At 42.8% G+C, this 288,358-nt stretch overlaps 1 protein-coding gene and 78 non-coding genes across 79 annotated transcripts; 53 read left to right on the top strand and 26 right to left on the bottom strand.

Moving 5' to 3' along the window:
- Window positions 1–34: 34 nt before the first annotated feature.
- On the top strand, window positions 35–107 carry Trnav-aac (transfer RNA valine (anticodon AAC)). The gene has a single exon. It is a non-coding gene; the product is annotated as a tRNA-Val (tRNA).
- Window positions 108–291: 184 nt separating this feature from the next.
- Trnap-agg (transfer RNA proline (anticodon AGG)) lies at window positions 292–363 on the bottom strand. Its single transcript has one exon. It is a non-coding gene; the product is annotated as a tRNA-Pro (tRNA).
- A 488-nt stretch (window positions 364–851) lies between these two features.
- Window positions 852–924, top strand: Trnav-cac (transfer RNA valine (anticodon CAC)). The gene has a single exon. It is a non-coding gene; the product is annotated as a tRNA-Val (tRNA).
- A 158-nt stretch (window positions 925–1,082) lies between these two features.
- Trnav-aac (transfer RNA valine (anticodon AAC)) lies at window positions 1,083–1,155 on the top strand. The gene has a single exon. It is a non-coding gene; the product is annotated as a tRNA-Val (tRNA).
- Window positions 1,156–1,339: 184 nt separating this feature from the next.
- Window positions 1,340–1,411, bottom strand: Trnap-agg (transfer RNA proline (anticodon AGG)). Its single transcript has one exon. It is a non-coding gene; the product is annotated as a tRNA-Pro (tRNA).
- Window positions 1,412–1,899: 488 nt separating this feature from the next.
- On the top strand, window positions 1,900–1,972 carry Trnav-cac (transfer RNA valine (anticodon CAC)). Its single transcript has one exon. It is a non-coding gene; the product is annotated as a tRNA-Val (tRNA).
- A 158-nt stretch (window positions 1,973–2,130) lies between these two features.
- Window positions 2,131–2,203, top strand: Trnav-aac (transfer RNA valine (anticodon AAC)). Its single transcript has one exon. It is a non-coding gene; the product is annotated as a tRNA-Val (tRNA).
- A 184-nt stretch (window positions 2,204–2,387) lies between these two features.
- Window positions 2,388–2,459, bottom strand: Trnap-agg (transfer RNA proline (anticodon AGG)). Its single transcript has one exon. It is a non-coding gene; the product is annotated as a tRNA-Pro (tRNA).
- Window positions 2,460–2,947: 488 nt separating this feature from the next.
- On the top strand, window positions 2,948–3,020 carry Trnav-cac (transfer RNA valine (anticodon CAC)). The gene has a single exon. It is a non-coding gene; the product is annotated as a tRNA-Val (tRNA).
- A 158-nt stretch (window positions 3,021–3,178) lies between these two features.
- Trnav-aac (transfer RNA valine (anticodon AAC)) lies at window positions 3,179–3,251 on the top strand. Its single transcript has one exon. It is a non-coding gene; the product is annotated as a tRNA-Val (tRNA).
- Window positions 3,252–3,435: 184 nt separating this feature from the next.
- Window positions 3,436–3,507, bottom strand: Trnap-agg (transfer RNA proline (anticodon AGG)). The gene has a single exon. It is a non-coding gene; the product is annotated as a tRNA-Pro (tRNA).
- A 488-nt stretch (window positions 3,508–3,995) lies between these two features.
- On the top strand, window positions 3,996–4,068 carry Trnav-cac (transfer RNA valine (anticodon CAC)). The gene has a single exon. It is a non-coding gene; the product is annotated as a tRNA-Val (tRNA).
- A 158-nt stretch (window positions 4,069–4,226) lies between these two features.
- On the top strand, window positions 4,227–4,299 carry Trnav-aac (transfer RNA valine (anticodon AAC)). The gene has a single exon. It is a non-coding gene; the product is annotated as a tRNA-Val (tRNA).
- A 184-nt stretch (window positions 4,300–4,483) lies between these two features.
- Window positions 4,484–4,555, bottom strand: Trnap-agg (transfer RNA proline (anticodon AGG)). The gene has a single exon. It is a non-coding gene; the product is annotated as a tRNA-Pro (tRNA).
- Window positions 4,556–5,043: 488 nt separating this feature from the next.
- Window positions 5,044–5,116, top strand: Trnav-cac (transfer RNA valine (anticodon CAC)). The gene has a single exon. It is a non-coding gene; the product is annotated as a tRNA-Val (tRNA).
- A 158-nt stretch (window positions 5,117–5,274) lies between these two features.
- Trnav-aac (transfer RNA valine (anticodon AAC)) lies at window positions 5,275–5,347 on the top strand. The gene has a single exon. It is a non-coding gene; the product is annotated as a tRNA-Val (tRNA).
- A 184-nt stretch (window positions 5,348–5,531) lies between these two features.
- Window positions 5,532–5,603, bottom strand: Trnap-agg (transfer RNA proline (anticodon AGG)). The gene has a single exon. It is a non-coding gene; the product is annotated as a tRNA-Pro (tRNA).
- A 488-nt stretch (window positions 5,604–6,091) lies between these two features.
- On the top strand, window positions 6,092–6,164 carry Trnav-cac (transfer RNA valine (anticodon CAC)). The gene has a single exon. It is a non-coding gene; the product is annotated as a tRNA-Val (tRNA).
- Window positions 6,165–6,322: 158 nt separating this feature from the next.
- Window positions 6,323–6,395, top strand: Trnav-aac (transfer RNA valine (anticodon AAC)). The gene has a single exon. It is a non-coding gene; the product is annotated as a tRNA-Val (tRNA).
- Window positions 6,396–6,579: 184 nt separating this feature from the next.
- Trnap-agg (transfer RNA proline (anticodon AGG)) lies at window positions 6,580–6,651 on the bottom strand. The gene has a single exon. It is a non-coding gene; the product is annotated as a tRNA-Pro (tRNA).
- A 486-nt stretch (window positions 6,652–7,137) lies between these two features.
- Window positions 7,138–7,210, top strand: Trnav-cac (transfer RNA valine (anticodon CAC)). Its single transcript has one exon. It is a non-coding gene; the product is annotated as a tRNA-Val (tRNA).
- A 158-nt stretch (window positions 7,211–7,368) lies between these two features.
- On the top strand, window positions 7,369–7,441 carry Trnav-aac (transfer RNA valine (anticodon AAC)). Its single transcript has one exon. It is a non-coding gene; the product is annotated as a tRNA-Val (tRNA).
- A 184-nt stretch (window positions 7,442–7,625) lies between these two features.
- Trnap-agg (transfer RNA proline (anticodon AGG)) lies at window positions 7,626–7,697 on the bottom strand. Its single transcript has one exon. It is a non-coding gene; the product is annotated as a tRNA-Pro (tRNA).
- A 488-nt stretch (window positions 7,698–8,185) lies between these two features.
- Trnav-cac (transfer RNA valine (anticodon CAC)) lies at window positions 8,186–8,258 on the top strand. Its single transcript has one exon. It is a non-coding gene; the product is annotated as a tRNA-Val (tRNA).
- Window positions 8,259–8,416: 158 nt separating this feature from the next.
- Trnav-aac (transfer RNA valine (anticodon AAC)) lies at window positions 8,417–8,489 on the top strand. The gene has a single exon. It is a non-coding gene; the product is annotated as a tRNA-Val (tRNA).
- A 184-nt stretch (window positions 8,490–8,673) lies between these two features.
- On the bottom strand, window positions 8,674–8,745 carry Trnap-agg (transfer RNA proline (anticodon AGG)). Its single transcript has one exon. It is a non-coding gene; the product is annotated as a tRNA-Pro (tRNA).
- Window positions 8,746–9,233: 488 nt separating this feature from the next.
- Window positions 9,234–9,306, top strand: Trnav-cac (transfer RNA valine (anticodon CAC)). Its single transcript has one exon. It is a non-coding gene; the product is annotated as a tRNA-Val (tRNA).
- A 158-nt stretch (window positions 9,307–9,464) lies between these two features.
- Trnav-aac (transfer RNA valine (anticodon AAC)) lies at window positions 9,465–9,537 on the top strand. Its single transcript has one exon. It is a non-coding gene; the product is annotated as a tRNA-Val (tRNA).
- Window positions 9,538–9,721: 184 nt separating this feature from the next.
- Trnap-agg (transfer RNA proline (anticodon AGG)) lies at window positions 9,722–9,793 on the bottom strand. The gene has a single exon. It is a non-coding gene; the product is annotated as a tRNA-Pro (tRNA).
- A 488-nt stretch (window positions 9,794–10,281) lies between these two features.
- Window positions 10,282–10,354, top strand: Trnav-cac (transfer RNA valine (anticodon CAC)). The gene has a single exon. It is a non-coding gene; the product is annotated as a tRNA-Val (tRNA).
- A 158-nt stretch (window positions 10,355–10,512) lies between these two features.
- On the top strand, window positions 10,513–10,585 carry Trnav-aac (transfer RNA valine (anticodon AAC)). Its single transcript has one exon. It is a non-coding gene; the product is annotated as a tRNA-Val (tRNA).
- Window positions 10,586–10,769: 184 nt separating this feature from the next.
- Trnap-agg (transfer RNA proline (anticodon AGG)) lies at window positions 10,770–10,841 on the bottom strand. The gene has a single exon. It is a non-coding gene; the product is annotated as a tRNA-Pro (tRNA).
- Window positions 10,842–11,329: 488 nt separating this feature from the next.
- On the top strand, window positions 11,330–11,402 carry Trnav-cac (transfer RNA valine (anticodon CAC)). Its single transcript has one exon. It is a non-coding gene; the product is annotated as a tRNA-Val (tRNA).
- A 158-nt stretch (window positions 11,403–11,560) lies between these two features.
- Trnav-aac (transfer RNA valine (anticodon AAC)) lies at window positions 11,561–11,633 on the top strand. Its single transcript has one exon. It is a non-coding gene; the product is annotated as a tRNA-Val (tRNA).
- Window positions 11,634–11,817: 184 nt separating this feature from the next.
- On the bottom strand, window positions 11,818–11,889 carry Trnap-agg (transfer RNA proline (anticodon AGG)). The gene has a single exon. It is a non-coding gene; the product is annotated as a tRNA-Pro (tRNA).
- A 488-nt stretch (window positions 11,890–12,377) lies between these two features.
- On the top strand, window positions 12,378–12,450 carry Trnav-cac (transfer RNA valine (anticodon CAC)). Its single transcript has one exon. It is a non-coding gene; the product is annotated as a tRNA-Val (tRNA).
- Window positions 12,451–12,608: 158 nt separating this feature from the next.
- On the top strand, window positions 12,609–12,681 carry Trnav-aac (transfer RNA valine (anticodon AAC)). Its single transcript has one exon. It is a non-coding gene; the product is annotated as a tRNA-Val (tRNA).
- A 184-nt stretch (window positions 12,682–12,865) lies between these two features.
- Trnap-agg (transfer RNA proline (anticodon AGG)) lies at window positions 12,866–12,937 on the bottom strand. The gene has a single exon. It is a non-coding gene; the product is annotated as a tRNA-Pro (tRNA).
- Window positions 12,938–13,425: 488 nt separating this feature from the next.
- Window positions 13,426–13,498, top strand: Trnav-cac (transfer RNA valine (anticodon CAC)). The gene has a single exon. It is a non-coding gene; the product is annotated as a tRNA-Val (tRNA).
- Window positions 13,499–13,656: 158 nt separating this feature from the next.
- Window positions 13,657–13,729, top strand: Trnav-aac (transfer RNA valine (anticodon AAC)). The gene has a single exon. It is a non-coding gene; the product is annotated as a tRNA-Val (tRNA).
- A 184-nt stretch (window positions 13,730–13,913) lies between these two features.
- Window positions 13,914–13,985, bottom strand: Trnap-agg (transfer RNA proline (anticodon AGG)). Its single transcript has one exon. It is a non-coding gene; the product is annotated as a tRNA-Pro (tRNA).
- Window positions 13,986–14,473: 488 nt separating this feature from the next.
- Window positions 14,474–14,546, top strand: Trnav-cac (transfer RNA valine (anticodon CAC)). The gene has a single exon. It is a non-coding gene; the product is annotated as a tRNA-Val (tRNA).
- A 158-nt stretch (window positions 14,547–14,704) lies between these two features.
- Trnav-aac (transfer RNA valine (anticodon AAC)) lies at window positions 14,705–14,777 on the top strand. The gene has a single exon. It is a non-coding gene; the product is annotated as a tRNA-Val (tRNA).
- Window positions 14,778–14,961: 184 nt separating this feature from the next.
- On the bottom strand, window positions 14,962–15,033 carry Trnap-agg (transfer RNA proline (anticodon AGG)). Its single transcript has one exon. It is a non-coding gene; the product is annotated as a tRNA-Pro (tRNA).
- A 488-nt stretch (window positions 15,034–15,521) lies between these two features.
- On the top strand, window positions 15,522–15,594 carry Trnav-cac (transfer RNA valine (anticodon CAC)). Its single transcript has one exon. It is a non-coding gene; the product is annotated as a tRNA-Val (tRNA).
- Window positions 15,595–15,752: 158 nt separating this feature from the next.
- Trnav-aac (transfer RNA valine (anticodon AAC)) lies at window positions 15,753–15,825 on the top strand. Its single transcript has one exon. It is a non-coding gene; the product is annotated as a tRNA-Val (tRNA).
- Window positions 15,826–16,009: 184 nt separating this feature from the next.
- Trnap-agg (transfer RNA proline (anticodon AGG)) lies at window positions 16,010–16,081 on the bottom strand. Its single transcript has one exon. It is a non-coding gene; the product is annotated as a tRNA-Pro (tRNA).
- Window positions 16,082–16,569: 488 nt separating this feature from the next.
- On the top strand, window positions 16,570–16,642 carry Trnav-cac (transfer RNA valine (anticodon CAC)). Its single transcript has one exon. It is a non-coding gene; the product is annotated as a tRNA-Val (tRNA).
- A 158-nt stretch (window positions 16,643–16,800) lies between these two features.
- Window positions 16,801–16,873, top strand: Trnav-aac (transfer RNA valine (anticodon AAC)). Its single transcript has one exon. It is a non-coding gene; the product is annotated as a tRNA-Val (tRNA).
- A 184-nt stretch (window positions 16,874–17,057) lies between these two features.
- On the bottom strand, window positions 17,058–17,129 carry Trnap-agg (transfer RNA proline (anticodon AGG)). The gene has a single exon. It is a non-coding gene; the product is annotated as a tRNA-Pro (tRNA).
- A 488-nt stretch (window positions 17,130–17,617) lies between these two features.
- Trnav-cac (transfer RNA valine (anticodon CAC)) lies at window positions 17,618–17,690 on the top strand. The gene has a single exon. It is a non-coding gene; the product is annotated as a tRNA-Val (tRNA).
- Window positions 17,691–17,848: 158 nt separating this feature from the next.
- Trnav-aac (transfer RNA valine (anticodon AAC)) lies at window positions 17,849–17,921 on the top strand. Its single transcript has one exon. It is a non-coding gene; the product is annotated as a tRNA-Val (tRNA).
- Window positions 17,922–18,105: 184 nt separating this feature from the next.
- Trnap-agg (transfer RNA proline (anticodon AGG)) lies at window positions 18,106–18,177 on the bottom strand. Its single transcript has one exon. It is a non-coding gene; the product is annotated as a tRNA-Pro (tRNA).
- Window positions 18,178–18,665: 488 nt separating this feature from the next.
- On the top strand, window positions 18,666–18,738 carry Trnav-cac (transfer RNA valine (anticodon CAC)). Its single transcript has one exon. It is a non-coding gene; the product is annotated as a tRNA-Val (tRNA).
- A 158-nt stretch (window positions 18,739–18,896) lies between these two features.
- On the top strand, window positions 18,897–18,969 carry Trnav-aac (transfer RNA valine (anticodon AAC)). The gene has a single exon. It is a non-coding gene; the product is annotated as a tRNA-Val (tRNA).
- Window positions 18,970–19,153: 184 nt separating this feature from the next.
- Trnap-agg (transfer RNA proline (anticodon AGG)) lies at window positions 19,154–19,225 on the bottom strand. Its single transcript has one exon. It is a non-coding gene; the product is annotated as a tRNA-Pro (tRNA).
- A 488-nt stretch (window positions 19,226–19,713) lies between these two features.
- Window positions 19,714–19,786, top strand: Trnav-cac (transfer RNA valine (anticodon CAC)). The gene has a single exon. It is a non-coding gene; the product is annotated as a tRNA-Val (tRNA).
- Window positions 19,787–19,944: 158 nt separating this feature from the next.
- On the top strand, window positions 19,945–20,017 carry Trnav-aac (transfer RNA valine (anticodon AAC)). Its single transcript has one exon. It is a non-coding gene; the product is annotated as a tRNA-Val (tRNA).
- A 184-nt stretch (window positions 20,018–20,201) lies between these two features.
- Window positions 20,202–20,273, bottom strand: Trnap-agg (transfer RNA proline (anticodon AGG)). The gene has a single exon. It is a non-coding gene; the product is annotated as a tRNA-Pro (tRNA).
- Window positions 20,274–20,761: 488 nt separating this feature from the next.
- On the top strand, window positions 20,762–20,834 carry Trnav-cac (transfer RNA valine (anticodon CAC)). The gene has a single exon. It is a non-coding gene; the product is annotated as a tRNA-Val (tRNA).
- Window positions 20,835–20,992: 158 nt separating this feature from the next.
- Window positions 20,993–21,065, top strand: Trnav-aac (transfer RNA valine (anticodon AAC)). Its single transcript has one exon. It is a non-coding gene; the product is annotated as a tRNA-Val (tRNA).
- A 183-nt stretch (window positions 21,066–21,248) lies between these two features.
- On the bottom strand, window positions 21,249–21,320 carry Trnap-agg (transfer RNA proline (anticodon AGG)). Its single transcript has one exon. It is a non-coding gene; the product is annotated as a tRNA-Pro (tRNA).
- A 488-nt stretch (window positions 21,321–21,808) lies between these two features.
- Window positions 21,809–21,881, top strand: Trnav-cac (transfer RNA valine (anticodon CAC)). Its single transcript has one exon. It is a non-coding gene; the product is annotated as a tRNA-Val (tRNA).
- A 158-nt stretch (window positions 21,882–22,039) lies between these two features.
- Trnav-aac (transfer RNA valine (anticodon AAC)) lies at window positions 22,040–22,112 on the top strand. Its single transcript has one exon. It is a non-coding gene; the product is annotated as a tRNA-Val (tRNA).
- Window positions 22,113–22,296: 184 nt separating this feature from the next.
- On the bottom strand, window positions 22,297–22,368 carry Trnap-agg (transfer RNA proline (anticodon AGG)). The gene has a single exon. It is a non-coding gene; the product is annotated as a tRNA-Pro (tRNA).
- Window positions 22,369–22,856: 488 nt separating this feature from the next.
- Window positions 22,857–22,929, top strand: Trnav-cac (transfer RNA valine (anticodon CAC)). Its single transcript has one exon. It is a non-coding gene; the product is annotated as a tRNA-Val (tRNA).
- A 158-nt stretch (window positions 22,930–23,087) lies between these two features.
- Window positions 23,088–23,160, top strand: Trnav-aac (transfer RNA valine (anticodon AAC)). The gene has a single exon. It is a non-coding gene; the product is annotated as a tRNA-Val (tRNA).
- A 183-nt stretch (window positions 23,161–23,343) lies between these two features.
- Trnap-agg (transfer RNA proline (anticodon AGG)) lies at window positions 23,344–23,415 on the bottom strand. Its single transcript has one exon. It is a non-coding gene; the product is annotated as a tRNA-Pro (tRNA).
- Window positions 23,416–23,850: 435 nt separating this feature from the next.
- On the top strand, window positions 23,851–23,923 carry Trnav-cac (transfer RNA valine (anticodon CAC)). Its single transcript has one exon. It is a non-coding gene; the product is annotated as a tRNA-Val (tRNA).
- Window positions 23,924–24,081: 158 nt separating this feature from the next.
- Window positions 24,082–24,154, top strand: Trnav-aac (transfer RNA valine (anticodon AAC)). Its single transcript has one exon. It is a non-coding gene; the product is annotated as a tRNA-Val (tRNA).
- A 183-nt stretch (window positions 24,155–24,337) lies between these two features.
- Window positions 24,338–24,409, bottom strand: Trnap-agg (transfer RNA proline (anticodon AGG)). Its single transcript has one exon. It is a non-coding gene; the product is annotated as a tRNA-Pro (tRNA).
- A 435-nt stretch (window positions 24,410–24,844) lies between these two features.
- On the top strand, window positions 24,845–24,917 carry Trnav-cac (transfer RNA valine (anticodon CAC)). Its single transcript has one exon. It is a non-coding gene; the product is annotated as a tRNA-Val (tRNA).
- Window positions 24,918–25,075: 158 nt separating this feature from the next.
- Trnav-aac (transfer RNA valine (anticodon AAC)) lies at window positions 25,076–25,148 on the top strand. The gene has a single exon. It is a non-coding gene; the product is annotated as a tRNA-Val (tRNA).
- Window positions 25,149–25,331: 183 nt separating this feature from the next.
- Window positions 25,332–25,403, bottom strand: Trnap-agg (transfer RNA proline (anticodon AGG)). The gene has a single exon. It is a non-coding gene; the product is annotated as a tRNA-Pro (tRNA).
- Window positions 25,404–25,838: 435 nt separating this feature from the next.
- Trnav-cac (transfer RNA valine (anticodon CAC)) lies at window positions 25,839–25,911 on the top strand. Its single transcript has one exon. It is a non-coding gene; the product is annotated as a tRNA-Val (tRNA).
- A 158-nt stretch (window positions 25,912–26,069) lies between these two features.
- On the top strand, window positions 26,070–26,142 carry Trnav-aac (transfer RNA valine (anticodon AAC)). The gene has a single exon. It is a non-coding gene; the product is annotated as a tRNA-Val (tRNA).
- Window positions 26,143–30,517: 4,375 nt separating this feature from the next.
- Trnam-cau (transfer RNA methionine (anticodon CAU)) lies at window positions 30,518–30,590 on the top strand. The gene has a single exon. It is a non-coding gene; the product is annotated as a tRNA-Met (tRNA).
- Window positions 30,591–30,748: 158 nt separating this feature from the next.
- Window positions 30,749–30,821, top strand: Trnav-aac (transfer RNA valine (anticodon AAC)). Its single transcript has one exon. It is a non-coding gene; the product is annotated as a tRNA-Val (tRNA).
- Window positions 30,822–86,253: 55,432 nt separating this feature from the next.
- Window positions 86,254–197,238, bottom strand: LOC126234301 (venom protease-like). The gene is made up of 7 exons (XM_049942987.1): window positions 197,194–197,238; window positions 188,788–188,956; window positions 155,581–155,741; window positions 146,529–146,619; window positions 143,014–143,292; window positions 115,329–115,495; window positions 86,254–86,427 (listed from the first exon to the last, which is right to left on the bottom strand). The coding sequence occupies exons 1-7, from the start codon at window positions 197,236–197,238 to the stop codon at window positions 86,254–86,256; spliced, it is 1,086 nt and encodes a 361-aa protein (XP_049798944.1).
- Between the last annotated feature and the right edge of the window lie 91,120 nt (window positions 197,239–288,358).

Genomic DNA, 288,358 nt, shown 5'->3' with positions numbered 1-288,358 from the left:
ACAAGTTCTCTGTGAAGCAAGCCCGAAAGCAGTAGTTTCCGTGGTGTAGCGGTTATCACGTCTGCCTAACACGCAGAAGGTCCCCGGTTCGATCCCGGGCGGAAACACTTTTTCATCACTTTAAACCGACAAGCATTTGCTACGATCTGTACCGAAACCTTGGTAATCACCTTCATACGTCGGACCAGAGGGTCAGTTCCTTAGAGCAAATATGAAATTAGCTTTACATTGACGGGCAGCTTTTTGCGCTGACTCAGCCACCGACGTGCGACCAGTTTGCACAAAACGCTAGGGCTCGTCCGGGATTTGAACCCGGGACCTCCTGCACCCTAAGCAGGAATCATACCCCTAGACCAACGAGCCCTGTGACAGCGCGAGCGCCAAATATTCCAGCAAACTGCGTCCCTCGAAGTCGTCCAGGGTGCTCTTTGAGTCTGGTGCGGCTGGCGGGATGGGGGAGGTGCTCTCTGCCGGCAGTGCTGTTCTTCGACAGACTGTGTAGCGACACAATGGGTCATGGGCAGCACCCTTCTCGGAGGTGCCGTGGCCCGCGGTCGGCGGCCTTCCAGGGCTATTGGCATCTTCATGTAAAGCTGCTGCTGGGCTCGCACTGCCTGCTGCTAAGGAGGTGATTGTTTTTGCTAATGTGACTTGCAATAACGACTGCGCGAAACGCCGCTATCTCGTTCGGGATGCTACGACAGACACCCTCTCGAGCACCCCGAAGACTTGTTGAGCCCTCGGCAGCGATGGGTTTCAGGCTGTCAAAAGAACTATGGTGTGTGCATGCGCGGGCGAAAGAAAGGCTGAGGCGCCTTCGAGTGTACAAGGATGGAGTGAGCGTGTCCGTCGTTTCCGTAGTGTAGCGGTTATCACATCTGCTTCACACGCAGAAGGTCCCCGGTTCGATCCCGGGCGGGAACAGCATTTTCCTGCCTATGTCGCATACTACTCCAGTGAGCCACGTCATGTGTGGATCTGCTGCATGTACCTTCTTCATGCAAGTGCCGCATTTATTGAATTTTTAAGTTACGATGGCAACCTTGTTACAAGTTCTCTGTGAAGCAAGCCTGAAAGCAGTAGTTTCCGTGGTGTAGCGGTTATCACGTCTGCCTAACACGCAGAAGGTCCCCGGTTCGATCCCGGGCGGAAACACTTTTTCATCACTTTAAACCGACAAGCATTTGCTACGATCTGTACCGAAACCTTGGTAATCACCTTCATACGTCGGACCAGAGGGTCAGTTCCTTAGAGCAAATATGAAATTAGCTTTACATTGACGGGCAGCTTTTTGCGCTGACTCAGCCACCGACGTGCGACCAGTTTGCACAAAACGCTAGGGCTCGTCCGGGATTTGAACCCGGGACCTCCTGCACCCTAAGCAGGAATCATACCCCTAGACCAACGAGCCCTGTGACAGCGCGAGCGCCAAATATTCCAGCAAACTGCGTCCCTCGAAGTCGTCCAGGGTGCTCTTTGAGTCGGGTGCGGCTGGCGGGATGGGGGAGGTGCTCTCTGCCGGCAGTGCTGTTCTTCGACAGACTGTGTAGCGACACAATGGGTCATGGGCAGCACCGTTCTCGGAGGTGCCGTGGCCCGCGGTCGGCGGCCTTCCAGGGCTATTGGCATCTTCATGTAAAGCTGCTGCTGGGCTCGCACTGCCTGCTGCTAAGGAGGTGATTGTTTTTGCTAATGTGACTTGCAATAACGACTGCGCGAAACGCCGCTATCTCGTTCGGGATGCTACGACAGACACCCTCTCGAGCACCCCGAAGACTTGTTGAGCCCTCGGCAGCGATGGGTTTCAGGCTGTCAAAAGAACTATGGTGTGTGCATGCGCGGGCGAAAGAAAGGCTGAGGCGCCTTCGAGTGTACAAGGATGGAGTGAGCGTGTCCGTCGTTTCCGTAGTGTAGCGGTTATCACATCTGCTTCACACGCAGAAGGTCCCCGGTTCGATCCCGGGCGGGAACAGCATTTTCCTGCCTATGTCGCATACTACTCCAGTGAGCCACGTCATGTGTGGATCTGCTGCATGTACCTTCTTCATGCAAGTGCCGCATTTATTGAATTTTTAAGTTACGATGGCAACCTTGTTACAAGTTCTCTGTGAAGCAAGCCCGAAAGCAGTAGTTTCCGTGGTGTAGCGGTTATCACGTCTGCCTAACACGCAGAAGGTCCCCGGTTCGATCCCGGGCGGAAACACTTTTTCATCACTTTAAACCGACAAGCATTTGCTACGATCTGTACCGAAACCTTGGTAATCACCTTCATACGTCGGACCAGAGGGTCAGTTCCTTAGAGCAAATATGAAATTAGCTTTACATTGACGGGCAGCTTTTTGCGCTGACTCAGCCACCGACGTGCGACCAGTTTGCACAAAACGCTAGGGCTCGTCCGGGATTTGAACCCGGGACCTCCTGCACCCTAAGCAGGAATCATACCCCTAGACCAACGAGCCCTGTGACAGCGCGAGCGCCAAATATTCCAGCAAACTGCGTCCCTCGAAGTCGTCCAGGGTGCTCTTTGAGTCTGGTGCGGCTGGCGGGATGGGGGAGGTGCTCTCTGCCGGCAGTGCTGTTCTTCGACAGACTGTGTAGCGACACAATGGGTCATGGGCAGCACCGTTCTCGGAGGTGCCGTGGCCCGCGGTCGGCGGCCTTCCAGGGCTATTGGCATCTTCATGTAAAGCTGCTGCTGGGCTCGCACTGCCTGCTGCTAAGGAGGTGATTGTTTTTGCTAATGTGACTTGCAATAACGACTGCGCGAAACGCCGCTATCTCGTTCGGGATGCTACGACAGACACCCTCTCGAGCACCCCGAAGACTTGTTGAGCCCTCGGCAGCGATGGGTTTCAGGCTGTCAAAAGAACTATGGTGTGTGCATGCGCGGGCGAAAGAAAGGCTGAGGCGCCTTCGAGTGTACAAGGATGGAGTGAGCGTGTCCGTCGTTTCCGTAGTGTAGCGGTTATCACATCTGCTTCACACGCAGAAGGTCCCCGGTTCGATCCCGGGCGGGAACAGCATTTTCCTGCCTATGTCGCATACTACTCCAGTGAGCCACGTCATGTGTGGATCTGCTGCATGTACCTTCTTCATGCAAGTGCCGCATTTATTGAATTTTTAAGTTACGATGGCAACCTTGTTACAAGTTCTCTGTGAAGCAAGCCTGAAAGCAGTAGTTTCCGTGGTGTAGCGGTTATCACGTCTGCCTAACACGCAGAAGGTCCCCGGTTCGATCCCGGGCGGAAACACTTTTTCATCACTTTAAACCGACAAGCATTTGCTACGATCTGTACCGAAACCTTGGTAATCACCTTCATACGTCGGACCAGAGGGTCAGTTCCTTAGAGCAAATATGAAATTAGCTTTACATTGACGGGCAGCTTTTTGCGCTGACTCAGCCACCGACGTGCGACCAGTTTGCACAAAACGCTAGGGCTCGTCCGGGATTTGAACCCGGGACCTCCTGCACCCTAAGCAGGAATCATACCCCTAGACCAACGAGCCCTGTGACAGCGCGAGCGCCAAATATTCCAGCAAACTGCGTCCCTCGAAGTCGTCCAGGGTGCTCTTTGAGTCGGGTGCGGCTGGCGGGATGGGGGAGGTGCTCTCTGCCGGCAGTGCTGTTCTTCGACAGACTGTGTAGCGACACAATGGGTCATGGGCAGCACCGTTCTCGGAGGTGCCGTGGCCCGCGGTCGGCGGCCTTCCAGGGCTATTGGCATCTTCATGTAAAGCTGCTGCTGGGCTCGCACTGCCTGCTGCTAAGGAGGTGATTGTTTTTGCTAATGTGACTTGCAATAACGACTGCGCGAAACGCCGCTATCTCGTTCGGGATGCTACGACAGACACCCTCTCGAGCACCCCGAAGACTTGTTGAGCCCTCGGCAGCGATGGGTTTCAGGCTGTCAAAAGAACTATGGTGTGTGCATGCGCGGGCGAAAGAAAGGCTGAGGCGCCTTCGAGTGTACAAGGATGGAGTGAGCGTGTCCGTCGTTTCCGTAGTGTAGCGGTTATCACATCTGCTTCACACGCAGAAGGTCCCCGGTTCGATCCCGGGCGGGAACAGCATTTTCCTGCCTATGTCGCATACTACTCCAGTGAGCCACGTCATGTGTGGATCTGCTGCATGTACCTTCTTCATGCAAGTGCCGCATTTATTGAATTTTTAAGTTACGATGGCAACCTTGTTACAAGTTCTCTGTGAAGCAAGCCCGAAAGCAGTAGTTTCCGTGGTGTAGCGGTTATCACGTCTGCCTAACACGCAGAAGGTCCCCGGTTCGATCCCGGGCGGAAACACTTTTTCATCACTTTAAACCGACAAGCATTTGCTACGATCTGTACCGAAACCTTGGTAATCACCTTCATACGTCGGACCAGAGGGTCAGTTCCTTAGAGCAAATATGAAATTAGCTTTACATTGACGGGCAGCTTTTTGCGCTGACTCAGCCACCGACGTGCGACCAGTTTGCACAAAACGCTAGGGCTCGTCCGGGATTTGAACCCGGGACCTCCTGCACCCTAAGCAGGAATCATACCCCTAGACCAACGAGCCCTGTGACAGCGCGAGCGCCAAATATTCCAGCAAACTGCGTCCCTCGAAGTCGTCCAGGGTGCTCTTTGAGTCTGGTGCGGCTGGCGGGATGGGGGAGGTGCTCTCTGCCGGCAGTGCTGTTCTTCGACAGACTGTGTAGCGACACAATGGGTCATGGGCAGCACCCTTCTCGGAGGTGCCGTGGCCCGCGGTCGGCGGCCTTCCAGGGCTATTGGCATCTTCATGTAAAGCTGCTGCTGGGCTCGCACTGCCTGCTGCTAAGGAGGTGATTGTTTTTGCTAATGTGACTTGCAATAACGACTGCGCGAAACGCCGCTATCTCGTTCGGGATGCTACGACAGACACCCTCTCGAGCACCCCGAAGACTTGTTGAGCCCTCGGCAGCGATGGGTTTCAGGCTGTCAAAAGAACTATGGTGTGTGCATGCGCGGGCGAAAGAAAGGCTGAGGCGCCTTCGAGTGTACAAGGATGGAGTGAGCGTGTCCGTCGTTTCCGTAGTGTAGCGGTTATCACATCTGCTTCACACGCAGAAGGTCCCCGGTTCGATCCCGGGCGGGAACAGCATTTTCCTGCCTATGTCGCATACTACTCCAGTGAGCCACGTCATGTGTGGATCTGCTGCATGTACCTTCTTCATGCAAGTGCCGCATTTATTGAATTTTTAAGTTACGATGGCAACCTTGTTACAAGTTCTCTGTGAAGCAAGCCTGAAAGCAGTAGTTTCCGTGGTGTAGCGGTTATCACGTCTGCCTAACACGCAGAAGGTCCCCGGTTCGATCCCGGGCGGAAACACTTTTTCATCACTTTAAACCGACAAGCATTTGCTACGATCTGTACCGAAACCTTGGTAATCACCTTCATACGTCGGACCAGAGGGTCAGTTCCTTAGAGCAAATATGAAATTAGCTTTACATTGACGGGCAGCTTTTTGCGCTGACTCAGCCACCGACGTGCGACCAGTTTGCACAAAACGCTAGGGCTCGTCCGGGATTTGAACCCGGGACCTCCTGCACCCTAAGCAGGAATCATACCCCTAGACCAACGAGCCCTGTGACAGCGCGAGCGCCAAATATTCCAGCAAACTGCGTCCCTCGAAGTCGTCCAGGGTGCTCTTTGAGTCTGGTGCGGCTGGCGGGATGGGGGAGGTGCTCTCTGCCGGCAGTGCTGTTCTTCGACAGACTGTGTAGCGACACAATGGGTCATGGGCAGCACCCTTCTCGGAGGTGCCGTGGCCCGCGGTCGGCGGCCTTCCAGGGCTATTGGCATCTTCATGTAAAGCTGCTGCTGGGCTCGCACTGCCTGCTGCTAAGGAGGTGATTGTTTTTGCTAATGTGACTTGCAATAACGACTGCGCGAAACGCCGCTATCTCGTTCGGGATGCTACGACAGACACCCTCTCGAGCACCCCGAAGACTTGTTGAGCCCTCGGCAGCGATGGGTTTCAGGCTGTCAAAAGAACTATGGTGTGTGCATGCGCGGGCGAAAGAAAGGCTGAGGCGCCTTCGAGTGTACACGGATGGAGTGAGCGTGTCCGTCGTTTCCGTAGTGTAGCGGTTATCACATCTGCTTCACACGCAGAAGGTCCCCGGTTCGATCCCGGGCGGGAACAGCATTTTCCTGCCTATGTCGCATACTACTCCAGTGAGCCACGTCATGTGTGGATCTGCTGCATGTACCTTCTTCATGCAAGTGCCGCATTTATTGAATTTTTAAGTTACGATGGCAACCTTGTTACAAGTTCTCTGTGAAGCAAGCCTGAAAGCAGTAGTTTCCGTGGTGTAGCGGTTATCACGTCTGCCTAACACGCAGAAGGTCCCCGGTTCGATCCCGGGCGGAAACACTTTTTCATCACTTTAAACCGACAAGCATTTGCTACGATCTGTACCGAAACCTTGGTAATCACCTTCATACGTCGGACCAGAGGGTCAGTTCCTTAGAGCAAATATGAAATTAGCTTTACATTGACGGGCAGCTTTTTGCGCTGACTCAGCCACCGACGTGCGACCAGTTTGCACAAAACGCTAGGGCTCGTCCGGGATTTGAACCCGGGACCTCCTGCACCCTAAGCAGGAATCATACCCCTAGACCAACGAGCCCTGTGACAGCGCGAGCGCCAAATATTCCAGCAAACTGCGTCCCTCGAAGTCGTCCAGGGTGCTCTTTGAGTCTGGTGCGGCTGGCGGGATGGGGGAGGTGCTCTCTGCCGGCAGTGCTGTTCTTCGACAGACTGTGTAGCGACACAATGGGTCATGGGCAGCACCGTTCTCGGAGGTGCCGTGGCCCGCGGTCGGCGGCCTTCCAGGGCTATTGGCATCTTCATGTAAAGCTGCTGCTGGGCGCACTGCCTGCTGCTAAGGAGGTGATTGTTTTTGCTAATGTGACTTGCAATAACGACTGCGCGAAACGCCGCTATCTCGTTCGGGATGCTACGACAGACACCCTCTCGAGCACCCCGAAGACTTGTTGAGCCCTCGGCAGCGATGGGTTTCAGGCTGTCAAAAGAACTATGGTGTGTGCATGCGCGGGCGAAAGAAAGGCTGAGGCGCCTTCGAGTGTACAAGGATGGAGTGAGCGTGTCCGTCGTTTCCGTAGTGTAGCGGTTATCACATCTGCTTCACACGCAGAAGGTCCCCGGTTCGATCCCGGGCGGGAACAGCATTTTCCTGCCTATGTCGCATACTACTCCAGTGAGCCACGTCATGTGTGGATCTGCTGCATGTACCTTCTTCATGCAAGTGCCGCATTTATTGAATTTTTAAGTTACGATGGCAACCTTGTTACAAGTTCTCTGTGAAGCAAGCCTGAAAGCAGTAGTTTCCGTGGTGTAGCGGTTATCACGTCTGCCTAACACGCAGAAGGTCCCCGGTTCGATCCCGGGCGGAAACACTTTTTCATCACTTTAAACCGACAAGCATTTGCTACGATCTGTACCGAAACCTTGGTAATCACCTTCATACGTCGGACCAGAGGGTCAGTTCCTTAGAGCAAATATGAAATTAGCTTTACATTGACGGGCAGCTTTTTGCGCTGACTCAGCCACCGACGTGCGACCAGTTTGCACAAAACGCTAGGGCTCGTCCGGGATTTGAACCCGGGACCTCCTGCACCCTAAGCAGGAATCATACCCCTAGACCAACGAGCCCTGTGACAGCGCGAGCGCCAAATATTCCATTAAACTGCGTCCCTCGAAGTCGTCCAGGGTGCTCTTTGAGTCTGGTGCGGCTGGCGGGATGGGGGAGGTGCTCTCTGCCGGCAGTGCTGTTCTTCGACAGACTGTGTAGCGACACAATGGGTCATGGGCAGCACCGTTCTCGGAGGTGCCGTGGCCCGCGGTCGGCGGCCTTCCAGGGCTATTGGCATCTTCATGTAAAGCTGCTGCTGGGCTCGCACTGCCTGCTGCTAAGGAGGTGATTGTTTTTGCTAATGTGACTTGCAATAACGACTGCGCGAAACGCCGCTATCTCGTTCGGGATGCTACGACAGACACCCTCTCGAGCACCCCGAAGACTTGTTGAGCCCTCGGCAGCGATGGGTTTCAGGCTGTCAAAAGAACTATGGTGTGTGCATGCGCGGGCGAAAGAAAGGCTGAGGCGCCTTCGAGTGTACAAGGATGGAGTGAGCGTGTCCGTCGTTTCCGTAGTGTAGCGGTTATCACATCTGCTTCACACGCAGAAGGTCCCCGGTTCGATCCCGGGCGGGAACAGCATTTTCCTGCCTATGTCGCATACTACTCCAGTGAGCCACGTCATGTGTGGATCTGCTGCATGTACCTTCTTCATGCAAGTGCCGCATTTATTGAATTTTTAAGTTACGATGGCAACCTTGTTACAAGTTCTCTGTGAAGCAAGCCCGAAAGCAGTAGTTTCCGTGGTGTAGCGGTTATCACGTCTGCCTAACACGCAGAAGGTCCCCGGTTCGATCCCGGGCGGAAACACTTTTTCATCACTTTAAACCGACAAGCATTTGCTACGATCTGTACCGAAACCTTGGTAATCACCTTCATACGTCGGACCAGAGGGTCAGTTCCTTAGAGCAAATATGAAATTAGCTTTACATTGACGGGCAGCTTTTTGCGCTGACTCAGCCACCGACGTGCGACCAGTTTGCACAAAACGCTAGGGCTCGTCCGGGATTTGAACCCGGGACCTCCTGCACCCTAAGCAGGAATCATACCCCTAGACCAACGAGCCCTGTGACAGCGCGAGCGCCAAATATTCCAGCAAACTGCGTCCCTCGAAGTCGTCCAGGGTGCTCTTTGAGTCTGGTGCGGCTGGCGGGATGGGGGAGGTGCTCTCTGCCGGCAGTGCTGTTCTTCGACAGACTGTGTAGCGACACAATGGGTCATGGGCAGCACCGTTCTCGGAGGTGCCGTGGCCCGCGGTCGGCGGCCTTCCAGGGCTATTGGCATCTTCATGTAAAGCTGCTGCTGGGCTCGCACTGCCTGCTGCTAAGGAGGTGATTGTTTTTGCTAATGTGACTTGCAATAACGACTGCGCGAAACGCCGCTATCTCGTTCGGGATGCTACGACAGACACCCTCTCGAGCACCCCGAAGACTTGTTGAGCCCTCGGCAGCGATGGGTTTCAGGCTGTCAAAAGAACCATGGTGTGTGCATGCGCGGGCGAAAGAAAGGCTGAGGCGCCTTCGAGTGTACAAGGATGGAGTGAGCGTGTCCGTCGTTTCCGTAGTGTAGCGGTTATCACATCTGCTTCACACGCAGAAGGTCCCCGGTTCGATCCCGGGCGGGAACAGCATTTTCCTGCCTATGTCGCATACTACTCCAGTGAGCCACGTCATGTGTGGATCTGCTGCATGTACCTTCTTCATGCAAGTGCCGCATTTATTGAATTTTTAAGTTACGATGGCAACCTTGTTACAAGTTCTCTGTGAAGCAAGCCTGAAAGCAGTAGTTTCCGTGGTGTAGCGGTTATCACGTCTGCCTAACACGCAGAAGGTCCCCGGTTCGATCCCGGGCGGAAACACTTTTTCATCACTTTAAACCGACAAGCATTTGCTACGATCTGTACCGAAACCTTGGTAATCACCTTCATACGTCGGACCAGAGGGTCAGTTCCTTAGAGCAAATATGAAATTAGCTTTACATTGACGGGCAGCTTTTTGCGCTGACTCAGCCACCGACGTGCGACCAGTTTGCACAAAACGCTAGGGCTCGTCCGGGATTTGAACCCGGGACCTCCTGCACCCTAAGCAGGAATCATACCCCTAGACCAACGAGCCCTGTGACAGCGCGAGCGCCAAATATTCCAGCAAACTGCGTCCCTCGAAGTCGTCCAGGGTGCTCTTTGAGTCTGGTGCGGCTGGCGGGATGGGGGAGGTGCTCTCTGCCGGCAGTGCTGTTCTTCGACAGACTGTGTAGCGACACAATGGGTCATGGGCAGCACCCTTCTCGGAGGTGCCGTGGCCCGCGGTCGGCGGCCTTCCAGGGCTATTGGCATCTTCATGTAAAGCTGCTGCTGGGCTCGCACTGCCTGCTGCTAAGGAGGTGATTGTTTTTGCTAATGTGACTTGCAATAACGACTGCGCGAAACGCCGCTATCTCGTTCGGGATGCTACGACAGACACCCTCTCGAGCACCCCGAAGACTTGTTGAGCCCTCGGCAGCGATGGGTTTCAGGCTGTCAAAAGAACTATGGTGTGTGCATGCGCGGGCGAAAGAAAGGCTGAGGCGCCTTCGAGTGTACAAGGATGGAGTGAGCGTGTCCGTCGTTTCCGTAGTGTAGCGGTTATCACATCTGCTTCACACGCAGAAGGTCCCCGGTTCGATCCCGGGCGGGAACAGCATTTTCCTGCCTATGTCGCATACTACTCCAGTGAGCCACGTCATGTGTGGATCTGCTGCATGTACCTTCTTCATGCAAGTGCCGCATTTATTGAATTTTTAAGTTACGATGGCAACCTTGTTACAAGTTCTCTGTGAAGCAAGCCTGAAAGCAGTAGTTTCCGTGGTGTAGCGGTTATCACGTCTGCCTAACACGCAGAAGGTCCCCGGTTCGATCCCGGGCGGAAACACTTTTTCATCACTTTAAACCGACAAGCATTTGCTACGATCTGTACCGAAACCTTGGTAATCACCTTCATACGTCGGACCAGAGGGTCAGTTCCTTAGAGCAAATATGAAATTAGCTTTACATTGACGGGCAGCTTTTTGCGCTGACTCAGCCACCGACGTGCGACCAGTTTGCACAAAACGCTAGGGCTCGTCCGGGATTTGAACCCGGGACCTCCTGCACCCTAAGCAGGAATCATACCCCTAGACCAACGAGCCCTGTGACAGCGCGAGCGCCAAATATTCCAGCAAACTGCGTCCCTCGAAGTCGTCCAGGGTGCTCTTTGAGTCGGGTGCGGCTGGCGGGATGGGGGAGGTGCTCTCTGCCGGCAGTGCTGTTCTTCGACAGACTGTGTAGCGACACAATGGGTCATGGGCAGCACCCTTCTCGGAGGTGCCGTGGCCCGCGGTCGGCGGCCTTCCAGGGCTATTGGCATCTTCATGTAAAGCTGCTGCTGGGCTCGCACTGCCTGCTGCTAAGGAGGTGATTGTTTTTGCTAATGTGACTTGCAATAACGACTGCGCGAAACGCCGCTATCTCGTTCGGGATGCTACGACAGACACCCTCTCGAGCACCCCGAAGACTTGTTGAGCCCTCGGCAGCGATGGGTTTCAGGCTGTCAAAAGAACTATGGTGTGTGCATGCGCGGGCGAAAGAAAGGCTGAGGCGCCTTCGAGTGTACAAGGATGGAGTGAGCGTGTCCGTCGTTTCCGTAGTGTAGCGGTTATCACATCTGCTTCACACGCAGAAGGTCCCCGGTTCGATCCCGGGCGGGAACAGCATTTTCCTGCCTATGTCGCATACTACTCCAGTGAGCCACGTCATGTGTGGATCTGCTGCATGTACCTTCTTCATGCAAGTGCCGCATTTATTGAATTTTTAAGTTACGATGGCAACCTTGTTACAAGTTCTCTGTGAAGCAAGCCCGAAAGCAGTAGTTTCCGTGGTGTAGCGGTTATCACGTCTGCCTAACACGCAGAAGGTCCCCGGTTCGATCCCGGGCGGAAACACTTTTTCATCACTTTAAACCGACAAGCATTTGCTACGATCTGTACCGAAACCTTGGTAATCACCTTCATACGTCGGACCAGAGGGTCAGTTCCTTAGAGCAAATATGAAATTAGCTTTACATTGACGGGCAGCTTTTTGCGCTGACTCAGCCACCGACGTGCGACCAGTTTGCACAAAACGCTAGGGCTCGTCCGGGATTTGAACCCGGGACCTCCTGCACCCTAAGCAGGAATCATACCCCTAGACCAACGAGCCCTGTGACAGCGCGAGCGCCAAATATTCCAGCAAACTGCGTCCCTCGAAGTCGTCCAGGGTGCTCTTTGAGTCTGGTGCGGCTGGCGGGATGGGGGAGGTGCTCTCTGCCGGCAGTGCTGTTCTTCGACAGACTGTGTAGCGACACAATGGGTCATGGGCAGCACCCTTCTCGGAGGTGCCGTGGCCCGCGGTCGGCGGCCTTCCAGGGCTATTGGCATCTTCATGTAAAGCTGCTGCTGGGCTCGCACTGCCTGCTGCTAAGGAGGTGATTGTTTTTGCTAATGTGACTTGCAATAACGACTGCGCGAAACGCCGCTATCTCGTTCGGGATGCTACGACAGACACCCTCTCGAGCACCCCGAAGACTTGTTGAGCCCTCGGCAGCGATGGGTTTCAGGCTGTCAAAAGAACTATGGTGTGTGCATGCGCGGGCGAAAGAAAGGCTGAGGCGCCTTCGAGTGTACAAGGATGGAGTTAGCGTGTCCGTCGTTTCCGTAGTGTAGCGGTTATCACATCTGCTTCACACGCAGAAGGTCCCCGGTTCGATCCCGGGCGGGAACAGCATTTTCCTGCCTATGTCGCATACTACTCCAGTGAGCCACGTCATGTGTGGATCTGCTGCATGTACCTTCTTCATGCAAGTGCCGCATTTATTGAATTTTTAAGTTACGATGGCAACCTTGTTACAAGTTCTCTGTGAAGCAAGCCTGAAAGCAGTAGTTTCCGTGGTGTAGCGGTTATCACGTCTGCCTAACACGCAGAAGGTCCCCGGTTCGATCCCGGGCGGAAACACTTTTTCATCACTTTAAACCGACAAGCATTTGCTACGATCTGTACCGAAACCTTGGTAATCACCTTCATACGTCGGACCAGAGGGTCAGTTCCTTAGAGCAAATATGAAATTAGCTTTACATTGACGGGCAGCTTTTTGCGCTGACTCAGCCACCGACGTGCGACCAGTTTGCACAAAACGCTAGGGCTCGTCCGGGATTTGAACCCGGGACCTCCTGCACCCTAAGCAGGAATCATACCCCTAGACCAACGAGCCCTGTGACAGCGCGAGCGCCAAATATTCCAGCAAACTGCGTCCCTCGAAGTCGTCCAGGGTGCTCTTTGAGTCTGGTGCGGCTGGCGGGATGGGGGAGGTGCTCTCTGCCGGCAGTGCTGTTCTTCGACAGACTGTGTAGCGACACAATGGGTCATGGGCAGCACCGTTCTCGGAGGTGCCGTGGCCCGCGGTCGGCGGCCTTCCAGGGCTATTGGCATCTTCATGTAAAGCTGCTGCTGGGCTCGCACTGCCTGCTGCTAAGGAGGTGATTGTTTTTGCTAATGTGACTTGCAATAACGACTGCGCGAAACGCCGCTATCTCGTTCGGGATGCTACGACAGACACCCTCTCGAGCACCCCGAAGACTTGTTGAGCCCTCGGCAGCGATGGGTTTCAGGCTGTCAAAAGAACTATGGTGTGTGCATGCGCGGGCGAAAGAAAGGCTGAGGCGCCTTCGAGTGTACAAGGATGGAGTGAGCGTGTCCGTCGTTTCCGTAGTGTAGCGGTTATCACATCTGCTTCACACGCAGAAGGTCCCCGGTTCGATCCCGGGCGGGAACAGCATTTTCCTGCCTATGTCGCATACTACTCCAGTGAGCCACGTCATGTGTGGATCTGCTGCATGTACCTTCTTCATGCAAGTGCCGCATTTATTGAATTTTTAAGTTACGATGGCAACCTTGTTACAAGTTCTCTGTGAAGCAAGCCCGAAAGCAGTAGTTTCCGTGGTGTAGCGGTTATCACGTCTGCCTAACACGCAGAAGGTCCCCGGTTCGATCCCGGGCGGAAACACTTTTTCATCACTTTAAACCGACAAGCATTTGCTACGATCTGTACCGAAACCTTGGTAATCACCTTCATACGTCGGACCAGAGGGTCAGTTCCTTAGAGCAAATATGAAATTAGCTTTACATTGACGGGCAGCTTTTTGCGCTGACTCAGCCACCGACGTGCGACCAGTTTGCACAAAACGCTAGGGCTCGTCCGGGATTTGAACCCGGGACCTCCTGCACCCTAAGCAGGAATCATACCCCTAGACCAACGAGCCCTGTGACAGCGCGAGCGCCAAATATTCCAGCAAACTGCGTCCCTCGAAGTCGTCCAGGGTGCTCTTTGAGTCTGGTGCGGCTGGCGGGATGGGGGAGGTGCTCTCTGCCGGCAGTGCTGTTCTTCGACAGACTGTGTAGCGACACAATGGGTCATGGGCAGCACCCTTCTCGGAGGTGCCGTGGCCCGCGGTCGGCGGCCTTCCAGGGCTATTGGCATCTTCATGTAAAGCTGCTGCTGGGCTCGCACTGCCTGCTGCTAAGGAGGTGATTGTTTTTGCTAATGTGACTTGCAATAACGACTGCGCGAAACGCCGCTATCTCGTTCGGGATGCTACGACAGACACCCTCTCGAGCACCCCGAAGACTTGTTGAGCCCTCGGCAGCGATGGGTTTCAGGCTGTCAAAAGAACTATGGTGTGTGCATGCGCGGGCGAAAGAAAGGCTGAGGCGCCTTCGAGTGTACAAGGATGGAGTGAGCGTGTCCGTCGTTTCCGTAGTGTAGCGGTTATCACATCTGCTTCACACGCAGAAGGTCCCCGGTTCGATCCCGGGCGGGAACAGCATTTTCCTGCCTATGTCGCATACTACTCCAGTGAGCCACGTCATGTGTGGATCTGCTGCATGTACCTTCTTCATGCAAGTGCCGCATTTATTGAATTTTTAAGTTACGATGGCAACCTTGTTACAAGTTCTCTGTGAAGCAAGCCTGAAAGCAGTAGTTTCCGTGGTGTAGCGGTTATCACGTCTGCCTAACACGCAGAAGGTCCCCGGTTCGATCCCGGGCGGAAACACTTTTTCATCACTTTAAACCGACAAGCATTTGCTACGATCTGTACCGAAACCTTGGTAATCACCTTCATACGTCGGACCAGAGGGTCAGTTCCTTAGAGCAAATATGAAATTAGCTTTACATTGACGGGCAGCTTTTTGCGCTGACTCAGCCACCGACGTGCGACCAGTTTGCACAAAACGCTAGGGCTCGTCCGGGATTTGAACCCGGGACCTCCTGCACCCTAAGCAGGAATCATACCCCTAGACCAACGAGCCCTGTGACAGCGCGAGCGCCAAATATTCCAGCAAACTGCGTCCCTCGAAGTCGTCCAGGGTGCTCTTTGAGTCTGGTGCGGCTGGCGGGATGGGGGAGGTGCTCTCTGCCGGCAGTGCTGTTCTTCGACAGACTGTGTAGCGACACAATGGGTCATGGGCAGCACCCTTCTCGGAGGTGCCGTGGCCCGCGGTCGGCGGCCTTCCAGGGCTATTGGCATCTTCATGTAAAGCTGCTGCTGGGCTCGCACTGCCTGCTGCTAAGGAGGTGATTGTTTTTGCTAATGTGACTTGCAATAACGACTGCGCGAAACGCCGCTATCTCGTTCGGGATGCTACGACAGACACCCTCTCGAGCACCCCGAAGACTTGTTGAGCCCTCGGCAGCGATGGGTTTCAGGCTGTCAAAAGAACTATGGTGTGTGCATGCGCGGGCGAAAGAAAGGCTGAGGCGCCTTCGAGTGTACAAGGATGGAGTGAGCGTGTCCGTCGTTTCCGTAGTGTAGCGGTTATCACATCTGCTTCACACGCAGAAGGTCCCCGGTTCGATCCCGGGCGGGAACAGCATTTTCCTGCCTATGTCGCATACTACTCCAGTGAGCCACGTCATGTGTGGATCTGCTGCATGTACCTTCTTCATGCAAGTGCCGCATTTATTGAATTTTTAAGTTACGATGGCAACCTTGTTACAAGTTCTCTGTGAAGCAAGCCTGAAAGCAGTAGTTTCCGTGGTGTAGCGGTTATCACGTCTGCCTAACACGCAGAAGGTCCCCGGTTCGATCCCGGGCGGAAACACTTTTTCATCACTTTAAACCGACAAGCATTTGCTACGATCTGTACCGAAACCTTGGTAATCACCTTCATACGTCGGACCAGAGGGTCAGTTCCTTAGAGCAAATATGAAATTAGCTTTACATTGACGGGCAGCTTTTTGCGCTGACTCAGCCACCGACGTGCGACCAGTTTGCACAAAACGCTAGGGCTCGTCCTGGATTTGAACCCGGGACCTCCTGCACCCTAAGCAGGAATCATACCCCTAGACCAACGAGCCCTGTGACAGCGCGAGCGCCAAATATTCCAGCAAACTGCGTCCCTCGAAGTCGTCCAGGGTGCTCTTTGAGTCTGGTGCGGCTGGCGGGATGGGGGAGGTGCTCTCTGCCGGCAGTGCTGTTCTTCGACAGACTGTGTAGCGACACAATGGGTCATGGGCAGCACCCTTCTCGGAGGTGCCGTGGCCCGCGGTCGGCGGCCTTCCAGGGCTATTGGCATCTTCATGTAAAGCTGCTGCTGGGCTCGCACTGCCTGCTGCTAAGGAGGTGATTGTTTTTGCTAATGTGACTTGCAATAACGACTGCGCGAAACGCCGCTATCTCGTTCGGGATGCTACGACAGACACCCTCTCGAGCACCCCGAAGACTTGTTGAGCCCTCGGCAGCGATGGGTTTCAGGCTGTCAAAAGAACTATGGTGTGTGCATGCGCGGGCGAAAGAAAGGCTGAGGCGCCTTCGAGTGTACAAGGATGGAGTGAGCGTGTCCGTCGTTTCCGTAGTGTAGCGGTTATCACATCTGCTTCACACGCAGAAGGTCCCCGGTTCGATCCCGGGCGGGAACAGCATTTTCCTGCCTATGTCGCATACTACTCGAGTGAGCCACGTCATGTGTGGATCTGCTGCATGTACCTTCTTCATGCAAGTGCCGCATTTATTGAATTTTTAAGTTACGATGGCAACCTTGTTACAAGTTCTCTGTGAAGCAAGCCTGAAAGCAGTAGTTTCCGTGGTGTAGCGGTTATCACGTCTGCCTAACACGCAGAAGGTCCCCGGTTCGATCCCGGGCGGAAACACTTTTTCATCACTTTAAACCGACAAGCATTTGCTACGATCTGTACCGAAACCTTGGTAATCACCTTCATACGTCGGACCAGAGGGTCAGTTCCTTAGAGCAAATATGAAATTAGCTTTACATTGACGGGCAGCTTTTTGCGCTGACTCAGCCACCGACGTGCGACCAGTTTGCACAAAACGCTAGGGCTCGTCCGGGATTTGAACCCGGGACCTCCTGCACCCTAAGCAGGAATCATACCCCTAGACCAACGAGCCCTGTGACAGCGCGAGCGCCAAATATTCCAGCAAACTGCGTCCCTCGAAGTCGTCCAGGGTGCTCTTTGAGTCTGGTGCGGCTGGCGGGATGGGGGAGGTGCTCTCTGCCGGCAGTGCTGTTCTTCGACAGACTGTGTAGCGACACAATGGGTCATGGGCAGCACCCTTCTCGGAGGTGCCGTGGCCCGCGGTCGGCGGCCTTCCAGGGCTATTGGCATCTTCATGTAAAGCTGCTGCTGGGCTCGCACTGCCTGCTGCTAAGGAGGTGATTGTTTTTGCTAATGTGACTTGCAATAACGACTGCGCGAAACGCCGCTATCTCGTTCGGGATGCTACGACAGACACCCTCTCGAGCACCCCGAAGACTTGTTGAGCCCTCGGCAGCGATGGGTTTCAGGCTGTCAAAAGAACTATGGTGTGTGCATGCGCGGGCGAAAGAAAGGCTGAGGCGCCTTCGAGTGTACAAGGATGGAGTGAGCGTGTCCGTCGTTTCCGTAGTGTAGCGGTTATCACATCTGCTTCACACGCAGAAGGTCCCCGGTTCGATCCCGGGCGGGAACAGCATTTTCCTGCCTATGTCGCATACTACTCCAGTGAGCCACGTCATGTGTGGATCTGCTGCATGTACCTTCTTCATGCAAGTGCCGCATTTATTGAATTTTTAAGTTACGATGGCAACCTTGTTACAAGTTCTCTGTGAAGCAAGCCTGAAAGCAGTAGTTTCCGTGGTGTAGCGGTTATCACGTCTGCCTAACACGCAGAAGGTCCCCGGTTCGATCCCGGGCGGAAACACTTTTTCATCACTTTAAACCGACAAGCATTTGCTACGATCTGTACCGAAACCTTGGTAATCACCTTCATACGTCGGACCAGAGGGTCAGTTCCTTAGAGCAAATATGAAATTAGCTTTACATTGACGGGCAGCTTTTTGCGCTGACTCAGCCACCGACGTGCGACCAGTTTGCACAAAACGCTAGGGCTCGTCCGGGATTTGAACCCGGGACCTCCTGCACCCTAAGCAGGAATCATACCCCTAGACCAACGAGCCCTGTGACAGCGCGAGCGCCAAATATTCCAGCAAACTGCGTCCCTCGAAGTCGTCCAGGGTGCTCTTTGAGTCTGGTGCGGCTGGCGGGATGGGGGAGGTGCTCTCTGCCGGCACTGCTGTTCTTCGACAGACTGTGTAGCGACACAATGGGTCATGGGCAGCACCCTTCTCGGAGGTGCCGTGGCCCGCGGTCGGCGGCCTTCCTGGGCTATTGGCATCTTCATGTAAAGCTGCTGCTGGGCTCGCACTGCCTGCTGCTAAGGAGGTGATTGTTTTTGCTAATGTGACTTGCAATAACGACTGCGCGAAACGCCGCTATCTCGTTCGGGATGCTACGACAGACACCCTCTCGAGCACCCCGAAGACTTGTTGAGCCCTCGGCAGCGATGGGTTTCAGGCTGTCAAAAGAACTATGGTGTGTGCATGCGCGGGCGAAAGAAAGGCTGAGGCGCCTTCGAGTGTACAAGGATGGAGTTAGCGTGTCCGTCGTTTCCGTAGTGTAGCGGTTATCACATCTGCTTCACACGCAGAAGGTCCCCGGTTCGATCCCGGGCGGGAACAGCATTTTCCTGCCTATGTCGCATACTACTCCAGTGAGCCACGTCATGTGTGGATCTGCTGCATGTACCTTCTTCATGCAAGTGCCGCATTTATTGAATTTTTAAGTTACGATGGCAACCTTGTTACAAGTTCTCTGTGAAGCAAGCCTGAAAGCAGTAGTTTCCGTGGTGTAGCGGTTATCACGTCTGCCTAACACGCAGAAGGTCCCCGGTTCGATCCCGGGCGGAAACACTTTTTCATCACTTTAAACCGACAAGCATTTGCTACGATCTGTACCGAAACCTTGGTAATCACCTTCATACGTCGGACCAGAGGGTCAGTTCCTTAGAGCAAATATGAAATTAGCTTTACATTGACGGGCAGCTTTTTGCGCTGACTCAGCCACCGACGTGCGACCAGTTTGCACAAAACGCTAGGGCTCGTCCGGGATTTGAACCCGGGACCTCCTGCACCCTAAGCAGGAATCATACCCCTAGACCAACGAGCCCTGTGACAGCGCGAGCGCCAAATATTCCAGCAAACTGCGTCCCTCGAAGTCGTCCAGGGTGCTCTTTGAGTCTGGTGCGGCTGGCGGGATGGGGGAGGTGCTCTCTGCCGGCAGTGCTGTTCTTCGACAGACTGTGTAGCGACACAATGGGTCATGGGCAGCACCGTTCTCGGAGGTGCCGTGGCCCGCGGTCGGCGGCCTTCCAGGGCTATTGGCATCTTCATGTAAAGCTGCTGCTGGGCTCGCACTGCCTGCTGCTAAGGAGGTGATTGTTTTTGCTAATGTGACTTGCAATAACGACTGCGCGAAACGCCGCTATCTCGTTCGGGATGCTACGACAGACACCCTCTCGAGCACCCCGAAGACTTGTTGAGCCCTCGGCAGCGATGGGTTTCAGGCTGTCAAAAGAACTATGGTGTGTGCATGCGCGGGCGAAAGAAAGGCTGAGGCGCCTTCGAGTGTACAAGGATGGAGTGAGCGTGTCCGTCGTTTCCGTAGTGTAGCGGTTATCACATCTGCTTCACTCGCAGAAGGTCCCCGGTTCGATCCCGGGCGGGAACAGCATTTTCCTGCCTATGTCGCATACTACTCCAGTGAGCCACGTCATGTGTGGATCTGCTGCATGTACCTTCTTCATGCAAGTGCCGCATTTATTGAATTTTTAAGTTACGATGGCAACCTTGTTACAAGTTCTCTGTGAAGCAAGCCCGAAAGCAGTAGTTTCCGTGGTGTAGCGGTTATCACGTCTGCCTAACACGCAGAAGGTCCCCGGTTCGATCCCGGGCGGAAACACTTTTTCATCACTTTAAACCGACAAGCATTTGCTACGATCTGTACCGAAACCTTGGTAATCACCTTCATACGTCGGACCAGAGGGTCAGTTCCTTAGAGCAAATATGAAATTAGCTTTACATTGACGGGCAGCTTTTTGCGCTGACTCAGCCACCGACGTGCGACCAGTTTGCACAAAACGCTAGGGCTCGTCCGGGATTTGAACCCGGGACCTCCTGCACCCTAAGCAGGAATCATACCCCTAGACCAACGAGCCCTGTGACAGCGCGAGCGCCAAATATTCCAGCAAACTGCGTCCCTCGAAGTCGTCCAGGGTGCTCTTTGAGTCTGGTGCGGCTGGCGGGATGGGGGAGGTGCTCTCTGCCGGCAGTGCTGTTCTTCGACAGACTGTGTAGCGACACAATGGGTCATGGGCAGCACCCTTCTCGGAGGTGCCGTGGCCCGCGGTCGGCGGCCTTCCAGGGCTATTGGCATCTTCATGTAAAGCTGCTGCTGGGCTCGCACTGCCTGCTGCTAAGGAGGTGATTGTTTTTGCTAATGTGACTTGCAATAACTACTGCGCGAAACGCCGCTATCTCGTTCGGGATGCTACGACAGACACCCTCTCGAGCACCCCGAAGACTTGTTGAGCCCTCGGCAGCGATGGGTTTCAGGCTGTCAAAAGAACTATGGTGTGTGCATGCGCGGGCGAAAGAAAGGCTGAGGCGCCTTCGAGTGTACAAGGATGGAGTGAGCGTGTCCGTCGTTTCCGTAGTGTAGCGGTTATCACATCTGCTTCACACGCAGAAGGTCCCCGGTTCGATCCCGGGCGGGAACAGCATTTTCCTGCCTATGTCGCATACTACTCGAGTGAGCCACGTCATGTGTGGATCTGCTGCATGTACCTTCTTCATGCAAGTGCCGCATTTATTGAATTTTTAAGTTACGATGGCAACCTTGTTACAAGTTCTCTGTGAAGCAAGCCTGAAAGCAGTAGTTTCCGTGGTGTAGCGGTTATCACGTCTGCCTAACACGCAGAAGGTCCCCGGTTCGATCCCGGGCGGAAACACTTTTTCATCACTTTAAACCGACAAGCATTTGCTACGATCTGTACCGAAACCTTGGTAATCACCTTCATACGTCGGACCAGAGGGCAGTTCCTTAGAGCAAATATGAAATTAGCTTTACATTGACGGGCAGCTTTTTGCGCTGACTCAGCCACCGACGTGCGACCAGTTTGCACAAAACGCTAGGGCTCGTCCGGGATTTGAACCCGGGACCTCCTGCACCCTAAGCAGGAATCATACCCCTAGACCAACGAGCCCTGTGACAGCGCGAGCGCCAAATATTCCAGCAAACTGCGTCCCTCGAAGTCGTCCAGGGTGCTCTTTGAGTCTGGTGCGGCTGGCGGGATGGGGGAGGTGCTCTCTGCCGGCAGTGCTGTTCTTCGACAGACTGTGTAGCGACACAATGGGTCATGGGCAGCACCCTTCTCGGAGGTGCCGTGGCCCGCGGTCGGCGGCCTTCCAGGGCTATTGGCATCTTCATGTAAAGCTGCTGCTGGGCTCGCACTGCCTGCTGCTAAGGAGGTGATTGTTTTTGCTAATGTGACTTGCAATAACGACTGCGCGAAACGCCGCTATCTCGTTCGGGATGCTACGACAGACACCCTCTCGAGCACCCCGAAGACTTGTTGAGCCCTCGGCAGCGATGGGTTTCAGGCTGTCAAAAGAACTATGGTGTGTGCATGCGCGGGCGAAAGAAAGGCTGAGGCGCCTTCGAGTGTACAAGGATGGAGTTAGCGTGTCCGTCGTTTCCGTAGTGTAGCGGTTATCACATCTGCTTCACACGCAGAAGGTCCCCGGTTCGATCCCGGGCGGGAACAGCATTTTCCTGCCTATGTCGCATACTACTCCAGTGAGCCACGTCATGTGTGGATCTGCTGCATGTACCTTCTTCATGCAAGTGCCGCATTTATTGAATTTTTAAGTTACGATGGCAACCTTGTTACAAGTTCTCTGTGAAGCAAGCCTGAAAGCAGTAGTTTCCGTGGTGTAGCGGTTATCACGTCTGCCTAACACGCAGAAGGTCCCCGGTTCGATCCCGGGCGGAAACACTTTTTCATCACTTTAAACCGACAAGCATTTGCTACGATCTGTACCGAAACCTTGGTAATCACCTTCATACGTCGGACCAGAGGGTCAGTTCCTTAGAGCAAATATGAAATTAGCTTTACATTGACGGGCAGCTTTTTGCGCTGACTCAGCCACCGACGTGCGACCAGTTTGCACAAAACGCTAGGGCTCGTCCGGGATTTGAACCCGGGACCTCCTGCACCCTAAGCAGGAATCATACCCCTTGACCAACGAGCCCTGTGACAGCGCGAGCGCCAAATATTCCAGCAAACTGCGTCCCTCGAAGTCGTCCAGGGTGCTCTTTGAGTCTGGTGCGGCTGGCGGGATGGGGGAGGTGCTCTCTGCCGGCAGTGCTGTTCTTCGACAGACTGTGTAGCGACACAATGGGTCATGGGCAGCACCCTTCTCGGAGGTGCCGTGGCCCGCGGTCGGCGGCCTTCCAGGGCTATTGGCATCTTCATGTAAAGCTGCTGCTGGGCTCGCACTGCCTGCTGCTAAGGAGGTGATTGTTTTTGCTAATGTGACTTGCAATAACGACTGCGCGAAACGCCGCTATCTCGTTCGGGATGCTACGACAGACACCCTCTCGAGCACCCCGAAGACTTGTTGAGCCCTCGGCAGCGATGGGTTTCAGGCTGTCAAAAGAACTATGGTGTGTGCATGCGCGGGCGAAAGAAAGGCTGAGGCGCCTTCGAGTGTACAAGGATGGAGTGAGCGTGTCCGTCTTTTCCGTAGTGTAGCGGTTATCACGTCTGCTTCACACGCAGAAGGTCCCCGGTTCGATCCCGGGCGGGAACAGCATTTTCCTGCCTATGTCGCACACTACTCCAGTGAGCCACGTCATGTGTGGATCTGCTGCATGTACCTTCTTCATGCAAGTGCCGCATTTATTGAATTTTTAAGTTACGATGGCAACCTTGTTACAAGTTCTCTGTGAAGCAAGCCTGAAAGCAGTAGTTTCCGTGGTGTAGCGGTTATCACGTCTGCCTAACACGCAGAAAGTCCCCGGTTCGATCCCGGGCGGAAACACTTTTTCATCACTTTAAACCGACAAGCATTTGCTACGATCTGTACCGAAACCTTGGTAATCACCTTCATACGTCGGACCAGAGGGCAGTTCCTTAGAGCAAATATGAAATTAGCTTTACATTGACGGGCAGCTTTTTGCGCTGACTCAGCCACCGACGTGCGACCAGTTTGCACAAAACGCTAGGGCTCGTCCGGGATTTGAACCCGGGACCTCCTGCACCCTAAGCAGGAATCATACCCCCAGACCAACGAGCCCTGTGACAGCGCGAGCGCCAAATATTCCAGCAAACTGCGTCCCTCGAAGTCGTCCAGGGTGCTCTTTGAGTCTGGTGCGGCTGGCGGGATGGGGGAGGTGCTCTCTGCCGGCAGTGCTGTTCTTCGACAGACTGTGTAGCGACACAATGGGTCATGGGCAGCACCGTTCTCGGAAAGCTGCTGCTGGGCTCGCACTGCCTGCTGCTAAGGAGGTGATTGTTTTTGCTAATGTGACTTGCAATAACGACTGCGCGAAACGCCGCTATCTCGTTCGGGATGCTACGACAGACACCCTCTCGAGCACCCCGAAGACTTGTTGAGCCCTCGGCAGCGATGGGTTTCAGGCTGTCAAAAGAACTATGGTGTGTGCATGCGCGGGCGAAAGAAAGGCTGAGGCGCCTTCGAGTGTACAAGGATGGAGTTAGCGTGTCCGTCGTTTCCGTAGTGTAGCGGTTATCACATCTGCTTCACACGCAGAAGGTCCCCGGTTCGATCCCGGGCGGGAACAGCATTTTCCTGCCTATGTCGCATACTACTCCAGTGAGCCACGTCATGTGTGGATCTGCTGCATGTACCTTCTTCATGCAAGTGCCGCATTTATTGAATTTTTAAGTTACGATGGCAACCTTGTTACAAGTTCTCTGTGAAGCAAGCCTGAAAGCAGTAGTTTCCGTGGTGTAGCGGTTATCACGTCTGCCTAACACGCAGAAAGTCCCCGGTTCGATCCCGGGCGGAAACACTTTTTCATCACTTTAAACCGACAAGCATTTGCTACGATCTGTACCGAAACCTTGGTAATCACCTTCATACGTCGGACCAGAGGGCAGTTCCTTAGAGCAAATATGAAATTAGCTTTACATTGACGGGCAGCTTTTTGCGCTGACTCAGCCACCGACGTGCGACCAGTTTGCACAAAACGCTAGGGCTCGTCCGGGATTTGAACCCGGGACCTCCTGCACCCTAAGCAGGAATTATACCCCCAGACCAACGAGCCCTGTGACAGCGCGAGCGCCAAATATTCCAGCAAACTGCGTCCCTCGAAGTCGTCCAGGGTGCTCTTTGAGTCTGGTGCGGCTGGCGGGATGGGGGAGGTGCTCTCTGCCGGCAGTGCTGTTCTTCGACAGACTGTGTAGCGACACAATGGGTCATGGGCAGCACCGTTCTCGGAAAGCTGCTGCTGGGCTCGCACTGCCTGCTGCTAAGGAGGTGATTGTTTTTGCTAATGTGACTTGCAATAACGACTGCGCGAAACGCCGCTATCTCGTTCGGGATGCTACGACAGACACCCTCTCGAGCACCCCGAAGACTTGTTGAGCCCTCGGCAGCGATGGGTTTCAGGCTGTCAAAAGAACTATGGTGTGTGCATGCGCGGGCGAAAGAAAGGCTGAGGCGCCTTCGAGTGTACAAGGATGGAGTGAGCGTGTCCGTCGTTTCCGTAGTGTAGCGGTTATCACGTCTGCTTCACACGCAGAAGGTCCCCGGTTCGATCCCGGGCGGGAACAGCATTTTCCTGCCTATGTCGCACACTACTCCAGTGAGCCACGTCATGTGTGGATCTGCTGCATGTACCTTCTTCATGCAAGTGCCGCATTTATTGAATTTTTAAGTTACGATGGCAACCTTGTTACAAGTTCTCTGTGAAGCAAGCCTGAAAGCAGTAGTTTCCGTGGTGTAGCGGTTATCACGTCTGCCTAACACGCAGAAAGTCCCCGGTTCGATCCCGGGCGGAAACACTTTTTCATCACTTTAAACCGACAAGCATTTGCTACGATCTGTACCGAAACCTTGGTAATCACCTTCATACGTCGGACCAGAGGGCAGTTCCTTAGAGCAAATATGAAATTAGCTTTACATTGACGGGCAGCTTTTTGCGCTGACTCAGCCACCGACGTGCGACCAGTTTGCACAAAACGCTAGGGCTCGTCCGGGATTTGAACCCGGGACCTCCTGCACCCTAAGCAGGAATCATACCCCCAGACCAACGAGCCCTGTGACAGCGCGAGCGCCAAATATTCCAGCAAACTGCGTCCCTCGAAGTCGTCCAGGGTGCTCTTTGAGTCTGGTGCGGCTGGCGGGATGGGGGAGGTGCTCTCTGCCGGCAGTGCTGTTCTTCGACAGACTGTGTAGCGACACAATGGGTCATGGGCAGCACCGTTCTCGGAAAGCTGCTGCTGGGCTCGCACTGCCTGCTGCTAAGGAGGTGATTGTTTTTGCTAATGTGACTTGCAATAACGACTGCGCGAAACGCCGCTATCTCGTTCGGGATGCTACGACAGACACCCTCTCGAGCACCCCGAAGACTTGTTGAGCCCTCGGCAGCGATGGGTTTCAGGCTGTCAAAAGAACTATGGTGTGTGCATGCGCGGGCGAAAGAAAGGCTGAGGCGCCTTCGAGTGTACAAGGATGGAGTGAGCGTGTCCGTCGTTTCCGTAGTGTAGCGGTTATCACGTCTGCTTCACACGCAGAAGGTCCCCGGTTCGATCCCGGGCGGGAACAGCATTTTCCTGCCTATGTCGCACACTACTCCAGTGAGCCACGTCATGTGTGGATCTGCTGCATGTACCTTCTTCATGCAAGTGCCGCATTTATTGAATTTTTAAGTTACGATGGCAACCTTGTTACAAGTTCTCTGTGAAGCAAGCCTGAAAGCAGTAGTTTCCGTGGTGTAGCGGTTATCACGTCTGCCTAACACGCAGAAGGTCCCCGGTTCGATCCCGGGCGGAAACAGTATTTTCCTGCCTATGTCGTATTGTACTCCAGTGAGCTACGTCATGTGTGGATCTGCTGCATGTACCTTCGTTATACAAGTACCGCAGTTATTCAATTTTTTAGTTACGATGGCAACATCACTCCAAGTTGTCTGTGAAGTTAGGTGCACACTCGCAGTTTCCGTGGTGTAGCGGTTACCACCTCTGCCTGTTTGGCGTCGGGGGCTAAATTGAATGACTTGAAAAGTAAATTTATTGACCTCTGTGGCCTCCAGCATTTGAGAGTTGGCTACGCCCAGGAAGTCAGCGTCCACAAGGCTCTCGGCATCATATTGACGGCGTCCTTTTTAAAGATGGCGGCGGCTAACTGGAGGGAAATAGTGCGTAAACTTCACAATTCCTACAGAAGCCTCAATCAATTTGAACGGATCCATCTGGTCACTCCTGTATTTTATCAAAAGCCTTCTACACGGCGCGGCTCCTGCCACTGCCTGCCGTAATTGCTAAGCAAATTATGTCGAATTTAACCAATTTTATTTGGAGAGGGGAAATTTTTCGCGTGTCTGCCAGAAGTGCAACACTTCACTCCCAGATTGGAGGGATGGGTTTAGTAGGTATCAAGGTGAAAGCGATGGCTCTCTATGTTAAAAGGACGGCCGCTATAATTAACAATGATCCTTCCGGCATTACGGCGCAATTATTCACTGCCGTCAGGCTGCAAAGTGCTGATCCACCGCTGAATATTCAGCCCACCAGTTATCGGCTAAAACACATCAGAGATTATTACCTTTCACGGAGCTACATCAGTAAAGAGGTCATAAATTCCCAACATTTAAATGCACGAGCCATAATAGCGGACTGGAGACAACACGAAGGAAAGAATCCATTGGCAACGAAGCTCGGTGGCATGAACTGGGATATCGTATGGCGCAATGTCAGTTCCCGTGTCCTCAGTTCCGATGCTCGCACTGCCTGGCACAAAGCCATCAATGATGTCATTACCACGAACGAGAGGTTACATAAAATCGGGCTCAGTGACACCCCTCTCTGTCATCGCTGCCAACTGACGGATACAGTTATGCACCGTTACATCTGCGGGGAACGTCTCCAGAACTGGGTTTGGCTTCGAGAAAAAATAGCTCTTCTTACCAGGACTACAACCGCCAATGTTTCGTCAACACTACTGTCTCGTCCCAATGTGCAATTTTATCCGAAGACGAAAAACAATGCAGTTATGTGGTTGCTGGGTACCTATTCCAGCTACGTCTTTAATAATTTTGGCGGTGACAATTATTTGGAATTCAAGATGTTTATGGATATCGAATTCGCCAAAACATGCACGTACCCGAATCATGGGAAGCTCTTCGGCAATATGCTTAAAATAGCGTTTCATCGCATGGGTATCGGATAGGTCACCTGAGTGTACGGGGGTGAGGCCGGGCCGCGGGACACCAGTAGTGCCGCGAAGAGGCCCCACTGCTTCCGTGTCGCGTCCTGACTCTCCCTCACACCGAGGCCTTCACTGACTCGCTGCACACTGGCTACAGGAACTTTCATTGAGGTAGATAAGAAGCTGTGTTTGTGTTACGTTTACTCTTCGAGAAGCGAATCTACTTTGCCCAAGGGCGAAGTCTTTTCGTTGTCATTTTCACCATTCCTATTTATTTTCATAAAAAAAAGAGGTTAAGACGTCTACTAAAAAATAAACAAAAAAATAAGAAAAAGAGTAGTGGAGTGAAAAATAAAGGTGGTTAAAAAAAGTGGAAATAAAAGAAAAAAAAGTGGCGCAATTGGTTAGCGCACGGTACTTATAAGGCAGTAGCCGTGAGCAGCGCCGGGGTTGTGAGTTCGAGCCTCACCTGGGCATACTTTTATTTCGTAACAGCTGACTCAGGAAGCATCGGGACGCTGGGTGCCGCTGGGCTCGCACTGCCTGCTACTGCGAAAGTGATTGTTTTTGCTAATGTGACTTGCAATAACGACTGCGCGAAACGCCGCTATCTCGTTCGGGATGCTACGACATACACCCTCTCGAGCACCCCGAAGACTTCTTGAGCCCTCGGCTGTGATGGGTTCCAGGCTGTCAAAAGAACTGTCATGTGTGCCATCGCGGACGAGAAAGAGGCTGAGGCATGTTCGAGTGAACAAGGACGGACTTCTCGGGTCCGTCGTTTACGTGGTGTAGCGCTTATTACGTCTGCTTCACACGCAGAAGGTCCCCGGTTCGATCCCGGGCGGGAACAGTATTTTCCTGCCTATGTCGTATTGTACTCCAGTGAGCTACGTCATGTGTGGATCTGCTGCATGTACCTTCGTTATACAAGTACCGCAGTTATTCAATTTTTTAGTTACGATGGCAACATCACTCCAAGTTGTCTGTGAAGTTAGGTGCACACACGCAGTTTCCGTGGTGTAGCGGTTACCACCTCTGCCTGTTTGGCGTCGGGGGCTAAATTGAATGACTTGAAAAGTAAATTTATTGACCTCTGTGGCCTCCAGCATTTGAGAGTTGGCTACGCCCAGGAAGTCAGCGTCCACAAGGCTCTCGGCATCATATTGACGGCGTTCTCTTTAAAGATGGCGGCGGCTAACTGGAGCGAAATAGTGCGTAAACTTCACAATTCCTACAGAAGCCTCAATCAATTTGAACGGATCCATCTGGTCACTCCTGTATTTTATCAAAAGCCTTCTACACGGCGCGGCTCCTGCCACTGCCTGCCGTAATTGCTAAGCAAATTATGTCAAATTTAACCAATTTTATTTGGAGAGTGGAAGTTTTTCGCGTGTCTGCCAGAACTGCAACACTCCACCCCCAGATTGGAGGGATGGGTTTAGTAGGTACCAAGGTGAAAGCGATGGCTCTCTGTGTTAAAAGGACGGCCGCTATAATTAACAATGATCCTTCCGGCATTACGGCGCAATTATTCACTGCCGTCAGGCTGCAAAGTCTTGATCCACCGCTGAATATTCAGCCCACCAGTTATCGGCTAAAACACATCATAGATTATTACCTTTCACGGAGCTACATCAGTAAAGAGGTCATAAATTCCCAACATTTAACTGCACGAGCCATAATAGCGGACTGGAGACAACACGAAGGAAAGAATCCATTGGCAACGAAGCTCGGTGGCATGAACTGGGATATCGTATGGCGCAATGTCAGTTCCCGTGTCCTCAGTTCCGATGCTCGCACTGCCTGGTACAAAGCCATCAATGATGTGATTAGCACGAACGAGAGGTTACACAAAATCGGGCTCAGTGACACCCCTCTCTGTCATCGCTGCCAACTGACGGATACAGTTATGCACCGTTACACCTGCGGGGAACGTCTCCAGAACTCGGTTTGGCTTCGAGAAAAAATAGCTCTTCTTACCAGGACTACAACCGCCAATGTTTCGTCAACACTACTGTCTCGTCCTGATGTGCAATTTTATCCGCAGACGAAAAACAATGCTGCTTTGTGGTTGTTGGGTACCTATTCCAGCTACGTCTTTAATAATTTTGGCGGTGACAATTATTTGGAATTCAAGATGTTTATGGATATCGAATTCGCCAAAACATGCACGTACCCGAATCAGGGGAAACTCTTCGGCAATATGCTTAAAATAGCGTTTCATCGCATGGGTATCGGATAGGTCACCTGAGTGTACGGGGGTGAGGCCGGGCCGCGGGACACCAGTAGTGCCGCGAAGAGGCCCCACTGCTTCCGTGTCGCGTCCTGACTCTCCCTCACACCGAGGCCTTCACTGACTCGCTGCACACTGGCTACAGGAACTTTCATTGAGGTAGATAAGAAGCTGTGTTTGTGTTACGTTTACTCTTCGAGAAGCGAATCTACTTTGCCCAAGGGCGAAGTCTTTTCGTTGTCATTTTCACCATTCCTATTTATTTTCATAAAAAAAAGAGGTTAAGACGTCTACTAAAAAATAAACAAAAAAATAAGAAAAAGAGTAGTGGAGTGAAAAATAAAGGTGGTTAAAAAAAGTGGAAATAAAAGAAAAAAAAGTGGCGCAATTGGTTAGCGCACGGTACTTATAAGGCAGTAGCCGTGAGCAGCGCCGGGGTTGTGAGTTCGAGCCTCACCTGGGCATACTTTTATTTCGTAACAGCTGACTCTGGAAGCATCGGGACGCTGGGTGCCGCTGGGCTCGCACTGCCTGCTGCTGCGAAAGTGATTGCTTTTGCTGATGTGACTTGCAATAACGACTGCGCGAAACGCCGCTATCTCGTTCGGGATGCTACGACAGACACCCTCTCGAGCACCCCGAAGACTTCTTGAGCCCTCGGCTGTGATGGGTTCCAGGCTGTCAAAAGAACTGTCGTGTGTGCCATCGCGGACGAGAAAAAGGCTGAGGCATGTTCGAGTGAACAAGGATGGACTTCCCTCGTCCGTCGTTTCCGTGGTGTAGCGATTATCACGTCTGCTTCATACGCAGACGGTCCTCGGTTCGATCCCGGGCGGGAACAGTATTTTCCTACCTATGTGGTATTGTACTCCAGTGAGCCACGTCATGTGTGGATCTGCTGCATGTACCTTCGTTATACAAGTACCGCAGTTATTGAATTTTTTAGTTACGATGGCAACATCACTCCAAGTTGTCTGTGAAGTTAGGTGCACACACGCAGTTTCCGTGGTGTAGCGGTTATCACGTCTGCCTAACACGCAGAAGGTCCCCGGTTCGATCCCGGGCGGAAACACTTTTTCGTCACTTTAAACAAGACATACGGACAAGCATTTGCTACGATCTGTACCCGATATCTTCGTTATCACCTTCATGCGTCGGACCAGAGTGTCCGTTGCTCTCATCAAATATGGCGGACCCTGTGCCTACTAGGCAACAGGCCACACGCTGAACCAAGGTAACTGAAATGCTAATCTTTTCTGTACATCATCCTAAAGTACATGTCTTGTGAATACGAAGTCCTGTATCTTGTCGTTCGAAGTGTTCTGTTTTTTCTGGACATGAGAGAACATTTCCCCGGGTGGTTTTCTGTATCTCGTTCCGTTGCTTCACACTTTTTTCTTGTACAGATGCTCGTAAGTAACTTTTTGTTATTAACAGCAAAAGTGTGCCGGATGTTGCTCCTGAATTCAGTACCCAACCATTTCAATTTGGATACTTCCGTCAGTTGTCTCTGATTTCTGCATACGTTTTCCTCTGCCTAAGTTCATGATGCTCGATGTCCTTGTACTTAGCATCAGAAGTGAGTTCATTTGTTTGTACAAACTGAAGAGCTTGAGTCACTTCAACTTCTTTCGTGACCAGCACGCCCACATCACCTGCGTAGGCGTTGAACAGTACTTTCTTGCCACTAATATGAAGTCTTTGTAGGTGATGCATTAGTCTCGCAAGGAGAGGTTCTATTGCTATTGCGAAATGGGCCATTGATATCGGGTGACCTTGTCGTACGGATCCAGTCATCTCCATCTCTTTACTTAGTTGTCCGTTTACCATTACTGGCCCTGTATTGTTTTTTAATATTTTTTAAGCAATCATCACTAACAGTGGTGGGAATCCGATTTCTTTCATGAATCCGAGAGGACATTTATGATCTACTCTATCAAACGCCTTCTCGAAGTATAATAACACTGATGCCCATTTTATTCGGCACACACATGCAGTTGATACTATATCCCTGTAGTCGCATATATTCTGATGGATTTTTCTGTCTTTGCCTACACATGTTTGGTAACGACCACTTATAGAGTGCATTACCCTTTTCATTCTTCTCGCTAATACGCGGGCCATGATCTTGTAATCATTGTTGAGTAATGTAGTTGGATGCAAAAAGTCCTTTGCTAACTGAGTTTTTTGGAATTACAACTATTATCCATTCAGGAAATTCTTTAGGAACGTGACATTTTCGTTCACCAGTTCGTTGAACATGTATAGCAACTTGCTTTCAGTTGTGCCCAGAACACTTGGTAGAATTCCACGGAGATACTATCAGCTCCCGAAGATTTAATTTTAGGACTCTGTGCTATTGCATCTTTCATTTCGTCCTCCTTTGTCTCGTCTGATATATTTTCTACATGCTGTGCGCTAATTCTGCCTGATACGTTCCTAACAAGATATTCCCGCGCCTTGTTGTCGGTAGGTCTGTAGCACATTATAACTGAGATGTGTTTGTGAACCGCATCTTTAATTTCATTCTATTTTGTGAAACTGGTTCCACCAGTTAACTTCCGTCAAAATTTTTCTGTTTGCTCTGTTATTATCACGTATCACATGGTACATATCTGTTTCTTCCCCTTCTGTGATGTTTTGTATGCTTGCTCTGATTTTAAAATCTTGTGATTGTCGCGCGCTTCAGCACTACAAGTTTTGCTTCGATTTTCTGAATCCGGGTATAGTTCTCCATTACTCCTATGTCCAAGTCTGTAAGGCAGCTAAACTAAAACTCAGTCGTCTTTTTAATCCAGAAGCTTTTCTGTCGTGAGTAGTCGATCGGCATTCTTCGTATTCTAGGATTAACACACTGCAGCCACCAAGCTATGGCAGGACTGTATTGCGGGAATCTTTTTTCGAAATTTTTCCATGCATAATAAATACCACGTGACATCCCTTATCTTGTAGGATTGTAGTGTTAAGCTTCCATGTGCCCCTATCTCGGTAGCCGGCCGGGGTAGCCGAGCGTTTCTAGGCGCTACAGTTTAGAACCACGCGACCGCTACGGTCGTAGGTTCGAATCCTGCCTCGGGCATGGGTGTGTGTGATGTCCTTAGGTCAGTTAGGTTTAAGTAGTTCTACGTTCTAGGGGACTGATGACCTCAGAAGTTAAGTCCCGTAGTGCTCAGAGCCATTTGAACCATTTTTGAACCTATCTCGGTAAGTCTCTATGTTTCCAAGAACGATTTCATTTTTTAAAAATTCCGCTGTAGCGCACCTGTTATTGTCGCCATGCGGAGAATAACGTTGAGATGCGGGCGTTATTAACGGTCGCCGCAATGCCTCTAAGGTTTGCAAGTTTTTCTATTTGTGTGACATGGACGTCTTCTTTAGTGAGAACGATGGTTCCTAGCTTTGCATAGATGCCAGGGTTTGGTTATGGCATTGTACTCACATATCTTCTCTAACTTAACATGTGTTACTTCCTGTAACAGTAGTATATCAACATCAACTGCTTATGAGAAGTCTTGTAGATGGTGTAAATGCAAAGAGGGGCATACCCTCTTAACATTCAACATGGCGATTTTGTAGGCTTGTGCTGCCTTCATATCATCTTACTCATTATCGGTGTCAATATTTGTTATAAGAAGTGCTGTCGAAAGCATATCCTTTTTCATACGTCTGGTCCAACAAAGTTCTATCCATCGCGTTCGATTATCTTCTTGTTGGGCAGGAATAGGTCCCACCCCTGCAGTTTCAGTCATTTCTCCACCTTATTTCATTTAGTCCGACTTCAAGTGTTTTCTTTTACTTCTAATCTCAGGGAGAACCCACTCTGTATCGTAATTGGCTCTCAGCTGCAATCTTTCGGGTGACAAACGGTCCAGTGACACGGGGCGTGGTGTACTTGATTTGGCTTGCAGTGGATCATAAGCATGCATACTTAAACCGGATATATAGATGGTTCTTCATGTAGTTTGTTGCGGATTTCCTTTGCTCTTTCTCGGAAAGCCGGTGAGCCAGTCTCCTCTTTTTATGCTTCTTTGAAGGACTGCCTCTTGTGGAGGTTTCAGCGTTTTCCTTTGGCACATTTGTTTCTTGCGCACGGTCCTGTTGGTTGGCAAGTGGAGACCCGGTTCCCTTGGTTTCTGGTGTGTGCTCTTTCTGAAGGACTGTAGTTCGCTCTAGGGCATTTTTCCGTCTGAGCAGTTGTATTAGGTTCTCGTTCTTGACGCTTCGATAGTGTTGTTACTGTCGAGTCGCTGACGTCTATTACCAATTCACTGTCGCGAGCAGTGTTGGTTGGTTGGTTGGTTTGTTGGTTTCGGGGAAGACCAGACAGCGAGGTCATCGGTCTCATCGGATTAGGGAAGGATGGGGAAGGAATTCGGCCGTGCCCTTTCAGAGGAACCATCCCGGCATTTGCCTGGAGTGATTAAGGGAAATCACGGAAAACCTAAATCTGGATGGCCGGACGCGGGATTGAACCGTCGTCCTCCCGAATGCGAGTCCAGTGTCTAACCACTGCGCCACCTCGCTCGGTGCGAGCAGTGTCATGTGGGGTAACTTCATGAGCATGAGACGCATGGATTTGTTTGGTGGCCGCCACTGAATAAGTTTAAGGTAGCACTGACATAGTTGGGGGGGGGGGGGGCTCACAACAACACCGGCCGGTAGCTGGGTCACTTGGTTTTGTATACATCACGAGAGGCCATAGCCTGTAACGCCACAGGACGGGCTGCCCATCATATATTACGAGAGCACGATAACCGTAAATATTTACGTATGAGGGTACGTGCTTTTTTAAATCTACTCGCAGTTGTCTAATTCCACGCCCGGGTTCCCGGGTTCGATTCCCAGCGGGGTCAGGGATTTTCTCTGCCTCGTGATGACTGGGTGTTGTGTGATGTCCTTAGGTTAATTAGGTTTAAGTAGTTCTAAGTTCTAGGGGACTGATGACCATAGATGTTAAGTCCCATAGTGCTCAGAGCCATTTGAACCATTTGTCTAATTCCACTGAAGACGGGGAACCTGTGAGCGGAAGACCACTTTTCTGCAAAACTACCGATTATTCTTCCATAAGGAGCTTATCACTGAACTGCTCTCATCAGCAGTGATTTCAAAAAATAGCCCAAAGATACGAGCAGATCTAATTCCAAATCCAGCATGCGAAACACAAGCTCTACTAATATTTCCTTCATGATCTACATCTAAATCTACATGGATACTCAGCAAATCACACTTTCCCAATTTTCTATTATTCCAATCTCGTATAGCGCGCCGAAAGAACGAACACCTATATTTTTCCGTACGAGCTCTGATTTCCCTCATTTTATCGTGGTGATCGTTTCTCCCTATGTAGGTCGGTGTCAACAAGATATTTTCGCAATCGGAGGAGAAAGTTGGTGATTGGAATTTCGTGAGAAGATTCCGTCGCAACGAAAAACGCTTTTCTTTTAATGAAGTCCAGCCCAAATCCAGTATAGTTTCTGTGATCCTCTCTCCCACATTTCGCGATAATACGAAACGTGCTGCCTTTCTTTGAACTTTTTCGATGTACTCCGTCAGTCCTACCTGTTAAGGATCCCACACCGCGCAACAGTATTCTAAAAGAGGACGGACAAGCGTAGTGTAGGCAGTCTCCTTAGTAGGTCTGTTACATTTTCTAAGTGTCCTGCCAATAAAACGCAGTCTTTGGTTAGCCTTCCCCACAACATTTTCTATGTCTTCCTTCCAATTTAAGGTCTTCGCAATTGTAATACCTAGGTATTTAGTTGAATTTACAGCTTTTAGATTAGACTGATTTATCGTGTAACCGAAGTTTAAGGAGCTCCTTTTAGCACTCATGTGGATGACCTCACACTTTTCGTTATTTAGGGTCAACTGCCAGTTTTCGCACCATTCATATATCTTTCCTAAATGGTTTTGCAATTTGTTTTGATCGTCTGATGACTTTATTAGTCGATAAACGAAAGCGTCATATGCAAACAACCTAAGACTGCTGCTTAGCCGTGCGGTCTAAGGCGCTGCAGTGATGGACTGTGCGGCTGGTCCCGGCGGAGGTTCGAGTCCTCCCTCAGGCATGGGGGTTCGTGTTTGTCCCTAGGATAATTTAGGTTAAGTAGTGTGTAAGCTTAGGGACTGATGACCTTAGCAGTTAAGTCCCATAAGATTTCACACACATTTTTGAACTGCTGCTCAGATTGTCTCCCAAATCGTTTATATAGATAAGGAACAGCAAAGGGCCTATAAAACTACCTCGGGGAACGCCAGAAATCACTTCCGTTTTACTCGATGACTTTCCGTCAATTACTACGAAGTGTGACCTCTCTGCCAGGAAATCAGAATGTTTGTATTTAAATCTTCCACCACTAGATTTTACAATTTTGTCACACATTTCCGTGTTTTTAAGCTTTACGTACACTAAGCTGCCTCTCAAACGTAATTTTGCACGACTGCCTTTAGCCATGTCTCAGTTTAGAACGAATTGGGTCTCTGAACATTCTACGCTACTGGCCATTAAAATTGCTACACCACGAAGGTGACGTGCTACAGACGCGAAATTTAACCGACAGGAAGAAGATGCTGTGATATGCAAATGATTAGCTTTTCAGAGCATTCACATAAGGTTGGCGCCGGTGGCGACACCTACAACGTGCTGACATGAGGAAAGTTTCCAAACGATTTCTCATACACAAACAGCAGTTGACCGGCGTTGCCTGGTGAAACGTTGTTGTGATGCCTTGTGTAAGGAGGAGAAACGCGTACCATCACGTTTCCGACTTTGATAAAGGTCGGATTGTAGCCTATCGCGATTGCGGTTTATCGTATCGCGACATTGCTGCTCGCGTTGGTCGAGATCCAATGACTGTCAGCAGAATATGGAATCGGTGGGTTCAGGAGGGTAATACGGAACGCCGTGCTGGATCCCAACGACCTCGTATCACCAGCAGTCGAGATGACAGGCATCTTATCCACATGGCTGTAAGGGACCGTGCAGCCAAGTTTCGATCCCTGAGTCAACAGATGGGGACGTTTGCAAGACAACAACCATCTGCACGAACAGTTCGACGACGTTTGCAACAGCATGGACTATCAGCTCGGAGACCATGGCTGCGGTTACCCTTGACGCTGCATCACAGACAGGAGCGCCTGCGTTGGTATACTCAACGACGAACTTGGGTGCACGAATGGCAAAACGTCATTTTTTTCAGATGAACCCAGGCTCTGTTTACAGCATCATGATGGTCGCATCTGTGTTTGGCAACATCGCGGTGAACGCACATTGGAAGCGCGTATTCGTCATCGCCATATCCGGCGTGATGGTATGGGGTGCCATTGGTTACACGTTTCGGTCACCTCTTGTTCGCACTGACGGCACTTTGAACAGTGGAACAGTGGACGTTATAATTCAGATGTGTTACAACCAGTGACTTTACCCTTCATTCGATCCCTGCGAAACCCTGCATTTCAGCAGGATAATGCACGACCGCATGTTGCAGGTCCTGTACGGGCCTTTATGGATACAGAAAATGTTCGACTGCTGCCCTGGCCAGCAGATTCTCCAGATCTGTCACCAATTGAAAACGTCGTGGTCAATGGTGCCCGGGCAACTGGCTCGCCACAATACGCCAGTCAGTACTCTTGATGAACTGTGGTCTCGTGTTGAAGCTGCATGGGCAGCTGTACCTGGTCACGCCGTCCAAGCTCTGTGTGACTCAATGCCCAGGCGTATCAAGGCCGTTATTACGGCCAGAGGTGGTTGTTCTGGGTACTGATTTCTCAGGATCTATGCATCCAAATTGCCTGAAAATGTAATAAAAAGTCAGTTCTAGTATAATATATTTGTCCAATGAATACCGGTTTATCATCTGCATTTCTTCTTGGTGTAGCAATTTTAATGGCCAGTAGTGTAGTTAAACACAAATTCTCACGCGTCTCTTCTATTAGGCTGACTCATCTCTCCTCCTAATATGACTCCATCAATAGTCTCAAATAACGGAGCTAACTACTGCAACAGGCGCTTTGACTTATCGAGCGAAGCGCATCGCACAGCATACGCTGGAGGTCCGCTTTCCACAACCGCCAAATGCCGCTAAATGCCGACTGCCCCTAGACCAGCATGCCCTATTACAGCACGATCGCGAAATTTTCCACTGCAGTGTTTCTCTAGGAATTTTCTAGGGGCGCACCATGAATCTGATGCGAATTGGCAAGATAAGAGAATCGCCTTCTGCGGGCAGTACTGTCCTTAGACAGAATTTGTGGCGACACGAAATACTGCAAGCAATCCCGATATCAGGAACCGCCGTGGCTTGCGATCGACAGCCTTCAGGAGCAATTGGCACCTCCATGATGTGTTGCTACCTCTGGGCTCGCACGGCCAGCTGCTAACTAAGTGACTGTTTCCTGATATGGTTTGCAATAAAGACTGCTCGAAACGGCGCTATCTCGCTCGGAATGCTACGGAAGACCCTCGCTAGAGCACCCCGGAGACTTTTTGAGCATTTACTTGTGACGGGATTCGGACAGTTACAAGCTTCACTTTTTCACTACGGTGAACAAGACATACTTACATATGTTCACTACGGAGTCTACCCAAAACCTCTGAAATGATCTTCATAGTCCCATTAGAGCGTAAATTGCTCAGATCAAATATGAAATTCATTCAGTATTGAACGGACAATTTTTTGCGATGACTTCGAAAGCTTCAAATGCAACCACGACAAATTGAAAAAAAAGCAAGGTCGCGTCCGGGATTTAAACTCGGGATTTTCACACTGAGCAGGAAATCGTACCGCTCGACTACTTTTTTTTCTTTTTTAACGATACAGGTTTTCCTCCAGAGAACGTAGGAACCACCTGCCCGCTAGATGGCTATAGTTGTAGAAATTCACTTTTTCACTTTGTACCACGGCGTACTCCTGACATATTTCGTGATAACGAACGCCAGCAGTCATGAAACCAAACTGCACCGATGAAACCTGTCATTGCCCGCGCACTGTGGTATTACAATTCACAAGAAAGACACTCACGCTTTGGGTGCTCTGTTTCGTTTGCAGATGACGAGTCCTCCTATCTTCGAGACTTCCTCATAGAATTAAAAAAAAATCGAACAGTAAACAAGTAATAATGTTGGCAGTCAGCTGCAGACCGGTTATGACGAAACTGGCGGGTGTCGAATCCCAAGGGTTTGTCACGATACCTCCCCCTCCCTGTCAATGGAATGCCCTCACACATGGTATTTTTTTATTTTTTTCCTTTTTTGTCTATTACAGTGGACGTTAACATACATAACGATAGCATGGATGGAAAAAAGAAGTCAGCTGCCCACAGACCACAACTGTGGTAGTGATACCCATGAACAAATTGCAAAGAACAGTACGTGATGCAGCAGTAAAACCGCTTTTATCCAAAACATATTCTAAAATAACATGGCTGACGTGATCAAAGGCCTTATAAAAATCTAGAAAAACCAAAGCCACAACGGATATTAGATTACATCTCGGTATTCCGCTACCGTGGTCAAAGTAGAGCGACCAGGCAACCAAACCTGATGCGCACCGATCACAAATGGTTCAAATTGCTCTGAGCACTGTGGGACTTAACATCTATGGTCATCAGTCCCCTAGAACTTAGAACTACTTAAACCTAACTAATCTAAGGACATCACACAACACCCAGTCATCACGAGGCAGAGAAAATCCCTGACCCCGCCGGGAATCGAACCCGGGGACCCGGGCGCGAGATCACCGATCACATCCCCAGGCGAAGACGTCAACCTGCTACTAATCACCCTAGCAGCAGTCTTAGAACCGAAGTTCATCAACATGTGGGGGCGGAGACGGTTAACAGAAAAAGGACCAGATGTTTCTGGAACTGAAACAGTTTTCTCCTTTAAACTTCCTGGCACATTAAAACAGTGTGCCGGAACGAGACTCGAACTCGGGACCTTTGCCTTCCACGGGCAAGAGCTCTATCGACTGAGCTCCAGTCACCACGCACGACCCGTCATCACACCTGTACTTCCGGCAGTACCTCGTCTCCAACCTTCCAAACTTCACAGAAGCTATCCTGCAAGACTAGCACTCTCAGAGGAAAGGATATAGCGCACACTCCACTACAGAGGGAAAATTTCATCCTGGAAACATCTCCCAGGTCGTGGCTAAGTCATGTCTCCGCAAAATCCTTTCTTCCAGCATTGCTAGTCTTGCAAGGTTCTCAGGGAACTTCTGTGAAGCTTGGAAGGTAGGAGACGAGGTACTGCCGGAAGCACAGCTGTGATGACGGGTCGTAAGTCGTGCTTGGACAGCTCAGTTGGTCATCGGCACGGTAGCTCAGCGTCTTCAGTCAGATGGGTAGCTGCCCTCTGTAATAAAAAAACTGAGTGAATGGACCAACAACGAAATTCAATAGGTGTCATGGGACGTACGCCCCGAACAAATGTAACTAACAATAACGAACAAAATGAGATTTTTAGGGAAAAAAAAAGAAGTTGGTAGAGCACTTGCCCGCGAAAGGCAAAGGTCAAGTGTTCGAGTCCCTGTCCGGCACAAAGTTTTAATCTGCCAGCAAGTTTCAAGTCAGAGCACACTCCGCTGGACAGTGAAAATTTCGTTCTGGAATTTTCCTCATCTTAAAATCTGCAGGAGCTGACACCCCTTCACAATACCATTTATATCTGCGTGAAAGTACCACACAAAGGACATCAAAGCCGGCCGAAGTGGCCGTGCGGTTAAAGGCGCTGCAGTCTGGAACCGCAAGACAGCTACTGTCGCAGGTTCGAATCCTGCCTGGGGCATGGATGTTTGTGATGTCCTTAGGTTAGTTAGGTTTAACTAGTTCTAAGTTCTAGGGGACTAATGACCTCAGCAGTTGAGTTCCATAGTGCTCAAAGCCATTTGAACCCAAAGGACATCAAGAAAAGAGATAAAATTCTTTAAGTAAACCGTCCGGTCCTGGCGATTTACAGGACAGAGGTCTAATAATAAAATCGAAAACATATCCACCTCAATTTCTTAGAGAAAGTCACCGTTCTGGGTGGACGCGTTATTCGCATCAAGGGCTCCAAGTGCATCTTCCAGACTTGTCCCTGAAGACTCATCTGCAGAATACTGAGTCCCATAATACTGACAGAGAGCACGTACCACTTCATCTTGTACGGTTAGATGGTGTCGGTTATCTACCGTAACAGAAGCAGCGACGACGACGAGCTCAGTGTCGTAGCAGATGGTACAAGGAGATCAGTTCACCTTCAACAAGAGAGTGAGGGTTAAACTCAACTCATAAACCACCCATCTGTTGTCGCTTAAGGATCAATAACTTGGCTTTAACACGGCGAACATAGCGGATCCACAGAGCAGCCGCATCCACTCCATCATATCATTCACGCAGAGTAATAAAATTCATATTTTTTCTTAAAATCCCTCGCTGCCCTGTCAGCACAATAAGAAAACAACGTCTGGGCCGGCCGAAGTGGCCGTGCGGTTAAAGGCGCTGCAGTCTGGAACCGCAAGACCGCTACGGTCGCAGGTTCGAATCCTGCCTCGGGCATGGATGTTTGTGATGTCCTTAGGTTAGTTAGGTTTAACTAGTTCCAAGTTCTAGGGGACTAATGACCTCAGCAGTTGAGTCCCATAGTGCTCACAAGGGAACCTCCTCATCGCACCCCCCTCAGATTTAGTTATAAGTTGGCGCAGTGGATAGGCCTTGAAAAACTGAACACAGATCAATCAAGAAAACAGGAAGAAGTTGTGTGGCACCATGAAAAAAATAAGCAAAATATACAAACTGAGTAGTCTATGTGCAACATATGCAACATCAAGGACAGGGTAGGATAAGGAGCGCCGTGGTCCCGTGGTCAGCGTGAGCAGCAGTGGAACGCGAGATCCTTGATTCAAGTCCTCTCTCGGGTGAAAATTTTAATTTCATTATTTTCGCAGTTATGATTTGTCCGCTCGTTCATTGACGTCTTTGTTCACTGTAATAAGTTTAGTGTCTGTGTTTTGCGACCGCACCGCAAAACCGTGCGATTAGTAGACGAAAGGACGTGCCTCTCCAATGGGAACCGAAAACATTTGTTCGCAAGGTCATAGGTCAACCGATTCCTCCACAGGAAAACACGTTTGATATATTCTATACGACACTGGTGACGTCATGTGCGTCACATGACAGGAATATGTTGTCGACCCACCTAACTTGTACACTTGGCGAATGGGTAAAAAGATTCTTCTACCTTGCCCGATTTAGGTTTTCTTGTGGATGTGATAATCACTCCCAAAAAAATGATGAAAACATAAGAGTTTGTCACATAAACTGCAACAAATGACTGCAACAGTCGCACAGTTTTCCCTGTGCTCTGTCAAAACATATGTTTTTAACGTTTTCAAATTTTTCCGTGTGTAGACCGTCAAATCCTGCATATGTCCAAGCAAATCTGAACATGTCCTGGAATTTTGGAGAGCGAAGTTGATTATGTGTGTGTGCCTGAACTTTGATAATTGTCTGAAAATAAAAAATTAAAATTTTCACTCGGGGGGGGGGGGGGGGGGAGATTCGAACCAAGGACCTCCAGTTCCACAGCTGCTCACGCTAACCACAGGACCACGGCGCTACTAAGGTAGCTTATTTTTTTCATAGTTTCACACAACTTCTTCCTGTTTTCTCGATTGATCTGTGTTCAGTTTTTCAAGGCCTATCCACTGTGCCAACTTATAACTAAATCTGAGGGGGGTGCGATGGGGAGGTTCCCTTGTCAGAGCCATTTTTTTGAACGTCTGACGGATCTTCCGCTTGGCAAAAATAGTCCACAAATCTAACAACGATGGTTAACGCGCAACAGAACGGAAGTATCGCTTCCACAGAGCACTAACCACATCATCAAGTGTTCTATCCTGAAGGTGGGAAACATTCAACATCCACTGAGAGCTGTGATGGGAAACTGCGGCATCTTAAGAAGCCACAAGAGTTTGCTGGAAGCACTGGGCCTAAAGGATTTCAAATGCTTCATTCAGTGGTTTAATACATACACATCATTTATGAACCAATTTTCGTTACAAATTATATAAATTTTGTCATAAAACTTAAGGTAAGGTTAGAAATACACTGTAACAAACAGCAATTGCTCCAAGTAACAAGTTACTCTTTAAAAAAATACAAGCATTTAAAATATAAACGATTAAAAATTTTAATAAGAGCAATAACTTAGAACTGGCGGATTACCAGTATACAAATACCCCTGGATAACATGAACACACAGCACCCTATAATGCACAGTACACATAACAAAACCTACTTTCAAATAACGACGGACAAGAGCCGTCCTTTAACAAAGCGTTTAAAATAGGAACTTTCGGTTTGAATTTAATAAATGATAACTTACACTGCAGTTTTAAATCAATAAGGAATTAAGTTAGATTCCCCTACTTTAGAGAAAATACCCTGATGTGCTTTCAAAGAAATATTAATTTACTAAATAGGTTCATATGGTTCTGAGCACTATGAGAACATCTGAGGTCATCAGTCCCCTTTTTTTTTTTTTTTAAATCTCATTTTGTTCGTTTTCGTTCGTTGTATCTGCTCTGGGCGGACGTCGAAAGACACCCGTTTCTGTTCTTTGTTGATCCATTAACTCAGTTTTTTTATTACAGAGGGCAGCTAGCCCTCTGACCGAACACGCTGAGCTACCGTGACGGCTCCTAGAACTTAGAACTACTTAAACCTAACTAAGGACATCACACACATCCATGCCCCAGGCAGGATTCGAACCTGCGACCGTAGCGGTCGCGCGTTTCCAAACTGAAGCGCCTAGAACCGCTCGGCCACACCGGCCGGCTACTAAATAGGAACTTAATTGTAGATGGAACGTCAGTAAGAGTGGCTAAGGGCCCACTTAACCAGGTTAGTTGTCAGAGACCTCAGGAAGCCCTGAAAGCTGACACTCATGTAGTGCCTAGAGAACCGATATGTCCAGAAACTTAACTTGTACACAATACAGGTGAGCGGCACTGTGGCCTCGGTCAGTGCCGAGTGAAGCGGATGCGTGGCGTGGCGGCAGGGGAGCAGGCACCGCGACCGTGCTTAAGCAGCATGACGTCACGCTAGCAGGACCAGCTTGGCCAGTAGCCTCAGGTTGAGCGGACCGCTTCCACACGAACACGTCACCGATGATCCCCTTAAGCCGTCGGCACACGGACCGTGCATCCGAACGTTGAGCGTTGAGCGTGGCGAGTTTCTGACGTCATAGCGTGGAATAGCATTTTCGGGATTCTTTCCGAACGTGCAGATCAACATCTGGCATGTCAGATATTCTGAGCTTGCATCTGACCGTTGACCAATGAGATGGCACAACGCCATCTGCGTCACACGCACGCCGTCTCTCTTCAGTGTCCCCTCGACGATCACCAGTGGTGTACGGCCAGTGTAGGAGATCGCTCCCCACACCATGATGCCGGGTGTTGGCCCTGTGTGCCTCGGTCGTATGCAGTCCTGATTGTGGCGCTCACCTGCACGGCGCCAAACACGCATACGACCATCATTGGCACCAAGGCAGAAGCGACTCTCATCGCTGAAGACGACACGTCTCCATTCGTCCCTCCATTCACGCCTGTCGCGACACCACTGGAGGCGGGCTGCACGATGTTGGGGCGTGAGCGGAAGACGGCCTAACGGTGTGCGGGACCGTAGCCCAGCTTCATGGAGACGGTTGCGAATGGTCCTCGCCGATACCCCAGGAGCAACAGTGTCCCTAATTTGCTGGGAAGTGGCGGTGCGGTCCCCTACGGCACTGCGTAGGATCCTACGGTCTTGGCGTGCATCCGTGCGTCGCTGCGGTCCGGTCCCAGGTCGACAGGCACGTGCACCTTCCGCCGACCACTGGCGACAACATCGATGTACTGTGGAGACCTCACGCCCCACGTGTTGAGCAATTCGGCGGTACGTCCACCCGGCCTCCCGCATGCCCACTATACGCCCTCGCTCAAAGTCCGTCAACTGCACATACGGTTCACGTCCACGCTGTCGCGGCATGCTACCGGTGTTAAAGACTGCGATGGAGCTCCGTATGCCACGGCAAACTGGCTGACACTGACGGCGGCGGTGCACAAATGCTGCGCAGCTAGCGCCATTCGACGGCCAACACCGCGGTTCCTGGTGTGTCGGCTGTGCCGTGCGTGTGATCATTGCTTGTACAGCCCTCTCGCAGTGTCCGGAGCAAGTATGGTGGGTCTGACACACCGGTGTCAATGTGTTCTTTTTTCCATTTCCAGGAGTGTATATATGCCGTTTCTGAGCACCAGCAAATTGAGAATCACTGGAAAACCCGTTGTTAACTGTGTGATACGTTCCAATAAAATAATGAGAAACATCAAATTCCTGACAAAAGAATTATTTTAACTTGCGTATCATGAGAGTAGGCTATATGAAGGCAGCGACAAACTGAAGATCCACCCAAAAACGCATTGTTCTTGGTACAATTTGTTATAATTAAATTTCAATTAGTAACGTATCTACGATTAAGGTTTTCAGCAACGCGTAACATACTGTGATTAGACAGAAATTGTATGTTGTCTGTGTAGCGTAGTAACTAGTGTCACTTGCCACTTCCAATTTTTTTTTTCCTAACATTACTGTTTTTATTAGGTTCTGGTACTTTATTATTAGTTTAATATAAGTATGTACTATAATATTTGATGTTATGTAAATATAAGTTCACTCTTTTTTGAGGGGTGACTGTTCGATTGGCTTAATCTACAGGACAGCTACTTGTATAAAGATATTTTGCTTCTTTTTCTTTTACGCATCGTAATTCACATGTTGCAAAGATTCTGCTACTGGGTGTTCGAACAGTGATCAAGTAAGACTGACCTTGGGGTTTTACTAAAATGTGGTAATGATGAAATAACGTTTATCTTATGCGGAGAAGTATTCCAAATTTGTACCGCACTGCTTGTAACGGAACTTTTACAAGCCTGTGTCCTTATTGATTGGACATGGTACTTTCCTTTTCGTGGACGATGGAGGAAATGTGCGTTTTAATAGAGCTAACGTGGGAATTTTACGAGCGCCCGTTGAGTAAACAGTGTGATTTACGAACTAGAAACATCCCTCAACTGCCGCTGGAGAGCGTTGCGATCGCGTATACCACGTTGGGGGCCCTTGTACCGTATGCACAAGTCGCATCGTTCCTGAGCGTTCAGCAGCACGTTGAACTTGGTACGCTCAACGTTAAAGTTCGACAGCACGGTCCGTGTGCCGACGGCTTTAGAGAAAGCTCAATGACACGTCCCTGCAGCACACAATAGTGACCTTAAGATATGGACTACTATATAAACGCTACCAAGTTATCCACTCCCAAACACGTATTATAGCGCCAGACACTACAAGAGATGGGAAATGGTCTCCTTTAAAAAGAAAATAACAATCTAACGCCCTCAGCAGAGCCCACAAACATCAAGGAATTTTATTTTTTTTACTTTAAGCCTTAAAACAAAGTTTCAACTAAAATAGTGAATTTGTATCTCACAGTGTATACGATGGAGGCGTAGGAACTCTTCTGCAAATCGACTTAGCACCTCATAATCAATTCAACTCTGCGGAGAAACCTTGAGACACCATTGTTGAGTATGTGCTGAAAAAGACTGGTTACCGAGTGAGTCACTGTATTACAATAAGCGTATGTCACTCAGCCACTGCAGGGAAACCACAACCTAGAATAATTTTAATTTAAGGCTGATATTTAGGAGAAACAGTATGTCGTGATTAATCACCCAGTAAATATGCATCAACCCTTTCCACACTGAAAGAAATTTTGTTTAACCTTTACCTGAGATGTACCAATTTCCATGCATTGTGGCCTACAGAAACAAGTAAAAATACTGAAAAATCTCTCATGGTGATAGTTTGTCCAAAACGTCTCTAGCATTATTGCAGGCTTCACAGCGCGATTCCTCACGAGTACACCCGGCAGAAAAAGGACGTTAAAGAATGGCAGTCTGGCAACACTGTAACCAAATGTATAGTAACTACAATGTCAGCAGAGATTAACCGTGCTGTACAGTTGGTCCAGTGGATAGAGTTTTGGGTTCGGACGCAGGAGGGCAAGGGTTCGATCCTGGGTTAGGGCGCATTTTTTTATTTGCTAATTTCATTCCGACATTTCACATTATAATATACACCGTTTCTTAATTCACATGCATCCTAAATTTACAACATTTTGTTTAGTGTGGTTAGTCAAATAAGAAATAGACCGTTGAAACAAATGAGCTTTCATTGAACAATAACTACAACCACATTACCAATTTCGAGATGCTAAAGATGACCACACAGTACAATAACACAACGTCTGCTTGTCATTTATACTAGATGTAATATGAGCGCTCAGATGTCGCACATTAGCAACCAGTGACAATAATAATGTCTATGTTAATGACCACATTTCACAACAGAATACGTTGTCCTCAGAACAACAGATGCTCAAAGCGACCTCCCTACACGTCCAAACATTTGGTAATCCACCAGATCATATAGCTCCGGAGCCTTCACAGCAAAGCTGCATCCACAGTAACAAGAGCAGCATGAACACGCGCTACCAATTCTTCCACATTCATCAGCGGAGTACAGTACATACGCTCGTTCAGCTGTCCCCACAGAAAGAAATCCAGGGGATTTAGGTCAGGTGAACACGGTGACCACACAACTGTACCTCCACGTCTGAGCCATTTCCTTGGAAATGTTCTGTCCAAATACTGTCACACACTAATTCCAGAGTGTGCAGTTTCACCATTATCGGCACTCGCGGTGTCACACACAGGGCGCGCAAAATCTCGGACACCCCTGTGTTATGTCACTTGGCGGAAGCAGCGGCCAGTGCCCCTCGCGGCAGGTAGTGCCTAACAAAGGGACAAACCAGTCTGCCACCCTAGTTCAGGCTGCCCAGCGGAACGCGTCAGAGCTTTTAGCAGCTCACTGCAACATCCAGTCTTTAAATGCACATTACGAAGAACTTAGCCTCCTCTTCAACCAACTAAACTACCACGTAATCCTCTTATCCGAAACGTGGTTGAAACCACACATATCCTCTGCATCTATTCATCTCCCAGGGTACACATTTTTTAGGGCAGACAGATCAAAAAAGCGAGGTGGCGGCGTCGGCGCGTATATACGAACAGATCTCAAAGCGAAAGTCTTATGTACGTCAAATCCTGCTAAAGAAAAAGAGGCTGAATTCATGTTCATTGAAATAAATATACAAAGTCGGAAACTCTTGACTGGCGTCGTGTACAAGCCGCCAAAAATAAGCTCAATGAGTTCCTTCCAGTCGGAATTACATTCACTTCAGTGTCAATACGAACATGTCATCGTAATGGGTGACTTGAACATAGACCTGCTAAGAGACACTCCCTCCGCAATAAACCTAAGAAGACTGTTTAGTTGCAATAGCATGAACATTCTTCCATTACAACCTACACACCATACGGCGCACAGTCATACTCTTATAGACGTAATCGCAACGAAACAGACTGACAAAGTAAGAGATGTTGGTCAAACATCGGCCCCTGGCCTCTCAGCACATGATGTAATATTCCTGGCCTACTCTGTGCAGCCCCCAAGGATCAAATCGCGTTACATAACTTGTAGGAACATGAAACGTATTGACCTTGACGCTCTAACAGCCGATTGCTCAGAAATCTCATGGCATCAAATAATCAGAAAACCCACAATCGACGGCAAAATTAATGAACTTGGTGATAAACTCACTGCCCTCTATGACAAACATGCACCTGTGCGCACAATCTGTGTAAGAAAATCTCCTGCTCCATGGCTGACAGCTGAATTACGTCAAATGATGACTAATAGGGATGCTGCCCACAGGCGTTTCAAGGCAGATCCGAAACCCGAGCGTTTCGAAGAATATAGAAAGCTACGGAACAGAGTGAAACAATGCATTCGCAATGCTAAAATCAGGCACGCTCGCTCCCTTGTATGCAGCGATCTGACGCCCACGACTCTATGGAAGAATCTCCGTAGCTTGGGGGTCGGAAAGGCAAAATCGGAAACCACTTTTCATGTGTCAGCTAACGAATTAAATGAATTCTTCTCTGCACCTCTGAATACCAGCACAGCTGATAATTACCGTCCACAAGAATCCCTAAACAGGATAACTAACAACGATACCTTCCATCTAAAACATGTAACAACAAATACGGCAAGAAAAGCAATAATGAGAATCTCTTCTGATGCAATAGGCAACGACAGTATCGGTATAACCATGATTAAGAATGTTGCCGATATCTTAGTGCCTGTCTTAACTGACATATTTAATTTTTCCCTCGTGAACGGAATATATCCCACTGCATGGAAAAGAAGCCTAATTCGACCCATCCCTAAGGTCGAGAACCCGCAACTGCCTAGTGATTACCGACCAATTAGCATACTGCCTGCTGTTTCCAAAGCACTTGAATATATTGTTCATGACCAAATCACTGAACACTTGGCCGGCCGCGGTGGTCTAGCGGTTCTGGCGCTGCAGTCCGGAACCGCGGGATTGCTACGGTCGCAGGTTCGAATCCTGCCTCGGGCATGGGTGTGTGTGATGTCCTTAGGTTAGTTAGGTTTAAGTAGTTCTAAGTTCTAGGGGACTTATGACCTAAGATGTTGAGTCCCATAGTGCTCAGAGCCATTTGAACCATTTTTGAACTGAACACTTGCATGAATTCAGCCTATATGACAAATTTCAATCCGGTTTCCGTAAACATCACAGCACAAACACTGCTCTAATTAAAGTAACTGATGACCTGAAATATGCCATCGACAATCGAAAGGCAACAATATTGACGCTACTGGACTTCAGCAAAGCTCTTGACACTGTTAACTTTGACATAATGCTCAGAAAAATGCAACAGCTTAATTTCTCTGAAAGTGCAATGAGATGGTTTGAAAGCTACTTAAAAGACAGACAGCAATGTGTTGTCTGCGTAAATGAAAAATCTTCCTGGAAACATGTTTCCTCGGGAGTGCCACAAGGATCAGTCTTAGGACCACTTTTGTTTTCTTTATATGTCAACGATATTTCATCGGTTCTGTCCTCCTGTAAATATCATTTCTATGCCGACGACCTCCAGCTCTACCTAAGCGTCAGACCTGAAGATGTAAACACTGCAATCGCTCAGATGAATGATGATCTGTCTTCAGTAGTGACATGGGCGAAAAACCTGGGGCTTAAACTAAATGCAGAAAAGACGCAAGTAATCTTAATAGCCCATCAGAAATTAATAAGTTCAGATTTCCGCGAACGGCTACCTCCTATTCTGCTCGACGGTACTCCAATACCATATCAGAAAACAGTGAAGAACTTGGGTGTAACTTTGGATGAGCATCTCAACTGGGCGGAGAATACAGTCGCAGTGTGCCGAAAGACGTCTGCTTGTCTCTATGCTCTCAAAAAGTTTCGGAACATATTTCCACAGGACTTGAAACGCCAGCTCGTGCAAGCACTCGTTCTACCGAACCTCCACTATTGTGATGTGATTCAACAAGGCATGAGCAGTGAAAACAAAAGACGGCTAGAGCTAACCATGAATGCCTGTGTGCGTTACACCTGCAACATTCGCCGATACGATCATGTTAGTGCTTCATACTCCCAGCTAGGGTGGCTGCGGCCGGACAAATTGCGCGACTACCACACTCTATGTCTACTCCACCGACTCCTCGAGGCGCAAACACCCCAGTACCTTGCATCAGAGATTAAAAACCTGTCATGTCATCATAATCGAAACAAGAGGTCACTCTTATTTGGTATCCTAACTGTGCCTACTCACAAAACAAAAACTTTTGCAAACTCCTTCTCAGTTGCCGCTGTCCGCCTCTGGAACAAACTGCCCCTTACCTTGCGCAAAATTCAATCTCCTGCTGCTTTTAAGAAGAAGTTGAAGCATTTCCTACTATCATCCTTATAAAGTTCTCCACAAAATTAATGTACAAGGACAATCCCCTCATCTGTCAAATAGCAAAGCTAGCGTCTCCTATGTTGCTCCTGAGATGCCTTCCTCTTCATCCATCTCTATTAGCCACGCAATATTCTTTTCCTTTATATTTCCTTAATTATGTTTCATCATGTCTCTCTATTCTTCTCCTCCCTTCACCATGAGTCTCCCTCATACTCCCTGCTGCCAGCACTCCTATCTCAAATCTGTCTGTTCAATAATGTCTAATTATAACAGTACTTGTGATCTAAGAATATAAACTCTATATGTATGTACCTTTCAAATTGTTTATTTCACTTTTTGTACTAGATGTAGTTTAACATGCCTACTAAAACATATGAATGTAAAATAAGTAGAATGCCTGGTTAGATGTAAGAGAGGGCCTGATGGCCCTAATCTTGCCAGGTTAAATAAATCAATAAAAAAAAAAAAATATCCTTTGCCGAACATGTAGTGGAACATCTTGCAGCGCATCAGGCAGACAGCTTGAGAGGAATGCATGATACTTTCATGCACTCATCTGGTCAGGCAACATGTAGGGGCCCAAACACCTGTCGCCCAATATTTTGGCCCAGACAATGATATCAAAGCGAACTTGATATCCACAGCTGCGGGGGACATGCGGGTTAACCCCACACCAATGGTGGGCATTGTGCACCTTGAAGACATCCTCACAAGCGAATGCTGCTTCATCTGACCATATTACGATGTTCACGAAGTCATCGTTAGTGTCCTGTTGTTTTTGGAGCCATTCACGGAATTGCATCCGCTGATGGCGATCTGCAGGATGCAGGTGTTGCATGAAAGCATAATGATAGGGGTGCAGCCCATGCTCATTCAGCATGCTAACGACCATGGGCTGCGAGACACACAGCTGCCTTGCTATGCTACATGTACTTCGCTGATGTTCTTCATGTATGACTTCCAGAATACCTTCCTCAGTAGCTGGAGAACACCAAGTCCATGAATGACCTCTGGATGGTGGAAGGAGAGAACCTGACTCCCGAAGGTGCAGATCCAAATGACGAAACACATTTTTATCTGGATGGCATCGACGAGGATATATAGCAGTATATTCACGAGTGGCAACACCAGGCCGGTTATCAGATTCACCAAGGACCAGAAGCATATCCGCATATTCACTGTCTATGGATGCCATACGTCTGCCACACTGGTTTCGAGGTTTACAATCACAAAATTCGATGCGTGTATGTATGTACAGTCTTAGACAAAACGAGCGAAACCCCTCGCCCTTTCGTCATGCTGATCCGCACAGCTTTAAAGTCCGCTACACAGCGTAACAGGCAGGGCGACGAAGTTCTACAAACATACTATGCACAGGTGTGAAATTGAAAACCTATCCGAACTTTGTCAGACTGTTTCCAATCATGTGTAAGACTATATTAATGCTGATTTCTGTGTTAAACACAACACGTAAATATAAGATATAAATGAAAGAAGAAACGCTAATTAGTATGAACTGTACTAATAAAAATGAATTTCAGCTTATCGAGATAACATAACTGTTCTAGTAAGACAAAGTACCCCAAATCGTTACGTATTAACAAAATATTATGCGCATTCGGTCGCGAAACGGTTTGTGTGCAGGTTCAGACCAGTCATACTGGATTACCGTTGCTGACCTACCATGAAAATGCGCCAATTCAGCAATGCGTGAAGATTCATAACGAAATGCAGTAAAAATCATTCAGTGCCACACTTAAGTCAAATCAGTTATTGACAGAAGAGGAAAAAGAAGGCAGTAACGAATACGAAATTCTACAAGAGTATAATATCGACATCTGCTAGACGTCAGTACAGAATAAAGGTAGCAATAAAACGTACTGGAGGCACGAGAATTTCTTAAAATTATTTTACTGATAGTCTATCTGCCTAAATCGAGATTAGAACCGAAAACAAACCAGACCTCCCTTTCAGGAGCAAACACCTTTCACTATTCTAGCAGACAACCCAGGCAAACAGCCCTCTATTATTACCCCAGACATGATTAAGCCAGTAACATACTTTTTTGAGGAAGGCAAATGGAAGACTGCGTTTTATTGGCCGCACTCTAAGAATACGCAACAGGTCTACTGAAAGCACTGCCTACACTACGTTTGTCCGTTCACTGCTATAGTATTCCTGCGCGGTATGGGATCCTTGACAGACGTGATTGACGGTGCACGCAAAAAAGTCCAAGGAACGATAGCACGATTTGTAATCTCACGATATAGGGGAGAGAAAGTCCCAGATTTGATAAGCGAATTGGAGTGACATTCATGAAACCAAAAGAGTTTTTCTTTGCCGCGAGATCATTTCACGAAATTTAGATCACCAACATCTGTTCTGAATGCCAAAACATTATTTCCTCGTGAAGTTACACAGGAAGAAATGACCATAATAATAATGTAATTCAGGGCTGTTAAAGAGTGGGACAGTAGAGAAATAGTCCGAAGGTGTTTCGATGAACCCTCTGCCAGGCACATAAGTCTGGATTGCAAAGAAATCCTGTAGATGTAGTCATGTAAATGTAACAACGAAATTATGTTTTAATTGCAACATGTGAGTTACATTTGATTTGAATATCGAAGTTCTTTGCTGTTTATTGATTTATTGTTCATTATTTTCAGCCACAAACAAACACCTAGGTGCGTTGAATTGATACTGAAATAAAGGACCAATAACAATAAATTCTTAACTACACTCCTGGAAATGGAAAAAAGAACACATTAACACCGGTGTGTCAGACCCACCATACTTGCTCCGGACACTGCGAGAGGGCTGTACAAGCAATGATCACACGCACGGCACAGCGGACACACCAGGAACCGCGGTGTTGGCCGTCGAATGGCGCTAGCTGCGCAGCATTTGTGCACCGCCGCCGTCAGTGTCAGCCAGTTTGCCATGGCATACGGAGCTCCATCGCAGTCTTTAACACTGGTAGCATGCCGCGACAGCGTGGACGTGAACCGTATGTGCAGTTGACGGACTTTGAGCGAGGGCGTATAGTGGGCATGCGGGAGGCCGGGTGGACGTACCGCCGAATTGCTCAACACGTGGGGCGTGAGGTCTCCACAGTACATCGATGTTGTCGCCAGTAGTCGGCGGAAGGTGCACGTGCCCGTCGACCTGGGACCGGACCGCAGCGACGCACGGATGCACGCCAAGACCGTAGGATCCTACGCAGTGCCGTAGGGGACCGCACCGCCACTTCCCAGCAAATTAGGGACACTGTTGCTCCTGGGGTATCGGCGAGGACCATTCGCAACCGTCTCCATGAAGCTGGGCTACGGTCCCGCACACCGTTAGGCCGTCTTCCGCTCACGCCCCAACATCGTGCAGCCCGCCTCCAGTGGTGTCGCGACAGGCGTGAATGGAGGTACGAATGGAGACGTGTCGTCTTCAGCGATGAGAGTCGCTTCTGCCTTGGTGCCAATGATGGTCGTATGCGTGTTTGGCGCCGTGCAGGTGAGCGCCACAATCAGGACTGCATACGACCGAGGCACACAGGGCCAACACCCGGCATCATGGTGTGGGGAGCGATCTCCTACACTGGCCGTACACCACTGGTGATCGTCGAGGGGACACTGAATAGTTCACGGTACATCCAAACCGTCATCGAACCCATCGTTCTACCATTCCTAGACCGGCAAGGGAACTTGCTGTTCCAACAGGACAATGCACGTCCGCATGTATCCCGTGCCACCCAACGTGCTCTAGAAGGTGTAAGTCAACTACCCTGGCCAGCAAGATCTCCGGATCTGTCCCCCATTGAGCATGTTTGGGACTGGATGAAGCGTCGTCTCACGCGGTCTGCACGTCCAGCACGAACGCTGGTCCAACTGAGGCGCCAGGTGGAAATGGCATGGCAAGCCGTTCCACAGGACTACATCCAGCATCTCTACGATCGTCTCCATGGGAGAATAGCAGCCTGCATTGCTGCGAAAGGTGGATATACACTGTACTAGTGCCGACATTGTGCATGCTCTGTTGCCTGTGTCTATGTGCCTGTGGTTCTGTCAGTGTGATCATGTGATGTATCTGACCCCAGGAATGTGTCAATCAAGTTTCCCCTTCCTGGGACAATGAATTCACGGTGTTCTTATTTCAATTTCCAGGAGTGTACTTGTTATGGTACTGCAGTATCTCTGGCAGCGTCTTCAGAAGTGGATATCGCAAACGACGTTCCTACGATGTTTATAAGTGGATATTGCAGACGACTTCAAACAAAATTTGAATGTAGCTTCGTAAAAGTTCCCTGATATAACGATCTGAGTTGCTGGTGAATACAGTGTATCCTCACTAGCCAGTATATATTATAATTATACATGAGGTGAAAAAGGTTTCGCCTGGGTGCGGTGGCCGAGCGGTTCTAGGAGCTTCAGTCACGAACCACACGGCTGCTTCAGTCGCAGGTTGGAATCCCACCTCGGCCATGGACGTGTGTGATGTCCTTAGGTTCGTTAGATGTAAGTAGTTCTAGGTATAGGGGACTGATGAACTAAGCAGTTTCGTCACATAGTTCTTAGAGAAATTTTTTGACCTTTCGCGTAAATTTTCTTTACATAAAGGGCCGTATCATTAGATTGCGTTGACATAGATGCTCACATTTTTACACCACCAATGGACCTTATACAGCAGGAACTGCGATACATTTCCGCTTATTATGTCTACCCGTACTCGAGGTAAACGGGTGTTAAGGGTTTGATAGACAGATAGCCGGTCAAGAAAGTGAGACTAGAAGGGATCCATTTTCACCGATTTAGGTGACGAAATCCTAACGACAAAAATAGCTACGACAGTTACTGAAGATGAGGGCCGCATAAATAATTCCCCCTACTCTTTGTTCGAAATGTTCTAGTTGCAGTGGATACATCAGCATATTAATCGTAGCTACGCTTTCGATCCAAATCACATTTACAGGAATGCAAATAAAATCCATTTGCCTATACACGTGATAATCCAGATCCCAGTATTAATGCCACCGCGTTTTAGAAGTGCTGGCATTCCCATTGCTAGCTAGCTTAAGAAACACTTCGGCTAATGAACGTTTTCTGGCTGTGGTGAGTCTAATGGAGAATTCGAAACATTGTAGAATACGTTTGGCAGCTATGTCGGGTGGTGCAAAATTACCCTACTAAATTTACTCGCTAATAATAGTATTTTGTTGTTTCGATAAACATCCTCAGTGATTGTCACATGAGCGGTGACATAAAGGCAGAAAATTCATGTTTTTGAGTCCACAAAGCTCTATGCAACAGAAACTGCAGATCATTTTGCCATTTTCATTGCGAAATTGCCGGCTTTATCATGTCTGGGGTAATAATAGAGGGCTGTTTGCCTGTGTTGTCTGCTAGCGTAGTGAAAGGTTTTTGCTACTGGAAGGGATGTCTGGTTTGTTTTCGGTTCTAATCTCGATGGAGGCAGATGGACTTTCAGTAAAATCATTTTAAGAAATTCTCGCGCCCCCAATACGTTTTATAGCTACCTTTATTCTGTACTGGCGCCTTGTGGATGTCAATATGAAACTCTGTAGAATTTCATACTCGTTACTGCCTACTTTTTCCACTTCTGTCAATAATTGAATTGACTTCCGTGTGAAACTAAACGATTTTTACTGCAGTCCGTTACGAATCTTCACGCATTGCTAAATTTGCGCACTTTCATGGTAGGTCAGCAACGGTAATCCAGTATGACTGGTCTGAATCTTGACACAGACCGTTTCGCGGCCGAATGCGCATAATATTTTGCTAATACGTAACGATTTGGGGTAATTTGTCTTACTAAAATAGTTATGTTATCTCGATAAGCTGAAATTCATTTTTATTTGTACAGTTCATACTAATTAGCGTTTCTTGTTTCATTTATACCTTATATTTACGTGTTGTGTTTAACACACAAATCAGAATTAATATAGTCTTACACACGATTGGAAACAGTCTGACAAAGTTCGGATAGTTTTTCAATTTCACGCCTGTGCATAGTATGTTGGTAGCACTTCGTCGCCTTGCCTGTTATGGTGTGTAGCAGACTTTAAAGCTGTGCGGATCAGCATAACGAAAAGGCGAGGGGTCTCGCTCGTTTTGTCCACGAGTGTACATTGAAGTCTGTCACGGGCGCGTTACACCGCTCGCAACTAGTCCCTGTCTGTTGGACAGAACATACAGCATAAACACACCATCATTCCTGTGCGCTGTTCCACCTAATGTGCATTATCCCTCTGATAGATATTGTTCTGCATGATTCATCACGACATCGCTAATTGTGAAATGTTTGTTTCGAATTACACTGTTCCCATAACAGTAATATACGTGACGTTTCCACAATCCCATAGATAGAACAATAATAATAATAATGCATTGAGATACACACTAAACAGCATGCGGTTACCAGACTCAATGGTGAAAGGCATAATTAGTGGGAACATGGTGATAACACATACAAATAGTGACCGAGTTTCGACATTATTCGCGAAGCACGTTGCTAGTCCTACCGGTAAAGTAAGGCCCTAACGAAATGTAATGGACCTGAACGAGGTACTAATCTATGGGACCACTGGAAGAGGGTACAAAGACACCAGGTTTGGCATGTAGTAGATGAAGTGGCGCGAATAAATTCATGCCCAAGATGTGGAAAGAGCTTCTTTCAAAGCTGACGAGTCTTCCATTTCTACGATTGTAGGGTGTAAGTGCAAATGTTTTCTAGAGGACCCACTGCAATCACTATTGAAGATTAAGATGCCAAATACCGTACCACCTGGACTACATAAAAAAAAAAAAAAAAAAATATGCCTCAACCCAGGAACGATCCCTCGACCTCTCGCAGGGTAACCCAAAACTCTAGCCACTACACCAACTATACTACACGAATGATCTCGGCTTACACATAGTTACCGTACATGTGGTTACCGTGTTGCCAGATTGCCACTCTTTAATGTCCTTTTTCTACCGGATGTACTCGCCGGACGAAATTTTGTGACAGACATTTTTTTTATCGCTGGCACGTGAGGAATCGCGCTGCGAAGCCCGAGTGTGCGAATTTCGCTTCATCTTGTATATTTAATCATACTCTCCCAGTCTAAAATTATGTAGGAGTAGCCTTAAACTAACGAAATGTAAGAAAATGTATGACACTTAATTCAGGGGAGGAATGCCTCTGTCTTCTAATTAAGGTTTGAAATGATCTTTTACACTCTGGTGGTCACAAATGAAACAAGGCACTATCAAATGCAAGGCGGGAACTGCACAATCGTTGCAGTCCGGATTGATGCAGAAAAGTAATGTAGCCGGCCGAAGTGGCCGAGCGGTTCTAGGCGCTATAGTCTGGAATCACGCAACCGCTACGGTCGCAGGTTCGAATCCTGCCTCGGGCATGGTTGTGTGTGATGTCCTTAGGTTAGTTAGGTTTAAGTAGTTCTAAGTTCTAGGGGACTGATGACCTAGTAAGTTAAGTCCCATAGTGTTCGGAGCCAAAAGTGATGTAGTTAAGTCACCGCAAATTAAAAACCAAACCCGCACAATCGTGCAGGTAAGGGTGGAAAGGTTTAACGAATAAAGCCACATAAGTCGGGTTACATACTTTAGTGCTGACATAGCAAACCCGAGCCAACCCAAATATGATAATTCATTCCACTAAAATAATTTGACATAGGCTAGAATTTACAACATTAATTTGTGCCATGTGCCTCAGACATCCTCGAGAATTACAATCTGAAGTTCCTCTAAACACCAAGCTGAGTCACCAAACTGCCATGAGGCAAAAATATGGCACTTATGAGAACACAAAAAGAGTCAGGGCTGCTTAGCATAGTGATCTCCTCCTTTCAAGAACACTTGACATCAATAACAGGTCAGTAAAATAATCCAAGAAGATAACAAATTTCATACAACGGCACATCAGAGTCAAAGTTCCACAACACAACTTGATTGTCTCGTTGAACAATATTTATCAGACCTCGATGTCAACTCACTCTCTTAAACAAAGGAAAGCCACTGCAACCGACCACCATGGAGAAGAGACTAGCCACGAATCGAACACCGTAGACAAACACCTGTAACCAACTCCACGATCCTCGATGCTGCTGAAATATCAATACCAAGTTCCTTCAGGCCGCGACGTCGAGAGCCTTTTCCCCTATTGCACTGACAGACCGGACGCGGCCAGAAAACTCACTTTTGAATTTGCTAAACAGCCAATTCTGCCATGACAAGAGAAACTCAAATCGCCCGATAAGCCGCCACGACTCAGGAGCGATAAAGTTTAAAAGATTGATAACAAAGATTGATAGCGGCAACAAAAACGCAGTCGTCCGAGAAACTAATAAAAATAACACGAAGATCAAGAATTTGGTCTCGTAAAACATCAGATAAGTAGTATCTGTCGAGTTTGCTACGGGTGGTCACGGTGAAAAACGTAAGTTTCACCAAGGTCGGATACTTGTGTTCGAAAACATCCCACAAGTGCATCAACCAGACCAATTCATGTAAGTCACAGGAATAATTACAAATAGAGGATTGGTCTTCAGTGCGCAAAAGACAATTAATGTAACCCCCAACGTGAGACACCGAGAGCTCTTGCACAATAGATAAATAATCTGTTCTTTATAAAACTGTAATAGACCCCAGCATGACTCGAATCAGAAGCTGCATATAAAACAACTAAGGTGAGGTCAAAAGAGCGACAGCCAATCGCTCATCCAGAGTCAAGAAATTCAACATCGGTAATGGGATACCCTCATGAAAGGTGAGGGTAATAGCAGTCGAACATTCGGGGGTCACAATAAAAACAGTTTGAAATTCTAGTAGAGAGAGGGATACCGGAAAACATTTCCTGCAAAATACTGTGTCTGCACAGGAATCGTAAATATATTGCCATAGTAGGCAAGAGAAAGAACAGACTCAATAGATTAACAATTGAAGCAACAAATTTATATGCCTGAACCATTGAGGAAGAAAAAGAGAGTACACTATCTACTCCACCGCTCCAACGTCGCAGTCCACAGCAGGGTCCATGGATAAGTCCAAGGGAGGGGGCTCGACCCCGTTCATGGAATCCTTACACATCGACTTTTTACGTACAGTACTGACGGTCGGCTGGACGCATAACTTGCGTCATATAGCAGGCAGGAGAAACCTCAGCCACAGGCAAAGTGGGAGGATCAACTTCAACGTCTGATACGACCCGTGCCAGTCCATAGTCGGAATCTGACGTCACGGCGCTGACGCCCGGTGTAAATGACTGGTCCACATTAAACATCTGAATCATAAGAGGCAAAACCTGTGCAATAAGGTCCGAAGTCGGAATCTCCTGCCGGCCGAAGTGGCCGTGCGGTTAAAGGCGCTGCAGTCTGGAACCGCAAGACCGCTACGGTCGCAGGTTCGAATCCTGCCTCGGGCATGGATGTTTGTGATGTCCTTAGGTTCGTTAGGTTTAACTAGTTCTAAGTTCTAGGGGACTAATGACCTCAGCAGTTGAGTCCCATAGTGCTCAGAGCCATTTGAACCGGAATCTCCAGAGAATGTGAAGTAGCACCACCGACAGCGGTGCAGCGTAGGGAACAGGAAGTTGTTGCGCCACCACTTGCTGTGACAATGGAAGACGACGCTAGCAGGCCCGACTTCCGATGTGGCTCGAGCGTAGCCGTTTTGGGGGCTGGAGTTACGTCAGAAGCCGCCACCAGAACGATCGCTTCGGCAGGGCAGGGAGCATCTACGCAACATGGTGGTTCCAATGATGCTGGTCGCTCGGACTGAGGCAACTCAGGGGCATCTTTACTACTTCCATCTTGGGTGCAGCAACGTTTATTATTCAAGATCGGAGGAGCCACTTTAGAGGCTACCTGAAAAACATCCGCCTTCGTCCGTAAAGGGCCAAAGTCGCCCTCAGGTAATTGAAAATCCTGCTGCTGGATACCGCTAGTGGTGGGCAGCCTACCCCATCCGGAACGAAATAAGCGACCGTCAATTTACGTCGCTGCTCAATAGAGCTTTTCAAAACAAAACCCCTTCATGGATAGTTGTCACGAAGGTGGCCACTCTCACTGCATAAAAAACACATCCCACACTGATCACTACACGTTATATGCACGCGATAGCCAAAAAATCTGGAGTGATGGGATGTTCTGTCTCACATACATTTCGAAAGAGCTAATGCCACTATAACACTCTTGCCGATGTTGGCTAGACCAACTGTCTAGGCTAATACTCTTATCACCACCACTCTTTAGTAATCCCTGTTTGAGAAAGGCATGTCAACTTCCGGCACGAAGCATTGGAAATCAGGACCCTATTAACTGAATTATCCCGATGACGAAAGGGACCTTAACTGCCATATTTAAGAAGCAATCTATCAACCTGAAGGGGGATCATAAATTTAACAAAAACTACATAACGTTCTGTATCAAAATAAGCGCTATGTGCCTAATCTGAGGTAATTCTGAAGGTATCTAATAACCACTCGTGGACCTCAAGGGACCCTAGTTTCACATGGTGGGTAGACATGTCGAAAGCAAAAACAACAGTACCTAAGCGTGGAATGACCTGACACGACATATTTACAAAGAAGCCGTCGGAAACGCAACACAAAACACACTGAAATGAATACAAAAGGCAATGCAACAACGAATAAACGCTCACAGGAGACACCATACACCATGCTAACAACGAAATTCATTTACTCGTAGGACTGCAGCGAAGTGGAAGACTATACACGTCAACGCAGCACGGCGTCTGAAGCTGAACTCTCGCCACTGCACCTACACCAACGACTCCTCTCACAGCACGAAAGCAACAAATGCCAACGCACCCCATCCCTTGGAATCCTCCAGGGGCACAGCACAAATCTGATGTAAATTGGCAAGACGAGAGAAGCGCTTTCGGCCGGCAGTGAATCAAGGCCTGTTGTCAGAAATCGTCTTGGTTCGTGGTCTGTGGCTTTTATGGGGTATTGGTACTATCTTCATGTAGTGCCGTTGCTGAGCCCGCAGTGCCTGTTGCTAAAAGAATATTTTTTGTTTTTGCTGATACGATTTGCGGTAACGACTGCCTGAAATGGCGATATCTTGTACAGGATGCCACAGAAGATACGTCCTCAAGCACCTGGAAGACCTTTAGAGCCCTTGCCTGCAATACGTTTCAGACAGTCAAAAAAAGTGTTTCCAGAATGAAATTTTCACTCTGCAGCGGAGTGTGCGCTGATATGAAACTTCCTGGCAGATTAAAACTGTGTGCCCGACCGAGACTCGAACTCAGGACCTTTGCCTTACGCGGGCAAGTGCTCTACCAACTGAGCTACCTAAGCACGACTCACGCCCGGTACTCACAGCTTTACTTCTGCCAGTACCTCGTCTCCTACCTTCCAAACTTTACAGAAGCTCTCCTGCGAACCTTGCAGAAAACTGCGAGTTCGAGTCTCGGTCGGGCACACAGTTTTAATCTGCCAGGAAGTTTCAAAAAAAGTGTTGTTGATGAAGTGTGCGTGTGTGAACGTGGGAGAATCTGAGGCCCCTCTTAGTGTTCAGTGAATGAATTATCACGTTCAATGTCTCACGTCTGCTCCACACAGATATAACATCCCCGTTTCAATCCCGGCCGGGAACAATATTTTCCTGCTTATGTCGGATTTTACTCCAGTGAGCCACCTCATGTGTTTATCTGCTGCATATACCTTTGTTGTGCAAGTATTACATTTATTTGATTTTCAAGCTAAAATGGTAACCTCACTACAAGTTTGCTCTGAAGCAGAGTGTACAGTAGCCGTTTCCGTGGTGTAGCGGTCTAACATGCAGAAGGTCCCTCATTCTGTTCTGAGTGGAAACACTTTTTCATCATGCTAACCAAGACATACTTTCATGTATTTGCTACGGTTTCTATTCAAAACGTTTGAAATCGTCTTGATACATCCCTCCAGAGCGTAGGTAGTTGAGATCAAATATGAAATACGTTCAGTATTGATAGGCAGAAGCACGTGTATGCAGAAACTAAACGAAATAATAGCACCTGCATGGCGTAGGTATATGCAGGACATGCACACGTGAGGTGACTCACTGATGTAGAATTCGACATAGTGTGGAAAGTAGTGTTCCCTCCCAGGATTGATCCAGGGTCCTTTTGTGTGTGAAGCATACATGACAACTGCTGTACCACAGGAACGACGCTCTATTTACAGGAGGCACCACAATTAGTAGTTTGTTATTGCGGGCCATGCTCAAGAGGGTCACCGTGGACATCCAAGTGCAAGATTTGTACACATTGTGAATCTCAGTTGGTATTCCCTAACTGACGTCTAAGTGTGAATCTACAGTGGAGGGGAAATGCTTAAATGAGAAACCTCTTCTGTGGAAAAATGTTTTACATTCTACCTTGTACTTACCTATAAAACGGAGACGTAAGTGTCAGGTTGTTAAGCGTCAGTGTGTACTTCAAAATTTTGTGCTTATGGTAACATTTTAATGGATTGTCTGTTCAAATGGTTCAAATGGCTCTGAGCACTATGGGACTTGACATCTATGGTCATCAGTCCCCTAGAACTTAGAACTACTTAAACCTAACTAACCTTAGGACAGCACACAACACCCAGCCATCACGAGGCAGAGAAAATCCCTGACCCCGCCGGGAATCGAACCCGGGAACCCGGGCGTGGGAAGCGAGAACGCTACCGCACGACCACGAGATGCGGGCGGATTGTCTGTAATTTAACAGAATAGGATAACACTCAAGGGTGTACGGAATGCCCCATGCCTGCAATGTTAAATTGAGCCAGGAGTCAGAAGCATTTTTTCATAAGTTGTTGGGACTATACCCTTGATTTTTTCACAAAACGTGGACATACGTTCTGCTTTCCTACTGAATTCATAATTTTGAAAAACTGAAGTTTAATTTTTGAGATATTTTTTAATGTTAAAAATATTTTACAATACCAACTCCTCAATACAAAATAATCAAATCTTTTAATTCTGATATATTAGCAGGCATTAATGAACAACTCCTGAAAATTTCATCTTTTTACTACAGTCTCTGAGAAAATGAAGCTCATATAGAAAAAAATTAAAGTTACTATAAATAAACTTAAAAATTTTTACTTCCATGTATGGCTGCTCTGTAGGCGTTATCTGAAGGCTTGGGCCATTCCTTGCCTGAGCATAGAACAACTAATGCAGTTAATATCCTATGCAGAGACCCATCCACTGCAAAATGTTGCTCTTTGTTATGTTGTCCTGACTGAATGATGAAACTGTATCATAAACGCCAAAGGGAAGCGTGTTTATACCCACAAACACGGTTTTGGGTAGTCTGTTCCATACCACCCACTCATTTGGAATTTGGGTTTGAAAGGCACATTTCCATTCTGAGCTTTTATTAGCGGAGAACGTAACTGTAAGTAATAAAAAAAATGAAATAATTTAAGCCATAGATATAGTCCACGGCTGTATAAATTATTGTCTGCAGCCGCTGGAAACATTTGAAGATTTTCGATCTTCAGATTATTAGATTTAGAGGCACCTTTTGTTTTCTAGGTCTTGTCCAGATCGGACGTATGTGGCACACCGCCATTAATACTACATTATTTCATTATTTTATTCACGAGTCGCAACGAAACGGCACTCGTAATCACATAATGTAAGTGTACTTTTAAACTGGGTTTCTATTTCAGAATACACTGTTATTAATGACCCATGTATGTTTTATTTTGTGTCTTTAAACATTGTAAGATTGTTGGGTGACTTGGCATGGCAAAAGGTTCCGTACTTCTACGCAAAAAGTCGTCCAGCTCGATCCACCGTCTTCGGATACTGCCATATTACGAAGTCCGAATTTAGTGAAAACGCAGAGAAAAGAAACACGGTTAAAAATTCATGAACGGACCTTTAACGAAAATGCCATGCTCAGTCGCCGAGAGTTTGTATAATTTTTAAAAAAAATTCATTACTATAATTCATTGTATGGTCTCGATCCAGTTACGAATGAGCCAAAAAAATTAATTAAAGGGTCTGGTTGTGAAGTCATTTCTTTAGTGGACTAACGATTGCAAGCTCTCTGAATACTGTTTTTATTTCGTCTATTACGGCAGGTGGCAAATGATGAGGGTGATTATATTATTGTTTAGTTGTCTTGGCTCTATTGCACTTGTACCAACAATCTTCTCCTTTTGGACGCAGTCCGTGTTGGGTACTCTGAAACTATGTGAAAAAACAGAGCCCAGACTGCTCTTCTCTTTAATACTGCATCTTCTGTATTCTGCACAATTGTTGACAACAGCACTTCTGAATATTGTCTGTAGCACTATCTGTCGGTCTGTTCTTCCCATCTACAGTTTTAATATCTTTAATTCTAGCTTTGAGCCATAGAAGTCTTCACCCCATCCTTCTCTGAGCATGACTCACACATACTACTTCGAAAAGTCCACATTTTTCCCGCAGGGCCTCCATTCTTCCATTTCCCTGAATGTCTTGGAGGCACCATCTCCAAGATAATTTGTGCGTCAAATGTTGTTGCTTAGTTGTCTTGGCTCTATTGCACTTGTACCAACAATCTTCTCCTTTTGGACGCAGTCCGTGTTGGGTACTCTGAAACTATGTGAAAAAACAGAGCCCAGACTGCTACTTCTTACGCCTACAACTTCTATACCACCACCCGAACCCTAAAATTTGGTATTCACTCATCTCGTTTATTTTCCATTTTATCCTTCCACCTGCAGTGCTCGGATACTATTGCCACACCAACTACCTTGCCATGTCCTCACTCGTAGCTGCCAGCTCCCATTAAAAGCTACGGACAAGGCCCTGTTATTATTATTTTCAACAACAGTGTCTTTCATATTTTCCTGTGCTACAACTTCAACGGCAAGTCTACTGCAACGACGTGTGTCAAACTTTGAGGGTGGAACAGGGAGGTTAATCACACCAAATAATGTGGCACCTGCAGCTCTGGTCTTACCAGTAGACCGTAATCCAAAAACCAGTCTAATGTTTGCATTAAAAAAAATCATGGATTTTTCCCGGATTTTTTGGTTGAAGATACACTTCGTTCCTTGTAAAAAGACAGTTTTTCTCCTTGTGAAAATACATTTTCTCCCAAGTGAAAATACACTTTTTCCCGGATGAATGGACGTTTTTTTCCCTGTTATGTGATGATATACTTTCCCTTAGTGCTGTAAAATGCACTAATCCCTTGAACCCTAAAGACCGGAGTAGAACTGCCCGGCACTTTAGGAAACGCAACCCACAAAAAAACGATGCATTTTGGAAAGCTCTTTGATGCGCAGCAACACTTACGCTGCATATTTTCGTATTATGAAAGTATTAATACAAATTCCAACGAACGCTGCAGCGAAACTACTGAAGCACTGCAATCCAAGTTGCAACCAGCTTTTGTCAGCCACCGTAGCTGATGTTATGTGATATCCCTGACAAATGACAGCAGATATTCAGAGAATAGGGCACACGATGTAGTCAGAATGTAGGAACATCGTCGTTAAGCAGCATGACCACAGAAATAAGAAAAGTTAATGGTTTAAATTAATACACAGTACACTTACGTGAAAAACTAAGCTTCTAAGCTTTCACGTATAACACTGGTTATCAAAATGTTTTTGCTGTTTTCTCCGAGGTTGTGGTTAGGCAGGATCTTAAGAGCAGCGCTTAAATTTGATAGTTGAACATTTCTGAGAAGCACGATCATAAATTTCACTGCTGCGCACCAAACATTTCGGGGGTTACCTAAGTGAATATAAGTTTCGTCAAACACTGACTTTTCCGTAGAAAAGGCAACTAAGTGTGATATTGCTCAAGAACTCACATCGTACTTTGTTTTGATGAATATTACTCTTTTTGTCATTGTTATTACATAATTTTTAATCTATGAAAGAACTAAAATATATATGAAAAAATGATCTTGAAACTTGGTCTTTGCCCTTTATGAAATTTTAAACACAAATGTACCAGCAAAATTTTAAGTAATTGCAAGACGGCTGGTCTTTCGTCCCCGAAATTTTTGTAAGTGGTTGGTCCTCAATATTATGTTTTACCTAAGAGTCCTACTCTCCATGATTTAAGAAATGTGTAGCACAGTGTCACGTGTAACATAATTCATCTTACATAAAACGAAATTTATTTTGAAAGTAACGGTTCTCAAACGGCCATTCGTAATATTTTCCTATTACATTTAACAAATGTAAACAGTTGTGACATCACACTCTTTGAAATGATGCCAACAACAAAAATGCATCGAAAGCACTTTGTTCTCACAAGGGATTCCATAGGCTGTGACACGGTTTGCTGTCGGCTGACACTTGTGTGTGTTGTGTTTTGTTGTTGTAAACGGAGAATTTTCTTTGCAGCTGAAATTGTATTTTTGTGTTATTTTCTTGCCTTTGTTTTATTGCAGAAGTATTATTTTGCAATAGCAGGCTGAAGTAAAATGCTTCATTTGAGTTTCAGTTCTTACCAGTCAAAATTAGAAAAACTGAACTGAAAACTAAAACAACGAAAAATTTTTAAATTCCCGGAATTTTCATGGGTTTCTTCCAGATGAGAAAATTACCACATTTTTCTCGGATTTCTCGGTTGTTCCGAGGCGTAACCACCGTGATTTGCACTGAAGAGCCAAAGAAACTCGTACAGGCATGCGTATTCAAACACAGATAAAATGTAAACAGGCATAATACAGCGCTGCGGTCGGCAACGTTTAAGACAACAAGTATGTAGCGCAGTTGTCAGGTCGGTTACTACTGCTACAGTGGCAGGTTATCAGGATTTAAGTGAGTTTGAACGTGGTGTTATAGTCAGCGCACGAGCGATAGGGGCAGCACCCCGAGGTAGAGATGTAGTGGGGATTTTCCCCTACGACCATTTCACGAGTGTACCGTGAATATCAGTAATCCGCTGAAACATAGCATCTCCGATGTAGCGCTGAAGTTGACATTTTCCCGTACAGCCATTTCACGAGTGTACCGAGATTATCAGGTGACTGGTAAAATATCAAATCTCCGACATCGTTGCGGCAGGAAAAAAGATCCTGCAAGAACGGGACCAGTGACGACTGAACAGAATCGTTCAACGTGACAGATGTGCAGCCTCCAGAAAATTGCTGCAGATTTCAATGCTGGGCCAGCAACAAGTGTCAGAATGCGAACCAATCAACGAAACATCAACGGTATGGGTTTCCGGAGCCAAAGACCCACTCGTGTACCATTGGTGACAGCACGACACCAAGTTAACGCCTCGCCTGGGCCCGTCAACACCGACATTGGACTGTTGATGACTGGAAACATGTTTCCTGGTCGGACAAGTCTCGTTTCAAATTGTACAGAGCGGATGGACGTGTACAGGTATGGAGACAATCTCGTGAATCCATAGACCCTGCATGTGAGCAGGACTGTTCAAGCTGGTGGAGGATCTGTAATGGTGTAGGGCGTGTGCAGTTGGAGTGATATGGGATCCCTCATACATCTAGATACAACTCCAATAGCTGACACGTACGTAAGCATCCTGTTTGATCACCTGCATCCATTCATGTCCACTGTGCAATCCAACGAACTTGGGCAATTCCAGCAGGACAATGCGACACCCCACACATCCAGAATGCTACGCAGTGGTTTCAGGAACACTCTTCTGAGTTTAAACACTTCCACTGGCCACTAAACTCCCCAGATTTGAACATTATTGTGCGTATCTGGGATGCCTTGCAACATGTTGTTCAGAAAAGATCTCCATCCCCTCGTACTCTCATGGATTATGGACAGCCCTGTAGGATTCATGGTGTCAGTTCCCTCCAGCACTACTTGAGACATTAGTCCAGTCCATGCCACGTCGTGTTGTGGCACTTCTGCATGCTCGTGGGGGCCCTACACAATATTAGGCAGGTGTTTCTTTGGCTCTTCAGTGTAATTGCTTTAATAACAAAAATTTGCGGATAAGCACCAGAAGACCTGGCCTGTAACTGAAAGAAGTCATAGATCTACCCAACAACGCGAAGTGTTGTTCGCTACACTTCCAGCCAAACCTGTGAATTTAGAACGTTGTAAACTGGTATGAAAGGTAATATTTGCATTTTTAACGTAACCAAATAAGCCACCGCACATGTGGTTGAAGGGAAAACATCACAGACGTCGCAATAAAATGTCAAAAAGCAATAAAACTGTTTTGCAGCAGGAAAGAAAGCAATTCACACTTGTTGCTTTATCTGAGCCACAAACAGCAAGAATATTCGACACATTCGCGTTTGAAGCAAAATAATTACATTTACAAAACCATTTGTGTATCAGGTAGTCGAAAAAAGCCTGAGATCGAACGAATGTTTTAGACTCCATTAAAAAAATTTTGTCAAGGTAAATGCCTGTCACAATAAGAACAGGAAACAAGGAAAGTATATGCTTCTTGATCCCGAAATATGTATATATATTCTCATGTTGTCAGCGAAGAAAGCTGAAATTCACAAATTCAAAGATATTTCTTCATAAACAACTCGTAGCTTACGTCACTGCATCAGTGAAGTTCGGCTGTTTTTCGGATTTATTTCACGATAATTCATGTCCGTTGGTAATTTAGTAATGCATGGAACGCAAAAATATTACAATTTCTCGTTACTTAATCACAAAATAAATAAAACATACATTATCCCAAGACACATGTCACTGTCTGCTTTCTCACCACTTGGAGCGCTAGTGTTGCTCCAGCTGTCAAACGGTAGCAACATTCACACCAAAGGTGTCACGACTGTATTTATTACACTTTGCTGTTACTCAGCATGTGTCAGTATCTCTATAAGGAGCAATGCCAATAATACTCGTGTCTAGGGGGCAGCTAATGTTTGTGCAGATCGGGTGAGCCGATCGGCTACGTTCGGCTGGCCTCGGGTCTGGAGACAGCGAAATCTTACATTCGCCCTTCGGTCACGGAACTATTTGATTCATTCCGCGCGAAATTCAAAATTGGTATCTCGTGTAACTTGTCACACTGTGTCGTGGTGCCTAAGCTGTTTACACAGTTTTAGGACCTATAGTTTACCGTATGGAAAGTTCCCAAAAATATACCCCAGAGACAACAAGTAATTTTTCAAGAGAAAAATATTCCAGTTCTTATTACCTTAAATGACTAATTCTATACGTTTCTGAGTGTAGAGGATTGCGCAGATAGATTGGTCTGAACCCTGTGTTTCTCGCTGATATCTGCATAAACTTCATGGCCACTACTTTCCTTCCTTAAGCTGGAGCTGATTTTGATCTTTAAGTAGCAGAACTTTATGTATGTCTCTCCAGGAGTTTACATCCAACTACAGCAGTTTACAAGTAGCTATATGTTTTTATGTAACATACTTTTCAGCAGGTTGAATTTGTCGGCAGCACAAAGACTATTGAAGTTATATTTCATGTTCCTGGATATGGGAAAGTATCTATTAATGTACTGGACTGGAATGGAATGGAGAATCAGTAACAGCTGTCAGGGTTTGTAATATAAGCTAGTTTGCTTAATGACAGATATCGGAATACATCCAGCAAATAATTGATGACAGAAGATGTTTCACTTGAAGGAATAACATGTAAGATACACTGTGTTGCATGAATTCGAGAGTATTGATATTAAGACTACTTCAGTACAACAGTATGAGTTTAAAATAAAAACTGCCTATGGTGTCTGATTGCCATTAGTGTTTTGTCCTTAAATAAAAAGCAAATGAAAACTGTCACTGTGAATTACAGTGAATGAAAGAATAAAGCAAACTGAAAAGCACATTTTTACTGTGAGAACCATGATAAAATATGTGACTGTTTCTTAGATGCGATCTTTAAACTTATAGTCTCAGAAATGAGGTATTTAAATTGCATGTAAGGCAAATGAAACATTCTGTACCAGATTATTCAAACAAATATTTGTTTTATTTTATCAGTTTTGATTGTGATGAAATCTTGTATAAATTACGCACATGAAAAGCCTAGTATTTAGCATGTGGGAAAAATAATGTTGTGGCAACAATTCTTTCCATTATTTACTGAGAGGGATAGTAAAGTTTGGGATTTCAAGATTGGAAGTCAGGGAGAATGATCTTAAAATTTAATCTGTAGTAAGGCCAAGCATGTTGAAGAGAAACCTGTGTTTCTCACTTTCTCAAATTATTTTTCCCTCCCAGAGTAATGAAAAAATTAGGAAGTGTTGTTAATTTGTACGAAAATTTTGGCTATCATGCCCGTATTTTGGGCAAATTGGCGATATTAAACTTTTATTACTGCCATATGTTGCAGTGCATTAATTGCAACTATATTTTTCCATTTTCCTAAACGAAAGTTTTTTAACGTAAACAAAATCACTATAGCCAAAACAAGAGAACCGTTCGTAAATGTCTACTGTGAACTTTCCTTGTCTGCCTCTAGAAAGCGCTAAGAGCTGCAAAACCGACGCCAGCCGAGCGCAGCCAATCGGCACCAAGATTTACTGCCCCTAGACAAGCCCAATAATCGTGGTACGTCAATCAGCGGGAAGAAAACCTGTGTCAGTTTTATCCTAGTTGAGAGGCAATAAACAAGTTTTGAAAGTATTTTGACTGTTTCAGCTCGAGAAAAGGAGTATGTATTGTGTCTTGTAATTTATTCTGCCAAAGTAACATAAATTGAGATGGCATAACCAATCATCCGCATCATGTAGCGTTGGAAAAATAAAACTGAAAATTTGTTTTCACTGTATATTGTGGATTGCCCTGATGATCACGTATGTTATTGGTTCCATACAGTGTATGTGGTTTCATCAGTAAACAGTATCAACAGAAGCACATCAGAACTGGTAACCAAATTCAACTTTTGCAGTACGTATTGTTTCATGTGTGAGGATGTTATGCGTGCTGCATGTCAAACGCATACAAGATTTTTTTTCAAACAATATTTGAATCAGGGCCAGTTCGAGGGCATTTTTCCACATAAACGACTTACGATATCATTTGGTACACCCCCCCCCCCCCCCCCTGTGCTGCCCACCTCTTACTCGTATCCTTTCACCTGAGTCAGTTTTCACAATTTACTGTGATACACACATTGTACAAATTTTGCACTTGTGCACCTCTCACTTTGGCGCCCCATGCGGCTGCTACTATTTCCTGAGACATCCTATGTAGAAATCCTACAGTTGTGGAACCCCATTCAGTGGCGACTTGTGACTTAAACGAGCCCTGGTTTGAAATATACGGTACTCACGAGAAACATCAAAATTTGCTTGTTGTTGGAGTGGTATTAAGAATCTCTGACCATAAAGGTCTTCAGATCTAACACAATGAGATTTTTAGTTACGGTGTTAATGAAGGCAGAAGCGTAAAAAATAAAGGTAAATATCCCAGTTTAGGTAGAATGATATTGTCCCCCTTATTTTGTTGAATTCCTCATTCAAATAAAACATCCACTGTGCATCTTTCCACATACTCAGATTGTGATGAAAAGCTATTGGTTTCCAGTCAGCTGGCAGTCGTGAAATACCATGACACTTTGACAAGTGTCATACACTTATCTTCAAAACCCCAGAGCTTTTCATCAGTAGCATATGATGGGAAAGTCTACAACCACATATTCATGCAGTATAAAACTTGGTAAACACAATAATCTGAAATTCAGTTTGTTTTCATGTGTCAACTATAGGCCTATTCAACAGAAATTGGACAGATTATCATTCTTCATAATATTAAAAAAAATACGCTATCTGATCAAAAGTATTTGAATATCCAGCTGGAATTCAGAACTGACCACTATCATCATCATCATCATCATCATCATCATCATCATCATCTAAGCCTGATTATGCCTTTCAGCGTTCAGTCTGGAGCATAGTCCCCCTTGTAAAATTCCTCCATGATCCCCTATTCAGTGCTAACATTGGTGCCTCTTCTGATGTTAAGCCTATTACTTCAAAATCATTCTTAACCGAATCCAGGTACCTTCTCCTTGGTCTGCCCCGACTCCTCCTACCCTCTACTGCTGAACCCATGAGTCTCTTGGGTAACCTTGCTTCTCCCATGCGTGTAACATGACCGTACCATCTAAGCCTGTTCACCCTGACAGCTACATCTATAGAGTTCATTCCCAGTTTTTCTTTGATTTCCTCATTGTGGACACCCTCCTGCCATTGTTCCCATCTACTAGTACCTGCAATCATCCTAGCTACTTTCATATCTGTAACCTCAACCTTGTTGATAAGGTAACCTGAATCCACCCAGCTTTCGCTCCCATACAACAAAGTTGGTCGAACAATTGAACAGTGCACAGATAACTTAGTCTTGGTACTGACTTCCTTCTTGCAGAAGAGAGCAAATTAGATGAGCACTCACTGCATTAGCTTTGCTACACCTCGCTTCCAGTTCTTTCACTATGTTGCCATCCTGTGAGAATATGCATCCTAAGTACTTGAAACCGTCCACCTGTTCTAACTTTGTTCCTCCTATTTGGCACTCAATCCGTTTATATCTCTTTCCCACTGACATTACTTTCGTTTCGGAGATGCTAATCTTCATACCATAGTCCTTACATTTCTGATCTAGCTCTGAAATATTACTTTGCAAACTTTCAATAGAATCTGCCATCACAACTAAGTAATCCGCAAATGCAAGACTGCTTATCTTGTGTTCACATATCTTAATCTCACCCAGCCAGTCTATTGTTTTCAACATATGATCCATAAATAATATGAACAACAGTGGAGACAGGTTGCAGCCTTGTCTTACCCCTGAAACTACTTTGAACCATGAACTCAATTTACCGTCAACTCTAACTGCTGCCTGACTATCCATGTAAAGACCTTTAATTGCTTGCAAAAGTTTGCCTCCTATTCCATAATCTCGTAGAACAGACAATAACTTCCTCCTAGGAACCCGGTCATATGCCTTTTCTAGATCTATAAAGCATAGATACAATTCCCTGTTCCACTCATAACACTTCTCCATTATTTGCCGTAAGCTAAAGATCTGGTCCCGATAACCTCTAAGAGGCCTAAACCCACACTGATTTTCATCCAATTGGTCCTCAACTAGTACTCGCACTTTCCTTTCAACAATACCTGAGAAGATTTTACCCACAACGCTGATTAAAGAGATACCTCTGTAGTTGTTACAATGTTTTCTGTTTCCATGTTTAAAGATTGGTGTTATTACTGCTTTCATCCAGTCTGATGGAACCTGTCCCGACTCCCAGGCCATTTCAATTATCCTGTGTAGCCATTTAAGACCTGACATTCAACTGTATTTGATGAGTTCTGACTTAATTTCATCCACCCCAGCTGCTTTATTGCACTGCAATCTATTGACCATTTTCTCCACTTCCTCAAATGTGATCCTATTTCCATCATCATTCCTATCCCATTGTACCTCGAAATCTGAAACATTACTGATCGTATTTTCACCCAGATTGAGCAACTCTTCAAAATATCCCCTCCATCTGCCCAAGGAATCCACAGGATTCACCAGCAGTTTTCCTGACCTGTCCAAAATACTTGTCATTTCCTTCTTACCTCCCTTTCGAAGACTGCTAATTACACTCCAGAATGGTTTTCCAGCAGCTTGACCCAAAGTCTCCAACCTCTTTCCAAAGTCTTCCCAAGATTTCTTCTTGGATGCTGCAATTATCTGTTTGGCTTTGTTTCTTTCTTCAACGTAACTTTCTCTGTCTACCTGAGTTCTAGTATGTAGCCATTGTTGATACGCCTTCTTTTTCCTTTTATAGGCTGCCTTGACTGTGTCATTCCACCAAGCTGTTTGCTTCATCCTACCTTTACACACTACTGTTCCAAGACATTCTTTAGCCTCTTCTAGTACTGTGTCCCTGTACCTTGTCCATTCCTTTTCCAATGACTGTAATTGACTACATTCAACTAACTGGTACCTTTCTGAGATCACTGTTATGTACTTGTGCCTGATTTCCTTATCCTGAAGTTTCTCCACTCTTATCCTCCCACATATGGACCTGACCTCCTGCACTTTCAGCCTCACAATCCCAATTTCACTGCAGATTAAATAATGGTCAGTGTCATCAAAGAATCCTCTGAATACACGTGTGTCCCTCACAGCCTTCCTGAATTCCTGATCTGTTATTATATAGTCAATGACAGATCTGGTTCCCCTGCCTTCCCAAGTATACTGGTGAATGTTCTTATATTTAAAAAAGGAGTTTGTGATTACTAAGCCCATACTGTCACAGAAATCCAAGAGCTGTTTCCCGTTCCAGTTGGCCTCCATATCCTCTCCAAATTTACCCTATTCGATTTCCAATCCTGGCATTAAAATCACCCATGAGCAGAACACTGTCCTTGTCCTTTACTCTAACAACTACATCACTGAATGGCTCATAAAAACTATCCATCTTATCTTGATCTGTCCCTTCACAATGCGAATATACTGACACAATCCTAATTTTCTTGCTAGACACTGTCAAATCTATCCACATCAGTCGTTCATTTACATACCTTATTGCAACTACGCTGGGTTCCATTTCTTTCCTGATGTAAAGCCCTACATCCCACTGTGCTATTCCTGCTTTGACTCCTGACAGGTAGACCTTGTATTCTCCCACTTCCTCTTCCTTCTCACCCCTTACCTGAATGTCACTAACAGCTAAAACGTCCAGCCCCATCTTACTTGCAGCCTCTGCCAGCTCTACCTTCTTCCCAGAGTAGCCCCCATTGATATTAATAGCTCCCCATCTCAAAATGGTTCAAATGGCTCTGAGCACTTTGGGACTCAACTGCTGTGGTCATAAGTCCCCTAGAACTTAGAACTACTTAAACCTAACTAACCTAAGGACATCACACACATCCATGCCCGAGGCAGGATTCGAACCTGCGACCATAGCGGTCGTGCGGTTCCAGACTGTAGCGCCTTTAACCGCTCGTTCACTCCGGCTGGCTCCCCATCTCATTACCATTTGTTTGCCAAGCCGTATCTTACGAGTCCCTGGTTTGTCAGTTAGAGGTGGGACTCCGTCACCTCCAAAGGTCCAAGGCATTTTGCTCTGATTGTTGCCAGCATCATATTTAAAGTACCAGGGAAGCAGGTTGCTAGCCTTACTTGCCCCGAGTCCCATTGAGTTTTACCCCTAACGGTTGAGGAACTAACCGGTGGATTTGGTAGTCTTTGCCGTATGAGCACAAAGGTAACCACGACTCAGAATATGGCCGAGATGCCCAGCCTTATTCCAAAGTAACTGGTATCCTGACTGTCGGGACCACTTACTTGGCCACTCATACGTTGCCCATGGTTCATGAACTAGGACATAACTACAGGAACCCACACCATGAACCATGGAAGTGGAAACATGAAGGACAAACTGTAGCTTAATCAAGATCGGATAGATCTCTCGTACTGATGGACAGGGACCAACGAGCATTGCAGTGGAGTTACATCTCTAACTACGAACCCCTCCTCACCCCCCACAGTTTCTCCATTCTATCCCTGTTCGCACCCACTAAATCCACCTCATCCAGTCACATCTGCCATCCCTCTTCTCTACGCTTATCCGCCCTCAAACCTGCTACCCACAGTAATAGACATATATTTATTAAAGATTAATTATTCTCTACTTTGACCTTTGTGACTTCTCGCCAATTTGGATGAGTTTTCGCCTTCCACTATCGTCGTCTTCCTCATATTTCATCTCTTTTTTCACCATATGCATCCATTTCGTATTTTTCACACTTATTTGGATGTATTTTGTGTAATTTTTCGGACGTAATTCTACTTTTTTACGTATATTTCGCCACCATGGATCCTTGCTCCTTCCATCTGCGTCATTGCAGAAAAGTTACCTTATCCCTAGCCAGATTCCAGTCCCACATACTGTTCCTGCGTTGTTGATAGGCTCATGAAATCACCCTAATGGCCTTACCATCAAATTATCCATCTCTGGTTGCCACCCCTCCTTCCACAATGATCTCTACCTGTTCAGACACCGCCAATCCTTAGCCCTCACCAACATAGTCCTGCAAAACTATATCAACCAAGCCCAATCCTCCTTGCAGTACCTTCTCTCCATCCGCAAAATTCTCATGCTATGTAATCCCAAATTCCTGGAACCCATAACACACATCGAAACTCTTGCCCTGCAGGAACTTGAGCAACATGCACAACGCCACCTCAAAAAGCTCTCCATCCTGCTCACTTCCTACTCCCGCCTCGGAGTACCACTGTCCACCACTTCTACAATAACCTCCAAACCTCCCCCACCCTCCCTCATAGTTGATAAACCTTGTCTCGTAGACCTACTACACTTACCCCACCCTCCAAAACTCCCTCCCACCACCATACAGAACTCAAAACCGAGACAGCCCCACAACACAGTCATGAACCTTTTCTCCAGAAGCCTTAGTCCCACAGAAATATCAGTCCTTTCCAAAGGCCTCACCTTTTGCCCCACTCCCAAATTCAACCATGCAGGACTAGTTAAAGACCTTCTCTCCTTCTCCCGGTCCCTACAGTGAAAACACTTTTTAGTCACCAACCCAACCAATCAGACTCAACCAAAGACCAATATTGAACCTTGCCTAACTCAGTTCACTCCTGCATCCAACCGTGATCCATTCCCACTGCCTCCAAACCACCCCCTGTTAACTTTCCAGAATTTCTTATCCTCGAACCTTGCCTCACCATTATTCCCCAAATCCCTCAACATGCATACTAACCATACATCCACAGAAGGAACTGCAGTCTACCATCTAAAAACTGATCCCAATCTTATAATCCTACCTGCAGACAATGACTCCACCACCATAGTTTTGAACCGCAAGGATTACATGGCAGAAGGACTCCGTCAGCTGTCAGATACTTCCACCTACAAACCATGCTACAGTGATCCCATTCCAGCAATCCGGCAGGATCTCCAGTCACTACTCAAACCCTTAGGCCCATCCCAGAACCTCTCCCTACTTACCCCTACCACTCCCCACACTCCCACCTTCTACATGTTTCCTTAAGTCCATAAACCCAACCACCCAGGACGCCCCATTGTGGCCAGTTTCTGTACCCCCACTGAGAGAATCTCTGTTCTCGTAGATCAACACCTTCAACTTATTACCTGGAACCTATCCTCCTATACAAAAAATACCAACCATTTCCTCGACTGATTCTCCACAGTTCCTTTCCCTTTACCACATGGTGCCCTGCTCACCACAATTGATGCCACCTCCCTGTACACTAACATTCCTAATGTCCATGGCCTTACTGCTATAGAACACTGCCTTTCCAGATGCCCTATGGATTCTAAAGCAACAATCTCCTTCCTAGTCTCCATAACCAACTATATCCTCACCCACAATTACTTCTCCTTTGAAGGCAATTACCTACAAACAAATCTGCGATACGGCTATGGGCACCCGTATGACACCATCCTATGCTAACCTATTCATTGGCCATCTAGAGGAATCTTCCCTAAAAACCCAGAATCCTAAACCCCTCACCTGGTTCAGATTCATTGATGACATCTCTGTTATCTGGACTGAAGGTGAGGACATCTTATTCACATTCCTCCAGAACCTCAACAACTTCTCCCCCATTTGCTTCACCTGGTCCTACACAACCCAACAAGCCACCTTCCTAAATGTTGACCTCCACCTCAGAGATGGCTACATCAGTACCTCCGTCCATATCAAACCTACTAACCACCAGCAATACCTCCACTTCAACAGCTGCCACCCGTTTCATACCAAGCAGTCCCTTCCGTACAGCCTAGCCACCCGTGGTCGCCGCATCTGCAGTGACGAGTAGTCCCTCTCTAAATATACCGTGGGTCTCACTGAAGCCTTCACTAACTGTAATTATCCTCCCATCCTTGTACAAAAACAAATATGCCATGTCTTATCTTTCCAGTCTCCCACCACCTCCCAAAGTCCCACAGTCCAGCCACAGAGGAGCATTCCCCTCGTAACTCAGTACCATCCAGGACTGGAGCAATTTAATTACATTCTCCGCCAGGGTTTCGAGTACCTCTCGTCGGGCCCTGAAATGAGAAATGTCCTACCCACTATTCTTCCCACCCCTCCAACCGTGGTATTCCGCCGTCCACTGAACTTACACAACACACTTGTCCATCCTTGCACAACCTCTGCTCCCAATCCCTTACCTCGTGGCTCATACCCCTGTAATAGACCTAGATGCAAGACCTGTCCCATACATCCTCCTACCACCACCTACTCCAGTCCGGTCACTAACATCACCTATCCCGTCAAAGGCAGAGCTACCTGTGAAACCAGTCATGTGATTTACAAGCTAAGCTGCCACCACTGTGCTTCATTCTAAGTAGGCATGACAACCAACAAGCTGTCTGTCTGCGTGTACAGCCACCGACAAACTGTGGCCAAAAAACAAGTGGACCACCCTCTAGCTGAACATGCTGCCAAACATGATATCCCTCATCTCAATGACTCATTCACAGCCTGTGCCACATGGATCCTTCCCACCAACACCAGCTTTTCTGAATTGCGCAGGTGGAAACTTTCCCTGCAATACATCCTACATTCCTGTAACCCTCCTGGCCTTAACATTTGTTAGTCAGTGTCCTCACCCATCCAGCCCCATCCCTGTCCCCATTCCAGCATTACACAGCCGTCATTTCACTGCCAAACACACTCTTTTAATTTATTTTTATTTCTCTCCTTTCTGCTACTTACCCTCTCCCCCCTCTGCATCTTCTCTCCTATCCTCCGTCTAAACTGCAACACTTCACTGTCTGCCACTCCCAACCATACTATCCCTCTCCCTACCCGCCCCAGCCTCCTCCTTACCCCCACCCAGTCACCACTCCCATCATGGACTGGTGCTGCTGCTCGCATTGTAGTTTCAACTCTCTGAGACTGCAGAAATGTGTGCAAGTTGCGCTTGTATGTGTGTGTGTGTGTGTGTGTGTGTGTGTGTGTGTGCGCACATGTGTGTATTTGTGTCTACTGCTGACAAAGGCCTTAATGGCCGAAAGCTATGATTGTGTGAATCTTTTTATTATGCCTATCGCGACTCAGCATCTCCACCATATGGTGAGTATCAAGTTTCCTTCTCTCGTATTGAAACCTAAGGACAGGTAGATTATAGGAACAAAGGATATTGAATTGAATTGAATTTTATTTGATCCTGTAAGATTACATTGTGTACAGTAAATGTACGTGTAATATAGGACATGTCAAAGTATTAAAATTCTTTATCACTTATTTTCCTACACCTTTAGCTTACATTTTTACATCACTGATAATGAGTAACAATATATACAAATTTAATGGCATAAGTATTCTGCAACACTGTAAAACTCTTTTTCAATGAGATAGTCTTTAAGTTTCTTTGCAAAGTCATTGTGAAGTACACTATCTTGCAGGGTTTTGGGCAGACTTCTTAGTAGTCTTATACCAGAGTACTGGGGTCCTTTTTCTAGCATTGCCAGTCGGTGGGGTATGCTCCGTACTTCATTCTTCTTTCTTGTATTGTGGGTGTGTACACTAGCATTTGTAATCCAGTCCTCACTACCTTTTGTGATGTACATTATTGTTTTGTATATATACAACGATGAAAAAGTTAAGATACCTAAATTCTTGAAACAGTTTCTGCATGTTTCAGAGGTCTTTCTTCTTAAAATGGTCCTAATTGCTTTTTTTTGTAATGTGAACACTCAATTTGTCTCTTGTTTGTTTGAGTTTCCCCACACAGTCACTCCATACTGTAAGTATGGTTCGAAAAGTCCATGATACACTGTACACAGAAGGTTCTTGTCTGAATACTGTGATAGTTGCATCATTAAGAATATGACAGAGCTCAGTTTCTTACAGACATTATTAATATGTTTTTTCCATTTCAGTTCATTATCCACAAGAATACCTAAGAATCTAGCAGATTCTACTTCTTCCAGCCTTGTTCCATCAACCTCTAAATCCATGTCTACAGCCTTTTCCTTGTTTTTAAACACTGCATACATAGTCTTTTTTAGATTTATAACCAGTTCATTTTCCAACAGCCATTGGGCTGTGACATTTGCAGATATGTATGCTCTTCTCTCAAGCTGTTCCATATTTTGGTCACTATTTAGTATTGTCATGTCATCAGCATACAATATTTTCTTTTCTTCCTCCTCAACACCTATATCATTAACAAATACATTAAATAACAATGGCCCCATTACCGAACCCTGCGGCACTCCATATTTGATGGATTTGGTTTCTGATTGGTATGAGTTTCCTAATGATACATACTGCTTGCGATTGCACAAGTATGATTTTATCCATTCACCTGGTTGCCCCCGAATGCCATAGTTGCTTAATTTTTGTATCAGCATTTCATGGTCAATGGTGTCAAAAGCCTTTGAAAGATCCAGAAACATTGCAGAGACAACCTTTTTCTCATCTAAGGACTGTAAAATGTCTTCTGTTAGACTGACAATTGCTGATTCTGTAGATTTACCCTTTCTGAAACCATGTTGTGAGGTCATGAGAATGCTACGTTTGTCCAAATAGTTAACTAATCTGGTATACATAAGCATTTCTAGGATTTTTGAGAAACCTGATATCAGTGAAACTGGTCTGTAGTTGTTGGGATCATCCTTACACCCTTTCTTGTACACTGGCACTACCTTCGTTATCTTCAGTTTTTCTGGAAAAATTGCATCTCTGAAAGAACAGTTTGCTATGTTCAACAGTGGTGTTATTATCTCCTCACATACCAGCTTTATTACATGATTTGATATTTCATCATCACCAGCTGATTTCTTGGACTTCAGTTTCTGTATAGTTTTCCGCAATTCATCTTCCGTGACTGGTCTTAAGTACATAGTACTGCATGATCTTTTTGGTACCTTAATACCCTTCTGTTTTTGACTATTTCTTTCCAATTTTAGGTTTTCTACTACACTGATATAGTTATTATTCAGTATGTTTGCTATTTCCATACCATCTGTGACCACTGTGTTGTCTACTTTAATTGACCTAATACCTTCTTCTTTGTTTGACCCATCTTTTTCCTTTCTTTCAGCATTGATTGCATTCCAAGCTGCCTTTGCCTTGTTTTTTGAGTTCGCTATAGTGGTGTCAATTGCTCTTGCTTTCGCTTCTCTTATTGTTTTTCTATACTTCTTTTTTAACATTTTATAGTTTTCAGCTTCGCCCATCCGTCTCACGTCCTGAAGCTTCCTTCGCTGTTCTAGTATTTCACTCGTAATCCACTGTGCTTGATCTTGATGCCTTTCTTGTCTCTTTACTTTGGGAAATGCTACATTAAAATGGTACTTAATTGTTGAAATAAATGCATCATATTTTTCATTTACACTCTGGGCCTGTGGGGTTTCATTCCAGGTTTCCTTACTTAACATTGTTCTAAAGATGTTGATATTTTGTTCACTGATGATCCTAATTTCTTTGGTTGTTTGTTTTGGTTCTGATACTGTGTCATTACTTCTGCAAAAGCTGATTAGTTGTCCATGATGATCAGATATTTCTGTCTGAACTACATGTGACTCATAGTTACACATATTAGTAATTATGTTGTCAATAATTGTCTCACTTTGTGAAGTCACTCTTGTTGGTGCAGTTATTGTCACTTTCATGTTATGCTGTATTAACAATTCTTCAAAATCCTGTCTTATTTTTGTGTCTTTTCCCATGTCAATGTTGAAGTCTCCACATATAATAAGATTTCTCTTCATATTCATTCTCAATAAGCTAGCAACTTTTTTTTATAAAGATGCTAATATTGCCACATGGTGACCTGTACACACAAAACACTCTAAAATCCTCTGCCACTATACCAGTAACTTCAAAGTCTTTTTCTCTAGCTATGGGAAATTTAGCAGCTTCACTGTTTACATATGTTGCTGAGACAGTTCTCACTTGCTTAATTCAGAATAAATGGTATTTTGTGATAAAAAATCTGGCAACACTGGGTGCAAAGCAGTCACTTAAGTCAAGCACATAGTGTTTGGCTGCATAGTCAGCAACTGGATGGCACAGCTGTCTCTTGAGCATTGTTTCCCTTTAGGCATTCATGCACACAGCCAGGTTGTTGGTGGTCCTGTCCATGTAAAATGTAGAAATATCCTGTGCCCTATTCTCCTCAATCATCTCCTTTGTTCAGCTACAAAAGAGGACCCCTATCATGACTCAGGACCACCCAGGGCTGGAGGAAGTGAATCATTTTCTCCATCAGGGTTTTGATTACCTTCCATCATACCCTGACATGATATATCCTACCTACACCTACCACAGTGTCCACCTGCATAGCTGAGCGGTAATGTAGAATCAGATTTTCACTCTGCAGCAGAGTGTGCGCTGATATGAAACTTCCTGGCAGATTAAAATTGCGTGCCGGACCGAGACTCAAACTCAGGACCTTTGCCTTTTGCAGGCAAGTGCTCTACCAGATAACTTGCTGTTCCTTACCAAAAAATCCTCTATACAATGACAAGTTTTGCTTGATATCCAATACTATCATACTTCTAACAACAAGCATAAGTGTGGTACTGTGTCCAATGCTTTTTTGGAAATCAAGCAATACTGCAGCTACACGACTGCCTTGATCCAAAGCTTTCAGTACATCCTGTGAGAAAAGTGCAAGTTGCTTTTCACATAACCAATGTTTCTGGAATCCATGCTGTTTGGCATGAAGGTGGTCATTCTGTTTGAGATAACTTATTATGTTTGAACTCAGGATATGTTCTAAGATTCTACAATGAGTCACTGTCAAGGATATTGGATGGTAGTTTTGTGAATCGTTCTGTCACCCATCTAACGAGGAATTAAAGCTATAAGGATGGGGCGTGAGTCATGCTCGGGTAGCTCAGTCAGTAGAGCACTTGCCTGCAAAAGGCAAAGGTCCTGAGATCAAGTCTTGGTCCAGCACACAGTTTTAATCTTCCAGTAAGTTTCATGTGAAACTCAGTTTGCTCTGTTTAATTATGAAATACGGAAGTTTGTAAACAGTAAAGGTCAGGTTTATATCATATATTTATTGACTTTCAGAAGGTCTTTAATACAGTTCTGTACCAATGTCCAGTAAATATAACACATGCATAATAAATATTGTGTCATTAGAAACATGTCACAAAATGTAACACGACTTACAGATGACCAACATTTTATGCAAAGCTTGGCAGCTAATTCTTAATATAACTAAATGTATCACAGTTCATTTAACTAGAAAGAAACATCCAACAGCACTGAACTAAGTGTTCAGTGACCAATGACTGGAACTTATCACAAGTTTGAAGTATTTAGAAGTACCTGATGATAATTTAAGGTGGAATTACCATATAAATCTATCAATGGGGAAGGAAGGTGCCACTATCATTTACTGAACGAATCGTAAGGAGGAGGAAATTAGTGTTTAGTGTCCTGTTGACAATGAGGTCATTAGAGACAAAGCACAAGTTTGTAATAGAGAAGGACTGAGAAGTAAATCAGCTGTGCCCTTTCAAAGGGACCATCCTGGCATTTGTCTGAAGCGATTCAGGGAAATCGCAGAAAACCTTAATCAGGATGACTGGATGCAGGTTTGAACCATCATCCTCCGGAATGTGAGTCCCATGTACTAACCACTGTGCCACCTCACTCGGTAAAAAATCCTAACGATGTGTAATTCATGCACAAGAGATCACTTAAAAAGTCCCCATTTCATTCATTCTTGAGTACTCTCTCTCTCTCTCTCTCTCTCTCTCTCTCTCTCTGTGTGTGTGTGTGTGTGTGTGTGTGTGTGTGTGTGTGTGTGTGTGTGTGTGTGTGTGTTTTAGAAGGAGGCCTGTTCACAGCCTTAAAAGTATTTTAAATAAAGACAAGTAGAATGCTCTCATAGATTTGAGGGCCACGTAAAGTCAGGAAGTGTAGGGCATTAATGAGTCATTCAAAGGAGACAAAAGTAAAACAAAGGTGACTGCTTGCAGTTTTCTTGAAAACCATTATTCATGAAAGTCACAGTATTCCACATCCTCAATGTGCGAGAGTCTTTTATGTTTCGATCAGTCCATTAATTTTTACTGTTATCAGCAGTGTTTCTTCAGTTTATGACTAAAGGGTTGACCAGCTGTGATAGATAAGAATTTCATGTTACTATTGTACTAGACTGTACTATACTGTAATATTATTTTACCAACAAGAGTGAAAGCTACGAGTTTTAGTCTTTACTACTGCCAAGAGTCATAATATGACAGGAGCTGTGGTATTGCTTTACTGTTTTATTTCCTTTTCTGTTGTATGATTATGGTTGTCAGTTGAATTTTTCTACATGCTGTTCATGCTTAGTCAACTGTGCAGGGAACTTACCTTTCATCCTATTGGTACTGTACCATTTCATCATTCGCAAAGTTACCAATATCCCATAATTACTGAAATAAGATAGTTAGTGTGGATGACATCATTATCTTATTTTTTCTCTATATATATGATCTCACACTAGATACTGGTAGCTTTAGAATATAGGGTTGATTTTTTGGAGAAAAAAAAAAGTAAATCGCTTTGCCTGATATTTACTTGATATTATACACCATGTAGGCCTATATATTATATACGTAAAATGAAGTGTATTATCAGTGTTTGTGTCACATACATACATACATTTTGCTGGTTTTCATCATACAACTTATAGATGACAACTTTCAAATGTGAATACATAGTGGTAATTTACGCTTACTGCACTCACATTGATACAGATTTGACACAACTTAAGTCTAACTTTATTTACAAAGAAGCTCATTACAAATTTTATCTATGTAGAAAAAGACAGATTGCCACTTAATGTAAAGAAGACACGTCAAGTTGCAGGCGGGCACAATTAAAAGCCACTTACATATAGGTTTCAGCCACAGCATTCTTCAGTAAAAGAGAGACACACACATCTCGGCCCGAGATGCTGGAGCAGGTGGTGTGCATGAGGTTTGCTTGCTTTTGTGTGTGTGTGTGTGTGTGTGTGTGTGTGTGTGTGTGTGTGTGTGTGAGAGAGAGAGAGGGAGTGGTGCGTATCTCTCTTTTACTGATGAAGGCTGTGGCTGAAAGCTATATGTAAGAAATGTCTTTTAATTGTGCCTGTTTGTAACTTGACATGTCTTCTTTACGGTAAGTAGCAATCTGTCTTTTCCTGCATTGTTGATATTCCTATCTGGAGTTTCCATCATTTCACTATAAATTTTAGTATTTTCACTAGGTGCCTGTAACATTTTAGTGTTAGTAAAAAAAGGGGGGGGGGCAATATTGGTTATAATGTACATTGAAGTAAGTGATTTTGTTTATGGTGCTCTTATGAAGAGAGAAAAACTGTGACGTTATTATTCTTCAAGTTATGAGATTTGTGACTGCAGTTCTTAGTCAAAGTTAAATGCCACAGATAGAAGAATCCATATTTATATCAAAATTAAAATGTCAATGTTTTGTGTAAAGTAAGGCCATTTTATACGTAATGGAAAATGTTTGATAGCATATGTAGTGAATTGATTTTAACAACTTTTTGGCTGAATATCTGAGTGTCAGATCTGTAACCACAACATACACTGATGAAACACTCAGCTTGAAATTTAAAATATATGACAAGGGTGACTTTTATAAAGTTTTCTCAAGTTAATGATCCGTTCTTTAAGCTAACCATCTGGCCACACAATGCTCTCAATCCATGGAATAAAAGAAGAGACACGTGTATATATTCCTGGTGAATCTTCTCCAGCACAGTAATTCCCAAATGATGTCACTCCAATAACATGATATACACATTGATTTCCTTTGGTAGATATCTGAATTGGTCCACCAGAATCACCCTGTAAAACAAAAACTGTTAATAAATTTATCACAGTGATGGCATAATGATTCAAGAGAAAAATTTTGGAATGCATTTAATGTTATGTAATTGATTTGGTTCTGGTATTATTGAGGCAAGGTTTGGTAACTTACTTGGAAATCTTATGATGCAAAACATAGGGTCTAATATGGTGAAACCATCTTTTCCATTTCAGGAAAAATGCAGCTGAACTTGATGAACAAAGATGGCAGTGAATTCTGCACACAGCAATTCTCACTCTACACAACAGAGACTATTAACTTTCAGTTGAATACTTTGAACAGTGACTTATCAACTTTGAAACATAAAACAAACTTGCTGCATAACGCATACAACAGAACTTTGCTATCACTATCACACAATGTCAAAATCAACATACTGATCGAAAGGCGCAATGAAAAAGACTGCTTAAATATTGAAGCTATTACCCCAATGGCCACATGGTTGCAAGTTGTTTTTGTGTGAATGTGTGTGCTTTTTATTCCAGAAGGAGGGCTTTTCAGAAAGCTTTTTAGTTTAACAGCCTACTTCATTGTGCCTGTTTGCAACTCAACACCTCCTCTGTCTGGTGAGTAGCAGTCTATTCCTTCAATATTATTGCTTTTTGTTCAGGAATTTCCATTGTCAGACTAATAGAAATGCTTAATGATACATTCATTATGTAAAAAAAATGGGGGCAACTGCACTGTTACTATTAATTACTAAGGTACCTCACTTCCACCAGATACACAAGAGCTCCCTCCCTTGGCAGTAGTGTTATTAAATGGACAATTAGAACATAAAAATTAATGACTGTCAGGCTGTTTTTCAAAATAGATGAGCTGAAGTGAAACAAATGAGGAATCTGAAAGCATTACTGAACGACAGAAATAAGAAATACTCAGTTGTTTTTTTACATTATGAAAGCTTGTGGTCTTTGTAATAGGTGTGTACTTTATGAAATACATGTAGATACATAAATGAGTAATAAGGCGCTGCTACTAATAAAATGTCTTGTCAAAAGGATCACTGCAAGAGTTAAATTCATGGGTGAGATTTTGTGATCACTTGAAATGAAAATAAGCTTAAAATGAGAGTGTGGTCTACCTCCATTCATTTTGAACAGTTTCCTTGTTAAAGCCATCAAAGACTCGTGAAAAAACACTTGAAGAATAAGGAATTACAGGCAACATTACAGGTTGCAAGTGGGAGAGCGCTTCTGTCAGTTGATTATTATTCATTGGTAATCATGCATAATTATCAAAACATGCTCGATTGTTCATTAGAAGTTAATATCTTCGAGGCAATAGCTTTGAAAACAGACCTACAAATCACGTTGGGGAAGGCAAGGTGTATCACAAGTACTAAGAAATTCCTGAAACCCATGTTAATGTTTGGAGTAACTGTCAAGGTTGGTCAGTATCTTCATGATACCATTCAAAGCTGGCAATCTATCTAATGAAAAACCCCTTTAATAAGTAGTAAGCACCACATATATATAGCAGAATACTAAGCAGTATATAAGAGCAAAGCATTAACATCTTTGGAGACACCTCAAGAATTGGCCACAGTAATCATTTATCATTTAGCAACAACCCCAGCAGAAAAGGCAAATCATATGGAACATGGTTTATTATTGTCAAAAAAAATACCTGCAATGTATTACAATTGTAGAACTTTAAGAAAACACATACACTATGTGATAAAAAGTATCTGGACACCTGGTTCAAAGTGACTTACAAGTTTGTGGCGCATTCCATCAGTAATGCTGGAATTCAATATGGTGTTGGCCCACCCTTAGCCTTGATGACAGCTTCCACTCTTGAAGACATATGTTCAATCAGGTGCTGAAAGGTTTCTTGGGGAATGACAGCCCATTCTTCATGGACTGCTGCACTGACGAGCGGTATCAATGCAGGTCAGTGAGGCCTGGCATTAAGTCGGTGTGCCAAAACGCCCCAAAGGCGTTCTATAGGATTCAGGACAGGATTCTGTGCAGGCCAGTCCATTACAGGCATGTTATTGTCATGTAACCATGCTGTCACAGGCCGTGCATTATGAACAGGTGCTCGATCATGTTGAAAGATGCAATCACCATCCCTGAATTGCTCTTCAACAGTGGGAACCAAGAAGGTGCTTAAAACATCAATGTAGGCCTGTGCTGTGATAGTGCCATGCAAAGCACCAAGGATTGCAAGCCCTCTCCATGAAAAACTCTACCACATCATAACACTACTGCCTCCGAATTTTACTGTTGGCACTACACACACTGGCATATGACATTCACCGAGCAATCGCCATACCCACACCCTGCCATTGGATCGCCACATTGTGTACTGTGATTTGTCACTCCACACAACGTTTTTCCACTGTTCTATTGTCCAATGTTTACATTCCTTACACCAAGTGAGGTGTCATTTGGCATTTACCAGCATGATGTGCAGCTTATGAGCAGCTGCTCAACCATGAAATTCAAGTTTTCTCACCTCCCGCCTAACTGTCATAGTACTTGCAGTGGATCCTGATTCACTTTGGAATTCCTGTGTGGTGTTCTGGATGGATGTCTGTCTAGTACACATTCTGATCCTCTTCAACTGTCAGAGGTCTCTTGTCAGTCAACAGATGAGGTCAGCCTGTATGCTTTTGTGCTGTACATGTCCCTTCACATTTCCACATCACTATCACATCAGAAACTGTGGAATTCGCTTGTACAGACGTACGACACCCAACCACATGACCACATTCGAAGTCCACGAGTTCCACAGAGTGCCCCATACTGCTCTTTCACCATGTCTAGTGACTACTGAGGTTGCTGATATGGAGTACCTGGCAGTAGGTGGCAGCACAATGCACTTAATATGAAAAACATTTGCTTTTGGGGGTGTCCAGATACTTTTGATCACATAGTGTGTGTACACTGTTGGCCACTAAAATTGCAACACCAGGAATGGTATGAAACACTGATATTTTACTTATTGTGCATATACAGTATAGTAGTAAGAATATATTATCGTATTTGTAGGTGATTTGAGGGCACAGAGTGTGTAAAATTTAGTATAGAGAGCTGCCACATCTGGTAGAAACAATAGTGCTAACTTGACTAGAAAATGACTCAAATTCAACCTGCATGACAGATACAGGTACACACACACACACACACACACACACACACACACACAAACACTGTATCAATGTATGTCCGGACAGGCAAAATTAAATCTTACATTAATTTTGTTGAAAGATAAGGTCAGAAAGAACTTGAAGGTAGGGCACAGTCACCAGCTTTAACACTTAAGAAATTTAACTACTGTTGTCTGAATTACCAACTGTGTGAACTAGAAGTGATCATGTACATCTACATCCATAGCCTGCAAGCCACCTTAGGTGCGCAGTGGAGTGTGCCGTATGTACTGGTGTCAGCTCCCACCTCTCCCTGCTCCAATCACATATGGTTCACAGGAAGAACAATTAATTGCTGGTAAGCTTCCATGTGGGCTTGAATCTGCCCAATTTTATCTTAAACACCTACACCTATATCTACCTGATTATTCTGAAATTCACAATTACATGCCTATCAAGCTATTTCATTATCATTCTACTCTCAAACAGCACGTGGGAAAAATTAACACATCTTCCCACGTGAGCTTTGATTTCTCTTATTTAATTATGATGATCATTTCTCCCTATGCAGGTGAGTGACAGCAAAGTAATTTCACACTTTAAGGAGAAAATTGGTGACTGAAATTTCACGAGAAGATCCTGCTGAAACAAAAGACACCTTTGTCTTAATAATTGCCACTCCACTTTGTATATAATATCCATGGTACACTCTCCATTATTTTGTGGTAATACAAAATCAGCTGCTCTTCTTTGGACTTTTTGAATGTCCTCCGTCAGTCCAATCTGATGGGGATTCACAATGCACAACAGTACTACAGAAAGGGGCAGGCAATTGTAAAGTAATTAAACTCTGCAGTAGACCTGTTGCATTTTCTAACTAGTCTGCCAATAAATCACAGTCTCTGGTTCGATTTCCACACAACATTATTTGTGTGATGGTTTCAGTTTCAGTTATTCATAAATGTAATCCTGAAGTATTTAGACTTGTGTGATATATCATTTAACTGAAGTGTAGTGGAATCCTTCTAGTACTCGTGTGAATGAATTTTCATTATTTAGAGTCAGTTACCACTTTTTGCACTGTACACACAGCTTGTCTATAACATTCTGCAATTGGTTTTGATCATCTGATGACCATAAGAGATGGTAAATGACAGAATTATATGCAAACAATCTAAGAAGGCAGCTCAGATTGTCTCCTAAATCATTTATGTATATCAGGAGGAGCAGAGGGCCTGTAACACTTCCTTGCGGAACAGAAGACATTACTTCTGTTTTACTTGATTTTCCATCAATTAGTGCATATTGTGACCTTTCTGACAGGAAATCCTGAATCCTGTCTCACAGCTGAGATGACATTCCACAGGCAAGCAATTTGATTAGAAATCATTTGTGAGGAATGCTGTCAAAAGCCCTCTGGAAATCTAAAAATATGGAACCCACTTGACATCCCATTTTGATATTACTCATTACTTCATAAGAATAAAAGGCTAGTTATGTTCCACAGGAACAATATTTTCTGAATCTGTGTTGGCTATTTGTTAACAGATAATTTTCTTCAAGGTAATTCATAATGTTTGAACACAGAATGTGTTCCAAAATTGGGTATTGGTGTGACTTGTGCAACTTCCCAGTTTTTAGGAACAGATCTTTCAACTAGTGAGCCTATGTATATGACTGTCAAGTATGGAGTTATTGTACCAGCATATTCTAAAGGTACCTGACAGGTATACAATTGGGTCCAGAGGCCTTGCCTTTATTAAATGATTTAAGCTGTTTCTCTACACCTAGGGTACCAACTTCCAAGTTACTCATGCTGGCAGTTGTTTTTGATTCAAATTCTGGAATACTTACTTCATCTTCCCTGGTGAAGGAATTTCAGAAAACTGTTTAGTAGCTCTGCTTTAGTGGCACTGTAATCAGTCATTGTTGTTGTGTAGTGAAGGTACTGATTGCGCGTTGCTGCTGGTATAAATACGACCAGAATCTCTTTGGGTTTCCTGCTAGATTTCGAGATGGAGTTTCATTACGGAAACTGTTAAAAGCATCTTGCATTTGGAACTTCTGTACAACTTCACAAATCTTGACAGTTTTACATTCTTATAAGTTTGGCCTGTTTTTCCCACTGCTATTGCAATAGTGTTGCGAGCTGTTTTGTGTACCATGGAGAATCAGTAACACCTCTTATTAATTTATTTTGTATATATCTCTCAATTGCTATTGATACTATTTTTTTCTGAATTTAAGCCACATCTGGTCTATGCTTATGTAGTCAGATTGGAAGCAGTTGAGATTGTGTCTTAGCAAGTCATCAAGTAAATTTTTAATTGTGGTACTTTTTTATTTATTTTTGGTGAGTTTAGGTGTTATGTACTCAGTCTCACTAGAACAACCTTGTGGTCCCTAATCCCTATATCCATCATGATGCTCCCTATTTGTTCAGGATTATTCGTTGAAAAAGGGCAAGTATGTTATCAGAACAATTTACTGTCCACGTGGGCACCTACACAGAAGAGCCCAAGAAACTGGTACACCTGCCTAATATTGTGTAGGGCCCCCCGGAGCACGCAGAAGTGCCCCAACACAACATGGCATGGACTTGACTAAAGTGTCAAGTAGGGAACTGACACCATTAATCCTGGAAGGCTGTACATTAATCCGTAAGATCAGGATGGGGTGGAGATTTCTTCTCATGAGCACGTTGCAAGGCATCCCAGATATGCTCAATAATGTTCTTGTCTGGGGATTTTGGTGGCTAGCAGAAGTGTTTGACCTCAGAAGAGAGTTCCTGGAGCCACTATGTAGCAATTACAATGTGTGGGGTGTCGCATTGTCCTGCTGGAACTTTCCAAGTCCGTCAGAATGCACAGTGGGCATAAATGTCTGCAGGTGATGAGACAGAGTGCTTACGTGCATGTCACCTATCAGAGTCATATCTAGATGTATCCTGGCATGCAGGGTCCATGGATTCCTGCTATTCATGGTACACTCGTGAAATGGTCGTACAGGAAAATCTCCCCGCTTCATCGCTACCTCAGAAATGCTGTGTCCAATTGCTCATACATTGACTATATCACAACATTCAAACTCACTTATAACTTAATAACCTGCCATTGTAGCAGCTGTAAACCAATCTAACAACTGCACCAGATACTTGTTGTATTATATAGGTGTTTCCAACCACTGAGTGGTGTTCTGCCTGTTTATGTATCTCTGTATTTGAATATGCATGCCTATACCAACCCAACTTCTTTGGTGCTTCAGTGTACACTAATTGTTCAACATAATTTTCTGAAAAGCATTCAGTAATTTTTTGGATGATGATTTATGCCTACACCAGTTTTAAACATGTATTTTGGCCATTGAAGATAGACTGAAATTGCCACAAACTATGAGTGGGGTACCTATTTGATATGACACTATAGTTTTCCTTGAATTGTTCAGCAACAGTATCATCTGAGTCAGCAAGTTGGTAAAAGGAACCTATTGTTAATTTATTCCAGTTGTGAAGTTACAGACAATGTTAATGAAAAGACCGAATATTACAGTATAACTAACAATGTAATAGTGGTTGCTAGAACAAATGATAGTTACAATGAAGAGGAACCATACCTGTTCTGAAAAGCTCTTAATGAAAAATTCAGACAAAATTGATACTGTGTACAACCCCATACAGATATGGAATTCCAAGCAAAAACCACTCAATTTATAAATTAAACAGCCAAACAATTAAAGCAGCTGCTAAGCATGATTATGTTATGGTAACTGACATAAACACCTTCCTAAGCAGAAATGATTATACAAGGCATGGCTGCAAATAGTGTCAAAAAAAAGCTTTGTGTGACAGAATGAATAAGTGAGATAGAGAAAAATTCATTGTCAAGAGCAACAAATATAACTATGAAAGCCAAAACAGCTATCCACCATTTATCTGACAATAATGATCTGATCTATGAGATCTCCATAGTAGAAATAACTAAACCACAATCCAAAATCTGCCACCAAGAAGAAACAATATGACTGCAAATTACACCAGTAGACAAACACAGTGATGAAGAGTGGCAACAAGTAGCTAGGCCTAATGAGACTGAACTGAACTGTAAGATATCCTCAATAGAAATGCAGACAGTGATTAAAAACATAAAATCCTCTGTGGAAGAGAAGCATATGTCACAAACTAAGTGCAAAAAACAAAACCAGCAAAGCTGATGAGTAGCAGCAAGCAACAGTTACACAAATGAAAAAATAAAACCTACGTGACTAGTGCCCACAAGAGCTTCAGTAAGAAAAAGGATGGCATCTCAACACTTGGTCATTGATTTCATATGGTGTAGCAAGGAAAGAAAAAAAAACGGTAATCTAAATATCAGTGGCAAGAAATATGAACACAATAATCAAATAGAGACTAAGAACTTACTCATTAAGGGAAAAGAAATAATGCTCAGAATTCTGCAACAAAACATACAATACATTAGCAATGTAGCAAAAATACTTACAAATGAAACATGCCCAGACATAATATGTGTATGTGAACATGGATTAAAAGAGAATGAAATATGCAGTTTTCTTATAAGAGAATGTTCTTGCAAACTAGTTCTGCAGTCAGGATAAAAAGGTGGAGAGGAAGCAATATTTATTAAAACAGCTGAGAATTATGATAACAATTTGAATGACACATTCAAAAGTTTACCAAGAAGTAAAGAGAAAATTTTGAGATTCCAAGTATAGCATGTTGTTGTTGTTGTCTTCAATCCTGAGACTGGTTTGATGCGGCTCTCCATGCTACTCTATCCTGTGCAAGCTTCTTCATCTCCCAGTACTTACTGCAACCTACATCCTTCTGAATCTGCTTAGTGTATTCATGTCTTCATCTCCCTCTACGATTTTTACCCTCCACACTGCCCTCCAATGCTAAATTTGTGATCACTTGATGCCTCAGACTATGCCCTATCTTCTTCTTGTCAAGTTGTGCCACAAACTCCTCTTCTCCCCAATTCTATTCAATACTTCCTCATTAGTTATGTGATCTATCCACCTTATCTTCAGCATTCTTCTGTAGCACCACATTTCGAAAGCTTCTATTCTCTTCTTGTCCAAACTGGTTATCGTCCATGTTTCACTTCCATACATGGCTACACTCCATACAAATACCTTCAGAAAAGAGTTCCTGACACTTAAATCTATACTCAATGTTAACAAATTCTCTTCTCCAGAAACGCTTTCCTTGCCATTGCCAGTCTATATTTTATATCCTCTCTACTTTGACCATCATCATTTATTTTGCTCCCCAAATAGCAAAACTCATTTACTACCTGAAGTGTTTCATTTCCTAATCTAATTCCCTCAGCATCACCCGACTTAATTCAACTACATTCCATTATCCTCGTTTTGCTTTTGTTGATGTTCATCTTATATCCTCCTTTCAAGACACTGTCCATTCCATTCAACTGCTCTTCCAAGTCCTTTGCTGTCTCTGACAGATTTACAAGTCATCGGCGAACCTCAAAGTTTTTATTTCTTCTCCATGGATTTTAATACCTAAAACGAATTTTTCTTTTGTTTCCTTTACTGCTTGCTCAATATACAGATTGAATAACATCAGGGAGAGGCTACAAACCTGTCTCACTCCCTTCCCAACCACTGCTTCCCTTTCATGCCCCTCGACTGCCATCTGGTTTCTGTACAAATTGTAAATACCGTATTTACTCGAATATAAGCCGCACTCGAATCTAAGCCGCACCTGAAAAATGAGACTCGAAATCAAGGAAAAAAAATTTCCCGAATCTAAGCCGCACCTGAAATTTGAGACTCGAAATTCAAGGGGAGAGAAGAGGTTTAGGGCGCACCTCCAAATCGAAACAAAGTTGGTCCATTGTAATATGAGACACAATTTAGGTCGAATGAATGACGATACAGCTACAGTAGTTTGGTTCGAGTCGTAAGCTTAGCAGTAAGCTTTACCAAGTAGCCATTGCTATGCGTCAGGCGCTCCGTCCGTATTTATACGGGTACTCTTCCTTTTTCACGTGCTTCGTCTGGTTTGAATCTATTGCTTATTTTGCTTCGATCTGATAAGTGCCGTTTTCTTTGTTATAGGTGTTTATGTCACTCTAAGCTGAAAATACATTACTGTACTGTGTCATGCATTGTTTGTCGCATTCTGATAGTGCGTGTTTACGGACTGTCGCCGCTCGCGGCATGGCTTGCTTTTGTGCGCGCTGCTGCCGCTAACAATAAAAAAAAAAAAAAAGAGAGAGAGAGAGAGAGAGAGAGGAATCGTCTCATTAGTGAAACAATGGCAAGAGACTGCTATTTGTTGTTACTTACACTGCTGTTTCTTTGATAATGATTAACAAGAACCAAATAATAGACTGCGTATGATAGGACATGTTCTGAACGAGAGTTTAGCGAAAATTTTTCTCCGTTTGAAAATTTTTGCGGCTGCTTCTTTAGTACATCAAATTCTGCACAGAAATTAGTCATCTTAGATTTGAAAATCTAGTCAGTTGCCATGCTTCATTTCTGACTGTATCACTTAATACGAATATAAACATGACACGATACATACATTCTTCCACGTTTGCTGTTGTCTCACTCTAGTTTCGTAGTTTATTAGGCAGGCAAGATTTAAATGAGATAGCAGCAAACACAAAAGAAAACATGGCAAAATGTTTATATTCGTATTATTCTTATGGTGAAGAGAATACTGCATGTGATTCAAAATTCATAAAAGTTCCTATTAGCAGCCATCTCTTGTCACAGATAGGAAAAATTTCAGAACGTAGAGTTGGCCATATTGACAAACATCCCAAACAGTCTTGCCAGTCGGATTTTCGTAGTACATTGAAATTCTGCCGAAGATGAACAATACGGAGTTTGTATTTACTTCGTTGGATAATGTATGAAAATGCAGCAGTCGAAACTCGGGGCGGAGAAAAAAAGCTCGTCTTCCACTTTTTTAAAAAAAAAAAAAAATTATTTACTGACGCAGAGGTTTTGGCGCCATTATTTATCTTTGTGCCTACAAACCATGCCTGTGTAGCGCTACATATATTCGACAGCAGAAGTTTGTTGTGGCGGCACCTACGAACATTTTTCAGAACTCCCGCTTGCTTTGCACTCGATTCTAAGCCGCAGGCGGTTTTTTGGATTACAAAAACCGGAAAAAAAGTGCGGCTTAAATTCGAGTAAATACGGTAGCCTTTCGCTCCCTGTATTTTACCCCTGCCACCTTCAGAATTTGAAAGAGAGTATTCCAATCAACATTATCAAAAGCTTTCTCTAACTCTACAAATGCTAGAAATGTAGGTTTGCCTTTCCTTAATCTTTCTTCTAAGAAAGTCGTAGGGTCAGTAATGCCTCACGTGTTCCACCATTTCTACGGAATCCAAACTGATCTTCTATCAGTTTTTCCATTCGTCTGTAAAGAATTTGCGTTAGTATTTTGCAGCTGTGACTTATTAAACTGATAGTTCGGTAATTTTCAAATCTGTCAACACCTGCTTTCTTTGGGATTGGAATTATTATATTCTTCTTGAAGTCTGAGGGTATTTTGCCTGTCTCATACATCTTGCTCTTGTCAGGACTGGCTCTCCCAAGGCCGTCAGTAGTTCTAATGGAATGTTGTCTACTCCCGGGGCCATGTTTCGACTCAGGTCTTTCAGTGCTCTGTCAAACTCTTCACACAGTCTCATATCTCCCATCTCATCTTCATCTACATCCTCTTCCATTTCCATAGTATTGTCCTCAAGTACATTGACCTTGTATAGACCCTCTATATACTCCTTCCACCTTTCTGCTTTCCCTTCTTTGCTTAGAAATGGGTTTCCATCTGAGCTCTTGGTATTCATACAAGTGGTTCTCTTTTCACCAAAGGTCTCTTTAATTTTCCTGTAGGCAGTATCTATCTTACCCTTAGTGAGATAAGCCTCTACATCCTTCCATTTGTCCTCTAGCCATCCCTGCTTAGCCATTTTGCACTTCCTATCGATCTCATTTTTGAGACGTTTGTATTCCTTTTTGCCTGCTCCATTTACTGCATTTTCATATTTTCTCCTTTCATCAATTAAATTCAATGTCTCTTCTGTTACCCAAGCATTTCTACTAGCCCTCATCTTTTTACCTACTTTATCCTCTGGTGCCTTCACTATTTCATCCCTCAAAGCTACCCATTCTTCTTCTACTGTATTTCTTTCCCCCATTCCTGTCAATTTTTCCCTTAAGCTCTTCCTGAAACTCTTTACAACCTCTGGTTTAGTCAGTTTATCCAGGTCCCATCTCCTTAAATTCCCACCTTTTTTGCAATTTCTTCAGTTTTAATCTACAGTTCATAAGACTTGTTCCTCCTGCCACTTAACTTCACTAATTCTCACTATATCTAACTTTAACCTATCCATTTCCCTTTTTAAATTTTCTAACCTACCTGCCCGATTAAGGGATCTGACAGTCCACGCTCTGATCCGTAGAACGCCAGTTTTCTTTCTCCTGATAACAACGTCCTCTTGAGTAGTCCCCGCCCGGAGATCCGAATGGGGGACTATTTTACCTCTGGAATATTTTACCCAATTGGATGCCATCATCACTTAACCATACAATAAAGCTGCATGCCCTCAGGAAAAATCACGGCTGTAGTTTCTCCTTGCTTTCAGCTGTTCGCAGTACCAGCACAGCAAGGCCATTTTGGTTAGTGTTACAAGGCCAGATCAGTCAATCATCCAGACTGTTGCCCCTGAAACTACTGAAAAGGCTGCTGCCCCTCTTCAGGAACCACACATTTGTCTGGCCTCTCAACAGATACCCCTCCGTTGTGGTTGCACCTACGGTACGCCCATCTGTATCGCCAAGGCACACGAGCGTCCCCATCAACGGGAAGGTCCATGGTTCATGGGGGAGGGGCAAGTACAGCATACAATGAGTTAAAAGTATTGTGTGCACTGACTGCCAAGTGGCAAAATAAAAAAAAAAAATTTTAAATTTAAAAAAATAAAAAATAGTACTGATATGGGAAAAGATACACAAAGAAACAAAAATCTGAGGAGATACTAATACATTACAACATGAAGGTAACTGTAATGAAACCTAGAAGATTAACTTTGGATACTGAGTCAATTATTGATAATATTATCACTAATATAGGTAGCAATGTATATACCACAAAAGTTCTACAAACAAGACTCTCTGATCATTTAGGACAGATATGTGAACAGAAGATAAAAATGTAGAAAGAGGTATTAGACATTTAAACCAACAAAACATCAACATATGTAAAGAAATATTGAGAAAAGAACATTGAGCAGACATTCTTCAAGCTCAGGCAACACATCACAAATACAATGCTTTTCAAGTTACTTAATACATTACTTCCATACAGCTTTTTCAAAAACCAAAAGGAAACAAAAATCTTACAAAACAAGCAGGGGATTATGGAGGAAATATAAGAATAGAAGGCTACCTTAAGAGTGATGAAACAGAGGGAAAATACTGAAACCTACAAATAGCACCAGAAGAAGTACAGACAGTTGATAAGACAAAAAAAGCCAAATCAATTAATGAGAGCATTTCAAAGTCAACAGTAAGATGAAAACAGCCTGGGACATATTCAACTCTGAGAGGGGCAACAAAAAATACAAGCAGAAAATAAATGAAACAGAAACTATGAAAGTGACTAACAAAATCATTACAAACAAAGCACAAATTGCAAACTTCCTGAATAATAACTACATAGATACAATAGCAAACCTAAAGCACATATGCAATAGTCAAGGAACTCATCAGACCACAATCAAAGATAAGCCAAGCCAGTCAATGTTCCTGAAACCAGTATCTAAAGAGGAAGTGACAAAGGCTACAAATAAAGCTTAATGGAAAAAGTCTGCTGGACTTGATTAAATGTCAAACAACCTAATCAAGCAGGTGGCAGCAGAAACAATTGCACCACTGTTGCACAATGTCAACTGCTCATTCCAGGAAGGAGTATTTCCTGATCAATTTAAATTAATTAAGGTATAAGGGGCGTACAAAAAGGAATGAGTTGGAGGTATCATTACAGAAACCACAACCTGTATGTTACAAGTATTGGCCCTGGCTGTTGAGACGCTTGTCCCACTGTGACACAAGCCAGTGAATGGCTGTCTCATAAAATTCCCAGGGCTGCAATGTTAACCAGTTCCGCACGTACAGCTGGATGTCATCATCCGAGGCGAAATCATTTGCCCCTCAGTACCTTTTTAAGGGGACCAGAAATGGAGTAATCACAGGTACAGAGGTCCAGACTGTATCGAGGGTGGCCCAGAACCTCCCATTTGAATTTATGCAGGAGTGTTGCGACTTTGTTGGCCGTATGAGGCTTTGCATTGTCATAGAGCAGAATGACCTCATGGGTGAGACTGCCTGGTCATTTTTATTTGATCACTTGGAGCAGGGTGGTCAAGGTTTGCGAGTAACACTTGGCGTTCACTGTTGTCCTGTGTTGCATGAAGTGAATCAGAAGGAGGGCATCTTGCTCAAAGAAGAACATCAGCGTAATGATTCACCTCGGATGACGACGTCCAGCTACACGAGCAGAACTGGGTTACATCGCAGACCCAAGAATTTTATGAGACAGCCATTCACTACCTTGTGTCACACTAGGACAAGTGTCTCAATAGCCAGGGTCAATGCTTCTAACATACAGGTACTGGTTTCTGTAATTAAGATTCCAGCTCATTTCTTTTTGAAAGTCCCTTATAGTACTCGCATACAAAAAGGGAAAGGATGATACTCATAATAATTACGGGGCAGTATACTTAGTCCCTGGATTCTCCAAAATATTAGAAATGCTCATGCTCAACAGAATAACAGAAAACCATAATATACACACTCCAGCACAGCACATACACCAGAAAGGGAAATCAATGGAAACAGCAATTTAACCATTAACAGAATTTATTCTATAGCCCTTGGACAACCAGACAGTAGTGTCTGACATTTTTCTTCACTTATCCAAAGCATTTGACACAATCATGCAATCCTAGTAAAGAAACTAGAGAATACTGGTATTCATGGACAAGCAGCAGGTAGGATAACATCATATCTCAGTAACAGGAGGCAATATGTAACATTAACAACTTATATGGATCAGAAGTTAGAAGGATTAAGTATGCTATACCTCAAGGATCTGTTATGGGACCTATCCTCTTCAATTTATTTGTAAATAACCTACAAAATGTACGAAAATGAAAATAAGATACCGTATGCAGGTGATATAACTGTACTAAATCTTTCCAGCAGTTTTGAAGCACTTGAGGAAAATTCATATCAGTCCATAATACAATACAATGGCTCAAGAACAATGAGTTCATTATTAATTTGAAAAAAAAAAACTATGTACATGGTTTTTAACACTACACAAAAGGAAGAACATATAGATGTTTCTAAAGGTGAAAAAGAACTGGAAGAAGTGATTTCAATTAAGTTATCAACCTAACAGTAGACAGTGAGCTTAACTGGAAGCAGCAGATAAATACTGTATCCAACAAGCTAAGCTCAGTGATATTTGTAATGAAATAACTGGATCAGTATGCAAATCAAGACCTCCTGTGCACTGCCCTCATGAACTTTTTGTACCATACATGCAATATGAAATAAAGGTATTGGGAAACTCAATAATTACAGGAATTAAAAGAGTGTTCACCCTACAGTAGAAAGCCATTTGAATGATATTGAAAAAAGAAGCAAAAAGAATCTTGTAGCAACTACTTCAAAGAACTTAATATTTTGACATTTCCATCACTGTATATATTCAAGATGATTGTGTCTGCACTGTGAGATCCCATAAAACTGAAGATCAGCAAGACTGTTCATCCTCATGACACAAGGAACAGAAAAAAATTGTGTTGCATTTCACACAGACACAAGCTTTGTCAAGGGAGTCACAAAACCTCAATGTTCCCTGCATCTCTAAAAAAGTTTTTTAATAGAAGAAGAATTCTACAGTGTGTCTGAGTTTGTAAACAGAAAGCGAGAAAAAGTTCATAATGTGAATGATAAATGTTATGTGCAATATTAATCCAGCAAGGATGTGGTACGGTCTATTTGTTTTGTTGGCAGTTCTTTGTTATGCAGTTGCACATTGCTGAAGTTATCAGTAGCTGAAATTACTGAACTCATCTCCCTAATGGATGCATGCACTCAGTCGGCTGCCATCCATGAAAGGAGATAAATGAGTGCAAATGGTAAGAGGGTATTTCTGACTCCTCCACAACTGGGAAGTAGTAATTCTGTGCCATTTTTCAATTTATGTTTTTCATGAATGTTTTGTATTTTTTGATGTTTTCAGTCAAAATGGACAATGAAGAAAGGGAGGCTGAGCTTATACGTCATTGGCTGGTGGAATTATCAGACAGTGGAATTGGCTTTATGACAGATGGTAGTAAAAATGAAGATTGTGTAAGTGAGCGCAATTGCAGTAGTGGTACTGAGTAAGGTCCAAGTGAAGGCAGTGACAAAGAAGATAATATACCACTACATGATCTACAAAATACTTCCCACAATGCTGCGTTACCAGAATTAGTCAATAGCGACTGGAAAATCAGGTGCACAGTTCATTTTATTTTGGTAAAGATGGATCCAAGTGGTGCAAAAATCCACCTCAACAACAAGTTTGGGCACGTTCTGAAAATATCATCAGGCAGGTACCTGGCGTGAGTTTAGTGGCAAGATTAACGAAGACAGAGCTTCAATGCTGAAGTCTTTTTTGCTATGAAAATATGCTTAGTATTATCTTGAAGTACACAAACTTTCAAATTGCAGAACGGAAAGCAGCTTGTGAAGTAGTTGCAAATGGAAATGACCATGAGTGAGCTGAAGGCTTATATAGGCTTGTTGGACATTGCTGGATTTTACTGGTCTTGGAGGCAGAACACTATTGACCTTCGGGCTTTGTATGGAACAGGCATTTAAATGTTTCAGCTGACATTACATGGCAATGTTTTCATTTTATTCAAAGCTGTCTTCATTTTGGCAATAAATCCACACATGAAGAAAGAGAAAAGCTTACCACAAATATATTAGATACTTGAAATATTCATTGAAAAGTGCAAGAAGGCCTATGTAATAGGAGAATATACAGCCACAGATGAAATGCTACTTGCATTCAGAATCAGATGCAAGTTTAGACTAATATATTCCATCAAAACTGGCCAAATATGGCATAAAAATATTTGTCTTGACTGACATAAAGAATTTTTACATCTTCAGCCTCCAAGTATATGCTGCAAAGCAGCCAGAGGGACCATTTTAACTGATTAATGAATAAACCATTTTACGTGGAGAATCAGCTGGTACAACAAATTTAAAAAAACAAGCTTTAATGTTAATTTCTATAACTGATTTACAAGCTACGAGGGTTGTTTTTTTAAGTAAGGGCCGTTCGCGCGTATAGTCCCGTAGTTCGCGTGGAAGCCGCAACAAGCCACCGCGCCACTTGCCGGCATCCTTCCCGTTCACAGTGATGCAAGTTGCAGTTCTGTAGCTGACGTGTACGCACCGCTGTACTACTTTATAATGTTTACGATTAATGAATCGTCCGCCGCGTGTGAGATACGGTCAGTGATACGTTTTTTGACCGCTAGAAGCCTATCAGCTGCAGAAATTCATCGTCAGTTAACAGAAGTTTATGGCTTGAATGCAATGAGTGAAGGTAAAGTGCATCAGTGGGTTAGAGAGTTTAAAAATGGCCGTCAAAACGTCCATGACGAAGAACGCTCAGGCCGGCCCTCTGTGATCACTGATGATTTGGTGGCTGCAATCGAAACAAAGATTCGTGAGGACAGAAGATTCACAATTTCCACTCTTTCTTTGGAATTTCCACAAGTTTCAAGATCGGTTTTGTGCAAAATTGTGTCTGAAAACTTAAACTTTAAGAAACTGTGTTCTCAGTGGGTACCCAGACTCCTCACAGAGGACCACAAAGGGAAGAGATTTGCCACTTCATTGGACTTTTTGATTCGTTACAAGGAAGAAGGGGATGACATGTTGAGTCAAATTGTCACTGGAGATGAAACATCGGTATCCCATATCACTCCCGAAAGCAAGCAACAATCGATGGAATGGCGACATACAACCTCACCCGTCAAGGTCAAAGCCAAACAGACGCTGTCAAAGTGCAAGATTATGGCAACTGTGTTCTGGGACCGGCGCGGTGTTTTGCTAGTGGACTTTATGCCACGAGGAACGACAATCAACTCAGATGCCTACTGTGCAGCCCTAAAGAAGCTCCGCAGAGCAATTCAAAACAAAAGGCGCGGCATGCTGACAAAAGGAGTTTTTCTCCTGCACGATAACGCTAGGCCTCACACCTCTCAAAAGACTAGGGATTTGATTGGTTCTTTTGGCTGGGAAGTTTTGGACCATGCACCATACAGTCTCGACCTTGCTCCTAGCGATTTTCACCTTTTCCGGTACCTGAAACACCATCTTGGCAGGCAGCGCTTCAATGACGACGATGAAGTGAAAGCGGCCGTGAACTCTTGGCTGTCGGAGCAGGCGGCTGAATTCTTTGAAGAGGGAATTAAAAACTTAGTTGTACGGTATGACAAGTGCTTAAATAAACAAGGCAACTATGTAGAAAAATAGGTAAAAGTGTGTAGAATCAGAAAATAAAAGTTTTTTTACAAAAGTATTTGTATCTTTTTTTAAAAATAAAAACGGCGCTTACTTAAAAAACAACCCTCGTATAAAGAAGTGTCACATCTGCTGAAAGTAAACAAGCTGACTTCTTTGGCAACAATGCATAAGAACAAGAGGCAAATCCCTACTGAATTTTGTAAAACTCATGGTAGAGAAATCCACTCACCTAAGTTTGGTGAAAAACAAACCTGTTTTTCTCATGTTTAGTCTTCACCACAATTCTGAAATTTATCAACTGACAGGAGATAAACATGTTTTATAATTTTACAAAAGGTGGAGTTGACGTTGCAGATAAGCTGAGACTTATGATTTAAGACGCAACTCAAAAAAATGGCCTCTTCTACACAATACTGAATACGGCCAGCATAAATGCTGCTGTAGTTCAGTGATCAAACAACAATAAAAACCGAAAGTATCATAATTTCATACAAACACTAGGCCAGGTGCTCGTAAGTGAACACTTGAGTGCCCAACAAGGAACACCTCAACTGCCAAGCAGTTTTCATAAGAGACTCAGAGAATTTAGTGGAGAACCTTCACAAGAATTGACTGCTGGAATCTATGGTGTACAAAAAAGATGCCAAGTGTCCCTATGCTAGACATCATAAGACACCTCATGTTTGTGAAGTTCATTTGTCAAGAACACACTGTTCCATTCGGCTAACAATGTGCTATGGCAAGAGATGATTAACAGCTTATGTCAAAAGTTTATTGTTCATTTTGTGTTCAAAGAAGATTTATCTCATAAATACTTAGCAAAAAAATCCAAATTACTGATGAGATTGTATGGTTTTGTAGATTTAAAAAAATATGTAACCTTGTAGACTTTATGTAAAAATTAAGAAATAATGAATTTGTATGCTTCATGGTGTTTATTTCTATGAAAATCCTTTAATTAATAAATAACTCAAATTTAATTCCTATCTTTTGTTTAAAAGTGCCAGTAAATACTTAAAATATATATATTACAAACAGGGTCAATATGACTCTCCACATACTTTATGTACACTTTTTGCACCACATCCTCATACGTTTAAGAGAAACTAGAATTACACATTACATAAGAAACTAAACTACTTAAAAGCACTCGTGTATTTATATTACATACTTGTACTAAAGGTAATTTACAATAGCATTATACATCACAACTGCAATCACCCCTATTCATATTAGCTCATGGGAACCATCTATTTCAATTTCACTAGAAGTTAAAAACTACAACCACCAACTGTATTTAATCCATCCCATCTGAACATTGTTAGGTCCCTTGCAAGAATTAATGCTGAACTTATTTCTGGCTTTATCCATCTCTCAGTACCTATAACTATTTGAACTTCAGCGCTTTGTATTAGTGCCTGGAGCTCTGGTCCTTTTCCAGCTTAGCTATGACAGTTTGAAACTACAATGCTGATAGATCTACTTTCCTGTGTTTGACTTCCATCCTCTTTGACTGACACCTTTTCTATTCTTTCTCTAGACCCTCTAACCTGAAACACTTCCCATTCCTCTCCACAAAGCCCCCACTGTCCATGTAGCTGCCTCCTGAGTAGTGGACCCCTAACCTGTCATGCAGAACCCAGACACCGACAACCCTAGTGTGCAAGTCGAGGTATCCTACAAAGTTGCAGTACCTTCTGAGCCTCTGGTTCTGGTCTTTGTACCAAAGAATTGCAGTCAGTCGTGTTGATAGTGCTACAGATGGTGAGCTCCACCTTCACCTCCCAAGCAAAACTGGCAGTCTTTACCATTTCAGCTAGTTGCCTAAAACCAGAGAGGATCTCTTCCAATCCAAAGTGACGTACATTATTAGTACTGGCATGAGCTACCACCAGCAGTTGGCTGCACCCTGTGCTCTTTAAGGCATCCAAAAGCAACATTTCCCCATCTGGAATGACTGCTCCTTGTCTGCACACTGAGAGCACACTGGATTCCTTCCCCTCCTTGGCAGCCATATCCCTAATGGACCCCATCACACACTTTGTGTTGGAGCTCCCAACTATCAGCATTCCCATCCTCTGTAAATGCCCAAACTTTACAGGCCAAGAGGCTTGCTCTTGAAAAGGCGAGCTAGAGCATCTGGCTCATGACTTCATCAGCAAGAGACAGTACCGAAAACCTGCTCGTCAGGGAGGCCCTGTGATTGGCCACCCAGAAAGTCTCTCACTGCCTGCCATACTTTGGAATGACCTGCCACTAGACCATGAGTGAGGCATCATCCTCAGTGAGGGTAGTACCCCGGGCAGCCACTGTAATAGACCAAACAGGGGACCCATGGGCCATGGTGGACATGCCTCAGATCACTACACCCAGTCCCCCACGGTGATGCCCATCGGCAGTAGCTGTGCGACCGAAGCCAACACCATCTGGAGATGTGAGCAGATGGTCACCAACTCAACTTGCATATGAACACAAAAATCACAGTACCTATCCATTCCAAAGACAGCAAAACTCTGCCCTGCACAATTATTGGGACACTCAACCATGCCTAGTAAGCACACAAACACACAACAAATTAAAAAAATTGAACTAGTAACCACACAGGTAAGTGAAAATAAGTCGCTCCAGTTTGAAGCTCATGAAAAAAATTCACAAACAAACAGTGTATGCTGTATCTGTAGCAGTAATGCAAGGTGGTGTTCCATTAACAATCTTGATTGTGTTTTTGTGAGAGATGCTCCACATAGGAAGAAGCCATATAATGGTGAAATCTTCTAGGAACATATGTACTTGAAACTTGAATGGTAGACAACAGCATGTTGTAGAACACCTCTCTTACAGTATCCGGCAATGGCATTGACTGAGCATGTGCATGACATTTTCTCACTTACTAAATTATCCTGTAACAGAATGTGCAGTTCTTCTTTGGATCTTCTCTGATTCCTACACTAGCCCTATCTGGTATGGACCCCATACTTATGAACATTATTCAAGTACTGGCCGAACAAGTGTTTTGTAAGCTACTCCCTCTGTTGATGGACTACATTTCTTGGTGAGTCTTCAAATGAATCACAGTCTGGCATCTACCTTACCTGTGATTAATTTTATGTGGTATTTCCACTTTAAATTGCCCCATATGCATATTCCTAGGTAGTAAGTGCTTACAGTGACTGTTCTGCAGTTTTTTAATCATCTGTATATGTATTTGCAGTACATTATATTGTTTATGCTGAGGGTCAATTTCCACTCCCTCCACCAAATGTTAACTCTATGCATGTCTTCTTGCATTTTGCTACAATTTTTCGAGGTCATGACTTCTATGTATACCACAACATCATCTGTGAAAAGCCTCGTTGAACTTCCAATGCCGGCCGGGGTGGCTGAGTGGTTCTAGGCACTACAGTCTGGAACCGCGCGACCGCTACGGTTGCAGGTGTGAATCCTGCCTCTGGCATGGATGTGTGTGATGTCCTTAGGTTAGTTAGGTTTAAGTAGTTCTAAGTTCTAGGGGACTGATGACCTCAGAAATTAAGTCCCGTAGTGCTCAGAGGCATTTGAACCATTTGAACCTCCAACAATATCTACTCATACTAGGTCATGTATTATGAGGGTGGTTTTAAAAGTTCTCAGAATGTAATAGAAAAAAAGTACTTACATCACTGAAACTTTTTTTTATTTTTCAATGTAGTCTCCTTGTAGAATAATGCACTTGGTGCAACGATGTTCCAGTGCCTTGATCCTATCTTGAAAATGAGTTTCCTCCAGGCCTCCAAAACAGTTGCCAACTCCAGCTATCAATTCTTCATTTGAAGTGAATCTTCGTCCACCAAGAAAAATTTTCAGTTTTGGAAAGAGATGGAAGTCTAACGGAGCCGTATCAGGTGAATAAGGTGGGTGTGGCAACAATTTATACTTTAGTTCATGTAATTTTTCCATGGCAACGGCACGTGTGGGCATGCATTGTCTTGATGGAAGATGAATTTCTTCCTTGCTATATCTGGCCTTGTTTGGCATACCTTTTGTTGAAATTTGTCCAGGAGGTTAGTATAGTATTCTCTAGTAATTGTTTATCCAGTGGGGAGATAATCTACAAACCGAATCCTCTTCACATCCCAGAACACTGATGCCATGACCTTTCCCGCTGAAGGAATTGTCTTAGCTTTCTTTGGTGGCGGAGAATCAGCATGTTTCCCACTGCTTTGACTGTTCTTTTGTCTCTGGGATATAGCAGTGCACCCAAGTTTCATCTGTGGTCACAGACTGGCGCAAAAAATCATCTTTGTTTCTCCTAAAATGGACCAAACATTGTTCCAATATGTCCACATTTTAACTGAAGAATTAGAAATCTAGCATCTTTCAGATGACATATGCCAAGTGTGAGCAATTTCATGCACTTTGTGTATGATGGGGAAGGCATGCAATCTATCCGAGTTTTACTAAGGGCAGGTTGTGATAGCCTGGAGGCTTGGCAGGAGCATTTCAGAAACTGTACGACTTGTCTGGTGTTTGAAGAGTGCTGTAGTGAGTGTCTTCAACACATGGCAAAACCAAGATGAAACCACGTCCAGGCTTCATGGGGTTGGGTGGCCACCCATCATTAAAGAAGTCATATCATAGGCTGAACAGACTGGAAAAACAGGACAGGTGCTGAACAGTGGAAGACCTAATGTCAGACTTTAATGCTGGACAGAGTACAAGTGTGCCTGAACACACAGTGCACCGAACTCTCCTGATAATGGGCCTCCGCAGCCTAAGACCCATACTTGTGCCACTGCAAACATCATGACAATGGCAGCTACAACTGAAATGGGCATGTGAACATCAGAACTGAATGTTGTCAGAGGCGGTTGAATCCTGATGCCTTCTTCATCATGCTGATGGAAGGGCACAAATCTGTCATCTTTCAGGGAACAGCTCCTTGGCAACCATACTCTGGGACAGAGACAAGCTGGCAGTAATTTCATTACACTCTGGGGAGTATTAATGGCCGGCCGCGGTGGTCGTGCGGTTCTAGGCGCTCCAGTCCGGAGCCGCGCTGCTGCTACGGTCGCAGGTTCGAATCCTGCCTCGGGCATGGATGTGTGTGATGTCCTTAGGTTAGTTAGGTTTAATTAGTTCTAAGTTCTAGGGGACTGATGACCACAGCAGTTGAGTCCCATAGTGCTCAGAGCCATTTGAACCATTTTGAGTATTAATGTGGACATCCACAGGTCCAGTGGAGCTCTTGTAAGGCATCATGACTGCCAAGAAGTATCATACACTGGTTGCAGACCACGTTCACCCCTTCAGGTAGATCGTGTTTCCCAATGGCAGTGGCATTTTTGAACAAGATAATGCATCACACCGCAAGGCCCAGAGTGTGATGGAATGGCCTGAGGAACACAGTGGCAAGTTCTAATTGACACGCTGGCTTCGCAGCTCAACAGGTCTGAACCCAAGCGAATACATCATTGAACGTGCCCCCCCCCCCTCCTCCCTCCCTGAAATTTATGGTACTTGGGTGACCTGTGTGTGTGCAGATGTGATGCCAACTCCTTCTAGTGACCTACCAAGCCCTCATAACTTCCATGTCAGGAAGTGTCACCACTGTTATCTGTGCCGAATGTGAACATCCCGGCTATTAGGTAGGTGGTCATAATGTTGTAGCTGATCAGTGTATTTGACAATGGCAAATGTTATCTGTTAATATTCATTCTTCTTAGAGCCTCCATGCATGGATACATTCATTGTGATGCTACACATAGAAATGTGGTGCCACACCTGTGTCATGGTTTGTTGTAGGCAACATCACTATCAGTCTGCCCCTCTGCTGCTGTATCAAGAAAAGCTGCAACAATAGTCAACATGTTGACAGTCTGTGCTGCATCACTCATCATTACTCTGTCTGTGTGGATATGAATCTTGCTATGAACAAGCCCATATCCTGAATCAAGGTATGTGACATCAATGGAGGCTCCTGCATCCTTGAGTGAACAATACATCTATTCTCTCAGATGCTAGTTGTACAGGGTGTTGAGTTTGGTCCCTCATGAAACCATGATTTCATATTTTCACAACAGTCACAGGAACCTTACCAATGCAAGAAGCATTGTAGTCAATCAACAAACTGTAGTCTTGATAAGCCACAATCCTGATACTGTTGAATTTGAATTCCATCACATGCTATATTTTTCTCCTCCTTGCACAAGACATAAATAGAGATTTTCAGAAACAATCAACATTTAAATGCAATGTCAAAATGAGAAACATGCTGTGTAATCTTTCCTCATATGCAAAATACACATTGCTTTACTCCTCCCAATTTTTTATGGTACACTAAAATGCTGATAACCTGTATATCCAAGAATGTAGTACACTTTACTTTTTTCATTTTGTTTTCATGGTGATCAATAATGAATTTTAGGTGTTGCAGGAAATTTCCCTCCAGATCTATGAGCATTTTTATTCCCACCAATTACTCACTGTCTCATTGGATAGAGGAACTTCTGGTACCAGAAGACAGTATTTGCATTACCTTCTGTTTATGCTTCTCTTTTCTGAAGCCTGGCAAGAATGGTTCTTATTTTCCTCTACAGGGTGCATATGTGAACAATGAAAAAAATCCCAGATTTCCTGGTTCGAAATACACTTTTTCCCCAGTGAAAATACACTTTTTCCATGTAAAGTGAGAGTATACTTTCCTTTGGGGCTGTAAAATTTATCAATCCTATGAATGGTTAAGGTATTATACACCAGCGTATAACTTTCCGGTACTTTAGAAAACAGAACAAAAAAAAAAAAGCCGCTGCATATTTTCGTGTTACAAAAGTACAAATTCGAATTCCACCAAACACAGCACATTAGTTTCCGAAGCATTGAAATCAAGATTATGATGTGCTGTTTTAGGCCGCTCATAGCTCATGTCACGTGATCTCACCAGCCAATGACAGCAGATATTCTACAGTCTGTCAATATTCAGAGCTTAGGTGACACGATGTTGTTAGTCAATACAACATTGCTGTTAAGTAGTGCGAACACAAATAGAAAAAGTTTATGGTTTAAATTAATATACATGGTGTACACATAGTGCACACAAATGTATGACAAAAATTTTAAATAATTAATAAATGTCTAGTCCTCTGGGCTCGAAATTCTTCTAAGTATCTGGTTCTCAAAGTGATGTTTTAAATTAGAGTCAAATGCTCTGAGAATTAAGAAATTCATTCAACATTCTCAGACGTAACATAATCCATCTTGCATAAAAGGAAATTTACTTGGAAACTAATGCTTCTCAAACCACCATTCGTAATATTTTCCCGTGACCTATTAGAAACAGGTTCATTTCAGCAGATACCAGAGAGCATCAGAAAACAGGCATTACTGCACTTCCACAGCGATGATGCCTTAGGAAGCCCATCTGTTCATACAAACTTACATTTTGTCATAAAAGAAACAGGACATCAGAGGCTATTCCAGAAGCATCGGAATTTGGTAAACCATACTAAAACGCATAATTCCACTTTAAGTGGGCATTTGTATGACCAGATTCACAATGAAGGAGGCCCTAATCTGATATTAAGCTTTTCAGTGTGGTTTTTGGGACGTAAATTTTCTTGGAGTGCCACTACTGTATTTTCTCATGTTAGGTTCTTTATTATGGCTTAGCCTTCCAACAGGCGTGCGAATGTGTCAGATACACAGCGACAATGTTTGTTATCTTTTCTTGGAAAGCAGGAGGGAGGGAAATTCCCCCTTTGTTCTAGCCTCCTCATTCGACCCCACCCTACTTCAGTCCTGACTGCTGCCCACTACGGTAAACATCAAGCTAATAACAAGTGTTTCTACCTGAGGAATACGCGCGACCCTCCATGTAAGTATTTAATTTTTCATTTTCCATTATTTACTGTTAAATGTTTAATGCTTATTGGTAATTTAAAGTAGTGTACATCACGAATTTATATGTGTCTCGAATCGACAATGAAATTAAACTAAATTGTATGTGTCAGACATACGCGACCTTCAATGTTTCCATCATGTTATTTATTCAGTTTCATTTCATATTTATTTCTTAGGTACTATGAGGGACAGAGAGATGTATAATTTAAACAATACTTTGGATGTTGAAGCTGTCTAAATGCAATTCTGCATGACACCGATGATTAATATGATCAGGACAACAGTTTTATAGAGGACAGTGACACTGATGAATACGAGCACGTATCAGAAAGAGGTAATGATTCGGATACGGAAATGAATGCTCAGTTCAGCTCAGAAGGCGACGAAGATGAGAGCACCAAATCGACATTTAAAGCTGTTTAAAAAAAATAGGTGAAGGCAAGGACAACAAAATATTTTACTTCATCTGCCCGGAGTAATTGGACCTGCAAAAAATGTGACTAATATTCTAGATTCATGGAAATGCCTCCTATCTGACACAGTGATTCAACATATTGTAGAAAATACAACCAAATTGATTATTACAATACAAGATAACCATTCTTGTTCCAGGGATGATCCACAGACAGACACAGTGGAAGTGAAAGCCTTATTCAGGCTGCTTTATCTCGCTGGGTTGTACTGCACGAATCGTCTGAATCTCAATGACTTATGGTGGATGGATGACTTCCTAACTGTCATGAGCATAAAAAGATTGCAGTTCTTAATGTGATCTACTCATATTGATGATGTGGAAACAAGAGAAAAATGAAGAAAAACTGACCGCCTAGCTCCTGTAAGAATTATTTTAGAAGAATTCATTGTGAACTGCCAAAAATGCTATTCACGTGGTAAAAATGTCACAGTTGATGAAAAACTCAAGGCTTTTCGAGGTATGCACAGTTTCATACAATATATGCCAAAAACCAAGCAAATATGGCATAAAAATTTATGCTTTAGTCAACTTTCGGCTATTTTATACTTATAATATACACTGGAATGCAACTAGAAGGTCCATTTAGTGTATGCAATAAACCTTCTGACATTGTGAAAAGGTTAGCAGCACCCATTGTCTACAGTGATAGAAATATGATGGTCGACAGTTGGTTTACAAATTATGATTTGGTAAAGGAATTGGCATAAAAAAAATTTCATCCATTGGCAAGTTACGAAAAAATAAGCTTCAAATTCCTCCAGAATTCACTGCAACCACAAAGCAAGAGCCTCACTCAAGTCTGTTTGGTTTTTGCAAAGAGACAACACTTGTTTCATACATGGAAAAAAAAGTACAAGAATGTTTTGTTGATATCCTGCATTCACAACAATGGAAAAATCGATAAAGGAACAGGTGATCTCAAGAAACCAGAAATTATAACTTTTTATAATCACACAAAAGGAGGCATTGACACTGTCAATAAACTTAGTGGGTCTTTCAACGCTGTGAGAAACACAAAGCGATGGTCTCTGGTGGTGTTTCTTTCGATGATGAACGTTTCTGTCATAAATTCATTTATAATTTGGAGAGGAAACACCAGCAATAATCTCAAGAGAAGAAAATATCTCAGATATCTTTCGAATGACTTGTGCAGGAACATGTAAAAAGGAGAAATGCTAAACTAACTAGAGACCTCTCCACAAAAGTTTTAAATTTGTCACACACAGAAGATGAGCACCAACAGCAACAAAGAAGAGGAGATGAAGATCAAACTCTGGAGCCTCTGAAGAAAAGGTGTAGGCCATGTTTAGTCAGTAAGAAAATGAGAATCACCTGTTTCAGATGTGAAATATGTGGATGGTTTGTTTACAACATTCAAGAAATGTTTGCAGTGATTGTATTTCAGCTTCTAAATAATCACCCGTTTCAAATGTGAGAGATATAGATTGTATGTTTTGGTTACATCATACAAGAAATGTTTTCATTGTATTTCAACTTCTAAATAACTTAAGAATATTGAGAGACCAAAATTTCAAGCATAATCCTGTATAAATTTGACATTCGTACACGGAAAGTAATTATCAGTATCTCAAGAAGCTGTGGGAAGAAAATGTGTGTTTTGAAACATGACTTTATTTTTAAATAATTTTTTAACCTTGCTTCTGTTTGTATAACATATGAATAATACCTAATATCACTTTTATGATAAAAAATTAATGTTTAAAAAGACATTAAAGTTTATTAACAACAAGTGGTGTCTGCAAGATACGCGCAACCGTCCTTGTCCAACTAGATGGTGCACCTATCGGATGGTTAATGCTATATGTGCCAGAAGATGAAAACGTGCATTTGAAATTCAGCAAACAGTTGAAACTAGCTAACAGTTTGGACTAAAACACTTCATTTCAAATAAATTGACTGCCTCTGTGGAAAAGGTTAATAAAAGCCAAATTTTTTTAGTAAACTGACAAAAATAACTTCATTGTTCTGCAAGGTGCTTAATTCTTAACAGCCAAAAATGTGGTAATAAAGTCAAATCAGAAAACAAACTAATAACAATTTTAGCCTTCCATAATTATGTGGAAGTATTTTAATTCACTTGATAGCCCCAGCCAAAGAAATCCATTTTGTTTTTATTTGACGTGTGAGCTTGAAATGAAGAGAAAACAGCAAAATCACTAACAGCCACACTTCAAATAGCCATAAGCAGGAAACTGCTCATACGAAACTCAACTATGCATGTGCATGAGCCTGCTGGAAAGTGCTCAAATGAACCTAATGCAAACAATTGTGATGTTATGCCCATTGTTAAGCAGTGTTGTTATGAAGTATTGTACAGTCTGTGTCGTAAAGCCTTTAACACATTTTGCTGTTGATAGACATTACAGTATAGTTCTTACCAGCCAAACTAGAACACTAAAAAATTCCCAGCTTTTTCCCGGTTGTCACAGGGCATATACATCCTGCTCTAATTAATAATTTTCTTGATATGAGGTACCACAGCAATGTAATCAGGCATAATTAAATAAATACATATAAACAACTGCTGAAGTGGAACCTGTACAATGTCTGTTTAGTAGATAGTAGTTGTTTCCTTTAGTCATCTGCAAGAGGTTTTCATGTATAATCAGTGACAGTTGTTCACCCACTGAACCAAATACTAAACATGCATAAGAGAACAATATACAGGAAACTGTCACCCTGAGTTTGTTTTTTATTCACTGAAGTGCTAACTATGTTAACAGATCTATTACACAGTGCAGATATAATAGATTACCTGGGTTTGAAGATTCTCACATGCATTAGTAAAGCACATTACAATAGCATACCTGACACGTGTCTTTGCCACCTGTAAGGACCCCAGCACACATCATTGATGGTGCAATTCCACGAGGCAGAGATGTGAGCTTTCCAAGACTTTTCCATAAGTTATTGCACATTTTGTTATCTATTATATCAAGAACAACTTTCCGCAAAGTGTCACTTGATTTTCCAGCTGCAACATAGAACACCAACAGAAATGACAACAATATCTGACAGTAAGACTTTACTTTTAGGTGTGGCTTTTAACATATTACTTACACTGGTCAACGGGAGAGATCAAAAGGTTTGTTTCATAATTAAACATCATTTAAGTGTGAAGGAAATGGTAGTGACAGTATCCAAAGTAGATAGTTATAGCTAGGTATGTGTGTGGATTAAGAGCGTAATACAGACTAAAAATATCGATAAAAATAATCAGTTTTTGAAAATATAAATGGATAGACAAAAAAATCCTCTCACCAAACAGTGGCAGGAGAACACACACAACAGTTGACAAAATACAGGGTGTCTCACTCAAACCTCCCCGACTTCAAGGACCTAGTACAGAAAAACCACAGTAGATATAACAGTGAAAAATGCACCATGTTGTAGAGCATCTCAAAGAATTTATATTCCCATGTCAGAAGTGCCAAGTATCATTGCCAGAGTGCAGCATGGTCGCACGAATTGAAAATGGCGACTACATAGCAGCGTGTGCAAGCAGAAACAAAATCGCCTATTACTGAGCAAAGAAATTATTGTCGTGGGTATGAATGTGATCCGCCTGATGTAAAAACAATTAAGGAATGGTATAGGAAGTTTCTGGCAACAGGAACTGTTCTGAAACATTCTGGCGGTGCACATCATGGAGTTTCAGAAGAGACAGTAGAAGACATCAGACAAACATTTCTCAGAAGCCCACGTAAGTCAATTCATCAAGCATCCAGGCAACTTGGTGTACCTCAGTCAACATTGCATCATGTAGTTCACCAGTGTCTTCTTATGTGTGCTTACAAAGCGGGAATTCTACAACATCTGACACCGAATGACAAACCACGCCGACAACAATTTGCTGTGGATATGCTGCAGCGTATTGATATGGATGCCAGCTTCCTGGAAAACTATTTATTCTCAGATGAGGCAACCTTTCATCTATTAGGTAGGGTTAATAAGCATAATGTTCAGATTTGGGGTTCACAAAATCTGCACATTGTCATTGAACATATTCGTGATTGTCCTAAACTAAATGTATGGTGCGGGCCAATGGATGACAGGATTGTTGGCCCATTCTTCTTTGAGAAACAAACAGTGAATGGGTCAGTGTATCTGGACATGTTGGAGCAGCTTGTGTACCCTCAGATACAGGAAAGACCAATGACTCAGTAGCTGCACAACAAGATGGAAAGTATCCCACTACTTCCAACCATTGCAGTTAAGTCAGAAGCATTTCCAACACTGTAAAGGATGATGCACGAGAGCTGCCATGTGATGTACCAGCTGTGTCGCAATTACTGTGCAGCATATTCTGTGAGCATAATAATAAAACAGATAACCGTCTACCTGCATGAGTTGCCACTGACAAATTGCAGCCGACTGCAAATGTGACTATCCAGTTGCTGAACATGCTGCAAACCACAACACAAATGACTAACAACTACTTCACTGTATGTGCCATTTGGATATTCCTTCCAGCGCAGGTTTCTCTGAACTACATATTGTGAATTGTGTATCTAGCATATCCTGTATTCCTGCAATCCCCCTCTCCTAAACCTCCACTAACCTGTTTCCCACTGCCTCACCTTAGCTTTTCTCTTCTCTTATCTGTCTACACTGCTCCTTCTCTTTTCAATCACCACCTTACTTTCCATTCCTCACCTTCCTGCCCCTCCTCTCTCCCCCCCCCCTTTTTCTCTCTACATCTTATTCTACAGGCACTGAGTCAATTTGATGAAAGTCCTTCCTCATACAACCCTGCTACAACCTCCTTGCCTCACATGTCCTACCCTGCCCCTCCCCACCTCCATCTACCCAGAAAACTGCTTTCAGTAATTGATATTCAATTATTAGTCTCACCACTACCATGCGCATGTACATTTGTGTGTGTGTGTGTGTGTGTGTGTGTGTGTGTGTGTACTTTTACTAGAAAAATAGCAAGGACTAGAAAAAGAGAGCAACTGTTTTCTATTACCTGTTTCTGTGAAGCTCACACCAGTCCTCTATAGTTAAGTGGCTGCCTTTCCCTTATATTACACACGGGCAGTTGTATATTTCTAGGTTGATCACTTAAAGCAGGTTTCTGAAACTTATAAGTAGCCTTTTGTGGGATAGTTTATGTCTGTCTTCAAGTGTTTGCTAGCTCATTTCTTTCAGCATTTTCATGCTGCTTTTCCATGGGTAAACAGAAAAATGGAAAAGAAAAGGAAACAAAAGTGACCATTTGTATAGTCCTTATTAGCATATGTTCAATATCTCTTGTTAGTTCTATCTGGTGTGGGTCACACACAGTTAGGAAGTGTTGTAACGTAGGGCACATGTGTGTATTATAAGCTATCATCTTCGTGGACTCACTGTATTTCTTTAGAATTCTACCAATGAACCAAAGTCTGCCACATGGTTTACCAATGACAGCCTATGCAACTGATCCATTTCATATCCCTACCAGTTGTTGTAACCAATTATTTGTATGACTAAACTGGTTCTAATTGTGACTCACTGACTTTTATGTCATAGGATGCTCCATGCTTTCCTTTTTTGAGGTGCACCATTTTACATTTCTGAACATTTAAAACTAACTGAACATTTTTACTCTACTTTGAACTCTTATCAAGATCTGAGAGCCGTCCAGCTTGGTTTTATCAAATTCTTTTGTGATGGTTTTGCTACACCTTCTAACTTCATGGATAATTCAATTGTTCTCCCAAAATTTTTCCATCAGAGGATTTCTTGTGCAGTGAGCACAAGGCTATATGGACTTGTGTGGGTTGCTGTTGGGCTCTGTTTGACAGAAGCACTGAGTGGTTCTCCATAAGATGTTGCAACTGATGCACATGGCAACGACAGGTGCTTGGGCAGTCAGCTGTAGTGCATCCTGAAGAGCAGATGTGGAGACTGTGTGCTATTTTGAAATTCTGTGGAATGGGCTCTTGTGGAGTCTGCAATGAATTGATGACATTGTGGCAGCAGTGAGAATTTCTGTACTATTTATACTGTTCCCATTGCCTGGTTACATTTGAAAGCCGAATTATGTTTAGTCACATGTCAACATTTGAACAGTGCTGTGACCTCAAGTTTGTTGTGTTTTGTTAACATTCTAATCAATAACTACTACATGTAACAAGTGAATAAGTGCCATCCCTAATGTTTTAGTTATGTTGGTTGGTACTGGAAACAAATATATGTTTCAGGTATTTGTACTCGAATGTTGTTCTTTGTTACTGCAAATGACTGATGTTTTGTTAAAAACCCAGTAAGGAGCCATATGACAGTGGAGCTTGTAATGGGACACCTTCCTCTAACATTACCTTTTTTTATAGAAATAATGGATACTATGTATACTATCAAATCTTGTATAGGTGAACATTATAACATCTGTTTAACTGAATGAACTTCATATGATTTTGTATATGGTGTATTATATTTCAGGCTAACTGTATAAAAAGAAATTAATTTGTTACAATTGATGTGTACTAACAGTTAAAAATTATTCTTGCTATAGAAATATTTGAAATTCAAAATTCTGGCATACTTAAAATTCATATTATTAATTGCACAATCTAACAATAATTATTAAATTTATTTCTGGATTCATTTACAAAATAATGATATATTTTAGTGAAGATTCTTCTTTTGTTAAGAAAGTTTGTAAGCTCTTTTGCTTTGTAAACTCTTAGGAATATTGTGAATACTGCAGAATGTTAGGAGTAGTGGGCATGCCTCTCATGGAAACACAAGCATTTTGCTAATCTTCTCAATAATAAAGTAAAGTGTAGAGTGCACATGTAGGTTTTTAGGGTTAGAGAATTCCCTCCCTAGGTCCGACAAGACACCTCCTGAGACGCAACAAGGTAGGAGTAGGCAAAATGCAACAGGGAATAACAATATTAATCTGCTAATAGTAAACTGCAGGAGCGTCTATAGAAAGGTCCCAGAACTGCTCTTATTAATAAACGGTCACAATGCCCACATAGTACTAAGGACAGAAAGTTGGCTGAAACCAGATGTAAACAGTAATGAAATTCTAAACTCAGATTGGAATGTATACCACAGAGACAGGCTGGACAGTGAAGGGGGAGGCATGTTTATAGTGATAAGAAGTGCAATAGTATCAAAGGAAATTGACGGAGATCCAAAATGTGAAATAATTTGGGTGAAAGTCACGGTTGAAGCAGGATCAGACATGGTAATTGGATGTCTCTATAGGCCCCCTGGCTCAGCAGCTGTTGTAGCTGAGCACCTGACGGATAATTTGGAAAATATTTCAAGTAGATTTCCCCACCATGTTATAGTTCTGGGTGGAGATTTTAATTTGCCAGATATAGACTGGGACACTCAAACGTTCATAACGGGTGGCAGGGACAAAGAATCCAGTGAAACTTTTTTAAGTGCTTTATCTGAAAACTACCTTGAGCAGTTAAACAGAGAACCGACTCGTGGCGATAACATATTAGATCTTCTGGTGACAAACAGACCCTAACTATTTGAAACAGTTAACGCAGAATAGGAAATCAGCGATCATAAAGCGGTTACTGCATCAATGATTTCACCCGTAAATAGAAATATTAAAAAAGGTAGGAAGATTTTTCTGTTTAGCAAAAGTGACAAGAAGCAGATGTAAAACATAGGACAATGCGCACATGAACATTTTAAATGGTAGAATGAGAGACTATATCTTTACATGGCTGCTCATTATGTACGAAATGACGTGTATCTTGTTGTAAGTGGTGTAAGCTTCTATCCAGCCCAGTGAGCTGATGGGAAACACTACCCAATGACAGTAGGACAACAAACTTTCCTTTTGAAATTACAAAATTAGGACATTTTAGACTGCCGCACATCTCTACTTTTTGTTTGTACAGCTTATCAACCATGTTTGGATTGTATCCATTACTAATAGCAACTCACTGTAAATGGTCAACAGAGGCTGTGGTGAAAGTAAATCAAATAGGCAGTCTATAACGGCTCTGAAAAAACTCATTTGTGCCAATATGGTTGACACGACAATGTATGAATTATTGTATTGCTGCTGGTTGGCTTATGAAAGATGTCAAAATTAATTTCATAACTGGCAGAAATTAAGCGCTTTTCCTGGACCCATTATTTCATAACTGAAAGACCTTTTAGAATTTATTTTATTTTTGTTAGATCAATGACATATCCATTGGACAGGGTGGGGCAAATAAAATTTACCTGGATGAGTGGATACCATTTGTGCCAGCATTAGTGGAGAAGTAAAAGACCTACAGTTACCTGCAATAGGATGGAGCAACTGCCTATACAGCCGGCTGAACCTTGGAGCACATTTTCACAATCTTCATTCCTGACAATATTGTTAGCAGAGGTCAGTCTGGTCATAGCCCTAGCTGGCCACCAAGACCACACAAACTGTCAGTGAGCAATTACTTTGTGTGGGGAGCTCTCAAGTCTAAGGTGTATTGCAACAACCCTCATAGCCTTCAAGAGCTGCAGCAGAACATTTCAGATGAGACTGCAACAATTCTAGCAGTCCAGCTTTGATTTGCCTCCAGCAACTTGTTGACCAGGACTCAAATGTGTCACAAGATGAGTAGTAGTCACTTTCAACATCTGCTACAGTCAGGTTAGTACTGTATGTCCTTTCCTCTGCTGCATTTCTTTGTACCCTGGAACTCTGTTCTCCAGGCCACTTTTATTTGCCCCACCATGTATTTAATGGCCCTTTGAATGATACACCTTTAGTGAAAGATGAATTTCCAATTTGCTTCTAAAAAGTCTTTCACTTATGGAGCAGTGGGTCCAGGCAAAGTGCCTAATTATTTGGATATAAAATTTCCACTTGCCAACAATAAAATTAATTTTGATATCTTTTGTAAGCCAACCGCCAGCATTTCAGTAATTCACACATTGTCATGGCATCCATATCAGCACAAAATGAGTTTTTTCAGAGCCTATGCGAATTTCCTTTAACCATCACCAATTTACCGTTCAGTGGTAATAAACATGGATATAATGCAAGACTGTCAGTAGGTTGTACAAACAAAAAGTAGAGAGAAGCAGAAGTCAAAAAGATGCCAATTTTGCAAATTCAAGAGCAAAGTTTGCTGCCCTACAATTCTTGGGTTGTGTTCCCTATTAGCTCACTAGGCTGTTTAGGAGCTGTAATATTAAAGTAGCTTACACCACTCATGACAGGATCCAGTACCACTTTATACATAATGAACAACCATGAAAAGACAAATTCTCTCATTTTGGCATCTACAGTTAACATGCGCACATTGTCCTGTGCCTTGCACTGGGCAGACTGACTAGATGTTCAGAATGAGATTTCAAAAACAGATGTTAATGCAATTATTTATTTATTTACACATTCAGCTTTTACAAAGGCATTCCTCACATAATGTAATAACTGAAGTATTCTCATAGCTCTGTACTGGGTTACAAATGTTCTTATAATACTATGCAATATTAAAAATGTTCTTGAGCCACTCTATGGCTCCCCACTTTCACATTCAGGACTGTCCAGTAAGTCTAATTTGTCCATTAGTTGATTACACATATCAATGCTCATTCTGACATGGTTCAAAGTTGTCTGCAATTTCCTCAGAAGGTTGAATCCATTGATCATGTTATGGGGACTGTCCACCAAATTTAAGTTCTTAGCTTCTTCTGTCACCCTACAGCCTACAGCTCTTTCCAAGTTGTCCTCAAGTCAAATCCTAGCATTTCTCTGCCAATTTTTCATAAGGGTGACCTGCATTTAAATCTGTTTAGAGGTGTCAGTCTTAGTACATAGGGAGTTCTGTGTTGTCTAGTATTTTTCTGTATGTCTTATAGCTAACTGTGATTGCCTAATTTCAGGGGGCTCTATCTTTGCTAGGACAGGGAACCAGGCACATGGGGTGGCCCTGAATGATCCAGAGATGATCCCCATTATCTTGTTCGGTTGGACGTCCGCTTTAGCTACATATACACTGGCAAACAGTATTCAGCCACAGTTTAGACAATGTAGAGTTCTCAGTCTGCTCGCTCCACAACCCCACATCATTCCAAATAGTTTTGGCATGATAGCCTTATGGGATTTTGGCTTCTACACTCCTGGAAATGGAAAAAAGAACACATTGACACCGGTGTGTCAGACCCACCATACTTGCTCCGGACACTGCGAGAGGGCTGTACAAGCAATGATCACACGCACGGCACAGCGGACACACCAGGAACCGCGGTGTTCGCCGTCGAATGGCGCTAGCTGCGCAGCATTTGTGCACCGCCGCCGTCAGTGTCAGCCAGTTTGCCGTGGCATACGGAGCTCCATCGCAGTCTTTAACACTGGTAGCATGCCGCGACAGCGTGGACGTGAACCGTATGTGCAGTTGACGGACTTTGAGCGAGGGCGTATAGTGGGCATGCGGGAGGCCGGGTGGACGTACCGCCGAATTGCTCAACACGTGGGGCGTGAGGTCTTCACAGTACATCGATGTTGTCGCCAGTGGTCGGCGGAAGGTGCACGTGCCCGTCGACCTGGGACCGGACCGCAGCGACGCACGGATGCACGCCAAGACCGTAGGATCCTACGCAGTGCCGTAGGGGACCGCACCGCCACTTCCCAGCAAATTAGGGACACTGTTGCTCCTGGGGTATCGGCGAGGACCATTCGCAACCATCTCCATGAAGCTGGGCTACGGTCCCGCACACCGTTAGGCCGTCTTCCGCTCACGCCCCAACATCGTGCAGCCCGCCTCCAGTGGTGTCGCGACAGGCGTGAATGGAGGGACGAATGGAGACATGTCGTCTTCAGCGATGAGAGTCGCTTCTGCCTTGGTGCCAATGATGGTCGTATGCGTGTTTGGCACCGTGCAGGTGAGCGCCACAATCAGGACTGCATACGACCGAGGCACACAGGGCCAACACCCGGCATCATGGTGTGGGGAGCGATCTCCTACACTGGCCGTACACCACTGGTGATCGTCGAGGGGACATTGAATAGTGCATGGTACATCCAAACCGTCATCGAACCCATCGTTCTACCATTCCTAGACCGGCAAGGGAACTTGCTGTTCCAACAGGACAATGCACGTCCGCATGTATCCCGTGCCACCCAACGTGCTCTAGAAGGTGTAAGTCAACTACCCTGGCCAGCAAGATCTCCGGATCTGTCCCCCATTGAGCATGTTTGGGACTGGATGAAGCGTCGTCTCACGCGGTCTGCACGTCCAGCACGAACGCTGGTCCAACTGAGGCGCCAGGTGGAAATGGCATGGCAAGCCGTTCCACAGGACTACATCCAGCATCTCTACGATCGTCTCCATGGGAGAATAGCAGCCTGCATTGCTGCGAAAGGTGGATGTACACTGTACTAGTGCCGACATTGTGCATGCTCTGTTGCCTGTGTCTATGTGCCTGTGGTTCTGTCAGTGTGATCATGTGATGTATCTGACCCCAGGAATGTGTCAATAAAGTTTCCCCTTCCTGGGACAATGAATTCATGGTGTTCTTATTTCAATTTCCAGGAGTGTATTTTGATCTTCTAGCTATCAGGTATATGTTAAAGTGTGATCTAATTTTACTCATTATGTATTTACACTTATTCTCAAGCCTGGTGCATCGGCCCTATATGGAGAGTTGAAGTTTTCTATTTTTGTCTTTGTTGTTATGGTGCATTGTGGTGCTGGTAGGTTCCTAAATATATCAAAAATAAGCTTTCAAGTTAAATCTGCTTTGTCCTTTCAGCATTTATCCCAATTGCCTTTTTCCATGTACATTAATTTCCATTTCATTCAGTATGTATTATACTTGTCCTTTGGTGCCTTTGTAATACTTCCATATTACCCTGTGTATTTTCTTTATCCAAATGTTTGCCAAATGCAGTCTTATTTTGGATATATGCATATTCTTTAAAATCGATCTTGAAATTTCTACCCATCTCACCAATATAAAAGTTTTCCCACCAAAAAATCTAGTCATCTGAGTCAGTTATCTCCACCTTGTCATGTACTGCCGATCTTATCTTGTTACAAAGGTTTGTGGCGCCTCTAGCATCTTTGTACTACCTTTGTTCTATTCTCTCTCGGTGAGCAACTTTTGTACTGCCATGTTGATCTCACTTACTTCAGTGTTATATAAATGTATAAACAACATCTAAAGTGTGTTATTACCACCCTACAATATGTGATAACCACAGTGATGACCCCAACACCGTCATTGTATGTTCGCGAGTTATTTTGTGCTTCTGTTCATCATTAACAGACTTCATGTGCCAACCCACATTGTCTTTGGAACACTAGATCTACCAGTGTCTTTTGGGGCTAGTACTATGCATCCTATTAACTGTGCTTGTGACCACGAGTGGTCAAGTGTACATAATGTGTGTTGAGTTAAAAGTGAACAATTGTCTATGCCCAGCCACGCCAGTGGCCACTTAACCATAACTGACTCAACTCAACATGGGCACTGTCAAGTGCAACTAAGCAGCAATGGCTGCTATATGGACAGTGCACGCTGCCTAGGGACATTGTGAACGACAACCAAGTCAAGGACGTTGTGGTTTACCCATCGGCTATGCAGTCTCCTTCTGTTTGGTTTGATGTGCTGGAAAAGTTCCATAACTGTGAATCGAACATTCCAGAGCACAGAGTTGCACATTCTTATATACCTAGTGTCGCAACACCGCCCCTCGGCCGGCCGCGGTGGTCTCGCGGTTCTAGGTGCGCAGTCCGGAACCGCGCGACTGCTACGGTCGCAGGTTCGAATCCTGCCTCGGGCATGGATGTGTGTGATGTCCTTAGGTTAGTTAGGTTTAACTAGTTCTAAGTTCTAGGGGACTGATGACCTAAGATGTTAAGTCCCATAGTGCTCAGAGCCATTTGAACCATTTTTGAACCGCCTCTCGCACGCTGTTTCGGCAATGCCAGTTGCCTCGAACGCGCTGGTATCTGCGACCGTCGCTCCGTGGTTACACCATGATTCCCTTATGCCTGCTTTCATAATGGCACTGGCCGTTCTGCCCACACTGGTTACTGGATCAGCTCCTTCGCGGTTGCAATGCGACTGCCTTCCGTCCACTGTTGCAATGGCACTGGCCGTTACACCCGAAGCGGGTATGTCGTCAGACCTGCAATTGGGACACATTGTGCCGTCTGTTTCACCTGCTCACTCCACATCGTGAGTTACTTATGGCCACGCCCACACACAGGCCTCGGGTGACAAACCATCCACCGCAACTGCACTACCGGTGTCAGGGGCTTCCTGCCCAACATGCACAGATCTTCGCCTGCCAATGCTGCATCAACATGTGTTATCTGGCAGTTTTCCTAAGCTGCCTGCTTTGCAAAAGGACAACCCTACGACTTGGTTTGCATCGGTGGATCACCTAATGGATATCAATGGGACTTAGGACAATGACGCACATTTCATCTGCCTGATGAGTGACTCCCCCGCTCATCCAGACCTCATCAGTGACGTGCTCCTCTCTCCGCCTGCCTTCTGCTGCTAATCATTCTCCTATCACGGTCCTTGGCTCCATCAACATGTCACTTCACCTGTCACCAGTTGCCACCTTCCTTCAGACTTTCCACATAGCCAGAGTGGATGAACTTGTGATCCCGTTGGACTTTCTACACCATTACAAACTTTCACCAGACCTGCAGTCCACCATCCATCTGGTTCTACTGTTCCATGCTCGAACGAGTTCAGCATGACTTCACTCTCCACCTCCTTGGCTATACTTTCCTCATGTGCATCTCTGGCCGAGTGTATTACTGCACAGCTGTGTGATTTGTCAGACATGCACTCACTAGTCGATGAGCTCCACACACAGAACAAGGCATTACACACCTGCATTGCCGGCGCCTCAGCTGAATTGTCGCATGCAAGCAGTATGATTCATGGCCTTCCTGCAGAGCTGCAACTAGAGGAACCAACACTTACATCTACTATGTCTTCGCACTATATTGCTCCAGTGTCGATCTTTCCTCTGCCTGCTGCCGTTTCTGATCACTACAGGCGATTCTACAGGACTATCATATTCTCACTTCATCGGATTCCTCGCATCGCGTGGCTACTGCACCTCGTCGTCTGCAGCCAACGTCCCACCCATGCTGTTCTGGGCCAGCAAGATCAGTGAACCGTCGTCACATCTGCCCCCCTTTCAGCCCCCCCCCCCCCCCCCCCCCGTCTGCCACCCTTCACAGGTATTGGCCATCAGCAATGGCACTTTTCATAGAATCTGCACCACAGCCAGCCCACCTATACGTTATAAAGCTAGGCACCTTAACACTTCCAAATTTCTGCACACAAAAAAAACAATTCAGGATTTATGGCTTCAGGCATGCTCCAACCATCCGACAGCAACTGGTCTTCACCTATCCACCTTGTCCTAAGAAGGATGGCTCCTTATGTATGTGTAAGGACTACAGGTCCCTTAATGCTCAGACAATTATTGATAACTATCTCATTCCTCTTATCCAGGATTTCACACAATTACTACGTGGTTCCAAGTTCTTCTCTGTGTTAGATTGTTCAAAGACATATCACCAAATCCCTACACACCAACCGGATATTCCAAAGACGGCCATCATCACACCCTTCAGCCCTTTTTTAATACTGTTACATGTCTTACGGCTTGAAAAATGCTGTGCAGACATGACAATGGTTCATTAATTCCATTGTGCTACATTTGCCTTTTGCTTTTGCGTATTTGGACAACATTCTGATTTTTATCCTCCTCTGCTGAGGAGCACCAGGTTCACCTCGATGCTGTCCATTCGGTCCTCATGGCCAACGGTGTGGTGATCAACCATGATCAATCTCAACTCCGTTCTACATCAGTTACATTCCTGGGCCATACTGTCTCGACCAACGGCCTCCGACCAACGGATTCACTTGTCGAAACCATTCTCGCCCCACCTATTCCTGAAGATTATGCTCAGCTCCGTCATTTTCTGGGTATGGTAAACTTTTACCAACGTCATATCCCTCAGGCTGCCTCCGTCCAATTGGCCCTCACCGACGCCCTCTCCAGCAAAAATAACATGGGGAAATGTAAGCTGGACTGGACCAAACCCTTGCTCGGAGTATTCGATAATAATAAAACTGCCCTCGCCACAGCTGTCACACTCACCCACCCCAATCCTGGAGCCCATGTTTCTATTACCACCAACGCTAATGACTCAGCTGTGGGCACAACACACCGCCAACTCCACCCAGATGCTCCACTTCTTTTCCAAGAAACTAAGAGCCAGTGTAAGTGGTCGGCTTTTCACCATGAACTTCTCGTGGTTTATGAGGCAATCAAACACTTCAGGAGTGACCTCAAGTGGTGAACTTTTACTATCTACTTGGATCACAAACATCTCGTGGATACGATACGCAACCTGGCTTAGGATTTTCTGCCAAGACTTTTCCTCCATATGGACTATATTTGTCAACATTCTTCAGATGCCTGCTACATATGCGATGTGTAGAATGTTGTAGTTGACTATCTACCTTGTATCTCAGTGCTTACTGCGCCCTTGAACTTAGATGACCACACCCAACTCCAGACTGAAGACACTGATACACAGTGAGTCATCCCTCGCTATCCAACCTCTAGTCCTGCATGGGTTGACGACCCCAGTCCATAGTGACGTTTCTATGGGCACTCCTCACCCTTTGGTGCCACCCACTCTTTGGTGCAGGATCTTCAATGTTTTACACAACTTGGCCCACGCCAGAATGCAGGCCATGATGAGGCTAGTCACTGAACGCTGGTCTGGCCTCGCGTGCAGCACGACAGCCTCACTTGGACCTGTGAATGTGTCCCATGCCAGCATAGTAAAGTCGGCAGACATACGCAGCCTCCACTAGGCAAGTTCAACATCCCAAGGAGTCACCTTTGGCATGTCCATATCGACGTGGTTGGGCCACTCCCCCCATCTGAAAGGTACAAATATATATTATATTGATCGACCACATAACTGGTTGGGTTGGCAAAGACCTTTGCTCAGTCTTTCATATCCGCAATGGTCGTGAGGTTTGGCTGCCCTCTTTCCCTCACTACTGATCCGGGACAACAGTTCGAATCCACACTTTTTGCTCGACTGTATGAGCTGTGCAGTGTAGCCAAATAGCACACCACGGCTTATCACCCGCAGGCATAAAGCCTGGTCGAACGGTGGCACTGAACCCTCAAAGACGCACTCATATGCCATGGTGGGTTATGGTCCAAGGCCCTTCCTTGGGTCTTACTCGGCATCCGCTCCACCCATAAGGAAGATCTGAATGCATCGCTGGCGGATATTCTATACGGAGAGCCCCTCTTCCTTCCAGCAGAGTTCGTGGAGGACGCATCGCTGGCTGCTGCCATCGATCTTCCGGCCCTTGTGGAACGGGTACCTGCACACGTCACTCGCCTGCACACACCCCTGCCTCGTGCTCCTTCCACACCGCCGGTGTTTGTCCACAAGGACCTTGCATCATGTGAAATTGTGATGCTGCTCGATGACTCCATGCAAGCAGCCTTACAACCACTTTATTCGGGACCACACCACATCTTACTTTGAAGAGTGAATAGTTCATAATTGATCTAAATGGGCGACCTCAAACAGTTTCCATTAACCGCTTAAAACCAGCGTGGTCCCTCTCTAACATGCTTTCCAATGCTACTGATCTGTCTGCCGTCACTGCTTCTCTGCCTCCCGACACTGCAGATGCTTCGAGCGACATTCCACTGCCTACACAGCTGTTTGAGGCACGAAACTCTGGCAGCACAGTTTCCAACACGCCAACTTCTTGCGCTGGATGCTGTATTCAACTGGCACACTTGCATGACGATTACGAGTACTACCTTTGTTCTATTGTCTCTCGGCAGACAACTTTTGTTCTTCCATGTTGTTCTTGCTTGCTTCAGTGCTAAATAAACATATAAACGACATCTAAAGTATATTATTACCGCCCTACGATATGTGATAACCACAGGTTCATTATATCATGATCTTGTAGCCAGTTTCACTGGCTACTTGTTTCATCAAATTCAACTCTTCTGCTTCATCATCATGGGTGAGTGGTAGTTTTAGCAGCCTCTCAATCATGGCTCCAAAATATGCACTTTTATGGTTTTTAGGCTGACAGTATTTTGCATTTATAGTCATTTCAGTAGCCGTTGCCTTCCTAAATATGCTAATCTCATGTGTGCCACCTTTTTTAGTTGACCTATGATCCAAAAAACTTAAGACTTCCTTCTTCCAGTTCCAATGTGAACTTAATTTGTTCATTCAGAAAACTTGTTGTTTCTGCTATCTTACTTATTTCCTTTTCTTCATCTTTGTACAGCAGTACGATGTCATCCACAGAACGTCTGTAATAAATATTTTCTTATTTTTGCATACATCATGTTTTTGTTCAAAAGTTGTTGTCTAGTTCACTCATGAAGATCTCAACTGCAGCATCTGACAGTCACCTGCTGCAAGTCTCTCCTTTTGATAAAAAAATAAATAAATTTGAAATAATTAAATGACAACACATGTTCTGAAATTATGAAGTGTTCTACTATTTCCATGGGACGAATCTTCTTGTGTATTCACAGGTCCTTTCTTATTATTACTTATGTGTCACTTACTGGGGAAAGAGCATGTAGATTAATGATAACAAAGAAAGCCAACGTAGCTTCTGCTGGGATCAGTACGTCTATAATATATCTCGTACATTCTTAACAATTTTTAACAATGTATTTCCTTTTGTGAGTTTATGTTGCTCTCAGTCTTTGGTTGCATTCTCAGTTAATATTATAACTGGGACATGACATGTTATTAATTTGCCCTAATTGGTTCCCTTATCTTAAGTAACAATTTGTGATTGTAACACTGGAATATTCTCTTTCTTTTCCATAAACTAAAAACCCTATTTTCTGTTTTTTCTCTATTTCTAATTGAAATTTATTCACAGGACATCTCTTAATCTCAACTATGTTGTTATATGCATAAAGATCTTTGGTTTTTTGGATGTAGTCACAATAGTAAATTGTGACAGCAGCCTTCCCCTTGTTAGCTACTGGTACATTTACAATTTAGGTTTTTAAGTGTTGCTACATGTTTTGTATTATTACATTCATCATGAACTATTTTGTTCTATTTTAGGGTGCAAAAACAACTAGGGTCACATGTGACCCACCAAAACTGTAGAATACGAAGACAAAGAGGGGACTTAAAAATGTCTACATGTTAATCCCAATTGATGGGAGGGAATAAAGCTAAAAACAGGGACATGGAGAAAGTTCTATAAAATACGTCATAGAGAAATGAAGGTCCTCAACTAAAAATTAAATGTCCTTCACCATATGGCTACAATGCATGAAAAGTAAAACACAAGCAACAGCCTGCACGTCATTCTTTAAAATGACCAGTAACTCCGATGGAAAACACCAACGAGAATGTGAATGGTTAAAAAAAGGGTATTCCATCAGGAAATAGTGGGCTGTCAAAGGTTGGACGCAATGAGCAGAAAGTGGTGGGGAAGCACCACTTAACAAATGGTGATAGCTAAAAAGACAGTGCCCAATACACAACCTAGCTAAAATGATCTCCTCATGGTGAGAGGGCTGAGAGGAGGTCGCCCAAGCTGCTGGGAGAAGCTTCATAACCTGAAGCTTATTCCCATGAAGGGACGACCAATGGTGATGCTGAAGTGACACCACCTGCTGGTAGACGGCAACACAGAGATCATTAGAGGAAATGTAAGAACTACTTGCTGAGGTACAAGTACTGCAGCCTTGGCAGCAGTGTCAGTGGCCTTGTTTCCTGTCAGACCAATGTGAACCCCATAAACATTACAGTGGCTCTATCAAGAGTGAGCAAGTGACAGCTTTCCTGGACCAGTTGCACGAAGGGATGGGTGGTGTACAGCACACAGAGGATCAGAAGGGCACTAAGAGAGTCAGAGCAGATGACACCATTGAAAAGCCTGTGTTGCCAGTTGTACTGCATGGCCTGATACAGGGCAAAGATCTCTGCTGTAAATACTGAGCAGTGTTCCTGAAGGCGATACTGAAAAACATCAGTGCCAATGACAAAGGCACATCCAACACCACAGTCAGTCCGAGAGCCATCAGTGTACACAAAGGTACTATCGTGAAGCTCCGTGCAAAGGTTGAAACACTTATGGTGATAGAAGTGTTCTTAGGAAGCGAATGAAGACCAAAGTGAACAGGGGCCACTGCATAAAGCCAAGCCAGTGAAGGGTTGACACTCATCGGGAAAGTGGCAGGTAGTGAGAAGTTAAGTTGCCAGACCAAGAGCCAAAATCAAACAGGAGGGATGCATTAAATAATGATGATCCAAGGAGTCACCAATGGAGGGGGCATAGGATGGGTGGCTACACATGGCAGATAAACGGCAGGCATATTTGCTGAGGAGAAAATCACGGTAGTTGGATCTGCTCCCCAGGAAGTACCACTGAGGATATGTGGGACACTGAGGGACCGCATACAGCGGATTGCCAGGTAAGACATATGGGAGGACCAAGAAAGTTTCCAAACCAGGAATTTTGTAGTTTCAATGAATGGAAGAGCAATAGGCCCAAGATTTAAAGATGGTGGAAGAAACCAATTGCACTGCCAAAAATTCATACAAATGATTTTGTTAGTGGAGAAACGAAAGTCATTGTTGAGGCTCCATGAGTAAAGATGATCAAGATGTCACTGAAGATGCTGCTCAATGAGACAAGTCTGTGGAGAACAGCAATAGATGCCAAAATCATCAACAAAAAGTGAGCCAGAGATTCTAAGTGGGAGACAAGCCATTATAGGGTTAATGGCGATAGCAAAGAGGATGATGCCCAGAACAAAACCCTCAGGCACACCTTTTTCCTGGATAAAGATGTCTGACAAGGCAGAACTCACACATACCTTGAAAACTCGGTCTTTTAAGAATTCCTGAAGGAAATGGGGTATGCGGCTATGGAAGTCCCACATGGAGAGTGTACAGAGGATACCAGTCCTCCAGCAGGTGTCATAGCTTTTCTCCAGATCTAAAATCATGGCTACAGTCTGGGATTTCTGCATAAAGCTATTCATGACCTGGGTGGACAAAGTGATGAAATGGTCAACTGCAGAACGGCACACTCAATATCCACACTGTGCAGTGGTTAGTAAATAGCAAGACTGAAGCCACTATATTGGTTGGGCATGAACCATATGTTCCATCACCTGGCAAGCACAGTTGGTGACGGAAATGGAGCAGTAGCTAGAAGGAAGCTGTTTGTCCATTCTGGGCTTAGGTATGGGTATAAGAGTGCTTCACTTGAGCATCTGGGAAATGCGCCCTCTGCCCGGATGCAATTGTACATATCAAGCAGAAAGTGCTTGCCTGCGAAAGAAATGTGCTGAACATCTGAATGTGAACATCGTCTGCCACTGGGACAGAGGCTTGAGATGAAGTGAGAGCATGATCTAGCTCCCTCAAAGTAAAGGTGGCGTTGTAGCACTCACGGTTCTGAGAAGAGGAGAACACCCGAGCCTCCTCTGATTGGCCCAAGGTGTTGGAGATAGCAATAGGGCCCTCTATGACACCATCTATTTCTGACAGGCTGGAAATTGGGGAATGGATCTTGGTCCCAGAGAACTGTTGGAAGTTGGCCCACATGACAGAAGAGGGAGTGGAACTGTTAAAGGAACTAGTGAATGAAATCCAGCTAGCTTTTTTTGCTATCCCAAAGACAGTGATGATACTGTGCACACAACTCTCTATAATGAATGTAGTTTGTCATTGTAAGATGATGGTTGGTTGGTTAGTTACGTGTTCCATTGATCAATAGCACGGAAAACCGTTATGACGTGGGACGCGTCAAATGCACAAGAAATGAACACAGGAAACAAGACTTTTATTTTATTTCATTTTTTTTTTACATTATAGTGTTATACCTAAATATTTCTATTATCTATTCCATTCCCTTAAATGGCACAAAATGCATATATTATATCTCCAGATTCATTTACTCATATTCAAGAATTCATCTATGGAATAGAAGGAGTTGTCAAGGAGGTATGATTTCAATTTGTTTTTGAAACTATTACTGCTGTCTGACATTTTATTTCATCTGGTAATTTATAAAAAGTTTTATAGCATCATAATTTACCCCTTTCTGCGCCAATGATAGGTTAAGTAAAGTATAGTATAGGTCTTTTCTTTTGGTATTGTAATCATGAATGTTGCTGTTGATTTTAAACTGGTCCATGTTGTTGAGAAAAAATTTCATTACTGAGTAAATATACTGTGAAGCAGTTGTAAGAATTCCTAACCTTGTGCGACTATGAACCCCACACATTATTCTAACTACTTTCTACTGAGCAGTGAATACCTTTCGCCTAAGTGCTGAGTTGCCCCAGAATATTATTCCGTATGACATCAGAGAGTGGAAGTACGCAAAGTATGTTAGCTTACTAATTTCTAAACCCTCACAATTGGCAATTATTCTGATTGCAAAAGTTGCTGAACCTAGTCGCTCTAGGAGATCCAAAATATGAATTTTCCAATTAAGATTCTCATCTATATGTGCACCCAAAAACTTAGTATGCTCTGCCCTGGCTACTGACTTCTTTTGATGTGTTGTATTTATTGAAGGAATTATACTTTTTGCAGCAGAAAATTGGATGTACTGTGTTTTTTTTTTTTTTTTTTCGAAGTTCAGAGCAAGCCCATTTGAAGAAAACCAATTAATAACTTTTCCAAAGATCTTATTTGTATTATTTTCTATCGGACTTTCTTTTACAGGATTAATAATTATGCTTGTATCATCAGCAAACAGTGTCAGTTCAGCATCTTGTTTCACATAAGACGGGAGGTCATTCACATACATCAAGAACAGGAGGGGACCCATGATTGAACCTTGTGGAACACCTAATGTAATTTCACCCCGGTTAGATGAAGTGGCAAACTCTTTTGAATCACTTGAAGCATATAAAGAGACTTTTTGCTTCCTGTTCTGTAGATTTGAATTAAACCTCAAATATGTTGTTCCATTTATACCATAGAATTGTAATTTCTCTAACATAATGTCATGGTTCACACAATCAAATGCTTTGGATAAGTCACAGAATATTTCTATTGGTGACATTTTACTATTTAAAGACTCTATTATGTGGACAGTGAAATTGTATATTGCTGTCTCAGTGGAACAGCATTTCTGAAATCCGAACTGTGATTTACTAAGTATCCCATTACTGTTGAGTACATTACTTTCTCAAAGATTTTTGAAAATGCTGTAAGCAAGGATACTGGCTGGCAATTATTGACATCTGTGGTTTCCCCCTTTTTGTAGAGATGCCTGACAATGGCATAAATGAAGAGACCCGTCTCCACATGCAAAATACATTGCGGCATGCCTCAGTCCACCAAGCGACCAGGATAAGGTGTGGAAAAGAGGAAGTGTGAGGAATGGAATGTTCTGCGATAGTAAGGGTAACATTTGTAAGATATTCTACCTGATTATCACAACTCGGGAAATGTTGTTCATCAAATGTCATCAGGGAGGAGTAAAGCCTACAGCTGGCCTTAGTAAACTGCCATTTGGGTGAGCACATAGGTGGGGTAGGAGTCAGCAAATGGATAGCCCAAGGGAAATGGTCACTCAAGTATGTGTCTGAGAGAACAGATCACTCGAGATGATGGGCAAGCTGAACAGTACAGAAGAATAGGTCTGTAAGGAATGTGAGTGCTCCAGTGTTAAGGGAGATGAGGTTAAGTTGATTGAGAAGGTCAGCCAAGATGGCTCCTCTCGGACAGGTTCTGGGAGAACCCCAAATGGGATAGTATGCATTAAAGCCACCGAGCAGCAGAAAGGGGTGAGGAAGTCTGCCCTGGTGACACTGAATGACAGAGGGATTTAAATGGTACAAAGGGAAAAGATCTAGTGAGGAAGAAAAAGGTGAAATGCAACAGCTTGAAGATAGGTAGTCAGAGAGATGGGTTGGCTTTAATCATCATCCCACATGAGCAGCATGACTCCCCCATGAGATCGAATGCCTTCCTCAGGAGGAAAGGTCAAAATGACCAGGAAGAAATGGAAGAACCCAAAGCAGTCGCAAGTATTCAATTTTGTTTCCTGGAGGCAGAGAACAAGTGGATGCTGCAACTCTAAAAGCAGCTGTCAAATCTCTTTGTTTGACCCAAGACCACAAACATTCCATTGAAGCTGGGTCATAAGAAGTAAAGGGGAGAAGGGAAGATATTAAGGGGTGTCATCTCTGCAGCTGCTCAGTGCCAGCCTTCAAAGATCACTGCTATAGGGTGCAGAGGCAGGAGGATCCTGTTCCATGAGATCTACAGAGGTGTCAGCATTCTCCCTCTGTCGATCTGTGGGGTCCAGGGTGGAAAAACAGTTGGCAGTGTGCACCAGCGACATGGAGGTCGGCCAGGTGAGGGTATCATGAAGCAACACTATCGAAGAGGATCTCCAAGTCTGTGAAGGAGAAGAGCATTTGCCCTTTTTTTTTTTTTTTGACTTCTTGGAGCATTTCCGATTGGCAGAGGAAGACTCAGATGTTTGTTGGCTAGAGGGACATAGGAAGTCTTCACGGGATTATTACTTCTGTCCTTCCAGCCTGCTGGTTGTACAGAAGGTGACTTCGCCCCAGGAGGTGAATGTTTGGTCGCCTGTTGCATGGCTGGATGAGAATACGGTGATGCTACCATGACACTGGGCGATTTCACAACCACAATACTGCATTTGTTGTCGCATGTGTGTGGCCATATCCTACACGGAGTGGGATGTAGAAAGAACAGTACTGTAGGTGCCAGATGGTAGAACGCAGGGTTTGCGTCTAGCCAACAACTTGCGAGGGACCAGGTAAGGTACTTTTTCCTTTACCCAGATCTCCTGGACAGACTGCTCATCAAGATACATAGAGAAATCTCTAGAGGCGGCGGCATTGTCACCATTGCAGTTGATACAACAGGGAGGTGGGCAGTCACCCTTGTGCACATCCCTGCCACATTTGGCCGAGTCTCGACAGGACATTTGAGAGTGGTTGAAACAATAGCTCTGGTAGATCATGACCTGCTTTGGATAGGCATTTGTTAGCTTTTACTGCTCAGTCCATTTGTTTGAATTTATTGAGTTTGCCTACATCACAGCCAATGTTTCTTTCTGAAATAGTGTTTTTCATTGCGCCTGACCTCAGGTAAAGGGTAACATTAAAAAGTAGATCCTTATTTAGAAGACCCACTTCATTATGTCATTTTTACATTCATAAGATAGACTACTTTGCCCAAAAACTAATGTTTGAATCATGTATCCAAGGTGAACAAGTAGCCAAGTCAAGTGAGTGTAAGGAACATGACCTAATGAACATTTATAGCAAGCTATGGTCAATGTACATGACAAGAATAAGACAAAAGGTTGACATAAAAAGAGATCTATTTGTATGTCATGCAACACTGCACTTTCCAAAAGAGTTGCACAGGCATTCTGAAAAAATAAAAACTGTATTTAAAACAAAAGGCACAGTTGGTTCTAGGCTATGCCACAAAGTTAACAACAACAGTGACAAATATTTGGAATCCTGCCTCTACACAATCAACCACAAGGACTGTGGAAAGTTTTATATCAGTCAAATGTGGACACATTTCACAAATATTATAAGGAATGTGTATAATGACAATAAGAGTGCATTTGGTACACATTTTGATAAATAAAATCATGTGGAAGGAAATCGACAAGAAAAGAGGTGTTTATTGATAAGGTACCAAAACGACAAATGTTGAGTCTCCTGGAGGAAATGGGAATTGATGTGTATAGAAAATGGCAACCAGGGTAAGTGCTGAACAAACAGAGTGAAATTAACCTGAATGCTTATTTATGATCTACTGAGAGCTGCTTCACTCATTGCAGTGGACTGGCTTGCAGCATGTGTGCAGTCCACCAGCAGCAAGGAGACTGGGCCTCCTCCTGCAAGCTCTGCCACATGAAAACAAGAACTTCTTGCACAGAGGCCACTATACATACTAGCTAGATTCCACTGCAAATGCGTTCTCAATTATCAAGAGTCTAATTAAATAGTCATTATTTTGTTAATTATATTCCACCTATAGTTATGTTAAATTGATTTGTCAAGCTAGAATGTTTCTATTAATACATTTGAAGTTACTTCCTCATCTTTTATTATTACTCTTTGAAATGATATGATATTTACTTTGCCAGGGTAGTGGCTTTCTATTGTAACTCTGTACACATTGTAAATGGTTTTAAGTAAGGATTTTGTTTCCACATTTTGTATCTCAATTTATGTTTTATTGTTAGATTCTCATTTTGCCATATGAAGTATTACTAATTAATGACTACACATATTGCATTTTTTTCCTCTGAATTTACCGTACTTTTCTCTTATGTTCATTAGTTCAGTGCTCTGTACCGCCTCTATATAATGCCCCCAGGACATCACTAGCACTACCTATGTACTGAGGTGTTTAGATATTGTTGATATATATATTGGTGTGGCGGCAAAAATATTGTTGATAGTTACTTTGTTATGTCATTATAACTTTGTTGTTGTTGTTGTGGTCTTCAGTCCTGAGACTGGTTTGATGCAGCTCTCCATGCTACTCTATCCTGTGCAAGCTTCTTCATCTCCCAGTACCTACTGCAACCTACATCCTTCTGAATCTGCTTAATGTATTCATCTCTTGGTCTCCCTCTATGATCTTTACTCTCCATGCTGCCCTCCAATACTAAATTGGTGATCCCTTGATGCCACAAAACATGTCCTACCAACCGATCCCTTCTGGTCAAGTTGTGCCACAAACTTCTCTTCTCCCCAATCCTATTCAATACTTCCTCATGAGTTATGTGATCTACCCATCTAATCTTCAGCATTCTTCTGTAGCACCACATTTCGAAAGCTTCTATTCTCTTCTTGTCCAAACTAGTTATTGTCCATGTTTCACTTCCATACATGGCTACACTCCATACAAATACTTTCAGAAAAGACTTCCTGACACTTAAATCTATACTCGATGTTAACAAATTTCTCTTCTTCAGAAACGCTTTCCTTGCCATTGCCAGTCTACATTTTATATCCTCTCTACTTCGACCATCATCAGTTATTTTGCTCCCCAAATAGCAAAACTCATTTGCTACCTGAAGTGTCTCATTTCCTAATCTAATTCCCTCAGCATCACCCGACTTAATTCGACTACATTCCATTATCCTCGTTTTGCTTTTCTTGATGTTCATCTTATATCCTCCTTTCAAGACGCTATCCATTCCGTTCAACTGCTCTTCCAAGTCCTTTGCTGTCTCTGACAGAATTACAATGTCATCGGCAAACCTCAAAGTTTTTAATTCTTCTCCATGGATTTTAATACCTACTCCAAATTTTCCTTTTGTTTCCTTTACTGCTTGCTCAATATACAGATTGAATAACATTGGGGAGAGGCTACAACCCTGTCTTACTCCCTTCCCAACAACTGCTTCCCTTTCATGTCTCTCGACTCTTATAACTGCCATTTGGTTTCTCTACAAGTTGTAAATAGCCTTTCGCTCCCTGTATTTTACCCCTGCCACCTTCAGAATTTGAAAGAGAGTATTCCAGTCAACATTGTCAAAAGCTTTCTCTAAGTCTACAAATGCTAGAAACGTAGGTTTGCCTTTCCTTAATCTCTCTTCTAAGGTAAGTCGTAAGGTCAGTATTGCCTCACGTGTTCCAGTATTTCTACGGAATCCAAACTGATCTTCCCCGAGGTCGGCTTCTACTAGTTTTTCCATTCGTCTGTAAAGAATTCGTGTTAGTATTTTGCAGCTGTGGCTTATTAAACTAACTGTTCGGTAATTTTCACATCTGTCAACACCTGCTTTCTTTGGGATTGGAATTATTATATTGTTGTTGAAGTCTGATGGTATTTCGGCTGTTTCATACATCTTGCTCACCAGATGGTAGAGTTTTGTCAGGACTGGCTCTCCCAAGGCCGTCAGTAGTTCCAATGGAATGTTGTCTACTCCGGGGGCCTTGTTTCGACTCAGGTCTTTCAGTGCTCTGTCAAACTCTTCACGCAGTATCGTATCTCCCATTTCATCTACATCTACATTCTCTTCCATTTCCATAATATTGCCCTCAAGTACATCGCCCTTGTATAGACCCTCTATATACTCCTTCCACCTTTCTGCTTTCCCTTCTTTGCTTAGAACTGGGTTCCCATCTGAGCTCTTGATGTTCAAACAAGTGGTTCTCTTATCTCCAAAGGTCTCTTTAATTTTCCTGTAGGCAGTATCTATCTTACCCCTAGTGAGACAAGCCTCTACATCCTTACATTTGTCCTCTAGCCATCCCTGCTTAGCCATTTTGCACTTCCTGTCGATCTCATTTTTGAGACGTTTGTATTCCTTTTTGCCTGCTTCATTTACTGCATTTTTATATTTTCTCCTTTCATCAATTAAATTCAATATTTCTTCTGTTACCCAAGGATTTCTACTAGCCCTCATCTTTTTACCTACTTGATCCTCTGCTGCCTTCACTACTTCATCCCTCAAAGCTACCCATTCTTCTTCTACTGTATTTCTTTCCCCCATTCCTGTCAAATGTTCCCTTATGCTCTCCCTGAAACTCTGTACAACCGCTGGTTCTTTCAGTTTATCCAGGTCCCATCTCCTTACGTTCCCACCTTTTTGCAGTTTCTTCAGTTTTAATCTACAGGTCATAACCAATAGATTGTGGCCAGAGCCCACATCTGCCCCTGGCAATGTCTTACAATTTAAAACCTGGTTCCTAAATCTCTGTCTTACCATTATATAATCTATCTGATATCTTTTAGTATCTCCATGGTTCTTCCATGTATACAGCCTTCTTTCATGATTCTTAAACCAAGTGTTAGCTATGATTAAGTTATGCTCTGTGCAAAATTTTACCAGACGGCTTCCTCTTTCATTTCTCTCCTCCAATCCATATTCACCCACTACGTTTCCTTCTCTCCGTTTTCCTACTCTCTAATTCCAGTCACCCATGACTATTAAATTTTCGTCACCCTTCACTACCTGAATAATTTCTTTTATCTCATCATACATTTCTTCAATTTCTTCGTAATCTGCAGAGCTAGTTGGCATATAAACTTGTACTACTGTCGTAGGTGTGGGCTTCGTATCTATCTTGGCCACAATAATGCGTTCACTATGCTGTTTGTAGTAGCTTACCCGCATTCCTATTTTCCTATTCATTATTAAACCTACTCCTGCATTACCCCTATTTGATTTTGTGTTTATAACCCTGTAGTCACCTGACCAGAAGTCTTGTTCCTCCTGCCCGATTAAGTGATGTGACATTCCACGCTCCGATCCGTAGAACGCCAGTTTTCTTTCTCCTGATAACAACATCCTCTTGAGTAGTCCCCGCCCGGAGATCCGAATGGGGGACTATTTTACCTCCGGAATATTTTATCCAAGAGGACACCATCATCATCTAATCATACAGTAAAGCTGCATGCCCTCAGGAAAAATTACGGCCGTAGTTTCCCCTTACTTTCAGCCGTTCGCAGTACCAGCACAGCAAGGCCGTTTTGGTCATTATAATAGGCACTTAAATTGTCTGTGCAGGCCTTACATCTCCCTTTGCCATTTACAAGAACCTGAAAATTATTTTTTGCTGTCAGCCAGAAAGTACTGGGGGAACATACGGACCATAATTTTCACTTTGCAAGTCTGCATTTCTCTTTGTGTTCACTGGAAGGAAATGTTCTTACTTTTTATTTACTCGGCACGATCAGCAACTATGACTATAAATAAAAGTTTCTGAATTTTAACTGTCTGATATATTCTATAGAAGTCCACCTGCACAAAATACAATAATACCCCAATTGGTAACAACACTGTTGAATAGTCTATTGCCCTGACTTCTAACCACTAAAAGTTAATTGCTTGCCTTAAAAGTGGAAAATGGATTCAAGTCTGCCCAGCCCTTATGTCATCCAAGGCCAGACTCATGCAGACCTTTGACTAACATGAACAGATTACTATCTTGGCGTGAAGTGTCTCTTCCCACTGCCTGTCTAGCTGTATTTATATATGGACACAGCAGACCACCAAATGGAACATTTGCTATCAACTGCCCAACACACAGGCAGCAGCAGCATCTAAATGGCCCCTTTCTCAGACATGTATTAATTAATAGTTCTGTGATTTGCAGTCTTCTTTATTTTTACATAAATAGAATTAAGTTTACTTTAGTTACTGAAAATTTTTTAGCTCAACAGCAGTTAAACTTCGTAATTAGAATTTTTAGAATGCAACCAACAGTAGAACATGATGTCTGAATTATTTTTAACATTCCTTGTATTCATAGCTATTTACAACACATTTTTGAAACTTGGTGCAGCTGTATTATTACATTATTGTAATCCATTCTATTACAAACACTAATTAAGCTTTATCTATCATGAATATGGACATTTTCATTCCAAAACTGGTTTTTAGTAAATAACTTGGAAACTGTTGTTGTTGTTGTGGTCTTCAGTCCTGAGACTGGTTTAATGCAGCTTGGAAACTAGGTGTCACATAATTACTGTTTTTCTGTAAAACTGAGGCTAACATAAAAATTTTCATCTTTCTGTGTCTAACATTTGGCACCTTCAGTTTTTGGTTTAAAAAAAATGACCAAAATTATAGCTCTGATGAGAATGAGACTTGTAAGTTTTAATGGAGACATGCTTTTGCATATTCTGACCAATTTTCAGCTTCCTCTTTATTTACATTTGATATTTTGCATAACTTATTCATTTGAACATTCTGAGACCTAACAATGTTAACATTAATATACTGAAGCATACACTGATGATTATTGTGTAGTCCTTTGTATGTTGAGCACAGGCATGTTATGACGACATGGCAGCTCTCTCTCTTGCCTCTGTACCTCTTACAATGATACAGTGCTTGTCTTGCATCAGTATGTATGACAGTATTGCATAGTTGTTAGTCATGTTATTGTTTTCTTATTTGTCACTCATGTATTTCTAGGTGTTTTGTAGATTAACTTAAGTTAATTCATGGGGTTATCATACCATTGTTGTTCCATTCATAACAGATCTGAAAATTGCAATAGCTGAAACTGCTGATTGTAAACTTACGTAATCAAGACAGACCTTTACAAATAACATGTATATATGTTGCCACCTAAATTCTTATCTGGTTACATTAAGCTGTCAGAAATGATATTCACTGAATATCTACACAGAAGGTAGTTGAATGGGTTTGGAAATCTGCAGATGCTCATTGGTGCCTATGTTTCTGATGCTCTGTAGCAACATTAGGTTAGCTTCCTGGACACTGCTACTATCCTCACTTCGTTCTTACAGGTACCTTCTACAACACATTTTGTATGTGGTTTTAGAACATGTTGTACTTGTGAATTAGGTAATAACTAGTTACTTTGGAAGTATTATGCAGAGTAGTTCATTACAGCTTAAAGTTGCATGACTTATATAAATTTCCAGGTAAGTAATTTTTTGTTCTTACATTTTTGCAATGGTGTGTATTTTTTAAAATTTAATGTGTTTCACTTTTTATACTCACCATATTCAATTTTACCCCAACCAGTAGCAACTGTCTTGCTGACAGAGAATTTATCATGTGTGTAGAGACAAGCAGGTCGTATAAACTTGTTGAAATCCACACGCTTACTAAGACGTAACAGAGCAATATCATTGTATTTGCTTGGTCCTTTGTATTCAGGATGGCGCACTAAATCTGCAATGTGATAATCCACAGGATGTGCTCCATCATCATCACGTTTCAGATTCATCTCACCAAGACGAACTATCACTGCAGGATACCTGTAATTTGTTAAAGCACCTTTCTGTTAAGAAATAAGTAAAAATAAGTTTCTATAGTATGTGTTTAAAGACAAGTTAGTAACATTTTCTATAACTGACATCAGTATGGTTCACAGTTTGTATATGAAACACTGCAAATACAATGTTTCGTTTTAGCAGCTCAGATGTAGTGAGTGTTAACAAAAATTAATGTGCCTTAAATAAAATTGTATCCTATTGATGGAAGATAACTCCCCTGCCTATGAAGATGTTGCTGTTACATACACTGTCTTCAGTGTTTGAAGATGTCTTACGAATTCTTGAATGTTGTTAGTAATAGAATTTCCAGTAAACAAAAATAACAGAGAAGTTATTGAATCAAGAATTTTGTGGAACTGGAGCACAATGACATGAGGGAGTGGATTGGGAGGGGTTGACATAACAGAGGGAACTATTTAAAGGTTAGTGGAGACTGAAGCCAAGGGGATTATTGGTATGGCGGATATACTGGAAGGGTAACTAGTATCTATGTAGTTCAGAAAAGATGGAGTTGGGAAGAAGGATCTAAATGGCAGGGGCTGTGAAGCAGCTACTGAAATCAGGCATGCTGTGTTAAGCAACAAGCTCCACCACTGGGTGCCAGCAACAAGCTCCACCAGTGGGTGCCACAGTTTGGCAGTGAACATTTATTTGAGTGGACAGTTGCCTGGTGATCATATTCATATAAAATATTGTGCAGAAACTGCAGCAGAGCTGGTATATAACCTGACTGCTTTCACTGGCAGCCCCACCTCCGATAGGGAAACACAGGCCTGTAACAGGAGAGGAGTAGAACGCATCGGGTGAGTGAATCTTGCAGGTGTTGCACCTGGGTGCTCCATAGGTATATGGTTCATGTGGTAAGAGGTTGGGCATGGAAGTGGCACAGTGATAGGGGCAGACTAAGTTATTGTTTACATTGGATGGGCTGCAGATAACCACTTTAGGAGTGTGAGGATTATTGTGAATAGGATGTTCCTGGATTCTTGGCATGTTAATAGATAGATAAGGATAGTTAAAGTGTTAATGAAGGGCATAGTTCTATTGCTCCAGTCTGCAATGGTATTGTGTTATGAGGGCTCCACTCTTTTGCAGCTGGCTCTTGAGTATTATAGAAGGATTGGGCATGTTTAAGGATGTGGCATGCGAAAATTGTTTATGAACTAGATTTGGGGGACAGTGCCAGTGTGAAGATCTTAGCAACACCTTCAGTACATCGGGGAACGAAATTATGGCCACTCAAGATACAGTGTCCACAGGTGACCATAATACAAGGAAGTGATTTTTTGGTCAGGAATGGGTAACAGCTTTCAAAATGCAGGTACTGTTGTTGGTTAGTGGGCTTAGTATGGACAGAAGTATGGATGGAGCCATCAGAATGGTGGAAGTCAGTGTCCAGGAATGTGGCACATTGAGCTGAGGAGGATGCTGGGAAGTGAAATGGAGAGAAGTGGGAGTTGGAAGGATGTTGGAGTGGTAGTGTTTGATAGCACAAGGCTGTGGACTTGAGGGATGTTAGTGTCTGTGGAGAAGGCATTAACAGTGATGAGTGTGCACCCAGATGATAATGGAGTGGGAATTGTTGAGTGTCAGTGAAGGATGTGGTTCACATCTTTAACATGAGAACTGGTTAGTGGTGTTCATTGACAGGAGCATAATATCTTTTAGTGGGAGCACAGTAACCAGCTACAGCGGGGCATCATGGATTATTGGATTCTACTGTTTGGTGAGCTGTTACCTTTAGTCTTAAATAATTTACATTTTGCCAGGACTTTCCACGCCACATTAATGAAATAAATGTTAAGTTCTCCAAATTATCTTGAGATTTACTGTAAATGTTTTGTGCATGTCTTTTCAAAATGCGATCTCAATGAACATCATGTGTGTAGTGCATGTATGGAAGAGGCACACGGGGATGTGGAGGGTGATGGTGATCCTAAGTTGAATTCCACTGTAGTGTTAATGCAGGTACATTCAGCAACAAATGCTCAGTAATACAGCTGATGGTGACTAATTTTGAACTTAATTCACAATTTAGTGCAATCTGTGTGCGACTCATTATTTATACATAGGTAAGTCATTACCTTTCTAATCTGTTGTTTTGTGTAAATGTGATCAGTAACTATACAGGGCTATTACAAATGATTGAAGCGATTTCATAAATTCACTGTAGCTCCATTCTTTGACATATGGTCACGACACACTACAGATACGAAGAAAAACTCATAAAGTTTTGTTCGGCTGAAGCCGCACTTCAGGTTTCTGCCGTCAGAGCGCTCGAGAGCGCAGTGAGACAAAATGGCGACAGGAGCCGAGAAAGCGTATGTCGTGCTTGAAATGCACTCACATCAGTCAGCCATAACAGTGCAACGACACTTGAGGACGAAGTTCAACAAAGATCCACCAACTGCTAACTCCATTCGGCGATGGTATGCGCAGTTTAAAGCTTCTGGATGCCTCTGTAAGGGGAAATCAACGGGTCGGCCTGCAGTGAGCGAAGAAATGGTTGAACGCATGCGGGCAAGTTTCACGCGTAGCCCGCGGAAAATTGGCTCATGCCACAACTGGAGACCGACAGCGCCAACTTCATCTTTCAACAGGATGGTGCTCCACTGCACTTCCATCATGATGTTCGGCATTTCTTAAACAGGAGATTGGAAAACCGATGGATCGGTCGTGGTGGAGATCATGATCACCAATTCATGTCATGGCCTCCACGCTCTCCCGACTTAACCCCATCCGATTTCTTTCTGTGGGGTTATGTGAATGATTCAGTGTTTAAACCTCCTCTACCAAGAAACGTGCCAGAACTGCAAGCTCGCATCAACGATGCTTTCGAACTCATTGATGGGGACATGCTGCGCCGAGTGTGGGAGGAACTTGATTATCGGCTTGATGTCTGCCGAATCACTAAAGGGGCACATATCGAACATTTGTGAATGCCTAAAAAAACTTTTTGAGTTTTTGTATGTGTGTGCAAAGCATTGTGAAAATATCTCAAATAATAAAGTTATTGTAGAGCTGTGAAATCGCTTCAATCATTTGTAATAACCCTGTATATGATGACATTTTGTTTAATTTTATTAAATTTACAACTAACACTAATAGACAATATTAATGAGAACACTTTTGTTTTGTTACATTGTGTCTTTGACTAACATGTAAAACAGCAATAATGGTTAGCAGAATACAATCCTAGTTGTGCTGAGGTCTATACTCACTTTCCAATATGTGTGCAGTGTGCAGCAGTAAGGACATAATATTCACTGATTAATGATCCCCCACAGTTCCATTCCAGATTACCATCAACTTGATAACCAATAGCAGCCTGTTAACATATATTGTTTATCACACATATGTAGCTAAGTAGTGGTGGTAGTAGTAGCAGTAGTAGTAGTAGTAGTAGTAGTAGTAGAGAAGTTTTAACATGATAGGGAAGATAGAAAATCTGAAAACCAGTGGAGTGAAATGGAAATAAGGTAAGGTTATCTGGCCAGATGAGTACAGGGTAACAGCAACAACAGTAGAAAGTGGTGCAATGGGAACGGGATTCATGAACAGGAAAGTAGGGCAGAGAGCGAGTTACTGTCACCATTACAGTGATAGGGTTGTTACCAGAACTGACATAAATGAACACCAACAACAATAGTTTTGGAATGAATACTGATGCTGCAAGCAGAAAATGTAGAAAGAGAAAAATGTATATGTGGATACTGAATAGGTAATTCAGTATGTAAAGGGAGATGAAAATCTAATAGTCACGGGGCATTGGAATGCATTTTTAGAGGAAGGAGAAGAAAACAGGCTCATGGAAGAATATGGGCTTGGCAGTATTAATGAAAAGACAAAGACTCAGTTCTGCTACATGTTTTAGCTTGTAACAGCAAATGGTGTCTTGAAAAATCACAAGAGGAGAAGGTACACTTTGAAAAGGCCAAGAGTTATGGGAAGATGTCAGAAAGATTACATCATGGACAGGCAGAGATTCTAAACTGATATACTGAATTGTAAGGCATACCCGAGAGCAAATATAGACTGAGATCACAATGCAGTAATGACGAAGAGTAGGCTAACTATAAGAGACTGGTAAGGAAAAATCAGTGCACAAAGAAGTGAGATACAGCAGTACTAAGGAATGAAAAGATACACTTGAAATCCTCTGAGGCTGTAGACACTGTGATGATGAATAGCTCAGTTGGCAGTTCAGTTGAAGAGGAATGGACATCTATAAAAATGGCAATCACTGAAGACAGACATAAAAACTTTGGTACAGGGTAGGTAACTGCAAAGAAACCATGGGTAACAGAAAAAATACTTCAGTTGATCAATGAAAGAGTGAAGTACAAATATGTTGAGCAAAATTCATTGATACAGAAATAAAAGTTACTTAGGAATGAAAGAAATAGAAAGGGCATGGACCTAAGGCAAAATGGTTGCATGAAAAATGTGAAGAAACTGAACACAAAATAATTGTTGAATGGACTGATTCTACATACAGAGGGGAAAGACTTGTCTGATGATGTGATAGAAGAAGAAACAGGAATAGACAGGGAAGTGCTGTGGGATCCACTATTAGAATCGTACTGAAAAGAACTTTGGAAGATCAAAGATAAGGTAGACAGGATAGAGGTAACATTCCATCAGAACTTCTAAAATCATTGAGTGAAGTGGCAACAAAACCACTATTCATATTCGGGAGTAGGATGCGTAAGGTTGGCGATATCTCATTAGACTTTTGGAAAAATGTCATTCACACAGTTTTGAAGATAGTAAAAGCTTAACAGCTCATGCATCTGAGTTGCTGACAAGAATATATGTGGAAGAACAGAAAACAAAACTTAAAATCTGTTAGATGATTATTAGTCTGGATTTATAAAGGTAAAGGGACCAGAGAGGCAGCTCTGATGTTACAGTTAATAATGGAAGCAAGACTGAACAAAAATCTAGAAACTCTCATAGGATTTGTTGACTTAGGAAAAGTGTTTGATAGTGTCAACTGGTGAAAAATGTTCTAAATTCTGAGAAAATGGGGGTTAAGGTGTAAAGTTACTCATAACAGATTGAGATTTTCTGGTCTGCACCATACATCATTCAACTGAAGGTGAGTGGTTCCCTTTCCTTATGTTCTGCTTGTTGTTTTCATCCTAGAATTAAAATTATGTAGTAACAACAAAAAATGTATTTCACATAAAGTAACTGAAGAAAACTTCATCTCACCTAAAAACATCACTTAGAATATAAAAAAATAACAAATATGAAAAATGAACACTCAAATCATTCTGAGGGAGCTCAAATTTATCTTATTTTATTAAAGCGGTCATTTCTCCCTATATATGTGGGAGACAACAAAATATTTTCACATTTGAAGGAGAAAATTGGTGACTAAAAATTTATGAAAAGCTCTCACCACAACAAGAAACAATTTTAATTATTGGTATCCTACTTGTGTAATACTCTCTCCCTTTTTAGCAATTATATCTTTCTTTAAACTTTCTCAGTGTCCACCTTCAATCTTTACTCTGTAAGGATTCCATACTGTGCAGCAAAACTGCAGGAGAGGATGGGTGAGCACAATGTAAGTGGTCTCTTTGGTACATATGTTACATCATCTAAATATTCTGCTAATATATCACACACTTTGGTTTGCATTCCAAACTACATTTTCTATGTGATCATAGCAAATTAGGCTGTTCATAATTGTAACCCCCAGGTATTTATTTGAATCCACAGCTTTCAAATTTGTGTGATTTATGACATAACCAAAATTTAATGGATTCCCTTTAGTACTCACCTTGATGATCTCTCACTTTTTACTGCCAGTTTTTGCACCTTACAGGTATCACGTATGCATTATTTTGCAATAGGTTTTGATCTTCAGATGACTTTACTTGATCATAAATGATAGGATCTTCAACAAATAATCTAAGAGGGTGGCTCAGAGTCTCTCCTAAATTGTTTATATAAATTAGGGACAGTAGGAGGGTCTGTTACGGTTCCTTGTGGAACGCCAGATATCATGTATGATTTTCTCACTGACTTTCCATCAGTTAGTACAAACTGTGACCTTTCTGGCAAGAAATCATGGATCCAGTTGTGCAACTATATCAACACACTCTAGGCACACAATTTTATTAGAATCCACTTGTAAGGAACTGTGTCAAAAGCCTTCTGGAAATCTAGACATATGGACTTCCTTAAGATCATTCATTCATGTGAACAAAGAACTGAAGATGGTCACTCAGTGACAGAAAATCGATTTTGCAATAGTAAAAAATATACGACCAATGCTGTCTCTTTTTTCAAGTATACCTGTTATCTGGTCGTTGTGCACAAGACAACATGGAGTCGCCAATCAACAAAGAGAGAGTTGTGTTTCACAAGAATGATATTTTCTGTATCTATGCTATGTATCAATAGATCATTTTCTGAATCCTACTGCCAATCGATGTTAGTGACAGGGGTCTGTAATTCAGGAGATTAGTTTCTTTTCCTTTCTTAAATACTGGTGTGACCTGTGCAACTTTTCCTGAGTACAGATCTTTCAGGGAGCAAACAGTTATATATAATAGCTATGGCACTATTGTGACAGCGTACTCTGAAAGAAACCTATATGATATACAGTCTGTATTAGAAGCCTCGCCTTTATTTACAGATTTAAGCTGCTTAGCTCACTGAGGACAAAGATTTCTAAGTTACTCGTGTTTGCAGCTGTTCTTTACTAATTCTGGGAAACTTAGTCTTCTTTGCCAAAGGAGTTTTGGGAAACCATGTTTAGGAACTCTGCTTTATTGGCACTGATACTGGTAACATCACTGCTATCACGCAGTGAATGTATTGATTGTGTCTTGCCAATGATCATATCTCTGAATTATGTATTTCTGTTGATGTATAATGGAAAATAAGAGAACAATATTTGTTGAAATTGCTGGTATGCAGTATATTTAGGAATGCATTGTGAAAGGAGAGTGTAATTTTGATTCTTCTCAGAATGAACCTTTCTATCTGCAGTGAAGTGTATCTTATTTAAAAACCTCCATTACTGAGGAAAACTGTTTGCCAGACCAGAACTCAAACCTGGAACCTTGCCATTTGCATGCTTTGCTCTTACCAACTAAGTGACACAGCCATAACTCACAGTCAGCTTCAAAGATTTATTTCTTCCACTACAACTCTCCTACTTACCAAACTTCACAAATTTTACACTGATAGTCATAACTAGACACTCACAGCCTCAAGCTGTCATGAGACACACCTAAATACTCAGCAGTATGGGCACAGCATGCAAGAGACAAGGTCCCAGGGAGGCACACAGTTTTAATCAGTCAGGAATATTTCAATTTTTATTTTTGTTTGTAAGATAAAATTTTGCTGTTGCTGATATGAATATGATACTGGAAAATACTGGATGCAATATAAATAATGGAATAATGGGAAGAGTAATGGTAATTATTCATGAGATAGTTGAACAGTTGACATGCAGATAGACATAATTGTAATTTTGACTAAGTTTTCAAACTAGGACTCTTCAGAGCTAGTACACGCAGAAACACTCCTCCCTACACAAACACAGACAAAGAAAAACAAGAGAATATGGCTGCATTGTCCTGGCATTTGAAATGTGTATGGGGTATGTAAATTACCTTACTGAAGTAGTTGATCCAAATCTCTGGTACATTTCACGATACAAACTTGCTTATGTATGACACAGTACAGATGGTATGTATTGGGTCTCATCACTTTGGGTTATTGTCAAGTTTTTCATCTCATGAATTATTCTGGGACAGAAGACATACATAGAGATCCAAAGGAAAACCTACCTATATGTTTAATACTGTAGTTTTCTATTATACAATCTATTAAATACAAAATGAATAATATTCAAACTTATACAAAATGGATTTAGAATGTTTTGGTTTGAAGGTTATTATTCAGTATTTAGTCATCAGCACCCTGAAAGTAACAATATAGTTTGTTGTGTTAAAAATGTTTTATTTAAAGAGAAATCATATGACATACAGGTCATCTGGTAAGTCTTCTCTGCCCCAGGGTTTTGGGTGTCTTGTGAACTCTCTCCTTTTCCTAAACCTCATCAGTCTATTTCCTTGTGCCCTCTTCCATCCCCTTCAATGCTTCTTCCAGAAGGAGGAGCCACTGGCTTAAATGCCTTTACATGTTTTCTTCTGCTGCCACTTGATGAGCAGATATTTTATCCATCCCATTACATTATATACCACATCTACATCTACACTATGAAAATCACCATGAGGTGCATGGCAGAGGGTATGTTCCATTGTAATTGTTATTAGTGTTTCTTCTTGTTCCATTCACGTATGGAGAGTGGGAAGAATGATTGTTTGATGCCTCTGTGTGTGCAATAATTATTCTATTCTTACCCTCATGATCCCTGTGTGGGGGGTACACTGGGGGTTGCAATATATTCCTAGAGTAATCATTTAAAGCCAGTTCTTGAAATTTGTTAATAGACTTTCTCAGGATACTTTATGTTTGTTGTCAAGAGTCTGCTAGTTCAGTTCTTTCAGTATTTATGTAACACACTCCCATGGATTAAAAACAACCTGTGACCATTCATGCTGCCCTCATCTGTATACATTCAATATTCCTGTGTAACACCTTTTTTATTTGTTTATTTTTCACAATATCATACCTTTTTATTTTTTTCTCATTATTAATTTCTATGAATGGTTTCTTTTCCTCATTAGTAATAAGAAATTTGTACACTGCCACAGAAGATGGCAAAGATAGGCTCTTAAAATTATCTTTTTAGCAAAAGAACAATGTCCAGACAATATTCAATTTTTTTAAACAACTTTTATTACAATTTCACTTGAGAGTACTTATGTTTCAGATTTCACACAAAAAGGATGTGTAACGTTTACTCATGCATCAACAATATGTTTAGTAAATGATGTGTGTGATAAAAAAAATGCAAGAAAATACATACACTAAGAGTTATCATAGACGTAAGAATATTTTTATTGAAACTTCCTGGCAGATTAAAACTGTGTGCCGGGCCGAGACTCAAACTTGGGACCTCAGCCTTTCGCAGGCAAGTGCTCTACCAATTGAGCTACCCAAGCACGACTCATGCCCCATCCTCACAGCTTCAGTTCCACCAGTACCTCGTCTCCTACCTTCCAAACTTCACAGAAGCTATCCTGCATACCTAGCGGAATGCAGTTTTAATCTGCCAGGAAGTTTCATATCAGCATACACTCCGCTGCAGAGTGAAAATTTCATTCTGAAATATTTTTATTTGTTACGTAAATATTCATTCACAAGCATAACTTCTGCCTGCAATTACAACAAGAGTCAATAATTTCTTCCATCGTGCAAGACTGTCTTTTTGTTACACACCAAGTTTGCTGCAAAATATGGCTTGTGTGATATCAGTATTGGTATGTTGCATTATATTTTTCTTATGTTGCGAGGAAGACTATTCATGGCACCAATTTCGTTTCAACCAGAATTCATGCCTTAATTCCAGTACTGCAAGTACTAATTATCTCTCATTATGTGAATTTCATGTCGATTCATACTCTTTGTGTTATCTGTTAGGCTGCCTCCCAACACATTTATTCCAAAATCGACCAACAGACCTAACGCTATTGATGACCAATTTTCCAGGACAAAGTCACAGCTACACATTGTAATGGTACTTTAATTACGTAACCATTACAGCACCTCACCCCTTTTTCTTTTTGGATTTCTCTCGCTGCTGTTTGGGTTTCCCTGGCTGGGAGGACTTCACTGATTCAATCTCTGGGACTGAGAATGAGAATGAGCTTGAAGCCCTAAGACCAGCTGCTTTTGGGCTCTTCAGCCACTGGCGGGTGTCATCTTTCCCACTAGCAGAAACCTGGGAATGGAGTGACCCAAGGGACCCCTTCCTAGTGAGAGAAGCTGAAGACGACTTACGCTTCTCCGGCTTAGGAGGAGGCAGGTGTAGTCTTCCAGCTCTGAGATGTGACTGGGGTTGGTGAAACTGATGGTGCCAGAACTGTTGTAGCAGTCGCATAAGACTATGTCATACACACAGGATGCAGGCACTCGAATTTTCTCTTAGCCTCAGTGTAGGTCAGTCGGTCCAGGGTCTTGTACTCCATGATTTTCCTTCCTTTCTGGAGAATCCTGCAGTCTGGCGAGCAAGGTGAATGGTGCTCTCCACAGTTGACACAGATGGGAGGCGTGGCACATGGAGTATTGGGATGTGATGGGTGTCCACAATCTTGACATGTGATGCTGGAAGTACAGCGGGAAGACATATGGCTGAACTTCCAGCACCTAAAACACCGCATTGGGGGAGGAATATAGGGCATTACATCACAGCAGATCATCATCTTGACCTTCTCGGGCAATGTATCAGCCTTGAAGGCCAAGATGACGGCACCGGTGGCAACCTGATTATTCATCGGATCCCGGTGGACACGCCGGATGCAGTTACACCTCGCCGCTCTAAATTGGTGTCATCATCAGACTGCAAAAGAAGGTCCCTTCGAAATATGATACCCTGGACCATATTTAAGCTCTTATGGGGCATGATGGTTACAGAAACATTCCCAAGCTTGTCACAAGCGAGTAAGGCCCTTGACTGGGCAGAAGACGCTGTTTCAATCAATACTGACCCAGATCTCATTTAGGACAAGCCCTCCACCTCCCCAAACTTGTCCTCTAAATGTTCAACAAAAAACTGAGGCTTCATCGGCATGAAACATTCCCCATCAGCTCTCGATCATACAAGGTACCATGGCGAATAAGATCTGCAGCCATCTTTAGCCTGATGTTCCCCCCCCCCGTGGTATGGCCAGGGAGGGGAACGATTTGGGGTCATACTTCTGTGTACTTCTGCGGGGTCATACTTCTGTACTTCTCATGAACACTTAGAGTCTGCTAGTGTTTTACCACCAGCAAGAGATGATGGACTATGTTTCATCGTGTGTCATCCACCCTGATGCCACCCACTCCGACCAGGGGCCCTCCTCACGGGTGCCACCTAGCCACAGCAAAGGCCACCTGGCAGGATGGCCATTGCCGGGAGTCTCGATGCCCCAGGGGAATGGGTGTCTACCCCTTGGCATATGTGGAGAGTTAATGGAACAGGCATCAGCAGAGCATTCCCAGTGTGGTCAGGGGGCTACAACCAACAGGGTACATGGCGGCCTCACCACAACGGACTGGCTACCGTGCTGGATATCAGGTGCAAAAAAGTCCATGGTCATCGTTGACACAGAAAGCAACACTGCATAGCGCGTGGTGGAAAATGCACCCAGGAAGGTTTCCTTGCCCAAGAGATGGAGAATGGGCGGGACTGCAATGCGACGACGAGAAAGTGGGCCAAACCCTCAATGAACGGATACAATGCACCATGTAAGGCGCCCTTCCCCAATTGGCTCGCTCTTCAGGAAAATTTTGAGTATTGGAGGTCAAACCCTACAGGGGACCATCACATAAAAGCCAAAACTTGTGAAGCTCCTTTTAGTCGCCTCTTACAACAGGCAGGAATACCTTGGGCCTATTCTTACCCCCGGACCTGCAGGAGGGTTCAGCAGTAGATAGACCATGAACGTGGGGGATGTTGGCATAGGGGGATTAAATATGATGTTCACCCTAATGACTGTATGCTCAGCTTTTAAAACAACCAGTTCAGTGTTCATGTAAAATGCCTTAGTTCACATATGAAAGAATGAGAAGTTTTGGTAGTGTGTTCCATTATTTGTATTTGATGTAAGAGATTCTTATGTTGTAAACATTTTATTAAAATCATTTACTTAGAAATTCTGATAATGACTCTGTACAGTAACAATTTATGATTTTCACTTATTACTTTGTTGAATAGTACAGTTAATTGCAGATCTGGAGGATATTCTTTATTCCTACAGTTATTCACTGTGAAGGTGCTACTTTTTTAGTTTTCCTTTTTCCTGCATAAATACAACACAAAAGTTAATTCAATCAAAGGTAAAGTTTACTTAAGCAAGCTATAAAATTACAAAAAGACACAATGGCCAGCTGATACCTGTACAAAGCAGCACAATTTAATTACCGCCAACAGATCCACTTGAAAGTGAAAACATTTATCTTAGCTTAGCTTTTTTCCACCTGTGAAAGTAACTAAATGTTTTGCAAGTTTAGATCAGTGTTTTCACTTCTGAATGTATAGGAATTCTGCCTTGTGAAATTAAGTACTGACCAGACAATCTATCTCTTTTGCAATTTTACAAGAAAAGTTAATTTAAAATACATAGCAAGAATTAACTACTTGCATATTTACCATGTGAGGAAACTCTCCAACATCCGTGTCCTCCCCTCCAACAATTAATGGCAGATTCTCAAAATCACATTTGTCCACTTTTATAATTAGTGGATCAGCATCTGGAAGGAGTGGTAGAGCTTCAAATATATCTTGCACCGACCTTGAATACTCGTCACATTCTGGAAAGAAGAATTTAGAAAAGTGTTTTGCATACATAATCTCCGTGAAAATGTGATAAAAAACTTGGGTGATACACAAGTAGGCTACAATCCACGTAGGGCAGTACATAATAATCTTGGGTTATAATAAAGTGTACCAAAATAAAATGCTGACGTCTTCAGCATGCAAGGTAACAGTGCACAAAAAGTAGTGAGAAAGTATCAACTGCCTAGTCCCTTGCTGCTTAACAGAGCTATGTTCAGGGTGTATACAAGGGCAAGGAAAAAAAATTCCCGGATTTTTCCCGAATTTCCCGGTTGAAAATAGAGTTTCTCCTAGGTGAAAATACACTTTTTCCATCTTAAGTGACAGTATACTTTTCCTCGGCACTGTAAAACTTATCAATCCTTAGAATGGGGGGGAGGGGGGGGGACACGTTTTGTTTGGAAAGATCTTTGATGCGCAGCAACATGTACACTGCATTTTTTTGTGCTACAGAGGTATAAATTCGAATTCCACCAAACACTGCATGTTACTTTCCGAAGCAATGAAATCAAGATTGCGACGCGCTTTTGTAAGCCAGTCATAGCTCATGTCACGTGATCTCGCCAGCTGATGACAGCATAGGACATGTGATGTAGTCAACCAATAGCAAGATCACTCTTAAGTAGCGCGAACACACAAAAAAGAAAAGTTAATGGTTTAAATTAATATACATAGTGTTGCTACAAGAAAACAAAGCTTTCAAAAATAATATTGGTCTCAAAGATTAATAAGCTGCAAGAGAAGCTAAGCTTCCACATATAATGCTGATCTTTTTGGCGTGTTACACTTTAAGATACATCACACAAATGTGCCAGTAAAATTTTTAATAATGACGTAAATGTCTGATTTTCAGGCCTCGAAATTCTTCTAGATGGTCGTCCTCAAAGAGTTGATTTTTAAACGAGAGTCAAACGCTCTGTGATTTATGAAATTCATCGTACATTCTCACGCATAGTTCATCTTGCGTAACAGGAAATTTACTTTGAAAGTAACACTTTTCAAACCACCATTCGCAATATTTTCCCGTGACCTGTTAGAAATTGGTTCGTTTCAGCAGTTGCCAGAGAGCGCCAGATAGGCGTCACTGCGCCTGCGCAGCTATGATGACGCAGGAACCCCGCATGTTCGTACGTGTAAAACATTAAAAGATCTTGCATTATCTCATAAAAGAAACAAGACATCAAAGGATACTTCAAGAGCACTGGAATTTCGTGAACCATACTAAAATGCATAATTCGGCTTAAAGTGCACAATCATATGTTCAGATCCGGATGTAAATTTTCTTGAGTACCAGTACTGTATTATCTCTTGTTTGGTTCTTTATATAAGAGCTAGGAGATGGAAAATGTGCACTTGAAATGCAGTGAACAGTTGAAACTAGCCAACAGCGTGAAATTAAACACTTCGTTTCAAATAAAATGACTGTCTCAGCACAAAAGATTAATAAAAGCCATTTCTCTGTAGCAAACCGATAAAAATAACTTCATAGTTCTGCAAGGCGATTAATGCTTGACTGTCAGAAAGGTGGAAATAAAACCTGAAACTAACAACTTATTTTAGCGTTCCGTAATTATGCGAACATATTTTAATTCATTTGGTAGCTCCCGGCCACAGAAATCCGTCTTGTTTTCATTTAATGTGAGCACAATAAACAAAGACGAAACAGCAAAATCACTAGACGTAAACACAGGTCACGTGGGGACTACCCACCTCCCCACTACAACTCTGACTGCTTTGTGCATCAGCCCAGGATCTAAGATATTTGCGAACCTGAGAAATTTAGAAAGTGGCGCCCAGCCACACATCTGTAGACAGAAGCGGGAGAAGGTACAACTCATACGCGACTCAACTGCACATGCGCAAGAGCCCGCCTGCAACTGCTCAAATGAATCTAATGTAAACAGCTGCCACGTCACGCTCATCGTAGGCAATTTGTTGTTAGGAAGCACTGCATATTCTTCCTAAAGCCTTAGACACACTTTGGTTGGCAGACGCTTGTATGAGCACTGTGTGTTGTTGTTGTTGTATATGGCGCATTTCCTTTGGGATTTAAGTTTTATTTTCTTTCTCTCTCTCGTTCACGTTTTGTTGCTGCGGTATTATTCTGCAGAAGCTGGATTCAGTAATATCCTTCATTAGAGTATTGGTTCTTACCAGTCAAAATCACAAAAATTTAACTGGTAACGAAAACAATGGAAAATTCCCGGAATTCTAAAAAATTTCCGGGTTTCTCCCGGACGAAAAAATTCCCGGGTTATTCCCGGATCTCCTGGATATCCCGGGTCGTATACACCCTGAATGTTGGAGTCTCCCACTTGTTCTTACAGCACTCTTGACATCAATACATTTCTTCTTTACTAGGTATTCTTTTGTTAGAATAAATATACAATAAGAAACTTCCTGGCAGATTAAAACTGTGTGCCGGACCAAGACTTGGACTCGGGACCTTTGCCTTTCGTAGGCAAGTGCTCTACCAACTGAGCTACCCAATAACGACTCACGCCCCATCCTCACAGCTTTACTTCTGCTAGTACATCTCCTACCTTCCAAACTTTACAGAAGCTCTCCTGGAAACCTTGCTGAACTAGTACTTCTGAAAGAAAGAATACTGCAGAGACATGGCTTAGCCACAGCCTTGGGGATGTTTCCAGAATGAGATTTCCACTCTGCAGAAGATTGTGCGCTGATATTGAACTTCCTGGCAGATTAGTCTGCCAGGAAGTTTCATATCAGTACACACTTAACAGCAGAGTGGAAATCTCATTCTGGAAATATACAATAGTTACATAAAATAGCTAATTTATTATTCATGATTTATTTAATTGACATTAGTATTCACTGGAGAGTTTTCAGACTACTGATAATAGTAACACATTCACTTATTGTAAAAATACTGTCTTTGAATGATTTACTATACTTGCACATCACACAGAGAGAAAAATTTCAAAACTCCTGCAGTCTGCAATGTTCCAATCTTAAACAATGATAATTTCCAAACTTATGTACCCCAGTTTTATAGGCCTGTTTTTCTGATTCCAAATATTCCTACTTCTACTAGAATAATGTGTTAGTTGTTTTAATACTCAATTGTAAAATTGGAATTTCTTGACACTTTTGGTGTCTATACAGAAATCAGAAATCATCCTTGTTAAATAGTACATATTTTATACACACACACACACACACACACACACACACACACACACACATATGCACAATTATCCTAATGGTATGGGAATTGGCAGATGTGTGTAAATGTACAAACAAATGATTACAATTCAGAGATATTGGATAATTTATTGAAGTGAAAGAGCTTCACAAATTGAGCAACTCAACAGTGCATTGGTCCACCTCTGGCCCTTACGCAGGCAGTAATTCACCTTGGCATTGATTGATAGAGTTGTTGGATGTCTTTCTGAAGGACATCATGCCTAATATTGTCCAATTGGTGCGTTAGATAATCAAAATTCCAAGATTGTTGGATGGGCCAGTCCATAATACTCCAAACATTCTCAGCTGGACAGAGACATCTGGCAACCATGAAGGTCAACAAAACAGTTCATAGAATGTCATCTAAGTACCACTGTGCTTCAAGGGCACTGTAGATGACAAAGCAATCCTGCTATGACAAGAAATGGCACCCCAGACCATCACTCATGGTTGTCAGGCTGTAAAGCATGCAACAGACAGTTTGTTATCCCACCACTCTTCATGACATCTCCAGACACATCTTTGCCCTGGAATCTCACTGACTGGAGTAGAACTGTCATCAGTGATTAGTCATGCTTTGAATTAAGTCCCAATGACCAGCAAAGATGTGTTTGAGATGCCCCAGAAATGGTAGGATAGGAACCTGACTCATCATATGTCCTGACAACCAGGTATAATAGCCTGGGGTGCCATTTCTTTTCGTAGCAGGTCCCCTTGGTTATCACCCATGGTAACTTTACAGCACAGTGGTACATCAATGATATTCTATGCACCAATTAGTTGTTCTGGTCCCTTTAATCCCCCAGACCAACCAACCATTTAGTTGTCCTTCATGACAAGCCATCTGGACTTCGATTTAAGCAAGATAATGTCTGCCCACACACAGCAAGAGTTTCTACTGCTTTTCATCATGCTTTTCAAAGCCTATCTTGGAAAACAAGGTCGCCAGATCTCTCCTCAACTGAGAACATTGAGAGCATTATGAGCAGGGTCCTCCAACTGGCTCAGGATTTTAGTGACCTAACACACCAATTGGACAGAATTTGGTGCAACATCTCTCAGGAGGACATCCAACAACTATCAATCAATGCCGAGCTGAGTAACTACATGCATATGGGCTATAGGTGGACCAACATGTTATTGACTTGCTCAATTTGCGGAACTGTTGCTCCTTACATCATATAGTTTTCCTGAAATTTTAATCATTTGTTTGTCTCTACATGTACATCAAATTTATTGATTTCCATACCATTCAGATAATCACTTTGTGGTGCGTAATTTTTTCCCTTCCTTAGAAGTAGACTATTTTCTACTTATGCAGCTTGTAGTTAAAAACATTTGCTTCTTTGCCGGATGTATCTTTGTTTGTCCTCTGATTTTCCAATTTTTTTATGTCAATATTCGAAATGTAATAAGAAAATATTATTTTTAATCTTTCACATAGCTATTAATAGGCTTGATATACAAAGACACAGTCAGTTGTTAGTTCACACTCATTGTGAGAACAACATGCAGCCAATAATTTATGAGGCTGGGCCTAACAGTCAGCTAGTACTCGATCTATGTTGCGTGATGCAATTTTCAATGGGTCTAGTGAACACAAAAATCCATTCATTAAGTCATTGTTGTTGTTGTTTTCAGTCTGAAGACTGGTTTGATGAGGCTCTTCACACTACCCAACCCTATGCAAGACTCTTCATTCTGGAATAGATACTGCAACCTACATCCTTCTGAATCAGCTTTCTGTATTCATCTCTTGGATTCCCTTTAAGATTTTTAGTCCTGTCCCCTCTCTTCCACACACACACACACACACACACACACACACACACACACACACACACACTTCCATTTCCCTCCAGTACTAAACTGGTCATCCATTAATGTATCAGAATATGCCACATGAACCGATCCCTTCTTGCCAATTCTATTCCGTACCTCCTCATTGGTTACATGATCTACCCACCTAATCATCATGATTCTTTTGTACCACCACATTTCAAAAGGCTCTATTTGATTCTTTTCTGAACTGTTTATTGTCCATGTTTCACTTCTATTCAAGACTCATTCCAGACAAATACCACATAACAGACTTATGAACACTTAGATCTATATTCAGTGTTAAATTTCTCTTCTTCAGAAACACTTTTTTGCATTACTGGACTACAATTTATATGCTCTCTAATTTGGCCAACATCAGTTATTTTGCTGCCCAAATAGGAAAACTAGTTTCATTGATTTGTTTCATAATCTAATTCATCCAGTATTGCATGATTTAATTTGACAAAATTCAATTCCCTATGCTTTGCTTTTCTTAATGTTCATCTTATCATCTCTGTTCAAGACACCACCTATTCTGCTCAACTGCTTTTCCATGCCCTTTTTATCTCTGACAATCAGAATGTGACAAGCAAAACTCCAAGTGTTCATTTCTTCTTCTGAACTTTAATTCCTGCTCCAATTTTTTCTTTGATTTCCTTTACTGCTTGCTAAATGTACAGATGGAATAACATTGGGGATAAGCTACAACCCTGGCTCCCTCTCTGTAGTTACAGCTTCCCTTCCATGCCCCATTGACTCTTATAGCTGTCATCATGTGGCTGTACAAGTTACAAATAGGCTTTGACTCCCTACATTTTACTGCTGATACCTCCAGAGTTTCAAAAAGTGTACTCCAGTTGAAACTGTCAAAAGCTTTCTCCAACTTTAAAAAAGCTTTAAATGTAGATTTGACTGTTGTCAGACTATCTTCTAAGATAAGTTGTAGTGCAAGTGTTGCATCACAAGTTCATACATTTCTCCAGAATCTGAACTGATCTTGTCCAAGGTCAGCTTCTACCAGTATTTCTATTCTTCGGTAAATAATTGACATTAGTACTTTGCAACCATTACTTATTAATCTGATAGTTCTCTAATATTCACAACAGTCAGCACTTGCTTTCTTTGCAGTTTGAATTATTACCTCCTTCTTGAAGTCTCAGGGTATATTGACTGTCTCATTCATCTTGCACTCCAAGTGGAATAGTTTTCCTACAGCTGGCTTTCTCAAGGATATCAGTAGTTCTGAGGGAAGGTTGTCTACTTTGGGGACTTACAACTTTCAGTGGTTTGCCAAATTATTCTTGCAGCATCATATCTCCTACCTGATCATCTACATCCTCTTCACTTGCCTTCAAATTCATTTCCCTTGTGCAGTTCCTCTACACACTCCTTCCACCCTTCAGCTCTTCCTTCATTGCTTACAGTACTGGTTGTCCATCTGAGCTCTTTACGTTCATGCAGTTGCTTTTCTTTCACAATGTCTAATTTTCCTATAGGCAGTATCTATCTTTTCCCTACTTACCTATGCTTCTATATCAACATTATGAAAAGGAGAGATTGTTACTGAGTGTACCAATGGTGCAGGTGTAGAGTCTTTGACTAGTAGTCACAACATCCTGGATACTGGGTTCAAACCTAGACACTTCTTAAATTTTGAATAAAAATCATCATCATCAGTTGTGGCCAAAGACAAGTGGCATAAGAAGTCACCCTCATTCTGCTGGCAGCATTGCCAAAGAGGGTGGAGTTGCAGACAGGGGTTCAGAGCACTCTTTTGTCCTTGGGGTGGGAAACAACCTGAAAGGTGGAAGAATCAGCAATAATCAACAATATGAGGATGCAGAAGGCAATGGAAACCACAACATTAAAGACAAATAATGTGTATCCACAAGACATGTGGAATGTTATTGGAAAAGTGTAATGTTGATCTCTGCGGTGGCGTGAGATTCTAGGCTAGGCCTACATTTGGATCTCCAGGAGGGGACTGCCAATGGTTAGATGACTATGAGAAAAAAGACTGAATAACCAATAAAATCGTAACACTCTATGAATTGATGCATAAAATGTCAGAAATTTGAATGTGACAGGGAAAATATAAAAACTGAAAAGAGAAATTGTGACGTTCGACTGCTTTATTTCTTCACTGATTGTCCTTGGTGTCAACGAACTGCATTGCTACACTGGCTGAAAAATAGGGCGGTGGAAGTTCAACACTGACTACTTTAAATGATGTAGCCGACAGGTGCACATTTGAGCCAGCCCTGACAAAACTCTACCATCTGATGAACAAGATGTATGAGACAGGTGAAATAACCTCAGGCTTCAAGAAGAATTTAATAATTCCAATCCCAAAGAAAGCAGGAGCTGACAGGTGTGAAAATTACTGAACTATCAGTTTAATAAGTCACAGCTGCAAAGTACTAACATGAATTCTTTACAGACGAATGGAAAAACTGGTAGAAGCCGGCCTCAAGGAGGATCAGTTTGGATTCTGTAGAAATGTTGCAACACATGAGGCAACACTGATCCTATGACTTATCTTAAAAGAAATATTAAGGAAAGGCAAACCTACATTTCTAGTATTTGTAGAGTTAGAGAAGGCTTTTGACAATGCTGACTAAGATACTCTCTTTCAAATTCTAAAGGCGGCAGGGTAAAATACGGGAAGAGAAAGGCTATTTACAATTTGTAAAGAAACCAGGTGGCTTTTATAAGTCAAGGGGCATGAAAGGGAAGCAGTGGTTGGGAAAGGAGAGACACAGGGTTATAGGCTATCCCCAATGTTATTCAATCCGTATATTGAGAGGGCAGTAAAGAAAACAAAAGAAAAAGTTGGGAGTAGGAATTAAAATTCATGGAGAAGAAATAAGAACTATGTGGTTTGCTGATGACTTCCTTTTTTTTTGTTGTTGTTGTTATGGTTTTGGAGCATAAAACTGCTATGGTCATAAGCGTCTATTCTGTGGCTTAGGGAAGGGTAAAAAACTGAATGTGAAATCAGCAGCAATGGGAGCGAAACTCAAGAAGAAGAGAAACTAAGAATGGAAGGAAATCTTAGAAAACTGCTATGGAAGGGGGGGTTGTATTCTCCAAAAAGGAGCTTCAAATGACCGATGTCATCTCACTGACACTGATAAATGCCAGGACTCAATCAGCTGAGCACGTGTCATCTAGTAAAAGGGAAGATATATCAGGCGACAACTATAAACTGGCGCGTTGCAGATTAAAATGGGTGCACTGAAGTAAAAGGTGTCTCACTGTCCATGGTTGAGAGCAGTGAGGACAAAATGGGGGAGGATCACCAATTAAAAGAAGTCAATGGCTAAAAAGACAGTTCCCTATCTGGTGTCTAGTTAAAATTACCTCCCCTCAATGATGAGGCCAGCAGGAAGAGGTTCAAGCACAGGGAAGAGGTTTTATGTCTCATAATTTATAATCGGGAAGTGTAGACCAATGTTTGTGCCATAACAGAGTAACACAACGACATAAAATGCTCTGTAAATCAGCAAAGGAAACCATGCAGACAGCGGGCCGAGGAAGACAGACTGCAGCCTTGGACGCTATATCAGCTGCTTCATTTCTGTGGATACCAACATGCCCTGGGATCCAGAGGAATGCCACAGAGACTCCCCCCAAGTAGAGCAAGTGGTGGCTGTCCTGAATCCAGTGGATCAGTGGGTGGACAGGATAAAGAGCTTGGAGGTTGAGAAGAGAGCTGAGCGAATCCAAGCATATAAGATACTGTAGCCACTTATAGCGATGGATATATTGGACAGCCTCGAGAACAGCATAAAGCTCCGCAGTAAAAACCAAACACTGGTCAGGAAGCCAAAATCTATTAGGGGCGTTGCCAAAAATATAGGCACTCCCAACACCAAATGTGGTCTTTGAGCCGTCAGCGTAAATAAATGTGGCATCCTCCATTTGTGCGCATAGAGCAGCAAATAACCAACGACAAACTACAGGGGGGGCTACCATCCCTGGGAAGCTGACAAAGGGCACAGAGAAGGCAGGTCCGGGGATGAAGCCAAGATGGCACTGTACCCCCATTTGTCAAAAAAGTTTTAGGAAAGTGGAAGGAAAGAGAATGTAGTAGAGAGGAAGGGTGGCATGCAACCCTAAATCCAAGGAGGCATTGAAAAAACGGGCATGTGTAATGACTCAGGAGCACAGCTCACCGATTGGACAGCGGAGGTTCAGCAGTCTCAGCGTAAAGGCTCTTCACAAGGCTGGTATAAAAAGCTCCAGATGCTAAACTCAATCCACCGTGGTGGACAGAGTCGAGATGCCAGAGAATATACAGACATGCAGAGGAGTAAACTATGCTTCCGTAGTCCAATTTCGAGCGCACTAAGGCACAAAAGAGGCGCAGGAGGACCACTCGGTCCGCTCCCCAGGAGGTACCACTCAGAACACGTAGGGTGTTGAGGGAGTGCATACAGCGAGCTGAAAGATATGAAATGTGGAAGACCAGTACAGTTTTCTGTCAAACATAAGTCCCAAGAATTTGGCTACGTTGGTGAACAGAAGGTCGACAGGACCTACGCGTAGAGAAGGTGTACGATACCAAAATTTTTCACAGACAGTCTTACTGGGAGAAAAGCAGAAGCCAGTGTCAATGCTACATGAGTGAAGGCGATCGAGGCATCCTTGAAGATGTCGTTCAAGAAGGCTGATCTGTTGAGAGCTGTAGTAGATTGTAAAATCGTCGACGAAGAAGGAGCCCGAGACATCAGGAAGGAGACAATCCATAGCTGAATTTATGGCGATGGCAAACAGTACAACACTCTGCATGGAGCCCTGGGGCAACCCATTTTCTTGGGAGAAAGAACAGGAGAGAATGGTATTGCACCCACACCCGAAAGGTGCGCTCTGCCATAAATTCAAAAATAAAAAGGGGTAGCTGACCTCAAAAGCCCCAAGAGAACAGTGTGCAGAGGATGCCTGTCTTCCAACAGATATCATATGCTCTTTCCAGATCAAAAAATATCACTACTATTTGGCATTTCCTAAGAAAATTATTCATGATATAAATGGAGAGAGCAACAAGATGGTCAACTGCAGAATGATGCTTTCGGAAACCACATTGGTCAGGTGTTAAGAGGTTTTGAGACTCTGGCCACCAGCCTAGACAGCAATTCACCATACGCTCCAAAACATTGCAGACACCACTCGAAAAAGATATGGGGCGATAGCTAGAGGTTGGTTGGTTGGTTTGGGGGATCAAAGGGACCAGACTGCTACGGTCATCGGTCCCTTTTTCCAAAGACAAAGAACACCCACAGAGAATAAAAACGAGGAACAGAATAGAACACAGACGAAACAGAACAAGAGAAACTCAGACAAAGACAAGACAAAACGAACTAAAACCACACAGAGTGTGACGGTGGTTGGCCGACCATAGAAATAAAAAAGGAAAAGTCAACCACTGAGAAACACATTAAAAATCAGTTTAAAATCATAGGCCAAAAGCCAGAATCAACACAAAACAATAAAATAAAACAGAAACACTCAGATTAAATGATAAAATCCCCCTGCCCGAATAAAACGTACAACTAAGTCAGCCATAGTGGAGTCGTCTGTTAAAAGGGCAGGGAGCGTATCAGGCAGCGCAAATGTCTGCCTGACCACAGCTAAAAGGGGGCAGGCCATCAAAATGTGGGCCACTGTCAAAGCAGCCCCACATCGACATAGAGGAGGGTCCTCCCGGCACAGTAAATAACTGTGTGTCAGCCGGGAGTGGCCAATGCGGAGCCGGCAGAGAACTACTGAGTCCCTGCGAGTGGCTCGCAGGGATGACCGCCACACAGCCGTCGTCTCCTTGACATCACGGAGTTTATTGCGCGTTGTCAGTTCGTGCCATTCATCGTCCCATAGCGCCAAGATTTCGCGGCGGAAGACTGCCCGCAAATCAGCCTCTGGGAGGCCAACGTCCAGAGATGGCTTACTGGTGGCCTCTTTCGCCAGGCGGTCAACATGTTCGTTACCCGGGATACCGACATGACCGGGGGTCCACACAAAGACCACAGAGCGGCCGCTACGGGCAAGAGTATGCAGAGACTCATGGATAGCCAGCTCCAGACGAGAACGAGGAAAACACTGGTCGAGAGCTTGTAAACTGCTCAGGGAATCGCTACAGATAACGAAGGACTCACCTGAGCAGGAGCGGATATGCTCTAGGGCACGAAAGATGGCGACCAGCTCAGCAGTGGAAACGCTGCAGCCATCCGGCAAGGAACGTTGTTCGGAATGGTCCCCTAGAGTGAGCGCATAACCGACTCGACCAGCAACCATCGAGCCGTCGGTGTAAACAATGCCAGAGCCCTGATACGTGGCCAGGATGGAATGAAAGCGGCGGCGGAAGGCCTCTGGAGGGACTGAGTCCTTCGGGCACTGTGCCAAGTCGAGCCGAAGGCAAGGGCGACGAACACACCACGGGGGTGTATGCAAAGTAGCCCGGAAAGGAGGTGGAACAGTGATAACCCGAAGCCCAGAGAGAAGCTCTTTGACGCGGACCGCTATTGTACAACCAGACCGGGGCCGACGTTCCGGCAGACGGACGACCGATCGCGGGAACAGGAGACGATAGTTAGGATGCCCGGGCGAGCTTAGAACATGGGCAGTATAAGCGGCCAGCAAACGTTGGCGTCGGAACCGCAGTGGAGGTACACCTGCCTCCACTAGTACGCTGTCCACAGGGCTGGTGCGGAAAGCACCAGTGGCAAGGCGTATCCCGCTGTGGAGAATTGGGTCCAGCACCCGTAACGCAGATGGGGATGCTGAGCCATAAGCCAGGCTCCCATAATCCAGGCGGGACTGGATGAGCGCCTGGTAGAGCCGTAACAGGGTAGAGCGGTCGGCGCCCCAGCGGGTGTGGCTCAAACAGCGCAGAGCATTGAGATGCCGCCAACATGCCTGTTTGAGCTGCCGGATATGAGGCAGCCAAGTCAACCGGGCATCGAAAACCACCCCCAAAAACCTGTGGGTCTCCACCACAGCAAGCAGTTCGTCGGCAAGATAAAGCTGCGGCTCAGGATGGACTGTTCGGCGCCGGCAGAAATGCACAACGCGGGTCTTGGCTGCCGAAAACTGAAACCCATGCGCTACAGCCCAAGACTGCGCCTTGCGGATAGCGCCCTGTAGCTGACGTTCAACCGCTGCAATGCCAGTAGAGCTGTAATAAAAGCAGAAGTCGTCAGCATACAGGGAAGCGGAGACATAATTTCCCACGGCCGCAGCAAGCCCGTTAATGGCTATTAAAAACAGACAGACACTTAAAACAGAACCCTGTGGCACACCGTTATCCTGGACGTGGGAGGAACTATACGAGGCCGCGACTTGCACGCGGAAGGTACGACACGACAGAAAATTACGGATAAAAATCGGCAGAGGACCCCGAAGACCCCATCCATGAAGCGTAGAAAGGATGTGATGACGCCATGTCGTATCGTACGCCTTCCGCATGTCGAAAAAGACAGCGACCAGGTGCTGACGGCGGGCAAAGGCAGTACGGATGGCCGACTCCAGGCTCACCAGATTGTCGGTGGCGGAGCGGCCTTTACGGAACCCACCCTGAGACGGAGCAAGAAGGCCCCGAGACTCCAGTACCCAATTCAAGCGCCGGCTCACCATCCGTTCAAGCAACTTGCAAAGAACGTTGGTGAGGCTAATGGGACGGTAGCTGTCCACCTCCAGAGGGTTCTTTCCAGGTTTCAAAACGGGGATGACAACGCCTTCCCGCCATTGCGACGGAAACTCCCCCTCGACCCAAAGACGGTTGTAAAGATCGAGAAGGCGCCGCTGGCAGTCCACTGAAAGGTGTTTCAGCATCTGACAGTGGATGCCATCTGGCCCAGGAGCGGTATCAGGGCAAGCAGCTAGGGCACTGCGAAATTCCCACTCACTAAATGGAGCATTGTAAGATTCTAAGTGGTTGGTGCGAAACGAAAGGCTCCGACGTTCCATCCGCTCTTTAATGGAGCGGAAGGCCTGGGGGTAATTCGCAGAGGCGGAACTCATAGCAAAATGCCCTGCTAAGCGATTTGCAATGACGTCGGAGTCAGTACAAACTGCTCCATTCAGTGAGAGCGCTGGGACGCTGGCAGGGGTCCGATGGCCGTAGACGCGTCGAATCTTGGCCCAGACCTGCGATGGAGTGACATGGAGGCCAATGGTGGATACATACCGCTCCCAGCACTCCTTCTTGCCTTGGCGGATAAGGAGGCGGGCCCGCGCACGCAGCCGTTTGAAGGCGATAAGGTGGTCGATGGAGGGATGTCGCTTGTGACGCTGGAGCGCCCGCCGGCGATCTTTAATCGCTTCAGCGATCTCAGGCGACCACCAAGGCACAGTCCGCCGCCGAGGGGACCCAGAGGAACGGGGAATGGCTGATTCGGCGGCAGTAACGATGCCGGTGGTGACCGATTGAACCACTGCATCAATGTCATCAGTAGAGAGAGGCTCAAAGGCGGCAGTGGAGGAGAACAAGTCCCAGTCAGCCTTATTCATAGCCCATCTGCTAGGGCGCCCAGAAGAGTGGCGCTGTGGTAGTGACAAAAAGATCGGAAAGTGGTCACTACCACACAGGTCGTCATGCACACTCCATTGGACAGACGGTAAGAGGCTATGGCTACAGATTGAAAGGTCAATGGCGGAGTAGGTGCCATGCGCCACACTGAAGTGTGTGAAGGCACCATCATTTAACAGCGAGAGATCGAGCTGTGACAAGAAACCCTCAACGATGGCGCCTCGACCTGTTGCCACTGACCCACCCCACAGAGGGTTATGGGCGTTGAAGTCGCCCAAGAGCAAGAAAGGTGGCGGCAATTGGGCGACCAGTGCAGCCAGGACATGCTGCGAGACATCACCATCCGGTGGAATGTAAACACTGCAGACGGTAACAGCCTGTGGCGTCCACACGTGTACAGCGACAGCCTCTAAGGGCGTCTGGAGAGGGACAGACTCGCTGTGCAGAGTGTGAAGGACATATATGCAGACGCCACCAGACACCCTTTCATAAGCTGCTCGGTTCTTATAATAACCCCGATAGCCACGGAGGGCGGGGGTTCGCATTGCAGGAAACCAAGTTTCCTGGAGAGCAATGCAGAAGAAAGGGTGAAGGCTGATAAGTTGGCGGAGCTCAGCGAGATGGTGGAAGAAACCGCTGCAGTTCCACTGGAGGATGGTAGTAGCCATTGCGGAGAAAGGCGTGACGGGACTGGGAAGGCAGATTACGCCGCTGGGTCACCTGCCACATCCGATGGAACACCCGTGCAAGTGCTACCCATTGCGTCTGAGGGATCGGCGAGATCGAGGTCCTCAGCGGACGCAAGGATCTCCACCTCATCCTCAGATGCAGAGCTTTTATGTAGCGGTGGAGTAGGTGCCACCGCAGGTGTCTTGGACTTACGGGTCTTCAGAGTCGTTTTCTCTCGCTGTTCCTTTGGTTGCCGTTGGTGAGAGGGCTTATTGGAGTCAGTCTCTGGGACCGAAGTGGAACGCGAAGCCCGTCGACCAGCGACCTGTGGCTGCTTCAGCCACTGGCTGGTGTCTGCTGTGCCGCTGGTAGGAACCTGGGAAGGGAGTGACCCAAGGGATCCCTTCCGAGCGAGAGAAGCCGAAGAAGACGTACGCTTCTCCGGCTGAGAAGGGGGGACTGGCGTCCCCGATGGTTTAGTGGGTGCTGCTCCCGAGGTAGATGGTGTGGGAGCAACAGCAAGAGAAGGGGCCCCCATTGTCAAGGGGGCAGGTGAGGTCCTCTGGTTCCGAGAGCTGTCTGTATATCTTGCAGCTGAAGGAGCTGGAGCAGGAGTGACAGTGGAGGCATAAGATGACATCATGCGCACGGGATGTAGCCGTTCAAATTTCCGCTTGGCCTCAGTGTAAGTCAGTCGGTCCAGGGTCTTATATTCCATGATGTTGCGTTCTTTCTGTAAGACACTACAGTCCGGCGAGCAAGGGGAATGAGGCTCTCCACAGTTGACAGACGGGAGGCGGAGCACATGGAGTATCGGGATGAGATGGGCGTCCACAATCTCGACATGTGAGGCTAGAAGTACAGCGAGAGGACATGTGACCGAACTTCCAGCACTTAAAGCACCGCATCGGGGGAGGGATATAGGGCTTGACGTCACATCGGTAGACCATCACCTTGACCTTTTCCGGTAACGTATCACCCTCGAAGGCCAAGATGAAGGCACCGGTAGCAACCTGATTGTCCCTCGGACCCCGATGAACGCGCCGGACGAAATGTACACCTCGTCGCTCTAAGTTGGCGCGCAGCTCATCATCGGACTGTAAAAGGAGATCGCGGTGAAAAATAATTCCCTGAACCATATTTAAGCTTTTATGGGGGGTGATAGTGACGGAGACATCCCCCAGCTTAGTACAAGCGAGCAAGGCCCGCGACTGGGCGGAGGATGCCGTTTTTATCAACACCGATCCGGACCGCATCTTTGACAAGCCCTCCACCTCCCCAAACTTGTCCTCTAAATGCTCAACAAAGAACTGAGGCTTCACGGATATAAAAGATTCCCCATCAGCTCTGGTACAGACAAGATATCTGGGCGAATACGTTTCACTTTCATTCAACGCCTTTCGTTCCTCCCATGGTGTGGCCAGGGATGGGAACGATTTGGGGTCATAAACATTACCCTTAAAATGAGCCCTCGAACGCTTCGAGACTGCTGACGGCTGGCCGCCAGCGAGAGATGATGTACCACGCTTCATTGCGGGTCATCCGCCCTGATGTCACCTACTCCGACCAAGGGCCCTCCCCACGGGCGCCACCCAGCCGCAGCAATAGCCACCTGGCAGGACGGCCATTGCCGGGAGTCCTGATGCCCCAAGGAGATGGGCATCTACTCCTTGGCATACGTGGGGAGTTAACGGCGCAGGCATCAGTAGAGCGATCCCTGTGTTGTCAGGGGGCTACAACCAAGAGGGTACATGGCGGCCCCACCACAACGGACTGGCTACCGTGCTGGATCTTAGGTGCAAAACTGACCAAGGTCGTCGTCGCAGATAAAAGAAACACTGCAGAGTGCAGCGTGGTAATCGCCCAAGAGATCGAAAACGAGCGGGACACCATTGCAATGACGAGAAAGCCGGCTCAAGGTCTAATTGCACGACGGATACAGTGCACCATGTAAGGCGCCCTTCCCCAATTGGCTCGCTCTTCGGAATAATTTAGAATCATGGAGGTCAAACCCGAGGGGGGACCATCACATAAGGCCGAAACATTTGAGACTCCTTTTAGTCGCCTCTTACGACAGGCAGGAATACCGCGGGCCTATTCTAACCCCCGAACCCGCAGGGGGGGATAGCTAGAGGGGAGATGTTTGTCCTTTCCAGGTTTCAGAACAGGAATGATGATAGTTTCCCGTCATCTTCTGGGAAAGGTACTGTCAGTACAAATTCTATTATAAAGGTGGAGGAGGTAATACAGACTATGGTGTGATAAAAGCAGCAACATTTGGACGTGGATGCCATCTGGTCCTGGGGTGTAAGAGCAACAGTGTTCCTGCATAGAGAAAACAGTATTATAGCTTTCGCAATTTTGAGAGGAGAAAGCAAGAGGTCGCACTTCTGCTGCCCATTCCTTCGGGAGAAAGGCTGGCAGGTAATTTGAAGAGCTCAAAATCTCAGCAAAGTGTTGACTCATTGAGTTAGAAATTGCGACTTGGATCACTAAGGTATCAGGTGCGCCAGTGAGCCCAGAGATCGGGCAGGAACTAGACATGCCAAATAACCATCGAATTTGACTCCAAACTACAGATGAGGGAGTGAAGGAATTAAAGGAGCTGGTAAAGAAGTCCTATCTTGTGTTCTTGCTATGTGGATGATGCCACAGCATTGCACACATAATTGCTTATAGCGGATACAGCTGGCCAATGTAGGATGGTGGCAGGAAATGCGAAGAGCAATTTCTCCACTTGCGTATTGCATCACGGCACATCTCATTCCACCAAAGAACTGGAGGGGTGGGGGTGGGGGGGGGGGGGCACTGAGGCAAGGGGGAGGTACAAGGTATTGAACATACCGCAGCTGTAAGAATAACTTCTGTAACATGAGTGACCTGATCATCGATGCTAGGAAAGTAACGGTCATCGAATGTCCATGAACCATGGACCTTGCCGTTGGTGGGGAGGCTTGTGTGCCTCAGCGATACAGATGGCCATACCGTAGGTGCAACCACAACGGAGGGGTATCTGTTGAGAGGCCAGACAAACATGTGGTTCCTGAAGAGGGACAGCAGCCTTTTCAGTAGTTGCAGGGGCAACAGTCTGGATGATTGACTGACCTGGCCTTGTAACATTAACCAAAACGGCCTTGCTGTGCTGGTACTGCGAACGGCTGAAAGCAAGGGGAAACTACAGCTGTAATTTTTCCCGAGGACATGCAGCTTTACTGTATGATTAAATGATGATGGCGTCCTCTTGGGTAAAATATTCCGGAGGTAAAATAGTCCCCCATTCGGATCTCCGGGCGGGGACTACTCAAGAGGACGTCGTTATCAGGAGAAAGAAAACTGGCATTCTACGGATCGGAGCGTGGAATGTCAGATCCCTTAATCGGGCAGGTAGGTTAGAAAATTTAAAAAGGGAAATGGATAGGTTAAAGTTAGATATAGTGGGAATTAGTGAAGTTCGGTGGCAGGAGGAACAAGACTTTTGGTCAGGTGATTACAGGGTTATAAATACAAAATCAAATAGGGGTAATGCAGGAGTAGGTTTAATAATGAATAAAAAAATAGGAGTGCGGGTTAGCTACTACAAACAGCATAGTGAACGCATTATTGTGGCCAAGATAGACACAAAGCCCATGCCTACTACAGTAATACAAGTTTATATGCCAACTAGCTCTGCAGATGATGAAGAAATTGATGAAATGTATGACCAGATAAAAGAAATTATTCAGGTAGTGAAGGGAGACGAAAATTTAATAGTCATGGGTGACTGGAATTCGTCAGTAGGAAAAGGGAGAGAAGGAAACATAGTAGGTGAATATGGATTGGGGGGGGAAGAAATGAAAGACGAAGCCGCCTTGTAGAATTTTGCACAGAGCATAACTTAATCATAGCTAACACTTGGTTCAAGAATCATAAAAGAAGGTTGTATACCTGGAAGAATCCTGGAGATACTAAAATGTATCAGATAGATTATATAATGGTAAGACAGAGATTTAGGAACCAGGTTTTAAATTGTAAGACATTTCCAGGGGCAGATGTGGATTCTGACCACAATCTATTGGTTATGAACTGCAGATTGAAACTGAAGAAACTGCAAAAAGGTGGGAATTTAAGGAGATGGGACCTGGATAAACTGAAAGAACCAGAGGTTGTAGAGAGTTTCAGGGAGAGCATAAGGGAACAATTGACAGGAATGGGGGAAAGAAATACAGTAGAAGAAGAATGGGTAGCTCTGAGGGATGAAGTAGTGAAGGCAGCAGACGATCAAGTAGGTAAAAAGACGAGGGCTAGTAGAAATCCTTGGGTAACAGAAGAAATATTGAATTTAATTGATGAAAGGAGAAAATATAAAAATGCAGTAAATGAAGCAGGCAAAAGGGAATACAAACGTCTCAAAAATGAGATCGACAGAAAGTGCAAAATGGCTAAGCAGGGATGGCTAGAGGACAAATGTAAGGATGTAGAGGCTTGTCTCACTAGGGGTAAGATAGATACTGCCTACAGGAAAATTAAAGAGACCTTTGGAGAGAAGAGAACCACTTGTATGAATATCAAGAGCTCAGATGGCAACCCAGTTCTAAGCAAAGAAGGGAAGGCAGAAAGGTGGAAGGACTATATAGAGGGTTTATACAAGGGTGATGTACTTGATGACAGTATTATGGAAATGGAAGAGAATGTAGATGTAGATGAAATGGGAGATACGATACTGCGTGAAGAGTTTGACAGAGCACTGAAAGACCTGAGTCGAAACAAGGCCCCGGGAGTAGACAACATTCCATTAGAACTACTGATGGCCTTGGGAGAGCCAGTCATGACAAAACTCTACCATCTGGTGAGCAAGATGTATGAGACAGGCGAAATACCCACAGACTTCAAGAAGAATATAATAATTCCAATACCAAAGAAAGCAGGTGTTGACGGATGTGAAAATTACCGAACTATCAGTTTAATAAGTCACAGCTGCAAAATACTAACACGAATTCTTTACAGACGAATGGAAAAACTGGTAGAAGCGGACCTCGGGGAAGATCAGTTTGGATTCCGTAGAAATGTTGGAACACGTGAGGCAAAACTAACCTTACGACTTATCTTAGAAGAAAGATTAAGAAAAGGCAAACCTACGTTTCTAGCATTTGTAGACTTAGAGAAAGCTTTTGACAACGTTATCTGGAATACTCTCTTTCAAATTCTGAAGGTGGCAGGGGTAAAATACAGGGAGCGAAAGGCTATTTACAGTTTGTACAGAAACTAGATGGCAGTTATAAGAGTCGAGGGGCATGAAAGGGAAGCAGTGGTTGGGAAAGGAGTGAGACAGGGTTGTAGCCTCTCCCCGATGTTATTCAATCTGTATATTGAGCAAGCAGTAAAGGAAACAAAAGAAAAATTCGGAGTAGGTATTAAAATTCATGGAGAAGAAGCAAAAACTTTGAGGTTCGCCGATGACATTGTAATTCTGTCAGAGACAGCTGACCAAGGAGATGAAGGGGATTGGCTATTGTCATTGGTGTGGACGATGGAATGTATATTGTACAAAGGGAGGTGTATCCAGAAAGGGAAAGACGTACAGCAACAGCTTGGAAGGAACTGTTTAAGGTGGTGGGGGTTGTTGGGATGTTTAAGGGGGACTAAACAGCTAAGGTAATCAGTCCCCCAACTGTTTAAGGGGGTTGAGTGATAATGGACAGTATCATGGTGAAGAATCATAAGTCACCTGTGTGCCGGAGTGCCATCAACAGAGCGGAGATCAAACAGGACCGACTGGAAATGAGGGAAGGGAAGACAAAGCAGTCATGGGGATGTAGCTTTGTTTCCTGAAGACAGAAGTTGACCGGGGGTAGGATCGTACGAGGATCGACAATTCATCCTAAATGGAGCAAATTCCACAGATATTCCAATAGATAATTGACACAGGGCAGACAGAAAATGGGAAAAATCTCACCATGGTTGCCGTCAAGTCAATGACCACTGAGAGCTGGTAGCCGATGGCATGGAACGGCATTCAGCCAAAGGCAGAAGATCCTGATCCATAGGTTGCTCAGAGGCAGCTCCTGCTGCCAGTGATCGGCTGGTGGATCGGCCACCAGCAGCACATCTCGGCGACACAGAAGACGGCCGAGGGCGGCTACCACTGACTGGTGCTGTAGATAAGACACACCGTGGCAGAGAAGGAGAGGAACTGTGTTTCTTTTGAGCCTTCGTGGAAGCAGGACAGTGAGAGGAGAGAGAAATCGATGGTTGGGAGGTTGGGGTACATAAAAATCTCCACGAGTGGGCTCTTTTAGAAGTCCGGGCATCCGATTTTCGGGCCTGTGATTTAGCAGGAGCCAATGAAGGGTGAGCTTGAGAGTGAGCCAGGTGATAGTGGGGGGGATGAATGGGCGATCTTTGAGCTAGCTGATCTGACAACCGTAGCACTAAAGGTGAGATCACGAGTCTGTGTGGCTACTTCCTTAGTAGGCCAAGGAGATGCAAGGACAGTGCTGTATTTTCCCGCTGGGAGCACAATGGGCTTTCTACCAGCAAATAACTTATGAGCACCAAATGTTGACACCTTTTCCTACACTTGGATTTCCTGAATAATTCATTCATCTTTGAAAATAAGGCAATCCCTAGAAGAGGCACCATGGTCACCCATACAGATGATGCAATGAGGGGATGGAGGTGGAAAATCACCCTCATGGGCATCCCTGCCATATGTAACTCATGTGGCCGGATTGGATCATGACTGGCTGGTATGATTAAACCGTTGACACCGATAGCAACACATAGGGTTGTGGATGTAAGGGTGAACTGAAATGATCTCGTATCCCACTTTAATGTTCGATGGAAGTTGAACTCCGTCAAACATTAAGAAGAGAGTATGTGTTGTTACCAAGTCCTAGTCAACCCTTTTCATGACTCAATGTATGGTCATTACGCCCTTGTCAGACAGGTAATGTTAAATGTCCTCATTGGATAATCCTTCGAGTGAGCATGTATAAACCACCCCACGTGATGAATTTAAAGTACGGTGCACCTCCACCCAGACAGGGATGGTGTGTAGCAGTGTAGTTTGCAGCAATTTTTGTGCCTGGAGGCACAACAATGTGCCATTCTGTAATTGGGATTAAGACTTGACAGGACTTGCAATTGCGTCAACTCCTTTCTGAATAATGAATTGTTGACCTTCGTCAGACTAAGAAACAACTAGGAACTTTGACACTGATGGAAGAATTGTCAGTGGCTGAGACTCATCTTGCTTTCTCTTGTAGGCAGAAGTTGTAGGAGTAGAGGAAATCATTGCAAAAGTATCCCCAAAGATTACCAGTGTCTCTGATGGTGCAATCCTTCCTCATGGGGGCCCCTCTCTGAGAGCACTCCCGCCTTAGGTGATTGTCCACACCTCAGGTCACACCTCTCGAGAAACAGACGGAGGGGCCAATCGGCACATTCGGAAGGTAGCAACTAGGGTGATCACCCCTCTCTGGGCACGGCCTTTACCAGGGGGTACGTACATGTCCTACTTGTCTACTTGGGGTGGGGAATTACGCATTACCCCATCACCGGCTATGTGTGGGAACACGTGGGTTGGCCTTCAGACAAGCACAGGGAGGAAAGAAAGAGAAAGGGGGGAACAAAGAAAAGGAAAGAAGAGAGGTCTCAAATGCCACAGTGAAGAAGAGGGTGAAGAGAAAAAGCAAGGAAAAGAGAAGGACAAAGAGAGGACAGGTACTTTCCAGCAGAGAGAACAAAGAAGAGAAACTATGTCTTACAGTTACAAGCATCCGTCTCCGGACATAGGCACGAAACATGCTCCCAAATAGAAGGAGAAGGGGAAGGGAAGAGGTGGGGGGGAGGTGGCAGGGAAGGAGGGGTTGACAGGGAGGGATGTGGAAAAGGAAGGTATGCAGCCTGGAAAGGAAAGAGAGTCACACTAGTTCGGGGTCCCATGTTCGCCACGCACGTATCCACAAAGGAGCTGTGGACCCCCTGGGCGGCCTATGACATTGTAGTTCTGTCAGAGACAGCAAAGGACCTTGAAGAGCAGTTGAATGGAATGGACAGGGTCTTGAAAGGATATAAGATGAACATCAACAAAAGCAAACAAGGATAATGGAATGTAGTCAAATTAAATCAGGTGATGCTGAGGGAATTAGATTAGGAAATGAGACACTTAAGGTAGTAGATGAGTTTTGCTATTTGGGGAGCAAAATAACTGATGATGCTTGAAGTAGAGAGGATATAAAATGTAGACTGGCAATCGCAGGGAAAGTGTTTCTGAAGAAGAGAAATTTGTTAACATCGAGTATTTGTATGGAGCGTAGCCATGTATGGAAGCGAAACATGGACAATAACTAATTTAGACAAGAAGACAACAGCTTTCAAAATGTGGTGCTACAGAAGAATGCTGAAGATTAAATGGGTAGATCACATAACTAATGAGGAGGTACTGAATAGAATTGGGGAGAAGAGGCATTTGTGGCACTACTTCACTAGAAGAATGGATCTATTGGTAGGACATGTTCTGAGGCATCAAGGGATCACCAATTTAGTATTGGAGGATAGCGTGGAGGGTTGGTTTGTTTGTTTGTTTGTTTTGTTTTAGGGCGCAAAAACAACTGGGGTCATACAAGCCCAAGTCAAAACTATAGTACACAAACACAGAGACGAGAGAAACAACTATATTTCAGTCCCAATACACAGAACAGGAGACAGCTAAAATAGGCATATGGAAAGAGGGCTAAAAAAACACACAAAAATGGAGGTCCAAAACCAAAAATTAAATGGCCTTCGCCATATTGCTTTGGTGAATAACGATGGCTAAAAAGGCAGTGCCCAATATGCAGCCAAGTTAAAATAATCTCCTTCCGGCGGGAGAGCCGAGAGCAGTCGTCCAAGGCGCCGAGATAGCTTAATAAGCTGAAGCTTATTCCCATGAAGGGAGGACCATTGGCGACGCCAAATGGACATCACCTCCTGACAGATGACAATGCAGAGATCATCGGAGGGAATATAGGTACTCAAAGGCTAAGGTAAGAGGACTGCAGCCTTGGCTGCACCATCAGCAGCCTTGTTTCCTGGCAGACCGACATGACCAGGGACCCACAGAAACATGACATTGGCTCCACCAAGAGTGAGCAAGTGACAGTTTTCCTGGACCTGCTGCAGTGTACAGCACAGAGAGACTTTGGAGGGCTGAGTGAGTCTGGGCAGAGGACACAATTGGAAAGGCTGTGTCACCAGACGTACTTCGTGGCCTGATACAAGGTGAAAAGCTCAGCTGTAAATACTGAGGACTGTACCTGAAGCCAATGTTGAAAGACATGGGTACCAATGACAAAGGCACACCCAACCCCACAGTCAGTCCAAGAGCCATCAGTGTATACAAAGATACTATCGCTAAGTTCCATGCGAAGGTCGTGAAACTGAAGGTGATAGACTGAGGCTAGGCTAGAGTCCTAATGAAGTGAATGAAGGCCAAGGTTAACATGGGCCACTTCAAGAAGCCAAGGTGGTGAAGGGTTCACACCCACTGGGAAAGTTGCAGGTAGCGTGAAGTTAAGCCGCCATAGCAAGTGGCTAAAGTGGACTCCAGGAGGTAACAGAGAAGAGGGTCAAGCCCCATACTGACGATCACAGCAAACATCAAAGAAGGAGGCATAGGTGGGGTGGCAATGCATGGCAGACAAATGGCATGTGTACCTGCTGAGGAGAAAATCACTGCGGTAGGACAGTGGTAGTTCAGCAGCTTCAGCATACAGACTCTCAACCAGGCTGGTGAAAAAGGCACCCGTGGCCAAACAGACACCATGATGATGGACAATGTTGAGATGGCATAAAAATGGATGGGCATGCAGATGCACATCAAAGCACCCGTAGTCGAGTTTCGAACGGACAAGGAACTGGTACAAATGGAGGAGGGTGGTTTGATCAGCACCCCAAGAAATACTATTAAGGACACTTAGGACATTGAGCGACAATGTACAGCAGGCTGCGAGGTAAGAGACATTGGAGGACCAAGAGAGTTTCCTATCGAGCATGAGCCCCAGGAATTTCATAGTGTCAGCAAACGGAAGGGCAATATGCCCAAGATGTAGAGATGGTGGGAGACGGTTTTGTCAGTGGAAAAGTGAAAGATATTGGCAATACTTCAGGAGTGAAGATGATCAAGACAGTGCTGAAGACACCACTCAGAGAGACAGGTCCTTGAAGAACTGCAGTAGATTGAAAAATCATTGACAAAAATGGAGCCGGAGATGCCCGGCAGGAGGCAGGCCCTTATAGGGTTAATGGCAATAGCAAAGAGAATGATGCTCAGGACAGAATTCTGAGGCACACCATTTTCCTGAATAAAGGTGTCCAACAAGGCAGGACCCACATGTACCTTGAAAACTTGGTCTCATAAAAATGCCCGAAGAAAACAGCCCACAGAAGCCCACTTGTAAGGAATACGGAGGATCCACTTCTCCAGCAGGTGTCGTAGGCCTTCTCCAAATCGAAAAAAACAGCCACAGTCTGGGATTTCCACAGAAAACCATTCATAACATGTGTGGACAAAGTAATGAGATTGTCAACTGCAGAATGCCGCACTCGAAATCCACACTATGCATTCATGAGTAAATGGCAAGACTCAAGCCACCACACCAGCCGGGCATGAAGCATATGTTCCATCACCTTACAAACGCAACTGGTAAGAGTGATAGGGTGGTAGCTAAAAGGAAGGTATTTGTCCTAATCAGGTTTAGGTATGGGTATGATGGTGGCTTCACACCAGCCGCCAGGAAATGTGCACTCAGCCCAGATGTGATTGTACGTGTTAATGAGAAAGTGCTTGCCTGCAAGAGAGAGGTGCTGCAACATCTGAATGTGGATGGCGTCTGGTCCTGGGGCGGAGGACCGGGATGAACTGAGAGCATGATCTAGCTCCCTCATAGTGAAGGCGGCAGTGTAGCACTCACAATTCGGAGAGGAGAAGGGTATTGCCCAAGTCTCCTCCACTCGTTTCTGATGGATGAAGGCAGGGTGATAGTGGGAAGAGCTCAAAACTTCCACAAAATGGCAGCCCAAGGTGTTGGAGATGGCAAAAGGATCCATCATGACATCAGCACCTACTGTCAGGCCGGATGTGGTTCCAGAGAGCCGTCGGAGGTTGGCGCAAACGACACAGGAAGGTGTGAAACTGTTAAAAGAACTAGTGTAGGAAATCCACCTAGCTCGTTTGCTATCCTGAAGAACGCTATGACACTTAGCACGCATCTATTTATAATGAATGCAGTTTTCCAGCATTGGGTTGCAGTTGAAACTGCAGAGAGCACATCTCCATGCCCAAATTGCATTGTGGCATGCCTCAGTCCACCAAGGGACTGGGACATGATGTGGTCAAGAGGAATTGTGAGGAACAGAACATTCTGCATCAGTAAGGATAACAGTGTGATAGTCCACCTGGTCATCACAACTGGGGAAATCTTGTTCTGCGAAGGTCGCCAGAGAGGAGTAAAGCAGCCAGTCAGCCTTAGTAATCTGCCATTTGGGCATGCATTTGGATGGGGTAGGAGTCAGCAGATGGAGAGCCCATGGGAAATGGTCCCTCGAATAGGCGTCAGAAAGAACCGACAACTCAAGACGATGGGGAAGCTGGGCATTGCAAAAGGATAGGTCCAAATGGGAAGCGTGCAAGGAGTCAGAAAGGAAAGTGGGTGCTCCAGTGTAAAGGCAGAAGAGGTTGAGTTGGTTAAGAAGGTCAGCCAAGAGCGCACCTCTCTGGCATGACCCAGGAGAACCCCAAAGGGGATGATGTGCATTAAAGTCACTGAGTAGTAAAAAAGGGGGAGGGAGCTGCCCAATAAGCTGAAAGAAGTCTGCTCTGGTGACATCGAAAGATGGAGGTATGTAAATGGTACAAAGGGAGAAAGTCCTATGGGGAAGGAAAAGGCAAACGGCAACAGATTGAAGGTGGGTAGGCAGGGAGATGGGTTGACTATGAAGATCATCCTGTATAAGCAGCATGATGCCCCAATGAGATGGGATGCCGACCTCAGGGGGAAGGTCAAAACTAATCGGTAAGTAATGGGAAAGCTCAAAGTGGTCTTGAGGGCGCAGGGCACAATTTCATTCCCTTAAGGCAGAGTACAAGGGGATGCTGCAATGCTAGAAGCAGCTGTAAATCCTCTTTGTGAGACTGAAGGCTGTGAACGTTCCATTGGAGGACAGTAATGAGGCGGAAGAGATTTAGTGGTCTCAACTCAGCAGCTGCCGAGGGACAGTTGGTGTAGAGTCGCTACTACAGGGCATAGAAGCAGGAGGATCCTGCTCCATGGGATCCACAGAAGCATCAGTGTGCTTTTGCGGTCAGTCTGTGGAGTCCAACGATGAAAAATGGTTCATGGTGTGAACTGGCAAGACAGAGGTTGGCGGGCTAAGCGATCACGTGGCAACACCATCGAGCAGATCTTCGAGTTGGTGATGGAGAAGACCATTTGTCTTTAGAAGACTTCTTTGAGCCCTTCTGGTTAGAGGAAGACTTGGGTGTTTGGCTGGAGGGATGGAGGAAGTCTTCTCGGGAGTACTCCTTCTGTCCTTTCCTGCCAGATGGGTGTGTAGTGGGTAGCTTCGCCACTTCAGGCCAGAGTTTGGCGGCTTGTTGCACAGCGGGATGGGGCAACGGCGATGCTACTTTGACACTGGGTAACTTCAAAACCTCAGGGCCAAATTTGAGGTTGCATGTCTGCGTGGCCATGTCCTTTATGGAGCAAGGTGTAACAAGAACACAACTATAAGTGCCAGATGGGAGAACACAGGGTTTTTGGCTAGCCAGTAATTTGCGAGCTACTGGGTAAGGCCTTTACCCAAATCCCTTGAACAGCCTGCTCATCTAGATACAAGGGACAATCCCGAGAGGAGGCAGCATGGCTGCCATTGCAGTTGATACAGCGGGGAGAAGGAGGCGGACATTCGCCCTCATGTGCATCCCTGCCACAGGTTTTGCATTTGGCTGGGTGTCGACAAGATGTTCAAGTATGGTTTAAATGATGACACTGGTAGCAGTGCATCAGATTCAGAATGTATGGCTGGACTCTGATGGTTTCATAGCCTGCTTTAATCTTGGGCAGCAGCACCACTCTATCAAAGGTGAAGAAAAGAGTGCGGGTGGGCACCAAGGAGGAATCAACCTTTTTCATTACACGATGGACAGCAATGACACCCTGATCAAAGAGGTAAGATTGTATTTCGGCCTCGGTAGACCATCAAGCAGCCTCGACACAAACAGGGTAGCCCTGGAGAAGTGAGGCAGCAAGCAGTTGTTGTGCTTGAGAATCAGAAGCCATCTCCAAAAGCAAAGTTCCATTCTGTAAACGAGAGCAGGATTTCACAGGGCCAGCAAATGGCATCAACATCTTTCTGAATAATAAACAGAATATCCGTGGCAAAGGACTGACCATCTTCAGTAAGTGATAACACAAGAAATTGCAGTGCAGTGGGAAGGGTCTTCGAATCAGTAGCCTCATTACATTTACATTTCGTCGACGTCGATGGAGAGGATGATTGACTCATTGTGAGGAAATCCCCCATGATTGCCAGCATCTTCGAAGGCACTCTCCTTCTGACTGGGGGCCCCCTTCAGAAGGGGGTCTACCCACCTTAGGTGATTGTTCACACCTCAGGTCACACCTCCTGAATACCTGACAGAGGGACCAATCAGCAATTTGGGAAGGTTAATGCTCAGGCAATCACCCCTCCCTGGGCCTGGCCTGTACCAGGGGTTTTTGCGAACCCCACCTGTTGACCTGGGGCTGGGAATTACACGTTACCCAGTCACCTGTTATGCAGCAGCACACAGAGAGGAAGGAAAGAAAGAGGATCCTCAGACGCTGAAGTGGAGGAACGAGAGAAGAAGGCAAACAAAGAAAGGAAAAGTGAGCAAAAAACAATGGTGAGATGGTTCTTACGTCAGCAACACACAATACAGAACATTTCCAGTAACACCCCAGACATTTTCCCCAAGGGAGGGGAAAAAGAATAGCAAGAGGATAGACATACAGCATGGAAGGAAAAAGTGCTGCAAAGGCTGGGGCCCCATGGTAGCCAAGCACAAACCCACCAAAGAGTGGCGAGCCCCCTGGGTGGTTGTGGAGGGTAAATACCACAGAGGGAGACCAAGAAGTGAATACACTAAGCAGATTCAGAAGGATGTAGGTTACAGTAATTACTTGGAGATGAAGAAGCTTGCGCAGGATAGAGTAGCAGGGAGGGCTGCATCAAACCAGTCTCTGGACTGTAGACCATAACAACACACTGCTTATAACATGAGTCATATGTAGACGCCATTTTGATGCTGCACTATGGCTTTCCATCTGCCAGAATGATTTGAAACTTCACCAGTGCACAGAACAAACATCAAATGTGAAGCATCAACAAGGATGCTTGTCTATGTATATTAATATCTTCTTAAAAAAATGTGGGTCAAACCTCTTATCTTAGACACAGTAGCTACAAAAAGGCACACCTTGTTGACAGTGTTAATACAGAGACAAAGATTAGCAGTCACATCATTATGGCAACCACGTTTATGAAAGTTAATGAATCAGTCAAGAAACTATGAGAGTGTTTCTACTAAATAGGGCAGATACGTAGTTGTTAGCATCTCATGTAAACATTGTTAGCATCTCATGTAAACAGTAAACTGACATCTCTCAATTCCAGTAACATAAATGTAGAGGAACTATGGCCAAAGTTTAAGCAAATTGTATATCGTAGTCTTGAGAGTTACGTGCGTAGTAAGTGGATAAACAATGTGAAAGACCCACCATAGTTTAATGACAACATTTGGAAGATGCTGATGAAGCGAAGACTATTGCACTCTCAGTTTAAAAGAGAGTACACAAATGACAACAAGCAAAGGTTGGTGGATATTCATGCATCTATGAAAAGATCTATGTGCAAAGCATATGACTACCACCGTAACACCTTAGCAAAAATCTGAAAGAGAACCCGAGAAAATTCTGATCCTATGTAAGACTGCTAAGGCGGCTTGCATTTAGTACCTTGTTGACCAGTCTGGTGTGGCAGCTGAAGATAGCAAAACAAAAGCTGAAGTTTTAAATTTCAGTTTCAGATATCACTCACACAGGAGAATCAAATAAACATACTGTCATTTGACCATCGAACAAACTCCCATAAGGATGACTTGTTAATGAGCATCCCTGGCATAGAGAAACAACTAAAAGATTTGAAAGCAAAAAAATCACCAGGTCCAGATGGAGACCCAATTTGGTTTTACAAAGAGTACTCTATGGCATTGGCTCCTTACCTATATTGCATTTATCTTGAATCTCTCATCCACCATAAAGTCCCAAGTGACTGGAAAAAAGTGCAGGTGACTCCAGTATTTATGAAGGTTAGAAGAATGGATCCACAAAATTACAGTCCAATCTTGCTAGCTACAGTTTTCTGTAGAATCCTTAAACATATTCTCAGTTTGAATATAATAAACTTTCTTGAGACTGATAAGCTTATGTCCACACATCAGCACGGTTTCAGATATCATCGCTCATATGAAACTCTGCTTCCCCTTTTCTCACATTTATAGGGTGGTCCATTGATAGTGACCGGGCCAAATATCTCACGAAATAAGCATCAAACGAAAAAACTACAAAGAACGAAACTCATCTAGCTTGAAGGGGGAAACCAGATGGCACTATAGTTGGCCCACTAGATGGCACTGTTATAGGTCAAATGGATATCAACTGCATTTTTTTTTAAATGTGGAACCCCATTTTTATTACATATTCGTGTAGTACGTAAAGAAATATGAATGTTTTAGTTGGACCACTTTTTTCACTTTGTGATAGATGGCGCTGTAATAGTCACAAACATATAAGTACATGGTATCATGTAACATTCCGCCAGTGCGGACAGTATTTGCTTTGTGATACATTACCCATGTTAAAATGGACCGTTTACCAATTGCGGAAAAGGTTGATATTGTGTTGATGTATGGCTATTGTGATGAAAATGCCCAACGGGTGTGTGCTATGTATGCTGCTCCGTATCCTGGACGACATCATCCAAGTGTCCAGACCGTTCTCTGGGTAGTTAAGTTATTTAAGGAAACAGGAAGTGTTCAGCCACATGTGAAACATCAGCCACAACCTGAAACAAATGATGATGGCCAAGTAGGTGTTTTAGCTGCTGTCGCGGCTAATCTGCACATCAGTAGCTGACAAATTGCATGAGAATAGGGAATCTCAAAAATTTCGGTGTTGAGAGTGCTACATCAACTTCGATTTCACCCGTACCATATTTCTATGCACCAGGAATTGCATGGAGAGGACATCATGTACAGTTCTGCCACTGGGCACAAGAGAAATTACGAGACGATGACAGATTTTTTTGAACACGTTCTATTTAATGACGAAGCGTCATTCACCAACAGCAGTAACGTAAACCAGCATAATATGCACTATTGGGCAACAGAAAATCCATGATGGTTGCGACAAGTGGAACATCAACGACCTTGGCAGGTTAATGTATGGTGCGGCATTATGGGAGGAAAGATAATTGGCCCCCATTTTATCAATGGCAATCTAAATGGTGCTATGTATGCTGATTTCCCACGTAATGTTCTAGTGATGTTACTACAAGACGTTTCACTGCATGACAGAATGGCGATGTACTTCCAACATGATGAATGTCCAGCACGTAGCTCGCGTGCGGTTGAAGCGGTATTGAATACCATATTTCATGACAGGTGGATTGGTCATCGAAGCACCATACCATGGCCCACACATTCACCGAATCTGATGTCCCCGGATTTCTTTCTGTGGGGAAAGTTGAAGGATATTTGCTATTGTGATCCACCAACAATGCCTGACAACATGCGTCAGCGCATTGTCAATGCATGTGCGAACATTATGGAAGGCGAACTACTCACTGTTGAGAGGAATGTCGTTACACGTATTGCCAAATGCATGGAGGTTGATGGACATCATTTTGAGCATTTATTGCACTAATGTGGTATTTACAGGTAATCATGCTGTAGCAGCATGCATTCTCAGAAATGATAAGTTCACAAAGGTACATGTATCACATTGGAACAACCAAAATAAAATGTTCAAACGTACCTACGTTCATTATTTTAATTTAAAAAACCTACCTGTTACCCATTGTTCGTCTAAAATTGTGAGCCATATGTTTGTGACTATTACAGTGCCATCTATCAGAGAGCGAAAAAAGTGGTGCAACTAAAACATTCATATTTCTTTACGTAGTACATGAATATGTAATAAAAAATGGGTGTTCCTATTTTAAAAAACGCAGTTGATATCCGTTTGACCTATGGCAGCACCATCTAGCAGGCCAACCATAGTGCCATCTTGTTTCCCCCTCCAAGTTAGACAAGTTTCATTCTTTGTAGTTTATTCATTTGACCCTTATTTCGTGAGTTATTTGGCCTGGTCATGATCAATGGACCACCCTGTATACTGTGAACAATGGATGAAGAGCAACTGGCTGATTCCATGTTTTTAAATTTCTGGAAAGCATTTGACATGGTGACCCACAGCAGGCTGCTAATGAAGGTATGATAGTATTGGTTAAGTTCACAGGTATGAGAGTGGCTTGAAGGCTTCTGAAGTTGTAGAGCCCAGTATGTTGGCTTCGACAGTGAGTGTTCTTCAGTGACAAGGGTATCATCGGGACTGCCCCAGGAAGTGTGATAGGACCACTGTTGTTCTCCATAAACGTAAATGATTTGGTGGTCAGAGTGGAGGGTCATCTGCAGTTGTTTGCAGATGATGTTATCATGTACAGTAAGGTGTCAAAGTTGAGTGACCGTAAAAGGATATAAGATGATATAGACAAAATTTCTAGTTCATGCAATGAACAGCAGCTAGTTCTAAATGTGAAAAAATGAAAGTTAATGTAGATCACTATGAAGAACAAACCTGTATTGTTTGGATCCAGTATTACTAGTGTCCTGCTTCGCACAGTCAAGTCTTTTAAATATCTGGGTGTAAAATAGCAGAGTAACATGAAGTGAAACGAGCATGTGAGAACTATGGTAGGGAAAGTGAATCGTCAAGTTTGGTTTATTGGGAGTATTTTAGGAAAAAGTGGTTCACCCGTAAAGGAGACCACATATAGGACACTGGTGCGACCTATTCTTGAGTACTGCTCAAGTGTTCGTGATACGTACCAGGTCAAATCAAAGGAAGACATCAAAGCTTTTCAGAGGCAGGCTGATTGATTTGTTACCAGTAGGTTGAACAACACACAGGTGTTATGAAGATGCTTCAGAAACTCAAATGGAAATCCCTGGAGGGAAGGTGACTTCTTTTCAAGAAACATTGTTGAGAAAATTTAGAGAACCAACATCTGAATCTGACTGTCCAAAGATTTTACTGCTGCCATCATACACTGCAGCTAAGGACCACAGACATAAGATTTGTGAAACTGGGGCTCATATGGAGGAATATAGATAGTCATTTTCCCCCTCACTCTATTTATGAGTGGAACCCATAAGGAAATGACTTTAGTGAGTCATGCACCGTACAGTGGCTTGCGGAGTATCTACGTAGATGTAGGTGTAGGTGTAGACAGAAATATTAATTAACTAAAACCATAAAAAAAAAACAAATGTAATTAGATTTTAAAAAAATGATTGCCAATTCTTGCATAAGAAATTAACTTTAAGCCATAGAGAGTTCAATGCTTTACATGACAAAATCCATACAACGTAAATTCTTTCACATATTAATAAGGCAATCAATCAAGCAAACATAACATCTGAAAATTCAAAAACCTTAAGAAAAATTGCTACTTACTCTCTTCACTAATACTCCTCCTAGTTTTCTGACTGGAAGTGTTACCAAATTGTGTAGTAGGAGGCTGGAACTCAGAGCCAAACCTTCTGTTTGGTTGTTTGGTTGGTGATTCAGGTAGTCCATTTGGTGGTGTTTCTGGCTTTCTGTAGGAATGAAAAATCCACTTTAGCTACGAACAATGTGACACAGCAGTAACAGTTATTGAAAAAGCATATATCTTATGATAATATACAGAAATATGTAGATTTTGTAAATTTATGACTTTTCAACAATGAGAATTACAACAGAATACACTTCATATTAGTTGCCAAACAATGGAAAATCCAGGATGAAATGTAACAATATTATGAAACGGAAAGTTGCTACTCACCATGTAGCGGAGGTGCTGAGTCACAGATATGCACAACCAAAAGACTGTCACAAATAAATAAAGCTTTTGGCCTTTAAAGGCCTTTGTCAACAATAAACATAGACGTAGACATACACAAAACACACACACAGCTCTCTCTCTCTCTCTCTCTCTCTCTCTCTCTCTCTCTCACACACACACACACACACACACACACACACACACACACACACACTTGGAAAGCTTTATTTATTTGTGCCTATCTGCAACTCAGCATCTCCACTATATGGTGAGTAGCAACTTTCCTCTTCATAATATTGTAATATTAGTTGTATGTGTTTTATATTTAGATGCCAGTCTAAGATGAACAGCCATTTAGAAAAATTAATATGTTTCCCTTTAACACCACATTTGAAAACAGATCGGCAAATAATTTTGGATTGTTTATTCACCAGGAATCTTCAATAATAAATAAAACTAATTGAGTCCTGTTTATAGCAAAGTATTTCATTTGAAAATCAACTTCAGGGCTACAGGGCTTTGGTTTGACACATCAGTTATCTTCCCTGAAGTACTGCAGAGTGTATACCAAGCCAACATTGTGTATGTCCTATTTTAACATTCCTGTTCAAATGTTCATTGTGTTGCGTTATAACTAAATTGCTTATAAGTTATGTAGTGTATTCTCCATTTTTAATGACAGTATGAGGGAAGACAACTACTCACTGCACAGTAGATTATTTATTTTGCCTGAAATGATTTAGGAAAACCACAGAAAACCTAAATCAGGTGAGTAATTGTCTTTACTCATTCCATTATTTGTATTCCATCACTGATTTTCAAACGCTATAGTGCCTTCCTCTATTTCATATATTTCTATGCACTATTGTTATGGCAACTGTACTATTCATTCACTCATTCATTCCTTAATTATGATCTGACAATCACATAATCCAAGAGATTCTACTGGAATTTGGCACAAACCAAGGTATAAACAAACATGGTGAAGCAGCAATTAGGAACTGAATTACTAACTGCTATCAACTATTTATGTTTACTTGAGCTAAATTTAACACAGTAAAATTAACAAGAAACTTTTGCTTTGAAAAAGGTTGTAGCTTTCTTAATTACACTATTTAGTTGCTGCTGATCTACTTCTAGCTTGTTACGAATAGGACCACAGTGCTTTTCCTCACCGAACAACAGTTCTCTTTGAACACTTATTACTATTCTCACTACATGATTTGGAGAACTGTACGTTTTCATCAAATGATGTGTGCTGTGTGTGTGTGTGTGTGTGTGTGTGTGTGTTTGTATTTTGTTGGTGTCCAACAGCGAGGCAATCAGTGCCCTTACACTTATCAAAAGAAATGAATGTGGAGATAAACTAAGATTGTTGTACACTCATGCACTTGAAATGACCATACAGTCACACTATCCCACATGCTCCAAAACCAATTAGGAGAGAAAGTAACTATACATGAAATTAAAACACAGAAATCGAAACACAGAAGAGCTAAGAGAAAATGCAGAGGAATGTGACTGGCTGACCCTTACAAAAAACTTGGGTGAGCCAGTCACAATGTTGACACACTAAACACATCTCCCTAGAATCTTGTTAAAAATGTTGGACAATTTACAAAACTTTAAACAAATTCTTTGGAACATTGCTTAAAATAGAAGGCAGATCTGTCAGCAAACCCGCCATAGTCTGCTAGTCGGCAAATAATAATGCAGTGCAATAAAGTGTAGTTGTGATGGGGCTGTGGTTTATGTGACGACAAGTAAGAAGGACCTTATCCCATCGACATGGCTGAAAAGAAGTACGTCACGGCCAAGTTGTGAGCTTTACTACACAGAGCTTCTTGTAAGTCACTTCCAGCCACTTGTCTTCCCCTGGACACATGACCTTGTACCCCAACAGCAAGGTGACAGTATGCAGGGAGATGGCACACTGAAGTACCCACAGATCATGACGTGCCTTCTTGGCTGCTTGATCTGCCCTTTCATTCCCCGCAATTCCCATGTGCCCAGGGACCCAACATTGTAGTTGGAGTATGGCATCCTGGATATTCTGGATGACTTTATCCGCTGGGTACAAACTTGGAGAGAGTAAAGGATGCTCAGAGAATTTGAACAGACAAGAAATTTAGCACCGAAAGAATGTCGCATCTGCTCCAGTGCCTGCTAGATCACATGTAATTCTGTGTCAAAGTTGGTAAATTCCTGAGGCAGTACGACCTTGAGGGCATGATCTGGAAAAATGACAGAGTAACCAACAGAGTCTCCCTGCTTAGACCCATCCATAAAGACAGCTATATAGTTGCAGTGTACATATAAAATGTCTGTAAATATTGAACTAAAAACAGAAGCAGGAATACAATCTCTCCTGTACTGCACTAAATCTAAAATGACGCTGGGCCTCTGTAGTAACCAGGGCAGCAGGTGGTTAAAACCCTGGATTTAGGGTTGTACTTGCTCCACACTGAATGACTCCAGCGCACACTGCACGCGGATCCCAAATGGCTGTGTGGCTTGTGGACAGTTGAAGAAAAGGTGTTCCAGAGGCAGATGAGCAACAGTATGGTGTGTGGGTGGAGTCGGAGCTGCAAGGATCTTACATGCCTGATGCAGCATGAGGAGCTGCTGCCAGATGGTAAGTGGCAGTTCCTTGACATCAGCACAGAGGCAGGGTATGGGGTTGGTCTTATAAGCACCCGGGGCCAGCTGAATCCCCTCATGGTGGATAGGCTCAATGATTGATGGTCTTGCTGATCCATACACCATGTAGCCACAGGCCAGCTATGAACACACCAAAGCTCTATAAAACTGGAGCACATGTGCCCATCTGCTCCCCAAGACCTGCAGCTAAAGCACTTTAAGATACTCAGTGTCTTGAGGGTTCTGGCTTTCAGGTCTCTTGGGTGAAGCAATAACGGCAATTTTGAGTAAAAAATGTGGCTCAGAAACAGCACTGAGTCTCTAAAATGTCCAAGTCAGGCAAATTAAAAGAAACAATGAGAATGATTAAAAGAAACATACACACTTATCTGCAGAAAACTGAAAACCCATCTTTGCAACCCACTTCCCTAACCTCTGCACTGTAAATTGCAACTGACTGCTTGCTGTTGCAACACTGTAGGAGGAACAGAAAACAGCAAAACCATCCACAAATAAGGAGCAGTGTACAGGAGTCCTTACCATAGACGTGATATCATTTACAGCCATGGCAAACAGGGTAACACTTAAAACACTGCCTTGAGGGACACCTTTCTCCAGCTCAAAACAATCTGACAGCAAGGTGCCAACTCAGGTCCGGAAAAACTGTTAAGACCGTATGAAGAGGGGGAGGTGGCTACGAAAGACCCATTGATACAGTTGTGCAAGAATACGGTGCCTCCATGTATTATAATACGCCTTATTGATGTCGAAGAATATACCAGTACAATGATGGTTGAGTAGGAAAGACTGCTGAATAGCTGTTCCTAGCAGGGTCAAGTTGTCGATAGTGGACCGAAATCTCTGGAATCCACACTGAGAGCGGTTAAGGAGTTGTCTGGTCTTTAACAACCTGACCAAAAGACTTAACCATTTGCTCCAGAAGACAGTTAACCATTTGCTCCAGGGCCTTTCCTACACAGCTTCTTAAGGTGATACCCCTGTAACTACTGGGAGATGTTTGGTCCTTTCCCAGTTTCAGGAGAGGTACCAGAACCGCCTCCCTTCTTGAGTTGGAGAAGTTACCTTTCTACCATATAAGATAAAAATATTTGAGGTAGATTTCTCTGACAGTGCTGATTCGAGCTACCACATGGACAAAGGATACTTACATCACCTGAAGTTTTTGCAAAATGTTCAGGCAGTGTCTGAGCAATGTCTATGGGCTTCATTTGGAGACACCCCTGTTTCAGCATTGCTGCTATTGGTGAAAGACTACATTTACTGGAAATCCTCCTGATGGCTTCCCATACTTTTGTAGAACAAGTGGAACCTTAATGGAGTCTAGGAACGCTTACCATGACCGTTTTTTGCTCTCCTTAATGATGTGCCGAGCCTTGGCTCTAGCAACTCTAAAGGCAGTGCGGTTGTCTGCTGTCAGGCAGTATTTACGCCACTGAAGAGCCACACATCTGACCCAGATGGCTGAACAGCACTCTTCTGTGCACCAAAGTACAGGCCACCTCCTAAAGGACTGAAAGGCTGTGGTAGAGAGAAGTCAGCGGCATGATCGATCATAGCTGTGATGTTGTCCACCCATTTCTGGATGCTGTCATGGTGTTCAAACACAGTCAACTGGCTGAAAAGGGTCCAGTTAGCCCTGCCAATCATCCATGTCGGTGGCTTCTGTTCCAGCAATGCACCATCCAGCAGGTGACTGCAGATTGGGAAGTTGTCACTGGACTGAAGGTCATCAATGACCTCCCATGAACAGAGTCAGCAAGGGCTGGAGAGCAGAGAGATACGTCAATGGCCGAGAATGACCCAGTAGCAGCATAAAAATGTGTGGGAGTACCAGTGTTTAGGATGCACAGCTCTTGAGATGTCGGGAGGCTCTCCAAAACCTGACCCCGAGGGAAAGTAGAGGTCAAGGCCTACACGAAATGAGCACTGAAGTCTCCCAGGAGGAGAAATGGTCGAGGGAGTTGTTCCACAAGATCTGTGAAAGCCTCAGAGTCTACTGCATCCAGAAGAGATAAATACAGAGAGCAAACCATAAGCCACCCAAGTGCGTGAATTTCAACTGCTACTGCTTGCAGGTCAGGGGGAGAGCAGAAGAGTGGTGCACATTAGTGACAAACACTGCAACCCCTCCCTTTGCTCTTTTCCGCAATAGATCATTCTTGTACAAAAGCGTATACCCCATAGCACAGGAATGTCTGCATTTTTAAAATTCATTTCTTGTGAACACAAGCACAAGGCATGTGCCTGTTTTAGAAGTTTCAGTTCCTCCAAATGAGTCCTTAACCCATTCATGTTCCACTGAAGTATAGGAGTCGTGCCATTAGTGTGGTTTTAATTTACCTCCACCTTTGCACTGGGGAGGTGAAGCACTTGTAGAGTGAGAGCAAGTGGAGGGGCTGCCTGGATCAGAGGCATCTAACTCCATGACATCCTCCTCATCAGTCACATATGCCAGAGTGATTTCTGATGATGTGGTGCCCAGGACAGCTTATGACCTGAACATTGGATCCTTTCCCTGCACCCTGTCCCACTGAGGTTGAGGGGTAAAGGGATGCTGAGGGGCACTGTTTGATATGTACCTTTTATGTATTTATTATCTTTTTTTGCATATAGTCACCAACTGGTGACTTTTGGAATGTCATACCATTTTTATACAATTTTTGTACAAACGGTAGGAATTTGCAATTCACATGTATAAGAAGCCTCTTACGGGTGACATACTTGGCAATGTATGGTACAGTACTTCATAATGCAACATACACTTGTTACATAGCATAGGTATTTGAATTTACAGCATGTTGTTGCAAAAATAATATATATTACAATCACCTCAGAATAGTACATTGTATAGATATAAGAGTTAGGCCTACATTTAAGAATAGCTACATTTTAATATCAGTATTCATTCAGTGAGTACAAACATTTGAGAGTTAAGAATGATTTTAATTCCCTTTTGAATACTTTACCTCTGTGGCATCTTATAGCACTTGGCAGTTTGTTAAACCATATCTGGCCATTAATCCAAGGACTATAATCTGTTGTCTTTGGTTTAGTTCTGTTTCTGAAGAAGCAATCTTTTTGTCTTGTGTTATGGGTATGCACATCAGAGCACTTAGTTTCATTATTTTTATAGTCCACAAAAAATGTTGTTATTTGTACAGATATAAGGAATATACTGTTACATATTTACATTGTACAAAGGTTTCCCTACATGAATCTCTGTTTCCTAGTCAATGCATGGTCCTGATTGCTCTTTTCTGCAGTGTTAGGATTCTGTTCATGTGTATCAGCAGCACATCCCAATACCTCTATTCCATAATTAATATATGCAAATATTGTCCCATAATAAGCCGTTTTTAATGTTTGTTCAGAGACTAATTTTGACAGTTTGCTAATTAAGTGCAGCGAACTGCTGATTTTATTGCATATGAAATTGATATGGTCTACCCATCTAAGATTTTCATTTAGGTATAGCCCCAAAAATTTACATTTGTCAGTGTCTACTTTTTTGATGCCACTTATATTATCAATACAGGTTTCGTATGAATTACCAAGTTTAAATGGTAATAGCTGGGATTTGCTAATATTGACTTTTAGACCTTGATCATGGAAGTAAGTAGTTATTTGACTGAAGCCATTAGCTGCAGCCAATATTAAGTCTTTAATTTGTTTGCAAAAGAACAAAAGTGAGTTGTCATCTGCATAACTTACTAATTGGAAGTACAGAAGTGCCTCTAAATCATTAATGTAGACCAGGAAAATGAAAGGGCCCAATACGGAGCCCTGAGGTACATCTTGTTTTACTGTTTTTTAGGTGGATTGGAAGTGTTTGATCTGACCATTAATTTCATAACTCAGCTTTGTACACTGCTTACGATTGGTTAGATAAGTGATCTGTAGTTGTACGGATGTGGCATTTATATTGTAAGTTTCCAGTTTGCTTAGTAGTAGCTCATGGTTCACTGAGTCAAATGCTTTAGTACGGTCTAGAAATATCCTGCTGTCTGCATTCTCTCATCCAGGGCATCATACACCTTGTGGAGAAATTTGGTAATTGCCATAATGGTACGGTGATGCTTTCTGAACCCATGCTGTGTTTCTGCTAGTAAATTATTCATTGTGAAATAATCAATAAGTTGCGTCAACAAAACAATTTCAAATATTTTACTGAAAATTGGTATTAGTGATATGGGCGTGAAGTTTCATAGCTTTTCTTTTGATCCTTTTTTATGCACAGGTTTAACTGTACTTCTCTTCAATATATTTGGGAATGTGTGCTCCCTGATACCACTGTTGATCATATGAGTAATTATTCCAACTAATTCCTTGTTGCATTTTAAAATTATAATACTACTCAGTCCATCCCAGCCAGATGAGGTCTTATTCTTTAAGTTATTTATTATTTTTCCTATTTCCTCCACACTCACTTCCTTAAATTCAAAAGCGGTTTCCAGCCTAGGGTAAGGCTTTACCATCCAAGTCAGACCTGTCTTATTAACTGGATTCACAGCTGAAGATATAAAATATTCATTAAATATATTACAGATTTTATCTGGATTCTTAATATGGTTTCCTTCATGTTGGATTCTGTCAATGTGAGCATCTAACTTAGGGGTGGCTTTGCGATATCTATTTATTATACTCCATGAAGTCTTCCCTACATTTGTTGACTGAGCAATTTCCTTATCTAGGATCTGTTTTCTTAAATCTGAGAGCTGTTCCTGAAATTGTTTTTAGCTTGATTCTACTTATCCTTAAATATTTGCAACTTGGTTGACACTTAGATCCTCAATATTTTGCCTGAGTTTAATCAAGTAAGCTGGAAGAGTCAGTCTGGTGTTTTTGACATTTTGGTTGTGAGTTACTACTTTCTTAATTTCTTTCACTGGGCAGCAAAAATTAAGATATTGTAAAATAATATCATAAAATTTGGCCCATTTGTATTTCGACTCTTTTTGCTGAAGAACTAGTTGCCATTTCTCAGATGCTAGTTTACTTTTAAAAGCATTAATGTTTTTCTCTTTAAGCATTCTTTTGTGTTCTATGACCTGAGTCCTTTCTTGGATGCTTGTGTGCTCATAGTCTACAAATTGACATTTGTGGTCTGAGTAGTCGTACTGCACATTCCAGCATCTAATATTATCCTTTACCTCTTTACTTAGTATTATGTAGTCTATTCTACTAGAGGTAGACTGAGTTACTCTTGCATCTGAATTTACTGCATTCATAAGATTATAGGAGTTAAGGGTATCTATTAGCCTGCTGTTATGATAATTGCAAGATGTTGCCTCTATATTCAAGTCACCAAGTATTGTTACCTCGTTTGGGTCACAGTGTCCCACTATTCTACTAAAAGTATCTATGAAACGCCCTACCTCTGATTTTGGTGGACGATAAATCCCAATAATTTTCTGTTTCATTGTGCCCTTTCCGCAACCTTTGATATGGAGTTCAACACCTGTCACTTCAGTCAAGCCTTCATTATTATAAAGATCTAGATGGTTTAATTTATTTACTTTGAGCTGCTCTCTAACAAATACTGCTACATCTCCCCTTTAAGATGCTGTCTACAGTAGCTATTTCCTAGGAAATAGCCATCTAGTTTAAAGTAAATAATTTCCTCAGGTTTCAGTCCATGCTCGGTTAACGCAACTACATGATGTTAATGATCATTTACAGAAGTCTACAAAATATTGAGCTTATTTCTAAGATATTGTATATTTATTGCAAGAGCCTTAATGGATGCTCACTGTGTAATTGTTGTTGGTACTTCCTATTGCGGCTGCATGATTGCTTTGTCCGTACTCTTTTTTCCCTTGGCAAATACACATGCAAGTACAGGTGCTTGTGGTGGATACAGGTATGTTAGATGTCATCTGCGTTGAAGTGTCCACCTTGGGAATAGGTTTCTGCACCATGGAAGAAGACGGTGTTTCGTCACCTTATATTCTTTTATGGCTTCAGCACAGGGGAGCTGCTTGGTCACTTTCATTTCCTGTATTTTGCGTTCCTCAGCAAAAACAGGGCAGTCTTGGCTCAAGACTGGGTGATTCCCAGAGCAGTTGAAACAGATTGCCGGAGATGGTCAGTCAGTCCCAGCATCAATGCCTTCTTTTCTATACTTCTCTAAATTCGCTTCACCTCCACCACTCATGTTGTATGGCCATAATGCTGGCATTTATAGCACTGCATAGGGTTTGGTATGTAAGGCCGAACATTAAGCTGAAGGAATTCGACCATAATATGTTCAGGCAGTGTCAGAGAACTGAATGTGACAATGAAAGTGGCAGTCTTTTCAGTGTCTCCATTGGTTCTTCACATTCGCTGCTCCACATTGACTATTCACTCGGTTTCCTATTCTTGTTTCAGTTCTGCTATGTCCATATCCATGATATGTGACAACACCCTTACTGGAGTTGAGAGAGGTTTGCATCTCAACAATGATATCATATTCATCCAGTTTCTGTGATTTCTTAAGAAGTTCCATCTACTTTGAAGTGTTAGTTTCAACCAAGAATGAGTCATTATGCTGTTGTTTTATAGATTTTAAAGTGCCAGTAAGGCCTTCCAAACCCTTATGGATATAGAAGAGGGACACACTTTCAAACGTCCCTTCCTTCCGCTTTATCACCAAAAACATATCACTATTCAAGACTCCATAAGCAATGTTACTGGGGTCCAAAGTATTCTTATCATCAGGAGGCCTAGTGTCTCATTCTCTTGGCTGAATGGGAGTGAATATTTCCTGCCGGTTCACCTTTCCTGGTGGGAGGAGAACATGATTTCGAGGGCTCTAAGTCGGTCCCACAAGCAGGTAGGGAAATAAGTGTCCACTCAGACAGAGCCCCACATGCCTGAGTAAGCCTTATACAACTGAGATGTGACAGGTTTCCTCATCAACGTGCAGCACACCTTGAGATTGAGGGTTTTTTATATATGTGTTTATTCCATCCTCTCCATCCGCGCAGTCAAGACAAGATCCCTGTTCCCTGAGACACACCACATTCCACTGCCACGCTGCACAGTGGTCGCTGAAGCATGCCAAAAGCTTACTGTCACGGGGGACTGGCAGCGTTTACCAATCCCCAGCTCCCACCAACGCTGAGCCCCTGAGGGCATCAGATCATGTGGCATTATAACAACATATCTTATATTCATCAGTTGTGAGTTTGGTTTTATTCCTGTAATGTATTTTGTTAACATTCTCCTCTGTTTTCTCCAATGAAGCTGAAGCTTAGCCATATTTACCCATGCCAATATGTTCTCGGCAGCAATGCCTCCATCAAATCTGACCGAAAATTTGGTGGTGGAGACAATATACTACAAATTACATGGCTCACAGACAATCTGCAGTTCAAACACTCTAGTTGCAATTCAGTTTTTGAATGAACTACTGTTTATGGCCAGATCAAGTGTCGTCTATTACAATTTATGCACAGATAAACAGCTAGCCACACGCTACACTCTGTTAATGTCCTGTAATGTGACTAAGTGCAATAACCCAATTGTTTAACATGTAACAAGCAAAGTATTAACACAGTTACCGAGTAAAGTTGACAAATCACTGTCCTTGAAATCTAACAGTCAACTCGACTGGTTGGTTTAAGATTTAAAGGAACCAAATTACAAGGTCATCAGCTCTTCCTACATGGAATGGGCAAGTCAACAATACTAAACATCACAGAAAGGCCTAGTGCACAAAACCCAAGGAAACAAAATACCAAGGTTTATCAGAGGTCAACAAAGCCTAGAGAAAGAACAAGAAAGAAGAAAAGGTGGAAAGCAAGAAGGCGGGTGAGGTGCCCACTTCAGGGAGCAGCCAGAGGTTCTCGAAGGCAGTAACTTTGATGGAGGGACATACCCTATGACTTACCAGGGGCACCCCTCCCAATAATAGACAGTAAAGACTAGTGAACGGACAAATCACAATGGTGGAACCCCCGCCTCTGCGAAGAGGCTGATCATAGGGCTAGTCCAAAAGGTGATAGTTGCCAGTCATATCCACAAGGAAAAAAGACATCCCAATCCACATTAGTATAGGTCCACCTGGAAGGCCATTCAGGCAAGTGATGCTGAAAAAAAGATAAGATGGTCAGAAAATGATCACTGTTGCACAAATCAAACTCCCCATCGAATGGAAGGGAGGAATCCAGGGCTACAGATGGAAAGATCAATTCTCTAGGAAGTAGTGTGTGCCACACTGAAATGTGTGGGGGCTCTAGTGTTTAAGAGGCAGAGATCAAGCCCTGCTAGTAGGCTTTAACAATCCTGCCCCCATCACTGGTTGCAGTACCACCCCACTGAGGATTATGGGTGTCAAAATCCACATAAGAAGGACGGGAGGCAGCAGCTGTTGAAGGAGGGCAATAGGAGCAGGAAGTGTAAAGATTCCATATTGTTATTGCAGAGTCTAAATGGATCCAAACAGCCACCACTCCCAGTGTGGTATGAAGAGGAGCTAAGGAACCACCAATGTCCATGTCGACCAATGTACAGACACCACTGGAGGCTCACAAAGGGCTGACCCAGTTCTGACAGAAGGCTTGGTAATCATGAAGAGTCAGTGAATGAATATCCATGAAATGAGATTCCTCATATACAACAAAAGCTAAAAAGTACATAGAAAGAAGAGACTGCAATTCCAGAAGGACACAATAATAACCATTACAGTTCCACTGGAGGAGAGTAGCACTAAAGCCTAGATGGATGTCTAGTAGTCCACAATTGATCATTATGCCAAGTCAGTATCTGTAATGGTAAGGACAGAGTGGTGTCCATGAATGTAAGAACAGTCCCTGATTGAGAGGGAGAGGCCATACCCCTTGGATGTCTGGGGTCGACATCCAAAGGCATATGCATAATCTTCTCCTTTGGGGTGAGAGAAGGTGTGATTGCGAAGAGAGCAAGCTGCAGCATTATCAGAATCCAAAAGAGAACAAGCAGCCTTGAGGCCCACAGAGTGTGGATCCCATGTCCAGTGTAAACTAACAGGCTTCTTTTCCTGGAGATACCAGGGAGTCCTAGAGAGAGTCTCATCCCTAATAAGGCCAAGAGAAGAGAATTTCTTCTCTGAGCAAGGGGACGGAGTTGTTCTATGAAGTTATGGTACAGGAACTGCCAGGGACGAGGAAATGAAAAGGAAGTGGGAGATCATGGAGGTAAAGAGTTCAGGAGGAAGAGGAAGCGGAGAAGGGGAAGGAGAAGGACACAACAGAAGCGAAGGCAGATGTTGAAGATACTGGATGGGGATAGTCAAATTTCTGTCAGGCCTCAGAGTAAGACAGATGGACAGGAGTTTAGAATTTCTGAAACTTTCTTCACTTTTTATTCATTGGGCAGTCTGGCGAGTGAGGGGAGTGAGGACTGGAACAGTTCATGCACTTGGGAGGTGGGGCGCAAGGGCTCCCTACATGGAGAGGGTGGCTTCAGTCACCCCAAATAGGAGTCGTCACACATCATGAAGATGTGTGACCAAAGCAGAGACACTAGAAATGGCACATGGGAGGTAGGCTATAGGGATTCACATTGCAACACTACATCATAACTTCAACTTCTCCATAAGCGTACCCCCCCTCAAAAGCCAGGATGAATGTGCTGCTATCAACATGTTTGTCCTTAGGACCTCTCCGGACTCGCCTGATGAAATGAATGCCACACTGTGCCAGATTAGTCCTGAATTTCTGAATTTTCTGAAGAAAATAATGCCTTTCGACTGTTGAGGGGTAATGTTCACTAGGATCTCTCCTAAGTGCTCATAAGCACTAAAGGGAGCCAACTGATTGGCAGAAGAGGTTTTAATTAGTAGAGAACCAAATTGCCTTTTTCTAAGAGAGTCAGCTTCAATGTTTTCTACAAAAAAAAGAGTGGTTTGGTAGTGGCAAAAGTCTCTCTGTCTCTCCTGTAACAAATAACGTAATCAGGAGAGGGGTTTCACTCCAAGCCATCACTGGCCCTCCTCCCAGAGAGAGAGAGAGAGAGAGAGAGAGAGAGAGAGAGAGAGAGAGAGAGAGAGGCCAGTGATGAGAAGGACGCAGATGCCAAAGTAGGAGCAAAGAGAGAACCGTTCCTACCTGGAGAGAGAAGAGCAGAAGTGTGGAGCTTATCACACTTCAAGTGCAGAGTGTCTGCCCTGGTACCACCCATTCTGATTGGGGGCTCACCCTGTGGGCACCACCCAATCACAGCATGGGCCACCCGGCACAGTGGCTGTTGCTGGGTGTTCAGATGCTCCAAAAAGGTGAGAAACCACTTCTAGGCACACACAAGGTGGTGATAGCTCGGCTACCAAAGGTGTGATCCCTGAGTAGTTATGGGGTTCAGCCAGATAGGTACATAACAGCACCACCACATGGACTGGCTACCTTGTTGGTGACCTAGTGGGTGTGGAAGGGGTGTAGCTTACAGCAGGGAAGGAAGGGCAAAAGAGGGGGGGGGGGGGGGGGTAGGAGGAACCCATGCTGGAGACACTAAGGATGGAATTCTTCTCCAAATGGCTCACACTATGGAAACACTTTAGAAAGGAAGGTTTAAATCCAAGGGGGACCAGAAAAAGCTGAAAAAAAGAAAGGGAGAGTGGAAACATGAGACAAGACCATAAAGGAGTAGCATAATCAAGGGAACAGCCAGGTCATCATAAAGAAAGAAACAGGGGACGCAGGAGGGGGAGAAGACAAGATGGGAAAGAGTGGATAAGGGAAATGGAATGCAGTCCAGGAGAGAAGAAAGGCTATGATAGCATGGGGCACCTTTGCATGCCACACACATTCGCACTAAAGAGCTGTAGGCCTGCTGGAGAGGCAGTAAACTCAGTATGAAAATGATGTGCACAAGTATCTTTTGGAAATAACACGGTTCATGGCTGGAAGCTACTCTCCCAGTTTGCAGAATGCATTGTTAAAGGTTAATACAGATCCAAATATTCATTGCAAGATCACAGTGTATCATTAAAAACAGTCACTGAGTAAACTCTTGGACATGCAATTTAGGAAAAAGGCAATATATTTTCTGACTAGTGACGGATGCTAAATCATCTGCAATACACTTTCCCATTTTTTAGCAAACAGATCTTACAATTTTATAATCATCTGCAGACTGAAAACAGATTCCAGCAGCCTCTCTTTTATCAGATTAAGTAATTAGAACTACATTTATCTATTGTTGTAGTGGTACATAGCAACACATTTCATTTTCCTTTCACTAGACTGATGAAAGATATGCATGTAAAAAAACACGACTTTAATCATTAGTAGTGTAAAGAGCATACATGGTACCCAGTTTGTTGGACTCTATGTGCAGATGTGAGAAAGAAAAATGTGGGCACAGCACAGAAACTGACAATGGATATGTAATTTGGACTGGACGGCGAGGGGTCACTTCCACTTTGCAGTTGTGCCTTGTGGGTGCTGTGAAACCAGAGAAGAAAGAGACCTGATGGCAGTGGTTGAGTACTAAAGAAAAATGAATGTTGTTATATAGACACTATGCCATGCTATCTCACATGAAGTATGGACTTATGGTTTTGGTCAAGCATTGAAGCATAATATATGAACATGTTGTCTGGAAAACTTTGTTAATTAGCAGTGTTTGTGGGTTGAAACCTTATTTGAATGTATGTAGGAGAATTATGGAAACCATGCTTTGTGATTTTGAAGTGAGTTGTTTAAATGTAGAAACTATCTTGTAGCCCTCGCCCCTCTGCAATCAGAAAAGAAGTCAGCAATCAAACATGTGGCACTGCATAGCAGAACCACAACATTGAGAGAAAGCAAGATGTTGACTGGGAAATTTTGAAAAGTAGGTAACCTATTACAGAGAACAAGTAAAGACTTGGCATCTTGCAATGAATCGATCATATAAAAATCAACCCACAACAAGAAAAACACCTCTTTGTTAACTGGCTTTTTAAAAATTACAATTAAAAATATACATTTCTAATTAACTGAATAGTGAAGTGAGGTTCTTTTCAATGTGAACATTTGGATACAACAGTTAAGGATACTGAATTATACTGTCCAGTTTGCCAAAATATGATATTCTTTTTCAATAACACTGCTGTAACTATGACATCGAGTATAGATTTAAGTGTCAGGAAGTCGTTTCTGAAAGTATTTGTATGGAGTGTAGCCATTTATGGAAGTGAAACATGGACAATAAATAGTTTGGACAAGAAAAGAATAGAAGCTTTCGAAATGTGGTGCTACAGAAGAATGCTGAAGATTAGATGGGTAGATCACATAACTAATGATGAGGTATTGAACAGAATTGGGGAGAAGAGGAGTTTGTGACACAACTTGACAAGAAGATGGGACCGGTTGGCAGGACATGTTCTGAGGCATCAAGGGATCACAAATTTAGCATTGGAGGGCAGCGTGGAGGGTAAAAATCGTAGAGGGAGACCAAGAGATGAATACACTAAGCAGATTCAGAAGGATGTAGGTTGAAGTAAGTACTGGGAGATGAAGAAGCTTGCACAGGATAGAGTAGCATGGAGAGCTGCATCAAACCAGTCTCAGGACTGAAGACAACAACAACAACAACAACTATGACTGCTAATTACTCTGAAACTAAATGAGATTAGAAGCTGGTAACATATTTTTGACAATAGCTGTGTAAATGCTACCATCCTTCACACAGCTTTTTTTATCTACTTATCAGTAAGCTAACAATCAGGTATATGTTTACATATGAATGAAGTTTGAAATTACTGGTATTTGTAATTAATGTAGTTTGTAGGTAATGTAGTAACACCAATGAATTCTAACTAAAAGAGTGAATTTAATGGATAATAAAGTTAAGTTGGATAAGCCCATAAGTTAATATTAGAGATTTTGGATAATGTGCTCATGCCAAATAAATAATATTGAAAGCTGTAACAGGAGTAAAAAAATTACAAGGTTTGTTACTAAGGGAAGACTCAATCCTTTCAACAAAGCTGTTATTAATACTGCAACAGTTCCATTCACTGTTTATGGTCAACACAATGAAAAACATCGCCGAGGTTACAGAGTAAACCGGAAAGACTTTTTTCCAGGTCCACCAGGTTTCCAAGCATGGTACCATTAATAGGGACCCATTTACATAATGTAACTGACAGGCAGTTAATAGTTATGATGTGAGAAATAAGAAGTATGTAATATCAGAAAGTACTCCCCCCGCCCCCAACAGAAATTATTTGCCTTCAGAGATATCCTGATGTGAATAAATAGATAAACTTGATTTTAATACTGATACCTGAACTTAGAAGCAGTAATTTCTGTAGCACTTCTGGTTAAGCAGTCCAATAAGGACTCAGTAGTTGTGTACTTTCAGTGCACTTGTATTTTTAGTTAATAGTACAAGATGCAGTCGGCAGTTATCATGACTGTTCAGTAAGTTAAGGCATGTTCAGGCAAAAGAATATTTAGTTAGTTATTATATGAAGTCTGTAATATGTGGTTTCACAATGTGGTTCTATTTAACCCTTGAGCAGTCATGCCAACTTGTGTAACATAAGTGGGAGCACAGCATACTTTGTACACATTAAAGAGTAGCTGCCTATGTGTTAACAAGGGAAAAAAAATCACAGTTTAATCTTAGTTTAATGAAACAACAACAAAAAATGTATTATATGTGGTAAATCACTGTTCAAATGAACAATAATAAAATAAACATTCATCGTATCACTCTGTCACTGTGTTCAAGTATTACCCAACAGTGATGACCTTGTTGGAGTATTAAACAGTGTAGTTGCACCAAATTCCTGCTGAACACTTAGCTGGTTACTAATTATCTCTTAGACAACTGTCTCAATGCGGGATCATGCTGTTATCTCAGAATCTGGATCATTTTCTTGCATGGATCATAAACTTTTTTCTCACTCATCTTGCTGCTTATTTTGTGTAACTGTGGCTAGCATGGATGTATGACAACACAACTTTTCACTGCAGTCGCTAAAGCAATGATGAAGGAATAGGCATGCAACTGTAAAACAACAGAATAGTACAAGACAATATTATTTGTTGCTCGAACACTGTTCAAGCAAGAAATACACTGGGAGAAGTTGAAGAATCACAATATGATTTGTGATTAGTGCACTTTATACACACAAGTGCCCACTCAAGGGTTAACAGAATCTGTGCTTAATTGTGAAATCCTACTTTGTGTCAAAGCAAAATTCAGTTGAGAAAACTGATAAATTATGCGACGGAATTACTGTCAAGGAGATTAAAAGTACAGTTCCACCAATACACATATGTGAAAGCCAAAGGGACACACTACCTAGCTTTGAGAACTAACAGATCCTTCATTGGGCATGAGCGAGGTATATGCTGGGGAAGGTTAAAATGTTAAAATGGAGCAGCAGCTCACTCAGAACCCAGGACATGTGAGACCCACTTGTAGTAAGGACTAGAGTTGTGTCTGACTCATTACTCACCTGTTATGTGTCTTATGGTTGTTTTAGGAAACTGCCAGAATGGTATACAAAAACTACTCCAGATCATGTCACACCATCTTAAATTAATATTAAATGTTAACATTCAGCCATTTATAACAGTGAAGTATGGAAGCAAACCTTTTATCGAGCACTGGCAATAGATTTATAATGTAGTCTATTTTACAAATATTTTAGTTTAAATAACTTTCTTATTTTTCTAAGACTGGAAGTAATGAATAATAGAAGTGATTTGCTTATTTCCTTTTTATATTTTCATGTTAAGTCTCCATGATTATGTCTACTGGAAAATAGGCCTTGCCCCATGAAGTTATAATAAAGATGTCTGAAGGACAGTGCTGCATAGTTAGCACAAGATTTTAATACTCTTCTAGAAAACATGACTAGAATTATGCGACTTATGGCTCTTCAGTGTAAGTTTTTGGATTTCTTTCTCGGGCTCTCTCTTTCAAAAACATAGGTCTTTGTTGTGACTAATTCAATACATCTGTACTTGACTGATTATTATACAGGTTGTGTATCGAGTATTTCATGCCCATCCATATCCAGATTCCTTTACACTGATATATATATATATATATATATATATATATATATATATATATATATATATATATATATATATATATATATATATATATATATATATATATATATATATAACAGAGGGAAACATTCCACGTGGAAAAAATATATCTAAAAAGAAAGATGATGAGACTTACCAAACAAAAGCGCTGGCAGGTCGATAGACACACAAAAAAACACAAACACACACACAAAATTCTAGCTTTCGCAACCAACGGTTGCTTCGTCAGGAAAGAGGGAAGGAGAGGGAAAGATGAAAGGATGTGGGTTTTAAGGGAGAGGGTAAGGAGTCATTCCAATCCCGGGAGCGCTCCCGGGATTGGAATGACTCCTTACCCTCTCCCTTAAAACCCACATCCTTTCATCTTTCCCTCTCCTTCCCTCTTTCCTGACGAAGCAACCGTTGGTTGCGAAAGCTAGAATTTTGTGTGTGTGTTTGTGTTTTTCAAACGGTCCCTTCCCTACAGCCTAGGTCTTCGTGGCAAACGAATCTGCTCCAATCCGGAATCCCTGAAACATTACACCAACAACCTGACAACAGCTTTCGCATCCCGCAACTACCCTCCCGGCCTGGTACAGAAGCAAATAACCAGAGCCACTTCCTCATCCCCTCAAACCCAGAATCCCCCACAGAAGAACCACAAAAGTGCCCCACTTGTGACAGGATACTTTCCGGGACTGGACCAGACTCTGAATGTGGCTCTCCAGCAGGGATACGACTTCCTCAAATCCTGCCCTGAAATGAGATCCATCCTTCATGAAATCCTCCCCACTCCGCCAAGAGTGTCTTTCCGCCGTCCACCTAACCTTCGTAACCTGTTAGTTCATCCCTATGAAATCCCCAAACCACCCTCTGGCTCCTATCCTTGTAACCGCCCCCGGTGCAAAACCTGTCCCATGCACCCTCCCACCACCACCTACTCCAGTCCTGTAACCCGGAAGGTGTACACGATCAAAGGCAGAGCCACGTGTGAAAGCACCCACGTGATTTACCAACTGACCTGCCTACACTGTGATGCATTCTATGTGGGAATGACCAGCAACAAACTGTCCATTCGCATGAATGGACACAGGCAGACAGTGTTTGTTGGTAATGAGGATCACCCTGTGGCTAAACATGCCTTGGTGCACAGCCAGCACATCTTGGCACAGTGTTACACCGTCCGGGTTATCTGGATACTTCCCACCAACACCAACCTATCCGAACTCCGGAGATGGGAACTTGCCCTTCAGTATATCCTCTCTTCTCGTTATCCGCCAGGCCTCAATCTCCGCTAATTTCCAGTTGCCGCCACTCATACCTCACCTGTCTCTCAACAACTTCTTTGCCTCTACTCTTCCACCTCGACTGACATCTCTGCCCAAACTCTTTGTCTTTAAATATGTCTGCTTGTGTCTGTATGTGTGGATGGATATGTGTGTGTGTGCGAGTGTATACCTGTCTTTTTTTCCCCCTAAGGTAAGTCTTTCCGCTCCTGGGATTGGAATGACTCCTTACCCTCCCCCTTAAAACCCACATCCTTTCGTCTTTCCCTCTCCTTCCCTCTTTCCTGATGAGGCAACAGTTTGTTGCGAAAGCTTGAATTTTGTGTGTATATTTGTGTTTGTTTGTGTGTCTATCGACCTGCCAGCGCTTTTGTTTGGTAAGTCTCATCATCTTTCTTTTTAGATATATTTTTTCCACGTGGAATGTTTCCCTCTATATATATATATATATATATATATATATATATATATATATATATATATATATATATATATATATATATATATATATATATAAAACAAAGATGATGTGACTTACCGTACGAAAGCGCTGGCAGGTCGATAGACACACAAACAAACACAATCATACACACAAAATTCTAGCTTTTGCAACCAACGTTGCTTCATCAGGAAAGGGGGAAGGAGAGGGAAAGACGAAAGGATGTGGGTTTTAAGGGAGAGGGTAAGGAGTCATTCCAATCCCGGGAGCGGAAAGACTTACCTTAGGGGGAAAAAAGGACAGGTATACACTCGCGCACACACACACACCCATATACAACCACACATACACAGACACAAGCAGACATTTGTAAAGGCAAAGAGATTCGGCAGAGATGTCAGTCGAGGCAGAAGTACAGAGGCAAAGATGTTGTTGAAAGACAGGTGAGGTATGAGCGGCGGCAACTTGAAATTAGCGGAGGTTGAGGCCTGGCGGATAACGAGAAGAGAGGATATACTGAAGGGCAAGTTCCCATCTCCAGAGTTCTGACAGGTTGGTGTTAGTGGGAAGTATCCAGATAACCCGGACAGTGTAACACTGTGCCAAGATGTGCTGGCCGTGCACCAAGGCATGTTTAGCCACAGGGTGATCCTCATTACCAACAAACACTGTCTGCTTGTGTCCATTCATGCGAATGGACAGTTTGTTGCTGGTCATTCCCACATAGAATGCATCACAGTGTAGGCAGGTCAGTTGGTAAATCACGTGGGTGCTTTCACATGTGGCTCTGCCTTTGATCGTGTACACCTTCCGGGTTACAGGACTGGCGTAGGTGGTGGTGGGAGGGTGCATGGGACAGGTTTTACACCGGGGGCGGTTACAAGGATAGGAGCCAGAGGGTAGGGAAGGTGGTTTGGGGATTTCATAGGGATGAACTAAGAGGCTACGAAGGTTAGGTGGACGGCGGAAATACACTCTTGGTGGAGTGGGGAGGATTTCATGAAGGATGGATCTCATTTCAGGGCAGGATTTGAGGAAGTCGTATCCCTACTGGAGGGCCACATTCAGAGTCTGATCCAGTCCCGGAAAGTATCCTGTCACAAGTGGGGCACTTTTGTGGTTCTTCTGTGGGAGGTTCTGGGTTTGAGGGGATGAGGAAGTGGCTCTGGTTATTTGCTTCTGTACCAGGTCGGGAGGGTAATTGCGGGATGCGAAAGCTGTTTTCAGGTTGTTGGTGTAATGGTTCAGGGATTCCGGACTGGAGCAGATTCGTTTGCCACGAAGACCTAGGCTGTAGGGAAGGGACCGTTTGATGTGGAATGGGTGGCAGCTGTCATAATGGAGGTACTGTTGCTTTTTGGTGGGTTTGATGTGGACGGACGTGTGAAGCTGGCCATTGGCCAGATGGAGGTCAACGTCAAGGAAAGTGGCATGGGATTTGAAGTAGGACCAGGTGAATCTGATGGAACCAAAGGAGTTGAGGTTGGAGAGGAAATTCTGGAGTTCTTCTTCACTGTGAGTTCAGATCATGAAGATGTCATCAATAAATCTGTACCAAACTTTGGGTTGGCAGGCCTGGGTAGCCAAGAAGGCTTCCTCTAAGCGACCCATGAATAGGTTGGCATATGAGGGGGCCATCCTGGTACCCATGGCTGTTCCCTTTAATTGTTGGTACATCTGGCCTTCAAAAGTGAAGAAGTTGTGGGTCAGGATGTAATGAGGAAAGAGGTTTTAGGTAGGGTGGCAGGTGATCGGCGTGAAAGGAAGTGCTCCATCGCAGCGAGGCCCTGGACGTGCGGAATATTAGTGTATAAGGATGGTTACAAGGATGGTTTCCGGGGGTAACAGATTGGGTAAGGATTCCAGGCGTTCGAGAAAGTGGTTGGTGTCTTTGATGAAGGATGGGAGACTGCATGTAATGGGTTGAAGGTGTTGATCTACGTAGGCTGAGGTACGTTCTGTGGGGGCTTGGTAACCAGCTACAATGGGGCGGCCGGGATGATTGGGTTTGTGAATTTTAGGAAGAAGGTAGAAGGTAGGGGTGTGGGGTGTCGGTGGGGTCAGGAGGTTGATGGAGTCAGGTGAAAGGTTTTGTAGGGGGCCTAAGGTTCTGAGGATTCCTTGACGCTCTGCCTGGACATCAGGAAAGGGATTACCTTGGCAAACTTTGTATGTAGTGTTGTCTGAAAGCTGACGCAGTCCCTCAGCCACATACTCCCGACGATCAAGTACCACGGTCGTGGAACCCTTGTCCGCCGGAAGAATGACAATGGATCGGTCAGCCTTCAGATCACGGATAGCTTGGGCTTCAGCAGTGGTGATGTTGGCAGTAGGATTAAGGTTTTTTAAGAAGGATTGAGAAGCAAGGCTGGAAGTCAGAAATTCCTGGAAGGTTTGGAGAGGGTTATTTTGAGGAAGAGGAGGTGGGTCCCGCTGTGACAGAGGACGGAACTGTTCCAGGCAGGGTTCAATTTGGATAGTGTCTTGGGGAGTTGGATCATTAGTAGTAGGATTAGGGTCATTTTTCTTCATGGCAAAGTGATATTTCCAGCAGAGAGTATGAGTGTAGGACAGTAAATCTTTGACGAGGGCTGTTTGGTTGAATCTGGGAGTGGGGCTGAAGGTGACATATTTAAATATGTCTGCTTGTGTCTGTATATGTGTGGACGGATATGTGTGTGTGTGTGTGTGTGTGCGCGAGTGTATACCCGTCCTTTTTTCCCCCTAAGGTAAGTCTTCCCGCTCCCGGGATTGGAATGACTCCTTACCCTCTCCCTTAAAACCCACATCCTTTCGTCTTTCCCTCTCCTTCCCTCTTTCCTGACGAAGCAACCGCTGGTTGCGAAAGCTAGTATTTTGTGTGTTTGCTTGTGTTAGTTTGTGTGTCTATCGACCTGCCAGCGCTTCGTTTGGTAAGTCACATCATCTTTGTATATATATGTATCTCTGATAAGTGTCTTTTGTAGTTCTGCAATTTAGATATTTTTTCCACATCTTATTTTACTGTTATTATTAGGCACAAATGGTCAGATATGCCAAGATCTTTTACAGCTATGTCACACTTTTCAGTGACTATATTTGTGGCCAAATGGTCAGTTATTGATGCAGTCATTGTAGTAATCTTTGTTCCACTGCTGACAAACAGAGACATCCCATACCTCTGAAGGATATTTATGAGGGTGCTAGTAGTTTCATTTTTGATATCTTTGTTTGTGCCTTCACAAAAAATTATGCTTACTTTTGTACTTCAGAATTTATCTGTGATGTCTGTTAATTTATTGAAAAAAGTGTCCACACTACCAATGGGAGATTGATAGATAAACCGAATGATCAATTTCTTGGTGATATCAAGCCCTTTTAATTCTATAACTGCTATTTCAAATCTAAACTTACAGTACTAATGTCATGCCTTGATTTGGATTGTTTTCTTTTTCAACTATAAATCCTGTGAAGTAGTCCTAGAGTAAGTCGGTCCTTTCTTAGAATGATAATACTATATGTTGGATTTCTGTGTCTCTACACCAGCGCTCAGTGACACTAACTACTGTGCAGTTAAAAGAATGGAGATCAATTTCTAATAGTTGTATTTTATTTTTTATTAAATGTTTGTTTTGTTGATAGATAGTTAAGCCTGAAAAATGTTCCATGTTGCTTTCCACAATGGTTTCTTTTCCTTTATGAAACAGTATATGTATGATTTGGTTTTCCACCCCACCCACTATCACTATATGGTCTTCTTTCAAAAAATCGCTATTTAGAGACTATAAGTCCTCTATCACTAGACTTAACCCAGCATATCATTTGAAAATGTTGGTGGCCTTGTACACTGCCCTTAAGCTGTCCTGTAACTGAAGGCCTACACCCAGCCATGACTGCTGCCTAGCAGGACCACTTTATTTTTCCCCACAATTTGCACATTCCTAGGCTTCCTGATCTTGGCTGAAGTTTGCTGCACATTTCCAGATCCTAGCCCTAGCTAAGAGTCTTCTCAATTAATGAAGATTTAACGAGGAATAATGTAGACTTTGTGATTTTGTACTCTGAGAAAGAGTTTATATATCACAACAGACAGTAAATATGCTGTAGTGCGAACATTAAGTTACAAGAGATAACTAACCATCATGTTGTGCCAACAAAACAGCAATATTTTGTCAGGGCTGCCTTGTGTGTGAATCATGTTTACAGTACTACCTACAACTATCCCTTAGTCAACACTGTTGAGGCACATTAAGTACAATTGTATCTACCATCAGTTATGACAATTTTAATGCAAGATATTATTTGTCATCATATCCAATGAGAGTGTGGCACACAATATACTTAAAGCTGTCAGCTGTCACTCAGTCATACTACTATTTACTAGTATCTACTGTTTTAACAATACTGAAGTGCTACATGAAAAGAAAGTTATAAGGTAATGTTTTGTACCTAGCTGGTTGACCTCCTGCAATTACTTGACTGGAGGCAGCAGGATCTTCACAACACACTATGGCTGCACTGCCTTGGAAACCACATATGTCCAGCTCGATACCTTTATACACCCTGTGGATGGCTGATGGACATAAGCTGATATGCAGGCACTTTCCAGAGCCTCCATTTTTTGAATGGCACAGTTCACCCTCTGTAACAATAAGAATATATGTAAATGAAGTAATTAGACTCCTTTAAATGATCTAAAGCCACCTGCAATTGTCTTTTTTTTCTTTATTCATTGTACAGTTACACCTTTACTAATGGTGCTTGTGATACCAATTTTACAACTACTACGACACCTATACTCAAGCACTCTGGTGGTCAACAAATTTTTTGTGAAGACATTTGCTAATGAGCTAACATCAAAATTGTGCAACTGACTGACAAATAAAGAAGAATATCACAGCATCACCCGACATTAAATCATTTAAATAATTCAATGCAGCTGTGGATGCAGTATCAATGGAGATCATCAAATGATATTTTCTTGCAATAGCTACATGAGCATAGGGCAGAAACTGCTAGTAATGTAATTGACATAAGCTATCACTGGTAACTACAGCATGCCACAAATTTCATAATAATTTTGGAAGCCCTTTGACATATTTTCAACTCCACTGATTTGAAATTTGATAATGACCACACATTTCTCTCTGTCAGATTATGGAAATCAGTGGCAGGTTAGAATACACAATGCATGGTCAGTACATGTGTGTATTTTAACACTCAATGCATCAGTTACTTTGTCACAAACCATTTAACTGTCACATCTGCTGGCATATAGAGATAGTTTAGTACTTGTATTTCAGTAAACTAAATTTGTATGTTGTGCAATAAAGGTGGGATCTTGCCTATTGAATTGGAAAGTTGTCTGAACTGTAAGATGAGTCCCAACTGGTGCTTTGTACCAATCTCCCTCTCTCTCTCTCTCTCTCTCTCTCTCTCTCTTTCTCTTACACACACACACACACACACACACACACACACACACACACACACACACACAAACAAAAGGATTGCCAACGCCAACTTTTTACACAGAAAATAAGGGATTGAGGAGGAAGCCTACAATATAAACAATTCAAATAGTTTTTGTACTTTCAACATTGCAGCACTGTCATCCAATCGTGATAATCTAATATATAAGAAATTATCAGCCTCGATTGCGGATACCGCAACTAGTTTCACTAGTTTCTTATTTATTAATTTGAATAGTGTTTTCTACAAAGAAATATATTTTAAATGTGCATACATGTCTTACTTTATATTATTACTTGTATTAATTTACAGACTTTTCTTCATTTTGCAAAGATTTGTTGAATTTTACATACTTAAAGAATTCTCTACAATTAAAATTCACTGCTGTTTGCAGTTTTGCTTTTATAAGCTTGGTGGTACATTTGTTGCACACCTCTGCCATTTATGGTTCATTAGAGAAAATATTCTTTCTGCCTCTGCATTTGAACCAGGAATGCTTAATGCAAAGCTAACTGTTGTGTACATAGTTCCACGTAGTCAGAGCGTACACAACTTTCCCACTAGATCGCACCCTGCTAAGCAACACAGCGCAGGCGCAGCGCTCGTCTGTCTCCGCACTACGAGATGGCGCTGCCTTAGAGACGGACCAAATTCTGCTTCCGCCGATCCGCGTATTAATATGTAACGCAGCCAATGAGATTGCTGCTAACGTAGAACCTTTTCCCCTCGTGGATCACACTCGCACAGTGATACCTGAACGCGCGAGGTATTATAACGAGTGTACAGACCTCCGATTACTCAGTCTGCATTTGTCTGCATCAGTCCGTACCAGTCTGCATTAGTCTGTACCAGTCTATAGTCAAGTTTCAGTCTGTACCTAAGAAGATTATCATATTCCTGTACATAGCCATGAAGATAAATGTATAGACACTTTGTCAAGTATCAGAGACATGTGAGAATAAGATTAATGTACCAAGACCAAAGGAACTTCAGATTGTCAATTGTAAATCGCATCCAGAATCAAGTTACGTAATGTTTATGCTTGTTATTATTTTAATAAATGTGTGTGAAAATTAATCAAGTTCTGTTTAAAGTTGGTCACCGTCAATCTGCTACTCTAAGCGTGCAAGTGGCATTTCTATCGTCTGACCAAACGGCAGAAGATAAACACGCCACGATAAGACCACGAGACATATTTCTGACACTCGCCTACTTCGTTAGAGCAACAAGTCAAATAATCTGATGGTGTGTGTACCAAAGGTCTTACAGTATGCACACCACACTAACATTTTCAGCAAATTGGGGACCTGAACATTTTCGGTTCTCAAGGTACAGAAAACATTAGCTCACCGTCCGTTTGCATTGCCTTCCACAGATATGCTTTGTTCCAAACTCTTCTTTACTTTGCAAAATTCCACACACAAATAATCTTCACCTACTTCACTTATCTGCACCGACTCCATTATTCCTTGAAGATGCTTAAATTTTAGCTGAGAACTTAGACAAAGAGGTATCCAAGACTCAACTGACAATGGCAGTTGATCTTCAAATCTGAAATTCTTGACCAAATACGTTTTCACCAACACATAAAATTCCATAAGATTATCTTAAATCCGTTTTCTGGTTATGCGACAAGTTAACTTATTTAAAACTTTATATGTGCCACTACCAAAACATCTGTCACTCATTCTGTGCTCAATTTTACTGATTAAAGTCTTGATTGTCTCAAAAAGTTTCTATTACAGTAACATCACAGCGTTCTGATAACTTAGAACAATCTAGAACAACTGCACCAACATGGGAAAAAAGTTAAATAAAAGTTAACTCTTCTTCAGTGTCGTCAGAATCATTTAAAAATAGCTGAGTGGTCAGCGCGACAGACTGTTAATCCTGACGGCCGGGGTTCGATTTTCTCCGCTCAGGGACTGGGTGTTGTGTTGTCCTAATCATCATTTCAATCGCCGAAGTGGCGTCATATCGAAAGACTTGCACCCGGCGAACGGTCTATCCGATGGGAGGCCCTAGTCACACGACATTTACATTTTTATCAGTACTTTTCATATAACTTTTAATGGGTTCCCAATTTGTAATGATTGTGTCAACTGCTTGTGTTAAAGAAAGCCATCTAGTAGGTACATATCGTAGAATTTCACTCCATTCTACATCTACATATTCAAAAAAGTGTTTTATAAATTCCCTTTGATTTGAAAAAAGTGAAAAGTTACCATATAATTGTAGGACCAAATTTTCAAGATTAACATCTAAGGTATCACAGGCATGTTTCATCGCATTATGCAAAATATGATTCGATCAGTTTGCCTTGATATTCGTTTGTTATCATCATTTAACAGTCAAAATACTGAATTATGCTTTCCAAAACTAACGTTGGTATTATCAGCACAAAAAGCACTACAGCTGTTTCTATCAAGTTTGTGGGACTCCAAGGAACGTTTCAACAAATTGTGAAGAGACATTGCTGCCTCAGTGCTCTCTTCTACAAAATTCTGAAGTTTATTTTGAATTCCAATTTCGGGTTCAAACATCTCAAAACAATCGGAAACATCTTCCCATTTTAATGGTTTGAAGCATCAGTTGCTATAGAGAAAAATTTACTTGACTGATTGAGATTGTTTTAAAACCGTAACAAAATCTGAAACACTTTTTGGAGCCAAAACTTTGTTCTGCTTCAGTGCGCCCACAATATTTTTTTCTGTAACACTAGAACCACTGAATACACCCTTCGCCTTTTTAACATTGCAGTCCAAGCTATTATAACTGAGATTATGTTTAACTGTGTGACATACAAATGTCAATTCTCCTTCAACAGCTCCGTGTAATCCACTTGTGGTGAAACCACTAGCAGGAAAGAAGGTGTAAATCTTGGAAGACTCCTTCACATCTTTCTCCTTGTTTGTATGGCCTAATGATATTAAAGATATTTATTACTACATTGAATTCATATTTACGTAATCTTAAATTGCACCAAACAAAGTAATACAATGGTACTACAAAATTGATTTATAGCTTACCTGTAGTTTCCGCATTCTGAGAACAGTTGGTATTGCCTCCATGTACCACATTAATTTCCCGTTTGCTGGTACAACAGAAGGCTTTGAAACAATTAGCTTTCACTGGAAGAATCCAGAAATATGTGTCTTCCCAACATGAACGGTAGAACACATGTTTCTAGTTCTCTTCCTTGTGGGTGATTTCACCCAGTCGTCATCACTACTCATCTTAAATCAAGAAATCACAAATTCCGAATCTGACCACAACAACATCACATCCTCTACAATCATGTGTTTTGAGCTTCCAAGAAAGCAGCTATGCACCCAACTGAAGTAACCAGTTGGCAGTTACACACTTGGTGCCATTGAAATTGGTATCACTATTAGTACTGATGAGTTAAGTAAGGAAAAACCTTTTGAAAAGTACGTATCGGTCATCAAAATAAACGCGAAATTAGGAGCAGATATGAATTGCAAAGTTGACGACAATGCAGACAGCAACTCAGTCAACCCCGGCTATTAGTACGTTGCACAGTTGGCATTGGCAACGAACATCTGTAAATCGCTACGAGACGAAATCCTCCGACAGCTACCGATCAGAAACAAAGGAGCCCGCGTGCCAAGTTACAGTTCCACGTAAGTGTATGTGTATTGGGAAAGAAATGTCAAGTATAGAACAAGTTAAGGTAGGTGTTCCGCAGGGATCCGTGCTGGGCCCTTTCCTTTTCCTAATAATGATAAATGAGCTGCCATCATTTATTAAATCCAGAACAGTACTCTATGCTGATGATACAACGTTTCTGAACAGCTGTAATGATCTTAATAGCCTCAAAACATGTGGTACAGAGATAACTGAGCAAGCTTCACTCTGGTTTAAAGCAAATTGGTTCTTGCTTAATGAAAGCAAAACCCAGCAGATGGTATTTAGTTCAAAAGACAAGTTTCCATCAGATGATCCTAGTTGTGTTAAATTTTTGGGGGGTATATTTGGATGATAAACTTTCTTGCAATCCACACATTAAGTATATTAGTGGTAAAGTATCTAGGGTAATCTATTTGTTAAGGCGATTAATGCACTGTGTACCTAAAAATTATGTTAGAGTATCTTACTACTCATTTTTCCAAAGCATCATATCCTATGGTATTATTTTATGGGGAAACTCCACTTATGTGCATGATATACTACTGCTGCAAAAGAAAGCTATTGGGATAATTACAGGCTCACCATACAAGGCTCATTGTAAACCTTTGTTTACTCAACAAAAAATCATGACAGTAATAAACCTATATATTTATTATGTTTTAATCTACACAAAAAAGAACTTACCTAAAGTAAAACGCAGGGCAAATATACATTGTTACAACACTAGGACAAACAGCTGTATCTATACGCCCTACCACAGACTGTCAAAATCAGTTAACAGTTATGAACTTATAGGCCACAAATTGTTTAAGAAACTTCCACAAGCAGTACAAAATTTACCAGAGCAACAATACAAACAAACACTTTATGACTGGTTAGTTGTAAACCCATTCTACAATATAAAGGATTTCATGGCCTGTGATATTAAACTGTAACATTATTAACAATTCTGTTCTTTTACAGCATGTACTGTAGTGTATTATGTGTATAACTTCGTCTATTGCTGTAATGGCTTAGAGACAATAAAATAATAATAATAATAATAATAATAATAATAATAATAATAATTCCCATGGAGGCCCGGGAAAAGAATAGGCCTCCGGTATGTTCTGCCAGTCGTAAAAGGCGACGAAAAGAACAAACCACTAATAGGGCTAACCCCCCTTTTAGTATGATTAGTTGGTTCAGGACAGAACTAAAGAAGCCTCGGACAAGCGCCGTCATGGTCGGGGACGACGCTTGAACCCTATGCCTGCCCACAATGGTAACAACACTGCTAGCCAACTGGAAAATGATTCAAATCCAAATAGAGGTGTTTTGCAGGATATGCTTCCTGCAACCACCCTAGAAGGAAAACAAAGACAGAGGATGAGATGGTCAGATGAAGTTAATCGACACCTCATGGTCTGTTATTACCAAGCAACAAATCTAGGAACCAACACAACTGGATACAGATCACAAGTATACACAACATTTATCACCAGATACCCAGAATTAAAGTTTTTAACAGAACAACGACTAGCTGATCAGATCCGTGAAATAATCAAAAATAACAGGATAACCCAGTCAGAATTAGAAAACATCAAACAACAAGTTCAACAAATACTGGAACAAAATAATGTGCAATCAGAAGAAGAAGAAAATACAGTAATGGACTCAAACATCCCAGAGCAAACAAACAAAGAACAACACGCATCAATTAAACAGTCAGAGGAAAACAAAATCTTAAGACAGCCACCAGAACAAGCACAAATAGAACACGAAGTGATTTCAGCTGACATATATAGAATACAAAGACACAAATACAGACATTAGACCATTCTTGCATAGACCGCCAAATAACCCACAAGTTGAAACAACAATAAAAACTATCAACACAATCATACACAACAAAATAAATGAAAACACAACTATGAAAGAGTTACAACTACTGGTTTATATAGGAGCACTCACTACACTAAATATACACACTAGGCAGAGATCAGAACCAACCAACACACAGACGAAACCCACAAAACCAGCATGGCAACACAGGCTACAGATCAGAATAGAAAAACTGAGAAAAGACATCGGACAGCTAACACAATTTATAAGAAATGAAATGTCAGAAAAAAAAACGAAAAAGGTTAGGTAAAATCTCACAACAAGAAGTGATAGAGCAATTAGATGAAAAGAAACAGAAATTACAAGCATTGGCCAAACGACTTAGAAGATACAAAAAAAGTGAAAATAGAAGGAAACAAAACCAAACATTCAACACAAACCAAAAGAAATTTTACCAGACAACAGATAACACACACATTAAAATAGACAATCCACCAAACATAACAGACATGGAACACTTCTGGAGCAACATATGGTCAAACCCGGTACAACATAACAGGCATGCACGGTGGATACAAGCAGAAACAGATACGTACAAGATGATACCACAAATGCCTGAAGTGATAATTTTGCAACATGAAGTCACCCAAGCAATTAATTCTACTCACAATTGGAAAGCCCCTGGAAAAGATAAAACAGCAAATTTCTGGCTAAAGAAATTCACCTCAACACATTCACATCTAACTAAATTATTTAACAGTTACATTGCAGACCCATACACATTCCCTGATTTGAAATAAGATGGCGCCGATAGAAAAGTGTAGTGGCACTGTGCTCTCGTCCAAAAGGCAAAAAATAAGCAGTTCGTCATGTAAAGAATGTGAAAAGCGAGTTATGAAAGGTATTTGGTGTGTCAAGTGCAACTATTGGTTACACGAAAAGTGCGCGAAAATAAACTTAAAATACATCAGTGAAGATTTTCCGTGGACGTGTCACGCTTGTTTACGTAACGAAACGGCCGATCTTGCAACTATAGTGGACTCCAAAAATGAAATTATAAAATTACTTCAAAATGACACTCAGGCATTAAAAACTGAAATACTATGTTTAAAGGAAGAAAATTCTAGATTAATACTTGAAAAACAGTCCGATGTGGGTGAAATACATAAAACAAAACAGCAACAAGAATTGAAAACCACGTGTGAAAGTGCAACTGCAAATGCAAGTAGTGTCATCAAAACTACAAAAAGTGGTCCTAAGGTTAAACAAGCTCAATTTCAGTGTAAAAAGAATGTTAAAATTTACGGAGATAGTCATGCACGCAATATTTCAGATTGTATGTCTAACTCTACCACAGAAAACGTGCGCATTTCATCCGTTATTAAACCTGGGGCGAAGTTTGTTGATGTAACAAGCTCTGTAAACAACGACTGCACCGGTTTTACAGAAAGTGATGTTGTTGTTATTATAGCAGGTTCAAACGACGTTTATTGCAACGAGGCCAGTTCATTTATTAAAAAGTTGATTGTTATGTTAATGATGTTGTCCCATACAAATGTGATCTTGTCAAATATTCCGGCGAGATTTGATCTGCCCGACTGGTCGTGTGTGAACCGAGAAATCCGACCTACAAGTAAAAAATTAAAACATTTCTGCTCCAAGTTAAAAAATGTGAGACTGCTGGACCTTAACAGTTATCAAAGAAGCAGCTTCACTGTACATGGACTACATCTTAATCGTCTGGGCAAGAATACTCTAGCAACTGACATCAACAGAGCTATTGAGGAAACAAAATGCGATAATTCAAATGTGATACCTTGTACCTCAGATGTCATACACACAAAAGACGGAAGTGATAATTATATATGCCTGCAGAGGAAGCAAACCGAAATAATTCCTCACTGCAGTGTCAAGACTGTTGATTTTTTAGGATAAAAAAGTCCCTCAGTGTTCCCAATTTAGTAACTATCAATTTGTGTGATAATGTTAACCTTGAGAAGGATATATCCTCTCATGATTGTACTAATGTATCATTTTTACATTATAATGTTGAGGGCTTGGGTAACAAAATCGATGTATTTGAGGCCTTATTTACCGATCTAGCTCCACATGTAATCGTGGTTACAGAGCATCAAAAGGCTAACCATAATATTCAGTATTATAAGTTACAGGAGTATAATCTTACTTCGTTTTTTTGTAGAACAGAACATAAAGGAGGGGGTGTTGCTACTTACGTAAGGAAATGTAACCTAAAAAGTTCTGTAGAAAAAGTATCATGGGTTAAGGATTATTGTATCGAGAAAGACTTTGAAGCAGTGATAATTAAGTTAATGATTGTATCCGTCCCACTTATTGTGCTAGGTATATATCGAGCCCCTTCTGGTAATCTCGAGGTTTTCCTGGAAGCACTGGATAGTGTATTGGGGAAGCTAAGCAAGGGTGGCAATACAGTAAATATTGTAATGTTAGGAGACTTTAATATAAACACACTAAGCAACAGCCAGGAATGCAAAGGTTTACAAGACTGCATAAGATCCTATGATATTAAAGATCTGCTTGGTCATGTGCCCACTAGAATAACTGAGTCAAGCAGCAGTTCCATAGATCATGTGATGACCAATTATGAAAGTGTTGTTTCGGCACAGACTGTAAACGGGCACATATCTGATCATCTAGGACAATTATTAGTGATTGGTTGTCTTAATAAACTTAAACAAAACAAAAAATTTGAGAATCGAAGATTATTTTCTGAATACAACATCACCTTGCTAAAGAATACTTTGGGTCAAGAATCCTGGGAATCAGTTTATAGAGAAAGGGGAGTTGACAGCAAATGGGAAGTATTTGTAAAAATTTTAACTAGACATATTGATATTACTATCCCGGCAAAGAAGATGAATGTAAATAAAAATAAACCTCCAGTAGTCAAACGTGTAAAACTTGAAAAAACGAAAAGTCTCAAAGAAGGAATGGAGTATATGTATAAGCTACACAGAGAAACCAGTCTTGATTCATATAAAGAGGATTATAAAAAATATAAATATGAGTATCGCAAGGAAGTAAGGAGAAGGAAAGTAGAACATATTAGTAAACAGATCCGAAATTCTGACTGTGTCTCAAAGTGATGCTGGGCAGTAGTTAATGATATGAGGAACACTGATTCAAAAACTAAAATTAATAATATAGAGTTAAGTATACATAATGATAATTTTTCTGATCCTTATATAGTTAGCAATATATTTAATGATTACTTTATAGATACTATTGAAAATGATACTTGCATGAAACAGGAGAGGCCGTTTAAATATGATAAGGAAAAGGAAAGGGACTCTTGTATGCTACCTACAGTAACCATCAAGGACGTAACAGAGCTAATTGACAACCTAAAAAATAAAAGATCAGCTGGATGGGATGAATTCTCTCCTTTTCTACTGAAAAAATGCAAGGGTGAGTTAGCCAGACCGTTAGTCCATCTAATAAATTGTGTACTTGAAGAAGGTGTGTTTCCGAAGAAACTGAAACTTGCTTTAGTTAAACCTTTATATAAAAAAGGGGAAAGAAAACAACCACAGAACTACAGACCAGTTGCCTTAACGTCAGTGTTTGGTAAATTAATTGAAAAAATAATGCTAGAAATCCTAATTGAGCACTATAATATGAATAACTTAATAGGAGATTTCCAACACGGCTTTAGAAGTGGTCGGAGCACCATATCTGCAGCAGTACAGTTTGTACACTGTCTGATGAAGAAAATAAATGAGGGTTACAAAACGGCAGGAGTGTTTTTAAATCTTTCCAAAGCGTTTGACAGAGTCCATCATGGCGCTCTTTTAAGTAAACTTGCTTATAATGGTGTCAGTGGGAAACTGTTGCTTTTAATAGAATCTTACCTTAAAGATAGACAACAATGCACAGAAGTTGTGTATGATAATGGAGAGGTAATTGCAAAAAGAAGATCAAACACAAGGAACATAAATTTTGGTGTGCCACAAGGCTCTATCTTGGGCCCCTTCTTGTTTATTTGCTATGTGAATGATTTCCCAAAAGTATTAGACACCAGTCATCGTATTACTATGTATGCTGATGACACCTCTGGGGTTTGCTGGGCATGTAGTAATGATGACTTAAATTCAGTGGTACAGAATTTTGTTGAAAAAGCCCAAACACATTTTGAAAAAGAAAACCTGAGGGTCAATATTAACAAAACTAATTTAATTTATTTTAAGACAAGTAGTTCAAATAAAAATACTGTTCTAAATGAGGACATTCAGGAAAATACCTGTTCAGAAAGTAAATTTCTGGGGATATATATAGATGACAGACTTTCGTGGAATCAGCAAATAGATCATGTCTATGGTAAAATAACATCTAGTCTGTATTTACTAAGGAGATTAGTTCAATATATAGATATCGAAGCAATAAAAATAGCGTATTTTGGGTTGGTGTATCCCCATCTATCTTATGGAATTGTATTGTGGGGTGGGTGTAGCCAATACAATATAAAAAGGGTATTTGTATTGCAGAAAAGAGTAATAAGAACTATGGCAAAAGTAAGACCCAGAACTTCATGTAAAAACCTGTTTATTAAGTTTAATATTATGACTATCTATGCAGTATATATGTTTCAATCAATATTATTAGTGAAAAAAGACAAAAAAGTGACAAACAGGAATATGGAAATCCATGATTACAATACAAGACAAAAATCAGACTTTCATATGGTGAGCAGACGATTGAATCTAACAACAAATACCCCATTCATTAAGGGAGCAATATTTTATAATTCTCTGCCAAACAACCTGAAACAGCTCTCTGGTAGAATTTTTAAAAACGAGTTAAAAAAATGGCTTGTATTGAAGTGCCCATACAGTATGGTGCTGACATGATTTGACTTCAGGAATGCTATATTAAATATACTTAAATGATATTTTACTTAGTGGCATGTAATCTATTTATATTGTGTATCAATAATCTGAATGTAATTATTATAACATTGCCCATGCATGTTAAATACATGTTTCGAGCTGTAAGATAAATAAAAATAAATAAATAAACTTACGCAAGGAATAACTTATCTGAAACCTAAAGATCAAGCAGACACAGCAAACCCAGCTAAATATCGCCCCATAACATGCCTACCAACAATATACAAAATATTAACTTCAATCATTACACAGAAATTAATGACACATACGACACAGAACAAAATTATAAATGAAGAACAAAAAGGCTGTTGCAAAGGAGCACGAGGATGTAAAGAGCAACTGATAATAGATGCAGAGGTGACATATCAAGCTAAAACTAAACATAGGTCGCTACACTACGCATACATTGATTACCAAAAAGCTTTTGATAGTGTACCCCACTCATGGTTACTACAAATATTGGAAATATACAAAGTAGATCCTAAATTGATACAGTTCCTAAACATAGTAATGAAAAATTGGAAAACCACACTTAATATCCAAACAAATTCAAATAATATCACATCACAGCCAATACAGATTAAGCGTGGAATATACCAAGGAGACTCATTAAGTCCTTTCTGGTTCTGCCTTGCTCTGAACCCACTATCCAACATGCTAAATAATACAAATTATGGATACAATATTACTGGAACATACCCACACAAAATCACACATCTGCTATACATGGATGATCTAAAACTGTTGGCAGCAACAAATCAACAACTCAACCAATTACTAAAGATAACAGAAGTATTCAGCAATGATATAAATATGGCTTTTGGAACAGACAAATGTAAGAAAAATAGCATAGTCAAGGGAAAACACACTAAACAAGAAGATTACATATTGGATAACCACAGCGACTGCATAGAAGCGATGGAAAAAACAGATGCCTATAAATATCTAGGATACAGACAAAAAATAGGAATAGATAATACAAATATTAAAGAAGAACTAAAAGAAAAATATAGACAAAGACTAACAAAAATACTGAAAACAGAATTGACAGCAAGAAACAAGACAAAAGCTATAAATACTTATGCTATACCAATATTGACCTACTCATTTGGAGTAGTGAAATGGAGTAACACAGACCTAGAAGCACACAATACACTTGCACGATCACAATGCCACAAATATAGAATATATCACATACATTCAGCAACTGAAAGATTCACATTAAGCAGAAAGGAAGGAGGAAGGGGATTTATCGACATAAAAAACCTACATTATGGACAGGTAGACAATTTAAGAAAATTATTTATAGAACGAGCAGAAACTAGCAAAATACACAAAGCAATCACTCATATAAATACATCGGCTACACCACTGCAATTTCATAACCACTTCTACAACCCTTTAGACCACATAACATCAACAGATATGAAGAAAGTAAATTGGAAAAAGAAAACACTACATGGTAAGCACCCGTATCATCTAACACAGCCACACATCGATCAAGACGCATCCAACTCATGGCTAAGAAAAGGCAATATATACAGTGATATGGAGGGATTCATGATTGCAATACAGGATCAAACAATAAACACCAGATATTACAGCAAGCATATTATTAAAGATCCCAATACCACAACAGATAAATGCAGACTTTGCAAACAACAAATAGAAACAGTAGATCACATCACAAGTGGATGTACAATACTAGCAAATACAGAATACCCCAGAAGACATGACAATGTAGCAAAAATAATATATCAACAGCTTGCCTTACAACATAAACTTATAAAACAACATGTTCCCACATACAAGTATGCACCACAAAATGTACTGGAGAACGATGAATACAAATTATACTGGAACAGAACCATTATAACGGATAAAACAACACCACATAACAAACCTGACATCATACTCACCAATAAAAAGAAGAAATTAACACAACTAATCGAAATATCCATACCCAATACAACAAATATACAAAAGAAAACAGGAGAAAAAATTGAAAAATACATCCAACTGGCTGAGGAAGTCAAGGACATGTGGCATGAGGATAAAGTTGACATTATACCAATTATACTATCAACTACAGGAGACATACCACACAATATCCACCAGTACATCAATGCAATACAGCTACATCCAAACTTATATGTACAACTACAGAAATCTGTAATTATTGACATGTTCAATTACCCGAAAGTTCCTGAATGCAATGTAACCTATACCGTACAGTTAAAAGGAAGTCACGCTTGATCAAGGTCCACGTCACCTTCCATTTTTAACCAGACATAACGTCTAAATAATAATAATAAGAATAACTGCCAAATCCTCGCAGACTATTTCAACAAACTTTTCAACTGCGAAAGACCTACAGAGGATATTCACTACGAGACGTCTACACCAAATCCTGACGCTAAACCGCCAACCATCAACGAAATAGTAGAAATTATCAAGACTCTGAAAAACAATAGAGCCCCAGGAGAAGATGGAATTATTGCAGAACTATGGAAACTAAATGACGAAAGATTAACAGGAAAAATTCACAAAATCATATTAAACATTTGGGAAACAGAACAGATCCCTTCTGAATGGAAATGCGCACTCATCCATCCACTCCACAAAAAAGGGGACAAAACTGAACCAAATAATTACAGGGGTATCTCACTCGTACCGGTCACATATAAAATCCTATCAAAAGTTCTCATGAATAGATTAGAAGAACAAGCTGACCCACAAATAGGAGAATACCAGGCTGGTTTTCGCAAGGGACGATCATGCATAGAGCAGATCTGGAATCTGAAAATGATTCTCCAGATGAGAAACACCCGAAACACAGTGGTTACTTTTGTAGATTTTAAAAAGGCCTACGACTCAATAGACAGAGTAGCGCTCTGCAAGACGCTGGAAGAATTCAGCATTGACAGAAAGACAAGAGCAATCATTCGGGAAACATTAACTGACACAATCTCCAAGGTTAAATTTATGGGGGATATCTCAGAACCATTTGAAATCCAAACTGGAGTGCGACAGGGTGACGGACTTTCACCATTACTCTTTAATATCATTCTTGAAAAAATTATCAGGACATGGGAAAAAGAAGTCAAAGGAATCCAAATTGGCATTAGAAAAGATAATAGATTCAATGTGAAGTGTTTAGCTTTTGCAGATGACCTTGCAATCCTCACAAATAATAGAAAAGAAGCTACTAACGCCATAGAGAAATTACACGAAATTGCACAAAGAACCGGCCTGCAAATCTCATATGAGAAAACCCAGTACATAGAAAGAGTGCCACAAGACAAATTGCCTATTGTGACAACCCATGGGAAAATTGTACAAGTACCACATTTTAAGTACCTGGGAGAAATCATCCAGCCATCAGGGATCAACCTAAAGGCCAATGAGGAAAGAATAAAAAAACTACAGAAAGCATATAAACTCACGTGGAACTATTATAACAAAAAGTCCATATCCATTAACGCAAAATTGAGGCACTACAACACCGTCGTACTTCCGGAGGCACTGTATGCATCTGAAACAACACAAATAGGTGGGCAAACTAAAATCAAAGAAATAGAGAAACAAGAAAGGAAAATTCTCAGGAAAATTTTTGGCCCGATACAAGAGCAAGGAATCTGGAAGAAGAGACCAACATCAGAATTATATAAATACACAGACAAGATTACAGATACAATAAGGAAAAGAAGAATGCAGTTCTACGGACATATCCACAGGATGAATGAAAACAGAATTTCAAAGCGAATTCTTAAAGTCATCAACTCAGGCAGGGGAAAAACAAAATGGATAAAAGAAGTTGAAGAGGACCTCAGACAAGCACACATAACAGTAAATTATGCAGAAAATAGAACTGAATTCAGGAACATCATCAGAAGAGAACAGGATGCAAATGGACAGCGGAGCGAAAGAAACAACACAGTGAACACATGAAGAAAATTTGGGCTCAGAAAAAACATAAACAATCATCATAAAGGAATTCAAGTTCAAACGCTCTCTTAAATGGGAATAATCGAAAATAATAATAATAATAATAATAATAATAATTATAATAATAATAATAATAAATCCCGTGGAGGCCCGGGAAAAGAATAGGCCTCCGGTATGTTCTGCCAGTCGTAAAAGGCGACGAAAAGAACAAACCACTAATAGGGCTAACCCCCCTTTTAGTGTGATTAGTTGGTTCAGGACAGAACTAAAGAAGCCTCGGACAAGCGCCGTCATGGTCGGGGACGACGCTTGAACCCTATGCCCGCCCACAATGGTAACGACACTGCTAGCCAACTGGAAAATGATTTAAATCCAAATAGAGGTATTTTGCAGGATATGCTTCCTGCAACCACCCTAGAAGGAAAACAAAGACAGAGGATGAGATGGTCAGATGAAGTTAATCGACACCTCATGTTCTGTTATTACCAAGCAACAAACCTAGGAACCAACACAACTGGATACAGATCACAAGTATACACAACATTTATTACCAGATACCCAGAATTAACATTTTTAACAGAACAACGACTAGCTGATCAGATCCGTGTAATAATCAAAAATAACAGGATACCCCAGTCAGAATTAGAAAACATCAAACAAGAAGTACAACAAATACTGGACCAAAATAATGTGCAATCAGAAGAAGAAGAAAATACAGTAATGGACTCAAACATCCCAGAGCAAACAAACAAAGAACAACACGCACCAATGAAACAATCAGAGGAAAACGAAATCTTAAGACAGCCACCAGAACAAGCACAAATAGAACACGAAGTGACACAGATGCTAGATATAGAAGAAAAATTTCAGCTAACATATATAGAATACAAAGACACAAATACAGACATAAGACCATTCTTGCATAGACCACCAAATAGCCCACAAGTCGAAACAACAATAAAAACTATCAACACAATCATACACAACAAAATAAATGAAAACACAATATGGAAGAGTTACAACTACTGGTTTATATAGGAGCACTCACTACACTAAATACACACACTAGGCAGAGATCAGAACCAACCAACACACAGAAGAAACCCACAAAACCAGCATGGCAACACAGGCTACAGATCAGAATAGAAAAACTGAGAAAAGACATCGGACAGCTAACACAATTTATAAGAAATGAAATCTCGGAAAAAAAACGAAAAAGGTTAGGTAAAATCTCACAACAAGAAGCGACACAGCAATTAGACGAAAAGAAGCAGAAATTACAAGCATTAGCCAAACGACTCAGAAGATACAAAAAAAGTGAAAATAGAAGGAAACAAAACCAAACATTCAACACAAACCAAAAGAAATTTTACCAGAGAATAGATAACACACACATTAAAATAAACAATCCACCAAACATAACAGACATAACAGACATGGAACACTTCTGGTCAAACCTGGTACAACATAACAGGCATGCACGGTGGATACAAACAGAAACACACACATACAAGATGATACCACAAATGCCTGAAGTGATAATTTTGCAACATGAAGTCACCCAAGCAATTAATTCTACTCACAATTGGAAAGCCCCTGGAAATGATAAAATAGCAAATTTCTGGTTAAAGAAGTTCACCTCAACACATTCACATCTAACTAAATTATTTAACAGTTACATTGCAGACCCATACACATTCCCTGATTCACTTACACATGGAATAACTTATCTGAAACCTAAAGATCAAGCAGACACAGCAAACCCAGCTAAATATCGCCCCATAACATGCCTACCAACAATATACAAAATATTAACTTCAATCATTAAACAGAAATTAATGACACATACAACACAGAACAAAATTGTAAATGAAGAACAAAAAGGCTGTTGCAAAGGAGCACGAGGATGTAAAGAGCAACTGATAATAGATGCAGAGGTGACATATCAAGCTAAAACTAAACAAAGGTCGCTACACTACGCATACATTGATTACCAAAAAGCTTTTGATAGTGTACCCCACTCATGGTTACTACAGATATTGGAAATATACGAAATAGATCCTAAATTGATACAGTTCCTAAACATAGTAATGAAAAATTGGAAAACCACACTTAATATCCAAACAAATTCAAATAATATCACATCACAGCCAATACAGATTAAGCGTGGAATATACCAAGGAGACTCATTAAGTCCTTTCTGGTTCTGCCTTGCTCTGAACCCACTATCCAACATGCTAAATAATACAAATTATGGATACAATATTACTGGAACATACCCACACAAAATCACACATTTGCTATACATGGATGATCTAAAACTACTGGCAGCAACAAATCAACAACTCAACCAATTACTAAAGATAACAGAAGTATTCAGCAATGATATAAGTATGGCTTTTGGAACAGACAAATGTAAGAAAAATAGCATAGTCAAGGGAAAACACACTAAACAAGAAGATTTCATATTGGATAACCACAGCGACTGCATAGAAGCGATGGAAAAAACGGATGCCTATAAATATCTAGGATACAGACGAAAAATAGGAATAGATAATACAAATATTAAAGAAGAACTAAAAGAAAAATATAGACAAAGACTAACAAAAATACTGAAAACAGAATTGACAGCAAGAAACAAGACAAAAGCTATAAATACATATGCCATACCAATATTGACCTACTCATTTGGAGTAGTGAAATGGAGTAACACAGACCTAGAAGCACTCAATACACTTACACGATCACAATGCCACAAATATAGAATACATCACAAACATTCAGCAATAGAAAGATTCACATTAAGCAGAAAGGAAGGAGGAAGGGGATTTATCGATATAAAAAACCTACATTATGGACAGGTAGACAATTTAAGAAAATTATTTATAGAACGAGCAGAAACTAGCAAAATACACAAAGCAATCACTCATATAAATACATCGGCTACACCACTACAATTTCATAACCACCTCTACAACCCTTTAGACCACATAACATCAACAGATACGAAGAAAGTAAATTGGAAAAAGAAAACACTTCATGCCAAGCACCCGTACCATCTAACACAGCCACACATCGATCAAGACGCATCCAACACATGGCTAAGAAAGGGCAATATATACAGTGAGACAGAAGGATTCATGATTGCAATACAGGATCAAACAATAAACACCAGGTATTACAGCAAGCATATTATTAAAGATCCCAATACCACAACAGATAAATGCAGACTTTGTAAACAACAAATAGAAACAGTAGATCACATCACAAGCGGATGTACAATACTAGCAAATACAGAATACCCCAGAAGACATGACAATGTCGCAAAAATAATACATCAACAGCTTGCCTTACAACATAAACTTTTAAAACAACAAGTTCCTACATACAAGTATGCACCACAAAATGTACTGGAGAATGATGAATACAAATTATACTGGAACAGAACCATTATAACAGATAAAACAACACCACATAACAAACCTGACATCATACTCACCAATAAAAAGAAGAAATTAACACAACTAATCGAAATATCCATACCCAATACAACAAATATACAAAAGAAAACAGGAGAAAAAATTGAAAAATACATCCAACTGGCTGAGGAAGTCAAAGACATGTGGCATCAGGATAAAGTTGACATCATACCAATTATACTATCAACTACAGGAGTCATACCACACAATATCCACCAGTACATCAATGCAATAGAGCTACATCCAAACGTATATATACAACTACAGAAATCAGTAATTATTGATACATGTTCAATTACCCGAAAGTTCCTAAATGCAATATAACACATACCATACAGTTAAAAGGAAGTGACGCCTGATCAAGGTCCGCGTCACTTTCCATTTTTAACCAGACTTAACGTCTGAGAAAGTAAAGAATAATAATAATAATAATAATAATAATAATAATAATTATTATTATTATTATTATTATTATTATTATTATTATAGACGAGCATTTATTTCACGTGCGGCATCACCACACGGCGACTCTCTCACGTAGTGTGAATCCCCTTGGCTACGACCACATGAGCGTTTCTTTCACGCGCATTTGTAAGGCAAGTCATGCCGTTAATACAGATCACTATTTGTTTTAGTACTGCTTTGGTGCAAGCTGTGGCAACTTTTACTGCGCACAGTTAGTATCAGCTGTGAGTGTGAAAGGCGAAATACACTATTTGAACTACTATTGCAAAAGACAGAAAAATACGGGATAAATTCGAAATAATGCGGGACACGGGATCTAGGAAAAACGTAGCCAAAATACGGGATTTCCCCGAGGAATTCGAGATAGTTGGCAACCCTAACACACACACACACACACACACACAAACTAAAGTAAATGACTTTATTCATTCCATGAACTAAACTGTAGGTTTGAAAAGACGTAATGTCTTCGACTAGCAATCAAAACGTCCTTAGTCCAAGTTCGAATCCAGCACTGCTTACATTTTGAATAAAAATCATCAGCAATGGCGGCCAAATGCTTCCAGAATGAGAGGTCACACTCATTTTGACAATGGCCTTGTCAAGGAGGGCGGACAGGCAAACACGTTCAGGGGCTCTTTAGCCCTTGTGGTAAGAAACGGCACCTAAAAGGTAGAAGAAACAGCATTGATCAAAGGCATGAAGATGCAGAAGGCAATGGAAACTACTGCATTACAGACACACAATGTGTATCCACATGACATGAGGCCTGTAATAAAGAAAATTAAAAAAATTAAAAAAAGTGTTTGTAATCTCTCCATGGGGAAAATATTCTGGATCTCAGAGGGGTACGCCAAGAGGGAAGTGATCATGAGAAAAATACGGAATAGTCAACAACAAAATTAAAATATAAGAGTTGGGGCTTGGAATGTCAGCATGTCAGAAGTTTTAATGTGACAGTGGAGGCCAGTGAAGTGAAATGGAAAGAAGACAAGGATTTCAGGTCAGATGAGTAAAGGGTAATATTAACAGCAACAGAAAATGGTAAAATAGAAGTAGAGTTCGTTATAGGTAGGATGGTAGGGCAGGGGAGTGAGTTATTGTTAACAGTTCAGTGACAAGGGCAGGGGGTGAGTTATTGTTCAATGACAGGGTTGTTCTAACCAGAATCAACACAAGCGAACAACAACAATAGTTGATGTATACATGCTGATGCTGCAAGCAGAAGATGAAGAGATGGAAAATGTATTTGAAGATATTGAATGTGTAATTCAGTATGTAAAGGGATATGAGAATCTAACAGTCATGGGAGATTAGAATGCAGTTGTGGGGGAAGGGGGAGAAGAAAGGATTACAGGAGAATGTGGACTTGGTAGTAGAAATGAGAGAGGAGAAAGACTAACTTAGTTCTACCATAAATGTCAGATTGCGACAGCGAATACTTTCTTGAAGAATCACAAGAGGAGGAGGTAGGTCTATATTTGGAAAAGGCCAGGAGATACAGGAAGATACCAGATTGATTACATCATGGTCTGGCAGAGATACCAAAATAAGATACTGACTTGTGAGGCATAGCCACGAGCAGATATAGACACTGATCACAATTTAGTAATAATGATGACTATGTTGAAGTTCAAGAGAGTAGTCAGGAAGAATAAATGAGCAAAGAAGTCGAATACAGAAGTACCAAGGAATGAAGACACATGCTTTAATATCACTGTGGCTATAGAAACCATAATGATGAATAGCTCAGTAGGCAGTTCAGTTGAAGAGGGATGGACATTTATAAAAAAGGCGATTACAGAAGTCGGAAAGGAGAACTTAGGTATACTGCAAAGAAATCATGGGTAACGAAAGAAGGAAGTACAGAAATGTTCAAGGCATTTCAGGAAGTCACTTAGGAATGAAATAAATAGGAAGTGCAGGGGAGCTAAGGCGAAATGACCCCTTGAAAAAATGTGAGAAAAGCGAAATGAAATGATTGTCAGGATAGACTCAGAATACAGAAAATTCATAACAACCTTCGGTGAAACTAAAAGCAAGGGCGATAACATTAAAAATGCAATGGGGATTCCACTGTTAATTGCAAAGGAGAGAGTGGATAGATGGAAGAAGTACACTGAAAAACCTCTAGGAGGTGGAGGATTTATATGATGATGCGACAGAAGAAGCAGCAGCATGAGGTGATAGGGAAGAGAGAGAATATTCAGTATTAGAATCAGAATTTGGAAGAGCTTTGGACACTTAAGACCAAATGAGGCAGAAGCGATAGTTAACATTCCATCAGAATTTCTAAAATCATTGGGAAAGATGCAACAAAACGACTATTCACGTTGATATGTAGAATGTATGGGACTATCGACATGCCATCAGACTTTCAGAGAAATGTCATCCACACATATCCTAATATTGCAAGATCTGACAAGTGGGAGAAATATCACACAATCGCATAACAGCTGATGCATCCAAGTTGGTGACAGAAGTAATATACAGAAGAATGTAAAAGAAAATTGAGGGTCTGATAGATGAAGACCAGTTTGGCTTTGGGAAAGGTAACGGCACCCGAGAGGCAGTTCTTATGTTGCAACTGACAACTGAATCAAGACCGAAGAAAAATCGAGACACGTTTGTAGAATTTGTCGGCCTGAAAAAAAAGCATTCGACAATGAAATATGGTGTAAAACGTTCGAAATTCTGTGAAAGATAGAGGTAAGCTATGTGAAAAAATATGCATTATGTACAGGAACCAAGAAGGAACAATAACACTAAAAGACCAAAAACTAAGTTCAAATGGCTCTGAGCACTATGGTACTTAACATCTATGGTCATCAGTCCCCTAGAACTTAGAACTACTTAAACCTAACTAACCTAAGGGCATCACACAACACCCAGTCATCACGAGGCAGAGAAAATCCCTGACCCCACCGGGAATCGAACCCGGGCGCGGGAAGCGAGAATGCTACCGCACGACCTCGAGCTGCAGACCCAAGAACTAAGTGCTCGGATTAAAAGAAGTGTAAGATAGGGATGAAGTCCTTAGCCCCTGCTGTTCAATCTATACATCGAAGATCAATGACAGAGATTAATGGGAAGTTGAGAAGTGCGATTAAAATTCTAGATGAAAGTGCATCAATGACAAGATTCACTGACACTAAGGCTATCCTCCGTGAAAATGAAAAAGAATTACACAAACTGTTGCATGAAATGAATAATATAACAGTTTAATCGGCGAAGGCTGTGGCGTATTTATTGCAGTAAGATACGTCTACTCGATAATATCCAGTGAGGTTGTTATGGATTCTGAACGTGAATGAAACTGGGTGAAGTTAAGCACCAAAGGTCGGTCAAAACTGGTAATGGGATGCTTTTATTGAGCGGCTGGGTCAGGAGCTGTACCGATAGAGCGCTTCAGAGAGTATTATAGTGTGAGTCATTTACGACGGCTGCCGAGCTTTGGTTCGTTCTGTGCATCTGACATCACAAAACACAGTCAGCCACTGAACAGAGAACAATGTTGCCAGAGCTCGACTGCAATGCAGAGCACGGACGAGTGTCTTCAGTTTTAGAAACGTTCAGTCATAAATAAAGTAATTGAACAAAAACAATGTCTTGATAGCATACTTTCGTTTATAGAAAGTTTGGAAAAAGCATTCTTTATACCAGCTGCTTCATATTCTATTATTAATTAAACCAAACAAGCAACAAGCCTCCTAATTCAGGCGATAGCAAGGAAAGGTGTTTCTATCATTCTCACGAACCGCTTTTTTGCAATAAATAACAGTGGTAATTGTTTATTTCCTATTGTACTTCGACGAAACATGAATAATTCATAGTCATACCAACAGTGGTTGTCGGTATTTTGCGTGACAGTCCTCCAGGAAATCTGTTGAATGACGAGCTTCGTTAGTGTAATGGTTCAGATGTTTGGCTGCTAAGTGAAAGGTTATGAGTTCAAACCTTGATCGATGCTTGATATTTTATTTATTTAAAAACAATATCGAAGTGTCTTACTTCATGAATTTTATTCGTTTGAATTCAATTTTTTGAAATTTCTAGTGCTCTGTCTCTTCATTATAATCATAATAAGTTATCGGTTTTTCTAATTTTGTCCTCGAATATTTCTTTTCACAGCAATTAAAAAACAATGAAAAGGCACACATACACTATTCATGTGATCTGTTTTGTTTGTATATCTTCTCTTCCGCAATCGCTGTTTTACTATTCATATTGAGATATATTCTTTTGCGACAGTATTAAAAGTATTATTTAGAGCAGAATTTCGGGTCATACGTTGCCGAGCTACTTGACTGTCGGACGCAATTCTTTGCTTCGCTGCTTTGGCAACATCATATTCAATGTTTTCGTCGACTGATCTACATTTTGGCAAGTGTTTGCTGTCCGTTGTGACAAACACAAATTGTTTATGCACTGCGCCTCACTGACAATATATGTTAGTTTCTATGTTTTATTACCTCCACAGTTCAGTTTTGTGTACTTCGCCAACTTTTGTTTAATCAGAACGTTTTGGAAAAAAGCGAAATGACTGGTATAAATAAAAGTTTTATTACAGTCGCTAAAGATGGAATATTTCTCAATATTACATACACCTATCTGGTACTTAAATTAAATGCGACATTGTTATACAGTAAATTTTATATGAAATTTAGGTATCTTGTCCACATTTCATTCTCAACATTGTGGCAACTAAAATCGACCATACAGAAAGTATACGCTATGGATTTTTACCTCTGCAAACTCTTCAAAATTTCGTGCAATGGTTTACTACATTTAATGCTGCACAATAACTGCGTTGAACATCGAAACAAAATTAAGTCATTTATGGGGAGAGGTATCAGTCAAGAAGATGTGTAAAAATCAAATTTTTGGGCCAAATAGTTTTTGAGAGATCGAATGATAAGTGTATCAGTCAAAGCAGTCGGAACACCATGTGTCTGCACAGGCAAGGCAGTGCAGTGATGACAAAATTGCGCACAGCGCGAAATGCGGGGAGCACGTCTCTGTAGCAGTTAAAGGGTTAATGCAGCCGTGGTTGCTTTACTTCATAAATGCGCGCTCCCCCCTAAACGTAAGTTTGTGAACTATACTTAACCATGGCGCTGCTTCTCTTGGCGCGTGCGTCGTTTGCAACTGGCAACGCAGCAATCTCTCGCGTCTGGGCGGGCATGCGCGAGCCGCTAAGATAAAAGAATTGAACTATAACAGAATATCGTTGGTAATTTTTCTGATCATGCTGTTGCAATCGGAGGTTACCTCTACTTACCAGATATAGACTGGTGAGTCATGCTATCAACACTGGTACCAGAGACAGGAATTCGTATGTTATTATTTTGAACGTGTCCTCCAAAAATTACTTGGAGCAGATACATAGAGAACCAGCTCTCGGGGGTAACGTCTTAGACCTCCTAGCAACGAAGAGACCTAATCCTATCGGCTCAGTTAACATATGTATCAGTGATCTTAAGGCTGAGATAGCAACTATGATTTGTGTTTTTACAAGAAATGAAGAAACCCAGGAAGGTGTTTCCGCGTAGAAAGTGTGACAGGATGCAGATTATCTGAATATTCAGTAACAAATATTCAGTGATGATGTGGAGCACAAATGGGAAAAATATTTAAAAGAATGGTTCAGTATATTCCGAGAAAGGTCTTAATGGACGCGAAACACCCACCAATGGTTTAATAGCCGTGTTAGAAAACTGCTCCGTCAACAAAGAGAGCTAGATTCAATAGAAGTCGAAACCTAGCTGACAAACAAAAGCTGAAAAATGGCTCTGAGCACTATGGGACTTTACATCGGAGGTCATCAGTCCCCTAGAACTTAGAACTACTTAAACCTAACTAACCTAAGCACACCACACACATCCATGCCCGGAGCAGGATTCGAACCTGCGACCGTAGCGATCGCGTGGTTCCAGACTGAAAAAAAAGCTGAAGGAAGCGAAAATTAACGTAAGGAGAGCCATGAGAGAAGCCATCAGTGACTGTGAAAGTGAAATTTGGCTAACCGATCTGAGTTAAAACAGTAACAGGTTTTGTTCTTATATAAAATCAGTAAGTGATTCGAAATGATGTTTTGATTCATTCAGAGACCATTCTGGCAATGAAACGGAAAATAGCAGAAATTCCGAAATTGTTTTACTACACTAGATAGTACACAGTCCCTCCTATAAATCATCGTACGAATGTCGAAATGGAAAAAATTGAGCTAACCCACCAGCAACTATAACAGTCGTAGAATTATGGAGCATATTTTATGCCCGAGAATAACGACGTTTCCGGAGAACGAAAAGTCCTCTGTACAAATCAACATGGATTCTGCAAGCAGAGATCTTGCAAAGCTCAGCTCTCTCTGTTCCTCAGTGAGATCTACAGCGCTATAGACGATGGCGCTAGGGTTGATGCCGTGTTGCTGTACTTCAGTAAGGCATTTGAGACAATCCTGCACTGCCGTTTAGTGAAAAAGAAAATACAAGCTTGTCGAGCATCGGGCCACATTTGCAGCTTCCTTACAGACAGAATTCAACACGTCGCTCTTAACGGAAGAAAACCTGTAGGTGTAGAGGTAATTTCCGGAATACCCCAAGGAAGTGTAATACGACCGTTATTTTATGTAAATGATCTAGAAGAAAGGGTCGAATGCTCTTTAAAACTGTTCAGAGAGGATGCAATTGTATACGAATAAGTATCATTGCCAGAAAACAGTATCGATTTGCACAGTGCCTGCAGAAGATTCATGAATGGTGCAGGCTATGGCAGCTGACACTGAACGTAAATAAATATAACATATTGTGCGTACATAGGAAAAGCAAGCCACTTCTGTGCAACTACATTATTGATGAGAAACTGCTGGAACCAATATCTACCATAAAATGTCTAAGAGTAACTATCCAGAGCGACCTTAAGTGGAATCACCGCCTGAAAGAAACAGCACGAAAAGCAGATGCCAGACAGATTCATAGGAAGAATCTTAAGGAAACGTATCTCATACACTAGGGAAGTGGCTTATATGGCGCTTGTTCGCCCGATTCTTGAGCACTGTTCATCAATATGGAATCCTTACCAGGTAGGACTGGTTGGGGGGGGGGGGGGGGGGCAGAGGGAGAAAATACAACGAAAAGTGGGGCGCGTGTTGTCACAGGATCGTTTAGTCAGAGCGAAGCAGTTGCCGAACTCCACTGTCCGCTGCTACAAGAGGCGTTCTGCATCACCGAGAGGCTTACTACTGAAATTTCTGGAAAGAGTCTGGAAGAATAGGATGACACAAGACGACTTAGGCGAAGTTTTTAAGTTGGTGTTATGAGTGGAAGCTGGCTCTAAACGGAGAAAAATGTAAGTTAATGCGGTTGAGCAGGAAAAAGAAACCTGTAATACTGAGATACAGTTTAGTAGTGTCCAGCTTGACAGTCATGTCGTTTAAATATCAGGGCGAAACTTGACATGAAATATATTTTACATGAAATATATTTGCAGCTGCGAACACGAACAACCATCGCTTGTATAAGGAACTGACGACAATGAAAATTTGTGCCGGACCTGGACTTGAACGTGGACTTCCCTATTTATCCGAGCGGTCACCTTAACCGTCTGGCTGTCCATACATGACTCTTGGTAGACCATTGCTTCCATATGTCTTCGTTCCTGTGTCAAACCTTTACTACTACACACATTACGTAATTCCAATACAGGTACAGAGGACGATATTTTTTAACAAAGTTGTTGTAAGGTATCGAAGGATACATACAACATTGCAGTGCCTCAGTTGTTAAGAAGAACGATACCACGTTCCTTCCGACATGGATGAGTTTCGGATGTAACAGGCACCGTGCCGACTGCACCCATTATCAAATACATGAAATCATTCGCAGTTGCAAATGCCAACAGCCATCAGCTGTGTAAGGGAATTCATGCATGTCCGAAGGAACAATGCATTGTTCTTCTTAAGAATACAGGTACTGCAATATCATACATACCACTTTATACTGCATCCAAATATTTTTTTTATGATTCCAGATACTTATGACTTGGTTGGAGAATGCTACATGATTTATAATAAAATAACACTTCCGTTTCCTCACACACAAACAGAACCAGTGGATGTATGATAATTTTGTCTTGTCTTTCAAAATTGCACCATTGTTCTTCTACTAAGTGAAATATAATGACACACCCCTCCTGCCTCTAGTCGTTACAGTCCGTCTCGAATGATTATCCCATCTGTATAGTGATTTTGTTTTCTCTGACTATATCTGTGATGTAATATCTGCCCACCCTCTGTATAAATAAGAAAATCCGCATCTTTCTTTCAAGGGCCGTGTGACTAGCAGATCTCCGTAAATTTTACATTAGACCCCTTGGAAAAAGTTATATGGATGTTGTTAATTATACAGAGGGAGGGATAGACATGGCATCACTGATAAGCATAGAAAAGACAAAATCGCCATACGGATGGAGTAATTTGACGAGAGGGACTGCGAAAAGTAGATATGAGAGAGCAACTGATACCACCTAGGATTTAATTGTGGAACGACAGTGCGTTCTTGAGAGACAAAACGAAATTGTCATACTCTTACTACACTGAAGAGCCAAAGAAACTGGTACACCTGCCTCATGTCGTGTAGGGTCCCGCGAGCACGCAGAAGTGTCGCAACACGACGTGGCATGGAATCGAATAATGTCTAAAGTAGTGCAGGAGGGAACTCACATCATGAATCCTGCACAGTTCTCCATAAATCCGTAAGAGTACTAGGGGTTGAGATCTCTTCTGAACAGCACGTTACAAGGCATCCCAGATATGCTCAATAATCTTCATGTGCGGGGAGTCTGGTGCCCAGCGGAAGTGTTTAAACTCAGCAATTCTGGACGTGTGGAGTGTCCCATTGTCCTGCTGGAATTGGAATTCGTCGGAATGCACAATGGACATGAATTGATGCAGGTGATTAGACAGGCTGCTTACGTACGTGACACCTGTCAGGGTCGTATCTAGACGTATCAGGGGACCCAAATCACTCCAGCTGCACAAGACCCACACCATTATAGAGCCTCCACCATCTTGAACAGTCTCCTGCTGGCATGCAGGGTCCATGGATTCATTAGGTTGTCTCCATACTCGTACACGTCCATCCGCTCGATACATTGTGAAACGAGATTCGCCCGACCAGGCAACGTGTTTCCAGTCATCAACAGCCCAATGTCGGTGTTGAGGGGTCCAGGCGAGGCGTAAAGCTTTGAATCGTGCAGTCATCAAGGATACACGAGTGGTCCTTTGGCTCCGAAAGCCCATATCGATCATGTTTCGTTGAATGATTCGCACTATTGAAATCAGCAGAAAATTGTGGAAGGGGTGCACTTCTGCCACGTTGAACGATTCTCTTCAGTCGTCTATGGTCCCGTTCTTGCAGGATCGTTTGGCCGCAGCGGTGTCGGAGATTCGATGTCTTACCGGATTCCTGATATTCACGGTACACTCGCGAAATGGTCGTACTGGAAAAGACCCACTTCGTCGCTACCTCGGAGGTGCTGTGTCCCATCGCTCGTGCGCCGACTGTAACACCGCGTTCAAACTCGCTTACATCTTGGTAGCAGCAGTAATCGATCTAACAACTGCGCCAGACACTTGTTGTCTTATATAGTCGTTTGCCTATCGCAGCGCTGTATTCTGCCTGTTTATATAACCCTGTATTTGAATACGCATATCTATACCAGTTTCTTTGGCGCCTGAGTGTAGCTCTGTGTCTCGGCGAGGAAATAGTAGTGTTGTTTCATTCTGAATGTTGTGACATTTCCCCCGCAATACATGTTAGTCGCAAGTGAAATGTATTTGACATCACAGAGAAATATTTGGACGCAGGTTAAAGTGGTACGATTTCAGCAGCGAAAGAATCGACACACGTTACTGGATATTGACGTTACTATAGATGAAATAATGAGAAGTTTGCTGACGGATGATGACAAGGGGCTATGTGGACAACATGGATAGCATAATTTTTAATCTACATAATTTATATTAGCTTGTAATATTATTGCTTGGCGCATGTCTAATTTTTAAACTCATTTATTATACAATGGTATCAGCTGTGGGAAAATTTACTGCTTTCAATACTTCCACAATGGAGTACTTTGGAGGGTATTCCTGTGATGCTGTCGGCTCAACTGCCTTAGTACAACGCTGTATGGTAGATTACGGCTATCTTGCAGCTGAATAGTCAGCATCATCCAATAACTATATCCTCCTACCCACCTGCGTTGTTATGAAACTAGTATTGCCACTAGAGACAGGTAAACTGAAACACACACTGAAGCAGTACAAGTGTGAAACAGTTTGAGTTTTGTAATAATAGGCCCTCACATTGTATTATCTTGAGTGTCTGCTGTAAAAATCAACACAAATGAGGTGCGAGATAACACAAATGAGGTGCGAGAGGGCCAATCATATGGAAGAATGACCACACAATCTTACTTCATAAATTAGGGCAAATAGGAATAAGAGGTGTGTCAAAGAAGTGGTTCAAATCATACTCGGAAAACAGAGTTCAACGAGTTGAGATATAACAAGTTTCAAACAATTCCCTTGTAAAACACCTGTCTGACCTAGAACATGTGAATATTGGCGTCCCACAGGGAAGTGTATTACGCCCAATATTGTTTCTTATATACATTAACGACTTCCCACAAAGTATCAGACATGGAGAAAAAATACTTTTTGCTGATGACAGCAACACAGTAATAACAGGTGAAAATCCAACACAACTGTCAGAAAGTGCAAACAAGGCTCTCAATGATGTCCACAACTGGTCATTAAAAAATAAAGTAACCCTAAATCTAAAGAAAACTAACTATATTAACTTCTAATTGAACAAAAAACACAATAACACTAGAATAAAAGTTAATAATAATGAATTAGAATGTGTAACAAGTACCAAATTCTTAGGGATGAATGTAGACAGCCAACTGAAATGGACAAACCATGTCAACATTCTGGCAAAGAAATTATCCACAGCATGCTATGCTCTTAGAATCCTTGCACCGGTATGCAATAATACCTGCCTTAAAATAACATATTACGGATATCTACACTCAGTCCTCAGCTATGAGATCATGTTTTGGGGAACAAGTGCCAGTAACATACAAACTGTGTTCAAAGTAGAAAAAAGAGCCATAATGATAATAACAAACAGCAACAACAGGGCCCACTGTCTAGAATTATTTAGAAAGCTAGGCATTCTCTTTCTTGTGAGTATATCTTTCAGGACATAATGTTCAATTAGAAAAATCTCAACATGTATAACACAAACAGCCTAATACATGACCATGAAACAAGATCTTGTGACCATCTCCATCTAGATAGAAAGAACAAGGCAAAGATGCAAAAAAGTATATTTTATAATGGGATAACATTGTATAACAAATTCCCACAGGAAATTAAAGAAATAAATGAGCCCCTCACTTTCAGACAAAAGCTTAAAACCTTCTTAGCAAGTAAAAGTTGTTATACTGTAAAAGAATATTTAACGTAGAGGTAGATTATTAGCAACATATGACATTATCACCAAAATATGATGTAATTATAAATGTGTGTATGACTAGTTATAAAAACAACACAAAATTTGAGAAATCTGTTTCATTGTAAATGTATGCTCATGTATTATAAACTGACGACATCCATACAATATATATTGTTCCACGGATGAATATATAAATAAAAAAAAGTATGAAACTTTCACTTAGGCGTCTTTGCAGTTCCATATTTCCTGTAGCAAATGCGCTGCTTTTGTGTCATGTGACTTTCATACTTTCCAACTGGCTGAGGACAGACTTCATATGTTTCACATAACAGATTTTGCCGAACTCGTTTCCCTGCATTCCAGCGCCTAATTTTGATAGGTTTTATGAGTGATAATCTGTATGTGCTCTTAAAAAGACATATCATTAGATATAATTTATTGAGAAAACATTTTGGGAAGCGAGACATTGAATTAACGTTTATGAATGTGCCACTCACACTTTTCTTACTCACAGTTAAATTTTTCATTGTTTGTCACACAGGGCAGGATGCAATGACTGATGCACACAGATAAAAATATTACTGTATCAGACTGGAGTATATAGCACAGTGGTCAAGTATGGCAGTTTTTCATCAAACATTCACAAGTTATCTGGATAATCTCATGATATATACACTTGATAGAGCTGGAAAACATGTTAAAACATTTCAAGGTAACTGAAATGCAGAGATCGATATGTTTCCTTGAAGTATAAAATCCAGCTAAAATTTAGAACAATTCATACAGAGTAATGTCTTTGTGATACCTATATCATGGCAGATCTGGCTCTACACCAAAGAAGTTTGTTTGAGTTACAGGTATATGGAGTTCCCTGAAGTACTCACAGTAAGCAGATGTATTATCATTTTATTATAAACTTCTCCAGGAAATCAGAGATGAAGTTCCTGTTGAAATGCAATTTTTGTCACAGTATCTGAACGCCAATAATAGAAGTATCAAAGTACCAATGTTGATTTTCCTGAGAATTATTTATGATACACAAGTATCAAGATGCCTTTAGTGTAATAACCAAACATACCACATTTACAAAAATAAACACACAAACATATACTTTCATAAATCAGATAATTATTATCAAACACATAAATAAATAGCATACTCAAAAGAAATTAAACTCCTTGAATGGTGAGCAAAAACGCGTCTTCCGTGTGCAACAAATTTCAGAAAAATATTCTTGCAAGATAGCTACATGTAGGATTTAGTGGACTAAACAAAATACAGTCAAATACAAATTCCGTGCACACCGTCCATAGAAGAACAAAATCAATTAAAATTTTACTGTTTCATTTCTGAGTACATCTGCTGTACCTGTTCTACGTTGTAGTTTAGAAACATCATTTTTGATACTTCTTCGCTTGAAAGATGGGATCGTCTGTCTGTTATTGTTTGCCCCTGCTTTGAAAATACGTGCTCGCATGGAACAGAGGTGGCCATAATACAAAGACGTCATTTCATTATTTTAAACAGTGTAGGAAATAACACATGACTTTCTTTCCACCACAGCAAGGGATGTTGTGATCTGTGTATCAGTGGGATCTTCATATATTTTTCAATCCCGACTACACTTGCAGCACGTGGTTTGTCTACACTTTGGATCAAGCCACCTACAGCTTGGTCAAAATCTTGCCAAATGTTGTCATTCCTCGAGTTGAATGTGCTCACTACAACTGGTTTGGCTGGTGGTGGATTATCTGTAGAACAACCGAGTGGGTTTCTGTCGTATTGCACAGCACTTGTTAATTATGACATCTTTTGTTTCTTTTAATCGATGGCTAGTTTTCGCGAATCCATGCTCCCTGAAGCGAGGTTCCAATAATGTTTCTTCACAAGCAATTGCTTTATCTGCAAACTTTTTGTACGAGGCGGGTACAGATTGCATCCTCAAATTTAGCAGTTACTGTATTAGTGGCTTCATTGCTGTGATCTGAGTTTTTCAGTCTCAGATAATGACTTTGTAAACCTTTGCTTAATAAGACAACTTTTGACAAGGTTACGTTTCATTCGCTGCTAATTTCAGTTGGGACTTGTTCAAAAGGAGATAGTATTTCACAACATTTTTCAAAAAATAGTTCAAATGGCTCTGAGAACTATGAGACTTAACTTCTGAGGTCATCAGTCCCCTAGAACTTAGAACTACTTAAACCTAACTAACCTAAGGACATCGCATACATCCATGCCCGAGGCAGGATTCGAACCTGCGACCGTAGCGGTCGCGCGGTTCCAGACTGTAGCGCCTAGAACCATCCGGCCACCCCGGCCGGCTCAAGATTTTTCAATAACTGACCAGTCTTCATTGGACAGTTTTGTTTGTGAGTCCACACTGAGGATGGCGAGGGTGCTATGCAAAGGCTCTTCGATTTTCAAAAGCCTGTCAAACATTTCACACGTGGAATTCCATCTCGCAGGGCAATCTGATTTCGGTGTTAAAGTAGGGAAGCCCATTTCCCTATGAATATTGTGTGATTTCTCAAGTGCTTGAGTACTTCTTTTGAAAAATTCCGCTATTGACTTCACTTTTGCCATTGTGTCTGTAATTGGTTCAAGGCTTGAATGCACAATTAAATATAGTGTATGTGCGAAACAAGATACATGCCACCATCTACACATCATCACTACCTTCACCATATTAGGTGCATTATCTGTAGTACAAGCTACATTGTTATTGGTAAAACCGCAACCTGAAGTCACATTTTGTAATTTACTGGAAATGTTTTCTTCTGTATACTTGTCATGGAATTTAAAGCCACATAACAAATGTGACTTCAGATTTCAGTTTTCATCAAAGACGCGAGTCACTGCAATATAATTATCATTTTTCACAGATGTCCATCCATCAGTCGTAATGCAGATGTAGGCTGCAGCTTGCACTGCAGATCTTACTCGCACTAGTGTGCTGTCGAACACTTGAGAGAGTAAACTGTGGGAGAGTGTTTTTCTACTTGGTGGTACATAGTTTCCATTTAATAAAGAAGTCATTTTTCTAAACTCTACACTCTCAACTACATTAAATGGAAGATATTCTTTAACGACAAGTCTTTAAATCTGTTCGTCTACTTTGGCTCGTTTGGATGAAGGCACTGGTCTTGATGCAAATCCAATAATCTTTGTTTGTCTAACACACCTACCCAGAACTGAACCGGTGGAAGTGCTGGGCATTTATTGCACAGATTGTTCATCTTGAGGCACAGGCACTGAAATATCAGATTCCTGAACAGTTGCTGTGGAAACTGAACTGGCTTCGTCACTGCCCAGATTCATGAAAACTGGTTTCGAAAGAGTTTCACTTAAGTTACCTGTTGGATGCTTAGGTCGCAAGTGTCTGTTTAAGCAAGACGTTTAACTGCTTTTAAACGACAACACTGCCGAGCACAAGTTATATTTAATTTTCTCAGGGTTTATCTTCATAAAATAATCCCACATCGGGCTTCGTAACGCTATAGCTGAAAACAGAAGAACCAACATGAAAGGAACTGTAGGCGGGAGCAAACTGCAGAAACAACGGATATGCTACGGGGATTCCCACATTTCGTTAGTATGGATGGTATACCCGTCCTGATAATTTCCATGCACACGGAAGGAGTCATTGTAGGGAATAGGCACATTGACCGTAGACTCACAAATAAAGCCACATAATTCGAATAAATAACAAAATATAAGAGAAAAAATTTCTGTACCCCAAGGTGTTTCGAACCATTATTTTAAACCCACCATGCTTCCCAGCCCTTCCCGTACACCACTACACCATCAATGATTCGTCAATCACATTGCTTGAAAGTACATCCAATTTATGTATATGTCTAAAAACTGCCACTCTACGCCTTTTTTTAATTCAAAATGTTCTAGGTTGACTTGCGTTTTTTAATATGATTACTGTACATGAACAGCGGTGCGTATGTTATAAGAGATGCGTAATTTAACTGAATGATTTTCACACTTTTATTATTTTGAAAGCGAATAGTGTGCGTTATTTCATTGTTTGTTAGTGTTTATAAAGGATATATTACGCCATTTCGGAATAAGGCAGTCAATCAGAAATGAAGCTTTACTTTCGGAAATCTTAAGCTTCAAGCTGTTGTGTGTCACAAAGATTTCGACACTCTTGAAAGTGTTTTATGAAGTAGTATGTTAAACGTGTTTCAGTATCTGTGCCGTGCCTGACTCTCGTCCGAGACAGAGCGAAATGAAACATCACCGTTTCGATACAATTAGTCCGTTCCAAGCACAGGTGGACTGAAACAGCGTTATTTTGAATGAACAATATAGTTTCCGTGTCTGGCTCGAGATCGAATCTGGTCCCGTTATCCGACACAGAGCGGCATGAAACACCACCGTTTCGAAACAGTGAAACATAGCCGTTACGAAACACTGAAACAGTTCCACGCGTCGATACACTGTATCGAAACATAGAAACAGTGGCCAAGTCTCATTACCACATTGCACTCATAATCGATCGGTTGACGGTTTTATAATGTGCGTGTAGTGTCATATGAACAGTGCGCACCAGGTGGCAACATCGGAGTTGCCGACTCCAGGGAGGACGTATAGCCCAGCGACTGCCGTACCAGGAAGTCGCATCGGCTGCGCCATCATCAGAGAAATGATATGAGCCAGCGCCACAGCAGAACGGGCAGTTCCAACTCAACTGGACTAATAACAAGACCGCCCTCTACTTGTGTACATCGCACTGCATTGTCCGCTTCTAGAGTGTCTGAGCTGATCTGTACAAAGTTGAGTATTCGTCAGTAAATGTGGATGTTTTTGTTTCTTCCTGGCAGATTAAAACTGTGTGCCCGACCGAGACTCGAACTCGGGACCTTTGCCTTTCGTGGGCAAGTGCTCTACCATCTGAGCTACCGAAGCACGACTCACGCCCGGTACTCACAGCTTTACTTCTGCCAGTATCTCATCTCCTACATTCCAAACTTTACAGAAGCTCTTCTGCGGACCTTGCAGAACTAGCACTCCTGAAAGAAAGGTTCGCAGAAGAGCTTCTGTAAAGTTTGGAATGTAGGAGACCAGATACTGGCAGAAGTAAAGCTGTGAGTACCTGGCGTGAGTCGTGCTTCGGTAGCTCAGATGGTAGAGCACTTGCCCGCGAAAGGCAAAGGTCCCGAGTTCGAGTCTCGGTCGGGCACACAGTTTTAATCTGCCAGGAAGTTTCATATCAGCGCACACTCCGCTGCAGAGTGAAAATCTCATTGTGGATGTTCTTATCACTAATAATTATCAGGGTTTCATTGTTCTTCTCGTGCTCCTTAGCGTTTCCCTCAGCGTACGGTAAAATGACGACGAGCCAAATCATTTCCTCTGGTTGCATTAAATTCAGGATACAACAGTTGCTATTTATTTTAGAAATGTTAGGAAAAACATGTCTAAATGATTTTATTTGCGAGTAGCTTAATAAAAGAACGTGAAGTGAGTGGTCGGACACATTTTAAAACACAAAGCAATTTGAAATAGAGACCTATTTCTCCGAGAATCTGCCCACTTCTACCTATCTTTCCTAACATTAAGTTACATTACGCAGAACGATACTGACCGATGCGATGATTAACCGTCTTCATGTAATTTAGAATATTGAACTGAAAAAAAAAATTTGATCCTGTAAAAAAAAAAGTAAACAGTTAAATTTTTATCATTAAAAGTCTATTTCCTCGATTTTTAACGATTTTAATCCTGAATTTAGAAAAAGAAGTTTAGATAATTTAGTTCCTAGAAGTATGTTTCTTTGTGGGTGAAGGTTGCACCGGAAGCCGAGAACAAGCACCCACTCGCCATGGATGTGGTGACGACAGGAAGATATACCTTTGCAATGTTTTGCAACATTTGGGAGAAGTGACTTCAAGCCCTCCCAGATTTCGATACAATCTTCTTTTGGTGTTCCAAAGAGACGGCAGGTGCATCTGAACCTCATTTTCACTAATGTTTCCAGAATATATTGATCACTTACTTGTCACAGTTTTGTGTCCCAACTACTTGTGGTATTTCCAGATGTCTGACTCTGAATCTTCTTTATCCGACACATCGGATGAGTTGTTCTTGATTGCACGTAAGTTAATTCCCGTACATATTTATTTAAGTAAATACTTGACTTTGATTTAGCGAAGGCATCTTTGAATGCATGAACTTTAATCTTGGATCAGGAGTCTTTGGAATTACTATAATGGCGAAATGTTCCAAGTTTTCTAACAACCTTGCCAGTTGTTTATTTAGATTTTAAATTTCGTTTATAGGTATTATATTTTCGACTGCATGCCGAACGCAAGTGGCTAACTGGATCATTTTTGTTACTGTAAAATAAATGCTCCCTGAGATTGCTTTTGTCAATTATTCAATTGGTCGTACCATTTCTGCTATTTCTTTGATACAGTCTAACTCGCTGCTAGAAGCCATTGGGTAAGCATCAGGTCTAGTTAAAAGTATCGCTACCACATCGGACAATAACTCCAGGAATTGTTCCGACATACAAAAGCCGGCATTCCATCGTGTGGACGTCAAGTATTTTTTTTTTAATTTGGTCTTCTTTCATTACCATCTCTATCTCTCTTTTCTGTATCTCTTCACTTGCATTTGGGCTCCCTTCAATATATCTGACAATACCTGGGACCTTATTGTCATTTCTGCGCAGGCTGAGCATCCACGAACGGAGTGAATGATCCATTGTTGAACGTTCTCGATACGTTGGCGAATTACCACCATAACAAAACAACGATGCTAACCTCAATATTTATGGACGAAACCTCAATGTTTTCAAAATATCGATGTATCGCTTGCATCCATAATCATTCGTACAGAAAATAACAACGCGTTCATCGTACCCCTGGTCTCGTGGTGCTCACGTCAGAGCATAATTACGGAGGTTATGGCCGAAAGTGTTGTCATCTTGAGTCTTCACTCATATTTTCCTGTTATTAGTACGGATAATCGACTAACTCTGTTTGAACTGTGCGGAATATTATCCGTATGTCCGTACTTTTGTTTGACTTGCAAGTCGATTACGTAAACTTATGCTGTTTGTGTGTGCCCATAGAAATAATGTTTTCTGTGCTGTTTATACACTACAGCGCCCGGATAAGCGCTGGACTGAGGACCTAAGTCTAGATTATGCGTATTGGTTTATCAGAATACATGTAATAATTCTACTTAAAACGACAATGTCATTCATTTATTATGACGATCCTCCATGGTATGGTTGCATTACCACGCTCATCTATGTATCTGTCAGGTTTTGGAGCTCCATCTTGCGTTTTTTGACAGAGATGGGGGCTGACAGTTAAATAAACTGAATGTATACACCGCTAATTATGCGTTTTTGGTATGGAGAATAGCACTACACATGTTAATCGTCTTTGTTGGACCCCACGTCCCTTCCCACTATATGTTCTTTGGGTATACGTGTTAGAGAGCATTAAATACAGTGCGAGTTTAATTACATTCAATGGCATTTTGCTGTTGCAATGAATATTCATCATTAGCAAAAAATAAAAAATGCATTTGTTGTTGGTGGCAAAATTGCCGCGGTGTGGCGTAATCCAAGAGTTTGCCTTACACTTCCATGATTACCAAGGCTGACTGACGTGAAGTCTAAACCGACATCTTTAAGAGAATTAAAGTAAATACTGCTGAATTCTGAGGCTGTGCATACATTCCAAATAATCAGAGTCGGTAATTAATTATAATGCTATGCTCTAGTGTTTTAACTATGTAACCTGGAAATCAATTACATGAGCCACGAACCAGCAATGCAAACTGTTATACTGTGGACTGTACAGGTATGTAGGTTGTATGGCTGTGTATTCGTCGTACCTGTAAGTAAACCTTCCCAGCAGTTTTTTGACAGTGCTAAGAATATGGAAAATGCTAGTGAGTGTAAATACGAGAATGCACAGAACAACTATACATCTTTAGTAAGTCTGACTATGTGGTTGCAGTAATACAGAGCAAATTATACCTTCCTGATACATACAGGAGGCAGTGCGGTTGAACCAACCTGTTAAAATTATTGTGTATGTAACCCTAAGATCGTCCTGCACTTTGTCTACTGGGGAAGTAGTTCTAGCTCAGATGGTGTTGATCATGACTTATTTTCTGTATATGGCTCATAAAATTCGAACAGGTAAGTATTAAATTTCTAGCTAGTCGTGTAAACCTGATCAAAAATGTTCAAATGTGTGTGAATTCCTAAGGGACCAAACTGCTGAGGTCATCGATCTCTAGACTTACACACTACTTAAACTAACTTACGCTAAGGACAACACACACACACACACACACACACACACACACACACACGCCCACACACACACACACGCCCACACACACGCCCAAGGGAGGACTCGAACCTCCGGCCGCAGGGACAGCGGGATTCGTGACGTGGCGTCTCCAACCGCGCGGCCATTCCTCGCGGCTGTAAACCTATGTACGACTGTAGTTTTAATGGCTTATTCGGTAGTGGCAGGATGTAATACCTAGATATACTACTTAAAAAAGGAGACAATGAGGATCTATGTTGGTTTATAAAACTGTGCGCCTGCAGTTTTAACATGAAAATCAATTACACAAAAAACAGTGATACTGGCAGCTATTTAGTAACGAATGTGATGGTGGAATTCAGAGTTAATGTGCCTGATGATTGAAATCATCTCGTCTGCCCACGTAATTTCCTACAGAACAAAGACAGGGAAACTAGCCTTATTATGCGCTCACAGCTATGGCTGGCAGTGACATTGCTTTTCCATATACAGGGTGAAAAGTATTTAAACCGACAAACTCTGGGAGGTTGTAGGGGACATCAAACCAAACATTTTTTCCCTAATGTCATTTTTTCCTATGAGGAGTATTTAAACCGATGGAGGCCGTATTACGATCTTCTGTTGTTAGAGGGCCGTATTACGCTCTTCAGTTGTAGGCAACTGCTGTCCACCAGTGCAGCAGTGCATTGTCTCTGTTTACTAATGGAGCGATACACCTGGAGTGAGTACACTCATATGGTTGGTACGTACTACGTAGCACACCACAACGGACGAGCTGCACAGCGGGTTTATCAACAACAATATCCTAATCGCCGTATCCCTCTTCATACGACCTTTGCTGCTGTGTACCAACGTCTGCGTGAGACCGGGTAATTTAGCAGATTACCTGGACAGGGATGCCGTCGCACGGTAAGAACGCTGCAATTTGAGGAAGCTGTCTTGCAGCATGTGGAGCGGGATCCTTCAATCAGCACTCGTGCAATTGCACGTAACATGGGGACGAATAGACGAATGTAAGAACAGTCCTTCGAGAGCAATTATTATGTCAATTTCACTTACAGCGTGTCCACAACCTGGGACCAGTTGACTATCCACCCAGACCACAGTTTTCGCAGTGGTACTTGGAACAGTGTGAAATGCATGCTACATTTCCATCCTCTGTGTTGTTTACCAATGAAGCAACGTTCTGGCGTGATGGAGTCTTCATCATGCACAATTCGCATGTTTGGAGTGAGGATAACCCACATGCCACAGTTACTAGCGCTCGTCAAGTGCGGTTCTTCGTTAATGTGTGGGTCGGTGTTGTTGCGGATTGTTTAATTGGGCCGCATCTCCTACCTAGGCCATTAAATGGCAGGCACTATTACAATTTTCTTGCCAGAGCATTGCCAGAATTACTGGAAGACGTACCGCTCCCTCCAAGACAACGCATGTGGTTCCAACATGACGGGGCGCCGGCACATTTCAGTAGTCGATTCCTGGACCGACGGTTCCCAGAAACGTGGATTGGCAGAGTGGTCCTGCACCATGGCCTGCTCGATCCCCGGATATGTCCCCTCTGGACTTTTTTGTGCGGGGAGAGATGTGCAACTTCTTTACGCAACTCCTGTTGCGTCAGAAGAGGATCTGGTTGCCCGGATAGTAGCAGCAGCAGCAGGAACAGTTCAGGATACTCCTGGGGTTTTTACCCGTGTCAGACAGAACATGATCCTACAGTGTAACCTTTGTTTACGTGTCAATGGAGGCATTTTTGAAAATCTACTGTAATTGAAATTGGGTTGTGTTAATGTGTTGTATCTTGGTCATAAAAAATGGAAAAATGTTTTTTGGTTTAATTAATTTGCCGCCAGAGAAATATTTCTCTACTGGTTTAAATACTCCTCATAGGAAAAAATTACATTAGGGAAAAATATTTGTTTCGATGTCCTCTACAACCTCCCAGAGTTTGTCGGTTTAAATACTTTTCACCCTGTATGTCATGGTTCCACTACACAGTGCTAATGTCAGTATGCTGTTGTAAATAAATGCCTATGAAGGACTTTCAATCGGTACTTATTAATTACATACATAACATATAGAAGATTTTCGTGTTGTGTTACAACAAAACACGAGATTTTAGCGATAGTCTGAGACACCTACTAAGTTGGTTTAATGGATGTGGGCTATAATAATGAATGGTTTGGTGCAAGAATGAGGCAGCTCCACACTATCTACTTTTGTGGCAAATTAAAAAAAGTTTTAAAAATTCAGTTTTCACCGAAACCAAAAGATAATCACCCCTGTTTTAGGTTGTGGGGTATCTAATACTACTGACCAGAATACACACAAACGGATGCAATCAGGGACGTAGAAAATTTAAAGGAAGCTTCGTATCTGAATGACATTTAGATTTAAGTCATAATTATAAGTTAATGTCAGATTACACTGAGCCAAAGAGCCAGGTAAGTCTACAAAAGAAGAGAAGGACGAGTCGACGCCCTGACTTATTAGTTATAAGGTACCCAATGTTTGAGGAACGAAGTATTTCTAAGAATAATGATGTATAAATGCGCAGTGTAAAACTTTTCTAGTTGTCTGAACAACAGAAACGCGAATTCACCACAACAAATTAATACATACTTTACAGGGAATATTAGGCTAACGTCAATTGGAAGAGTAAACATGAGTTTAATGATGTCACTTTTTAGAGCAAGCGCTCTAAGTAAGAATAAGTTAATGTGTTCAACTAACAGTGATGTATACATTTCCATGAGATGCACTTTAGAATAACAGTACAAGATGGTAAAACTTAGGTCTATATAAGAATATGCGGTGATTCTGAAAAGCAAAGCCCTTGAGATATGTATGTAAGTTAGATATGTTCTTGTGGGAGAATAAATCTAGGTAACACCCTCGCATTCGAGTTTTGACACATGTTAGCGCTGATTAGAACACGACTGAATAAGAAACACACGCATCGCTGAGGAAGCTTGCGTGGTGCAGTTTTGGAAAGCAACATCGCAACATTTGAATGCAAAATAGCTATATTCTTTTATTAAAATACCTGAAAGTTTTCCCATGTAATTTAAATTTCTTGTGTTTACATGGAATCTAAAGTTTATGCATATAATGTACATCCGATCTTTGTGAACCTATCCATAAAAAAAAAACACATCACAGAGTTTGTGACTTGAGAGTGTGCTAATGGAATTTCGTGCCCTTGATGGAAATAGAAACGGGAACCACTCGAATCTTTTTTTCTCTCTTCTCGGGAAACGCTACGATAACGAGTTCAGTATTGCAGCGGCCCAATACTAAAGAGAATGGATTCATTGTTAACAATCCGTTCTCAACACAGAGAGAACAATTTTAATAGAGAGATACAATTTCCGTAATGTCGTATGCTTATCAGAAGTTAAATATGCAATTTTGTTAATGAGTAACAGTAATGCCGAGTAACGGTAATTTTGCAAGGTTAATGAGAGGATAAGTTAGTAAGAGAGAATTGCAAATGAGAATGCATTATTCTGAGCTCATAGAAAGTCATTCACGAACTGATATTAGTTAAAGAACATTCCATGAAACAATGATACACTGATATGGAAAGATAGACACTAACATTACGTTTATAAAGACAACATTAAAATGAAAATGGCATCTGATAGTTGCACAATACTGTTGTTTCAATAAATGAATCGTGCAACGGATAAATTTAGTATTCATTGTTTAATACCGCAGTACCACGAAAAATCGGCGAATTCATGAGATAATATTGCGTGTGACAAGTTTTAACCCCCGTGTGCATCGCAATCAGCTAAATGATCAATGACAAGTGTATCGTTCAGTAGCATGATTTTGCGACAACTTGGGCTTACCTTTTGAAGCTCACTGTTTCTGCAGATATGACTCATTGTGTTGACAGTGTAGTGGATCCAATCGAGTTTTCACTTCACTAAGTCTTCATGAGTAACACATAGCAGCGAAAGAAATTACGACTGTCGCATGTAAATAACCGCCAGTCGTCGAAGGTGCGCGCGCAACTGGTCACGTGCGCTCCATCAGCAGCACGCCACTGGCCATGCGCAGCTACTTCCGCCCATCTGCCCTCGTGCTTAGCTCAATATTTCCGAATGTCAAAAGATTTCCAGAGTATAAACAGTTCTACGAACGCTCAGGAGGAGCGCAAATATAAACCAAATGACATTTTATTTCCCATGATGATACGAAAGAGACACACGAACTGGATAGTTACTGTAGCCAAAACAGTAAATACAATATATGAAAGACCAGAAGCTAATCTCGGTGCTTTCAAAAGTTCGATGTAAATAAAAGCACAACTCCAGAAATACCATCCTTTGACCATAAAACCTTAGACATAAATTTTTTGAGCACCTAATTAATCCTATGTATTTTCAGTTCTTTCGCGGGCAAGTGCTCCACCATCTGAGCTACCCAAGCACGACTCACGCCCCGTCCTCACAGCTTTACTCCTGGCAGTACCTTGTCTTCTACCTTCCAAACTTTACAGAAGTTCTGCGAACCTTGCAGAACTAGCACTCCTGAAAGAAAGGATATTGCGGAGACATGGCTTAGCCACAGCCTAGGGGATGTTTCCAGAATGAGATTTTCACTCTGCAGCGGAGTGTGCGCTGATATGAAACTTCCTGGCAGATTAAAACTCGAACTCGGGACCTTCAATGCCCCAATTTAAACAAAAATGAGAGAGAAGCAAAAGTAAAAATTAAGAGATGAAATTAAATTTCTTCAGTGATGCACGTCTTATGCATTGGAATAGTTTTTCCCTACTATTCTTCTGCTGTGGCATGACTCTTGTTACTTTTTGGGAAAACATGCTTTTTCGGGGTTCTGTTGAGGCCTTCACGGCGACAGTATCGGCCCCGTGGCACACGAAGTCCCCACCGTACTTCACCCTCAACAGCAATCCCCTACGTCGGCAGTCTTGTTCCATCGATTTCATATTATTTAGGTAATAACTGATGCCTTGTTTCTGAAACAAAATTTGCATCATATTCCCGAACTTCTTTTTGTGGTCTTTGTTCCGGTATATTTTGAAGTATTCGTCTTTCATATATTCTCGATATTCTTGTAGATTGTCATTGCCTTTGTTGTTGACAACATAATTGACAAAATTTCCGAATAGCCACAAGATGAAATTGTTTTTTTGTGATAGAAAGGAAACTTCTTCTGGGAAGAGTATATCGTGTAGTGTGATTTCCCTTCCATCGGTCCGTTTGAGAAAAGCGACTTGCAATACAGTGTCATTCCAAATATTCTTGTATCCATTACAGATGAAGCGATGCTTTAAGGAGTCCAAATTGTGACATTTTTGGCACACATTGGTTGCATGCAGTCCTATTGAATACAGTTTTTCATTGGTACTAATTATGTTGTTGACAACTCTGTACCACGACGCTTGCACTTCCTTAGTCAGTGTTTTGTTATTTATATTAGTCCATATTTTTCCCAGTTTTTGTTGGGATACTTCAGCTCCATTTTATTTTGGTTTTCGTGTGATTGTAACTTCTCTACTATATATTTACTTGTCCTCTTATTTTTGTCTGTTAAAATGCATGTCAAGCAGCTTAATTCTACATAAAAATCCTCAATATGCTTTAGATTGTAATTTATGTTGTGAACATCTACTGGAGGATGCATGCTTCCGGGTTTAAGAAGGTCAAATAGAGCGGCAGTTATGCTGTTCGGCTGCGTCTCTATAAGTTTCAGCGTTCTTTTAATGAAGAGGGCAGTGTTTTTCCTCCGAAGGCCTGTCAGCCCTAGGCCTCCGTTTTCGGGTCTCGATGAAGTCGTTCCTACTGCTACTCTAAAAATATGGCCTTTCCATACGTATCGACAGATTGTGCTCATTATAGATTTCGCTATGTCTGGAAGTGTTGGTAAAATCTGAGCAACATACTCAGCTTTCGAAAGAACTGCACAGTTTATTAGTTTAATTCTTTGCTTGATATTTAAGTCTCTCGTTTCATGCAGTATTAAGCTGCCTCTGATTTTTCCTAACACCTGTTTCGAGTTAGCAGCCGTCGTTCTTAATGGGCAACTGTAAAAATTTCTGTCCATAGCAGTGTGACAGTCCACCCTGTTTGCCCACGGTAGCTGCAGATTGTCAAGACCCTGTAAATTTAAAAAGGAACTTTTCGTTTCATTTATCCTCGCACCAGTTACCCTGCTATAAAGCAATAACTTGTCCGTTAGGTGGGCACAGTCATCATCGCTCCTTACTAGAACTCCCACATCGTCAGCGTATGCATTTGTAACCGTCTTCAGCCCAGCTATTGTTATGCCTTCTAAGGTTGCGTTCAAAAGCCGTAAAAGGGGTTCCAGGGAAACCACATAAAACAACATGGACAGGGGACTTCCCCGAGGAACTCTACTAGATATCAATACTTCATTAGTATATTGTCCATTGATTGAGATTTTGGTTCGTATGCCTCTGACGATGTTCATTAAAACCGCTAAGTTGCGATCATTGAAACCTATGTGTTTCAAGGTTCTGAACAGATATCCGTAGTTGACTGTCAAACGCTTTAGCAAAATCAATGAAGGCAATGCCTCCATTCGCTGATGATGATGAGAAAATATAAATAATGTCTCGATATTCACATACAGTCTTAAAAATGGTCCGTCGAGGGAGACACGTCTGGTGGCAACCAATGACTTTTTCTAAAATCGGTCCCATTAGTTCTTTAATTACACGTGCAACTACCTTGTAATCTGAGTTCATTAGACTGATCGGCCTCATTTTAGTAATATCTTTCGTGTCCGTACTCCTTCCCTTTGGAAGTAGTACAGTTACACTTTCCTTGAAAGCATCAGGAATTTCCTCTCCCCTCAAGACGTCATTAACTACTTCTGTGAATTGGGAACCTATTAGGTGCCAAAAGGTCCTATAAAACTCCACAGGTAGGCCGTCTGGGCCGGGAGACTTCCGTGAAGGTGAAGATTTGAGTATATCAAAAACCCGTCATTCGTAATTTCTAACGTTAAACCTCTGTTCTCCTCCTCTGTAACAACTGCTTCTATTTCGGAGTTCTGTAAAAACTCCTGTACTGAGTTGTCGTCAGTAGCATTTCCAGAATATAATTGCTGAAGAAATCTATGTGCTTCATCTAAGATATCCCTTTGTTCTGTCAGGACTTTTATCTTCCGTTCTGAGGCTGGCAATAAAATTTCTTCTTCTGTTTTTTGTGTGTTTTATCAAGTGGTAGATTGAGGTGTTTTCTGCCTCCACCGTCGTTCCAGTGTGTGATTTGATTTGTGATCCCTCCAAATGTACCCTCTGGATACTTATCATTTTGGCTTTAACGGTTGTAATATTGACGAAGACGTCTTGAGAAATTGGTTGGTCGTAAAGGTCTCTTAATCAAGAGTAGTAAAACTCCATTGTGTGTCTTGACCACATTGCCCTTTCTTTGGCGTGAGATATCAGCGCTGCTCTTATCTTTTTCTTAGCAGCCATAGTCCGTCATTCAATAGTTGTTCTATATTTAGTACGCATCCTTAAAACAGACTGCTAAGTTTCTTGCATCTTTAAAGCTAGAGCGTTTTCAGAGAGGGTATTGATATTTAATTTCCATAGTGGGCGACCCCAATATGTCTTTTGCCTGGTTAATTTGATGCTGCACCTCACTCCAAGATGGTCAGAGAAGGCAGCTGGTATCACCTCGATACTACAGACTTTGGTGTCTAAAGTGGGGGTGACATATATTCTGTCGATTCTACTCTGTGTAGCACCAGTGAGATATGTGAAGTGAACTGGCGTTTTCCAGGCGTCAAACCACTACATGTTGGTGACCAGCGCCTGCAGTTCTTGGGAGAAGTTAAAATTTGGTCGCTGATCCTTTTTATTTAAAACGCAATTAAAATCTCCACCAATGACAATTTCTGCAGGGTTTTCTTGGAGTAGAAATAAAATGTCACTTTTAAAAAAGGCTGCCGTCTCTCGTCTCGCATTGTTGCCTGATGGTGCGTAAAGGTTTATAAAAGTGGTGTTAAAAATTTCGCAGCTAATTCCCCTCCTCGACTCTAAAAGGCACACGTTTGTCATCTCGATCCCTTCTTTAGCAAGGATGGCTGTTCCACACGCGTTTTCTGGAGCCACATTCAACACCTCTTTGTACCCTGAAACATACAATTCTTTGAAATTAACTTCCTGCAGGAAGGCGATATCTGTATCTGACTGATACAGAAAGTCCTTCAGTGCAGCTAACTTTGCTTGACTCGGAATTTTGTTTATGTTTAGGGTGGTCACGTTATAAGTATGTTCCACTGTGAGACGCTACAAGACAGTAAATAGAGGACACGTCTGTTTAGATATACGAGGTGCGGCTAGAAAAAACCGGACTGATGCTGGAAAAACATTTATTTACAATTATTTACAATTTCATGTTATCTCCTTCAATGTACTCTCCTCCTCTGTCTCTACACCGCTCCATACGAATTTTCCACTGTTCATAGCAATGCTGCAGATCATTTTCGGTAAGTCCATACATTACTTCCGTCGCTTTTTCTTTTACTGCTTCAACAGTCTCAAATCTAGTTCCTTTCAAAGCTGACTTGACTTTAGGGAAAAGAAAAAAGTCACAGGGGCCAAATCAGGTGAGTAGGGTGGATGATCTAAGATGGGAATGTTGTGTTTTGCCAAAAACGTCTTCACTGACAACGCACTGTGAGCTGGGGCATTGTCTTGGTGAAGGATCCGTGACTTTTTTCTCCACAAATCGTTCCGTTTTCTCCGTACTCGCTCACGTAGGGTAGCCAGGACGCTAATGTAGTAATGCTGATTCACTGTTTGTCCCTCTGGTACCCAATCAATGTGCACAATCCCTTTGATGTCAAAAAAAAAAAAAAAAAAAACAATCATCATTGCCTTGAATTTCGATTTTGACATTCGTGCTTTTTTTTGTCGTGGAGAAAAAGGAGTTTTCCAATGCATCGATTGGCGTTTAGTTTCGGGATCGTAAATAAAAAACCACGATTCATCGCAAGTAATAACATTTTGTAAGAAGGTGGGATCACTTTCAATGTTTTCCAGGATGTCAGAACAAATCATTCTTCGGCGTTCCTTCTGTTCAATTGTGAGACACTTTGGAACCATTTTTGAACACACTTTGTTCATGTTGAAACTTTCATGAAGAATCTGCCTAACCCTTTCCTTGTCAATTCCTGTTAACTCAGACACTGCTCTGATTGTTAAACGGCGATCTTGTCGAACAAGTTTAACGATTTTTTCAATGTTTGCATCAGTTTTTGCTGACAATGGTCTGCCAGTGCGAGTGTCATCACTGGTGTCTTCGCGGCCATCTTTAAATCGTTTAAACCACTCAAACACTTGTGTCCGCGATAAACAAACATCGCCGTACACTTGTTGTAACATTACAAACGTTTCACTTGCAGATTTTCCTAGTTTGAAACAAAATTTGATGTTAACACGCTGTTCTTTCTGTACACTCAACATTTTCCGACGCACAGACAAAACGTCAACTACTTAAAACAGACGCTACGGGCAGACTGAGTGCAGGAGGCAGATGAAACTCGAGCAGTAGGCGGAGCGAGAGTCACGTGACAGGCCACGCGACTTTCAGCCTTATTGCTTTCGTTTTATTGTTTCACCAGTACTAGTCCGGTTTTTTTCTAGCCACACCTCGTATATAGTGTTATTTTATTTTACTTTTATTCCATTGAAGGTTTTCCTTCTTTTTTCTTTCTTCTTAGAGTTCAGTGTGACAATTTTTAATAAAAAATTCTTCCTCAAAAGCCCCTTCCGCCCCCATTGCATCGGTCTGATCCTCCTTTTCGTCCGCCCAGTTAAATTGTGGCGCGGTGATGTGTCCATGTCCTTGTCGATGTCGGGTTTTATTGTCCATGTCTGATGTCGTATTGTCATGCAAGGGTTCAAATGTTCCGTGTGGCGAGTCAGCCCGTTTTTGTCTCTTGTTCCGATCCGAAGACTCGCCGACCGCTCCCTTCTGAGTATCTTCGTCCTTCTTTTCTGTCTCCTGTATCTTCCTCAGTCGCTCTCTTAAAGGAGGGGCCAAGTTCTCTGCAGCCTGATGTGCTCTTCGTCCCTTTTTATTTTTTGATGATTTCGGTGAAATCGTCGGTGAAACCTATGGTGAACTTCCTGGCGACTCCATGGAAGGTCGAGGAGAAGTAACCTGTCCCGCTTTCGTGGCGGAAGATTTTTGAGCTCCATTAATTTCGGAGTCGGCCGCAGCTGCTGTGTCTACGACACGTGAGATGGGTGGTGTCATTGGTTCGTCTTCTTGCGCCCCCCCTTTCCTTTGACGCCGGCCACGGTGGCCGTGCGGTTCTGACGCTGCAGTCCGGAACCGCGGGACTGCTACGGCCGCAGGTTCGAATCCTGCCTCGGGCATGGGTGTGCGTGATGTCCTTAGGTTAGTTAGGTTTAAGTAGTTCTAAGTTCTAGGGGACTTATGACCTAAGATGTTGAGTCCCATAGTGCTCAGAGCCATTTTTTTTCCTTTGACGTTTCCTGAACCTGTCTGTGGTGTCCTGTCATCTGTGTGGTTGTCAGTTATTTGTTGCATCACTTCCTCTTTATGTTCATCCACTGTAATTCCCTCTGGGATGTTGGCCCTTTCGTGTGTAACTACCGCTTCGTACTCTACCATGTCTACATCAGGTATTATGGATGAAGCTTGTCGCTCGTTGGAAGAGTTGTCAGACTCAGAGGGCAAGCGCGGTGCGCCCTCAGTGACGTCATTACTGGCCAGATTCTGATTATCATCGTTAGTCAACACCGCGGTGCTACCCGTCTCCGTGCGCGCATCGGAAGGTCCCGCCTGCTCGACCATATTCTGTTGACAGTGGGCCCGGCTAGCTGCCGCGGCAGCGTACGTCACTTGCATGCTAACAACTTGTCCTGGGACGGCCGCCTCGTTAGTCGGTAACTGAGGAATACGCCTTCTACTGCACTCACTTCTGACGTGCCCTGTGGCGTTACATAACGCGCAAGTCCGTGGCTGCCCATCATAAATTATGAGAGCGCGATGGCCACAGATATTCAAGTAAGAAGGGATATGTCGTAAGAGCTCAATCTTAATCTGTCTAACTCCATTCAAAACCGGAAACATATATTGCTCCGACCATTTTTTCTGCAATATTAGATATAACCCTACTTTAGAGCTGAACAGCAGCACTGATTGCTCCGGCAGCGACCTCGAACGGCTGTTCGAAAACTCTCACTGTTCGAATGCCTAGCCCAGCATGGGAAACAAGAACGTCACTAACGGTTCCGTCTGCATGATTAAATTTCATTTTGCCACCACACTTGTCAACTATCGAGGAGCACAAATCAGAGGAAATCAATTTCAAAACTACAGAATTGGAAACAAAAGAAAGATGAACGCCAATAATTTCGTCTCCTGTGATCTTAACTGTTTCTGAAAGCCACCTTTTGATCTCAAAAGCCTTTGGTCTTCTGCAGGTCCAACCAAAAGTGAATCTAACCGTATCTCTTTTTTTTCACAGTTAATTTCGTTCATTTTGTCATTCTAAATCACTGAAAGATGCAAAGTAAACAAAGCGCTCTTCTGACCTTCGTAACAGCCACACAGCCGCTGTTCAAGCCAGCCCTCCTAGCGCTGCCGCCACACGTCCGTCCGGCTCGGCGGCCGAACAGCGAATGTGCATCTGAGCTACCCAAGCACGACTGATTACTGTTTGATCGTATTTACTTACACCAGTTGTCCCTTAGGTATGATAAGCTACGAAAACTTGGGCTCAAAGCTATCTGCAATACGGCCAAGTAACCAACAGAGTCGTACTTTAAGTTGTAACCTCCCCACAATAATTTAAAATCATTAATTTAAATAAATATCGTCATTCAGTGTAACCTGCCCACAAAATTCTTTCTGATTTAATCTAAGCTCAAAATTCATTCAGATTTAGCTTAACCTCAAAACAGAAAAATTCCTAAACCTCTCAACAGTAAAAATTATAATTGTGTCGTTCACATTCAGTGTAACGTCCCAATAAAATATGAATTCAGTAACCTGCTAATAAAACAATGTAACTAACCTCTCAATTAAATTGTCACTCACTTATGACTTTTCAATAATTCACTGTGAATTTAACCTGGTAAATTTTGGACGACAGCAGTGCTGCGTCATGGCCCTGAAAGATCATTCTGAATAAAAAAAGGAAAAATTCTTACCTCAATGAAGTCGCCGGATATATCTACTCTTACAATAAATTTTTCCGGCACAGCTCTGTGCAATGCTGGCCGGCCTATCTGTCATTTACGAAAGGAACTGATTTTTCTATTGCAATAATCGGGATGATCATGGATGGGAGAAATTAGTAAATTCTTTAAATTGAAATGAATGATTGTTAAAAGTTACTTTTTATGAGGAAGTTTATTATTACGAGATTTTTAAAACATTTACATGCGACTTGAGAACATTACTACTTATGCGCGAGGCTGCTTTTTACCTTATACAATAATACTCGGGTTCCGACATCGCTGCACCGCGACCGGGCCAGCCAACACGATACACCATACCAGACCAGAGCAGACTCCAGACTAGCCACAACTTACTGCTACAGCTACACAGTTCCTACTGCAGTCAACACTGCTCTCTGGTCAGAGATTTTCTTATACCTTGCATATCGCAGGCAGCGCATGAGCAATACATCGAAATTACACCTGCTCGGACCTCTTACAAAATCTTAAAGAACGTTAACTTCCTCCAAATTGCGATACATCGCCAACTGGTGCAGAAGCTGATCATTTAAGGAGGCAGCAACCAAAATTCAGGTACGAGTTACGACTTAAAGTCTCAATCAAAATCAATCTCTGTCTCTCCAAACACATATATAAATATTCATATTATTAAGATAAAAGTCATTTTATAAATTTGCTTGTCACCCTGAGATCCACACTGAGTTGAGTTAATAGGTGTGGAATACGCAACCTATTTTTAATGCATGATATCTAAACAAATTATACAGCAGAGTCCTATAAGAGGAATACATGACATACAAAGATTAGGATCATTTTTTCAGATGAGATGTTGCTTTTACCATCTTAGAAGATAACGATAAAAAGATTTAGCAATATTCTTTCGACAGCCTTCTCTCCTGGCCCTCAACATGACTCCCATATTACCTGATTGGTGATTCGTCATCGACAACTATGTCGTAGACGGGCTGTTATCGGAGCTTTAATGATATTTGGGAACCTGAAGGGATGTGGATTCATGGTAAAATCTTAGCGTGCAGTACTATACGCCTGGTGATATTGTTGTAACAACTACCAGTAGGGAGTTTTTTTTGCTACTACATAATGCACTTTTGTTAAGAAGACTATGCATAAATCCAGCAGATCACAATAGTGTAATAAAATAACATTTGAATGTTTTATTCATGCCGATTCCTTCAGCTGCTTCGTGTTTCGAGATATGCCACGCTGGTAGCCTTACCAAAACGGCCTCTGGCGATTATAGCCGCTGGCGCTACCGTGTGGAGACTGCTCAGAAATGACTTCGTAACAGCTGCATTGCGGCCACAGTCTTCTGAGCGCTCTAATCATGGGCGCAGGGGAAGGAATTTTCTGTCCATTAACTCGACGGACTCACAGGCCGGTGATTCCCCCCTTTTTTTTATCAGTTTGATGTAGGCCGTTTTCCTCCGAATACTTGCAGCCAATGAGATGGCTGCTCTCTGAGATTAGCTGGCGGGACGATGGGACGTCCCCATCGGCTTATAATCCGGGTCTCACTTCCGCAGGAGTCACGGCCTGCTGTCCTGGGTCGTTAGCTTCAACAGAAATGCACAGCATCTCGTCATTAACATAGCGGTGATTGTACTGTTATCAAGTATGTGCAGCCTGTGCTCGATATCTAAGGCCACTATTTATCATGTAGCGAGACAGGCATCGTGATATCTGAGTCTCTATTCAAATGTAGGAAGAGTATATTTTTGATGCACTGTCGCCATTTCTGAGTTTCGTTTGTACCTGGCGAGGAAGCCTGTACTTCGGATTATTTCTGCATCTATTTACGAGTTTCATAGTGACGTCATGCACGAACACTGCGACAGTTACGGGTCTATATATTCTGCCTGGCAGATCTCATCCTGTCAGTGTTCTTGCAGGATTGTATTTACAAGATTTATAAAAATGTTCAAATGTGTGTGAAAACTTATGGGACTTAACTCCTAAGGTCGTCAGTCCCTAAGCTTACACAATACTTAACCTAAATTATCCTAAGGACAAACACACAAACCCACGCCCTAGGGAGAACTTGAACCTCCGCCGGGCAGGATTTATAGCATTGCCAAATACTGCAGTGTGCTAACTGTCCAGCCTGTGTCTTTGAAATGCTGTGGATTAGTCGAAAATACGTCAACACTGATGACCATATTCGGATTTTACTGTAGTTAATTAACAGCTCATAGTAATGTTGCATATACTAATAATACGGCAGGGTTAGTTTATTTATTTATTTGTTTATTGTTCCGTGGGACCAAATTAAGGAGGTCTCCATGGTCATGGAACGAATCAATATATGAAATTATAACACGATAGTAGAAACAGATAAAATGAAATATAAGAAACATATTCAGGCGACAAGTCGTAAGTTTACATAAAGAAAATCAACAACGTAACACTGGAATTTGCTTAATTTTTCAGCTCTTCCAGGAGCTCCTCGACTGAATAGAAGGAGTGAGCCTTGAGGAAACTCTTCAGTTTAGACTTAAAAGTGTTTGGGCTACTCCTAAGATTTTTGAGTTCTTGTGGTAGCTTATTGAAAATGGATGCAGCAGAATAGTGCACTCCTATCGGCACAAGAGTCAAGGAAGTGCAATCCACATGCAGATTTGATTTCTGCCTAGTATTAACTGAGTGAAAGCTGCTAACTCTTGGGAACAAGCTAATATTGCTAACAACAAACGACATTAAAGAAAATATATACTGTGAGGGCAGTGTCAGAATTCCCAGACTATTGAATAGGGGTCGACAAGAGGTTCTCGAACTTACAGCACATATAGCTCGAACAGCTCGTTTTTGAGCCAAAAATACCCTTTTTGAATCAGAAGAATTACCCCAAAAAATAATACCATACGACATAAGCGTCTGAAAATATGCGAAGTAGTCTACTTTTCGTGTTGAACTGTCACTTATTTCAGATACTGTTCTAATGGTAAATAAAGCAGCATTTAGTTTCTGAACAAGATCCTGAACATGGGCTTTCCACAACAGCTTAATATCTATCCAGACGCCTAGGAACTTGAACTGTTCCGTCTCGCTTATAATATGCCCATTCTGTCTGATCAAAATATCGGTTCTTGTTGAATTGTGAGTTAGAAACTGTAAAAACTGAGTCTTACTGTAATTTAGCACCAAATTATTTTCCACAAGCCACGAAATTATTTCATGAACTACAATATTTGATACTGTTTCAATATTACACACAAGATCCTTCACTACCAAGCTGGTGTCATCAGCAAACAGAAGTATTTTTGAATCACCTGTAATACTAGAAGGCATATCATTTATATAAATAAGAAACAGCAGTGGCCCCAGCACCGACCCTTGGGGAACACCCCACATAACAGTGCCCCATTGGGACTGAACATCACTACCACTCTCAATATTGCGGAGAATTACCTTCCGCTTTCTGTTCTTAAAGTAAGAGGCGAACGAATTGTAAGCTACTCCCCTTACTCCATAATGGTCCAACTTCTGCAGTAATATTTTGTGCTCAACACAGTCAAAAACCTTCGTTACATCAAAGAAAACACCTAGCGTTCACAACCTTTTATTTAATCCATCCAAAACCTCACAGAGAAAAGAGGATATAGCATTTTCAGTTGTTAAACCATTTCTAAAACCAAACTGTACATTTGACAGCAAATTATGTGAATTTAAATGCTCCAGTAACCTTGTAAATACAACTTTCTCGATAACTTTAGCAAACACCAATGGCACAGAAATAGGTCTAAAATTGTCAACATTATCCCTGTTTCCCTTTTTATAAAGTGGCTTCACTTAGACCTCTTAATTATAATTACAAGTCTTTTTCCACCTGGGAGTGCTGCCTGGCTGAAAAATAGAGTTGCGCAAGCAAGTTTTAAAAGCATGGTGGTTGGTGGGAGGAGGGCAACCTTGTTTCTGATTGGTCTAGAGAGAAAAGGGGAGGTGCTGCAAGTGTTGTGCGTTAAAACTGTTAGCATCATTTATATGTGAAGGAGTAAGCTAGTTAAGACGGATTTTCTCTGGTGAGATGTCCTCTCACTGAATGACTGAATGTCTTTTGTGCCAGCCATCAGACCAGAGATGATTACACACATTTATTGATTAAATAATGCAAATTTCTCTACCATTCCTGGGAAGAATATCTGGCTAGTATTGAGTTGACATGTGGAGTTCTCTCATTTGCAGTTATGGGTTCGATGGCAATGCGCGGCTGCTACAGGGTGGCGCACGAAATGTGTTACCACTTTGTTTTTGAATATAAACTTTATTGTCAATACCATCTGAAAGGAACATATACTACAATGAAGAGCCGTCCATGGAAATTTGTTCTAACTCAGCACATGCTCAATATGTCCACCGTTTCGTTTCCTAACTTCCTTCAAACGAACACTGAAGTTAGTGATTACCCTATAGCACATGTCTTCCGTAATTTCACTGCAAGCTTGAAGAATAAGTCTTCTGAGCTCCATTAAATACGTGGACGTTTCGCGAAAAATTTTTCCTTTAGGTACCCCCAAAGAAAAAAGTCACATAGATTGAGGTCTGGACTATTGGGGGGCCAATTTTGTCCGTCATTGAAGCGACCTGGAAACCTGAGTGAAATGATCCGCATGTCGAAATGCTCGTGTAAAAACTCCAACACAGTGTTTGCAGTATGTGGTCTTGCTTCATCTTGCATGAACCACTGCGTGTTGAAGGGCAAGGCAGTAGCAAGAAGCTGTGGAATGAAGCTATTGCGAAGCATGCTCAAATAACGCTCGCTGTTCACAGTTTCTTCAAAGAAAAAGGGTCCAATTGCTGCCCACGCTGTAATCCTCGGAGCATAATGTTGTCGTTCATGAAGCACTTGTGGGTTTTCAGTGGCCTAAAAACGTACATTTTGTTTGTTAACCACGCCGTCTAAATGAAAATACACCTCATCTGAAAACCAAACGTTGTTGAGAGTTTCTTCCCTATCCTCCGCCCACTCAGCAAACAGTGGTCTCTGCTGCTTGTGTTCTTCAGTGAGCTTTTGTGCACAGGTCATCTTGTATGGATACATATGGAGGTCACTTTTAAGAAAACGTTGAACGGAGCGTCTGGATATTCCCAGTTGCACTGCTGCCTTTCTACACGATTTCCATGGACTTCTCTGTACATCAACTCGTACCGCTTCGATACTCTCTGACGAACAAACAGGCTTAGGCCGAGGTCGCTTCGCTTCCAATACTGTTCCTTCCTGTACAAATTTATCGTACAACATGTGGATTGTCTTCTTGCAAGGGACCCATCGTGTGTTAAACTGTTGTCAAAAACGCCTCTGCGTCACAACAAGGCTTTTCGTTTCATTAAAAAGTAACACAATTGCCGATCGTTGCTGTGTCGTCAGTCTTCCATTGTCAGCCATTGTTGCTTACTAGTCTCCTAGCGGCAGTATCGTAAATTACACGTCATTTCGTAACTCATTTGTTTTTCCAAGCTCTGCTGGTAATTCTGTTGAGATCCCAGAAGGATATCTAATGTGCGTCGTAAATTGTGAAAGAAACAATTGGTAACACATTTCGTGCGGCACCCTGTATACGGTTTCTACACCTTACCAGCATCCCATGTGACTCATTCGACCTGTGAATGGTGGGGAGAGTTCGTCGGAATCTAGGCGTGTATTTGCATCAGTCTTTGATATTTTCACCGACATCTTGATGTCTTTCTGCTGTTATTACCACTGGTGGGAGATCCCTCGGCCATAACTGATAAAGCAACACTGTCAGCCACCAGGCTGCAGAAGATTGCCCTGCAAACTGCTCAGCCATTCATGTTTTGATGGGGGAGGGGGGGGGGGGGGCGGTTACAGTGTTCACAGCTACACCCTGCTACTCAAGTCTGAGGGATGAGCTATTCTGTAGGCGATATGTTATTCTTTGGGGTTGCCGCAGTACTGCTCACCACTCTAGAGGCATATTTAGTAGCGCATCAAAATTTTAGTACCATGTCACATAATCAAGTAGTAGGGTAATGTATTGTCTATTGAAGTGTGGTATTTCTTATCCATACAATATCTTTCGTTAGGAATTGGTAATGATTATAGAAGTTGCTATGGCATCATTTATACAGTAAGTTATTTTTTCTACATCAATTTTTTAGCTTCTAACACATACACTAAGACGTCACATGCATGCACACGTGCACGCCTGCAAACACGCGCGCACACGCGCGCACACGCGCGCACACGCGCGCACACGCGCGCACACGCGCGCACACGCGCGCACACACAGTTCTGCTGGAGAGAGGGACTGGGGACATCAAGGACCCCAAGTGAGTAACCTGACACCAGTTGTGTAACACGAAACTGGTTGTGATAAGATCGCTATCTACACCCAAAAACCCACTACTATACTATTCATTGACTGTGAGACATCTGGAACAGAAAGCAATCGAAGCATTTGGGATGTGTTGCTACAGAAGGATGTTGAAAACTAGGTGGACTGATAAGATTAGGAATCAGGAGATCTCTGCAGAATAGGCGAGGAAAGTAATTTATGGAAGACACTGACAAGGAGGAGGGATGGGATGGTAGACCATCTGTTAAGACATCAGGGAATAGCTTCCTTGGTACTAGAGGGAGCTGTAGAGGGTAAAGACTGTGGAGACAGAGAGAGATTAGAATACATACAGCAAATAACTGAGGACATTGATCCCATGTGCTATTCTGAGATGAGATGGTTTGCACTGATGAATTTGTGGCATGCCACATCAAATCACTCATAAGCCTGATGACTAAAAAAGAAATAATTTTAATAACAAATTTCATTAAGTTTTAAATATATTGGGAAGCAGTAGGCAGTACAGCCCTGCAAGTGCATTGGCTACCTGTGTGGTCTGCCCGTGCCTGTGGTGTGCAAGTGGAAGTGTGAATAACTTCTGTCTTGGGACAGTGAAATGAGGAGCAGCTTCAACAGTCCTTGGGTTCTCCCAGAAGCACTTTGCAGATTGGCAGTTTGTGGTGCATGCACTGAAATTAACAGCAGCTCAGTGCCACTGAATTGGACACTGCGTGCGCACACTACTAGTGCATTGCCAACTCAAGAGTCAAACAGCAAATACTATCGCGACGCAAACAAATTGGTTCAAATGGCTCTGAGCACTATGGGACTTAACTTCTGAGGTCATCAGTCCCCTAGAACGTAGAACTACTTAAACCTAACTAACCTAAGGACATCACACACATCCATGCCCGAGGCAGGATTCGAACCTGCGACCGTAGCGGTCGCGCGGCTACGCAAACATAGTCTGTCCTTCTAGCTTATTATTTAACTGAGGAATTACTCTGGACATTATACAGTTTTATATGCTACTTTACATACTCAGCAAAGAAAATGAAACCAACTCATGTTCATCTACACTCCACAAGCAGTCTAAAAGTTTTTGATGGAGGGTACTTCTGTACAACTATCATTTCCCCTCATTTCCTGCACCATTTGCAAATGGTGCGTTGAATAAAGATTGTCGGATAAGCTCCATATAACATCATCTTCAACTTTCGCATGATCATTTTGCAAGACGTCTGTGGGAGAAAGTACAATGTTGCTTGAGGCTTCAGGTAGCGTAAGGTATCGAAATTCCGAAATGAAACCTGTCTGTGAGTAGTAGGGTACAGGGGCTCTGAGGACACTCATGATATCAAATTGAAATTGATAAATTAATTATCCTCCACCTCATGTTTACTATACACTGATAAGGGGTGCTGCCGTCCTCACCAAGCACGGATCTGGAGACGTCTTGTGCACTTGGGTGGGTGCCATGGGTAAGATTGGTGTAGAACAGTGTTCACGAGATGTGGAACTTCTGGTCAGCCGAAGATTAAATTGGCAAATATGTTGCATGGAGGATTGGGCAAGGACAATGGGGGGGAGGGGGGGAGGGGACTGGGAACTGTCAGTCTTCAACTCTATCATATGAACATGAGAACACTCTGTGACTCCCATCCACACAGGGAAAGATAGCCAGTCGTAATCATAAATACTGCACTATTATTGATGTGCTAATGTAAAGGGTTCACCACCCTGCTGGAGCAAATGTAATTTCGATGTATTGCTCACGCGCTGCCTGCGACAGAAAATATCTTTGCTGCAATAGAGTCGCACGTCAGAGCAGTCTCCGCAGCAGTTGGCAGTCGCTCGCTGCTACAGTGCAGTTCATAGCCATATATCGTAAGATAAATTTTATTATTTTCATTTTCATGCGCTTAGTTAAGTCACTTGACTGAGACGTTAATATGAATTTGTTTCAATCTTTTTGCGATTCGTCAGCACCAGTTGACTCAGATTTGTAATATTCAATTTTTCATTCAACGGATTGCATGCCTTTATGTATAATGTAAACGATTTTCAGAATAAAATTTTTACCAGTCTACAATAAAAGGATGGAATAATTTTGCCTTAAGTCATTACCAGTCCCGATCCGGTCATTTATTTAAATTTAAATATTTCAGAAATTTTCTCAGGTCATAGTCATGTGTTTGTTTAGTAATCAGACGACCAGTTGTGCAGCTGTGTCAATAAGCAAAGTCAGTTTTTCTAATGATTCAGATCTCAGACAAATGTTGTCCAGTATTAGTAGATAGGCCAGCATTGCGTTATCTGGCGACACCATCATGAGGTAAGAATTTTTCAGTTTTATCTACACCTACATCTACGTGGATACTCTGTAAATCACATTTAATGCCTGGCAGAGGGTTCATCGATCCACCTTCACAATTCTCTATTATTCCAATCTCGTATAGCGCGCAGAAAGAATGAACACCTATATCTTTCCGTACGAGCTCTGATTTCCCTTATTTTATCGTGGTGATCGTTCCTCCCTATGTAGGTGGATGTCAACGAAACATTTTCGCATTCGGAGGAGAAAGTTAGTGATTGGAATTTCGTGAGAAGATTCCGTCGCAACAAGAAACACCTTTCTTTTAATGATTTCCAGCCTGAATCCTGTATCATTTCTGTGACACTTGTAAGGGGTCCGCAGGCCCTTACTACTAAGTTTGCGCTCACACAGGTCGACAGGGCAACTATCGAGTAGTGTGTGCAGATCGCGAGAGCTAGAGGGGGTTCACCGGAGTGCCGAGTGCTGCTTGGGTAGTTTCCCGCGAGGCGGGAAGAACTGGGCGGAGAGCAGTTAGTTGAGATGTGCTGAAGTCGGGGTGTGGTAGGTTCCCGCGAGGCGGGCAGAGCTGTGCAGAAGCCAGCAGTTGAATTAATGTAAATTATCGACAAAGGGAGTGGCCATCGCCGCGGTTTAACCCCTTTGTGTTAGTATTATACGGAAAAGTGAGAAAGTTTAATTACAGAGTGATTTCAGTGATATTAAGTGCCGCTATTGAACTTCCGCGTCTACCGCGCCGGCATTACCTGGATTACAGTGATTGGATGTTGCGTGTGACGATTAAGAATAACTAAAGAAACCTGTGCTGAGATTAGCCATCATTAACAGTGTATTGACGAAGGCAGTGGCTGTCTCCTTATTTTGTGCTTTTGCTAAGAATATAGATCTTGTTTGTGAAACTGTGTTGTGTCCTTCTTACCACCAAACAGTACTTATTACAGTATTTGCGAAGGACAATACGGAATGTAACATCCCCTGAGCAGTCCAATCCGATTGCCAGCCCATTAGGTACACGGTCACATTAATTAATTATCTAATTTTGGGCTGCTATTTAGATCCCGAACGAGCGGGAACAATAAAATAAATATAAAGGACCTGTTACACACTCTCCCCCATTTTCGCGATAATACAAAAACGTGCTGCCTGTATTTGAACTTTTTCGATGTACTCAGTCAGCCCTATCTGGTAAGGCTGACCGGGGTGGCCGAGCGGTTCTAGGCGCTGCAGTCTGGAACCGCGAAACCACTACGGTCGCAGGTACGTATCCTGCCTCGGGTGTGGAGTGTGTGATGTCCTTAGGTTAGTTAGGTTTAAGTAGTTCTAAGTTATCTGGGACTGATGACCTCAGAAGTTAAGTCCCATAGTGCTCAGAGCCATTTGAGCCATATCTGGTAAGGATCCCACACCACGCAGCAGCATTCTAAAAGAGGACAGACAAGCGTAGTGTACGCAGTCTCCTTAGTAGGACTGTTACATTTTCTAAGTGACCTGCCAACAAAACGCAGTCTTTGGTTAGCCTTCTCCACAACATTTTCTATGTGTTCCAATTTAAGTTGTTCGTAATTGCAATACCTAGGTATTTAGTTGAATTTATGGCTGCTAGATTAGACTGATTTATCGTGTAACCGAAGTTTAACGAGTTCCTTTTAGCACTAATGTCGATGACCTCACACTTTTCGTTATTTAGGGCCAACTGCCACTTTCTGCACCATTCAGATATCTTTTCTAAAACGTTTTGCAGTTTGTTTTGATCTTGTGATGACTTTAGTAGTGGGTAAACGACAGCATCATCAGCAAACAACCAAAGACGGCTGCACAGTTTATTCAGATTGATTTCACAGGACCATGGCGTAGCGCAGCTTACGTCAAAATTTATCAGTTTTCATGAGTTAAGGTATTTCAAAAAAATTAGCCTTTTTATTATTTTTATACGGGAAGGTTACACTAGGAATATGTAGATAACCTAATTGCATCGATATAGGATGCTGTCTGGTTTACTTCGGAGTATATTACCGAATGAACATACTGTACAGTCATCTATCTGCATTTGCAGTCTAGTATATGGTAGTTACAAAGTAGTGGAGGGTGATTTGGCGATGATACAGAAATGGGGTTAAAGTTTAGATGCAAATAGTTTGTAGTTTCTTTCCTACTCTGGATGTTACAAAATAATGACAAGGAGTGCTCTCGAATGTACTAAATGATGGTATAGGTGCTGAACCGAATCGGAATTTCATACATCTGAAATTAATGTAATGCCCTCATGCAAGACAATTTGTAATCTGAACATGCAGAATGCTCTCAAACTGCAAAGATTTTGCTTATAAAACTAATGGAAATCGACCGTATCTTTTCTCATGGTATCATGACTGTTTTTATTACTATCGTCAAGACTGCATGTTCAAAAATGTGTGTTGCCAGAAGTCCTGTGTTATTTCACTCTTCACAACCTCAAATTATACAGTAGGGACCACTCTCATTATAGCTCGTTGTGGAACCTAGAAATGATACTGTTGTTTTCGACATATGAGTGGGCTGCATGAAACAGGCTGTTCTACACTCCTGGAAATTGAAATAAGAACACCGTGAATTCATTGTCCCAGGAAGGGGAAACTTTATTGACACATTCCTGGGGTCAGATACATCACGTGATCACACTGACAGAACCACAGGCACATAGACACAGGCAACAGAGCATGCACAATGTCGGCACTAGTACAGTGTATATCCACCTTTCGCAGCAATGCAGGCTGCTATTCTCCCATGGAGACGATTGTAGAGATGCTGGATGTAGTCCTGTGGAACGGCTTGCCATGCCATTTCCACCTGGCGCCTCAGTTGGACCAGCGTTCGTGCTGGACGTGCAGACCGCGTGAGACGACGCTTCATCCATTCCCAAACATGCTCAATGGGGGACAGATCCGGAGATCTTGCTGGCCAGGGTAGTTGACTTACACCTTCTAGAGCACGTTGGGTGGCACGGGATACATGCGGACGTGCATTGTCCTGTAGGAACAGCAAGTTCCCTTGCCGGTCTAGGAATGGTAGAACGATGGGTTCGATGACGGTTTGGATGTACCGTGCACTATTCAGTGTCCCCTCGACGATCACCAGTGGTGTACGGCCAGTGTAGGAGATCGCTCCCCACACCATGATGCCGGGTGTTGGCCCTGTGTGCCTCGGTCGTATGCAGTCCTGATTGTGGCGCTCACCTGCACGGCGCCAAACACGCATACGACCATCATTGGTACCAAGGCAGAAGCGACTCATCGCTGAAGACGACACGTCTCCATTCGTCCCTCCATTCACGCCTGTCGCGACACCACTGGAGGCGGGTTGCACGATGTTGGGGCGTGAGCGGAAGACGGCCTAACGGTGTGCGGGACCGTAGCCCAGCTTCATGGAGACGGTTGCGAATGGTCCTCGCCGATACCCCAGGAGCAACAGTGTCCCTAATTTGCTGGGAAGTGGCGGTGCGGTCCCCTACGGCACTGCGTAGGATCCTACGGTCTTGGCGTGCATCCGTGCGTCGCTGCGGTCCGGTTCCAGGTCGACGGGCACGTGCACCTTCCGCCGATCACTGGCGAGAACATCGATGTACTGTGGAGACCTCACGCCCCACGTGTTGCGCAATTCGGCGGTACGTCCACCCGGCCTCCCGCATGCCCACTATACGCCCTCGCTCAAAGTCCGTCAACTGCACATACGGTTCACGTCCACGCTGTCGCGGCATGCTACCAGTGTTAAAGACTGCGATGGAGCTCCGTATGCCACGGCAAACTGGCTGACACTGACGGCGGCGGTGCACAAATGCTGCGCAGCTAGCGCCATTCGACGGCCAACACCGCGGTTCCTGGTGTGTCCGCTGTGCCGTGCGTGTGATCATTGCTTGTACAGCCCTCTCGCAGTGTCCGGAGCAAGTATGGTGGGTCTGACACACCGGTGTCAATGTGTTCTTTTTTCCATTTCCAGGAGTGTATTATAACCAAATTGCTTACAAAATTAGAACTCAAGAATCTGCTGCTACTGCGAATGATTGACTGCTGGAAGACAGAAACCTTACACACAAGTCGCTATAGACGAGCTATGGAGCAAAGAATATCAGATGTCGTCACACATATGGTAGTTGTCTTAGATGTATTGGAGGAATCTTATAGGGTTCTCTACCAGGTGACGTTAGGAGGTTCTGTTAGAAGACATGCTCTCATGATTTGTTTCATTAACGCCAGTGCAGTATCGCATTGCGTTGGTAAAATAGAAAATGGGACCTGCTATGGTGTATAAATCATCAATTTCCTCTTGAATTATAGCTTCTTGTTGTTAAACGTACCGTGCGGTTAAAGGCGCTGCAGTCTGGAACCGGAAGACCGCTACGGTCGCAGGCTCGAATCCTGCCTCGGGCATGGATGTTTGTGATGTCCTTAGGTTAGTTAGGTTTAACTAGTTCTAAGTTCTAGGGGACTAATGACCTCAGCAGTTGAGTCCCACAGTGCTCAGAGCCATTTGAACCATTTTTTGTTAAACGTAAAATGATTGTGTTTTTCCAACATATGAGCAAATGGTGTGAAAGCCTGTATTCTGTAATGTTATTTCACCTGTCTGAAGTGTGTGTAGTACACACTTGAATGACAATATATTTACAGACACTGATTTTAACACGAGAGATGCTCTCAAGCCACGTAAATACGTCCACCAAACTGAAACTGTAGTTTGGTCAACAGTAATCAGTGGCAGTGCTGTAGTTTTTTTCACTTCGTTAGGCGTCCACAAAATAATGGTGAGGGGGGGGGGGGGGGAGGAAGGGAGGGAGAACGATGCGAATTGTATCCTAGTCTCCTGGTGCATGATTTTCCTAGTCCCCAGTACAAGTGTTGCACCATGAGCCATTGATTATGAGAGCTGGTTTTTCTCCCCAACAATTTCGATGTGTAATTAGAACAATAAAGCGTTTTTCATCGGTTGTGATAGTGTGTAGTGGCTTTCCTGAATCTCGATTATCTGAGCTGCAGTGTGATTGTCGAGCAATTCAGGGGAAGACATCTGTAGTAAACTCAGACATCAAACGGCGACAGATCAAGTCCTCAGGTGTATGCTTATAAGTCATATCCCACCAAGAAAATAAAGATAGTACCTTCCACTCAGCCCTTTTTCCCGCCAACTTCTAGGTGAAGGGTAGAATCTGAGTATGTCTGCCATTATTTCCGAGTGACATTGTGACCCTTTTTCCCAGCAGAATAACACCAGGAGTATGGAATCATAAATGTTTGAATTGTATTGCGATTTTAGGTGCTCCTTGTGTAGCGCTAGGCTTGTAGTTGTGTAATCACGACTGACCTTTATGATTAATTACTTAATTAGGACCGATCTTTATTTCAGTTTCCCAACCAAAATAAATAAAGTACAGTAACATGGCCTTTCTCTCCTGCACCTGGATAGTGGCCATATGATTTGGGGGGGGGGGTGCACTTCAGCTTTCCATCCTGAAGGACTGTGGTTCGAGTCCCAGAAGGGGGGCACCGCCATTTTGGATTTACCGCCAATCCAGGGTGGGGGGTGGAGTGGGATGTCAGCAGACCCCTGGGACAAAGAAATTCCCGCCAAAATTCGAAGTTACCTACAAAAATCAAAGTCTTCTTCTGTCATGCATTAGGCTTTCCCTCAGGCTGTTGCAGCTACATCCGATCCTTCCATCGCTTTGCAGGTGTTCCACTGCACCTTTTACCTTGCGGAGTATATCGCCAAAAATGTATTGGTAATCTCTATTTGTACATTTATAACAGACTGGATATCCATTTTTGTCAGTATTCGTCAACCTTCCTGTTAATATCGAAAAGATTTAATTCCTTCCTGATATCTGTATTTCTTTTGGAATCTAGCTTGGTGTATCCTGCTATGTACTTCAGGAATTTCATTTCATTTTCTTGTAATCTTATTTTATCTTTCTTTTTCATTACCCAAGATTCACTTCCATATAGTAATGTTGGTACTGACATAACTTTATAAAATTTTTGATATGCTTCTGTTCTTATTTAACGTTGAAGGGCTCTTCTGATGTGCCATTTAAGTAGATAAAATTTCTAAATTTTGTCTTTTTGAAGTAGGTCTCCCCTATATGACAGCAGTTCCTACAAATCTGAATCTATCTACTTGCTCTATAATCTTGCTGTCTATAATTATTTTAGCTATTTTTCTCCACAGAAAGCCATGGCTTTTGTTTTTTGTATTGGTATTGACGTATTATATATCTGGTATAGTTTGTAGGCAGCTCTCTGCAATCCATCTTCATTATCCGAAATCAACACTTGGTCATCTGCGAATAACAAAATCACAACATAATCTTTTTGGTTGAAGTTACATGTATAGTTCTTCAGTTTCATTCTCCATTGCCGTATAATGTCGTCAATGTACATATTAAAAATCAGGGAGAGGGGTTGCAACCTTGTCGAACTCCTAAATTAATAACCTTTGTTGTTTCTTCATTATCCTCAATTACTTGGATTCTTGTATTAACATAGGTCTTTTGAACTACGTGTACAATGTGTATTGGTATGCTTCTTATTAAAATTTCCCACAGTAGCTGTCTATTTACTTTATCAAAAGCCTTTACATAATCGATGAAAAGGATATGTGTTTCTTTATTGAATTCCTTATCTTTTTCAATAATTTGCTGGAGCATAAATATGTTGTCTGTACTTCTTCTCTCCTTCCTGAATCCATTTTGTTCCTCTGGCAGCAGGCACTCCATTATGGGTTTTAGTCTTTCCGTTATTATTCTAGCACATAATTTATACGCTGTATTTAATAGTGATATGCCTCTATAATTTTCGGGTTTTTATCTGTCTCCTGTTTTAAGTACTGATTTTATAAGTGAGATCTTCCATTCTTTTGGTATTTGCTTTGTTATCCAGCAAAGATTCAAAAAGCTAAGGAACCTTTTTTTTTAAATACTACTGAAGAATATTTTATTAGTTCGCCGTGAATACCATTACTTCCTACCGCCTTTCGGTTCTTTGTATATCTGAGAGTATGTACTAATTCTTGGAATTCAAGATGATCTGGATTTGTTTCAAGCTCTTCATCATTTTCTGTGTTCATTTCATCAGTCCACATTTTCGCTTTTCGCTGTTATTCAAGTGTCTTACCATTTTATATGCAAGTGTTTGTCTCCCATGGGCATCGGTTTCGATCCTGGCAACAAAGTTATTCCAACGATCTTGATGGAGTTTCCTGCTTAGTTTACATTTCTGCTGTCTACTTCTTGTATGCTTCATTATTCTCCTGATTTGGGTGTTGTAGATATTTTTATATAGATTTCTCTTTATTTCAACAGCCTCTTCAATTTCTTTTTTCCAAATCATGCGGCCTTTTATGTTCTTCCTGTGTTTCGTTTTGCCTAAAACTTCACTGGCTGAAATTCTTAATACGTTCTTAATCTGTTCCCACTCATTTTTAATACTCTCTGATTCTGGAACTGTGCCCATTATTGTGTCTAACCATCTTTGATAAAGATTCTCGATTGACTCCCGTTCTAGTAAGTAGACTTAATATACCTCCCTTGGTTGTTCTGGGGATTTTTTTACTTGTTTTATGCCATTTCTGTTTTAGGGCAACTTTTGCTTGTAGTAATTCGAAGTCCCCGCCAAAATTCGAGGTCACCACCAAAATTCGTAATTCCACCAATAGGGTAGGTGGGGGAGGGGGAGTTGTAAGGGTGGGGAGGGGGATGGGGTGGGAACTCACATGCTGGCTGGGAAAACACATGACATCATCCAGTGGTTGGGGTTGACTAATTTAATTAATTTTCATGTCATTTTGATATCAAAAGTGTCCTTGTAACCCCCTTACCCTACTACTTCCGTGGTGTCTGCCACGTTTTTAATACCTGTTTATCACTCTCGCGCCCATTAAAACGATGTCTTGAAGAAACTCACCTGTCTTCGTAGTTATGTTGTCTATGTCTTCTACTATTCGTACTTTGCAAGTGTCACAGACTCACGAACAGTATGCAAGAAGTGTTTTATATGCCTCTTCTTTCGTGGATAAATTACACTTCCTTACGAGTCTTCCAATGAACTGAAATCTGCCTTTCTTTCTATTTGTTTTATATGGTCGTTCCACTTTAGGTCGTTTCGGATGGTTAGTTCTAAGCATTTTTCTTAAGTTACTGTTTTCAGTAATTTGTCGTCAGTAGTATAATGTACCTTACGTTTAATTTATTTACGTTCAGGGTCAATTACCAGTCTCTGTACCAATCGCCAGCTCTCTGCATTTCGCTACTGACTTTTGGCATTGTAACTTTCCTATAGATAACAGCATCATCAGTGAAGTACCACACAGAGCATCAGACATTATCCACCAGACCATTCATATAAATTATAAATAGTAGTTACCTATAACACGCCCTTGGGGTACTCTCGAAATTATCTTTATTTTGTATTGAGTTCTATCTCCACGAAATTTGGAAATCGCATGTTGTTCATTAAAAGACAGTGCGGAGCTATATCGAATGCCTTCCAGAAATCGAGGAACACTTCAGCAGCCTAGGAGCCGTTGTCTGCTGGGCAGTGGATCTCAGACGAACAGAGCAAGGTGAGGCCCACAATCTCTCTGTGTGTGGAAACCATATTCAGATTTACAGAGGAGATTTTCATTCTCAAAAAGAGTCATAATAAGAGAGCATAAAACATGTTCCATAATCTGTGACAAATTGACATCAGCGCTACTGGCCTTCACTAAAGATCTCCTATCCATTAGCGTTTCTTGAAAAAGAGAATGACCTGCTCTTATTTCCAATCGCTAGGTATTCCTCGTTGGTCTAGTGACCTGCGATAAACTATAGAACAGGGGGTGCAATTTATTTCGGATAATCTCTCTAGAAACTGACAGGTTTCTCATCCGAACTTGTTGCCTTTCCTCTGTTGAGTATTTTAGTTTATTTTCTATTCCGCGATCTCAGTACTTGCCACTGAGGGATAACAAAGGAAGAAATTGATTATGTTATTCCACAGTGCAACTTTTCCCGAAGACCGAATTCAGTTATTCGGCCTTATCTCTGTCATCTTATGTTTCCGTGTGATCAATGAGCGACAGAATATGTGAGCCGCTTCCTGGCTTTAAGTAAGACCAGAGCTTCTTAGGGTTTTTAGTCAGATCATTAGGAAAAATTTTACTTTGAGATTCACTGACTGCTTATCGCACTCATTTTGGCTTCACTCAGCTTCCACCACGCCTGACTTGCTTACATCGGAGACCTGTCACTTTCCTTTCCGAGTAACTTTCTAAAACGGGCGTTCAAGTACAAAGGGCCCTCTCCATTCCTCACAACCTTAGTGGGCACATTTTCGTCTAAGGCATACTGTATAATGATTTTCAGTTTTACGCATTTGCGCCCCACACCTTCGTCGTCAGAACTGACAAACTGATCATGACTACGTGGATACTCTGTAGTTTGACTCTTTTCACTCTTACTGACTACTCATTTTGGTATTTTAGAGCTACCACAAGCTCCTCGCAAAGGCGTTAAGATCTAGGGCTGCAATTTTAGGGGAGATGAAAAACAAGCAAATGGGAACGATTGTTTCAGTACATTTAAAATGTATTAGGATGGCATAAAAAACGCTCATCTTCAGAGGATGGACGCAAACACACCCGAAACCTGTAACCGATAAAGTTTCATCAAGTTTTTAAGACAAATCAGTGAGTGGTTGTAATGTCATTTCCTAAGTATCATTTCCACAGTAACGCTGATCTAAACTTCCAATACGGCTTTCTGTGCAGAGAGACAAGCACCGCAGGACAAACGTATTTTTGTAGCACTGCCAGTCAGGGTTGGCACATGAATCCTATTTCACCTCGAAAGATATGAATTTATTGTAAAATTGTTAGCAAAAAAACACATGCTACCAAAAATGCAATTAGATATCCTGCAAACGAAATTGGAGAATGGTTGACGATTTCTTGATACGGAAGATGCAGCATGTTGTTATTGACAAAGGGTCATTGACAGAAGTAGAAGTAACTTCAGGTGCTCCCAAAGGAAATGTTTTGGGACACTTGCTTTTCGCGTGTATGAAGACCTGGCACACAATATTAAAGTACCAACGTGTAACAAATAGCAGGGATACGAAACTGAATGATCACAAAGGCTCAATAGTAAGTAAACCAGATGGCAGATTCCAGTTCGTCAGCACGACACTGGGAAAAAAGCAGTCAGAAAACAAAGAAGGCTGCCTTAAAAATCGTTTGTGCGTCCCATTTTAGAATATCGCTCAACTGTGTGGGACCGATACTAAACAGAACGAACTGCAGATATTAGAAGTCTACAAAGAAGCGTAGCACGGGTAGTTCACGGGTTCGTTTGGGAGGGGGGCCTTGGAAACGTTGAAGTACCTGAATCCGTAGATGAGTTAAAGTTTATACAGCAGTTATCCCTTGAAAGACTACTCACAGAATTGCAAGAGCTGGTATTATGTGAAGGATCTAGTAGACATTTCCATTCCCCTTCGTTCTGCTCCCATGTGTACTGTGAAGGCAAGGTTAGGCTAAGTGCCCCATGCACAGAGGCATGTAAGCACTCATTCTTCCCGCTTTTTATACTTGATAGGAACGCATATGAGCCGTGCTAAGTACCCCCTGTCACGCCCATCACAGTGTTTCACATAATATGTATGTGGATGTTGATTTAGAAAATACACAGACACAATGAATTTTCAGGACAGTCTACATTCTGTGAGGGAGTTTGGATATGTTACACTTCAGCATTTTTGTTTGAAGTTATTACTCCCTATATTGATAATCGTGGCTGTTGTACATATGAATGTTGGGCTCCATAAGGTTCCCTTTCTGTGCAGCGTCCGTGGAATATAAAAATGTAAAGAATGTAGCAACCAGTCGCGGAAACATAATTTATCTTTCTGCAAATCGATTTTGACTGATATCAGTTATCATTGGTGCATTTTTCTAACCGATACATGCCATATGTAGAAGTACTGTCCTTGGCAAATTTCTATCATGAAGTCAACTGAAGCGCCTAGAACCGCTCGGCTACACTGGCCGGCAAACTTTCTGTCCAACCGCATATGACATCGGATAGACCGTAAACGCGCACTTTTTGGAGCAAGCGACAGTGCGGAATTGAGTCGAACACCTTTCGAAAGTCGAGGAATATGACATCAACCCAGGAACCAGTATCTAGAGCCTGTTGTATAACATGCACATGCTGTGTCTCGGATGACTGCTGTTTCCTAAAACCTGCTGGTTTCTGCAGATGAGCTTCTCAGAGTCTAGAAAGATCATTATGTCTGAACACAAAATATGTTCCATGATTCTACAACAAATCGATATCAGTGAAATTGGCCGGTAATTATGTGCATCCCATTTTCTAACCTTTTTATAGATTGCTATGACCTGGGCCTTCTTCCAGTCCCGTGGGACTTTCCGCTGTTCCAGTGATCTCTGATAGATGATGGATAAGAATGGTGCTACATTTGTAGCATAGTCACCATAAAATCTTACTGGGATACCATCTGGGCGGGACGCCTTCATGGCGTCTAAGGATATTAACGTTTTACAATCCCAGATACACTTAACACTATGGCAGCCATCCTTGAGTTTGTTCGATAATTGAAACGGCGAATGGTGCTGCAGTCGTCTACCGTAACCGATTTTTTGAAAGCTAGGTTTAGAATTTAGGCCTTCTGTTTATCATCATCCGTTACATTTACCCGTACTGTCAGCAATAGAAGGTATTGAATTATTTGTAGCGTTCACTGATTTTACGTACGACCAAAATTTTTTGGGGTTATTTTTAGAATCTTCAGGTAAAATATTGCCTTCAAATTCGTTCAAAGACTCTCTCATTGACCTTTTGACAGCTGCTTTCATTTCGCATAATTTCTGTTTGTCAGCGGGGCCGTGACTGCGTTTCAAACGACTGTGCAAAATTCTCTGCTTTCTCAAATGTTCAAATGTGTGTGAAATCTTAAGGGACTTAACTGCTAAGGTCATCAGTCCCTAAGTTTACACACTACTTATCCTAATTTATCCTAAGGACAAACACACACACCCATGCCCGAGGGAGGACTCTAACCTCCGCCGGGACCAGCCGTCTGCTTTCTCAGCAGCTTCCTAATATGTACGTTGAACCAAGGTGGATCCTTTCCCTTCCCTATATTTTTGCTAGGCACATATTTCTCTAGAACGTGGTGGGCAATACCTTTAAATTCCGACCAAAGATGCTCAATATTTTTGTGTCCCACGGTGAATGCTTGGAGCTGACTATGAAGATATTCATTAATGACACTTTTATTGGCTTTCCCAAACGAGAAAACTCTACGCTGCTTCTTTTTTTTTTTTTTTTTTTTTTTGCAACTTTCACTGACAGAAGCCACAACGACATTATGGTCGCTAATACCTTCTTCTAGATTAACTTACTCAAAACCATCGAGTCTGTTAGTCGCCAAGATATCTAATAGGCTCCCATCTCGAGTTGGTTTTCTAACCAATTGCTCAAGCTTGTATGTTGAGAGCGCTCCTAGAATAACTTCACACGAGTCTTTGCTTTTGCCTCCTGTGATAAACGTGTAATTTTCCCATTCATTGGACGCCAGATTAAATTCACCACCTATAACTAATGGATAATTTGGATTTTTATTTCCTATGTACTCGAGACTTTCCCTCAAACGTTCTGCGACGTTTGTTGCGGATGTTGGTGGTCTATAAAAAACATCCTAATACAATGGTCACTCCTTGTCTGATTGACAGCTTTATCCAGACTATTTCACAGTCTGACCCAGTATCGATCTCAACTGCGTTTAAACAGCTTTTATCTGCAATGAACACACCACCTCCCATAGCATCAGTCCTATCCTTCCTAAACATTGTCCAATCCGAGTACAAAATTTCACTGCTAGTTATGTCTTGTTTCAACCTAATACAATATTGGCACTACTACCGTTTATTTCTGACAGTAACTCGGGTATCATGCTACAAACACTTCGAAAATTTACTAACATGAGATTTAGCATATTTAAATCCTTTGGAATGACCTGTTTAGGCGAACTACCAATTTTTACAGTTGGCACACCCACATCAGTGTCATGAACTGGTAATTTTTCAGGCCAACGGTTTGTTTACCGTGGGGAGGAACCAAATCTAAAAAAAAAAATAAAAATAAAAATAAATAAACCATATGCACGCCACAAGTAATGTGCTACCCATATAGCTGCTTTCTGTATGTAGTGCACTTCTGATCTATCGAGGGGCGTCCTACAAGCTTCCACCCCATAGCATAGGTCGAGGAACCTACAACCATTTTCGTCACAGAGTCTATGTAGCCTATGGTTTAAATTTTCCACTTCACTCCAAATCAGAGGACCCCAGTCAACCCTGGGTACGATGCTGCAAATCGTCAGCTTGGCTTCCACTCCTCGAGCCATCGAAAGGACCCAAGGATTTCCTCGGAACCCCGACGACTGGCATCGTTGGTGCCGACATGTGCAACAGTCTGCAGTTGGCTGCACCCCGCACGCTCGATAGCCGCCGGAAGAGCCCCTTCCACATCCTGGACAAGGCCCCCCGGCAAGCACACCGAGTGAATGTTGGACTTCTTCCCTGCCCTAGCCGCCACGTTCCTGATGGGCTCCATGACCCGCCTAACATTGGAGCTCCCGATTACTAACAAACCCCTACCCCCAGCTCATGTCCGGGCCTTGCTGAAGGAGCGGCCACCATCCTGGCAAGAGTTTGTCGGAAGCCGCTAGATAATAAAATGAGAGCGCCACAGAACGGTTGTGCATTTGATAGTAAATCTTTGAGTTCGACCAAGCGCTTCAAGCGATTTCTTTTGAGTCATGGTGCATTCGTCTCAGACAATGTCGTTGCAAAATTTCCTAACCTTAGCCATGTGAAATCCTTTTGAAACGTTACATGTTGTAGCATCCGAGAAACGCATCTCCATTGGCAATTTGACTGCCCAATACACTGTTCGTCCGCCATCTAATAATATATCCGCAATACCTGGTGAAGCAAGAGCGAAAGCAATTCCATTTTGAGTTGTGAGCAACTAGCAAACTGATGATGAACGTTATTCCAGTACAGCCAGGCGCATCAGTGAAGAACAGACCACCTCTGCCATTTGACAGGGCATTTGTAATTGTGCCACAGGCCAAATTTTGCTCTGCAAGCAAAAGTTGTTCATTTGCTTCAACAAATGCACGCAAATCATTAGCCTGTACTGCAGTTCTCTCACTAAATCGCGATCATAAAGGTCAAGTGTAGTATGTTCTGGCGCAATCATACCAAGATGAGTGAGTTCTTTGTTGTTGATGGTTAAGCGTGTATCCTCGATATTGATTAGAGCTTTGATTGAAAATACCGTCCGAAAACAATCTATGGAATTATCGCTACTGTACGAATACGGTGCAAAACGTCTTCACTCAAATCCTCTCTAAATTGTTCAAAGAAACCGTTTAGGTTGGATGGCAGACATTTCGTCAAAGTGATGGCGAACATTGTTCGAACTTGTTGCGGATGACAGCTGGCACCTGCGTTCTTCAATGGTGTTTTCCAGTGAAGATTATGACGAGTTTCTATATACGTCCGGCATTCTACACCATCAACCGATCTCAAATTTGCAAATGAAATAGGATATCTGACATTAACCAACAGCATTCTCAAATAGTAACTCTCGGCTTTATTTGAATGTACTGTGTAAATACGGCCCAGGTCGCCAAACGAATACAGATTTTGATAGCCTTCAACACGGAAGCCGTGCTTCCGTTGTTAGAATTGCTTGGATGTAACATTCCATGTATAGTACTTTGGAACTTCTGTGTACAGGAAAGTCTTCGAAAATTCATTATCTTCATGCAGAGCAAAAAATACTTCCTCCATATTCAAGAGGAACACTGAGATGAACAACTGAGCTGGAGATTGAGAAGTGGGAAACTCGAAACACGCCGAAAAGCCTCGTTGTTGCTGATATATCGACCTGTTTCAAATTGGCTAATCTCATCAGTGTGCGCAGGTCTATCACTACTGACTACTGCCACATCGCTGCCTTTGTTGACGTATTTCGATATATACTTGATCGATTTGACTGAATGACAATATTCGACGTTGATATTAATATTGAATGTTATCTATAACAAAGGAGAACGTGGCACAATCCATCTGTTATCGATTTCAGTGTAAACATTCCTCACTCTGATTGTTATTGCAGGACCTCCATCTTCTGGTTTTCGGCGTCTGTATTGTGGATCTCCGTCATCATTAGCGCGTGTTTCATGAACTAAGTCTATGGGATAGTTTTCAGTGCATTTTTTTATCTGCCAAGCAAGGAGACGATGGGATACTTTTCCGTGCAATTTTT

The sequence above is a fragment of the Schistocerca nitens genome, chromosome 2 (genome assembly GCF_023898315.1).
Source record: "Schistocerca nitens isolate TAMUIC-IGC-003100 chromosome 2, iqSchNite1.1, whole genome shotgun sequence".
Classification (NCBI taxonomy): domain Eukaryota; kingdom Metazoa; phylum Arthropoda; class Insecta; order Orthoptera; family Acrididae; genus Schistocerca; species Schistocerca nitens.
This window is presented reverse-complemented; position numbering and strand designations above follow the sequence as displayed.

Excerpts from the sequence above, each read along its gene's own strand:
- LOC126234301 (XM_049942987.1), bottom strand. The coding sequence starts at position 197,238 with ATGAAACAGAAAATTATTGGGATTTATCGTCCACCAAAATCAGAG. Across the intron at positions 143,293-146,528 it reads TGTCCTTACTGCTGCACACT|GTGCTTTAACAAATTACAGG; the intron begins GCACACATATTG and ends CTTAACAGAAAG. Across the intron at positions 115,496-143,013 it reads TTGGGGTAAAATTGAATATG|CTGGAAAATCAAGTGACACT; the intron begins GTGAGTATAAAA and ends TCTATGTTGCAG.